Source organism: Columba livia, chromosome 4 (assembly GCF_036013475.1).
Source record: "Columba livia isolate bColLiv1 breed racing homer chromosome 4, bColLiv1.pat.W.v2, whole genome shotgun sequence".
NCBI lineage: Eukaryota > Metazoa > Chordata > Aves > Columbiformes > Columbidae > Columba > Columba livia.
In genome coordinates, this window is record NC_088605.1 from 20,478,110 (window position 1) to 20,766,467 (window position 288,358).

At 35.9% G+C, this 288,358-nt stretch overlaps 1 long non-coding RNA gene across 1 annotated transcript; it reads left to right on the forward strand.

Annotated features, from left to right (window-relative positions):
* Nucleotides 1-68,199: 68,199 nt before the first annotated feature.
* LOC110357934 (uncharacterized) lies at nt 68,200-189,554 on the forward strand. Its single transcript, XR_010472614.1, has 3 exons — nt 68,200-68,641; nt 154,258-154,382; nt 189,417-189,554. It is a non-coding gene; the product is annotated as an uncharacterized LOC110357934 (long non-coding RNA).
* The last annotated feature ends 98,804 nt before the right edge of the window (nt 189,555-288,358 follow it).

A 288,358-nucleotide genomic window follows, 5' to 3' on the forward strand; every position in this document is an offset into this window, starting at 1 on the left:
AGCTTAACTAAAATACCAAAATGCCTTCCTCTGGCTACTTAATAACATCAGGTATAACGAAGAAAAACAGAGCAAACCTTTTAATTGGCAGTTTGGTATATGAAAACAAGCAACTACCTTCTGATACCTAAGATGTGACAGGGAAATATATCCAAAGAAGTCAGGCTTGGATTGATAGTCTGAGTATGGAATCTATACAGGCAAGAGCTCAACATCACAATCTTAAACTGCCTTGCTACTGCAAAGCACTGGGCTGGAGCCATCCTTTAAATGAAACCAAAAATTTAACTCAAAAAGTGTTGCATGTAAGTGGGAATGTGATGGAGACAGTAACTAATATCCTTGGCTTAGCGCTGAGCCTGACCTTTTAAGAACTAACTAATCAGAAGATACATGTGCAGATGTTTTTAAATTTGTTCTTGCTGTGCTTCAGACAGGAAAGCTTTATGTATTTGACTAAACTAACTTACTAGGATGCAATCCATGTAGAGTAATACTCATGTTTGGCCAGTATAACTTTTCTTCTTAAGGACTTGACTGTCGTGCTCCTGCCCTTGCATCTGTGTTGTCTTGTGAAGGCATCTAATAAGCATACTTTAGACAGGATGTTCAGAATAAACTTTAGATCAAGGTAAAATGGGGAATGCTCCAATAAAACAAAAAAACCCAAGCATAAGTTATCACATCTTAATATTTTACTCTCCAGCAATATTGAAAGAGTCGTAAACCAAGATCCTCAAGGCTCTTTCTATAGTCATTCAACATCAATCACACAAGGTGGAGATTGGAGGCCTTTTTTTTATTAGCTCTTCTTTTTCCCTCTTTTAAAAAGAAAAAAAAAAATAAATTGTCTGACTCTGTCATAACAGAACTCAAATAGCTAGCTTTTACAGAAAAATAAGATATGCTAGTGTTGGTAGGTAAGTATAGTTCTCTCTACATTCTTTGCTTTCCCAGCTTCTAAAAGCAAAATGTAATTATAAGGTTGCTGCTGTCAGGAGGGTCATCCACAATAACTTTCCTTGCGTGTGAGTGAAAGGATTTTTTTTTTCGGGGGATGCGGTGGGGTAAGGTAGGGTAGCGCTACATGGTCAAGGTTTGACAGGGATGCTTTTCTGATCAGAGACAAGCATACATATATTTTGCTACTGGAATACAGTTACATTCTGGTAAACATCAGAGTGACAAAAAACAGGGTACTTTCCTACAGCCACAAGGCTTATAGGTTAAACAGCCTCCTGTTAGGTTAAACTTGAAAGCAGGGCAAGGTATTCAGAGGGAAGGCTGAAGAAAGATCCTCAAAGTTATAACCATTGATTCTGGTTAGTGATATAATGATTAAGTATGTGTCACCGAATATAGCAATGTGCCAATAACAGCTTGCTGGGTCCCAGTAGCAGGTATCATTAGATATAATACTCATGTGATCTCTAAACTATCCTACTGTTACTACCTTTCACAATAAAACTTAGAAGCACCTAACAATAGCAGCGCTGCTTGGCTTTTGTTCAAATTCAAACACATAACAGAAGATCATTCATTGTTACCAGTTCAAAGCCAGCCAGAAGAGACAGGAAAATGGGTAGGAAGAGAAAGACAGAGAAGTGATGCAGCTAAGGTAATAAATTGAGCTGTCCTGGGAAGTTTGGGAGTAGGTAAGCCTGGGTGTTTCCTCATGGATCTGACTGTAGTGGAGGCCTGGAGAACCTCTGTTATAGCTCTGTAGCTTCTTATTTCTGTTTGTATAAAGCTTAAGGAGAAGGAACCATGTCCTAAGTGTAGAAGAAAGATGTTGTAAAAGCATAAAATTGTTGTTTAATTCAGGCCTGGAATGAGTTTTGGCTGCTTTCGGAATTCAATAAGAAGAGTGATGGACACAGAAAAGTTTCTTTTATTTCCTGTGATTTGCCCTCAGGCACCTGCTTGTTAACATAGCTCAAGAAATTTAATTTTATTTACTGGTCCTTAATAAGTGTGTTTTCATGAACAAGCAAAAGGAGGACATGCAAAGGTAGAAATCATCTGTAAATGCCAGGATTTCTTAACTTGTGTTTGATTTTGGGACTAGCATTGAGAAGCATAAACCTCTTCGACTTCAGCATAGTTTAAGTTCTTCACTGTGTCTGTCAATCTTGGTAGATTTTCACTTTTAATATATCATGAAAAAATCACTCTTGGGTGAGGAGTGGGTTATCTCTTGACAAAATAAGCTTCCAGTTTAGAAATCCTGTATAGGTGGAGGCAATTAACACACAGACCATGTAAAATCCTGGACCTGGAAACTTAAGCCTGTGAGATCTGAAATACCCTTTCTTTTAAGCCATCTGGCCTGATATTACTGCAGTACACTTGTCAAAATTTTCTTAATGCAGAAAGCTTATTTCCCTGTGGGAACTCAGCTTGTTCTAGAGAGTTAAGTAATTGCTATTTATTTGTTTTTAATGAGAAAACTCAACCAAATATAAAATTTGAATAAGAACACTTACAGATTTAAACCTCTCTTTAAATGTAGGTGCAAAAGTGACTATATATATTCCTACCTTTAAATTCATTTATCTGTCCTTGTAAAATGATTCCAATAATAGTTAAGTGAATGAATGAATGAAATGAATATTTCAGTCAACTCTAGAAAATCAGGCCAGTTCATTGTCTATCTTGTCACACATTGTTTTGAATCAGAACTTGTTCGTTATGCTGCAGTAACTCAAGCAGAGAAATTTGTTTTTCCTTATTCTTTGGTGTGAGACTTGAAATGTAACTCCAGAAAGAAGGTTTTTGAGGAGCTAATAGAACCAAGGGTATGATTAAAAGTTGGCTTTAGTGGTTATATATGGTATATGTTTACCTAGGAGGTGTCTCTCACTGCTATAATACTTGGAGAAAGTAATTTTCTGAATAAGCCTGAAACAAAACATCTATTCAGAAAATATAATGAAGCAGTGCAGTAAATTGTATTTTTTTAATGACACTATGTTAGTTTTTGTTCTGTCTTCCAATGCTCCGGTAAAAGTATTAAAAAAACACCCAAACCCAAACCAATGTATTTTTGTGAGAGTTCTTTATTTTTCTTGCCCATGAGAACCTGGAATACATCGACAGTGGTTATCTTAAATAAAATGTCTGATATACAGGGTGATATTACAATTTGAAAGGCTTCACAAGTCACATATACTCTTATTTTTTCAGTATTGATCCATTAATTCTACTTGCTAGACGATACGAAAACAAGGAGTGGCTCATTGAAGCTGCATATGTTGAGACTATAAGAACATTATCTTTGTATATCAAATTTCTGCATTAAATTGTGCTCTTTCACAGAGACAAGCTAGAGCTCTTTTCTGCTTTTTTCACCAAGACTATGTATCAGTTTTTTTATTTTATAGATTCTGCAGTTTATATCCACATATCTTCCTAGCCACTCCACTTTGCAGTCCCTTTATCTCTGATATAATGTGTCACGTGTAATAATACTAGATGATGTATCAATATCTTCAGAAACAAAAATCACAATATTTATTGGGCTCTAGAAGTTAAATAATGCTAACAGCTAAATATGGGAAGTTGAAACTAAACATACTGAACTACAGAATTAAGTTTCTAGGAACACATGGCCAAGAAAAAGGAAAAGTATTTTGTTTGTTTTTTTTTTTTTGTTTGTTTGTTTTTTCCCTTCTGATAAAACTTGTGACAAAATAAGAAACTGTGCTGAATCTTATGTCTGAAATTCTTTATTGTGGTAATTTAGAAATAGTAATCTTACGCTCATACCCAAATAAGCATATCTGGGATTTGGATAATGGTTTCGAACTACCTGAACTGTACAGTTTATACCACTTTTGATTTCAATAGTAGTGTGATATCCTCTAACATTAAAAAAAAAAAACAAACCACAAAAAATGGTAAAAAGAGGCTGAATGCTAGCTGTTACAAGTGTTAGTAGTATGAAGAACATCCAGGAGCTTTTGTTTGGTTTTCTTTCTTCTTGCTTCTTAAATATTCTTTAATGTTGTTAAGTATATTTTTTCTGCATATTACACCATGATCTTGAAGTGATTTACAGTTGTTAAGTTTCATGGAGGGATTCCTTCATCCATCAGAGAAAATAATAACAAGAGCTAATGGCTGGATGTTAAAATCAAATAAGTTCAAGTTCCAAATAAAGCACACCTCTTTGCTATTGCTGCCGTTAACCATTGGAATTAGTTAGAGAAATGGTGCATTCTCCACCTCTTGATAATCCCAGATCAGTCCTGGATGTTTTTTTTTCTGAAAGGTATGATTCAGTGAAACCCATTTATTACTAATGTGACTGCAAGAGTAATTCAGTATATTGTTTAGCTTCAGTTATGTGCAAAGGCAGACTAAATGCCTCAGCGATTCCTCTTGATCTTGAAGTATTTTATTAGACAATCTGTTCAAATGGAATATAAGTATTTAAAGAGTTGTGGTTCTATAGAAAACCATTTTATTTTTATTTTTGAAAGTATGTTTCTCCCCTGAGGCAATGTTTTGCCACAAATATATTGTACCTTATATTGACAATAGTATCTTGTTTTAGCTTTTCTCTCTTAAATTGGCTTCAAGTAGCCCTACAATAAAACCGGGAGTTTGATTAAATTGTATCTATCTCTAATGATCCTGCTTTAGATGTTTGCATAATATATTTTATGATCTTTCCACATTTTGAATTGCTTGAATCTGAAGCAGCTCTGAACCACAGGCATGCAGTGGTATGGGAGGATTCCACTTTAACATGATTTGTTGGGAATGTTGCTTTAATGCATCTATAGAGCCACATGGCTCACAGCATAGTGGAGAAAGCTTAAGGCTGTGTGCCAAGGCCATATAAACCATAGAACTTCTTGAGAAGTGGCTAAGGTTGGAAGGGACCCCTAGAGACCAAATGATCCAAGCCCCTGCTTAAAGCAGGGTCAGCTACAGCAGGTTACTCAGGGACATGTCTAGTTTCGTTTTGAATATCTCCAGGGATGGAGAAACTTTGGAGTCATAACTCTCAACTTTCTAAGCTCGAAAAAGAATTTGGTGACTGTCTAAAATACCTCTCTGACAAATAATAGCAATAACATGGTCGTTTCCAGTCTTCCAAATTGTTTTGTGGGAATTGCTAGAAGCAGCCAAATCTGGCAAACTAGGAGGCCTGGGATACCCTCCTGTCCCTGTTCAGTGCATGTGGAGATGATGCAGTTCCTTGTCCCCAGAAATGAGGTACCCTCAGTATGTGCACACAAGGCTGACACGACCGGGACCGTACAGAGTACCGTGAAGAACAGTGCCTATACTGGCACGCACAAAAGCATGTGCAGCCCTCACAGAAACATGAATCTCGCAAACAGCCTGTTTCTCCCCTCTGTGATCAGTACAGACAAATCTGCCACTGTTCACATGAAAATGGTTTTGTCATGTCTTCTCACTATTTTCCCAGTAGTCTTCCTCCCCAGTTCACCTTGGTCACCCTCCATCTTCAGTTCCTTCCCTTAAGCATCTCATTAAATAAAGTGAACATTCCCACAGTTCACTTGAAACATCCCATAATAACTTTTATACACTCCACAAATCCTCTTGCCCCCTTCATCCCATAATAAGTCCTATATCCTTGTAGGGAACAATCCTCTCTTAGTTCAAAGGCCTGTGTTAACTCATCTCAGTGGTTTTCACACCAGGGAAAACCATTTTCTCTTGATAGTTGTAGGAGCAGCTGATTCAGTGAGCGCTAATTTTCACTGATTAGATTTTCACTGATTAGATTTTCACTGATTATGTTGCAACAGTTCCTCCACTCATCACTGTTCCTCAGATCCTTGCTGGCTCTTTCTGTTTAATTTGCTTATCCTTTCATTAGAGAGTGTACCAGAAAAATTGTTCTTAAAGGAAGTGAATGTAGAACTTTTAAAAGAACAGAAATAAAATTTAAGGTTTTTCTTTCACCAGCCTGCTCTACCTATTTAAGTGAGAAATTACCCACTTTGGAAACTGAAATAATGATGTATCCCCAGCTTTTCATTCAGACCATAGGAAGGATAGTGTGGGGAGTACAGATGATTTCAGGTTTCCTCTAATCTGTACCATAGGAGCAACGACTGCTTTTAAATTCATGTCTCTATGTTCAGCATCACTGGATTTGTGCACTCAATTCCCTGATGGTCTTAACTTGATCAAATATAGCAAAGCTGCATTTCTGTTCATGAGGACCACCTGACAGAGATTTATGCAAGCTTTCCTCAAGCATTGGAATGGGTGATATGTGATCTGGAATAATGTCTATATGAAAAAAAGTTAGCTCTTCAAAATTTTGGAGTCCTCTTCAACTGCCAAAGTGAATTTTTCAAAGCTTTGTCTTGTACAACTCACTTATTTTACTTACATCTTTGGAACTACTTAATATCAGATTGACTGTTTCATGGAACCATTAGTATGAGCTGTAGCTCTGGAGAGTGAAAGTGGGTAGGAGGAACGGGTGTAAGAAGCAGGTCTTCTTAGGGGGTGGGAGCAACTATAAAAAAAGCAACATTAAAAGCAGGTAATTTGTATTTAAAAATTAAATAAGTATACTTCATCTGCTTTCCATTAATTCTCAGGAACATCTTCCTCAATATATTGCTCAATATTTAGTGCTTTATAGTTTGCAGATAAATTAATTCCTCCACTTCAAAGTAATGGGATGTTAAGAAGGACTTGAAAAGGCAGGTTATGTTCCACTTTAACCATTGAGTTGCCACTTACAGTTTTTTGATTAAACACATCTATAAATTTATTAAAGGTCACTCATTGACTGATGTCATTAATTTGTAATGTTACTCAGGAGCATGGCTCCTGAAATGTGATTTGTTTATTCGTTATGGGTTGTGACTTTTGAAATGTCCCCTGTTTGACCTTTATATTTGACACTGGTAAAAAAATGGTACAAGTTTGCCTCTCATCCTGGACCTGAAGCCTTCTACTTGGAAAATAAAGGTCATTAATTATAGTTGCTATATGTTAGTAAGGATAATGTTCATAAATATGTTTCAATGAGTAAGTGGCTGATATTAGTGTTATTTTTTAAGTTAGAAGATGTTGATTAAGAGATTATACGGTGACTCTCTTTTCTTGCTCTTTTGAAATTCATCCAATTTCACTGACTTCAGACTGTTTGTAATTGCTTATGGATAGTTTGATGTTTCATGAATCTAGAAGTTAGATCACAGGACTGAAACACAGATAGGGAACTTCATTTTCTACAAATGCATTGTGTCATCATTATTGCTGTTATACAGGCAGAAACATATTACCATGATACTAATATATCTTGCTCACGAGTTTTACAGAGTTTAAGGTATGTAAAAACGACTTCATTTCACGTCTACTAGGTATTATAAACCATGTACTATACTTCAAATATGATGAAGTTTCAAGAATCTTTTTACTGCTTCAAATAATTCTCTTTGTTATAATAAGACAACCAGGCAAAGGCAAGCAAGTACCTTACAGATGCTATATGTAAAGTCAGATTGACTAAAAAGGTGGGCTGTAATAGCATATATGCTCCCAGGTTAAAAATAAAAAAAATTGCTTCTCAGTTGACGTAATACAATGCACTAACAAAAGTCCACATAAGTTAAAGGAAAGTGACTATTGTTTTAAAGCCTAGACAACCTTAACTGGGTTCCTATAATAACCACTAGTAGTATGTTAACATTACTGTTTTTATGGGGAGAAACAGCTGTGTTTTCTGTAAACCTGTTGCTTGTTCTGTTATACATATCAGAAGTCTATCCACTCTAATAATATTAGAAAGACAGAGAACTGTAAGAGAGGCCAGGTGTCCAGTGCTGCTTTTTGTAAGTGAATTCTATCCTTTCTTCTGCTTCAGAGCTCCTATATGGTCCTGCAAAAAGTGGTTTCCGACACATATAATTTTGTCATACATGGATGAGGTTCATTGGGGACTCAAAAGATACATCCATGACATGAAGAATTTTGATTACCAGAATGTTAATGCATTAGATAATAATATGGTTTCACTTTATCTACTATGTGTATATCATGTGTGTTTCTGTTCTGCACTAAAAGCTTTGTAATTCAAAGGAATCTTTTGAATTGTATTGACAGATTCTTTTGTGGTTACTCCTTTTGAATTGCACAGGGGATCCTTAAATGGAATTTATAGGGCATTGTTTGTCCTTATTGGAGACCTGATGTATCTGGGAAACTGAAGCTCATGTGTCCTTTGTATCTCAACCTTATGTGACTCCTGGTAAACTAATACTTGAAGGAGGGCCCCATTTTAGCTGTTTGATTCTTTCCTTTTCTCATGTTATCTTTGTGTGGCTTCCATGTTTTTTGCTTGTTTGTTTGTTTGGTTTGTTTTGTTGTTGTTTTTTAAAGGCTGGCTGCGAATCCTTCACTTTACTGGTAATGAAAAATGGCATTTTTACTGTGTGGTCCTTGTATGCAACAGAAAAATAGAAATTTTTTAAAGCAGTCTTAAAAACAGTTAAGAAAACTTTAAAGAGTGCTACTTTTTGAATCAGAGGGCCCACAAGTTGTCCAATGGAGCCACATGTAGTTTGGTAGATCTGAATGTCTATCTGGACTATATTTAAACACCATTTTGAAATGACACCTTACTTCCATATGTTATGAAGATGACTGCTACTAGTCTGTGGTAAAAATTAATTGAGTGTTTTCAGGGCTTAAAAATCTCTGCTATTTCATAAGAGAGACCAGGCTAAAAGGAGTCCTGATTGAGGAAATGGAAACCGAAAAGTCATAGTAAACATTTTGGAAATTTTCATTTTGATGAGTTACTGTGTGAAAAGCTTTTAGAGTTATCAGGCAGAAACTCCAGGCATTAGAGAGACAGTTTTTCAGAAAACTTAAATACAAATTTATGATATGACTTTGTACCAAACAAAGACTTAGGTGAGATTTATAGGTACAACTTCATTTATAGGATAATTTCTCCAATATTCTATAGATAAACAATTAAAAAAATAACCTGATATTAGAGGAATGAGTATTTATGAATTTAATTGTCCACATTAAAATGAAAAAGAAGCATGCAATTGTTTTTGAGTGCAATACATAACTCTCAGTAAAACATTATTTTAAAATGATTATAAAATACATTTTCTAAATTGTTCATTTCTCTGATGCAAGTGATGACTGAAAAGTTATATTAGTTGTCATTGAGAGAAAAGTAATTTTCAAAGGAAGCTTAATGTTCTTTTATAAGAAGCATGAACACTTCTAATTGTCTATGTTACTGTAACTTGACTTTGTGAATAATATGTGTGTGGAATTGATAAACAGATTAGTCATTTAAAATGTACCTCTACAGAAATAATGGATTACCAGAATTTAACAGTTAAACAATTAGTACAGTTATAAAATGATTTATAATTATACTATCCTCACACTATCCTAAGAAAATAGGTACTTATTTACTGTTGCTTATTTTTAAAATTACCTTTATTGAAATTTGCAAGTTTTGCTAAATTGCCCACGTTCTAATGTCTAGCACCTAAATTTTCCACTGACACATAAATACTTAAATATTCTCCCCTAAAATCTTATTTGGATATGTAGATACCAAAGATGAGTGACTGCAAATATTCAAGTTTATAGATATAGACAAGTACTAAAGGCTGTTTATTGGAGTCTTCCTCTGGTAACTGACCAATGCTTATCATATTGATCTATACTGTAAAATTGTATTACTTTTTTATGATCTGCTGTTTTCAATATGGACATTGCTGAAATTGTAGCTACAAGTTCCTCTAGTAGGATGATGGTCCCTTCTTTCTGCCCTGGGTACCGGAGGTGATAACATTCTGCTACTTGATATCCACATATATCAGTGCTGTACAGAACTGTGTTATTGCACACTGGCATGCCAACCCAAGAAACACAGTAGTTAATAATACTTTTCACTATTGTATGCAGTGCTGTAAAGTCTTCAGTGGGCTGTTTTCAGTCAGCGCAAAGGACAACTACTGGAATTTGCAAGGGATGTTATTATATTTTGTGTGCATTGTACTTTTCCCATTTCTTCTGATATTCAGGAATAGGAAGAACTTTGACTTGTAGCTACCAGTTCTCAGATAACACCTCTCAGAGCGGGTATTTCACTGATGCACTGGTTTTCTTCCTACCTAGTTTTACATGTATAGATATGCACACAGACATAAAGAGCACATATATTAATAGATGTTCTTAGAGTTCTGCTGGGGTTGCCTGGTCCCATTCAAATAGTGATATCCTGAAATACAGCAGTATAAACATGTAGATCTGCGAATGAGGCTTCCTCTCTGAAATGATGGGTTATGACAAAAAAATATAGGAAAGAATATTAGAGCAGGCTTACTGAAAAGATTGGTGGTAGTGCTGATACTGGTTATGTTTGACATAGCATGACAGACCTTCAGAAGCTCTGTTATAATAACATTATAATTCAGTTTTAGACAGAAAATTATGAAAAGAAATAAAATAGCTGATCAGTCTATTTCTATATTTTTAATCTTCACCACTTACATTTAATGGTAAGAATAAAACATAAGAAACTGCTTTATCTAGGAAACAGTTTAGATATCTCAAATCTTCCTGATTTCCTTGTCAGGTCCTCAAATCTAAACAATGACATAAAAAATAATTTTAGGTTCTGTGTAACACACAAACTATAGATTTCGAAGATTACCGCTGTTGCAAGGCTGTGAAAGAAGCAAATTTGTACAAGGAGTAACAAATGTTCAACAATGACGGTGGCCATGTCAGGAGTGTAGCTTTTGATCTCTTTGTATGCCAAGAGCTTTCTCAGTGTGAGACACTTGGTAGGCACCTATTTATCACTGAGTCCAAGTGATATTTAGGTGACAGGCCAATGAGGACCCCAGACGAATGTGTGTTCAAAGCATGCTGAAACCGTGAAAACAAGGTCCACACAGAACAGGGTGTCATGATAGCTGTTTTTTGGTGTCAGATATCCTTTTCTAAGCTTTAAGTTAGAAATCAAAATCCCATAGATGCCCACTGATCTAGGTGTGCATGCATACTGAATCCTTTAGGCTTCATACTCAAAGTGCCCAAATGTGGTACAAGCAGCATTATTTTCACAGTTCCAAAAATTATAAGAAAGGGTGTATTTCATTTCCACACCTGAAGGGTCTCTGTACTTGGTGAAGTCTTTTACTTGACCTATATGTTCATCAAAGTAACAGATGCGCTTTGTGCACAATTAACTTACTGGGTTATCAGATTCATATTTTTGAAGAAAGATTATTGTCTCTTGGTTTCCAGCACTTTCCAGCAGAAGTGATTTTGTATAAATAAGATTAAAACAAAAATAGACTTTCAGTGCTTTGGTAGAAACAAACTTAAGATCCCCGAATTCTGGCTAACCACTTTTGTTAAGAGACTAGTAATTTCATTTGCACTAACATAATTAAAATGTCACTGCTCAACACTTTAGTTTAAATTACCAAATCCACATTCAAAAGGGGCAACCCAAAGTTGTCATACCAGACTCAGCATAGTAAGCCTGATGCACAAAATCACTTCAGAATAAGAGACTGAGTTCCCCAGGTAAAGACAGGTCTAAACATGTACAATACTTGACTTTGGCAAGCTGAGCTAGTTTGTAATCTCCATTATTTTGGCAAGATAATTAGCAGGGGAATATAGTTTTAATCCAAATTCTTACTCACATGCTTTGGGGAGTAAGTACGGGCAAACTAGCATTACTGGAATATTCAAATCTTACAAACAATAAAATATCACAAACAAAGCTTTCTGGGAAGGTAAGACTACCTTTTTGTAGTTAGCTTTTCTTCATTTTGTCCTAATTCACATACCATGCTATTTACTGTTTACTGTGACTTAATCTTAGGAAACTTCAGTCTGGAAGAAAAATGTTAATTTTGAAATCCTTTATGTCTACAGACATGTTAATTGGTAGCTGCAGATGCTTTTTTTTTTTTTAAATTTTCTTTGATACTGTAGTGCACAACTTGTCTTCCTTTCTGGAATGAAAGTTAATCCTTTGTGTGAAATAACAATAGCAAATAGAAAGACAGGTAATTATTTCCAAAAACTTCAACTGATTTGTTTGAAACTGAACATCTATGGACTAAAATATCTCAAATTTAGACACTGCTTCTGAAAAATATGGATTTATAGTAAATCTATGCCACTGAGGACATTCAAAGCCTGAAGACTGAAAGTGATGTCCCGCTTTAGCCATAACAATCTGCTAGAAATTACTTTGTAAGATATAGCAATTTTTTTTGGAATGTGCAAAGAATAAGTAGTGCCAGACATACCTTATGTGCAGTGCAGAATTCTTTATCAATTGATTTAGTAGGAGAGAAGGTAATCCTTTGTGTAAAGATTCTCATTTATAAAAGTGAAGTGGTTAAAATATTATAAAATACATGATTATTCTTATTTTTTTGATTATTTAATTGGGCAGCTCTGTTATCTAGCAAATCCATATACAAAAGACAACTGACCAGAATATTAAATACAACCTCCAACTGGATAAGAGGAGCCCACGGCTCCATTGATGTTTTTCTATGACTACTGGAGCTAAAATAGATCTCAATTAGAGAACAAAAAGCTTTCTCAGGGTTTTCAGATGCTGACTTGTAATAGAATGTGAATTCAGTGAGGATTAAGGCCAATTTCTGCAAACAGCTTTAGGAGTAGTAACAACCTATCCTGAAATCTCACTTTCTCCTGGATTTAGCAGTCTGTGTGAAGCTGGAATTCACAGCTTCAAATCAGACTTAGGCAGATTAATTGTTCTTCTGGGTGCCAAGAAACTATTGGCATTTTTCCTCTAACGCCTGGTGCAAAGCAGCAGGCTGTGGTCCATACTATGAAAAGCTCAGCTGATGAGGGCAGAGGGCAGAAGTGGTGTGCACCCAGATCGCAGCAGAGCATCCTCAGATGGAGGAGCCCACACTGTGTCCGCTGCCTCCTTGCAAGGGGATGAACTAAGCTATGGTGGTATCAGGTAGGGGACAGACTCTCCACCCTGGAGTATTTGTGCATTAGTCAATAGATACAGTGGAGAAACAGTGAAGTAAAACTTGGAACCCAGGTTTCCATTATAATGACCCAAAGGTTTTCCCCCCTGTGTTCACACAACTCTAGAATCCTCTGCTGTGTCATTATACAGCTTTTAGATGAGACCTACAAAATGAACCCACTGACTGGAGCCAATAGCCTGGTGGGCTGAGTCAGTTCCTCTTGACTACAGAGAAGAGATTTAACTCAGACTGTATTTAGGAGGTATGACTCTGGGCTGAAAGACTTTAAGTAGTTTCTGGGAGACCTTGTGTTAGTGATAAAACTGGTACAGGCATTTATATTCTAAGCTTTAAAACTAGAGACACATTAAATGTTTATTGTATCAAGAAGAAGGGAAAATGAATCCTTAGCTATTAGTTAGTGTCTGCAGACATACACACACACACAAAAAGAATTATAAAAGTTAATATTTTTTTAAATAAAACCTTTATCCTGTTAAATGACAGGAATCTACATCAAACTCACATGGTGTGATTTATGCTTATGGCAACAAGGAAACTTGAGGCAGAAACTAATTTTCTGCATTCACTGAACTTGCATTCATGTGAAAAAATCTAATGATTGTAATAGACCTACCTGTGGGAGTAAAATTTACTGCAGAATATGAGATGTCCAAGGAGGTTTAACATATGCTATGTGAGATTATACAGGTGTTATGCAATATAGGTTTGCTCTGTGAGGTGCTGTCTGCTTCCTCAATAGCTCCCTGGCTCCTTAGTTTCACTGAAGCTTGCAAAGATTTCAAGGTTTTGTTGAGTTTTAATTCCTGTGTGCTCAGTTCAGAAAAGAGTTAAAGGCTGCAAATTTATTCTTCTGTTAGTAGATAAAAAAATATTTGCTGTACTTTTGAGTTAAAAAGAAGTGGGCTTGAATTATTTTTATTTTCTTTTTTTTTTTTTTTTTTTTTTCCTAGGAGTCTAGAACTAGCTATCTAAAGGTATCAGTTACACTTTGCATAAAGATATTTAATGCTTACATGATCCCTTCCAGTATCTCTGCTGTGATGGCAGTAATCTCTATTGCTGTTTTAAATATATATACATTTTAAAGAGCCAGTTTATTGGTTTCATCAGCCTTGAATATTAATGTTGACTGTAAGCTGAACCTTTGTCTGTCTGATGTGCATATGGTACTTTCACTATTCTAGAGGACCTTATGGAAGTAACAGTATTTGGCCCTTTCTAGTTTTAAAACATTTGAGCTTTTCTGTGCTATGTACTTATTCATCTATCTTTGCTGTAGTTTGAATATGCTCAAAATAAATTCAGTTGATTATGATAGCTACAGTGCCACCGTTGTACAAATTGAATGGAAGTAACTCTATGAGAATAATTCTCATTTGCAAGCCAGTCATTTTTGCCTTAGACATATACAAACTATCAATATGATAATTGAAAATGTCACAGAATGTAATATGTAACTGGTATAATATTTAATGAGTATTTTCATATAAAAATATATATGTTTTGTTTATCCTTATTTTTATATTTTATCTAAAAACAGAGTGTATGCAGAAAACTCTTTTGTTGAGCATATTCCCTGTCCACAACCTGAAGTTAGGTTCTATTCATCTATTTTCCCATTGCTTGTTCCTCTTCAAGATGTCCTGATCCCTCCCTTTCCCTGTCTTTGGCTTCTCCCTTAAACTTTTCATAATAACTCTTGTGCAATGTTGAGAAGCTTTTCCTCTGCGTCCCATCACAAATCCTGCACCTCTTTCAGTCTGAGAGGTGTCACCCCTGGCCTGAAGCTCCCGTGGGGCACCCCAGGTTGATGAGGGAGTGGGCAGGGGCTAATTTCTTTCATGGGGTTATTTAAGTTCCCCTGGCAGAACCTGTGCCTCACAGGTCTGTGTGTGGGGAGAGGAGTCTTTTCTTCACATAATCTAACAGCATCCTTCTCACATTGGTTTTGAATGGGACAACAACTTATTTTAAATAGCAGAACAGCGAAGAGATAAATGAAAAAACAGAGTAGAATCTGTGTACTAAATTTTCCAGCAACAATGCATGTCAGTGGCTGAACTTGAACACCCCCACCTCTCCACACTTTTTGGGGATAACAGCTATCTTGAGACAGCTGACAGACCTGTGACCACAGCAGTGCTAATGGGTACCACTATAATTCACAGGTAGTGTTCATAGGATATAATCTGGTGTGACACTATACCAAGTAGTGCTTATTCCCTGCTCAGGAAAATGTTAGTTGCATCCCCTTCTACATAATAATTTCAGTGTCTCTATTTCCAAAGATAATTTGAAAAGTAGAAGGAATCATCTTCCTTAGTTTATACATTAAAAACTGCTTTATTGTAGGAATCTGAAAGTCAATTTGCAGCACAAAGGTATGAACATATTATAAGGTTTCTTAAAATAACTGAATTCTGTATTCACAGTGCCTACTTAAAATAATCTGTGGTGAAACTGAAAGAGATATTTGAGAAAAAGCATTATTATTATGCTGTGTATCTGCTAAACATTACACCTGGAATCCCCCAGTACCTACAAATATATCAACTTGGAACATTGTTATCTACATAACTAAAAAACATTCAAGATTACAAAATTATCAGCTAAGAAGATGAAAACACTGTTGTACAGGCTGCATTTTTGTGCAGTCCCTTTGGAAAAGTTTTCAAACAGTTTTTGGTATAAATCCAGTTAGAGGATTTATGAGAAAGAACAAGCAGGAATGAATACTGTTCAAACCTTTAAACTTGGTGATAATATTTTTCTGAAGAGTGGCAATAAAAGCATCATGACATATCATAAAAGGAATAAAAAGAAGCAGAAATATCCTATGTTTTTAAGACTAGGTATTTTGGCTCCAAAAGACTGTTGTGCATCAGACAAAGACAATGGTGATTAGCAAGAAGCAACTATAGATTATTTGATGTGATTTCTGGTGACTATGACCACAATCTTGTCACTAAAATTTAGGCCACCTGGTATGATTTTAAATAGTAGTACACTTCTGGATTTTCAGGGAATAATATTTATTTACAATACTTCTATATTTTTATAGTAAGCAGTTAATGAAAGGGCAATCGCAATGACCTAAATAATCCCAAATAATCTTTTTTAAACCTTCATAATATGCTGTATACAGGGTCGCTAGAATATTTAGATGCTTTGTTGAGTGTAGAATACACTTGACAGCTAGTTTAATCAAGAGGACAGATACTAGAGTATCTCATGCAAGTTTAAAGGTACAAACTAAATCTTCTGAATTTAGGAGCTGGCTTCTTAAATGGCCACTTCTGAAATCAGGCTGAGAAATTCATACAGCTTCTTCCTGGATGTAATGGCTTGAGAAGTGAAGCCAAAAGAAATACAAATTCAAACATACATTGTGAAGTTATGGGATTTTCTCTTTCTGTGGTCTATCAGTGCCTGAGCAGACAGCTTTAGGGGCTAGAATAAGTATAATATATTTTGACCAGACTTTTTCTTGATTCATAGAGTTGTCACATTTCAGTGGGTAGGATAATAAATGTTGGAACAGTTCTCTCTTTCTGACCAGCTCTCACCCAACATGGACAACTCTGGCTGGCACTCCAGAAAGCACAGCAAATTATTAAATAATGATAGAACTATTTTTTCTAATTCATATACCTCCATGTTTTGGAGGCACTTGTTCCTTGATCAGGTATCTAAACAGCTGTTATTCCATGGGTATACCCTCAATATTTGGATGTGAAGCAGCAGTCCAGCTCTGAAGCTAATCTTTCAATCAGTTGCAGTTTGTACACATTTCTTTTGTTAAAAGGGAAGTTTTGGTGCACACAAATCAGTTGTCTGTTAGAGGAAATTAAACTGGGAGCTCTGCTCTAGCTTCGTACTTCATCACCATAAAGGTTAAAAAAACTGACCGATCCTCCATAACATATATATGGTGATGGTCATTGTTCCAGGGGACCATATTAGAGCTAGTCTGAAGAAAAATTACAGACTATGCAGGGTGTTGATCCTGGGTCTCATCGCCAGCTGTTTTGATCTACTGATCTTCCTCTGTTGTGCTAGATTACGTATTAGTATAAATTGGGTCAAAAAATATGTTGAGGTATATAGAACAGAATATGCAGAAACATTGTATTTGTCTTAAAAACAATATTTTTTTTTAGAATATTACTTTTAAAAATGTGAAAAGTTATTTTTGTCTCAATATATAAACATGGAGATTAAGATACTGAAAGCAAAACACTGTGTGTGATCTTTCCTGACCTAATCCGTAGCTCCTTTGGCAGTTACAGAGATGATGGGCAGTCTTTGATGAATTTGTTCCTGTCTCACAGAGATAGAAAATCAATCCAATTCTCTATTTCTCAACTCTGTGTGATAACAATTAATGGCACTGCCTTGTCAACAGTGTTCGCATGCAGGTCTTTTATATGGCAATCAGTATATATCGAATGGAAACCATACACAAAAGAAGGTAGATAACAGCTGCGTCAATATTTTAGGGTCAAGTGCATCAGGATTCGGTGTCAAATAAAGACTAAAGTGAATATTAAGTTATTTTTTCCCTAAGAATATAGATGTGCTCTATTCGAATGTTACATGAATGTCATGCTGATCTAGCAGCATTTTATATGATCATCATGAAATTGTTCTTGGATATTAAAATGTAGGATAGAGTACATGTTTTGAAGTTCAGTTGCTGGGTATATGTGGCAAATAGTTAACCTACTGAACAATATCTATAAGCACATTCGCGAGGAAGACACTACAGGAAGCAAGCTCTTTAATTTAGCTGCAAAGGTATAAGGAGATCCAGGGATCTTATTTCAAGGTGAAGCTAGATAAATTCAAGGTTGAAAAAGAAAGTGCATATTTCTGAAAGTAAAACTAATTAATCTTTATAAAATCTTATCTAGAGAAGTTGTGGATTTTCACTGCCCGAAAACTTTAAATAAATCCAGTGTCTTATAAAAAGAGGTGTTCTAGCTAAAAAAAAAAAAAAAAAAAAAAAAAAAAAGAAGATATGAGCTTATATGGATTATAAGGAAGAAATTTATGTAGTTGTGAATATAAGAGGCCAGCCTGGATGATTGTCATGGTTCCTAGGGCTCAAAGGCTATCAGCTTGTCCACTAGTAAGTTAATCAATGTTTGTGCTCTATGAAGAGGAGAAAAAAAATTTATCACTTTGTTTCTTAGACAAGGATTTAAACCGATAGATGCTCTCAGTTTCAAATGACAGTGCTTTTGTAAGAAAATGTTGTGAATTAACAAAGTTGAGTTAAGAAGTGACAGATTGCTATAATGCTTTGAATTCATGAACAAACTGTCATCAAATATTTGATGGATTTTTCTGACATGGATAAGAGTATCAGGCTTTTATAAGAATTTGAATTAATGGACAAATACCACTTGATTATTTGGTTTGTTCTTGTCAGATGGGTGAGCATCTTCAGTGAATATCAGAAGTCTTGTTATAATGCCAGGAACTAATGACTAATTTATTGCAGTAAAATAATTACTATTATTATAGGTTTTTTATTACAGTGTTATCACTTATGCATTCATTCTGGAGTATCACCCAGGTTAATCAGGCTAAAATCGGTTATTAGATTAGGTTCTCATTGTCATGAAAAGGCAAAAGTATTACTGAGTTATTTATATTACAGGATATTTTTGATTTAAGAAACAGACAAGATACCGATGGTGAACAACAGAATAAGAGTGTGGAAGGGAAATATAATTAAATACTTTTCTAATATAAAGAATATGTATACATGTATAATATGCCATACATATATGAGTTATGCATATATAATATACCATTTAGAAACTTTGGAAACTGTGAAAAACTTTTTGGCATTTTAATGACTATCATTTTCAAGGTTGCTAAAAATAAAATAAAGACATTCTGCAACAAATACACAGGTACTTGCAGTTTGGCTAGAAAATATTCTTTAGGCAAAGGTTAAGATTGGAAAAAGATTTTCAACTATATAAATATCCTTGACACAGTGTGTCATATAGTCATATATAGTTTATCAGAACACCAGTTATTAAATTCTGTAGCGGTCAATACCATACATTTGTACTACATACTGTATTACAAGCATAGATGGGCAATATAAAATATAAAACATAATTCTTGTTGGATTTTAAGTCTTTTTTATGGGATAAAAATGCATAATTTTTTTCTGAGATTTACAATTTTTTCACAACTGTTTGGCTACTTCAAAAGGATGTGATTGCTGGGGAAACTCAAAGCAAATTTTGACAAAGTCACCAAAGGAAAGATCTTGGAAAGAATTTAAGTACTTGAAGTCGAAGAGCAGCATATTTTGAAGTCTTAGTCTAAACCTGTGAGGTCCAGAGCTCCCACAGAGCTCTTTTTTATATTTGACAGGCCTGTAATCTGTAAGCACTTCAGTTCTTGACCTTAAAGTTGCCCAGATGCTTAAATCGCTGTTACTGCAGTTGTCAGAAGTATCTCAATCCTGGTAGTTCAGCAATTTAGCCCTAACTCAGGGATCCAGAAACTAGGCACCTACTGCCTTCTGCCTTTGTGGGTTGTGATCTACTAAGCTTCCTCAGACTTACTGATTACTAAGCATGTAGTGACAGCTGCTGCTTTCTTTTAAAGCATAGCTAGAGGATAAATCTCCCTTTTCACTTAGAGATTTGTTTATTTTAATATGATAGTGTGAACCCAGGTTCATTTCCTTCTTTCCTGAAAAAAAACAATAAAGAACAAAAAACAACAACAAAACCACCAAACCAAAAATCTTATGCTTCTTATCTCTTTAGGCTCACTAACTTGGTTTAGACTCTATGAACCTCAGGGCACACGTTTGTGAGCAAAAATAATTTTCATCTGAAATACCCAATTTATGTCTCTGAAGAATTCCTGAATCAAAGGAGGTAAAAAAATGAAAAGCAAGTTGACTTGTAATCCATACAGCTATCCCTAAGGAGGGAAGTTTTGTACATTTTATCCAATGATGACATGATGTCAAGCAAATGTGGGTATGTCGCTAGGACCATTTCACATTCAGCCATGAGTTTTGAAGGAATTTAGATGGGAAATTGCTGAATTTCTGGTGAACTTGGGTAAACTATCTACTACAAACAGCCATGCTGTCAGAGTACTGCTAGGTTGCCAGCCTAACTTTTATCTAAAATAAGGACTTCAAAGGAAATTCTGACATCTATGGGATAAGTCTGTCTTCCATTCCTTGCAAAATGACAAACTACCATGAAGAAAGACATAATGAAGTACAGGTGTAATCTCTTTGTGTTTGCAGCCAGGCAACATGAATTTGTGTGAGAGTGTAAGTGAACAGGTGAGTGAAGGAGAGGCAGAAGACATAATATGTATGAGTTTGGAAAGTAAAATCCTTGAGCAGCCTGTATACCAAAGGCCATTTAAGGAATTAAGTTACTATGTGTTTGGAGGAAAGGTATTTTAATGGTTTTGCGGGATAGGAAGATAAAGGATAGGCTACAACTTTTCAGCAACTTACTTTTAGATCCCTTTTCGGGGGGAAGAAGAGTCTGGATGTCCACAGATCAGCAATGGGTTCATTTTTATTCAGCATTTTCATGGATGACCTTGGAATAAGAAATATGTAATTAAATATTCAAGTCTGCAGATGCTATTGAGGTCTTTCAGGCAGTGAAATGTGATGGTGAGAAACCCCAGGAGGACATCACAAAACTGAAGTATTGAGCAGAGAAATGCCAGATGATGCATTACATGAATAAATGGGAGGCAGTGCAACCTAAATCATGCTTACATAACAGTGAACTCAGAAGTATAAGTCACAATTCAGGAAGGAGATCCTGGACTCCTCACTGTCAGTTTTCTGAAATCATCAGCTCAGTGTGCACTATGTTCTCAAGAACAAACAAAACATTGGGCATCATCAGGAAAAATATTGAGACTAAAGCAGAAACCAACATTTTGTTGCACTGGAGTACTTGAGGCAATGCTTTCCTTGCATCTCAAAAAATGATGAAAAATGATGCAGAGCAGGCAACTGAAATGATTACAGGAATTAAATACTGTTTTACAATAAAAGTTCAAAATGCTTGAGCCTTTCTGATTGGGGAAGAAAAACCTGGAGAGAGAGATGGTAAATGTTGACAAAGTCATGAAGTTAGTAGATAAGGCAAATGTGCTGCATAAAAATTCATAAATTCACAAATTCATAAAATCTCACAGTACTAGAATAAGAAGACACTCACTGAAACTAGGAAGATGAGAGTTTAAGACAGGTAAACAAAAGCGCTGCTTTACATAGTGGTTAGTGAGCTTTTGGTATGTGTTGCCACTGAAGATTGTGGAGATAAATAATACCAAGCAGGTTCAAAAAAGGATTAAACAGATTCCTGGGAAACAGGTTGATAAATAACAGATACTAAAATCAGGGGTGTGCTCCCTGCAGTTTTGTGAATGTTGGGAGAAGATGAGGAGAATGGACAGCAGATAGTGGAAGGACTTGTGTGTGCTACCCAAATGGCATCTGCTGCTGCTGCTGGAGAGAAAATACAGGGCTATGTTACTGTTTATTAAGCTTCCTTAGGGTGCCTGGGTCCAGGGAAAAGGTAATGATGGATGACAGGAACCTGAAACACCTCATTTTCCATGATCAGTAAAGAATAACACTGTAAGAATAGTTTGATGTATATATATCATATTTATATTTATATCTATATTTAGATTTAGATTTAGATTTAGATTTATTTAACTATATAAAATTAGAGAGATTTTATTAAAAAATTAGGCAAGCAGGCTAAATTGAAGTTCAAAAGAGATAGATACGCTTTCCATCTGATCTGTACTCCAAAGTTTACATATAAGAAGAAAATAGTCTGAAGTAGATGGTTTAATTGAAAATATATTTTTGTTATATATTTAATCGGTGGAGAAAAAACAGGCTTAATGCGACTTCCTTGTATTTCTATTTATTTTTTGCATGGAGAATGTATATCAGTTAATTCTTAGGGAAATACTTAGATTTAGGAGGGCGATTCAAGCTGTCATCTGAAGTCCCATCCATTTTAACATCAGTAACTTAGTCATCTCTGTAAATTTTTCACTTTTTCTTCCTAATTATCTCCATATGAAACTCAGGTCTCTCATTGATTTAATTCCTGCCTCTTCTCACCTTCATTTAAAGGGTTTTTTTTGTTTGTTTGTTTGTTTTTTTCTGACAAACCTATGACTCATCAAATTTGAAAGCATGAAATTCAAACTGTATATGTATAAAACATTTGTCTCCGTAATTTTTTTCCTACAGACTTCAAACTAAATTAATTGAAATTCACATTTTATATGTTAAAAAGTACAACTGGATAAGAGGAATGTAAGAATATTTTTTTGACATCACAGCATGAAACAAATGTATTTTTATCTCAAACAATCTAGTGTGCTTATGATTATTTGCTGCCTAGCTGCGATTTGTTTTCAAAATGTCTTAACTTTATCTGGTCAAACTTAATGAGTGCAGTCAATCATAACAAAAAAGCTGAAGAAATACAGTTTAACGTGGCATCTTTGTTTCAACAAACTTACTAACTTGACTTCATCTCTGGGCCCATACAATGAATCAGAGATTTCAAACAAGCAGTCTAGAAGAGGTTTGTTTTGAGAAGTCTTTTGGATAGCAGAATAGTGTTAGACCTTTTTTAAAATACAAAAATGCTGTAAATTACTCCTGTAAAGGTAGAATATCTATCTATCTATCTATCTATCTATCTATCTATCTATCTATCTATCTATCTATCTATCAGTCTATCTAATCTGTTTATTTATACATTTTTCCTGTAAGATACTGTGGCCATGTTGGGAAAAAGTTGTAGGTTAAATTGCTTGCTTTCACTGCAGAAGAAATATGCCGAGACTAAACATCACATAGGAGAAATAATGAATCAGGAGCAGCACATAATGAGAAGAAACACACACATTTTTGTAAGCAACAGGAAGCAAAAAGAAGGCTAGGGAAAATGTGGGCCTGCTGCTGAATGGGGCAGGAGGTCTGGTGACGCTGAAAAACCAAGGTACTAAATACTGTGCCCTCCACAGTTTTTACAAGCAGGACTGGCCTTCAGAAATCTAAGGGCCCAGAAACCAGGAGGAAAGGGTGAAGCATGAAAGATGTACTGCTGGTGGAAGAGGATCAGGCCAGGAAATACTTAAGCACACGGCACATACATGAGTCTTTGCACCCTGATGGGATGCACTCATGAGTGCTGAGGGTTCTGGCTCATGTCATTACAAGACCACTCTCAATAATCTTTTATGGATGACTTGAAGAGGTGCCTGAGGACTGTAGGAAAGCAAATGTCACTCCTATCTTCAGGAAGGGCAAGAAGGAGGACCCAGGGAACTATGATGAAATAACTGGCTTGGTAGAAGAGGGGAGAGCAGTGAATATTGTCTATCTTGATTTCAGCAAGGCTTTTGACATTTTCTCCCCTAAGATCGTTTTAGAGAACCTGATGAAATAGGAACTGGAAGAGCAGACAGTGAGGTAGGTGGATTGAGAACTGGCTGAATGACACGGCTTAGAGAGTGAGTGGTATGAACTCCAGATGGAGGCCAGTAAGTGGTGGTGTACCCTGTTAGGGATCAGTACTGGCTCTAATCTTGTTCAACATCTTTATTAATGATTTGGATGATAGGGTAGAGTGTACCCTAAGCAAGTTTTCTGATAATACACAACTTGGAGGAGTGGCTAACACACCAGAGGATTGTGTTGCCATTCAGAGTAACCTTGATGGGCTGGAGAAACATGCTGACAGAGATCTCGTGAAATTCAGCTAAGGCAAAGGCCAAATCTTGCACCTGGGGAGGAAGAACCCCAAACAACAGTGTACTGGAAGGCATCTTTGCAGAGAAGGACCTGTGGGTCCTGGTGGACAGCAAGTGAATATGAGCCAGCAAACGTGCTCTTGCAGCAAAGAAGGTTAATGGTATGCTGGGCTGCATTAGACGAAGTATTGACAAGAAGTTGAAGGAGATGATCCAGCACCAGATTCAGCACTGGTGGAACCACATCTGGAGTACTGTGTCCAGTCTGGGCTAACCAGAATGAGAGTCAGATAGGACTACAGGAGAGAGCCTAGAGAAGGGCATCTAAGATGGTTAAGGGGCCAGAGCATCTGCCATATGAGGAAAAGCTGAAAGAGCTGGGACTGTTTAGCCTGGAAAAGAGAAGGCTCAGGGGGAATCTTATCAGTGTATATGAAGGGAGGATATAAACAAGACAGAGCCAGACAGTTACAAGAGGCAATGAGCACAAACTGAAATACAGGAAATTCTGCTTAAACATGAAGAAAAAGCAAACTTACTGTGAGGGTGACTGAACTTGTGAACAGGTTGCACAAGGAGGCTGTAGAGTCTTTCTCCTTGGAGATATTGAAAAGCTCTCTGGACATGGCCCTGATCAAACGGTTCTCGGTGAGGTTTCTTGGGCAGGTGGGTTGGCCGTGATAATTATCAGAGGTCCCTTACAGCTCCAACCGTTCTGTGATATTATAGATACATATTTGCATGTGAGTTTTCTGCAGAGACAAATTTAGTTAATCTGAGTTTCAGAAATAGCTTTGAACAAATCACCTGAACACTATTCTCCTTTGCATTTGGACACAAAATGTGGACACTGAATATTTTTAAAAGTGTATTCCTCTTTCCTTAGTGAAGAGTATCCTGATTTGATGTAGGATTAACGTAATGATTGACTACCTTTTCCTCCATTAATTATTTTCCAGTTCCAGTTAATGCAGTAAGGGTGGTAAAAAGAGGACCTCAAATTACTATTAATGATAGTTCAGATAAACACATGCAACCAGCTTGGGCAGGTGTTGGAGGAAACATGCTGTCATTCATTTTACTTTGTGAGTTTTATAAAGATTCAAGTTCTATATCTCCTCTGTTTTAGTTTCACTCAAGTCTTCATCACTTTTCTGTCCCCCTGTACTGCATAAGGATCAATAAACAATTTGGAAAGTATTTTGCAATTTATTCTTTGAGTATTTCATGCATATTGAAGGCATATTATATGCAGGAAAGGAAAGCCTGTATCAGTATTGATCCATATTTTGTAATGATATCCAGCCTATTAGGAAATCAAATAACACAGATTTTGTGAAACAGGATAAATCACAGAAGAAATAGTGCAAAAATGAAATCCTAATGAAGCATAAAACCAAACCTGTATGGTGTGAATTATTAAGAAAAAAAAAAAAGGTTTTTACATGTATGAACAAAAATCCAAAATACATTTTATCTCCTTCCAGTTTAGGAAGAGATTACCTATTTTGTTCATGGACTAAACTGGTACAAAAGATTAAATTATGTGTCCAAAAAGGTTCCTTTAACCTCCATGGTTAGGACCACTATCCAGGGAGCATTTTATACTTGAAAATGAAGGGACATCCAGTGATAAAAGAATTAAGATTATCCATAGAATATCTAAGTTTAATTTCTGTCTCTATCACAGACTTTTTGTGCAACTTGGAGAAATGCAATTGTTCTGTGATACAATACCTCATCTCTAATCTTCAGAAGAAAGAATGTGTCTGCCTTGTCTGTAAAGGCTTTGAAGAAGAGACTGTCTCCTTGAAGGTATTTTCTAGCGTAAAGTACAATGGAACCTCTGATTTGTGTTAGGGCCTTTTTAGTGTTACTGTGATACGAATAAATAATAATTAGTAACAGATGTTTTGTCTGCTTTCTTTATAAAGAATAAGTCCATGAAAGAAAGCTAACTTTTCCCTGTAAGAGGAAAAGAATTTCAAAGGTCAAATTTTAGCTATTATTCTAATGAAAAATGAGATGCTTCTGAAGCTGTTGGTAAAGAGTATAGTTTCATAAACTTCTCCTATTTCCTTTAAGCTGCATTAGAGTTCTTACTGTGATTTTAAAGTTTGAGCACACCAAAATGTAAGAAGCTCCCACAGCTTGCATTTTTTTCCCTTTAGCTGTACTGTGAACACGACATCAAAATCTTCCCCACAGCTTCCAACCGCCCTTATTGTTATAATAAATAAAAAAGAGGAAGATTTATGAAAATGTCTGTGAGACAATTATGTGAGAAATATCAACTAGTATTTATCAAACATCATCTTTGTCAGCAACAGTGGCTTGCAGAAAGTCAAACTAAGGTGCACTGCATTTATGTTTATGTTGCTCTAATACATAGAGCTCACCTTTTTAAGCAAGAAGTAAACTTAAATTGAACTAATCCCAATGGTCACACCATGTCTAAAGAATTCTTCCTGCCTGTAGATGGAATAAAGAAGAGAAAAAACCAAAATTACTAGGTCCTAAGGACCTTTATTCAGTAGTACTGTACTAAGATTGCCATTTCATATATTCCTTAATGATTTATGCCATCTTTCATAATAAAATTTAGTATTTTTTGTTTATTTTTGATAGAAATCACATCTGAAGCTGACCTGTTTCACATTGTTAGGCATTCTTTCTCATTTTTTGGCCAAGAAAGTAGACATGAACATAACAAAGTGTATTTAGTATTATACTGACATACTGACTGTGCCATAAAGCTAAATAATGCAGCTTGAGTAGATTTTTATATTCACAGCTCTGTTAGAGATATTGTGTATGGAACTGGGGGAGAGGGAAGGATTAATAAAGTTGTGATACATCTTTTATTGACTGACTATGAAATAGTGCATTTCTGGATGACTACAGTAATATTTTCGAAGCTGAAATAAAACATATCACTAGTTACTGATTTAGACATTTAAGTTTTTATTTTTAATAGTAGGACAGAGTACATTTTTCAAGTGATGATGAGAACTGGGTATCATTTCAATCCTAGTTACAATTCTTACCATAACAATGCATTGCTATTGCACTACTCAGAATTTTAAATGTTCCTTTCCATGACAGTAGATTTATTAGAAATCTGAGTCTTCAGTAATAAGACAAAAACATTTAAAACTGCTCAACACTTTTTTTAATAATGCTGTATTTTTTCTAGTAAAAGAGTATTCAATCTTTTGTGATGGGAATCCAGTCAAACTTATACCAGCATTTTCAGATTAGTCTACTGTAAATGTTGTTCCAGGAACTGAAGGTAAAAGCTGCGACATGCTAGAGAATAGACCATCTTCAAGGCAAGAAAAGGGTAAACTAAAGAGCGTCTCCTGGCTTATCTAAAATGAAGCTAAACTTTAAAGTTATTATTGCCCCCTGACCATGCTAGAGCTGTTAGAATTCAGTGTGAAAATGCTTTGTGATGAGAGTCTTTTTAGAACAGTGAAAAAAATATTGAAGAAAAAAAGATGAGGATTATTCCACAAACCACATCTGGGAGCTGGACCAAGACCTGACAGTCTAGGTTCTGTTCCTTCCTTTGACCAGCTGACTGTGCTTAATAAGTCGTATAACCATTTTAATTATCAGCTATTCTCTTTTTTATTTATTTAAAGTGAAAAATACTTTCATGAGGGATTGTTTTGTAATGTGTTTGCTCAATGCCTTTGAAATAGGATCCAAGTTTTAGTGGAAGCTTCTCTCCCCTACTCCAAAGCAATAATCACAAGAACTTGCTGTGAAGCAGTTGTGCTGTGTTTCACAGATGAAAACTAAGGCAGCATTCATACCAACTTTGATTATCTGCTAACACAATTAATGTATTTTTCCAAATTCTGAAAAAAAACCAAACAAAACACACAACAAAAAAAGGGGAATTGAAAGTATTTTCTTGCAGACTTTAAAAAATTTCTTTAATAATTACACATAACGTAACTGGAAGTTTGCTATTGACTGAGGCACCTTGGTGACATGGATGACCAACAGCTCCAGGTTAACCACAGTTCCTTCTTGGTGTTTCCTCTAAGAGATGAATGGAGAAACCTAGGTCAGTCTAGTGAGCGATAGTGAATGTTTAATTTCTGAGGGAAAAAAAAAATATATATATATATAACCCTTGTTCCCTTATGCATACATGGAAGATTCTAATTAATACCATTCTTTAAGGTGTAATTGTAGAATGGAAGTGTGTGCACTTTAGATGTTTCTGTGTTGGCTAGTTATTCCACTTTTTGTGTTATTTGTACTTGCTGAATTGGTTAAAAAAGAATGATCAGCAAACATAACTGAACAAATTGCACTTCCCTTAACTGAACTGTATGAAAGGCCCCAGAGACAAACCAAACAAGCCTAGCATGGTCCCACAGGAACCTAGAAATTCGGCTGGCCTTTTTAAGACTGTCTTCTCTGGGGAACAAATCCCTGCAGCTGCTTTTAAAAATTGAGGATTAAAAGCATTTTTGTTGCTGAGAATGCACATTGGAGCATATGTAATGCTTTAATGTGCATTTTAAAGTGAAAATACAATACAGCTTTTCAGAACCTTTGGAAAAATCACGGACTAGCTTCTGAGGTTGAATGAATTCAGAAAAGTACTTTCAGGCAGAGCTGACTGACACTCTGAACTTCCTTTCTGGAAGAAATTTTCATATTTCAATAAAGTTTTCATTTTGAATGAGAATGAATATAAGAACTTCTTTCATTTTCCATTCACCGGAAAAATAACTGGAAAAATGGAAATGTTTTGTTCTCTTTTTTGAAATTATTTTTTATTTCCTGAGTAATTCTGTCAATTTCTACACTTAAAAGACTGTTCCTTGTGTTGTTGCTAGCTGTTAGAAGAACCCAATAAATTCTTCAGCAGGTGACCCTTCTGATGAACAGTGCCAGGGAACAGCTTGATTCTGAGAAGGATTTTCCACGAAAGTGGACCTGCACTCAGAAGAACCTAGGCATCCTATTTCCTGGTATGCTCTCTAATGAGTGAGCAGTGGTGAAAAACAGAGGTTGGCTGTCCTCCTTTACTTTATGTGTATCTTAAAAAAGGAGCTAAAAATGTTTATTCTCATATGGACCAACTGTGTGTCCTGAGCCAAGTGCCTGTCCAGACAATTAAACCTTACGTTTCTTACTTTCTTTCTCTAGATGGTCCCTCACTAAACATGGGAAAGTGATGAATAGTCCCAGAGAGGCACTTATATCCCTTTTGCATTGTTATGGAAGAGACCTTCATTTAGGTCTCCTATATCCTTCTCGAATAGTCTTTGCCTAGTGTTCTTTCATTGCACAGATGCTCTGAAACATTTTTTCTAATTCATATTCCTACCAGAGCTGGCCTGAATATAGATCAACAACATGAAATACACCATTTGATTCTGTAAAGTAGCAGTATTCTAGTATAAAATTTAAAATAATACTTTTTGGAATATATGAGAGCTTTGAATTCTGTTCTAACGAAAAATGGGGAATGTGAACATTATAAGTCTACTTTTGAAGCAGTAATTATAGTTAATGATGCAAATCATAACTCATTTTCATCAAAATGGTAGGGGTAACCTAGAAGGTAATCATGTATCACTCCTCAGAGAGTGAAGCAATACCGAATACAATATTCTATTTACTTAGCCGTATTGCCTGTATGGAGGTATATCAAATTTCCAATATATTTCAAGTGGGAGTTTGACGGTCATTGTCCACAATAAGCTATTAAACAAATAGTTATGTACCCTGCTCTGCATAGTCAGTCGTTGTAGAAAGCCATCTACTGAGCCTACAAACTCTTCCCCTAGGCCTTTGGAGTGGCTGTAGGGAGCCTGTTCAATGAATGTGGGTATCTGTCTGACTTACATATGTAAGGCAAAACCATCGCAGCTGTATGCTATGATGAGACAGACTGTCTCCTTTTCCATTTCTTGTGTATCTTACATACCAATTTCCCTGGGATTCAGAATTTTGCAACTCAACCATGTGCTATAAAGGGTTTTCCTTCCAGTTCGTAATAAATACATTTCTCCAAAAATGTGATTTATTTTTGTATTTAGTAGTATGATAATGAATAACATGTCATCATTATTATATTTTAACAACACAGCCTCCATCATGGGCTCATCTGCAGGCTACAGTCCGTCCAGAGAAGTACCTGGTCTCATATAGGACTTCTGTGGTCTGTAGTCCCTTCAAGGGGTGTACCTGCTCTGGCATGGGTCCTTCATGAGCTTTAGTCCCTTTGTGGGAGGTTGTGTGTGCTTGGTCCACCATGGAGCACCTACTTCTTCTGTGACCTTTGTGTTCTCTCTCTTGTTTCTCATTCTTTGTTCCCTCCTCTTCTCTCTCATTTTCTGCCCTTAATTGTGTTTTCAGAGAGCCACCACCAACGGGACTAGTGGGCTCAGCTTTGGCCTGTGGAGGACCTGTTCTGGAACTGGCCTGAAATGACTATGTCTGGCATATGTCTGGCATATGTCTGATCTTTTCTCACAGAAACCACCCCTGCAGCCCCCCTTGTGCTAAAACCTTGCTACTACACCAAATACATTCCAAAAGGGCAAAAATCATTTGCATGAGCACTGGCTTCCAGTGTCATCTGACATATCCTAAAGTACCCTATATGTCCCTCTGGAGACAGCAAGTATGTCACAGAACCTACAGGAGAACTGCTTAAGCAGCAGCTGTGGGTCAAGGCACTAGATGCCCATGTGTAGATAACTGAATTGCACTCCTGAACTCCTTGACCAGTTCATTTAAATATTCTTTTATTAATGTGTAGAAATCAGGTGTTCCAATGTCTAATTCTGAATGTCTAGAAATTTCTGATATTTCTAGCCTAGAAAGATGTAAACTAACACAAGTTTTTCATACTGTGTAAGACCTTGGCTAAAAAGAATAGAAAAATATCTTATGCTTAAAGGGAAGGTATTGGGCTGTAAGTAGGTTACTAGTGGAGAACCTCAAAGCTTGGTTCAAAAATTATGTCATTTAATATATACATTTATGACAAAAAGCAAAAACGTTTTAATGAAATTGGTGATGGCATGAAGGTGAGAGGAACTATAAATGGAAAACAGCACTTCAGTATTGTGCAGAGTTAAGAGACCTTGAAGACTAGAGCAATAGAATAGGAATAAGATTTAATAGCACAAAATAAGAGGTCACAGAGTTTGACCTTTTCATCTTACCCATCATTACCTGTCTAAAACTTAGAGGCCTACTTTAAGATGTTTACCTGGGCTCCTTCAAATAATCTCAGAGAAATGCCTCTACAAGGACACTTCCTATCTTATCTAAGTTAGGTTGTACTGGGTTTTAGAGGTGTCTTTCTCACTACATTGCTTTTGGAAGGAAACTAAATGTCTGCTTAGACTAGATCCCCATGAATCTCAGCTTCAGGCTTAGTATGAATACTTGCTATATTCTTGTAGCTCTTCAGCTGGAAAGAGAGAAATCCATTAACAAACACCATATCATGAGGAACCATCAACATAATGCACCTTCAGAGATTGTAGATTTGGTCTTTGGATACATCAAGCTTAATATTTCTGAGAAACAAAAGGAAAGGATGAATATCCCTGTACAGTTTTCTTGTGGAATATCTTTTAAGACCTTCACCATTAAAGTTCAATAAATAGAAATGAATTGAAAGAGATAAAAAGAGTAATGAGGAAAAATAATTTAACAAGAAAAACCTACAGGAATGTTTTTTATATGGAAGGTTGAGGATCAGAGATACATGAATTTGCTCTGATCTGAGCCAATATATGCACTAAACACAACTGTTTCATGTGGCATAACATGGGTAGCAAGTAGGGTTAAAAAACATAAATGTTATATTAGTACAAGGCTGTGCTTCACAGCAAGGCTTGATTAGCTTGGACAAAACATGTCACTAGCTGCGGTGAGTCTCTTTTCTCTAAAATAAGCTTAGCAATAGCCAGTGGCAGCATATAGATAGTAGCCAGTAGCAGCAATCTTAGTTCCGTCACACAGTATAGGATGAATCAAAATATGCTGGGTTAGATTAGCCTTCAGAAAACAGGATAGAGCTTGTATTTTCAAATTTCTAAGACATTTTTAAAAATATTCAAAACTATTTTCAAAAATCTTCCTTTAGTGCCATGCTCACTGTTTATGTACATATTCCAGCAGTTGCAGTAGATTAAAGGTGTTAGTACGTGTATCAGTCCTGGACTAGTCCTGTTAAGAAACAGAGCCAGCCTCACAACATGAATTCAGCTGGAGTGCTGAACAGGTATAGGTGTGGGCAAAAGTTATTCTTTTCAAGCAGTTAAATGTTTTGGGTAGCACAGATTCTGTAGGAGTTCTTTAAAACATTGTAATTTCCATAATTTTGAAGATTCGCATTTTCCTTCAAAAAATTATATGCTTGCAGACATCTGATTATTCCAAAACTTTCAGATTATTTCTGCCTGTCTAATTCACTAGACTTTTCCAGTTTATGATTTCATTACACTAACAATATTAAAAATACAAGAAGTGTCACTTTGAATATTACCTGAGAAGGGAACAATAACATAATGACTCAAAAAAGGCCCAAGACAGTGTAAAATCACATCCTTAGCTGGGGCTAGAACTAGCTAGGATTTGGAAGGGGTCTTCTGATTACACTTACCAAAGATATGGCCCATAATTATTATCAAATCACTGTACTGTTATCTAAAAAAATACATGAGAGAGCACATTTGTCTGGCTGACAAAAGTATGTTTCTTTAGAAAAGCTGTTTAAATAATAAATTCCAGTAACTTTGCATGCTTCTAGTAACCCATGGATGACATCTGAAAATTAAGTCTGACCTGAAAGTTGAGGGGGAGTGCTCTTAAAATAGATTAGATTTATTGCAGAGGTGGGAAATGAGCAGTCTTGCCAACAAACAGAAATATCTGTTTGACTCTGTCTTGTGTTAAGATGGTAGTTTGAACTTGCAGATTGGGGAGAAATAATAACATGTATTGGAAATACAGTATTTTAATGAATTCCATCTACTGGAAAAGAGCCAGTCATATTTGCTTTCTTTCTGTTTGTTGTCAGCATCTCAACACTCAACATGAACTCTACTATGGCAAAGTGTTGGAATAAGCTATTTCTAGTCTGTAAGTAATGCTTTTATCATATTTTATTATTGAAAATAACAGGTCTCAAATGTGAATAGTATACAGTTTATTTTCTTTTTCACCAAAGTACAGATTTTTCTTAAGGTTGGAATGTGTGTGGACACCTTTCTAGCACTACTTTAACCAAAAAAGACTGAAGATAAAATTGGTTTTGTAACAACTAAACAAATTCTGTCCATATGTGTACATACATTTACAATTAATGTCTTGAAAGAAGTGGGACAAAAATTTCTAATAAATAATAAATCTAAGTTTTGCAGGGATTAAATGATCTTTAAAAATAGTAAAGTAAAATTAACAATGTTGTAAGAAAAAAATCAGGGAAATATTTAGAAAATATTGCAAACTTGTGCAAAATAAACTTTTTTTAAAAAAATACTATTTAATGAAAAGGGAAAAATGTAAAACTTAGATTTATTATGTTTAATTGCCTAGACTAAAATGAAAAAAAGCAAAAAAGCAAATGAGATAAAATTTGTACAAGCTAAGTCTGTGTGTAAGTTTGAATGAAACATCTTGGATTCACACAATTTCTTTTTCATTTTCTCCCAATTTTCTGAATATATCTTTGCAAGTCTGTTTTCCACTTTCCCCTTGCATTACAATGCCTCTCTCACCTCCTTGTAGACCAGATTGAACATTCCGTATTTTATAATTTATTTTCTAAGGGAAATTTATTTTTTGAAAAAAACATTCTTTACCAGTTTGGATGAACATTGTCTCTTGCATTTTACAACTGATCTATCATTGATTAAAACATAAAAATGATTTCATAATGAAGGAGGAGCTATTTGGATATTTACTTCCCAGATTTGACTTTCTAGGCATTAGATGACTAGTTTAGTTGATTGAACTTCCATACGTTATACAGCAAGACATACATTCTAATCTGTACATCTCTGGCAGTTGTTTCAAAGTGGGATGAATTTTTTTCTGAAAGAGGTTGTTTCTCTCTGTGCAGACGTATGTTAGGATTGTTAGGTTCTCCTCAGTGCTAGTGTTTTCTTGAACATTTTATCTGATTATGACCAAGTCATGACACCAGGTCATGGCAACCTGAAAACCTTGGGCAAGCACTCCAGCTCTCATTTAGTATCTTCCAAGGCTAAGCCTCTCTCTCAGACTTAGAGCCTCTGGTTGGACAAGAGCAATGCAGGTGCAGCAAGAAATCATATAATGTAGATGTAGGGTCCTCAGCACTATTTTTGTTTGCTTTCCTGAAATATTCCTTTCACACTGAATTACTTGCTATTGCAAGCACAGTCTGAGATAATAATATTATTCCACATATAAAGCTCAACAGTTTTGAGTTGCTGTTTTAAAAAACTGTCATAACTGCTAAACCAGCTAATCCCCAGATATACTTGGCTTTTAATTTGTGTTGATAATGAAAACAAAAGATGCTTCAATCACATATTAAAAAAAAAATAACCTGAAGGAGTGAAAATGTAGAAGTCATTTGCAGTAGACTCTTAAGAACTGTATATTGTAGAGACAGGGTACCACTGCATGTGAGAATCACTTAAGCCAAGTGCGTACATTTTTCTTAAGGCTTCACGTGGAAATAGTTTTCAGAGTAAAAAAGAAAAAAAACCCAATATGACTCAGTTTTCAGTGGAATATCATAAAAACACAGGGAAGGGAGAGATTTGGCAAGGCACAGCATAGAGCAGTTTAAACAGCAATTTGTGAGTATTCTGAGGTATCTTTGGTACTCCACCTAACTACTCAACATATCCAACCATATTCCCTCTTTGTTTTGCCCCATACAGGAAAATTACCACAAAATATTAATTTTAACTGTTTGAATTTTAAAACAAAGGCAGGATTTCTCTAGAAAACTTTTAGAGATTGCTAAAGAACTTACTGAGTTATGATACCAGAGAAATACAAACATTTAGCAAGACTGATTCCTATTCCTCCTCTGTAGCAGATGGTTGGAGATTACAGCATGTATAGACTAACACTGAAAGTCCCACTACTGACCAGCAATGATGGCTAAAGACTGATGAAAATAGTAGAACATCAACTTTTGAAATTGGAACATCACAGCAGACTGTTGTCTTCACTGAGCTTGAAAAATTACTTCAGCCTCTTACTTGCAAAGTTAAGACATCAGACAATAAATCCAGTTCAGAGAATCTTGTCAATGGGAGAAAAGGTTTTTGTCTCTCTCCAAAAATATGCTTGCAGGTCTTTCCATGTCTTGAGGGCTACTCTTTCTTCCTACAAATCTTCAGAAGTCAACACTGAATGAAGATAGACCAATACTTCTCATTTGCAGCTCCCCTGCCACATCTTTTATTGCTGTAGCATTCCATCCTTCTACATTGCACTCTCTAACTCATTGTTGTTTGACTATGATATGAAATCACATAAAACAGAAGTACCTATGAGGGATTAAAAGGAACTATGAGGTGAAGAGTGAGAAGACTTGAAAAGGAATGTCTTGTCTGAACTTTATTCCTTTGTTTTGTACCATTCTTTTCCCCCTAGTGTCTTCTGCCTTCCAGAGAAATACATACCATCTGATCTTTTTGAGTCACTACCATACTCTAATAATTCCTTGATTTACTTCAAGATTCACCACATCCTCTCCCTTTGGAGCCTACACAAAAGCATTAGAAAGAGGGGATACATACAGTACAAGTAACTTTAGAGATTATCTAGAAAGCTGTATTACTATATGACAGTCTTCTAAATCTTTGAAAGAGACTCACATTAATGGTCATTTCAGGAAGAATTTTTAGAGATTCGCACAGTCTCCTTGGAACTAGAAATATATACACTTCGTAGGAAACTCTTCTGGCACTTGAACATGCTATACGTGAGTACATAGCAAGTAATTTCTATGTGCTGGCATCATACATTTGATTTCTTTTCTCAAGTAGGCAGCATACTGAGCCAAGCAGTCTAAATCCTAACTTAAAGTAACAACAAATCGTTGACTCAGTGGTACACTATGTATTTTGTGACTTTACTTTTGCTATGTTATTGTCATCATCTCAATCCTATATTTTTCAGTACTATACTAATTTTTAAGAACTACATACAAGCTACAGACAATCTGACATTAGTGGAGCCAGGGGAACTAATCTACAGCAGTATTTGATTATAATAATGGTTGTATCCTAAAGAAGTGGTTTTGGAAACATGTTATCTGTACTTCATATGAAACGAAGTTTATTTATTTGGCTTGAGGAATCCATCTCCTAATACAATTTGCAAGATATGCAGTTTCCTGATTACAGAGGAAGCTTCAGGCAACTACTTGTTTAATTCCAAATGTGAGCATTAGATTGGATATTTTCAAAGTTGTTTTCTCTCCATCGTGTGCCAGTACTTCTACCTGTCAACATTTTATCAACATGTTTTCAATAGGAAATTCATTTCATACTTGCTGCTGGAGTTTATTCTAACAGCTGAATAGCCTGAACATCTTCAACATGATAGGTCAGAAGGTGCCACAGTGTAGAGCTCTGATAAGGGAAAAAAGAAAACCTCCAAGAAAGTCAGTTTTGACTTGTTTCTTCAGCCAGCATTTTTTCCTATCACTGTTTCCCAAGTGTTATAACTGGAAATGTAATATTTATTTTTATAAAGGTTTTCCTTATTTCAGTCAGAGATTCCTATTTCTGTTTAAGGGGATACTACTAATGTATTTAATTTGAGAAACATGAATAGCTGGCATTCTGCAAAGTAGTCAACTGCTACAAATTATTCTAGATTTTACAGCCTGTTAAGAACAGTGCCTGTATAGAGGCCATACTTGCAAAACATATTCATGTTTTTAGGATGTAAAATCAAGGAGCTAATCTTGCAATCTTCACTTGGTCAAACTTCTTACTGAATTCAACACAAATATTTCCTATTGAGCTATTTTGTACCTTTGTATATTACAAACAAAAAACCCAAACAAGCAAAAACCAACCAACCAATCAACCAAAAACCTGAATCACAGATAAAAACTTGGAAGTGTCATCTCAGTTTAGAAATATTTAGAATAAGTCCATATATCCTCCTCTTTACTTTGATTGTACTAGCGAAAAGCTAAGCAGACAGTGATGTGAGGTGAAGAGATTCTTTAATAGGAAGGTGCAGAGCATTATATTCATCTCTCCTGGTTTTCAACGTATTCTTTAGAATACAGAGATTTGAATGGGATAATATATTTAAGCAACAATATTCCCAAATTTTTATCTCATTTATTAAGCCTTTCCAGATCATTATCTATCGAAAGATACTATTCACTTCAGCATTTATTTTGACTAGTGTCCCTTTGACCAAAATTACATTTCTTTCAGTGCTTGTAAATGAGAGTAATAATTACAATACTAAGGTTTTAATATAATTGTCAAAATAAATAATTTTGCCATATTTGTTGAACAGTTCACTTGGTTGGGCAAAAGTCTTTGTGTAATACAAAAAGTTTCTACTGAATCAATTGAAACTTTTCAGTTATTATTAACCTGATTTATAATAGAAAATGTTTGATAGCCAGAATAAAATAATGCCAATTTTAAAACTTAAAAAAAACCCCTCTACTCCAAAATTCAAACGTATTTTGCAATTCTGAAATCTTCTTTAGAGATTTCCCTTTTAGTTAAAAATTTGTTTGACCAATGTACACCATGATTTTACTTTTCTTCCTCCTTCGACAACTCCATTTCCATGAGGAAAAAGCACTTCAAGCATCACAGAATCACAGAATCACAGAATGTTAGGGATTGGAAGGGACCTTGAAAGATCATCTAGTCTAATCCCTCTGCCAGAGCAGGAACACTTAGATGAGGTTACACAGGAATGTGTCCAGGCGGGTTTTGAATGTCTCCAGAGTAGGAGACTCCACAACCCCCCTGGGCAGCCTGTTCCAGTGCTCTGGCACCCTCACTGAGAAGAAGTTTCTTCTCAAATTTAAGTGGTACTTCTTGTGTTCCAGTTTGTACCCATTACCCCTTGTCCTACCACTGGTTGTTACCAAAAAGAGCCTGGCTCCATCCTCGTGACACTCACCCTTTACATATCTGTAAACATTAATGAGGTCACCCCTCAGTCTCCTCTTCTCCAAGCTAAAGAGACCCAGCTCCCTCAGCCTTTCCTCATAAGGGAGATGCTCCACTCCCTTAATCATCTTTGGTGCCCTGTGCTGGACTCTCTCCAGCAGTTCCCTTTCCTTCTTGAACTGAGCGGCCCAGGACTGGACACAATATTCCAGGTGTGGTCTCACCAGGGCAGAGTAGAGGGGAATGAGAACCTCTCTTGACCTGCTAACCAACCCCCTTCTAATACACCCCAGGATGCCATTGGCCTTCTTGGCCACAAGGGCACAGTGCTGGCTCATGGTCATCTTACTGTCCACCAGGACCCCCAGGTCCCTTTCCCGTACACTGCTCTCTAACAGGTCATTCCCCAATTTACACTGGAAACTGGGGTTGTTCCTACCCAAATGCAAGACTCTACACACTCCCTTGTTACATTTCATTAAATTTTTCCCTGCCCAACTCGCCAGCCTGTCCAGGTCTCGCTGGATGGCAGCACAGCCTTCTGGTGTGTCAGCCACTCCTCCCAGCTTGGTGTCATCAGCAAACTTGCTGATAGTATACTCTATTCCCTCATCCAAATAATCGGTGAATATATTGAATAATACCAGCCCCAGTACTGACCCTTGAGGCACTCCACTAGATACAGGCCTCCAACTGGACTCTGCCCCATTGATCACAACTCTCTGGCTTCTTCCCTTCACCCAGTTTGTAGTCCACCTCACTACCCGATCGTCCAGACCACACTTCCTCAGTTTAGCTGTAAGGATGCTGTGGGAGACTGTGTCAAATGCTTTACTGAAATCTAGATAGACCACGTCCACCACTCTGCCATCATCTGTCCACCTTTTTATGTCCTTATAAAAGTCGATGAGGTTGGTCAAGCATGACTTCCCCTTGGTGAAGCCATGTTGACTACCCCTAATGACCCTCTTATCCTTGATATGCTTTGAGGTGGCACCAAGGATAAGTCGTTCCATCACTTTCCCAGGGACAGAGGTGAGGCTGAATGGTCTGTAGCTACTTGGGTCCTCCTTCTTGCCCTTTTTGAAGACTGGAGTGACATTTGCTTTCCCCCAATCCTCAGGCACCTCTCCCATTTCCCAAGACTTGGCAAAGATGAGGGAGGGTGGTCCAGCAATGACTTCAGCCAGCTCCCTCAGCACCCATCTGGACCCATGGATTTATGGATGTCCAGATTGCTTAATTGCTCCCTAACCCAGTCCTCATCAACTGAGGCTAACTCTTCCATTGTCCTGACTTCCTCTGGGGCCTCAGCAGTACTCTGGGGTCCTCAGAACAGCCTCCAGCAGAGTAGACAGAGACAAAGAAGACATTCAGTAACTCTGCCTTCTCTGTATTTTCTGTCACCAGGGCACCCACCTCGTTCATCAGTGGGCCTACATTGCCTTTAGTGTTAGTTTTATCTGCCACGTATTTGAAAAAGCTCTTTTTGTTGTCCTTGACCTCTCTTGCCAGGTTTAATTCTAAGGAGGCCTTAGCTTTCCTAGTTGCCTCCCTACGCCCTCTGACAACAGCCTTAGCTGTTGGATGTCTTCTATCTTCCTTTTACATTTCCTGTGATTTGAAATAAATGTTTTCTCAGTTTATGACTGCAATTAATATAGAGAACAGTCAACAGACAGTAGGAAAAGAATGTTAACTTTAATTGACTATCTGAAGAACTCCAGAAGCCTGCATTTTTCTGAAAATATGATTTTTCAGTATTTCACCACCAGTTTGGAATTCCAGTTGGCAGATTTTTTTCAGATTTTTTTGCTAAGGCTTCGCTCTAATAGAGATTTTGAAAAGAATACATTTTTCTGTCAACTGGAAACTCAAAAGTTTTTGTTCAGCTGTATTCTATGAAGGAAGGTAGTCTCAGTCTCATCCAGATTCTGCCACGGAGGAGATTTTCTGCATCATTGCATTTTGTGCACAGGCCCTCTGCTCAAGCTTGTCAAGTTCCCTCTGGATGGCAACCCTTTCCTCCAGTGTGTTGACCGCACCACATGGCTTGGTGTCTTTGGCAAACTTGCTGAGGCTTCTCTTAGTCCTACTGTCCATGTCACTGACAAAGATGTTAAACAGCACTGGTTCCACTATTGACGCTTAAGGAAGGCCATTTGTCACTGGTCTCCACTTGGACTTCAAGCTGTTGACTGCAACATTTTGGGTGAGACCATCCAGCCAATTATTTATTCACTAAGTGGTCCCTTCAACAAATCCCTGTCTCTCCATTTTAGAGACAAGGATGTCATGTGGGTCAGTATCAAATGTTTTGCAGAAGTCCAGGTAGATGATGTCAGTTGCTCTTCCCTTATTCACCGATAATATAACATTTAGAAAAAGCTTCATTAAGAATTTTGAAAGGCTTATTACTGTGAAGTCTCCCTGCTGAAAGTCTATAGCCAAGGGGCAAGTTTGCAAGAGGAGATTGACTCCTCCAGCTAGCTTAAAAACAGAGGTAAAACGTCTCTAAGGCAAGGTGTTTTAGAAGAAAGGCATCAGCTAATTAAACTTAATTGGGTTAGCCAGGGTAGTCTGATTAGCATAATTAATTTAGGCCTCTGAGTAGGCCTGAGGGGGGTGTGTTTTTGTTAGGGATCCTGTGAGGGAGGTGTTAGGGATTCTGAAGTGAGAAGAGTAGTTAATTCTCTAGGTCAAGTGTTAGACACTGTAAATGAGTGGGAAAGACAGTGTACAGAATTGCAGAGGATTTAGCATAGCTGAAGGCTATGTATTCTTTTGAAACTGGTATTGGTTAAAGCAAAAACAGATGGGTTAGTTAGAAGATTTTAATCCACCTGGTGGAAGGATGGGGAAGCAGCCTAGCCAGCTTGTTACACTTGATTTGACATTGCTGGCAGTAAATATGAATACAGAGCTCAGTGAATAGTGGATAGGATTAAAGATAGACACTATAGCAAAGTGGTAGAATCCTCCAGTTTGGGGAAGTTGAAATGACGGGGTCAGCTGTAAGAAAAGCTGTTGCCATTGCAAAAAGCAAAAGAAATACTGGTTTAAACCGCTTCTGAGAGCTTTGTGTGCTGCACCCTTAGCTCATTGATAAGAGTCCTTAAGAAATACAAGCTTGTAAACATTAAAGTTTGTTTCTCAAATGGCAGAGATCAAATGATCACTTAATGGCACTCCCAGTTTTAGAAAGTGGACTTGTAAATATGCATATCCTATCTTTGATCACAGTAGTACTTCAATGGAGTAGTAGATTGTGTTGTTTATTCCTATGTTAAATTATTATCTCATAGTTTTATTTGGCCTAAAAGAGTAGCTTATCTGAACTGTCTTCAGACTTCAAGGCTTAGTTTTTAAAGTTTTGCAAATCTATTTATTATTTGCTAAGCACTTAATTTGCAACATCACTGTGGAGGATGCAATGGTTAAACGAGCCTTTGTCATCCTCTGTTTTTAACCAATAAATGTTTGGAGTGCCAGGCAGATAATCTCTTCCTATTTGGCTGAGAAAGTAAGGTATCTTCATTGTTAAACCTACCCCACAGCTGCCTGATGAGATATATAATTGGAAATCCTCAAGGGGAAAAAAATTGTTCTGTAGTGCATTGTGCTTTGCCTACATAGTCCTCCGGGTTCCTTTTATTAATCTCAGATCTATGCTTTAAATCGCTGTTGTTTCAGCTGCAAGATAGAAGTGAAATATAAGAAATTTACGCTGAAAAAACTTACAGTAAGTCTGTATGCATATTTACAACTATAGACTAGTGTTAAAACACAGATGTGAGGATTTTTCTTTACCTGAATGACCACTGATATATGAAACTAATGAAGGACATCTGGCATACAATTTGGTGAGCAAGGATTCCCCTGAGACATTATGATTTTTGACTAAATATGATAAAGTGTTTTCTGCAATAAGGAAATATAGTGATGAAATATTAAAAATATCTAATGTATCCAAATCAATTATGCAAATTGAAATACTGTTTTTTGTAACAGAAGTTTGGATTGCTTTTTATTTAAATTTAATTTCATCTAGAATTTTTTTTGCTGACTTTTCATGTCCATCCAAACTATTTAATTAAGGGGAAGTTTCATGTCACAAATAAGGATCAATATTTTAGTTAATGGTTCAGAGGAGAATCTCAAAATTTGTGAAGGCAATTATAAATTAAGCTATATATATATATTAAGCTATATATATATATAAATTAAGATATTGTAATATCATGTTAGTCTTTGGAAACCTTCTTGGTTTCATTGTCACTTGAAATGTTATGAAAACAATTTTACAATGCATTATTTTTTTCTAGTGCTATCTGGACTTGGATGACAGGAAAAGACATGAAAATCACAATCAAAGCAAAGCTGATGTACTAGAACCAAGACAAATAAATAAATCCCAAAGTTTTCCTTTTTTAATCTTTAAAAAGGTTTATGTTTAGGTCAATTCTTGCCTGGTTCTGCTTCAGAGCCATTCAGATGAGATTTTACAAAAGAAAGGAAGGAGAAACATTTTTAAATTGCTTTGAGAAAGGTTAGCCACTCAACATGAATAAACTATGGATTGTTACACCACAAATATATATGACATGTTGAAAAACGTTTTAATGAAGTAGCAAAGGTCTGCTAGAGAGTGAGTTGAAAAGAAACATGTAGCAGTGTGGTACACTTAGAAAAGACAGATGGGTTCTTTTCTTCTTTCATATTTAGAGAAGAATTGTAACAGTAGTGTTTCATGTCTTTGTTTTAAGCTCTGTGGCAACTCTGTATTGTTTAAAATACATACTCCAAATCTCAAGTTTGGCACCTGCATTATGTGAGGTATAATTGCATTTACTCTATGCAATTAGAATTTAAATTTATGGTACTGAAGCAGGATAGTGGTGTGTGTGTTGTGGTGTTGTTTTTTTTTTTTTCCTCCTGGGAGATAGTGTTCAGAAGTCTGTTGTGCTCAGAAAATTTGCTGTGACAGTGCTTCATAATAGAACCAATTATCAGGAATGCTGTTACATATAGCCTTCCAGACCCCAATTTAAACAGAAGTGAGCGACAATTCCTTCTATGAAACAATCTATATAAATCAGCCATATGTGAAGACCTACATGTTTATTGAGGATAAAACAAGAAATATGAAATTTTGTTAAATAAATATAATAAATAAATAAATAAATAAAGGGAAATATCATATATTAACAGCACCTTTCAAAACTGTTTTCCATGTATCTTTAATAGGTATCAGAAGTATTTAAATCTTTAACATTTCATTTTAAAAAACAAAGATCCCCTCTCCAAATGCTATAAAATATATGCTGTCTACTTTGAGCACACTAAGGGACACTGCAACTGATTCTGCTGTGTTTGACGTGGGCACTGGTAAATTAAAGCCTTGTGAAGACTTATTTATGTGCTTTAAATTTGAAATGTGGAATAAGTTTTAAGTAGGTCTAGCTTTCCAAAACACATTAAACGTTCCAGTTTTTTAAAGCAGAAACAAATATCAGAAAACTCTTTATCTACACTGCTTTTTTTGGGCTGTGCTGGTTTTTAGTTTATAAGTCTCAGTTTGTGCAACTCTATAGTTTTCCATCAATATGGAAGCAGTAATTTCATGTTTTTTCTTGCTCACCTACTTAAAAGGTGTCATTGCTGCTGTCTAACACTGCCAAAGTGCAGAAGTGTCTCAAGAGTTTGAAATAACACTTGCTAACTTAGAAAAGGAGTGGCTTGGGATATAATCATCAGCCCTTTCAAGATTCCTGGAATCTCAAATTCACACATTGCTGATTCAATAAATTATTCTTCTGAAGCAGACACTATTTCCAAGAAACTCACTCTTTTTGTGGTTTTGTACTGTTGTCATTCTGAGAAATATTCAGAATGAAGACACTGCTTTAAATTACCATTTCCTTGATGAGGAGCAGGGAGAGAAGCAATAAAATTTACAAGATTTTTCAGTTACCTAGAAATAAATTTTCTTCTCCATGTATTTAAGGCAACATGCTGCTCTGTGCAGGCTTCCCACTTAGCTTTTACTCTGTTTTAACTTGGATGTAGTTTCATTTTAGAAGTGCCATAGGTATATAATAATTTTTAAAATATTTGGATAGAAAGTGCTTGCACCACAAGGATGTGACCTGAAGCTCATTAAAACAAGAGGGAAACTGTCCATAGTCTACCATCTGGGCTTTAACCAGATCCTGATTATTTTTCTTTTTTCTCCTTTAAAAAAATCAGAAGCTGTTCTGAAGATACGAATGTAGAAGAATGACTGAAAAATTATCAGGGTTTTCAGACTCCAAAATGGTAGAGATATGAGTTCTGCCTTTGAAATCATCACAGGTTCAAATGGATAGTGCCAGGCTTTCTTATGGAGTGCAAAATAAATACATAGATAAAAAATAAATAAATAAGTAAATTGTGTTTTGTTTTCTTGCCAACCCCTTGTGACAATGACCACATCATTCTCCCTCCCCATACATCTGACCTTTTTGCATTTATTACTTTTAAATGAATCTTACTGCAAACCCAAACATTGCATTTGAAACTAATAAACCATTACAATATTGCTGTATAATGTGTTATCACAGTTTAGCAAGAGGCAAAGCATTCTGTATTTGTCAGGATTCATCAAAGGACTGAATTGTGCAGAAGTTAATACGGTGATCATTCTCAGGTGAGTATTTGAAATGACATGCTCTTCTTCTCCAGTACATAGTCCACACAGGTCACAAGAGGCATGTTGTGCACTGAATTCCTTCCGTGCCTTGCCTTAGTGAGACCATTTCTTTTCACATTAGCTGCTGGGCACTTTCCAGCTGTTACTAATTCTCTTATCCATACCTGCTTCTAACACCTTTGTTGTCCTACTTGGTCTCTGAGTGGCCTCCTGACTACTCTTCTTTTTTTTAGCTTTTTATTTTTTATTACTACTTGAACCACTGTTTCTCTTTTTAAGCCTTCAAAATTTTATTCTAGGGACATAAACTGTGCTCAGTGCAGCAGAAAACCTTTGCCCTGATTGCCCTGAAGAGCAAAAAATAACACCTAGGTATTTCAACTATTAGCCTTTAAACTAGGGCCAAAAAGGAATAGACAAAGGCAGTTTAGCTGGAGACTGGAAGGATATTTGGAGGAAAGGACCTCTGTGCTTGTCCTGCTTGTACGCTTGCCTGTGCCACCACTCTGGCTACCCTGAACTAGGTTGCTGGGTTGGATAGCCTTTGGTATCAACCACTAAGCCATTTCTGTGTGTTTACATCTTTTATCTGGACAACTGAATTCTACAAAAATGTCGGAGGTATGTAGCATGAATCTACTTTCCATTAGTTCTATCAGAATTCATTTAGTGCTGATTTCAACCATATAGTCTTCTGCAGAGGAATTTTCTGCATTCTCTCACCCCATTGCTGGCACTTCTCCAAAATGTTTGATTAGAGGTTATGTCTGCAGTCGGTGCCTATCAGAATGAGATACTACTTTGCAGGGTGTTTCTTGTATTCTCCCTTCATCAATATGTATTTTATCTATTGGGGGTACCTACAACTGGCAAGTAGTGCACCTGCAGGTTTGCAGGATTTTACTCTTCTACGTCATTTTCACTTCTCAATCCTAATTATAATTTTAAGCCATCTGTATTTGAAGATAATCATGTAGAATACATAATAATCATGATAATCATGATAGATAGATAATAGATGAAGATAGATAGATAGATAATCATGAAGAATACAAACTGCTAATTACACCTTTCTATTGTATTTTCACTTGTGTTTTTTTAATTTTAGGTGAGTGGGTACTGCATACAGGGATGCTTTCATTCAAAGTTTTTTGTCTGATGAGTGAAGGAAGCACCTAATATCTTGAAAACTCAGTTTTATTTTCCCCATAGTATTTTTGCCTATACAACAAAACCAAATCCTTTAGCTGATGGGGCATTGTGCTGAGGAGACTATGACAACTTCTTTTGTATTTACACCAGCACCTTTGATCAAATCAAAACTTCTGGAGTTATTGAACTTGTCTGAGCAGCTCAACATTGCATTTTCTAGGGAAGTTTCCTTCAAAATCTCATAAAAATAGAAATTCATAAGAGAGAGAACATTACAGTAGTGATACTGAATGGGAAAGAATCGCTTGGCCAGCAGTCCAAAGATTGGAATGGGTATTTTTACAATATCTTAGATGAAACTCATCAATTTACATTGAGTGCAGCAGGAAAACTGCAACTGCAGCAAAAACAAGAAAGTCAACACATTACAATAATGCATTCCAGAGCTCACTGTCAGTTTCTCAGCTGGACCGCATATGTTGTTGTATGGCTTGGTCATTCTGAGATATGGGTTTTACTTTATACATGAAGTGAAATTTGGGAATAAATCTGCAAAGGAATTTTAGCTATAGGTGGTATTTTTCACGTGTAAGCAATGGTGTGCATGCAAGCAATTTCAAAACTGATATAGAAAATTATGGTCGTTTATTTAACATCTTATTTAGAAAGAGAGTATGTGATGTGGAGTAATTCAGTGTGCTAAATATCTAAAAGCAGATAGTTTCTTAGAACATTATACAGATATATATGTTGTATTATACTGCTGCAAAGGCATAATTATTTATGCTGAATTGGTAGGAGTATGTCCCATTCTTCAAACATAGGCAGCCCTTTAATTTGAACAGTTAAAAAAATCATACTGAATATAACTTTATTATTTGTGTTACAATGATAGCTTTACTTTCTCTAAAGACTAACCAGAAATAATACAATGGGGATGGTAGCCAATAAATTCAGAAAAATATTATTATTCTACAGACATGATTTCTGAGACAGGTAACAACATATTGTGCTAGTGTTAGGCTCCATATTGAACAGTGATGGTTAAAATTCAAAAGAAAAAGTCTTGAAAAAAATGTTGGAGTAATTTTGGAAATTTATTTTAAAATTATAAACTCAATATATTTAGCTTTGAAATACAGTGACCAACCTGATAATGTTGTGTGAATGACCACAGAAAGAGATTTCTGATGGTAAAGGAATGGTAAACATGCACCAAACTCTTCTATTTTTTTAAACAACAGACCTGGAAACTTAGTAGGTAGTCTGCCGTTTAAATTAGGAGTGGGTGTCTTTTTGAAACACACATGTTGACTGACTTTACCAGGTGGACTTAGCAGAAAGAGAATTAGCTGGAGAATACACATTAACTATGTCCATCGAGACTTTGATTGCTGTGAACTTGATGATCAAGAATAGCTTAAAGCACACACAAATATTTACCAGAAGAAAATTCGAGTCTGCAGGGCTTCGAACATTCTTGCCATTATTGGGTAAATATCTGCCTGAGTAGTATCTAGCATCACATCATAAATCCAGCCCTCTGAATGGAAGAATCTACTAAGGGAAATGTGGATGCCTGTTACGTCCCACCCAGAGGTATGGGTAGTGAGAGAGGTGACTCAGGTTCATGGGTCCCCTTGGTTGGAAAACAATATACATAATACTTAGGGTCCATCAGCAAAAGGCTTTTATTTTGCATCTTGGCCCAACTGGCAAATGATTTGGTGGCAGAAGAGTTTATGTGATTTAAGTTCAGTTGGTAAACATAAAAAGTTTGCGGCACATGTGGGACTGTAAATCTTACGTTACTATATTAGTTATAAAAAGGAAAGCAAAAGAAGTATACAGAAGAAAGAAAAGAGAGAGAGAAATTTCATCATCCTTATGGCTCCGCTTTGTGTATGATGGGGTTTGTAGCCTCGGATCCAGTGATGTGGAGCATCTTGTTCAGTTCCTGAGGTGATACTGGTGGGTGGAGTGGTCCTCAGGATAGTGGGTGCATGTCCATGCTTGTGCAGGTGGGCTTCATATAGTCCTCTGAATTGCCTGCTTTTGCAATCTTTGGTCTCTTGTGCAGGTGTCACTGGCGGGTGATTGTGAAAGATGGAAAAGTCTCGAAGGGTCTCGGACCACCTTGAAGGGACTCGAGTGGTCTCAGGTCTTTTCCCTTAGGTGAGCCGATCAGAAGATGGAGCTACATGCCTTTCAACATGTCCCCCACCTGCTGTATCAGCCAGCTGGCCTTTGTCTGTGGCTTGTTAGCTTGTCCTTGATATGTAAATCACAATTCAACTCATCAGGAATGTCCCTGTCTCCTGCTACTGGATGAACTGGTTTTGTCATGATGTTTGAGACATTATCTTTTTCAGTCTCTGACAATCCCAAGAAGGACTTGCAATCCAACTGTATGGACTGTGGGGTTTTGAATCTATGCACCCTTGGCAAGATGAAATATAGACACACTTAGAGATAGTTCAGATACTGGAATAATCTATAGTGCTTTAAATCTGTGTTTCATTAACTTGCTAATTCGGGAATCAACTGAGAAATCATCTTTTAGATAGAAGGTTACACTTTCTGTGTAATTTCTGTTCTTTTCCTGAAACCACTGTCTACTGGCTTTGTCTGGGTATTTGCGTTTTCTGTATTTGTTTTCTGTGTGTGAAATGGGAGCAATAGTTACTTCCTGAACTGGAAAGTTGTTGAGAAGTTTCAAGTCACGCGGTTCTGGATGAGGGGAAACAAAACTGAATGAACAGAAATGAATCCGAAATGGAATGAGAGCAGACCTCAATCTGCTTGCAGGAAAAGGGAAGAGACGTGCAGAGACTTGAATGATTTTATGCAAGTAACATAAAATAATAGATATTTTCACCTGAAATTTTTTTAGTATGCATCTTTCATGTAATACTGGAGACCTCAAAGAGCATTCAAAAAGTACCCATCTGTATTTAAACTAGAGGGGAAAAAAAAGGAAAAGCATTCACTTTCAAAGTATACTATAAGAGGGATTGATATTTTCTATTTTTAGACAAATACAGCTTCTTAATCTAACTGGAAACATTATAGGAATCAGAGTTGAAAACTAGGGTTGCACCATATTAATGCATGTTAATGCACATATATACTACCATGTGAAATTCCCTGAGAAACAGAATTCCCTATTCATAACGCCTTCTTTCTGTTAGCTTTTCTGTCCTGTCTTTTATCACCAGAGCAGAACATCAAATGAGGTTAGGACCTATCAAGATGATGTGCTGAAAAGTTTATATATGAACATCTCATGAGCAGTAAAAAGCTGTATTTGATCTTGTGGCATTCTATGTACTTTTTCTGAGCTTCTAGGTATCCCTAATTTCTGTAGAAGTCAAAAAGAACAGGGGATGTTATCAACGTGAGCTGAGATGCAGACTGCAAAGACATTCAGGGAACAAGAAGCTCATACTGTAACATTCTCAAGTCTTACAGAGAAGACAGATATTTAAAAACATTGATTAATGAGAAATTAGTAATTGCTTTAAGGAAAAATATGAAATATTTAACATCATCAAGTCCTGAGCATGGATCATAGTCAATATATTTAGTAGAAACAAAACAATCACATTGTGAAAGCAAATAAAAGCACTCTCTCAGGCAAAGCTGTAAACATAACTAAATAAAAACAGCATGAGAAGTAGGCAATTGATTTTTCAAATGATATTTTGTAAAATTTGAAACCCATATTGCCTTAGAGGAATCATAAATACTATTGGAAGATAATACAGCATTACAGTTATAAAATATGGTATATTTTTACCCTTTGATATTACTCCACATAGAACTTCATACAAATATAGGGATAGAAATGGCTGAAATACTTTTCTTTAAATAATTCAAATATTTCCTAGAACTAAATAGAAAATAACAGCTTTCTACTGTGGGAAATTCTGGTATTTAAAAGTGTGCTTTTGTTCTGTATGCTAATGAAAAATATTTTTTGAAGTGTAAAATTCCAGAATACTTCAAAGTGGAAATATCAAAATTAACTTTTAGAAAACATTGACATATTTCTTTTTGTGATAGTAAAAGTATATATTTTTAAAGGTTGAACTTCTAGCTTTATATCAAAACATTTGTTTTTCTTGGAAATTCTACAAATACAGGAAGAAGCCTTGTCCTATCATTATGACATCAGATTGTGGTAGACATATGAAAAATGTCTACTGAGAAACACATGTATTTGTTGCTTTTGCAGTTTCTGTCAAGAAACTGGAGAAGATACATTACAGATTTCCAGGTCATGAATGTATTTTGTCAGCAAGTCCTAAACTTTGTTTCAGAAATGGTATATGTAGGTTTATGAAATGTACACAAATATACAATATAAACATGGAGCTTACAAATACTGCAATACTACAAATAGGTTTTCAAATCCAATTAAGAATTCAGGTCTTTTATTTAACATGATTAATGATTATAAAGATTGAAAAAAATAAATACTTAATTGAAATATTTATTAAAAAGTTGTTTCCAATAGAATATTGGAAATTTCAAGATGGTATTTGTAAGTAAATGCATACATCAGCATTCTGCAAAAGATCTGAAGAAAAAAAATTAAATAAATCAAAATTATGTCCACTGTGTGAGAAAAGTAGCAACCAGATTTGTGAGCTAACATTACAGACATATACGAAAAGTCTTAAATGTTCATAAATTAGGCTATGCCAGAGCTGTACCAAGAGGGAGAATAATACACGTTTTCTACAACCTGCTTTTCATTCTGAAGATTCTGTAATCTGAGTGTCAGATAAGCAATGTAAGTATATTAAACCTGAATGCTCAGTTCTTAAATTGGGTTCATTTCTCTCTCTCTCTCTCTCTTTTTTTTTATTAATATGTGAATTATAAACAGGGTGGCTTGCTGTGGTTGATGGAAGAAATGTGTAATAAAGAATGGAACTAAGAGTAAGAAGACATTTGCATGAGCAGCTGAAGGGGAAAAGGAAAAAAGCCGCTGAGATGACAAGTAGCTGTTCCATACATATTTGGGTTAGGCATAGTCAATTCTATTTTGTCCACTGGTGAATGGTATTAAAACATGAATCTATAAGAGAAAATGTTTGGTATAAATTGAAAGAAACTGACATATCTGTATTATCTGTATTGTCTGATAAGGAGTGGAAAAATAAGAGATGGCCATAAATCACACCTGAGTCATAACAGAATATATCATTTAAAGTATGCAGGAACTAAAAATAGTGTACACTGATACCAGAGCATGTCACAGTACATGAAAGGGATAAATGGAGACTCCAGCCTTGTGAACAAAAAACAATCATTTGGAGAGCAGATAAAAGAAATAAGATCTATAACTAATTACAACATGAGGAATGATCTTTCTACTTTAGTTATCTGAATGCACAGGAATGCACAACTACTTATTGACAGGTATGGTGCTGTATATTTCTTGTGCTTTTGCTGATTATGGAGGCTTTTAACTACTTGATCTATACATGTTATTCAGCATCTGTTGAAGACTCTGTATTAGCTATAGTGGCATTTTGCATAAATATAGAAGACATAAATATTCCCAGGCTGTAATTAATGTTATTGGACAAAGTAGATGGCTCTAATAACACTAATAAAGGGCCTGTGTGATGAGATTCTCCTAAAAAGAGATAATTATTGCAGACTTTTAAAGCTATATTAACACCGTAATTAAATTTGTAAATGAGGATGCTTTTTAACAAATAACATTTAATTAAAACAATTACATACTAGAATCCGTTAAACTTTTGAGAGTTTCCAAAAGTTAAATGTGAACAAGGATCTATATGAGACAATAATATTTCATCATAGTATTTGGAATAAGTAGCAGCACTCACTGTTTAATGAGTGTAAAAGCAGTTGTTTTCTTTGCTTTTGACTGATAAGTGGTTGACTGAAGATGAACTTATGGATGGATGCTATAGAAATGAATACTATCTCGCTCCTATTTCACAATTTTTATTTTCACCTTGCATAAAAATGGCTGTTTAAAACAATAGAGAGAACAATCTTAAGTAACACAAGTTTTGGCAAATAAGCCTAATATTCAAGATTAATCTACTTTCTTGAGAAAAATATCAGGTAGCTCTTGGTGGTTAGGAACTGAACTCTCATCCCAGACTTATACATAACATGCCTGTTAACATGCAAAATGCATCCACATTTGACATATTTGAACTGAAAAACAATAACAACCTTTTTTTTTTTTGTTGCCCCAGGCTGTAATTATTTTGTTTTCCCTTCCTTTATGTGCAGACTGTTTCTTGTTCTAGCTATGCCATTTAACTTTGTTATGGTAGGGAACAGAAGGAAAAACTCGTATCTTGAGCAGTGATCTCAGCTGGAAAGCAGACACTAACAGCAGTGAGACTACTGTGAGATGTCCCCCTTGCCTGAGCAATGCCTGACTATGAAAGAGCTTCTTGACTTCATGTCTGTGCAATGTTGAAGCCTAAGCTTCCAGCTGTTTGCTCTGAATGGAGTTGTGGAGAGTCTTATCTATGAAGACTTCCTTGTTTATTTATTAAATTGGCTCTTTCTGTAATAAAGACAACTGAAGAGTGAGCATTTTCTTCCAGCAAAAACTATGAAAAGGCTAAATGAAGCTAATCAACTTTACAGTAGAATGAGGCAAAAAAGAAGCAGCTCTCCATTTTAGCACCAGTCTCAGCTTTAAGGTGATGACCAACAGCTGAAAAGAGCACAGCAAGTACCTACAGGCTCTCAGGACAGCTGGGTACCTGTTTACATGACAGTCTTACCTGCTCCATCCCAGTGAAAACCATCGTAATTTAATACTTAGTTTACTCAGATCAGGAAGAATGATTTATGTTTTGATTTGGTTTGTTTGTTTTGTGTTTTGTTTTGTTGTTGTTTTTGCTTTGTGGTTTTTTTTTTTAACTATAGAATATTAAGGCAAAAGTAAAAATTAATTTTTTACTAGTTGCTTCAAATTCACTTTAGCAGAAACATTCAACATTCAAAAATTGATACAGTTTTCCAAAACAGCTGTGAGAAATTCCTAATTGTGACTTGTATGGTAGATAATGTTAATTTCTTTTCCAAAGTTGACATTTTTCCTTTGGAAAATTCACAACTAACTTGTTTATGCATGTGGCTGTGTATGGGCATGCTCACATGTGGATATATGTTCTTACTCTTTGAATTATGAAATAAGAAGAAATGAGAAAAAAATCTTGATCTGAAATGCAGAACACAGCATCAATAATCCAGACCTTTTAGGAAAAAGCTTCATATACTTTTAGTTTTCTGAAGTCTAGAAATTGATCTCAGTTGTACTGAGGGCATTTCTAAGATCATTCCACTGATACTGGAGCTCTTCTGTCTTTATAGTAATGAGAATGATACAAGTTTTCTCTCTAGACTCTTGCTCTGAAGTTATTAATTTCTAGAACTAAAACTGTATGACATTTACCACTGTTCAGAAATCACTGTGAAGTGGTTACCGAGCATCTTAATCATTATTCATTTGTGTTTGTCATCTGCAATTTCTTGCATTCAGCATGTTTTTGTGTTTTTTAGTTTCCTTACTACTTGTGAAATTTTAATTGAATGTATTATCCAGTATTCATCAATTCGTTAATCCCATGTCTTGTTGTTATTGGAAATGAGCAATCTCTAATGCCACCTTCTTGCATATTCATACAGGTCATATTTGTAATAGAGTTCAGTATTTATACAAACAGCTAGTGTTAGGAAGTATATTTTCTAAATACTAATGAGTGTAATATAGTCTGAATACTGATAGCCTGGAACAAAACTGAGTGTTTTCTCCTCTGTAGTTTTCATTCTCTAGTGTTAATACCATTATATTCCTATCAGCTTGTTTTTAAAGGAACTGAAGCTGGAAAAAACAATAGCACATTAGCTAACTTTACTGCCTGGACATATGGTAAGCCATAGGATCATTAACAATAACGCGTTAGCCTCAATGATGTTTTCTGAAGGCTTACAGGGATTTCATCTGTTGTTCCATATTAAAGATACACGTATTGTTTCCTGTTACCTTACAGATCATACTGAGCCTTTAAAAATCACACTTACCCAAGTTTTATTCATCTGAAAACTCACATGGAACAGCTGAACACCATAAGTGAATAATTTCTATAAAAATTTCCTTGATTCATCCACTAGAATTATTTTCCCTTCCATAAGGCAGAGGCCACTCATTCACCTTGAAACCAGGGAATGTAACTGTGCTCAGATCTAGCTACAGGGTGTTTCCATAATGAGATTTGTATGAATACATATCCATGAGGAATGTCAGGTTATCTTGTGGTAGTCATTCCAAAGAAATGTCAGGATTGATTCAGTGGTTTAAAAGTATACCTTACTCTAAGCATTAAATTGGGAAACAACTTTGCTGTTTGTCTCGCTGTCTGGTATTGCCAATGAGTTAACTCAGCTCCCTGGCACTGTTTGGCCATGGTAGCACAGGCTGGATGAGTTCTGTAAAGTTACTGTGGATTGTTTATACATAACTCAAATATTTTTCTGTTACATTAAGGGCTAACATGCCAGTGTCCTAGGCATAATGGTTTGAAACTCCTAAAAAATACGTTGATGAATCTAAGAAGGAAATATGGGAAGTAGTTAAACAAGAGTGAAATTTGTATAAGGAACCAATGTGGGAAAGAGAGAAAGACTGAAGACTGGGCAAAGATTAGAAAGGCCCAAAGAGTGACTGTTCTTACTATAGAGCTTTTTCCCCAAGACTGGCCGCTAAATTTCTTCCTACATGCTACTTTGTTGTCAAGTTACATTCATCAACTGCAAGGTAATATATGTGTATACAAGGTTCCACACAGCTTTTCTTTCTGATAGACAGCATGAGACAGTCTTGATTTTGGCTATTCATTCCTCCTTCCATCTCTCTCTCCTCTATCCCTCTTTTTTCTTTTTTTAACCAGAATCATGGTTATGACTTAGTATGCAATATCTTTTTTAATATATACACATAAACAAATACACACACACACATATATATACTATAAAAATAACATATAGAAAAATATTTATAATATATAAATACTATATATATACTGCGGTAACAGGTAGCAATACTTGGAGAAATGAACTGGTGGCAAACTGTAACTCATGTGGGGGATGATTGCATTGCCATTGCAGACTTCTTAAATCAGCTTCACCACCAAAAAGATGTGAATGGAAGAGGTCTGATTCTGAGTATCTCAGCATGAACTGATCCACAGAGGTATCTTAGTAGCACAATTGTTGTAGATGAGGTCAGGTGAACAGATGACAGGTAACATGGAAAAAAACCCTATTGTTTATAACTAATAAAATTGATTAATATCTGTCAGCAGGTTTAAACACATAATACAAATGCAATGCAATTCTCTCAATGTATTCATGAATTTGAAACTGCACTTTTGGTTCAAATGCCAGTAAATCTAGTACTTCCCATAGCAGCTTTAGTTTCTTCCATAGGGAATTGAAAATGTCCCTTACGATCATGAGGTATGAACTGGAGATTGATATGTGGGGTGCAAACTCTTCAAGTGAATGAATCATTTCAGATTGTTTCCATGCAATACTCTCTTCATTAATTATTTAGTAAAAGCTGAGAGCTGATACCTGGTATTCTCCTTGACAGTGGGTATCCCCCTTGGAAAGTCTTTTTTTTAAAAAACAAACCCTTTAATAATTTTTAGTGTATGTTGAATGTTAGTATGCCAAAGTAATTGCAGCTCGTAGAATTAAATCATAATGAAACATCTATACTTTAAAGTTAAGCAACCAATTTATGATTTTGCATTTAGAATTAACTATATAACTTAATATGAGTATATATGCACTGTATCAGTTACATCTAAAAATCTACATAAATTGATGTTGAATATAATTCTAAAAATATTTAGGCAAGACAGCACTCTTCAGTGATTCATTGCACTTCTGAGATCTGTGAACAGTTTTCTATTACCTGTAATGAAACCTGAATCAGGCCCATGTATAGTTATATAAACAGTTTAATATTCATCCTTTCCTGACTTCTGAGAAATCAGTGTTCACCAGGTATTTCACCGGTAACTTGAATGCATAGAGACTCTTTCCCACTGCTTGTGAAATAAGAATCACATAAACTTTAGGGTAGTCATGATAAGAAAATGTGTAATAATAGCACAATATAATTTAAGACTTTCAGTCCATCCACAGAAATATGTATAGTACTGTTTATTAAATTTTATTATATTTTTATTATATTATATATATATTTATATTTATTATATTTTGCATAATATCCTTTGATGAGGTTGTGCTTATCATTTTACTCTGCTGTGCCTGCAAACATTTTGACAACAGCAATGGCGATGAGGCTGGGCTGGCAGGTGTCCAGGGCATCACTGCTGTTTCTGTGCTGCTGTACTGGATGGGCTGGAACTCCAGTGTGAACTCAGGTCAAAGGGCCTGTTACCTGTGGATGAGTCCACATGGGAGAAGGACAGCCCAAAGTGTGTGTGGCTGTGGTGACGACTCTGCTGCAGCTAGTGTACCTCTGAAAGGATTGTGGCCCAAGGATAAGTCTCCACACTGGAGAAGGTACATCAAAGTGTGTGGCCATGGATAAGTCCATGACAGGGTGTTAACCTAGGAAGTGGAACCTGACTTCTTATTCACTCCTTCAGCCTCAAAGATCTTGGTTCACCATTCAATAAGACTGGAACCCAGAGTGTTTGGATGTCAGTGTAACAGGTAGAGTCTCTCATTTCACTACCTGAACCAGAGGCTTACATCCTGACAATGGACATTGAGGGACTTCTAGACTGTATGATACAAAACCAACACTGTGTTAGCAGATTGTTTCCCTGAAGAAGTATAAGAGCAATTCCCAAGCTAAATAGCTATTCACTTGCTATTTGCTTACTTAATTTGTATTTTTCTGCTTTCTTGCTTGATGTTGGCTTCTATTGGCTTGATTATCATGACTTTTCACAGGATACATACTGTCCCACTCTTTCCTTTTCTTCTCCTTCCTTCCTTCTTCCTTTCCTTTCCTTTCCTTTCCTTTCCTTTCCTTTCCTTTCCTTTCCTTTCCTTTCCTTTCCTTTCCTTTCCTTTCCTTTCCTTTCCTTTCCTTTCCTTTCCTTTCCTTTCCTTTCCTTTCCTTTCCTTTCCTTTCCTTTCCTTTCCTTTCCTTTCCTTTCCTTTCCTTTCCTTTCCTTTCCTTTCCTTCCCTTCCCTTCCCTTCCCTTCCCTTCCCTTCCCTTCCCTTCCCTTCCCTTCCCTTCCCTTCCCTTCCCTTCCCTTCCCTTCCCTTCCCTTCCCTTCCCTTCCCTTCCCTTCCCTTCCCTTCCCTTCCCTTCCCTTCCCTTCCCTTCCCTTCCCTTCCCTTCCCTTCCCTTCCCTTCCCTTCCCTTCCCTTCCCTTCCCTTCCCTTCCCTTCCCTTTCCTTTCCTTTCCTTCCCTTTTTCCTTTCCTTTGCCTTCCTTTCATTCCCTTCCTTTCGTTCCTTTCCTTCCTCCCTTTCTTCCTCCCTTCCTTCCCTTCCTTCCCTTCCTTCCCTTCCTTCCTTCCTCCCTCTCCTCCCCTCTCTTCTCTGACCTTTTAGGAAGCCTAGAAATCTACCTCAGGCAGACTGGTCATCTTCTGATGCTACGTATCTGAACTCTAGGTATGGTCATGAATAAAGCAAAAAATTGTAGTCTTGCTTTAGTTCATTTTAGGGCACTTCTAGCAACTATCAAGTTTTACTGCTCCTGGAGGTTGATATAAATATTGGATTAACCTCTATTAACATCTGCTTCTTTTTGCCAATACATCAGAACAAAAATATGTGGTTTGCCACAGGGTTTCTTTTTGCTTTTTTGTCTTGCACTATCAAATACTGTCTCTCACTGTCTTACTTTAGGCATGCTTACAGCTATTTCACATTTGTGTAACAACAAATGTAGGCCATTGTGTACTGTTTTGTATTTCTCTCTTAAATATATATCTAATGAAATAAACTTTGGTGCTTAGGAGAGTCACATTAGCTTGTTCTACTTTTTTTCAGGTCTGGCCCCAATTTCAAAGTTCATAGTGTAGAAAGAAATTACCCTGGGGAAAGTTTCTTTCAGTTTGTGAGATAATAATTGTTCAGTAATTATTATAACTCATTAACCTGTTTTGAAAGCATTTAGACTCCTATTGCTCACTTGGTGTAAGTAGCTATAAAGTCTTTTTCCAGTAATAATATTTTGAGCTAATAATTTTCATGGGTTCAGGAGAAGATTATGTCAAAGCTTTCATAACAATTAGTGTCACATACCAAGCTTATGCATATACATGTATTGGGATTTTGACATTGTAATGGCTGCATTTCTTTCATGACAGTTGCAATTAATGGGTGCAAACTAAATTTTTGAGAGAATGAGAGTTGAAACTACAGCTAAATGAATCGTAATAAGCCTAAGCAGAATACCACAAAAAAAAATCTACAATGTAATTAAGAATTATGGTTGCTTGGCTGGCTCTAGGTGATTGTTTCTTCCCCAGGCAGAGGTATTCAAAGCTTTTTGCCACTTAACTTTTTATTTCAGGACATCAGTCATTTTTCCCAAATATCTGTTACAGCTTTCAGGTATCCATAAGAGTAATATTTTTGAAGGATTTCCACTTCTTTTTCCAAAATGTTGCCTGGACAGGCTGGAGAGTTGGGCAAGGAAAAAATTAATGAAATATAACAAGGGAAAATGTAGAGTCTTGCATCGGGATAGGAAAAAACCCAGGTTCCAGTATAAATTGGGGAATGACCTATAAGAGAGCAGTGTAGAGGAAAGGGACCTGGGGGTCCTGGTGGACAGCAGGATGACCATAAGCCAGCACTGTGCCCTTGTGGCCAGGAAGGCCAATGGCATCCTGGGGTGTATTAAAAGGGGGGTGGTCAGTAGGTCAAGAGAGGTTCTCCTTCCCCTCTACTCTGTCCTGGTGAGACCACATCTGGAATATTGTGTCCAGTTCTGGGCCCCTCAGTTCAAGAAGGACAGGGAACTGCTGGAGAGAGTCCAGCACAGGGCACCAAAGATGATTAAGGGAGTGGAGCATCTCCCTTACGAGGAAAGGCTGAGGGAGCTGGGTCTCTTTAGCTTGGAGAAGAGGAGACTGAGGGGTGAACTCATTAATGTTTACAGATATATGAAGGATGGAGTCAGGCTTTTCTCAGTGACAACCAATGATAGGACAAGGTGTAATGGGTTCAAATTGGAATACAAGAGGTTCCACTTAAATTTGAGAAGAAACTTCTTCTCAGTGAGGGTAACAGAACACTGGAACAGGCTGCCCAGGGGGGTTGTGGAGTCTCCTACTCTGGAGACATTCAAGACCTGTCTGGACACATTCCTGTGTAGCCTCATCTAAGTATTCCTGCTCCGGCAGGGGGATTGGACTAGATGATCTTTCAAGGTCCCTTCCAATCCCTAACACTCTGTGATTCTGTGAACCAAAGAGGTTCTGAAATGCTTTGTACAAGATGAAGTGGAATATAGTTTTCCTTGTTAAAACATAGTAAGATTCATAATAATATTCAGCAAATGCTGTCTTGTAGTTCCTTAAAAACAAACAAAGATCTTTCATTGCGGAAGAATCTGAAATAGACTATATGACACCTGCTTTATTTGTTTAAATAGCTTTCTTTTTCATGATCCAAGAAATGTTTTCTATCATTGCTCAGGTAGAATGATGGTGGAATATAATGTAAAATGAAAAAAGGTAAGATATAATATGTGATATTACACTGGATGTGTTGCAGTGTGTGCATCACAATGTTTTAGTCTTTTCAACTAATAAAATTTGATATACAGTACAAGTACGCTACTCTCTACAGCTCTTTATTTTATTATCTAAAAGTCAGAGAAGTTAATTCTAAATGCACAGTCAGTTAAAGTAAACAAAAGTATCTGCTCAAATGGTCAGTGAAGTTAACTCTTGTCATTACTGACTGGCCTTGAACCCAGTAATAAAACTGCAGTCTTAAAACCCAGTAGAATTGCCACCAACCTGTAACTTGTGAGGTTGTTCACATCTATGTGTACCACTAAGCAGTTACATTTATATTTCAAATGTGTAAGTAAAACCATTTTGCAGAAACGCAGTAAATACTGTGTGGCCATTGCACTTCCCCCCCCCCCCCCCCATCCCGAGAACTGCTGTGGCAGTTGCACATCCCCCTCTGAGAACTGGAGCCTTCAATGGGGCAGTTAATGGCTCTTTTGTGGGACCCGGAGTGGGTCGACAGGGCCGTCAGCAGAGGAGTGGCCCAGAGAAGCTGAGAAGCTTCTGCAATGCCCACAGCCAGATCTCATCAGACTATAAAATAGGGTTTGCACCAAAGATCCCCTTTGTGTGGTCTTCTGCGAGCAATGGGTCTATGCCAGAGCCCTTCCCTCAGACTGGAAAGCCGTATAAGGAAACTTCCCGGGACTGGGAGTGACCCACCTCCTCTTTTGGGTGAGTGATAATTTACCAAATATATCCTTGAATAATTCCTTGCCTAACCAGGTGAGTGTGAGTCCTTGCCTAACCAGGCGAGTGTGAGTCCTTGCCTAACCCAGGTGAGTGTGTACCCTGGAGTCAGAGGGCCCTGGTGTGTTTCTTGTGAGTGTGTGCATGCACACTGTGGATCCTCATTATTCTCATTTTGCTGCATCCCAATAATCTCCTCAATGGATATCCAAACCTGTATTTTATGTTGTCAGAGTGCTAACTAATTGTATAAACCCTGTGTTGGTTGGCTGATTTGCTGCACTTTTCCAGCCAGAATAAGGTCTGCTTTGGAACTTGTTGTCTGCCTAAAACTGACTTTGGGGTGCCTCCTTGACAGACTGCTTCCACAGAAATTTTGGCATGTTACCAAGACCCTGAGTTTCATCTGGTTACATGATAGTTGTAATGATCCATTTAATCACAGCTTCAAAAGCCTTGAATTCTTTTGAAAAGTGGAATAGTATGAACCAGTTCAGCGTTAGTAGATCAGGCTTGCAGGAGACATTTGTGCTGTGTTTGCTTTCCTGGTATAAAGGTTGTTAGGTCTGAAAGTTTCTGAGATTACCTTGTAATTTTGCCAGGTTGTTCTTTGAAGCTCTTCATCACCCCACACTACGCTTGCAAAATTCTGCAGCCTAATGTGCAGTGGGCTTGTCAGAAAAACACTGGCTGGTATCATATTCCCTCCTACTCTGTAATTTACTGATATATATGCTTTATACTGTAAAAGCAACTAAACCTTTGTTGCAGCACACACTGTTTCTATTATACAGTTTAGAGACTGACTTGTTCATGTGCTCTAAAAGCATTCAGTTCCTTTGAAAGTTCACAGACCTAATAAGGACATTAAGTGGGTTTTGTTTTTTTGAATTTGAGGTTATTTGACCTCATACTGTGTATCAAGCATTGCTAGGTTTCACGTTCCTGAAAACCTTCCTACCTTTTTTTGAAGTAGACAGTTATACAACTGAATGGAGTTGAATCCATAAATTTGATCGTGTTCCACATGTGTCTGGTGATCAGCATTTGACCCTCAAGAGCACCCTCGAGTGGTGTTCATGTAAAGTATGGGTGCTTACAGTTGAGCATATCTGATGAACAATTTTGATGCTGCACATGCACGTAATTCTTTCTGTATGCCAAAGTAAGAGGAGAGCTCAAAGAGACAGGTAGTAGCTATTAACCATGACCTATGTTTAGCCAATAACACGTTAAATCCTGCTCTTGGCAGAAGGTGAGGAAGGGCAAAGAAATAAATATGCCACAGTCAAAGACATTTTTAAGATTTTTAAGTTAGGAAAGATACAAGTTGTATACAGCATGTGGTCAGTTGATCCTGGCTAGATGGCAGATGCCCATCAAGCTGCTTTATCACTCCCCATCCTCAGCTGACAAGAGAGAGCATGGATATCTTTAATCTCAAGATTATTACTAGCTCATTTGAACTCCTGAGTCATAAAGATGATTTAATGCATGTGATATACTGAAAACATCCAACATGAATGAATTAAAGAATATTAAAAATGTAATCAATTACTGAAAGAGGAAATCTTTACCTTTTGTAAAGAATAAGTTTTAACACAGCAAAATACAATATATGGAAATGATAACATAACATTGGCGTATAGGAGAAAAGTTTTATTAAAGCTATTAAAGTTCCATCTCCCCTTACTGCAGTGAAAAGAATCAAAACCACAACCTCCTTTCACCTAGGAAAAAAAAGAAAAGACTGAAAACCATGCTCGGATCTATGGAATAGAAAGTTGATGGACAGGTAAAAGAGGAGTTGGAAGCTAAAAGAAAAGAATATATTAAGTATCAAGAGACTGCAGAGGAGAGTGTGAAGGACATACTGAAAAGGAAATGTTCCTGTGCCAATACTTTGTGACTATAACAAAAATAAATATCTGACTTTTCAGGATGAAGAGCTCACATCAAAAATTAGTTTGTTTCTCTTGCATGTTTGAAAGATGCAATTATGTATTTCTGTTTCTTAACCTAGGTTTGCCTGCCTCCCTGAGAAAGAAATAACCATTGTATAACCCAGAATGGCACATAATGAGTCATATTATCTTAAGAATTTGTAGTCCTCAAATCACTGAAAGACAGTATGGAAAAGGTTTTAGAAATTATCATATGCCTGAATGAGAAAGAGAAGGAAGAAACATACTCTATTTACAATTGTGGGATTTTTCACTTGGTTCTTCCTGGAAGGGTGCTGTTCTGTTGTGTGCTGTATACTGAGGAGGTAATTTCTCTATATATCCTCATGCCCTGGTTTTGGTTAGAACAGGACCAATAATCCTTTCAGTAATTTTTCCTTTCAGTTGAGTTTTCCTTTCAGTGGAGTTTCTTCTAAGTAACTGCACTTTCTGCAGTTGGTTGTATGTTTTTCAGACAGTGTCTGTTTCCTGAACTGGTAATGCCTAATGTTTACAGTTTTACTGAGCTAATGGTAGAAATAATATGCAGAGAAGGTCTATGTTTAAATTAGTCCTATTGCAACAAAGGCCACTGAGAGATCTCTTATATTCTACAAGTGAAGGGTCATAAAAGGGTCATACCTGCAGAAGAAGCTGACAGAACAGGTGACCTAAAATTGACCAGTGAAGTATTCCATCCCCTACACGTCTTACTCAGCTTAAAGCTGAAGGATCACAAGGGTCTTGCTCTCTTCTTTCATGGTCAGCATCCCTGAAGGATTCTGTCTGTCTTCCTGCCTCTGAGTCCAGTCCATGTATTTTTGAATCCAGTTCCTGTCCACTGCTTAGTCCAGGACTTCCCACTGCCTTCCACTGCGCACAGCATCAGCAGCACTTGCCACCATGACATGCAATTCTGTGATTATAGTCAGGGCAACTCAATACTGGTTTTGTATATTTTGAATTATTTTTCTTCCTATTCGTATTAGTGAAGCAGTTTTAACTTTCAACCCATAAGTCTCTCTCCCTTTTCCCCTTTCCTGGGTGGGGAGTGTGGGTTTAATAGAGAATATCTGTCACCTATTGATTGCCAGCCCAGACTCAAATGGTGATGCCTCACTACTTAATAACAGTTTTTAAAAATATTTGTCTTACATACCAGATATTCTTATAAGCAAGCCAATTTTAAATGGTTTAACATCTGCAAAATAAAACATATCACATTTATTAAGCCAATTAAGGCAAGCATGTGTAGGCATATTTTTGCAAGTGGCACAAACAGGCTGATTGTTTGGCAGGCTTGTCTAAGGTACCAGTGTAACCTGTGCTGGGGTAGTCATTCTGGAGTAGAGTGAAGTGAACCCAAGGGGAAAATTTAAGATTTACATTGGTTTATCACAACTTATTTTTCTTTAATTTAATCAGAGTGGCTCTTTTCCTCAGCATGAGTTCATACATACTATGCACTATATAGCCAAGGATGTGACAGGTGCTATTGAAACACATCTGAAAGCAGGTGGTGGTTTTTTTAATTTTTTTTTTCATTTACCCAAGTGTGATTCTGGCATCAGAACAGGCACTGCAGCCATTGGTATTGTGCCAGAATGAATCTGAATCAATTGGTGAGATTTACCTCATGATTTTGTAAGGCAGAGAGTCCAGTATGGTGTAACAAAAGCCTGCAGAGAGATTTGCAGATTCATCTACCTTTGAATGGAGGGAAAGAAAAGGAGACAAAGGAGAATGTTATATAGCTAAAATTAGATATGACGACAGACAGCAAATCTGTAGCCTTCATCAAAAGGGTTAAGACTCTTTCCTGGTGCTATTCAGGGCTATAAAGGGAACTCTCTGCATTAGGAGCAAAATTATGAATGCATTATGTGGGAGGACCACGTTGAAAACCTAGGGTCTGCTTGATAACATGATGAGCTTCTGCCAAGTCTTTCCTATTCAGTCCTGACCAGACATGAGAGAGGACTATTGTTTCATTTGCAAGAATGGATTTTAGGGACTTAGTTTATACTGAATTTAAAAATTTTATTCTTTACCTTCTTCCCCTCTACCCTGACAAGTAAAAGGAGGAGAAACTGAAAGTATGCTTAGACCCTACTTATTTTCAAAACTTCTGCAATTATTGAGTTCAACCAGTTGAAGTCTGCGGGATGATTTCTTCTGAAAAAGAATTCATATTTCCAGAAATTTTTTCAGAAAGACAAATTAAGGCCAAGGCCTTTTTTTGTAGGCCACGCTGGGGCAGTAAGTGGGAATAAAAAGAAAATCCCAAGAATGACAGGTATAAGGGCAAAAAAAGAAGAAGTTGAAACTTGTGTTTATCGTTACAAAGACTGTTGTTATGCTAAGTTGCAGTAGATGGTGCTGATGGGCTAGAAGGCATAAATTCATTCTTTAGGGTCACACTCTAATGAGTCTGTTTTATGGAAACATATAAATAAGGCTCTATTTGGTGTAAGTAACAATAAACTGTATTTACTATTCACACATTATCATTAGTACATTTGGTATTCATCAGATTTTAACTGATTCAGCTTGTATTGATGAGGATGCCATACTACTCATCCTTCCCTAACAGATAATCTTTTTTCATAGGGGAAGATATCAGTGTGAAAATTATTGTTACTACCTACACTAACAAATGGAAACAGGAAAAGACTCTTTTATACATGGAAGAACTAGGCTGTAGATTTGATGAGAAAACTGAAAAGCATAGTGATAGTAGCATTAACTCTGCTGGTGCTCTGTGTGTGCTTAGTGCCATTCTCTGGAGCAGGCAGCTGATTTGGTGTGACAGAAAGGGATCTCCCATGTTTACCGTGCCATAAAAATCCTGAAAACATACTGCTGAGCTAGACAGTTTGTAATAGCATTACTGGATATCTGCTATAGTCCCATCCTGTTAATTGCATCTTCTATCCTCAGATGATGACAAAGGAAAAAAATCCTCCTCAAACTCTAGATTGTTTGGCTGAAGACTTATATTTACAGCTCAGTGAAACTACATCCAATCTAAAGACAGAAACTGCTTCCTGAAACACACAATAGAAAGAAAAAAAATAGTAATGTGTGCAGTAGCAACTGTGAATACACATAGAATTTATGCTGGCAGATACTAGATCATTCACTTTTCAGATAAAATACAGGAATGTAAGCAGTTAATTGCATAAGTGAGAAGAATACAACATCAGGTTTGAAACAATATTGATGTTTGTCGTAGCTGTTATTCTTTCAGGTCATGGGGTTATTCCAAATAAGAAATTTTACAAGCAGAAATTGGTCAGCTGAGCAACTGAACTGAATTTGCTAAACTGAGTTTCCATGCAAGATCAAAAATTAAATATTTTGTCTTACTGAGACCCATTTTAAGTAGCAGCTAAGAGCTAGATTTTGAGTGACTTTTTCCTTAACTCCTAGCTATAACTGATCAAGGCTAAACTCCTGACCAATTCATCGGAACAATTTGAAACCCTCATGACTCATCAAAAGAGTGCTCTAAATATGGAAATAAAACATATTGTAGGATGGGGCTTTCAACTGTGTTAAGTTTTTGCACTTTGGATATGATGTTTATTCTACTACTGGTCATGAACTCTGGCAAGTAATTGCTCAGGTTTTACCTCAGTAGGAATTGAAATGTACAAAAAAATAACTTTTTTCAAATTGATCAACAGTCAAGTTTTTTGTTCTTGTTGGCTTTGTTTTTTTTTAATCCCCTTGAAGGAAGCAATGTGCAAGCAGGTGCACTGGGCTAGGACACCGGAGACACCTGTCCCCCACTTTCTGGGAGACTTCTGGTTTCCAGGACGCTAACTCCCAACCTCTCTGCACTTTGTCTTTGCTGGCTCTTGTAGTGTTAATGACAGTCGCTCAGTTGTTTTTTAAGGAATTTGAAACCTATGTATGAAAAGCACTAAATAAATCTGTGATAACAGTAAAATCCAGTACACTATTAGACTCACTGCTATCACCTTGGTAAGATACACGTGTGTCTGAAGTCCATGTATATTTGCAGAACAGTACCTTAGCAATTAAAGTCTGAAAAGCTAAAAGCAAACTGTGTATTATATAAAGTAATACTTCCTCTAAAGTTTCCTTCTGAGAATGATAAATGCTATTAACTTTGTGTGTGAATGTCATTTAAATTTTGCGTTCCTTTTTTTTCCCCCTAGTGATCAACAGTAAATTAAACCACTTCTTAGCTTGTTTTTACAGATAAAGAGAGAATTAAAAGTTGTGCATGAGGGAGCTTTTTATTCCTTAAGACCCCAAAAAAGCCAATTTGGAAGGAATGAACCTTCTAAAAGAAAAGTAACAGAACATTTAAAATGTATTCCTCCACAACTCTATAATTGCTTTATTTGATTGTAGGAGCATGTTATTACATTTGTACACATATGAGAATAATTGGATCCAAAAATACTTAGATTTTGCTCTTCCCTCTCTATACTCAGTAAGTATATTATATTTAAATTAACTAAATACAGTGGCAGCCACTGAGCCTGTCTCTGATCTTGTGCCTGTGTCAGCAGTTTACTTACGGCTTTCCTATTTAATTAAATGGGAAAAAGCGAGAGGCTGATGCACCGCTATGCATGGTATGTAGGACAAACTACACCTGCCACTGTGTATAAAATCTGCCTAATGCACATGATGAAAACACACATGCACACAGGACATGTATATATCTGTAGATATTGTGAAGAGTTAATTCCTTGCCAATGTATTTACAACTCTTCTTACTCTTTGACCACTGCAGCTCCTTATCTTGCACTTTGTTCAGTTTATTTACAGAATTTTTAGGCTGCTTGCTCTGGTTTAAGAATCTCCTGAGCAAGCAGACTGAAAATTCAGTAAACAAGCTGAAGAAAACTTGAGAGAAGTGCTGAAATATCCAGGAGAAACAAGAGCTGTAAAGCTCAGAAGGCAGAACTAAACTTTCAACATAATGGATTTTACACAGTGTGCAAAATATTTTTCCTTATACTGACAATATGATATACCACTCAGCTATTATTTTCTTAACGTGTATATTTAAAAAATAACAATACTAAAATGCTCATATCCACAAAAAGTTGACCTCCTCACTGGACATCACTTGTCATCTGCTTCACGTCTTCATTTTACATTTCATATTCTCTATCATTAAGCTTACCATTGTAAGCTACAATATTTTTTCTATTTCCATTGCCTCCAGGGCCCTCTTCGTAGTTTATTTTTGGCCTGAGAAACAGAAGTGGTAGCATAGTGCATTCATATTTTGTGATTCAGTTTCCAATTGCAGTTTTCTTTTCTCTCCTCTACATGAAGGGAAACAAAAATGGTGGTTTGTTTTTTTTTTCTTTTAATCTTTTTTTTTTTCCTCCCTTTTCCCTCAACATCTTTCCCCACCCTCACAAAAAATGACTGAGGTAAGTAATAGCTGCAACACCTTTACAGAAAAGACCACTGAAATGAGCAATGCTGAAAAACCTCCCCAGTCCATTAACACATTCTGTAATATAATAGTAAGCAATTAACAGTGAAAAAGTTTCTTCTCTACACATATTTCTGTATATATCCTCAAGTCCAGGCTTAGTCAAGGCCTGAAATGGCTTCTGAATAATGCATTTATCTCTCAGGGAACACCATTCTACTTTTGGATCAGAAGAAGGAACATGAACTCATCACACTGCCCCTTCCTTCACATTCCTTTTGCTGCTTGACATATCCCCCAGGCAGACTGTGTGAGACAGACCTTTCCTCTGTAAGATCCTGCCATTTTTGGCAGCTTTCTGACATACTGTCTCTTTGTAGCCTGCCCTTACTCTGGATCTCAGCTGAACCATTCCCAACTGCCTGTATTTTGTTGTTACCTCCCCCATCCTGCTCCCACCCAGCTCTGTAACTCTATCTTGTAGAGCAAAATATTCTCCATTGTGAAAAAGGATGTTTGTGAGAGGGAGTATAAATAGACTTTCCTCTAAATCTTTATATAATTCACTTGCGTAAGACCCTGGGGGAGGTAAGAGGTGTAAACACATGCCCTGTGGGTGTTATTCCAGCCTCCAGGCTGGAATTATGACACAGACATTTAGACAGCCTGCTTGATAGACTGGTTCAACAAGTCTGTTTAAATGTAAGTAAAGCTTTTGCATCATCCTACACGATTTTCTATTTCTCCAAATCACCCTCTATATTTAAATATTTAATGCTGGCTGTTCTGTCCTGCATTTCTTTCCCTAGATCTTGTCTGAACATGCTGTCCTTTGTCACTGAAAATGAGTATGTGCAGCAGACCTTGCATTGACCTTCTGGACAGTTCTTGCACATGTAAGTAAAAAAATGTCTTTGTATTTAAGATGTTGTGCACATTTCTGCACAACTTTTAGCCGTAGTGTTGTAAATGTAGACCTAATTATCCTGGGATTTTGTGAATGTCAAAAGGAAAAAAAGTTTGAGGGTTCAAAAAAGGATTATACAAATTTATGAAGGATGAGTACACAGCTAGTAAACAAAATGGTAGATGTACAGCTTCTGGTTTAGAAAGTCCTCAAACCTTGAATGATTGCAAGAACCAAGGTATTCCAAGGGACAGTTCAATTTGAGGTTTCCTCTGTTTCTTTTTTGATTTGATAGCCTAATAGATTTTTTTTTCAATATTTTGCGTGATTAAATGTTTACTTAAGTCTGTCCACATGAAGTTACCCTTGTCCTACAAAGAAAGCGTGAAACTTAATTTCTAAAGATGATATTTTAACATGATGTTTAGTAATTTCAGACATATTTCAAGCAATTTACAATACTGTAAAAAACACCAGTGACAGTTATGTTAAGTGTAGAAACTTATTTTAACAAAAATTAAAACAGAACAGAATCAGTATTCATACATGCAGATATATATATATATATTTGGGCCTGTAAAGGCTACATAAATGGATATCTCATGCATTAAAAATGAGACTTGTTTTCACATTACTCATTACAAGGCAGTACTCTCTAATGGGAATAAACCAGGTTAGCAAACTGCTTCTTCAGCAATTTACCTTCACAGTTGATTCCAGCTGCAACAATAAGATAAATCATAAACAAACATTTCCAGATAACAAAATTACAGGAAAATTAGATTTTTCTCCCTTAAAATTGTATATCGCATTTGTAAAATCTTTCTTCTGCTCCACAGTGTTCTGCTGTGACTCCTTTTGGTACAAGTTATTGCAACCTAAGTGCCTTCCTAGCAAAAATTACACATAGGGGACTCTTCTCTGGAAAATGAGTTAGCATTCTGACCTTGTTTTATTTATCTAAGTCTTTTTATAAAATGTTTTCAGTATGATCACCTAATTAAACCCAGGGATCATGACCTATATGATTACTTGTGTTTCCAAAACAGCAGCAGAAAAGTTCAATCTCAACTCATTATTTGTACAATATGTATAAAAATGGAGTATAAAATGTGCATACTAGGAAAACTTACAGGATATACTCTTTTAAAATATGTTGAAAATTAGGTAATGATTAATCAAAACTTTCAAACTACAGACACTCTATAATATGGTGTGGAAAAGTCTTCTCATTCCTACTGTGGAGGCTCTATTAATATTAGGCTTATAAATTTTTAGTATGTGTACCTATGAGACAAAATGCTAAGGTATTTTTCAGTCACAGATGCTTAGATAATTGAAGGATAAATTATGGGAAAATTAGATGACTACATGCATCATCACTAACTCAAGAATCTTATTTATGCACTTAGACATGGAAGGTCATGAAACAGAATTCTCTTTCTCATGCTTAAATCTTGTATGGTTCAGGTTATGATCATGTGAATAAATGATGCCCATCTTACTCTCTGAAAAAGGGTTGGCATCATGCATACTGGGAAAATGCCTCCTACTAGGAAAAGTTCTCTGTCCATGCTGTTTCCCGAGCCATTCCTTGGCATGTTTTGGAAGACTGGTACTTGTCCATACAAGCAGGGTGGACAGCCAGACCTCCAGCCTGTGTCCAAGTCCTAACCAGTTTGCTAATGCAGCTGTAGTCTAAGAAAGCTCCAGCAACCTATTTTGTGACATAAAATGTAGCTGTAAGATTAGAAACCTTCTATTCTGAGTGTGTGATATTCCTGAAGGACAAAGAATCCTGAGTGATTCTGGACCTCTTGTGCATTTTGTGTACTGATTCTTAATGCAGAAGATAAACAAGCTGTCCCCGAAGTACACAACAGAGCCTTGTTCCTCTTTGCTGTCTGAGAACAGCTTAATGTCTGGCAACATCCAATTTTCTCTTGTACATCTGCACACTGTTTAGACTGTCACTTATATATCCTTTCTACCTGGTGGTCCAGTCTCAGCTGCACAGACTGAGAAAGATTTCACTGCTATGTGGTTTGCCTGCGGTTCAAACAGATCTTTGCTGAAATACTGGAGTAGATATATTAAGACACCTCTGAAACTGGGGAGGGCCTAGCATAGATGTTATTTGTACCCTGGAGGAGCATCTAAATGTAAAATCCATTAATTGTACAAAAAAAGGGTTCTAGCCACCACCAGCATTGGTTTGTAAATAACGAGCACAATACCGTACTGTGAATCCCAGTCTCCTCTAGTTTTAAGTCCAGATAGGGGCAGATATCAGCCATCCCCTTTTCTTCTCTATGTACTGAGGTCCTCCCAACCACTGTACGGTGCTTTAGATGGTCTTTTCAAAGGCAGACAATTCTTTCCATTCAAGTGATTTGGGGATTTAGATGGCAATTTAGATCACCAGGACTCCCACTTGTGAAGGTTGGTATATAACACTAGCCAGCGGAACATTTAGCTTTGCTAAATATTAAAAATTCATTCATATTTTAACAAGTCAATTCTCTTTAAGACTGTGCACAGCCATATTAAAATCTGCTCTTCTAGTTAATTCTCTCAGGCCTGAGTAATTCCTATATATGGAGCTACTGCACACTGGAAACAGCCACTGTCAGCAAAACCAATATATCTGAAACTCTACAAAGCTTCACAAGTCTTAACAGCTTAAAAGACCACTGCAGAACAGAGGTGTGAAGTTTACTGAAGTCCAATTGATTAAATTCACATGCCAATCTTAGCTGAAAAGCAAAGAAAAGAGGTATATATAAATATTCGGAAAGGTCTTTCCAACAGAGTTGATGAGCACAGCTCCCTTGAAGATATCCTTGTCTTTGTTGTATTGTGATAGATCTGTAAGTAATTTAACATAGTACGTCATTTTCAAAAGTACATTTGGGCTCAGACTCTCACCCTGAGAACTTTAGAGCACAGCAGGAGCTTATTTCATATCCATAAAATACCTTGCTGCAGAGTTAAAATTATTGCCTAACAATCATGCATTTTTTTTGACAAGAGTGGTATCAATTGTTTGGCTCAAGATAATTTATCTGGAATACATTTAGCAAAACTTCGAGGAAAACTCACCAGTTGGGGAAGATACCTTGATTTAAGTAGAGGCTTTTCCAGAGATATGAAATAGCACAAGTCCAGATAAAATTAGTAGCAGCCAGGGCTGAGGATACAGCATAGGGGCATTTTTCAAAGCTCTGAACTAGGAGAATCTTCTGGTTGAAATGCAAGGATTTATTTAATTTCAACCAATACTGAAGCAGAAGTTGCATTTCTGTATTTACACTAAGAGTTGGCATGGGTAGTGCTTCCTTTGTGGATGAAATGGTACAAACCTTCAGAAAAGAACCTTTCACAGTCAAACTTGGTTCTTATTTAGCTCAAGATATCTAGCTAGGGGTTAGATGTGAGAGGTACAGCAGGAAGAATCCTAACAGATATTTTACAGCAATTTATAATATTGTTGCTGACCAACAAAATGCAAATTGCTTGAAAACTTGCAAAGAAGGCCCTGAATGATTTTTTTTGTTTCAGTTTGTGGAACCAGTTTTTAAAAGATTTCAAAACATTATCTATGCAATATTAGATATTCAAATAGTGAATTAAAATAGTATTGAATCTTCTGTGCTTATTTGGAAAACCCTGAAACTAAAGAGGAAGCACTAGGGAATATTGGTGACAATAATTTCATACAAATAGTTTAGAATAAAGAAATACATTAAAAGTTAAAAGAAAAATAGGAATTCCCATTCCAATATTCAAGGATCCTATATAGGCTGGGATTTTAATTCTTTACTCTAAAAGCTTGGGTAGAACATACAGATTCTGAAATGAAAATAGACAACAATGACTACACAGTGATATAGTTTGTTAAAGTGGCCTTACTTTATGGAGCTTGAAATAGGAATAAGAACTGTCACAAGTGCCCACTTAGTTCTTGCACAAAAAGAAAAACACAGTGGCTGCTCTGAATTTAAAGGCTTTAAGAGATGACTGCAGAGATTCCAGCTGCAAATGATAACTAATGCAAGGAGTAATCAGCTGTCCTTCTTTCCAAAAGTTCCTCTTCTTCTCTTTTATAAAATTTTAATGGTGGTATAAATACTATTGGTTTGTGTTAGACTTATCTGTGATTAAGTCTGTCCATTCTAGGAAAATGTGTTTTTTTACCCGAGGGTGTACTTTAAACATTTGTGTTATTGTGCACAGTGCAAACTGACAAGAATAGTGCAAGTCCTAAGAAACAAAATAACAACAACAAAGACTTGAGTTTATTCTGTAAAGAGCTTTATCCTTCCCTCCTTTCACAATTTGAATAACATAAATTGAGTGTATAGTTTGATTTTGTTTTTAGAGACATAATAGAGTAGAGAACTAAATTAATTTTAGAAATATAGGAAATTAGGAAATCGTGATGTTCAGGTGTGCCTACATTGTGCGGTGCATCACTCAGTTGGAAAATAAATAGGTCCAAACAAGCCAGCTTTAATAAATGGATGCAAGTGCTACACACAGACTTCAGCTCAGGTTGAAGAGGGAATATGCTGCATTAAGCTGCATCTGTAGAGCTAGTTGGCCTGTCAGAATTTAATGACATGTAAGTGTCTTAAATTCTAGATAATGGAGTCAGAGACTCTTTCATTTTAGTCTTAATACTGTCTCCAGAGTTCTTGTTTTCCTGGCTACAGGATAATAATAAGTTGGTGGGGAGGCAGCTGAAATTAGGAGCTATCTTTCAGTTCCTGACAGTCTGACCTTACTATTAGTTGTTATTCAAAGGATAACCACCTTGCTCTTCTTCCACAAATATATATATATATATTTTAAATAAAAGTGGTTATGACTGCTCAGCGTTGCACTGCATGTGAGGGTATTTAGTATTCATAGCATGCTTGACCCCCCCAGATAAGAATGCAGGAGCCAGAGACCTCCTTCTGCTGACAGAGGGTGATTTTGAGCTGATGATGGGAACTCACAGACTGTGCAGAGCAGCACCTAGCAAGGCTTCTGTGTCTCTGAGGCAAACAGCACCGCAGAGCAGGATTTCCGGATCATTTTCTTGGACATCTACAATCTGTCAGATTCCCACAGAGACAGAATGTGGGTGGTCGGGATCCTACTACAATATTTTTAGCAAAGAAATTATCCTGAAAGTATTACATACATAGAGAGCTACCTTGTTTGTCTAAAAATTAAAAATCTATTATTTGAACAAATTGCCATTTTATCTTCCAAACAACACATTACCTCTGCTGTGTGAAATACCCATATGATCTGCACTGTCAGATGTTATTATTGTGACAGATACTGTAGCTTATACATTTGAAACTAATGAAAAAATGTCATCAGCTATTCAATTTGATAGATCATTCTTCAGAGAGTTTGAGAAGAATTGCATATTAAAAATACAGTGAATGGGAGAAACTCTCACTTCTATCCAGCTCCACATTTCATAAACCAATTTTGGAGAACTACTTCAAAAAATGTTTCTTTATGGAAAGTAGCTGGGGAAAAAAGGTAAATAAAATATTTCTCTATTAAGATAAATTTGATTTGAATACGAAATAAAAGCAGGTATTAAAACTTACTAGCGTGGGTTCCTGGTTATCATAGTCTCCTGGAAATAGCCAAAAAGGGATGGAATAGCTGCAGTTTATTGCTTTCATAATGCTCTGTAGGTGAATGGTATCAATATTTATGATTCTCTAATAAAAAAATGCACACTTGCATTTCATAGGATAAGGCGGCTGATAATATTCCATCAAAATGTTTTAATGTCGACAACCTTTATTATGGGGGCAGGAGGAAAGGTTTGTAGATTCCAGATGCAATGAAGTTTTGCATTTTTTTTTTTTTAAAGTTTTCTCCCTGAAGAGAAAATTAACATTTTGAAAGCCAAAACCCTAAGATAATTTCAGTTTGTAGATACATGAACACGAGGGCAAATGTGAATCTCAGCAGGAATTTTCCTAGACTGTTTTGTTAGCATGTTCATTATCCCAAGGAGTTTTTCTTGTGTTTAAATGCTTTATTTCAATCATCAAATAATTGCTTAAAATGTCAACTCGTGCCCATTATCCATGAAGGAAAAAGCATCATACTTCTATTCACAAATTTGTGTGACTTGTAAACTCTCATCTTCCCTTGTTGGTTTGATGTATTCTTTTGGAAACTTATTGGCAAGCTAGGAAGGATATAAAACACGATGTAAATAATTAATTCTTAAAGACACCAATGCTCAAATTGAAACTGCTTAAGGTATAATTTGAACAAAAGGTATAGATCCTGTTATTATGATCAGTTTTCAGGGATCTAGGAATGTATTAACTGTTTATATACATAGACTGGCCCGTTCTTCACTTTCTGAAAGCCAAAATTTGAGAAATCTCCTATTTCATTTTGCTTCATTTAGCTAACAGACATTTTCCACTGAAAGAAAATGATTGCTTCTTGGGAAAGGGAGGGAAAGAGAAATATTTACTCAGTAGTAAAAAATCCACACAGTAACCTGTAAGGCTTATCCTGTCAGTGGAAATTTGCTTATTTTTTCAGATGAGTTTAATTTCTATGGTCTCAATAGATGCAAGGGCTTTTCTTCCCATCTATAGGCTGTGTAGATTTGATTCCTTGACAGCCAAAGTACAAAGGAGAGGAAATTGGAACTTTTTGGGTCTTATTCAGGCAATGCAGATGTGAACAGCGAACTTGTTGCATCAGTTCTCACCTTCCTTCCAAGTAAAACCTTCATACTGCTTTGGCAGCTAGTACTGATTAATAAGTAAAAATTATAGAAGAGAAGATACATGAAAGGAACACTCAAGATTTTTCACTCTAGTAGGGAATATCCTCTAATGTAAAGGAACTTGTCAGTCTGGACAATCCATGACATTTTAAAAACCATCCCTATATTCTGATTAAATATGGAAATGATCCTTAAATAGAGCAAACATTTCACAGCTCTGAGCTTGTTAAGTTTGTCTTTATTTCCTACAAACTATTCCAGGAAATGTAATTAAGTCACATGTGGCTTACCATTGATCTAAAACATAAACCAGAAAAATAATGAAAAAAAAAAAGGAAAATGGTCAGTGAACTTTATTTCACTTTTCCTACACTTATATCTTCTGCTATTTAAAATAAATTGTATTATTTTCATGCTACATTAAATTCTTGTTTTGAGGGGACAGCAAATAACAGCTGGGATGTTATTTACTTTGATTTCATAATACAGTTTATTTCAATTTCTGGTACAAAAAATCCTCAGAAGAACACAGCAGGAACTCTAACATCAGATATTAAAACTCTTTTATTTTTTAGGGTTGCAATAACAGGAGTTATTTACTTGATTCTAACATCATTATATAAGGAAGTAGTACTTAATCCATGCATTATAATGGAAGAAAAAGGATCTGTTTTTTCTAGGACTATTGTATCAATGTAACACAATAAGTGAAGTATTTTACTTTGTCTCTTCCAAAGAATTAATGGATATATTTTAGAGCACACTTAAGACCAGATACAGTATATTTTCTAAGAGGGAAAAGAGAAAATGATGGAGCCCTCTCCACTTATTCAAGGCTGCATCAGACTTTGGTACTTTTGTGACTTTACCCACTGTTCATCATTTTTTTTATTCATCAAAGAGCAATTGGAGAACATTTTTTCTTTTTTTTTTTTTTTTGAAATATAAGAAGTACTCATTTCTTATGACTGCATTGGATTAAAAAACTTCAGTACAATATGTTTGATTTCTCCATAAATAGTTTTACTGTATGAAGTCAAAGCTGCTTATTATATTTGGTCTTATTCATTTTGATGTGCTCTGTTTCTTCTGCCTCATGTTGTAGGTCATGCTATGGGATTAGTAATACAGCCATTCTGCTACTGACTAGTAACTGACAGAAGCTGGTTTTGTGACCTTTTTTGAAGATGGCTACATCTGTGTTTTTATTTCTCCATTTTCCAACTTGTCTTGACTTTTCAAAATACTTGTGTGCTCTTTATCAGTAGATTTTCAAAACTTGTGCTAAGGAATAAGTTCATTCTATAGCTACCATGCTACCAATTTAGGAAAATAATTTAAAAACAGAAAAAAAGGAATCTCAATATATTTTAATTATAACCTTAACAGAAAAAAGGAACAGAATCTCAAATGACCAAGGCAAATTATTCAGGACTGTAGAGATCATTATAAAAACTTACTTTACTTCAAAGTCAAGTTAGATGTAGTAGATAAGCACAATATCTGAAAGGATCCTTGAGAAGATGCTTTGGTAGGCCTAACCTTCAGCTGAAAGACACATATGTACATGTGCACACATCCTGTTGTACATTTGTGAGGTGGTTTTCTGTACAGCACTAGCATCTCAATCTATTTTTTTTTTCCTAATTCAGGGTATTGAACTTGAGATAGTAAAGTTGTGTTTATGCCTGAGCAAAACAAATATAGAAAAAAATGTAAATGGTCCTACCTTGATGTGTATAAACAGCCTAGAGTCAGTATTATTGCACATGTGCAGCTAAACAGATTATTAAGAACTATAGAAGCAGCTTAAATTCCTTAGCTAGATAAGAAAATACAGTAGCAGAGACATTTTCTTTGGCCTTAGAAGTGATTAATCAGTGTAATAAAGAAAACAGCTTTTTCTGTACTCTTTCAATTCATTGTATGAAGTTTTGCTCTGAAGTGTGAGTCAGAAAGTTTTTCATGGATTATAAAATGTATTTTAGGTGAAGTTATGAAAGAGATATTTGATGCTCTTTTATGCTGTTTGCTAACTTTATAATTTAAGATGGACTTTAAGTTTTCTTTTTCCTCCTCCTGAAGATTTTTATTTTATTTTGAAATTTTCTAAAATTTGGTATGAATATTAAATAAAAAATACAATTTTAAGTATGGAGACTTATGGAAATGTTTTTTGCAGCGACCATGTATAGCACCGTGTTCTATTGTATTCCAACAAATGAGTAGTATATTCTCAATATACATCGTTATAAGCCCAACAGCTGCTTTAAAAGAAAAGCTAAGCCTAACATAGAGAATTCATTTTGTAGGATATCCAATTTGGCTTGTACATGGTACTATACGTGAAACACACTAACGAGTGTTCATTTTAACTAAACTGACACATTAAAAATGAAAGTTAAATTGCTGAAGATTTGTTTCTGCTCGGTTTTAAGAAAGGAGGTAAGTCAGAAAGGAGATGGGACTCCTCATGCAGTAAGGAAAGTGCAACTTGGAAGGGGCAGTTTACTGTGTTAGCAGACCTTGCATCATTGTTTCCCTGACCTGAACATCCTCAATCAAATACTCAATGGGCTTTTGGGTAAATTTTGATAGAGAGTGACTGTTTTCTCATAATATTATTTTTCAACTTTCAGTTAAAATACTTTGCCTCTCATTTATTTTTTTTTCTCCTCTATCACTTTCTTGTTTGAAACGTTTTCTCCCAAATTTTCATATCAGATGATCCCTTATCACTGATATTACAGACTAATGTTAATGCTTTGTACTCTAGGTGAAATAGTTTATCATTATTGAAAAATAAGTCATATACAAGTAGTAAGCAAATGGATTGTGTATGTCTCAACAGGTACCTATTCACACATATTCTGCCATGCAATGGGGTTGTAAGGACTATGGCTGGCAAAACTTTAAACTATATATTAAAATTATGTCAATATTAATCGAAAACTTATATACATTGGCAAACAACAAAAGAGCTCTGCCAGCAACTCTAACTGAGTGATGGCAAAATCTATGTGATAAATAATTCAGCTATGTGTGTCTTCTATTTTTCAGAAAATTTTAAAGTGCTTTGCAAAACATTTTCCTTGAAAAATCAACTCAAAAATAAGATTTTGGGGGCTAGGAAAGTCTATTGCTCCAGCTATAATGATAAGTTTCTTCTTAGGCAGTGTTAAAAGGAAAAGAGTTTCCACTGTATCTTTCAGAATAGTTTAACTGATCAGATAATAAGAAGCAAAGTTGAGTGCAGAGCTACATTGCTGTGTCCTTTAACTGTTCTGTTCTCAATAATACTTCTGCAGAACTAAGATACATGCATGTCATTAAATACATAATCTAAGGCTCTAAGATGTATCATACATATTAGAAACAGGCATGTTACTTGTTATGGTTCACTTTTAATACTGGAAGATAATAATGTTGTAGCTATGAGCTAAATACATGCTTTGAATTCACATGGCTTTGGGTTTCCAAGTATTAATGGAAGGTAGAGGAATTAATTTAAAATTTAGGGGCTTTTGTTGATTTCTGTCATAACTATAATGTTATTTAAACCCAGAAAGGTTATACTTAATTATGGATATGACAGTCTTTTTGACAGTTTAGCCTCTTTAGTGGAGTATCTTTCCTCATTTAAATATAAGCAGTAGGAATAATAATAACAAAATGAATCTACAAATTTAACAAGCTTCTTTTTATATGATTAATAACTACCTTTGAAGAAGAATACACACCATGTTGAGCTTTAAAAAATTGACAATATTTATTAAGCCACAAAAGAGCTTATGTAGCTTTGTGATTATGGACAGGAAAGAATATTAAAAAAGGCAAAGTTAGTGAAAAAAAAGCTTTAAAGTAAGCAGAAATTACATGTCAATCATAGACATTAAAGCTGGCTGTTTTAAAACTCCAACTGCTAAGCCCTGGGCATGAAACAAGAAAATGATGAGGTAGGCTGAATGAAATGCACACAAATGCTAATGTTTAGAACCTTACCTAAAGTTAAAAATACAAATGCTTTCTTTAAGGAAAAGGTTTCAAATAAAATAAAATAATCTACCATATGAGTCTGTATGAATATAAATATGCTGAAATCCACGTGTGCAGAGTATGTTGAAGATAAACTTTCTGCTGAGAAATTTTACTATTGTATGCTTTAAAGAAGACTGAAGTTTCATGTTTTCTGTTACAGGAATGCAGAAATAAGCTTTTTTATTGAATGAAAACATATGGTTTGCTTGGGGGACGAAGAAACCTGGCAGTGTTCAGATGAAATAAGATTGTCATCCTTGAATATAATATGATCAGTGTTGATTTATTTTCTGATTTTTCTGTACACTTGCTATGGTAAATCACAGCCTTTTCTGCATAGTTCTGCATGAACTGAAAATGTTTATTAGAATAATCGAGTGTTGCATAATTAGTTATTGCATTTAGAAAGCCCCATCTTAATTTCCTTACCTATTGAATTAGAGATATTTACATGTCCCATTCTTATAAATGCACATTTACATGAATGTGTTTGTTTGTGTGCGGTATTAGACTGTAATAACTCTGAAAAAAAAAAAAAAATCAGTCTATTTCTACTTTGATCATCTGCAAGGTGAAGCAACATTTGTAACAATAAGAAAATAGAGGTCTGGTAAAATAGACATACATACAAATATATATATATATATATATGAAAAATCAAGTTAAAACATTACAACTTTTCTTTCCTGGGCCACACTGCTATTATGTACTTCCTTAGACTTCAGAAAAGATGCACAGAGAAAGCAATGAAGCGGCAAGAATTCCCAAAACTCACCGTGTATTCCTCACTGCAGACTGAAAGAAACACAGACAAATCAGCTCACATCTTTTCCAATATGTCTGCATTCCCCCCTTGACACCCTATGCTCTCCCACCCTGACCTAACCTGGTTGGTGCAGTTGATTTGCAGCCAGTGGTCTTTGCCTCTTCCAAAAGGAGGATTTGTGGTTCACCACTTAAAGCAATCCTGCTTTAAAGGGAAGAGCTGATGAAACCATCAAGCTCCAGCAATTTGAAAAGGAAAATCGAAGATCTCTAGGTGATCTAGCCCTCTTTCTTTTGTCCTCACTTATGTTTCACCATAAATGATTGTTAATTTATTTACCTAGAGTCAATAAAAATAACAGTGATTCATAGCCACCCTGCTGTGTCTTTGCATATGCTATTGCTTGGTTTTGTTACTACTACCATTTTGTTTCTGTTCCTTCATAGTATTTCTGATTAACGGCAAAGCCTTTCTTTTTTCTGTGGATCTCATCATGCACAGAACAGCCAGGCTGAAGCAGTGTATGAGATCTTTCCTTCTTTCCTTCGCAATCAGGGAGATAGACACTCTACTTTTTGCAACATGCAGTTCCACTTTTGATTTCCTACCACACTTGTTGAAATTAAAAATGTTCAAGTTCAAAACCTTGGCAATCAAAACCATATTTATTTTGAGCTACAACTAGACTGTCTTGAACATATTTGTCTTACTTGTGTGTGTGTGCATGCATGAATGTGTGTGAATGTGCATGTTCCTCTTTCTTCAGAAATAAAATAAATTAAAATATGGAAGCAATTAAGGATAATATCCTGTCCAGAATGCTTTCATCACAATCTCACAAGAAAACTCTTTCTAACAATAACATCTGCCTAAGTTATGAACCCTTTAGTCCATTATTTTACTCAGGAAACTTGAATAAAATAACTGAATTTGACCCAATAATAAGACAATAAAATAAGTGAATATTGCAGATAAAATGTAGTGGAATATAAAACCTTGATGTAATGGCAACTGCTCATCTCACACCTTTGAAGTGAGAAAGAGCAGTGCTAGCTTTTTGACTAAAATGTTGCAGGCAAATGTAAACTACAAACAGAACAGTTCCAAGGAAGCTGGAATAACAGAATAAGCTTTGTTCTTCTATAACCTGAAAAGAAATACCATTATAAGGTAATCAATATCTTTTTTATAAAAGAGAGAGAAGGAGAACAAATGCAACCCCTAACATTGTTGTCTATGTCAAAAAGAAGTACTTTTATCTTCATGAAAGTAGTAGAAAAACAAAAGTGAACATTCAAAGTTCCAGCATTCATGTCCTTTCATGGTCTGACATGAACAATGTAATTTGAAGGCCATCAGAAGCAAAAGGTCTAAGCACACTCCACAGCACTTCTGCATCTAGAATTCACACTGTCAGACCCGGCAAAGTGGTGTGTCCGTTGTGTTTTAGTCTGTCTTCCTGCAACACCACTAGTTCTTTGCCATTAACATGAGAGCATTGATACATCTGCCATTAGAATCAAAAACTAAATGCCTTTTTTTAAGAGAAACCATGCCCTAACATAAAATAAAAATGATTTGCTAGATATTACTGCAAAAGAGCATCTGGGGGATTTCAGATTTCTAAAAGAAGCACAGAAAATCCTGAGCTCAGATATCATACAGAAACTAAAAGTAAACGTTTTTAAAATGACAAGTACAGTATATAGGCACTTTGTTTCTTCTGTGCTTCAAGCCTTTGTTTCCAGCAGCAAAAAAAAAAAAAAAAAGAAGAAGCCAGTGCAAAGTTGCAAGGTGTAATAGGTTCAGGGAAGGTACACATATCACTGTACATTTCTTATGTCATTGGAAATGGGCTGGGAACACCAGTGGAACTATGTAAACTTGAATTCAGACAGAAAGATTCACCCTCACAGGTTGTTTTTCACAAGCTTTCTGAAGGTGACATTTCATCTCATGAATTTTCATCAGAAAACACATTTCCCTCTGTACTGCTGAAAACTATTGTCTTAAATCAGGCAGTGAATATTCTTATCTGAAATTTGTAAACATTTATCAAGTAAAGGAATAGAAATAAAGCCATGCACTCTATTGCATCAATCACAATTAACAGCTTTAATTCAAACATCAAATATGTAGCCCTTGTGAAGGCTTCATATTACTTGTAGAGAGGTCTATGCAAATAAAATATCAAGTTTAGAAGAAAACAAAGAGAAAAAGGAAAAAAATCACACCAAAATGATCATATCTATCCACACAGAGATAACAGAGAAAATTATTAGCTGGACACGAACACCAAAGCTACTCCTGCACAAGAGAACTTGCTAGTGCCAGAGCCTGTTTTTTTGGCCACAGTGTCAAGGACCTGTTGACACGCGCTTATCATTAAGCTCTCTGAGGTACCAAAACCCTGTGCTTACACATTACCTTGGATTTTTTGGGTGAAGAGTAGGAGGCAAGAACCAAACTGTGCTATAGACGTTTCTAACATCAGTGTAGATGATTGCTTTCTGGTGTTTGTCTCCATTCATAGCAATATTTAATTTGTTGTTATAAAACTTGTGTGAAAAGCTAAATATGTTTGATATTATTGCAAATGTTGCTTAATGGCGGTCAGTCATGCTCTTCATTGTAATCTTCAATTCAAACCCATTTTTTTTAAAGAAGTGATCAATTCTTATTTTCATAAACTATCTTAAGGCACTAGGGAACTTAGGTCTGACTGATTGCAGGGTGATTGCATCATTTTTTATTCAGAAATGTGGTTTACTTGAGTTTTTTTCTTATTGTATTTGGAAACTCAACTGACTCAGGTGTGCCACTGTCCTAGATATCTGACGAGCTTTAGATAGAGATCACAGTCCCCAAACTTGTCACAATCCAAACAGTAAACTATATATAACTGAAGGCTTAAGCAAACAGAGAAAAAGGATAATAATAATAATAATAATAATAATAATAATAATAATAATAATAAACAAAACAACCAAACAGACCCTAAAACAACAACAAAAAACCACAACATAAAGCCTGGTCTGGATATTGAATAATGGAATCATAATATACATAGGAACTAAATCAGTGAATCTGAACTAAGCACAGAGCTTAGAGACAAAAATCTAGAAATCCATGTTTTTCAAGAGAAAAAAATCATCCTTTGTGGTCTATAAATATCACTTCCTGATTTCTTCACAGAAAAGTACAATTAGTTGCTGGAATACACAGAATATGAACAAAGAACCAATATTTTCTGAAAGTGAAGAGGACTTATTTTTTAACATAAACGTCCTTGCTTTTCTCCTTTACAGCTTCTTTTTAGAGACTTTTCCATTATTTTGGAACACATTCACTTAAAGTCACCAGCAAGACACAGTGAAACAAAATTATCTGGTTTTCTGCCTTTCTCTTCACCTATCATGAAAAAGACAAAACCATGTGGAAGAAGAAGGAAAAGGGAGGACATTTTATCACCTGAATATACTATAATACTCTCTGCCATTATGATAGCAAATTGTTCATGTATTTTTTTAAATTCTTTTCCATTTTAATAGGAAGAGAGGTTATATTATTTCTTTGGAAGGTTTTTCCTTTTCAGAAGAATCTTTTCAATCACCTTTGTTAATCTGTTTTATTTCCCCTCTCTTACAATCATCTGCCAATTCTCTCTCTGTTTCATTCATATTGGCTGGAATTTTCAAGTGCACAGCTCTCAGTAATTTTTTAAAAAATTATTTTCTGTTAGCAGAGCTAGTGACTTTCTCTTTTAGTATGAATCACTACATCCTTTTTCTTTTTTTGATATTTTGATTCAAAATTTGGTGGGCGACATCATGAGATTACCTTCTGATTGTTATTGCTATTATACTATTATTACTTATTTTCCCTTTGCTTTAGGAAAGAGGGAATGTTCTGCATAGTTTAAAACATAAATAAGTTATATAGCTATTTAAAAAGGGAATCCTTGACAGATTTGACATGACCAGTATCATCACACAAAATTGTGGTATTGCAATACTGTCATGAAGAGTCACCTGAAGCGTATGGGAACAATTTTAACAGTTAATGAAATGGATCAGAATATTTCGTCCAGGACAAAAAATGATAAAAATCATTTGCATTAGGCAGTCTCAAAGTGTAATAAAGGTTCTTCCTAAAATTTACAAGGACTGACAATAGCAGATATGTAAAACCTACTTCTAACTGGCTTCCCAGTATCATTTTGAAAATATTTTTGCAAATTAGTTCATAGTTTTTGGTTAAAAATTTTTTTTCTTATACTTGCTTCCAGTTTTTGCTTATAAGATCACCTTAAATTAGGACATATGCTGGCACTATAAATGTATGTATTTTTTTGCAACTAAACACAAGAGGCAAAAAAGGGGAAGTATCTTCTTAAAACAGTAGGTTTATCAAAATAATTAGGTGTGCAGCACAAGTGTATTGGATTTTAACAGTATCTCAAGGGTGATTTGATTAATTTTTCAATCAAGCTAATCTGAATTTTCAAAGCTTTAACAAGCAAGACATTTCTTTCACAGTAACAATTCCTTCTCCCTCTTCCTCAAATGAACAGTTTTGCTTAAGAAAACAAGAAGCTGGTAAGTCATAAGTGCAACTGTGTTCTCTCAGTGGTAATGAAAATGTGCAGACGGAGAATCAGTTCAGACTGCGGGTTAACGCAGCCTCCCCACTCTGTCAGAAGAAATGTAAATCCTATATAGAAGATTTGCAACCAAATGAAATGGATTTTGGTTATGCTCCTGCCTTAGATGGGTACTGTGAAGATATCCATGAACTTTCTATTATTTGTTAGAAAATACACAGAAAGACGGAGACTCAGCAGCCTGCAAATTCTGTGGCATTTCACTGTCCCACTTTTGCAGGAGAGAAAACAGTTATTTTGCACTGATTTTTGTTAAAGTGCCAATTGTTTTTTAAGTGATATTAATGTACCATAGTCTCCACTTCTGACTGCAGAAGTACAGAGAATTAGAAAACATCCTACATGTCTACATCTTTAGTTTGTCAAGTGATGATTTTGAGAGAGATTGAGTGAGTGTAGTATTAAAAAATGCCATTTTTCTATCATAGCACAATAGGTAAATGATAGTGACTTATATTGGTAATAATGCATAGAAACCTTAAATGGCTAGAAGTACATAATTTCACTAAAAATTAAGAAGGTACAGGATTCTGTTTGTAGTTACTATTCTTTCTCCTTTCTTTAGTTTTTGAGAAAATAACCACCTTTATTAAAGAGGTCTCATTAATACCATACTCCTAATCATAAATGTTTCTATTTAGACTGAAATGCAGTTAGCAAACCTATTTTGATCCATATGGAATTGGCTTAATTAAGACAGACTAGTATTTTGAACCAAGCTAGTTAATAGCTTAGGAATGAATTCACATTTAAGGCTTTTAGTAGTCTCTTAAAAATACAGTCCTTCAGAGAGAGACAGCTGGTCACCTTTGACATATAAGACTAACATATTCATCTTGAAAATGAACCTAAGTAGTTCCAGCTCCCCTTTGCTGCTGCAGGTATTGGAAATCTTGTCACCCAAGTATTCCTAGCACTTCTTCCTCCATTTAATTAGCTCCTAGATCCTAAAACAAAGTTACAGAAGAAATGTTGTGCTCATTGCTGACTGAATTGATGGACTAGAAAAAGGCCAGCAGCAGAGCAGGCTGAAAGCATTGTCCTGCCATCTCCCATGGAACTGGGGCACTGCCACCCACCTCCAGAGACAGCAGAGGTGAGGTGGATTCTGCTTCCTCCAGAAGGGATGAAAAGATGAAACAGGTAGCAAATAATGTGAGACCTCCATTACTTTCCTTCTTTTACTGCTGTTCCAGTTACAAAACCCATCTGGTCTCCTGACTATTACTTGATCATTGCTTCTCACATGTTCCTTCCAATTTATTGGTCCTGTCCCCCCTTTATCATACTGCATGTATGACCACAGGAACAGGATGTGGTGATTCTATCATTTGGTGTTTATTTATGAAGTTCTGACAGCATATCTGAGTGAACTGAGGCCCCTGAACAGGATGTAGGTTTACAAAAGCTGTTGATCCCTGAATTCGCTTACTTTAGTAAAAGTCAGTCATTGGAGTATACTATTTGAATTAGTTATGTTGTCCTCTAGTCTGTGACTTCTGAAACTGTTCTGAATCATCACTTTTTCAAACACAAGTGTAGTGTCTGACCTTGAAGCTTCTCATCATCTCAACAGCCTATTCTCTATTGGGAAGCTGCCTTGTCTCTAGTGAGAGTCAAAGGTCAAATCCTTGGTGGATCAAATTCTTAGCCAACAATTGTGATGGTACAAAATGCTTGCAATTACTGCCAAATATATAGATACTACATATATTCAATGCCTACATAGATGGTGATGTGAGTATTTAGATGGTGAGTATTTAGAAACAAAGAAATCAATCCTCAAAACTCACTATAGCATGTGAATACTTCTGTATCAAACAGTTCTGCCCTGAGTGACATACAAATGCTCCATTAGAGTAGCCATATCATATTAATGACTCTTTTCAGGTTAAATAATTATGCTAGCAATGATCTTTTATACTAGTAAATATAAAATTCCTTGATATGTTAACATTGTGATTAACATAGAGAAGGCATTGCTAATACAATACAGACTTTTATTCCACCTTTTTTTATTTCCTGCCATGTTATTTGTACCTTCCTTTGGATTATGCAGCACAAAAAATATGCTAATCATTTTTCTCACTGCAGTATATTTTTGTGGTGGCTCGTTTCAGTTTTATTCCATACTTCTCAATACAAGCAATGTTTCTGAAAATGCTATTCTTACAAGTTAATAAAGAAATTATTACTTTAATCTTATGTAGTTTCTTCTGTGAAATCAAGACTGAAGAAAAATATTTGAGGACTTGACAGCTTTTGTACTTCACATGTTTCCTTGGTCAGGGCTCCTGCTGCTGCATAGCTCAGTATGTAAATGGTTTGCTTGAAAAGTAGTGGTGTTGTTTTTCCTGCTATTTTATTTCACTTGGAATTAATCATGCCTCTGCTTTCAGCTTTATCAAGATTAAAAGGACATCTAAATTAATGTCAACCTTAGATACCTATTTTAATGTCAGTAGCTTGCAATCTATTATATTAACATCAAATCTATCTAATAAAGTAGGAAGATGAGCTTAGGAATAGGGATTTTTGGTGATCTCTTTTTTATTTTGCTGTAACTTCTTGCATGATGATAAACAAGCTTCTGCTGGTCCACATTCTCTGAAATCTATTTCCGACCTGTGAGACAGGGCATTGACAGAAGAGATATCTTTAAATATCTTAACCTATGTGTCCTTGCAGCAATGAACAGCCTCCGGGTCTGCACAGGTAGGAGTGCTACCAGCAGATCAAGGGAGGTCACCCTTTTTCTCTACTAAGCACTGTTAAGACACATTTGAAGGGCTGTCTCCATTTCTCCACTCTCCTTTATAAGAGTGAAATGGAAATATTGGAGCAAGTCCAGCAAAGGGCCCCAAACGTGCGACTGAGTGGTTCAACATGATTCAATACCTGGAAAAGGGTGTGAGATCTTGACAGTTCCTCATGACTCTTATTCATTAAAAAATCTGGGGATATCTTTTTTGCTCATTCTCATTTCCTCATGATCTCTCAAAATGTCATGTATCATTCTGACTAGGTTATATAAAATGTAGAAAACTTTCTTCCACATGAATAAACTTGACTTGGATACAAAATAGAAACAGTGCAGCAAATATTTACGTATGTATCTCTCAGAAAAGGCTGCAAATAACATTGAGGTGGTCTAGGGATCTTCATATTTTCCTAACGCGTTAGATCACATCTGGATGATCAAATATGAATCTGCTACACTTAGCAGATTAAAAATTATCTGCTTTGAAGTGAGAGAGGTTTGATGTTGATGCAGAAAGAATATAATGATTGATTTAACTTTAGAACAGGTATTAGGCAGGACTGTGTATCATTACCAGCTCCTTTTAAGTATTGTCTGGAGAAAATAAATAAATAAATACATAAATAAATACTTTCTCAAAATACAAGAGCTATTGGTAACAAATTAGAAAATACCTATGCTCAGAGACAAAAAAAAACCCAACCAACCAACCAACCAACACAGCACAACATTTCTTATGGTGTAGAGAAACTGTGTAATTTCAGAAAGACTAAAAAAATTAGAGGAAGTAGGAGGGGAAGCAATGCATTGTCACTGAGAGATAGCAGAAAAAAAAGCTCACAGTTATGTCTACTGAAATGATAAAATTATTGTTATGTAAATACGAAGATGCATTGGAAGGTACTAATATCTTGAAGTGGATGAATACTATTTTTTAAAGGGATTTTAAGCAGATCTCAGAGAGTCTATATAGATGTGGAATTACTACTGCTGCTTATGGGAAGCTCAGTCACATTTTGAAAAGCAAAAATATTAACATAAAGTGTGAAATGCAACAGCTGCAGGTATTAGTCTTCAGCATTTTACTTTATGCTTTTGAGACATGAATGTCGAAGGAAATAAGACGTTATAAAGATTTTTGCCAAACTGAAATGTTACAGATGATTGCTGTGAGTCAGCTATGCCTTTTCTATGACTAAAAAGAATAGCGGAGTGTTTTCCAGGGATATAAGACATTCTTTAGGTTGTTTTATACCATTAAAATTATCAGGCAAAGAAAATTCAGGTGTGCAAGACCAATACAGGTAAGATACAATAACCATGTGTTCTGGTGACAACTAAAGATGTCCTGAATTCAAAGCATTCTGGCCTGTGCTACACTAACACAGGTACAGTTAGCCCAGAGATATGACTCTGGCTATGCTTCATATCTATCATAAATGTTATCTCATCTTTCTCTTTGGTATCATATAATCTCTTTTGTTTTCATCTCACAAAGCCACCATTCTCAGGAGTGTAAAGCATCTAGTCTGCTGTTGATCGTTACACAGTGTGCTTCTTGGAATCCTTCCTCTGGACTCTTAACAGATCACAGCTCTGTAAAAGAGCTCAAATTGCATAAAACAACATGGAAATGCAGCACAGTCCTGGAGAATCAGGCTTTACGAATGTCTGCTTAATCTTCTTGTCGCCTTCTGCTCCCCATTCACTACAGAACAGAACTAAAATGATACTTTATTGATGATATTAATGATATCTTATTTGTAGTTTCTCTTAGAGCCTCATCTCCTTTCCACACTAAGCTACACCTCCACCATAACAAACAGCAGTAGGACAGCAGGGGATATTAGCTAATTCAAGACCAAACTGGTGATCAACTACCATTCTCCTGCATCTACATCCACTCTTGGAAGATGGAGGTGTTGTCAAGAGCAGTATTTATCGCCACTTTTAACAGCTTGCTATTCTTCCTTTTTCATTCCCTTGTGTCTGTGCAAGATTTTTTGCCTGCTCCTCTCATCTTCATACAAGGTATTTTCTAACTTCAATAATCTGACGTAGCGAGGGCTGGCCTTTGGAGAAGTTATTAAGCATTTTTTGTATGGCAGATTCATTTTTATTGATTTACAGGCTTTTCAGGTTAAAAAAAAAGAAAAAGACAAACCAAAAGCAATATCCCCTGCCCCCCTCTGAACAATGCTAATTCTTAATTCTGTAGCATCGGTAACTTCAGTTTTAGCAATTAAAGAAGTCTGAAAAGTTATTTTTGGGAAGGCGGGTGGAGATGGGGGGAATTTTGTTTACTTTTTAATGTTAAGAAACAGTTCTGCTTTTTTTTTTTTTCCTAAAGAAAAGCATATTGCTTTGCCTGCTATGCTCAATTCTTATATTCTTTCATTTAGAATTTATAATGGTCCCATACTCCCGCACCCTTGATGGGAGCAAGATGTAATCCTGCAGTTAGCAACGTGCTTTACCCATGAAAGCCTTGCCAAGCTAGATTGAATTATCTGCAGTTTAACTTTGCACAGTAACATGGACCAAGGATGCTAAAAGATAGCTAGCAGCAGTCTCACTGAGCTTGCTGTGCTGAACTAAAGCTGCAGTGAATGCTCCTGCCCCTAGAAAATGGAATGAATCACTGTTTCTGAGCTGCACCGTCCCTTTAGTAAGCAGTATATAAAAAGGGACTAAAGGAAAGGCTAGACAAAGAGATAGCAGTATTTCATATTCCTAGGAGTTACTACAGTCACTACAGTACTTCAGTTACTTCAGCCAGAATTTCCTCACTTTTCCATGCTTAAATTTTTAATATGTGCTCTGTATTGCTAATTTAGAAAAAGAAATGCAAGAAAAGTTTCAACCTCTTAATTGAAAACAACAATAACAACAAAACCCTCAAACAAACAAAAACCCCAAATGTACTGCTTTTCTTATTTATCTACTATTTATGCCAAAATTAAGTCCTAAGTGATTTTTTTTATGGTGATATCCTAAATGATATGCCAGGAAAGATTTGTCATGGACAAATTCCCATGGGCACAAAATCATAAAAAAGAACCTAGGAACTCCAGCTATGACAGGATCATTCTTTTAATGAAAGAAAAGACTAATCACATTGAAGAAGAGAAAAAACTGAAATATCAGTTTCTTAATAAGGTTATGTAATAATTAAGAATAGCAGGAGCACCGGGATTTGACATTGACGGGATTTAACTTCATCCATTAGAACTCATAGTGCTAAGAATTCTGCTAGCTTTGCTTATGCTTCAGACTTTCACAGCTATTTGTGAGATCTCATTGTGAGATTTCAGGATGCTTCTAATCTGTAACTTTTGGTGGCTCATGTACTTTTGCAAATCCAGTCTCTTAGCTTTGGCTTTTCTTACAGAATCATCATATTGGCCTCAGGTATCTATACTAAATAAGTACATGGGCAAGGAAAGCTCTAGGCGTGATGTTCGAACTCCAGCAGTGATAGTTTAGCTGAGACATTTGTACAGTGAGCAAAAACTGCAGCCTACCAGAACTTTTAATTGTACTTCAGTGAGAAGTGTATGTCTTTGTTACACTCCTATCTCCTAGGACTGAATAACCTTCTAGATTTTTTAACTGCAAGTGGAGTCTTTTTCCTTTGTTCACTTCTTAGTTAGTCTGTTTCTTCTAGGTTTTGTTTATATTAATAAATTGTACCCAACTCCTTTTTGCCCTACTTAGGCATAGTTGGTAACATTCCTTTGTTTTTAATGTTAGACACAGATTTTTCTTTTCTCATCTTATTACTTATCATTCATATTTAATGCTGCACACAGAATTATCTTTTAGACTCTTTTTACCTTTTGATTTCTTATATTTAATGACACACTCAATTGTTTGATATCCTTTTTTTCCCTAGGAACCTGTCACTGCTCTCTATTTAGCTGCTTTGAACTAGCTTTCATCTTTTAGTATTTAAATCATCTAAGTCCTCATGTATCATAACACATTGTTCCTCATTATTTACTCCTTCTGACTACAATGCCATCCTCTTCAAACTAGTGCTACTTTTTTCTTTGTTTCCTGCTCTTTGTTTTTAATTTTCCAAGTCAGATTTACGCTTATTACATGACTCCCACACCTTAGGTATTGTCATTAACCTCAGATGTGAGACTTTATCAAAAGGGCTTTCAGAAGCTTGTCTGAAGTGTCTTACCTGCAGTAGATCATTTGTTGTCTGTGACTGAGGAGAGTTATTGAATGGCAGGAGGCTCCTCTCCCTGGAAGCTAAGTGCCCAACCTTCCAAGTCCTTTGTTTGAATGTAGGTCTCCAACATGGCAGTCTACAATGGGAACACTTGACAAAAGGATTGATTTTACATCCAGCACGGGAAGAATGCATATAATTTCCATGTATTACATGGTGTATATGCTACATAATTTGAAACATTTTTTTTTCTAGCTACATTCAATAGCTTGTTTGAAGCCTCTGCTGTCTATATTGAATGTAATTTCTATTATAAAAATGGCATTAACTTTAGAGTTAAACTCTGGGCAATCATTATTACAGAATTTTACCAGATATTATGAATTGTTTGCCTGCCAACCAAAATCCAAATCTGAAGTGCAATGAAGTCTATGGAGAGAGCCTTACTGGAAATGGATGAGTTTATCCTGTAGATGCTTCGATAGAGAATTTTGCTTAATCTACATTTCAACATACTTTAAATCCAGGTGATTCATAAGGAAAAGACTCAGTACATAAGGAAACAATGTAATCCCTTCAAGAAAGTCAGTGCTATGTTTTGATTCTGACTATTGTGGGTAACACTGTCCATATAATTTCAAGAAAAGTATTTCATCATTGGTGAATGATGAAAGTGGTGTACAGGAAAATCTCTCGTATGAGTAGTCTGTGGAAAAACATGAAACTTCTATGTTAGGAAGGAAGTAAATAACAGTTGATATTGTAAAAACATAAACAAAAACCCAAGCAGTAGAAAAAACAGGTCACCAGGTGCACCTGTTCTCCATGCCCTGTCCTTCAAAACCAGGAAAGATTTATTTAAATCAGAAGGCAGTAAATGCAAACTGGACTGTAAAACTCAGTGTTACCCAATCTTGGTGGTCAGAAAAATGCTGGAAAAAGATCTCATACCTTAGTATTTAAGACTAAACTGAACAGCAGTGACCAAGTCAGGACTTTTGGGAAACAATGGTCATAAGGCATTTATTCCATCTTTGTCTTCAAAACCTTTCTCTAATGCATCTGTTACTTGCTATCACCTGAGACTCTGTGTATCAGGTAACTTGAATGACACCTTTCATCGGTGCTCACTACAAATTGTGTTAATAGGAAATAAATTAAATCCATTAGAACTACTGTCTTCACAGCTGACTTTAATTCAAAGAAGCTTTGAATCAAGACATAATCAAACTTTTAGCCCTGAGGCTTAACAATCATGTTCAACTGATCAAAGGGGGAAGTTTTGTGTTGTGTTTAATCTAATCTAATTGAGGTTTGCTGCTAACACAGGTGGTTTTGCTCTCCTTCCTGTCATCCCTCATCATATGATCCTGCCCTTCTTAATTCTTTGTGTCTATTTGTTTGACTCACCTTTCTGACTTAGCCTATTCTGCAGATACTTACATATTCTATCTGTTACTAACCAAGCACTGGGCAAAATATGAGTAGAAGATCATGATGGCCCACTTTTGAACTGGATTATACTTAATTGAAGATGTGAAATTAGATAATTTTTTTTCTCATCCTTATATTCCAGTTTTTGACAGCTAGATGGTCATATAGCCTAGTAGCTGCTTTTTTTTTTTTTTTCCCTTAAGTATATGATTCCTACTACAGCTCAAAATTAAATAAACCTAATATAAGGGAATGGCAAGGAAGCCCTGGTGAGCAGGTGAAGGTAATTATGGACAGAACTACCTTTTCTAATGGCTGCCTGGTTTCAGTTGATTTAAGCTGGATGTTGAGCTATCAAAAAATGCCAAATGTGGATTCCTCTAACCTGAATATTTCAAAACACAGTGAAATAAGTGGTATAGAAGCCATAGTCTTGTACCAAAAAAAACCCCCTTTCTGTCCTAGAGAGTTCAATACTAGCTCTGTTTCTGATCTGAAAGTCTTAGATGACTTGAGGCTATATCCAGGATAAACAACGTAGTGAATTGTACTCAGAAATAAAAATGTAACTGCTGCAGGGCAGACAGCAAGCATTAAACATGTTCCTCACTATGACTCAGCTGACTCCAAAGATGAATTACTCCAGTTATTACTAGATTAAGTTGCCCTTGTCAGGTCTTTGTCTAACATAGTAGGATAAACTGTTTGGCTAGTGTTCAGATGGCACAGATGAGGGTTCTTGTTTTCAACTCAACCTTGGAGAAGAATGTTCAAACTATACGTGGCAACAAAACAGGGAGAGTGAGAGAGGAAAAGCATATATGTCATTCTAAGGTCTAAATATGTCTTGCAGAACTCACTGGGATCTATTGACGGAGGTCAGTTAGGTAGAAAATACATCACCAACACAGGTATGCAGACTGTGCTTTGCTCATCAGTATAATTTCTGTCCTACAGGTACTGAATAGGAGTCCATTTTCTGGAAATCCCATCCCTGCCTCATTAGGGAGAAATGTCTCTTCTTTTTATACACTTTTATCTGCAACACAAAAATTGCTTCTAAAATGGATGACACTACAAACTTAAATGTTGCTACAATCTTGTTTAACAGTTAAAAACAAAACAAACCCCAGAAAATAGGATGGAGGGAAGAAAACTACAAAAGAATTTGTTAATGAAGCTCTTGGATAGGAAGAAAAAAATGTGAGTCTTTGTCATTCTCTAAATTTAAAGGAGGAAATCTGAGGGATCATCCCAGCCAGCTCCATAGAGAAATCACCAAAGCAAAAAGTGGTTTTAACAGTATTTAGTGATGAACCAATAAAAGCATTTTAATGAACTTTTTCTTTTTCCAACATTATCAGAAATTTCCCAGACTGCGTTGAAACTGAGTGGTCTACTAAATAAAGATGTCTATCAAATTTAAAATACTATGAAATTGGTTAAACAGAACCTCACTGGGCAAGGTAGGGTAGAATTTGAACATGAATTGATGTGTGACTTTCAAGAGGTTTTTTTTTTCTGCTTTAGTGGCTTTATCATCACTTCTTTGGAAGTGTTCAGAATTGACACTTCTGAAAAGCTACACTTATCAATGACAGAATTTTTATCAGTTGTTCGGTATACTCTTGACTACTTAGATGTAGCCAAGACTGTCTAAAGATGATATAAGCATCAACACAAATTCTTTAGAGTTCATTTCCACTGGAACTGTTCAATGGCTACTTGGAAACAGACGCAGGAGTTCATTATTTTCTTCTCAGCTCTCTACCAGTGCACATGACCACCCCTGTTGAAAATTTTCTAAATAGGAAGTTTTGTTCCTACTTATCAGTTTGCTGAAGGGTTTGACATAATCTGCCTCAGCAATATCCATCCACACTATGTTAATAAAACCATGGCCATATTAATAACCATCTCATCTTTCTCCCTCTCTTTTCTGCATATATATTTGTGTGTGTGTATTACATGTGCCCATGAAAACACATACAAACCTATACATTCGTGTGTTATGTACACTCATATCCACATAACAGATATTCATATATTTAAATTATTTACTTTTATGACGTAGACATGGCAGATATACAAACACAAAACAGATTATAATTGTATTATACATCACCAATGTACTTAACTCAGGAACTTTTCATGAATTAGAGTTTACTAAAACCACCTTTCAATAGAGTTTTTAATCAAAAGGTTCTTTCCCGGATACAAGACAGATGAGTTGTTTAATAATTCAGTGGACCCATAATAAATAGGTTCAAATCCCACACTGTGGTAAAGTTTCATTAATTTGTTTCTGCTTGTATTGAGCTCAAAGTACCTGAAGTTCTTGTAACACAATGGCACACTGACAGGGAAAGGACGGTGCAGGAAGAAAAGGAAATTACATGATTATTTTTAGGAAGTTTCATCATTCCCACTGGAGCTGAAGCACATTATAATTGTACTCAAATGCACATAACAATGTAATTCATTTATCAGAGCATTAATAACCTGAAAGTATCAATAAGCCTCATAATAACAGGTTAAAATTCATTGCTCTTCTTATCATCAAATGCAAATTGCATCAACTTTGGGTAGATATACTATTTCTTTGATGCTTCATGCCTATTACACTCTTCATATTGTGTTACATACAGTAACTTAACATAATACGACTCTTTAAACTGGATTTGGCTCACATTTGAAATACTGACTGGAGGAATAATATGGGGTGACATGGATAGAATGATTTTGATTCTGTTTTTGAACTCCTTTACATTTTTGGCTATTAGTCGAATCCTAAAGATAAAATTGTATTTGCTCATCATCACTGCTTGAAAGTTTAAGGGAAACCTGTGCATACATAAACTTCATTTAATGTGAAATAAAGGTTTAATTGCATTCTACATTTCTCAGTTAAGCTAAAAATTGGTGCTGTTAATGATGCTGACAGGCAGGGGCCAGGAACCTGAGTTTATGAAACATTTTCATACTGTAGGCATTCTCTCCTTTGAGGGTGTTTTTAGGAACCTTTTGTAGGAGCTGATAAAGCACCAGATGTCTGAGGTGTTCAAATACCATACTGAGAAGAGCTGTACAGTACCCTGATAAACATTTTGAATTGTAAAGCTTTGTATCAATCTCTCTTACTGCTACTTATGACCATCTTAATTTCACATTTCATTACACTGTTCCGAGGCAGAGGAATCTAACTTTGATATTTGTATGTTTCTAGCTGAGATCAAATTGTTTTCTTGTATGATTGACACACAGAAGGGAAGAAAAACCTGGAGACAAAACAAACAAGTTTAAAATCTGTAACTGATCTTAAGTATACCATCTCCTAATCATCCCTGCTTTATTATGTTACCTTAGATAATAAGTACAACTTATGTTAAAATTGAATCCATATTACATTGCTTTTGTTTTACTTTTTGATCCTTTTTGCCTGTATATAGTTATTGAATGAAATTGTTTATAAAACACTATCATCTGTAAAACCTGGCAGGGGGAAGTAGGGGATGATCAGCATACCTGGTGGTTCCCTTTGGCTAGGTCTCAGAATGTGAGTGGAATTTTTTCAGTGTCTAAATATTAAACATTTATTTTTTTCTCTCTTTTAGTTTCCCGTAAATTGAAGTTTAATGCATAGTCTCTGAAACTAAACTGCTACACTATCTGTTCTGCAGTCTATAGCTGTGCTTCAGGCATGTGGACAGTAACCAGAAGTTCTGAGTATGAGAGTTTGTTTTTTCAATGTATTTCATAGGTAATTTTTTGAGAAGGAAGGTAAGGCTATCAATATTAGTGGTTCATAGTAAATACAGAGCATTCAGAAAATTTTGTAAAACACACAATTGTGGCAAGGAATGCATGTTTTAAATGTTACATCCCTGAAGAAATTAACATGGACAAATTGTATAAATGTCATCTTTAAGAGTTCAGGAGTAGAATGGGTCATTTATAGAATTAAGTTTTACAAGTCTGTTAAGTAAGTGCTAGGTATGACATCAGAGAAGTACTTCAATATATACTTTAGCACCTTGAGGAAAAATGCAGGCAGCAAAAGTTCATAAGCAAGAAATCATATTAAATTAAACTGCTATCAAAGAAAATTCAACAATTTGCTACAAAAGGTTGGTTAATGCAGTAGACATAATAGGCACTGTTTATATTCTCTGGCTTCAGTAAAGTTCTAACCTATCTAAGGTGAATTTAAAATATTTTTCAAGAAATCACAAGAAATGTGGTATGTACAGCAGTCAGTAGAATGAGCTTGAAATAAATAATAATAATAATTAATCACATTATCTTTGGTTAGGATTGATCTCTGATTAGATTTTTTTACTTTGGACTGCAGCATTACTAATGATCTATAAAATCCAATGCTGTCCAAATCTGATTTGGCATCCTCATGAAGACACCAGAAGGAGATAATACTAGTAGAGTGGAGTAAATTACATAAGCTGTAGTATCTTTCATTTTGAGGAACATAATTTATAATATCATCATCCAGATACCATACAAAACATTTTTTTGTTTGTTTCTATCACACTGTAGGAACAGATTCGATTTTCTTTTATACCAGATTTGAACAGGGAAAGATATGAAATAGCAGTTTCACTCCAAATAGTTTCTGACTAAATTTATTGTGTGACTAAATTTTTTCTCTGAGAAATTTACAATATGGTCATTTACTGGAGAACTTCAAGTACTGAGTACTGGAAAAAAAAAAAAAAAAAGAAAAAAGTTAAATATACATCATCGTGGTCTAAATAAAATTTTGAAGGGGTTATAAATAAAAGTTAGAAGAGGCTATCATGACAGATCTATGGATAAGGGAGACAGGAATGCCAACCAGGGCAATATAAAAAGCAGAGGAAGAATGTTTATTGAAAATTACTGATCAAATAAATAAAATAATATCCTCAGATAAGTTTGCCAAGCTAAAGCCAACTGTGGAGAGAAGATCATAAATGTAATATGAAGACATAATCTGTGATGGCAGAGAGCTGGACTAATAGCACAGTATATATTTCTGAATTTTAGATTTTATGAATCTGTGATCTTTTATAGCTTAAGAGAGATTGGGCTAAATATCTTCCTCCTGAGACTGCTGGAAAGATTAAAGTGGTGATACTGGAAATTCCTGAAGGAGTCTGAAAAATTTACTTCTGTTGGCATAATTTCTCACAGTGAGAAGCCCAAAGAGCAATTGGTAACGATTCTGGATCATAAAATTTATTTCACATATACTTTTACATACATATATTATTATTCTTACATATTTCATTTATTGTGTCTATAATCTCTATAATCAGAAAGACTCCCAAACTGGAAGCTGGCGGGCATTTTAACTTCTTCTGTGATTGCCAGATTCCAAATAATTTTTGGAGATTTGGGCTCTATGCTTCTGTTTCAGTTATAAAAGTTTTGGAACCGTAGAAATTGAATGCTAAACTCTTTCCTATTTCAGTTTATTTTTCTGAATAGGAGAATTAAAGAGGTCGACTTTATGTCTGTATGTATCTATTCATTCATCATTTTACCAGATGTATTACAAAGAACAGGTTATACTTGGTATCTTGCAGGTATCCTTATCATACAACTTTATCAGAGATGAGCTAAAAACCTAAACCAGTGATAACACTATCACAAGGTCAGTAAATAAGAATGTCAAAAAATAGTGTGCATTCTTAGCTTCTTTATTGCCACTGCATTCAGATACCTCTATATTCTTCTACACATACTGCCTAACAAAAAAGGACAGAGGTTTTCATCTGTAAAGAAATAAATTGATTCAGGAATCAATTCGAATAATTTGTGCATCTGCTTCTAGTGGTCCATAGTAATAAATAAACAGATGTAGCATTTCAATGGAAAGTAGTGTGTTTGAAATTAAAATAGTCAAGGACCATCAGCTACCAGGCTAAGTCTGTAAAAATATTCCATTCTGTGCTGAGGATACACTTACAGAAACATCATCCCAACTTAGTGCTTCATTACAGGCAAGAAGTAATATCATTGTCCACTGGTGCTAAGCTTTTAAAGTAACAAAGTACCACATCAGAAGAAAACTGATGTGGATGAGAGCACTCCACTGATCAGAAGAATAATACAGGTGAATTTTAATGTCTCTAGCTTCATCAGTGATACAGTACCTAGCTGTGGCCAGGGGGGCTAGCGTCAGCATGATGAACCTATCTTCAGGCATAAGCTTGCATGTTGGTTTCTGTCTGCTGACCACTCAGTACTCAGCAGAAGTCATCAGCTGTTCTGCCAGGATCATCGGCTGATCAGGTTCATTGCCACAATTGGTAGTGGCCATGTTGTTAAGAAAGCTCAACCAACACACAAACAAGACCAATTGATACAATCATTTATCTGGCTTTAGTGGTCTTTTGTCACGTAGAAAAATGACTGTCGCAGCAATAGTTCACACTGTTCCCTGGAGTAAGTTGTGGTGTCACTTATTGTACACGCCCTTCGCCCTCTAGAAGTTAAGAAACTGGTTCAAATTAGTCTATCCAGGCTTCCTCTTGAATCATCAGAGTTGCTTCTCAGGAATAATTCATCAACAATAGTCTGTAAGACTCTATGAAAAAATAAGTTGCCCCTTGGGAAATGCTTCTCTCTTCCTGTTGACTGAAGAGCAAGGCAGCCTAGATAACCTAACCTGATGCTTCACACCCAAACTTTTAGAGGCCTGCGTTACTTGAGATATGACTGTAAGGTCAAGAGCAACATCAATATAAAACTGAACTAATAAAATTTGTGGGCTCTGATGACTCCTGGGTTAGCAAGTACCTGTCTGCAGTGCTCATCACTGGAAATTTGTTAGGTCTTATGGCATTATGTGGCTCTAGACCTTTTACAGGTTAAGGATCCCATTGTTTCTGGTACAATGTTATTCATCAGGCATATTTTGCAGATTGTACAGGAATCACTATTCAAGAACTGCTTTTAGGCAACAAGTTCTGTGTTATAAGAGTATGACACCCTTTTGCTATATTTTCCTATCCCAGACTAAATTCATCTATTTAGACACTTCTATACTGCTAACACATGTGATGAGAATATGTTAACTAGAGATAGTAAAAAAGGGTTGGACAGATCTATGTAAGAATATTTTAATCATGTTACCTTGTACCTGACTCTACAAATGAGTCAAGTAATTGGGTCAAGTTCATAATTGTTATAAAGCCAAACATTTAATTTTTCCTTTAATCTTTGTACAGTGGTTGAGGTCCTGGAGGCTGTATGAGTAACAGCATGAGAACAGAAAGCATTTACACTGCTTCTGCTAGGTCTGACTAAATGGAAAAGGAGGAAAGATAGCTACTCATGTTCCCTTAGCACGGTGCCATTCTTTCAGCTTTCATGACCAAAGTGACATGATCTATGTGATTAAAGGGAATTTCTGTAACATCTTGTTTCTATAACAGTAAAATAAAAAAGTAAGTGAAAAAATAAGAATAATTACCAGAACTCAGGAAAACAAGGCTTGATATGATGGCATGATACATAAAGCTCAGGAGGAAAGCATAGCCCAGTATAGACACTGAAATGAATTAAAAAAAAAAAAGTTACAGCCCCACTTCTTCTCCAAAATAGCCCTGGTAGTGTGCTCCAACAGAAAACATATATCTACATTTGCAGTATAACTATGAAATCAGAAGTAATCACTGCATCCAGCTACACCATCATTCTTCTGTCTATTCTAACCTTCGACTATAGGGAAGACCGTGATGTGCCCTACTATGATCAGCATCTAAATACAACAGAACTGACCTTTAATCATGTTAAATGTGAAGTGTGAAAGAGCTTAATGTGTAACATGGGGAAAGATTAATTTGGAAATTTCCACGGCTACAGGAAAAGGCCAGGCTCAGAGCAACCCATAAACTCTGCAGAATAATACAGAGTGATATGCTGCAAAATGCCAAATATCATATTGAGCATGTATAGTATAATGAGAAGAATTAGGTCAGGAGAAGGGGGGTAGGTAATTAATTTTTTATCTCAGTGAAGAATTTGTGAGACTGTATTTGAGCGCTTTACACTGTTTTGGGCTCCATCATACAAAAAAGATTTTGCTGAATTGGAAAGAATCCAAAAAAAGGATAACAAAAGTGATAAAAAAAGTTTATTAAGAAAAGAGAATTTGCAAAGCCTGAGGAAAGTAGGACTAAGGCACAACATGAAAGTTAATTCTAAATACCTGCAGGGGATTAACAAAAAAAAGTGACTGGGGGTGGAGTAGGAAAAGAAAATGTATTTCAGCAATTAGTTCAGGTACAAGAAAAATAATTACCTCAAATTAACTTTGCAGAAAGGGAAAAAAAAGGTGTCTGTGTGCAGTTTGCAGTCAGTCTCATACAAGTCGGTTCATTGAGTTTCCAAGTAGGGAAACTTGAAGTGCATATAGTATAAAAGGATGTGGTCAAAAACCTTTTATTTGTCAATGGCCAGTGTGAGTAAGGGCATAGTTTTCTTCTGTTTGTGGTTTTTCTTTGCTTGCTTTTTCTTCACTTTGCATTTATTTTAAAGTGAATTTTGATTTGTTGTTGTTGTTGTTGTTGTTGTGATGAACACCCAAAATCACAACAACTTTTGTTGGAAAAACATACAAACTGAAACACAAAACTGCATAATGAAAATACATTGATCTGTATGTAATCAGAAAGTGCAAATTATTCTCCCATGAGTAAGGATACTTTAGCTCCTGATCTCCTAAGCAGTAAAAGAATTTTAACTGTGTGATTTCTCTGGACTATAATGGGAACTGTGTGGCTTAATTCCCAGGCACCACTTCAAAATTTTGAGGGCTAATTATCAACTTCAGTCTTCTGCTTTACATGTTTAATTATATACAGCAGCTATATGAATACATTGCAGATCTGACAAATGGTGAGAGTAATACAGTTCTAGTGGCTGGAAATATGCTGTTGGCACTAAGCAGATAATATTTATAACAATAAAATGAAATATACATTCCAGTTTTAAATTTAGCCATGTTTATTAAGGATAAAAGAATTTCTGTGAAATTCTGTGAAAAGGATGAAAGAACTCCCTGCTCTGGAGTGTACATTTAAATTTCACATCATGTCACCTCCAGCTAATTGTTAAACTGGGTCAGAGAATTCTGATCCATTATGTTAACTGTTCGTTGAGAATTCGATACCTCCCTGAGTCAGATACCTACCCTCAGTTCAGGAATGAATGTACTAATTAATTTGACTAGTTCCAATTAAGTGACATTCTGCAGTAAGACTGTTTGTGGTTGATATGGACTTTTCCTAGATCTTTTTGTATTTTCTATTCTTTTCTTAATGAAAGGGGAAAAATGAAATCTTGTATCTTTCTAAAATCTATTTCTGAGGAAGAGCAATCAAATGTAATTTCTTAGGTTTCCTAGCACTTACAGAAAATTGTCTATGTGAAATGAGTCCAACAGCTTTAAGCCAATATACACATCTGGATAAACCTTTTGCAGGGTAGTATAAGACTGCCACAGTGCAGATACAAATCTCTGTTCACCTAGAAAAGCCCACAGAATTGCAGGCTCTGTGCTGCAGTTGTTCTGTTACTTTCATTTATCATTTCAAGCTGTGTTATTTTGATGGCTTTTCAGTTGCAGGACTACCAGTGCTGATGCAGAGATAATGAAATACTGAAAGCATCAAAAACCAGGCATGTCTGTAGCTGGTAATGGGCATCCTTCCTCAGTTTATTAACTCCAGCTGTGCTGTTTGACAGTTTTTGTGAAGAAGTACAGCACAATGTGAGAATACTGAACAGAGAAAGAAGAAGCTAGTGTCAAGAAATAAACTGCATCACACACAATCCCTACAAATAGACTTGCAGAATGTGAAAATCATCATCTTTTCAAAACCATGATCTCTGCCTTCAGCAGGACATAAAGTGACCAATATAGAGACCTTCAGTGCAATTCTCAGAGTACAGAGCTTCTATCACAGTGCAGCTATTTTCTGATATGAAATGTGTTGCCAACACCTTGCATATATTTAGTAAATAAATGAAAGTATCTAGTCTTTGTTAATAGTAAGATTAAGTAGGATTTAAGATTAGATAAGTAAATGATAGCATCACTTCCAATGAACTCAACAAAACGCTTGGGATTTTTATAATTAAAATTTTGTCCAGAATAACACGTTGAGGTTATTATATAGAACACTGAGAAGAACCATTGAGAAGAAAACAGGTGTCACCTCATGCTGCAGATCTTCTTGCTTCTTACTGGTGATTACTCTTATTTTTTAGGATTTTTAAGTGTCTGAATGTGAACATACAAGGAAGCTTTGGAAAACCTGCTTTTTAGTATGTGCACTAAGTGAGAGTATTGCACGGTGTGTTCTCAAAAGTATATGTTGACTTAAGATATGCCACAAAGGCATATCGTGTAAACTCCTCTGAATGGGCCACACAGGTACCTATGGGTGTGGACAGAGAAGTTCTTACCAGAAAATAGCAGGCCAAAGAGAGCAAAAGTATTTGCTGAGAGATACTGCTTGAATGTCTCACTAGAAGTGACAAGCTCTGGAGCCTAGTGGCTCTGCTGAATCTGCAAAAACTGTTAAACTCAGGACACAGAGTCTGTCTAAGGCCATCATCACACACTAGCAACACACTGTATAATACACATTCATTCCTGCAGGATTATATATACATCTGAAACAAAGAACCTTTGAAGGACTTTATCCTCACCTATCAAGGAGTCATTGGTGTGTCAGTATGACCATCTCCTCCTTGGCAGAGAACTGAGTTTGCCCTTCCAGCTGCTACTGCATAACTATGAGTTTATGTGAGGAAATAATCAAATGAACCATGTCAATACTTACCTGCTGGCAATAATAAAAGCTTAATTAATAAGTGTTATAATAAATTGGTTGTGATCTGTGTCTCTCCTAAGCTAGTCTCCTATCACAAGTATTTACAGCATTGAAGCCCTGTGGTAAGCAGCCAGTGAAGGTAAGTGAAGCCTCCCACCAGTTCCAGTGGGTGCAGCTAAAGCATGCGGTGCCCTTCAAGAAGTGTTCTCCTCTCCCAAGGCTGGTATTTGTATCTAGTGTAAAGGCTCCAATTAACTGATAAAAATGTCCTGTTGTTAACAAAGGGTGCCATGTACCTGCTGGCTTCACAGGAAAGCGGTGGTGGTGGCAGGGAGGGTAAAGGGAAGGAAGAATGCAGAACTGCTTTCAATGAAGAAATGAATGTATCTGTTTTTTTATTACTGATAATTTATATAAGCTGTTTTACAACAACATCAATCAGGGTGAGACTGCAGTATTGCTGCTACTTGAAGGTAATTTGATGTTAAGGCCAATGTAATTGATAAGCTGGAATCTGCAGTTGTCACAGTACAAGGCTGCTTTCACTCACACCCTGGGGTTTTCTGGCATTAGCTCTCCCTATCAGCAACTTTGTGGACTGACATTTCATTTTCAAGTGAGAGGCTTGAAATTTTTTGCTGTTATGGCAGCTTGTCATAAAACAGGGAGGTGCCCAGCAGCCTGGTCATAAACCTACAGAGTGGGTGCAGGTGAAGGTTACAAGAGAGGAAATAACGTTCTGTAACATTCCAAAGGCATTGCCAAACCTGCTTGCAAGGCGTAAAATAGCACATATTAGTAAAACATGCAGTTTGGCTATGCCATAGCTGAAATGGAGGTTCAAAAGAGGGTCTATTGGCTGGTTTTAGATGGCTTTCAATTACAGGCTAATGAATGTCTCCATAAAATGGTATGTGTGTGTACATGTATATAAAATACCAACCTGTTTATATAACTCAGTGATAAGAAAATATGTGGGGGGTGTTGGATATAGATAGAGAAGATGGCAGAAACATCAGCGTATGCTTTTATCTCTCTGGAAAGGAGTCAGTATGGCAGCACGACAACTATAAGACCTCAGGACATGGCAGCCCTGCCTTCTCTTGGATGGTGACTGGTGCTGAATTGTAGGCACTTTCTGCCAGGATCATTCTAGCTCAACCCGCAGACTGTGTTTTCTTGGAAATGTCATACAGGCCCAGTGTTTTAGCAAGTCATGTCTTTTATTCTTCTAGAAAGCCCATATTCTTCTGTCGAAGAAAAAGAAAAAAGGAAATCTTTTTTTTCCTCACACTAAACAAGATCACAAATTGGAGTTCATTAGCCTTTTACATCTTCCTTAATTGGCTGGAAAGCTTGAGAGAGCCAAGAGTCAAACTGCTGGTGAGCTGGGTGTATGCCTACTTTTGTAGGCATAGTACTATTTTGATAAAAAGATGCTACTGTCTCATCACAGTACTCCTTTCCAGTACTGGGACTGACATTTAGGAAAAGTATTTTGAAAAACCACTCTATATTTGGTATAATTTAGTTCAAGACTGGAGTGTGTATAAACATACCAGTTACAGAAGAACTGGCATGTATCTGAAAAGCCCAGTGTCTGAAAGCTGAGAATGTGGCCATTTATCCTGATGGTTTGAGAAGCTTTAATTTTCTGACTGGTTTGCTTTGGTCTTTGTAGTGCCTGAAAACATGTTTTCATTCTCACTGCTGTCAGTGACACCTTGATGAGCCTGGAACCACAAGGCAGAAATGGCAGTACAGTCCTTGATGCACTACTCAGGAGACACATTTCTGAGCTGGCCTGGAAGGAAACCTTATGCCAGTCGTCTGCCTGAAGCACCAAGTAGCCCTGGGTGCTCCTCCTGAGGCTAGCAGTACAGAGGTGAATTCAGCCTGCAATTTTTGAAAAACATCACCCAGAGGAAATAGAGATGCTCCAGCTTATCTCAAAAGATCAATTAGTCACTTTGGTGGTTAAAATCTGCCCAGTGGATTGAGCCTCTCCAGATTCTGGGGGAGGGAGGTGGGGGGGTCTGGTGTGGGGGTGGGGGGGTCTGGTGGGATTTTCAGCATCGCTTAAAGTTGGCCTAACACTGCTCTGATATGGATGGCTTGCTACCCTTAAGCCAATGTCTGCTTTTCTTGTGCTCTGTTATCCCCTTTGTCAGTCATTTCTATGGGCTATTTCCTCACGTGCATATGCACAGGACATTTTTGCTAGAAGGTTTTAGTTTTCTCTCATGTTTTACCTGATACCAGTTTTAATCTTTTTGATCCATATTATTACAGTACTCTGCAAAAGAAATAATAATACACTGTTTTGAAGCTGCCCACTTTGAACATAGAAAACCAAATGCCTGAGTTTGATAGAGAAAAAAGTTCTATAGAAATGAAGTGAAAAACTTTTCTTAACTACCCACACAATGGCTTACTCAAGCCAGTGATATCACGTTTCTTTCTTTCATTGCCTTTAAATGCCTGTACAAAGGAGAAAAAAAGAAAGCTAAAACATATATTACATACTCCTGCTCCACTTGCAAAACACAAGTCTTGATTCAAAGCCTGGCAAACGTGTTAAGGAATCTTTTGTTCTTTAAGACACTCATGCATCATGCAGCATATCACCTTATTCTTCAGCAATCACCTTCTCTACTCAAAGATAGTATTTTGACTATGAAAAATGTATGTGTTTTTCTTTGTCTTTAATTCTCACTTTTAAATGGTGCATGTTATAGGGTAGCAAATAGTCTTTTACCATTGTAAATCTACCGAACCAAAATATATTGCACTTGTCCTTCACAACTGGGTTCACTATAGTGGTAATGACCCACCCCAATTTTCAAAATTCTTAGCATTATATAAAACTTAGCAAAAGCTTACAGTGAATTACTTTGACTTTCAGTACCATAGAGGCTTTAGATGTGTCAGGAACACACAAAACACCTTCCCACAAATCAGATCTAATCCTTAATAAGAAAACAAGCAATTTTTTTTCTTCTAAGAAGGAGATACTTTGAACAGAACATTAGACTTCATTTCCAGCATCTCCTTTCTGATTGTCAGCTAAATGTACCTTAGTCCATCAGGATATAGAAAAATTCACTAGACTATTCAACTTAACAGTTCTGGAATTCAGGGAGCTAATCCAGTTTATACCAGCTATGTCCTCATCCTATACATATAAAGATATAAATGCAAAATCCTTAAGTAATGTAGGATTTTGGCATACATTTTTCTGAAAGAAACATGCTATGCTGTTAAGTAAAATATTTTTCATCATTGTTTCTATTTACGTTGACCCAGTTCTGGGTACTTAAGGTGTTGGTCTAAGCTCTTCAATTCCAGCTTTGCAAAAAGGATCTTTCCAGATAGCAAAGAAAAGAAATACTTTTCTCCCATCTTAACAGCTTAAAGTTATTTTTGCCATACTAATTCCAATTAGGTTTTTTTTTCTTTTTTCTTCTGATGAGTTGTTCTATTTGTCAGTGAATGTTCAAATGAGAAGAGGAAAAAATTGAAAAGCAATAATCACAAAAATACAGCTGAAAGAAGCTAAATTATATTCTGACTTCTCTTCACAGAAAACAGACATTTGCATTTTTCTAAACAGGAGATGTAAATCCTGTGTTACCAACAAATACTTTTAGTATTGTAGACAGTGGTCAGCCCTGTCTTATATCCTTTTGTAATCAAAGGAAATTGGAACTGCAGTAATTGACTGCATCTGTTACCTAAAATGGTATCAATGGCTCTGATCTAATTTAAACAAACCCTACTGACTGCACTACCATTAGCAGTGACATTAGCAGTGCCATGTGCATGTGGAAGGATTATGAGCAATTTATGTTTGGTTGAATTGTAGTAGTTAGGTGCTTGCTGGATTAACTTATTTATTTACCAACCTGACAATTAATAGCTGAGTTTCACGTAAGCTTTCTGTTTTGAAGTTATAGCCATTTCACAAATGGTAAGTATTTTCTGACAGTACTTTTTCACAAAACTAACTACTCTTTGTGAATCATTGAAAGCTATACTGCTTCTGACTGATGAGATAGTGCCTTGCCTAGAAATTTATTAGAACTTTAATAGTGAAGATGACTCATGGACTACACTTTTGGACAGACCTATGAAATTCTCAATACTAAAGTAAAAAGAAGTTGGAGACTATGAAAAAAATAAATCTAGCTGGTGTCACAACAATAATAAAAATATTCTGTATTCCTCAAATTGGAAAGTAAACAGCTGAAACCAGAAAAATGTAGCCAGGTAGGGAAATCTGTTAGAGGCATTCTCTGTCTCCTCCTATCTGACTCTAATGGGCATACCCCAATTATCAGTAATTATATTGAAAATATTTACCTATCTTCTAATTATCTAGGTCTCTAGGCAGTATGTATATGCAAAGGATGGATGAAGAATTCTAACTACCCAGTTTTGTTCTGCAAATGCTGCTCATAATCATGAAGCTGAGCCCAATACTAATTTTTCGAAGGAAAGAAAAGATGAGGCAAGCAAAATAGAATGGACAAAGGAAAAAAGACAAATAAAAAAACAAACCAAACAAAACCTCAAAATGTTTAACAGCCAAAAGACGCAACATCTCAACCCAACAATTACAAAGAACACAGTAAAAAGAAACAACAAAAATAAAAATAGTGAAATGAGTACAATATACAAAATGTGTTTCCAGTGCTGAAAGACTTCAATGAAGAAATGTGACAAGGAAATGCATTGTATCTTGCAATTGTCCTTGAGGTAACTGCACAGGAAGAAAACCCACTTTTAGTGAGGTTGTTTCCTGAAATCAGGCTTTTGGCAGCTCATGTGGACTCTGGATTATCTAACTGGGTCTCTACAAGGTAAATCCTATGCTTTTGTGGAGTCTTCCTATACCTGACAGTAAGAGAGCCTCTTTGCATACTTAATGAAATCAGTTTTCTGTCCTCTGCTGTCTTTCTAAAATTGCTGAAGGAAGTATTACTATTTTAAATACCTCTTTTCACCCATATTTCCTCATTTTAGTGCTGCTCAAATAATATTTGCCACAAGTCTTTTTCTGTTTCCTTGGAAGCTAACTTTCAAGTGGACTGATCATCCACAAGATGCAGTAGCACATAGTTTATAACATCCTCAGTTGCTGGCATCCAAAACCATCATGAAGATATGTGACAGCTGACCATAATAAGTAATACCCCTATGGTGGTGTGAAAATCACCAGAACTGATGAGTTGCATATATTTAATCAAAGATGCATGTATGGTACTTTCTCATTATATGAGTGACAGGAACTGGACTTGCAATTTATAAGTTAAACTTTTGTGTATAGGGACAGTGAGGTTAGACTTAAACTGCCAGAATGGGTTTGAGTCTTTCTAATAAAAATGCCTTATTAATATCTCTCAGAAGAGCATGCAAGAAGACAAAGCAGTAGTAATCTTCGGCACAGTGGTAATCTGCAATCAGATCATGGGTGTGATTTAGATTCTTTGTCCGTGTTGCGCACAAATCCAACTAAAACAGCTACAACTGCAAACAGCACTTCTTAGTCTTCCACACTAATATGGTTCCCAGATTTTTGCTATGAGTATAATGCTCTTCTCTCATAATAAAACACGCTGTAAAAAAAAAAAAAAAAAAAAAAGTAATTGATTTTCAGTGGTTGCACTATTTGTACGGTTCCATAAAACTTCCTTAAAATTTAAGCTTAACTTCAACAATCAAAGTTTTTGGGGTTTTAACTGATAATAATAGAAAGAAGTGAACAAGAAAACCCAGGGAAAAAAGGACAACGGTTTGTCCCTAAACACATGTTTTCAGAAAAAAAAAAAAAGTGATGCATAGTTTTTGACAGTTTCATGGGTGGTTGAGGTTGGAAGGGACCTCTGGAGGTCATCTGGTTCGATCACCCCCCACTCAAGCAGGGCCATCTAGAGACAGTTGCCTAGGTTCAGACAGCTTTTGAATATCTTCAAGGCTGGAGATTCCGTGATGCCTCTGGGCCACTTGTTCTAATGCTCAGTCACCCTCACAGTGAAAAATGTGTTTTCTGGCAATTAGTCTGAGTTGTAATATTAAGGTATAAGACCCGAAAATTCCACACTTGGTCACTCATCCTTAACTCTTCTCTTTCATGCATTGTCTTCGGCACTGAACAAAACTGGTGTTCTGGTGCAAAAAAACCCAAAAGCCTACATGTGATTCTGCATCATAAATATTATGAACAAAGGTAACAAAAAGAGGTACAAAGAAATTAAGTGTTTTGAGACTTTCTGAGCTGAGATGGTTTGAATGCTCAGTTTTGTAACATAAGTACCAGTAATGTAAGAATTTTATTGCAAATTTTAAGAAATTGTCAAGCATGTTATGGCAAACTCTATTCCCATCCATCAATGGCAGGGCTTGAACTCTGATTTTCAGAATGGTGAAATATTGCCAGAGTTTGCTGTGTTAACAAAAGACAAAATAGAATGAAAAAACCCATTACAGAGCCATGATTCTCTTGTATCAGATGGAACGTATTAAACAATCCTAAGAAATTATCAAGTAGGAATTAAGTGAGGAGCCACTATCAGAAATACACTGTTGGAAGCACTGAATCTATCTATCTATCTATCTGTCTATCTATCTATCTATCTATCTATCTATCTATCTATCTATCTATCTTCATCTTCAGTTTTCTAAGGCTTGAAGTCTCGATGGCTTTTACATAATACTCATGTGTGAGAGAATTATGAAGAAGTATACTTCTCCTTGTAATTTCTGAAGCTGTTGGCTGATTTCCACCAAATTTTTCAGAGGAAAGGCTTTAATAATGTCATATGTTACTAGGCACCTGAGAATCCTAACAGGAGGTAGTATCTGCACAAAGCACAGCAACTAAGCAGCGGATTTCTGGATGCCAGTATACCTGTTTATATTTTCTTGCACAGAGGAACAGAGGATATAATTCTCTTGTACATGGTAGATAGGGTAATTCACAAATGAACTCAGAAAAAACATTATCCCTTATGCTCCAGTGAATAAGCCAACTAGTCATTGCCATAGGTTAGGAATAAACATCTATTTTATTCTGTTGCTGTCTCAAGTCATCTAAGATGCTCAAGGCAGCTTATTCTTAACAGCTTAACTTCACAAGGGTTAGTATCAATGTGACTGAGGCTGCCAAATGGCTTTGGCAATGTGGGCATAAGTATGAGGTGCTTTTTTGGTCATCTGTTGGAACATCTGGCATAGGCCGCTATTAGAAATATGATACTGAATGAGATGGGCAAGTGGTCTTCCATGCAAGGTTTTCTTTTATCCCTTTCTTTCTTTTACTTAAGCATAGTCTGGAAATCTGACAAGACTACCAGTGGGAAGAAATTAAATAACAAAGAGTGCCAGGAACTTTCAAAACTATCTGTTTGTGCCATAAAAACATGAAGAGCACAGAGAACCTTTACTTCTAAGCATTTATTAGATTGTGAAACACTATTTTGAGTAATAAACTGTTTGAAATTAATTAGTCACCATATGAACCATTTTATACTATTCAAACCTCTTGACCAACAATCTTGTCCTTCTGAATTGCCCTTTTATCTCATAATACTGTTCTTAGTTATCTTTAAATGGTATTTTGCATCAGTTATACACATGGACTAAAGGAGACAGAATAGAAAATTTTATTACTATCTTAGTAAATGCTAACCAGCAGGATATACTAATCTTTGTACCAAATAAAATTTTATTGAAGTCAGGTGTAATTTTCTGTACCATGGATAAGGTAGAACATCTCAAACTAAGAAAGCTACTGTTCATCTCAAAAGTAACAACTGAAATAGCAGTATCATATGCAAAATACATGTACATGCCCAGAAGAATATTAGGCATCGTAACTAAGAAGCAATGATCCTAGTAACACTGGGGTTAAAGGTGTGTTAACACATTTTCCTGTCCTTTACCAGATCCTAATGATAAACTCCATCTTCTTTCTAGCTTTTTGATCCGTTATGAAAGATTTGAGGAACAGAGGAGAAGTTGTGGCACTTGAGACATATATCATGCTCTTTGGGTTTAAAATGGTGTCCATTCATCACATTAACAGACATTTGGTCACACACCCATCACATGCTCCAAAGGACTGAACTTCTATTGTGTCCAGTTCTGGGCCCCTCAGTTCAAGGACAGGGAACTGCTGGAGAGAGTCCAGCACAGGGCAATGAAGACGATGGAGTGGAACATCTCCCTTGTAAGGAAAGGCTGAGGGAGCTGGGTCTCTTTAGCTTGGAGAAGAGGAGACTGAGGGGTGACCTTATTAATGTTTACAAATATATAAAAGGTAAGTGTCACGAAGATGGAGCCAGGCTCTTGAATAAGGACCAATGAAGTCTGGAGCTGGACAAATCTCTGAGGCTCTCAAGGATCTAAATATCTGAATGCAACACTGTCATGTTGTTTGGATGATCAACATGCTCACAAAATTGAGGTTGCATCACAAATGTTCTGTGAATCCAAAAGAGCCCGTATAATTAAAAATCTTAATATTTACATGGAATTATTCTACTGTAGTCATAAACTTTAGCTGTAGCTCCCATCTTTTTTCTAATTGCCTTTGAACATATTAAGCAAATATCTATGAATCAATCATTAGTTAATCTGTCTAACTGAAAACAAATCCCAGCCTATGGAATTTTTATGTTCTGAGCAAATATTTATTTTGTGCATGCTTTTAGTTTCTGAAGTGTTCTGTATGGGCCTTGTACACAGGGACCTGCTCATTACACTTTGCTTTGTTTTTTTTTAAGCCTTGGGTAAAAGCATTTGCTATTAAGAGTGGCAGGAAATAAATAGGAAGAAGAAAGAATTTTGTAAACCTTTTTTTTTTCCCCTCCTCATATTGCACTCAAGAAAGGGTATTATGGTTGTAATACAGATATAAATACCTGAATTCATTCCTGAAAGTACAAAACAAAAAGGAAGATCATACCAAGATGAGAACCACTCAACTTTATCCAGCTGCTCCCTATTAACTGTATAAATAGAAGGGGTAGACAAACAGTAAAGAAGAGAGTGGTTTCATGAAACAGTCCCAGGTTTTGTGAGAAAATTTGTTTCTTTTATGCCAAGAAAAAAGTTAGTAATCTGCAAATATTTTACGTAGTGTTTGGTCTTCAGTTTAAATGTTTTTAATCTTAAGCTTCGCATATTCGTAAGAAGACAAATAATTATACCTGTCCTCTGTTTCTGAATCGTCAGTGTCCAACTATTAATTCATTCTTGCAGATCCTTCAAGGCCCAGCTTTGAGCAGTAAACTAAGAGGAATGCAAGACAAATTCAGTACTAACAAAAGAAAAAGTAGAAGGTCTGACAGGCAACCATTACCTTGAAGGAATATATGAGCAAGAAAATTTTCTTAACAGCTTGGTATATGGATTTCAGGTTCAAAATACAAAAGGCAAACAGAAACAGACATCCAGTGGTAGCAAAGACCGATAGACCCAGTGTCTAAGTACCTTCAGCAGTATCGTGAAGACCTAGCAGTGTGCTATAGCTCAGAGATGGGAGAACAGGAATAGCAGTTCAGAGACAGAGAAGTTCCTGTGGGAAAACCCAAAGGATTTTAGCAGTGTCAGGATTTTTTCCTGGCTAGATAAAGATTTATGCATAGAAGACTCATGCAAATAGTCACTGGACACTTTTAAATAAAAGCGCTGCATCTGCAACACAAACACTTTGTGGTGTTTGTGAGAACAAATCTCTTTCATCTAGTTGCATCTCATCTGTTCTGCTTATCACTGACTTCCTAATGCCACCCAGATTTGTAGGTGACTACTGGGCTATTTGTCTCACCATAGGAAAAGTGGACAGGCTGGTGTTTAGAAATATAAATAAAACATTCTTCACACAGGAATATTGGCTTGGAATAGTTATGATACAAACACCAGTGGAAAAAGACACAATATAGCAACGCTGGCAGATTACAAGATTTTCAAGCACTACTAGTAAATACATCATAATCAGTGCATGTAAATGTGAAATGCATCCAAAAAATTGTCTCACATGCTGCTTTTTTTGTGTGTGAGTGCAAAGTATAGCTATTCGTCACCTGTTCTTCAGATTCAGAGGATTACCATTTTCACTGTGCTCTGGGTGGACACATGTGCGCAAAAGAGAGTAAACAGTTGGAAAAGCAAAAGTTAGAAAAACTTAGAAAATTAAGACATCCAAGATAAATTTCATCATACTGTGACTTTGAAAGTTTCTCTTTTCAGATTCTTCACAGGAATCCCGTATTCTGACAGGAGTATTTAGGGTTCAATTACTTTAAAAAAGAAACCCGGCACAGTACCCAAAAGGTCAGATTCTCTTGTGAATCTTTTTTAGTTGAGATTAACAGTGTTTTTGCCATCATGGTTGAATTTTGTGCTGGAAGTAACTGTGACATGTAGAGGTTTGCACACCTGTTTCCTTGTTGCCCATCTTCAACTTCTGAGCAGGGGAATAGCATCTTGGAGAAAAGGAAACTACAGGCTGCTTCTGTATCCTTACCAGTCCATCCAAACCTCTCCTAACACAAAATGCATCGATTACATTCTAAAGAACATTTTTAATATGACCTTTTGCTCCCAAGACTCAATACCAATGCTCTGGATCCACAATGTTGTCATAGTGCTGCCTCCAACATTTCTTTCAATTCAATCAACACTCCTGGTTTACCACAATGTAATAAAGTCATTGCCACATACTAGTTGGACATCAGTAACAGATCTGTACATACTCTTTCAAGCTATTGTAACTAGGAGGTAAAATGCAATAACTTAAACTTCTTTCATTAACTGTTCATTAAACGGATCAGCTAAGGAAGAGTAACTAACTCATCAAACCACATTAACTCAGCACTGTGCTTCAGCCCTGTAAAAAAATCCCTTTGAATCTACTGTTGTAGTTCACTTTGTGCTAAATTTTAAAAACTTCTCAGACTGTTTTGAGGAGGGGCTGAAACAAGATGCAGTTGTCACCTCAATGTTTCTTGGCAATAAGACCTCATCGGAACAGTATGTGATTCTATTTCTATTTGTTAAAATAAATAAATAATAATTAAAAAAATTAGAATAGCAATGGAATCCTGAGTTAAGGCCAAAACTGGAAAACATTACTTTCCCATGCTTAAGCCTGAGTAGAGGCTTGATAGGTTTAGGATCAAATTCAATGTGATTAAATGGAAAAAATATGAATCAAAAAGTACTGCAAAAGATTTGTTAATTACCTAATCCAGAATTATAATGTATCTGATGGAGGAAAGACTCTAATCTGAACTCAGATTCTGTTCAAAGGAAAACTTAAGTCCATCTGGCTACTCTGGTTTTCAGGTTTTAATGTGATCTGTTTGTAATCAAACTCAAAATCAGAAAAAAACTGAGAACTTCTTGGTACAGAGCAGAGTCAAATGAAGTTCAAATATTTACTGTTCACAAGCAAAGCATTAATGCAAATTAAAAAATGTTCTTAGGATAAAGACAAATCCAAAAAAGGTTTTAATTGCTACAATTAGATTAGATGCTATTATTAAATATTTTATAATAAACAGAAAGCATTTCCAGTAAGAAGCAGGTAAATGTAAGCATTGTTTTTTTCAGCTCATATTACTATTGTTTGCATGAGTATATATCACATTTGTGTTCCATTAACTTTATTTACCAGGAAGAGCAAATATTACTTCTTTTACTTTTTCCTTCCCCTTCTCCCCAGTTTGGAGGTCACCTTTTCCAAAGGTGCTGGAGGTCGAAGGGCAGTGAAGACTGCTCAATACCCTGCCAGTACATTTACATCCTATATTGTTTCTTTTCTAGCTGTCACTGCATTTGGCTAAGAGCTAATTTAGCCAGGGCTGATCTGTCAAAACAGGCATGCAAGTGAGCTGACTGCACAGGCCTTCTTCTGCCAGCTTTGCTCCTGAAGCCAGTTTTTCACCCACTCCCTTGGAGTGTTGTGTGAAACTCTGTCTGCATGTGTATGAGGAGCTCACTTAGGAAGATCTCATACACCATGCACAAATCTGACATGTACGCCTGGGGGTCAGAGGGCAAATTATGAGGATTTCTGCAAGGTGTACAACTTGTCATATGAAATAAAACTTCCTGTTTGCTAATGTCTAGCAAAGTACTCCTTGCAAACACAGGTAAAATAGCCAGGCCAGTATGAAAACTGTCTGCTGTTAAAAATTAACTTTTTTTCCTTTTAGTTTGTTACCTATTTGAAAAAAAAAATAGCTTTTGAAATAGTAATCTTTACGCAAACAATAAAAGAAAGTATTCAATACTCTTGAAATACAATTATTTTCCCAACTTATTTGACTGTATAAAGTCTTAAATTAAATTGTTGGGTGTTAGTTGTTGGTTTATTCATGTGTGTGGTTTTTTGTTTGTTTGTTTGTTTTGTTTTTGTTATTAGTTTTTGTTTTTTTTTTTTTTTTCCACAATCTTAAATAGCCGTATTGAACTAATATCCAGATTTTTTTTTAGGAAGGGAGGAAAATAACCTTGTTAAAAAAAATAAAAACAAAGCCAAATACCAAACTCACACACTTGTTTAGTTAGTATATTCTTATTCCAGAGTTAAAAAATAACACAACTTAATTGGTGGTGGGGAAGAATAATGAATAAACACTTTGAAAAAGAGAATTTTCAGCCATTAGGTGAAACTCTTACCATCTGTTATGCCCCAGTGTTTTTCCCACTTACTTTAGTCCTTCCCTCCTGGCTGTTAATAAGCAAGTGAGTTGATGACTGATCAACATTAGACACTTCCTTGCATTTAATTATCACAATATACTAAAATTTTAGCACTCTGGTTCTCTTTCATAGAAGAGAATAGGATGTCTGGACTAGTATATGTAAAGACCTGTTTCTTCAGAGCCGCCTTAAGCAAAGCTCTCTCCAGACACTCTCAGCCTGGCTGCTTGCTGACTTCACCCAAGAGAAGCTCAGGGCTGACTGCCTGCCCAGGAGGTGAATGGTATATAGGAACTCTTTCAGAACCCAGCCATAAGCACAGCATCCCCAAGAGTGCAGAAGCTACTTCCCAGTCTTTTTTTCCCCCCATGACTGAACCCATTTTGCCTCTGGCAGAATGCAGTCCTGTCTTGGATGTCTTTGAGCTTGTGGGATAGCTATGCCTACAAATTCTGTGCCAAAAAATGGAATTATGTCTACTCCTCTGAAACTGAAGCTTTAGCTCTATTTTATTCAGAACACTCTGAGCAATGTATCAGAGTAAAATACATCTAAAATCTGGATCAAAGGTATTTTCTCTTTCACTGTAGTCCCTCCATAAAGGAAGGTAACAGCATTTATTTCAGAGAGTGGGTGGAGTCTTCACAAGGGAAGACAAGGTGAGAACCAAGAGAGATCACAAGGCAGGTGCACAGTCCCAGCCATGAAGAGCAGAGCAGATCTGGTAACAGTAACCTGCGTCAGCCAAGAGTCCACTGATTACCAGATGAGTCAGTAGTGCTGAGTCAGAAAGTCAAATCAAGACTAGGCCAAGATGCTCAAGCATACGTAGTGTAGCTTGGCAAGGGCCAGGACCTGAGCTCTAACGCAGCTGTGGGCCCAGATGGAGGAGGCTCTGTGGGTGAGATGCCCAAATGAGACTGAGAAGGGCGACACTGGTGCAGTCAGGGCCCTAACCTTGCCCTTCTGGAGCGCTCTGTAATTCTTGCATCAGTGTGTCATTCTTTTCCCCATTCAATAGGTAGAGTCAACAACAAACTATCTCCTTTCAAGTCTGGTTTCCAAAGGTTTATCTGTTTTAAGCAAATCTCATTCACAAAGAAATCTGTGGAGACATTGTAGTTCTACACAGTCACAGTCAGGTGTGCCTGGAAGTGTAACCAGATCTGACCTCATTTTTGGATTTAGTTTTCAGCAGTGCATTTCAGAGAGTTTAAAACACATTGATCTTTTAGGCTTACTCTTTCAATTACATAAATGCAGTGTCTGGAGAGCTGGTAAGAACTGAAATAGATCTATTTGAGTTCACGGAGCCATGCCAATTTATGCATGCAATTTTAGCATTTTGCAATGAATGCTGCTGAGCACTTTAACTTGTCTGACAGTTTGAGAACTATTTTAGAGAGGTGTATTAAATGAGGCATGTAAAATAAACTATCTGGATAATCAATGGGACTGACTCTTCATATTGCAAACTTATACTTCTACAGGATTGCTCATGTTAGAGACCTAAAGTAATGCCTGTAAGCCAGATTTGAAGTGAATGATAACAAAATTTGCTCAAGATTTTCTATTATTCCTTGCACTGTTAATTTACTTTGCCATTCTCAGTGTATTTCACTATCACTGTATATGTTCATGTCTTAATCTCACTGAACAACATGATCATGATTGTTTTCTTCAAACATCATCATAATGTCACGAGCATATCACAGGATTTTTTTTTCCCCAATTCCTTTTTTTTTTTTTGTACTTTTCTATCCTTCATGGCAAGATTCTTATATAATTTCCTTTCAATACTAAGGAAGGCTTGTTTTATCCATTAGTGCCTATGAGACTGATAGTTCTACAAAAACATTTATGCATTATTTCAGTCAAAAGAGTGGTTCTGAGTCCTACTAGACTGTTGTGATGATGGCTCTAGTTCAAAAGGAACAAGAAGAATGAGTGCATACATAGGTAACCTTGTTTTAAAAACTACTAAGAAACACCATTGCTGAAGTCAGCAGGAGAAACAAGTGCCATGTTGCCTTTGAAATTTTGTTTATCTTTGGATTTTCCAATATGAAAACTTTACTTTGGGCCATCTGTCTACATAGAGTCAGAAAGTTACTTCAATCAGATGGTATGAAATGAAAGGATAAGTGTTTCTGTTTGTCATTCCTCATGAGAGCATTCAGTTTTCAGAGTGCAATGGAAAATAAAGGAAGTATTATATCAAGATCTCTGGTTACTGCCTTACATTGGCCCAGATTAATATAACCTGCGTAAACTGGAAATGGTCACCAAAGGTGGAATTCTTACACTAAATGCAATTCTCTGCATCTGAAATAGTGTCCAGGTGCATATTTAGTCAAAAGCATCCCATTCTGTAACCTGTAAGACTGTAGACGTTTAAAACTAGGGAAAATTAATCCTACCTAAAAGATTATTATGCCCATCTGGGTACAATTGCAGTGCAAAACAAAGAAGGCAGTTTTTCTTTCCTCTTTATTGATGATAAGTCCCTTGTCTAGGGTTTACAGGCATTCACTGTTCTAAGGGACTCAAGGCTTTAAACAGGAGCTGTGAAATTAAATTCCTGTTTTAGAGTATTTTTTTTTCTCCCCAAATGTTCATATATATTTTGTATTAATATTAACTTCCTTCACAGGCACAAATTCTCATCTATTTCAGATGGAATTTTGCCTGAATACATGTTGATGACAGAAGTTGACTAGAGAAGCCTATATTTAAAGATACAGAAAATTACAGAGATATTAAAAAATTTAGTTATAAGTGTAATATTCATACAAACAGTAAGAAGTCCCAGGAAAGAAATTAATTTCAAAATGCATATAATGACCAGTATCTCTGTCCATTTCTGTTATATTCATGTACATAATAGAGGTCACAGTGTTTACTCAGTACTTAAAACTATGAACCTGATTCTCAGATTTATCAACTGTATGTACAAATCCAGTAGTTAAAAAAAAGAATATCTGAAGTCTAACTTTTCTGGCTGGTGTAGAGTTTATTAGAAGTTCTTTGCTAAAAATAAGAGGGAGTTTAGTTTGAAAACACTTATGCCTAAGCTTTAGAAGAAAAGATGATCTGCCTTTCATCCAGCCTTCACTAGCATGTTTCTCATAGGTATTATTGTCAAGATCATAAATGCAATTCTTGATTTCAAACCAATTTGCCAGCAGGAAGCCTCCTTGGGAACAACATGTAGCAACACCTGCTGGGCTGATTGGCCCAGTAAGGTAATAAGCCAGTAAAAAAAAATATAAAAAAATCATCAACTAAAATTATTCACTGTTTCTTGCATCTGTTATTTTGAGGATCTGTGATAACCATTTTTGAACTAGGAGAGATGCACTATTCTGGAAATTTCAAAACTATTTGAAGGAAGAAGCAAAATATTTGCTTTTCCTGTTTCCACATTTTAAAAAATAAATTTGAAACAAACTATTAAACAGAAAAAAAATAGCCTGCAAGAATTATAATATTTTTGTAACATTTTCTGGAAGTCAGTATAAGCCCTGAAATAGACACTCCTTCCATAAACAAAAAAATATGAGCTACCCAGTTTTTCAAACCATTTCTTTCACAGCACTCTGGAGAAAAAAATATACTATTTTAGCTTTCTCCTGTGTACAGAAGTTTGAAGCAGTCTTCTGGACTGAATGTTAATTTAACAGTGTGCTTTGCACAGGACATCACAGACTGTTAGCTTTGGCCTGCCTAGAAAGCATTAATTTCAATTTAGTTCAACATAAATATATGTAATCTAAAATGCAGAATACTCTGGGAAACATACATACGAAATTAAAGCTGTAATTTTCAGATTTTTATTTGTTTCCTATGACAGCTTTCAATGTTTATAGTTTTTGTTTTCGTGTTCTGGGAAAAGAAAGCCTACTTACCGACTGAATATTCTCTATAGCACAGTAGAACTTGTGGAAAGATAAGCTTTAGGAAACAGAAATCCATGTTTTTATATCACACTCAAAGAACATACACAGTTTTGTCACCTTTTTGTAGATGACCATTAACAAAGTATATTGCCATTTTAAGCCTTGGAATATTTTAAGGCATTCTAGAGTATTAAAAAGGCTTTGCTGTTATAGCAAGCCCCTTCCTTATGATCATAAAACCATAGTCAATGTCTTCAGGACATTTTTGCTTTTATACTGACATTTTATCACTATCTTTGAGCTCCTTGTTAGTGTCAGAACTTTTTGTTTCTCTTTAAATGAGTACTCAGGCACCTCTGAAGTAAGCTTTTACACTTTTCTGTGATTTTTCGTGGATTCATAGAGCCTAAGGCCAGAAGGGTCTAGCCTGACCCCAGTGTATACCACAAGTTATTGATCAGCTCAGCTGCTCCATGGTAAGGCCAGTGACTTGTACTTTCCCAAACATGCTTTCCGGCAGGGGTCTTTCTGTAATTTAAAGACCGTGAACATCCATACCTTCTCTTGATATTCTGTTCCAATGGCAAATCACTTAAAGATCACCGTTAAAGACAGAAACCTTGTTTTCAATTTCAATTTATCAGACTTCAGTTTTCAGCCATAGGTTATTGACAGACCTTTTTTAATGAAGAGATAAACAAATTAACTAATAAGCTGCTAATTTTCCCTTGTGAAAGTATTTCTGTCAATATATGGTATTTATATTTATACCATTATTTTATATACATATAAATTTACTATTGATTGATTCTTTCTTTCCATCTCTCTATTAATTTTTTTGTCACTTTTCTGCCTGATTTTCTTCCCACCTCCCAATATCCTTTAATATATGTGCACAGCAGAAATGAGTGGACTATTCCAATATCGGTTTCTTTAATGGACACTGAAGAGGTAGAAACTCTTAATAAACACTATTTCATTTTTCACATTCATGGTCCTCATTAGTTCTTTTTCCATTATGGTCTTCTTATGAGAATGCTAATATTCTCTGAAGTCCAGACTTCCACTTCATGGTTGTGGGCTCCCTTACATGGTCCTAGATGAAAAACTTCGTATTATCTGTGTTAAAACACATTTTATTTTAATATATTTTGGTTTACCAGTCTAGCTAGTCATGAATTCCAACCATGCCCTGAAGATTCATCTGACTGTACACAGATATTTCCGTATTCAAGGGGGAAATTCAGGCATTTCTAGGGAGTGATTGTTTGAAATCAGGTAAGTCACACCCTAGAAATGTCTAATTCCTTTTACAGAATGTAAATGTATCATGTCTATGACTAACTCAGATCAATGGATGTAGACATGGGAGACATCAGCCTACTGCAAAATACACCCTTTATTCTATCAGTCTTTGTGGGGGAAAAACCTTATGCTTGTGGCTATAACTTTCATGAAAAATATTGAGGAAGGAGAGACCATCTGCTCCTTAAATAATGTCTAGTCAAGGATCTTTTTGAGGCAACAAGAAGGAAAGGAGGAAGCTGTGAGCAAGAACATAGAAACAGAAACCTGATCAACAAATGTTGAGGGATGCAGTAAAGACAACCAAAGCTGGTCAGTCACATCAATTGATAAAGTTATGTGGAATATGGGAAACCTTATGTCAGTGAGACTATCTGATCTAGTATCTTGTCAGATGTAACGAAAAGGAGAAGGAGGAAGCAATAAGCAAAACATAAAGAGACACAAACATGACAGATAAACCTAATGGTACAAAGACAAGAGACAAACCTTGCCACTCTAACTGATAGGCTATCAGGAAACTGCAGGCAAATTGGGACTTCGCAACTGGTAATATTAGAAACCTGAGGGTCCAGAATGTTGCAGGGGGTTGGTGGTACTACACAAACTGATACATGAAGATGTGCAGAGGAACGGATGAGGGAGGATCAAAGGGAGAATAGAAAGGGGTATGAAAGGGGTAAGTTTCATGTAAAACAGAGATGATCAGTGCGTTTGACTGAGCCCTGCACCTGATGACCATAGTTTGACAGATGTTCTGAATAAATCCTTTCCTAACAATCTCTCTGTGTAAACTCATTGTATGTGAGTCCAGCAAGGACCAGGTCCCAGCTTCTTTGGGGCACCACAGTGAGTGGATTTGGGGCCAGCAGCTGGAGTCAGACCGAGGGGTGTGGGCACCCCTGGCCTGTGGTGTCAGCTACTGGAACATTGTATGAGGCTATATTCAAACAGGGTTTCTCATGTTTTTTGTGAAACCCTCTGAAGAAAAATTCTGTTCTACAGTGGAGTCTTGCTCTCAATTTTTTTCTAATATGTCATTTTGCCAGTGCTTGACAGATTTGGTTTGCTTTATACAGATATGTTTTTCCACTTCTACTTTCCAGATTTCCTGTTCAAAACAGGAAATAGCGTATTCTGAGGAAAAGAAAACAAGAAAATGGAAGATGTGTATATTTAAATAAGATTTTAATTTTGAAGAGGACTTGACTAGGTGGGTCACACAGACAAACTGACTAACATATTTGTTCCAGTATTTGTCCTGTGATCAAAAGACAAAAAAGGAAAAAAAAAATCTATTTTACTGCTTTTGTGTACAATATAGCTATTCCGAAAGGAAGACAGGGCAGCATACGAAAAAGTGAGCAAGGCAGTGTACTCTCTCCCTGGCTATACTGGTGAGCGCTTGGGAAAACCAGCAGGCTGCTGATGACATTGTGTAGCTGCCCTCTATACGAAAGTTAAAATGGGAGGGGTGGTGTAAGACATCATGCTTGAGGCAGGAGAAAGAAAAACAGTGTTTCCTGAGAGGTATCTGCTCATGGTTCTAAAACTTTTTTTTTTTTTTAATCTTGGGAGAAGTTCTCTAATTTGTTGGGTTCAGCTTCCTGGAACAAGAAGCAGTGGAGCTAATGCTGCCCCCACCCTATATAAGGCTGCCTCAAAAACTGTTTTTGATAATGCCAGGAAGGCGTTAACTCCTTAGAAACGCAACCATTTTTACCATTGTAAAAGTAGCTGAAAAGGCATAAAAAAAGACGTTTTAATTTAGCTGGGTTGTATCACAGTTACTTATCTTATAACAGTAATTTGACAGAGAAATAAAATGAAAATAATCCTGAATTTGTGTCGATTGAGATCCTCCAATTGTAGTATAAATATACATAAAATTTGCACATAAAAGTAAGATTGTAGAAGCCATTTCTTTTATGTTTGCAACAGCAAGCCACTTTATAAACTCAGATAATGTCGAAAGTGGTAATAGGAAGAGCTTGGTAAGAAAAACAAAAGAAAAGAAAAACCCTGAGTACTTAAACCCTATGTCACTTGTATAGTTTACATATCAGTGGAAAACTGTTTGTCATTTGTTTAAGTTATGCTTCTGACATTTAAATATGTGGTGGTAAACCAATACCCTTATTCTAACAATTTAGGAAATATTTCAGGGCTACTTGAAGTATCTGTGTAATTCCTGTGTGTTTTTGTTTGTTTTTTTTTTCCAATATCAAGGGCTGTAATTTTGCAAAGGAAATGCTTTTGTTGCACAAGGCAATTTTTAAGTGCTTTTAATTAACATTCATTTCCAGGTTGAGTTTGAGTGCTTAAAGACACTTTTGTTGAGCATTCCTGAAGATTCTTCAGTAACAGTCAAGCAACAAGTGGCTCTCAAAAATGTAAGAGAAGCTTTGGTGAAGGCAAAAAAAATATCTTTCCTCTGCTGACAAATTTTCTTGTGTTGTCTGATATTTAGGATATCCATTCTTTTCCTTCTCCTTCATGGATGTCATAAATAGCAGTCCTATGGTTTACAAAGGCACAAAAGATACCCTGGAACTTGGAATCTGATGTAGAGATTAACGTGGTATTAGCAGAAGTGTTAAGAGTAAACCAAGCAAACAAGCACATGTAGGTGGTGCCAGATTACTTCCTGCTTGTGTACACATTGCACATTTTGTAATCCAGATTAAACTCCTGTAAAGAAGATCAAAATTACTCTCCTGGGCCAGCCATATGGGTTACATTTGAACTGTTAAATGTGTCCATGTCTGAAAGTGATCTCTACACTGCAGGCAGAATGGTCCGGTGTGTTTTACCTCCACACAGCTCAGGGACGGTTGCATCAGGAAGAGCATAGTGCATCCATATGATGTAGCATTTGATCAGGTCTTGTCTGGGTCATGTGTGTTGGATCTGTGGCTAAAATATTCAGAATAATAAAACTATTCTTATATTACGATAATGGGATTATAGTTAAGGTAATTAGCTAATTTATAACATGATGCTATAGATATGGGCTGCCTGACACAGGGTGTGGCATGTGAGGGTGTGAATTGTTTGGGAGTGAAGACTGAGATGAAAGAAGAGTAGAAGTTCTTGGGAGGATAGGAAGAAAAAAAATGGTGTGATCCTGCCTGTTAGAGGCAACTCCAGGCACAGTTACTCCAAAATCCACACTTGTTATTCCTCTTACAGGAAAGGTAATTGGCTCATTTATTCTGAAGTGAGCCCAGGAATTAATTGAGTGTAATCACATGATCAGTGCCCAGTAGTGAAACAGAGAATTTAATTATTTCATAGTTATATGACTGTTTTGATGTACCCCAACTCAATATCGTGTTTCCGACAGTCTCCAGTAATGGAAAATTAGGGAAGAGTACAAAACCAGAATAAATACACAATGACATTTTGCCTCCCTGAGCATTCAATAGTCTGTGGTTTAGACACTAACTACTTTAGAGACAATATCATTGTGTAAAATAAACCTTGATAGATTTGTCCAGTCTCTTTTTGTCTCATATACACTTTGTATCCTGTTACGAATATCAAGAATATAACTGTTAATGCTGTGTCTTATATCTTCTAAGTGTCTGTAACAGTATTTGGCAAGGAACCTTTATAAATACATTTAGAAACTGAAATAAACTATTTGCTGCTTTTCTGTTGTTTACATAGCAACTGCTGTTTATATTAATATGAATCATCAGGTAAGAATATGAGATAGGAAGTAGGAAGATAAATAAAAAAATAAAAAAAAATATTCAGCTGGGTGCAAAGAAAGCCTCTGACCTCAGAACTGGTCCTGCTCTAAGCAGGGGCTGGACTAGTGACCTTCTGAGGTTTCCTCCAAACTGAATTATCCTGTGATCCTGTTTTTTTTCTTTTTCAAGTACCTGTTTGTAGCTCTTGATTGTTAATACATATGTATTCCAATGTAGCATTATAACCCCACAGACCTTAGTGTTGGTGTAAATGCTCAGAGACATCACTGCTACCCTTGTTCCTTTAAACATCACTACAGGTTACATTTGGTGTCAAATACTTGTCAAGGTTTATTGTTAAATGTGACAGACCTTTATAAGATCATTTCAACAAGGTGTTAAGGCATGCAAATCCGTAACAAGGTATCAGCAGAAAAACACAATAATTTTACTCTTGAGAGTTAGCCATGAAACATTAAGGAAAACATTTACACTGAGCAACTACAAAGTCTTGATACCTTCTGCTATTCTGTTACCTGGAAAAGAAAAAAAAAAAAAAGTTTCTGATAAATATTATCCAACAAGAAGATCAAAAGCTTAATGAAATCCTTACTTTTCCTGAAAAGTGGAAACACTGACTTGTGCTCAGTTGTGCCTAACAGGGTCCAGAATCCTTCCATCTTTATGAATTTTATATTTCAGCCAATATTGAAAACCAGACTTTAAACCTCTGTGTCAATTTGCGTTATGTTTTACATCTCAAATATATTTTCTCTCTTCCTGATGTTCCACTGATACATTGGTAGAAAGCAAACATTCATTTTTATCTTCGGTCCCTTTCAATCTTATCCAGGGAAAGTCTTTCCTATTCAGACAGCTGCATGCAATATCTCTAACAGCCTTGCTAGCTGTCTTGATCAAGGGGTGACCTTTATTCCAGATAGAGTGTACCTAAATGCCTTACTTGTTTGACTTTTACTACCTATGAAGAAGAAATTAATAATAATTATTTTCTAAGGAAATGTAGACTACTTATCGATGGAAGTTTTTCAGAACAAGTTAGACAAATATCTCCCAGATATGATTTAGTTATCATTGGTGGAAAGAGATTAACTAAAATTTGTCATGCTGATTTTCTAGCGTCTGTGTTTTTATTATTCTATGTATCAACACTCCTCTAAACTCTAACACAAACAACTGGACTGATACATGAGATTACGTGTGCCTTTTTGGGATGTATCAAGTAACATTTTGTTATTATGGATATTACATCCATGTTTGATTCTACCCCTCCAACACAAATTCTGTCTTGCAGGAAATAGAGAGAGATGAAAACCAGGAAATGAGGAACTGAAATAGATCCTTCCCTCAAATTATAACACATTATAACAGATTTCTTTAATTATAATTATATTGTTGTAGCCAACTTGGCTGAATAAAAATGATAGTAGAATATATTATATACTGTTTTTTGAACAATTCCTGAAAAAAATACGTGGACTCCAGGCCAAAATCTCTCTCAGTTCTGGGATAATTTAATTGTTTTCTGCAGTTTCTGAAACTCTGGAAGGTTTTATGCCAGTCATTTACTGAAAAATGCTGTTTAATGTCACAAAATTGTAATGACGTAGCGTGCACTTTCCACTTGAAGTAACAACATAAGAAATGTCCTGCTGAGTAAAATCTTGGGTACTTTTTTTCTGAGTTCTCTGTTACCAACAGCACAACAGGAGATGATGGCTACTGTTTGCTTTTCATTTCCCTTGCATTCTCTTGGTGTCTGTGACTGCTTCATGAGGGATGCTGCCAACTATGTTCAAAACCAGTAGCCGCTTATGATCATCTTGTCCACAAATTTGTCTAATCTCTTTCTGAATCTGCAGGTGCTATGTCTTTTCAAAACTTTCTGTGGCAGAAATTTTCAGAAAGAAGTACTTATTCATATATGTTTTAAATCAGCTTCATGCTTGTTTCATTAAGTGTTCCCTAGTTTTTGCATTGTTGGGTTTGTTATTCAGGTTATCTTTTGCCTTTGTGATTTTATAAACCTTAAAACCTTGAGTAATGAAATGAGAAAGGGCTTAATGCAATCAGAAACCTGTAATCAATATCTGCAATCAATATTCAAATTATTAAAACTGCTTTACGTAGTCAACATGATTTAAAGCCCACACAACAAGAGTAATAATACTGAGTTTCCAGTGCTGAATTGGTATAATTGAGTGCTATGTTTGAAAAGAAACACAGCTAAACAAAATGAAGTCAGTGAAGGGATATCTAAGGCAATATGAACACAACAGCAGTAAGAAGGTGTTTTGAGAACAAACATATAAACAGGATGATGTTTTTCAGCCATTTTTCCTGACCGAGAGGTTGTATTTGCTTCCTTGTATTTGATAGAGCTTGATAGACTTATCACTAAATTGGTTAACCACATATTGAACTGGCTTACACTTTTGGTCTCCACAACACTTGATAGTAATGAGATCCACAATTGAAATTTACTCTCTGTGGAAATGTATTTCCTTTTGTCTGATAATTTCATTGGATGCTCATGTTTCCTGGACTCCTAAAGAGAGTGAATAATTGTTTCCTAATCATTTTTCTCATACTCTTCACAGTGTTGTACTGCTCTGCCTCGTCTATTCCCTGCTGTCTGTTTTGCAGGCAGAAAAGTCCTAGTTTATTAAGTCTTTCCTCATATGAAAACTGTTCCATGTTTTTGATCATCCTTGCCATCTTTCTTTGTACTTGCACAGGATGTGCCTTTCTAAGAGAAGATGATTAGAACAGCATGAAGCACTCAAGATGTGAATATACCATGGGTATACACAACAGTGTAATTAAATATTGCGGGATTTCTAAATTCATTTGCTAATCATACTTTACATTCTTCATCTCCTTCTCATTACCACTGGTATGAACCTGATATTTTTATAAAGTAGCTCATAATAATGTAAGTTGTCTTTACTGAGTAGAATCAGATAATTTAGCTCATAGGGTAAGTGTAGAAGTTATCTTTTTCACTATGTACACGGTTTTCAGTGTTCACTTCCTATCTTATTGAATAATCATTCTTATAAAACAGCCTTGTGCAGCTATTTGCAGCCAATGTTTTGTTTGTTTGTTTGTTTCTTTGTTTTCTTATTCTCAACTGTTTTGACTCACTAGCAAAGATTTTTATTTTACTATTTACTCCCTTCTTCAGTATGAGTAAGTAGGTTTGCATGACAGAATTCTCGAAAGAGACAATGTATCTTCACTGGTAAACTATGCTGAAAACTTCTTACCTCTTTTTTTAAGATAAACTTCATTTAAACCTCTTTTGGACAGCAATGGGGAAAATAGTGAAAAGGGATGAATAGATCTTTGAAATATTAGTATAACATAATATAATTAAATTAAAGCTCAGTAATGTAGGAGTTAACACACTAAGAAAAAGGAGATCTAAAATACCTACATACAATGAGAGGATTAGAAGACATTACATTTGCTTAAAAGAATTACCTCAAAGAGAAGAGAATGATCTACCGCTTATATACTCTATGAGTCTGATAAAATATGAGTGCATTTTTAATTTCACTTGTGGGTATATCAAGTTGTGGAGTAGAGAAGTTGTAGTATACATGATATCTAAATGTCCCTTGGGAGGTCTGTAATCCAATCCCCTGCTGAAAGCAGCATCAAATGAGTTCAGACCAGGTTTCCCACAACTTTGTCCATGCCTTGAAAACCTCCAAGAAAAGAGATGCCAGCATTGGTTGGAAATTAGCTCCAATATTGAAGATGCTCACAGCATTTTTTTCCTTATATCCTGTCTGAACCCATGCTTATTTTGACTTACATGTGTTGTCTTTTATCTTCCGGTCATGTACCAATGTGAAAACGCTGCCTTCATATTCTCAATGACCTCCCTGTAGGGCCTGGAGAGGTGCTCTCCAAGCTGTTTCTTCTCTAGTCTGAACAAATCTGGCTTCCTCAGCCCCTTCTCATCAGGCAAGTGCTCCAGCCCCTGTCTGACTTGGTGGCTCACTGCTGGACTGGGTCAAGTTTATGAAGTTGACAGTTTATCTCATTTTATGGATCTTTTCATACTGCGAAGATTTTAGTTTGGTCATCTAATAACTATTATCATGGATTTAAGATTTATGTAGGAATAAAATTCTATGTGACTTACAAAAAAAGCTAGTTTAGCATTTCAGAGATACTGTGATTATTAATAATAATTTCTAACAAAAGGAAGCAAACTTCTATGAAGCTCTTCCTTAAGAGATAATCTGAGGACTTTCACAGGGCTTCTTAAATTAATTATTTGCTGCATTTGTTAACGTAATGAATTTTCACTGATTTCGCTAATATGAATGAGCCCAACACCTTTAAAGTACTTCATGAATTTCCCCATAACATTTGGGCAGCATTTGTTTTGCAAGTATACACAGACACATATGTATATACGCAAGTACATACGGCATCATGGGATATAGAGTCCTCATTAGTCACTTTGAATTTGTGTAAGAAATCATGCTAATTCACAATGTGCACAGCAAATATAAAAAGTAGAATATTCTCAAACTTTCATGGGATATATAATTTAAAAGATTTTTTTTTTTCTTTCAGAAACATTTCCAAGTTTTTCTCATTTATGGAAAATAAGATGCTTCAAATTTGATTTAGTTAAATGTAACTGCAGCCTGTCAGTAATTTGTGGTCAAAGTATAATTTTCTTGAAACCTAAGCTGCTCTTTAATGTAATTTTCATGAAAACATCCTTCAGGATGTGTGCAGCCTTCAGGTCAGTAACACACATATTTCAAAAGACCTTATTCTCTGAGGAAAACATGTCTGTTTGTATTCCTATCTGAGAGCATACACATAAGTAGTCATCAAACCTACAGCTTAATGACATGTCATTAATTTATTTAGGCTTGGAAACTGCACTGTGGGCCTGATTTAAATTTATGGTGTTCAGCAAAGTGTTTATTCTGACTGATTCTTTAACAGAAAAATTTAGGACTGAAATCAGATTGTCTGATTATTATTGTATCAAAGTGATGAAATATATTGAGAGGCACTCAGTGTATTTCAGATACTAAAATTAAAGTTCTAGTTATCTACCATAGGTAAAACCTTCTAGAACACAGAAGAAGGTTGAATAAGCACCTTCTGAAAGCTTTCCTTTATGGAGGTATTTGCTTATTTATTCTTGTTTCCGACTTTGAGTTGTCACTGTTTCTTTTGCAGATGGAAATAATGACAATGCTGAAACGTCTTTGAGAGAATATTGTCTGGTTCAGTGAATTGAAAATTACACAACCTCTCTTGAGGTTCTGTTTAAAATTTTGAAGTAGTTATACAAGCTCTTTGAAGATGTTTGCATTAAAATAAGTCAGAGAAGAAAATCAATTGGAGACAAATCTATCTGACTTTACCCATTTAGGTTGTCCAGCAGATGTTAATGACACTACTTAACATGAAAAAGATAGGAATATAAACTTTTATTATATTATATTTATAGTCAGCAATGCATAACATACTTTAAATCCATGAAAGAAACTTTTTTTTTTTAAACATGTCATATTTAAATTTATTGTTCTGCAGTAATTTCTGTAACAGTCTTTATTTTCTGTGGACTATTTTTGGATTTCATAGGCCTAATGCCTGTTGAGGAGTGATCTAGAATGTAAAGTTTCCAAAGATGTTTTCAGAGAAGAAAGGAAGACAGGTGGGTGATAGAGAGAGCATGGCATTCCACATGTTTATGACTGTTTCCTCAGCAATCCTTCAAAGCTTTCATGTGCTGTTGATATTTTGGCTAATCCCCGAGTGGATGTGAAAAGACGTGTGTTAAGAATGAAAGGTAAATCCCCTGTTTCATGCTGACTATTCCCCCTCACAAAGAGTGGGGGAGGGGTGAACCAAAGCAGACTGAATGCTCTTTCCATCTGAACAACAAGGATTAGGAATGAGTTTGCTTCACCATACACGTGGTTTTCAGGGTTTCTAAGGAGATAATGCGACATAGATTTTCTTAAAATGCCACTTCAGTGGATCAAAAATTAAGTCCCCAGATTTTTAGGAGTTCCAAAAATTAAAATAGAAATGTTACTTCAGAATTCAAGAAGCTTCCCAATAACACTTATCTTGTCTGGCAGTTCTACAAATATTACTTCTTACAGAGATTCAGTCAAAAATTCATGCAAAAGATCATAGATGACTTCTCTATGTTATTATCAATGTTTTTCTTATGTAGAGAAATATGAATCTAAATATCTCCTTGGCCCTAATGTCCTAACATTCTTTTAATATAAAAATAGTAAAGAATGTTAAACTCCCCAGTATAAAGAAACTAATGGTGTTACTGCATGCAGAAGAATAAAAATTCAATAGAACTGTGATTATTTTCTACAAATACACTATGATGAAACAGAACATGCTAATCTAAAATGAAAATATGAATGCCAATGCCTCTGGCCCTAAACAAGTGATAAGTATTTTAATTATACAACATGAATTTTTTACTAAGTATAGTGTTGAATATAACACTTGGTAATTTGCAGTATATTTTGATTAACATATACAATTAATCTGGGAAAAATCATGACAGGTTTCTTCTTATTTTTATTGTTATATGAATAAATGGTTTTTGAATATATTTTAATCTTGTCTGTAAATATTTTTATGTTGTCTTAAAACCTTATGTATTAAAAACTAAAGCCTTATGTCATAAAAAATACGCACTATTTCTCAGAAACAATACATCACTACACGTGATATCTGAAATACCTGAAACATGTTTAGATTATTATTATTTAAAAGAAAAATGCGTGTTCAAGTCACCACTGCATCCTTCAGAACTATCAAATACTATGGCTCTATGTATGGTTTCACTAGTGATAATCCTAAGGCCTTGCAAATTACTTCTAGCTTCATTGGTTTTGTACATGGCCTGTGGATACATCCTGATATATTGCAATAAATATGAAGAGAGTAGGGATGAGAAAGAGGCTGTCTATTTTCTATTATCGTACACACTTTCTACTCTAATGAACAAACACAACCTTCAGTCTTACATTGATGTGACAACATGAATAGCAGGGATTCTAAACAGAGTTTTATTATTGTTCATTAGTAAAAATTTTGATTAAAATAGTAATCTACTTACTGGTTATAACTGTTTATGAAGCAGGTAAATGTTGAACTTACTGGATTTCTGTTTTCTGCCTGAAATTTCCCCTTAGGCACATAATTCATTTGATAAGGGGCTAAGAATGCTTGCTACCTCTTTCTGGCACAATAACTAAATTCTTTCCTAAGTAAACCCTGAAGCAAAATTCCAAAATGTTTGTCAGCTGTGGTATAATTATTACAGAGACAAAAACATTAATTCTCAAGTCATTGATGATTATTATATTTATTTTCACAGTTTTATAGTTTCCCATCCTCCGCTTTGGTGAGCTAATACAAATCTATTCAGGTTAGATTTAATTTTTTTTTAGAACTATTTAAGGAAAATGTTGGTCAGAAGTTTTTTCTCTCTTCTGTCATGTCTCTTGGTGAAAAAGTTGGTCTCATCAAGCAGATCCCATTAATATTAGATTATATTGCATATTTGAGGTGTAATATTTTGACATGCTGAAGATATGTCTTTGAAGATGACAGGATCATATCTTTACTTAGAACATGAATAAGAAATGCAGGGGTTTGTTATTGAATTGGCCCATCAGAGTTAAAGGTTTGTAATGCTAATCCATGGTCAGCAAACGTCGGGAAGTGCTGGTGATACTAGATTTCTTTACCTGAAACGTTAAAGCAATGACAGGGGAAAATCTGTTGGTGGAAATCAAGGTCATTCTGTCATTTGTGAATTTTAATTTACATCAGTAAGTCTGAACATGATAAATAGGCAAGCCCTGGAAATTTTGTTTTTACATGCCATGGGAAATAAGAAAATACAATCAATTAAGCTGGCTGTCTTAGATCTAAGGGAAAATATGTAACAAAATATTCCTACAAATAATTGCTATTTTGCCATTGATTAGGTCAATGGCCATATATGATGGCTGAGCTACTGTCACATCTAATTTCTTCATATGTGCCTGCATGGAGAGTAACCTTGTTTGTTCAGTGGTTGTGTTTTCTCAATTGTTTAGAATATAAACCATCTGGGACACTCTCTATGCTTGTGTTACTTCTTTTTGCGATATCTGGTACAGTGGGATTCTAATCCTCGACAGAAAACATCAAATGCTATGCAATGGATATAATTTTTGTTGTTTTGTTGTGTTTCTGCCTTATTCCATCTGCTTTATGTATTAGCTTTATTTATTATTAATTTTTTTTAAGGATTTGGGGGGGTGGTATTTATCAAATTACTTTCTTTACCATGATGCCGTAAATTTTTTAAGCTCTCTCTTGACTCTATATATGTATATACATATATATGTAAGCACATATATGACCATATTTATGATGACCAGATCATCTTGTTTGACCTTTACATTAAGACAGGTCCTTGCATATTACTCAGTTACACCATACCAACACTAATAAATTGTGTGGAACTTCAGGCTGCATGATACGCAAGTATACAGTGTCATGAAATTTAGCTCCTCTCTTAATCAATATTTCCAGAGATAAAATACTCTTAGTGTTAAATAAATCTGCAAGGTTTCTTATTTGAGTGCTTCTGGCTTTTATACTGACTGTATTAATCTCTTACATTAAGGGTCCCTTAACAGTTATTATTTTTCACATATGGAAAAAAATTATGCATCATAATGAAATGAATTCTCAGCTTTCTCTCTAATAAACCAAAATAAAAATATGGAGATATTTTGTCCTTTGCTGTATTTTTTTCCATCTTCATTTTGGAGAGATATTTTTTTCTTCATCTTGCATGCTTTTCCCATATAGTTTTGTTCACTGTATTGCTATGTCATACTAAGGTCTGAATTTTTTTCATTTGCACATTTTTTCCAGTTTAATTTCTGTCTATATTTTTCAAGTGTATGTTTGAGGTTTTTCCTGTACTTTTGTTTTTCTACATTTATACCTTTAGAGAGGCTTAAGGATTCAGAAATGACCTGAGTAAAGCTATACATCTTACTTAAATGATCCATTAGGTGGGAAGTCTTTGTAATTCATTTGTGGCTCAGCCCCTGAAGACCATTTATGAGTTTGAACATTTTCTTCAGTATTTTATGTCTCTTAACTCATGGCCAACTGACCTTTGAGAAAACTTCCTATTAACTCCACTTAATTGATAAATTTTATCTTCTTTTTACAATCCCCACCCCCTCCCCCCACATGGCATTGTCTTTCTTATGCTTGTTATCATATATTGAGTACACTGTTATTGTGAAAATACCAGTATACACACTGCTTCTGTTTTAAATATGCTGCCTTCTTTCCCCAGTGTCCCAGTGTAGACAAATTAAAATCAGACAGCTTTGATTTTTTCTTTGTGGCTTCATGATGATTTCATTCAGTTTTCATTGAAATCCATTAAATAGTTGAAATATTAATTGCTCAGGGATTTCCTCTTTTCTCTGGACATATCCTAGCAGGAAAGAATATTATTTATACAATATTCTTAATAATTTATTTGGTAAATTTGATATTTCAGTAATATTTCAAAGCCCTTAAGTAGACTAAGCAAGACAGAAAAGGAAGTAGGAGGGGAAAAGTAGATATATTTAAAGGGTCTGGGTGAAACAACAGACATGAGACTCACTTATAATTTAGAATAAAAGACTATTTTATTTTTCTGTACCAACATAATTGGCCTTAAAATGTGTTTATTTTATGGTTCCTTTACACTGACAGGGTTAGGAAACAAGGATTTAACCTAAATGAGAGCACAGACCTAAGCAAAATATGTTTGAACTTTTCCTCATAGAAAACAGTGACAAATATCTCAAAGTAAGATCAAGAGCAATTATCACTCCACAGAAAAAAGTGAAGATATTATCTTAATTTTTGTTTTTATTACTTTGACACAAAAGTCAGAGTCAAATGTAATTCTTAAAAAAAATAATGGTATCTTGTATTCTTTGCAAAGTGAAAAATAATAATTAAAAAGTTTATTGTGGAAAGGCTATTAAAATAATAGTTAAAGCTTTTATTTTAAAATAAACCAACAAATATTTCAAATTATTAATATAAGAAATATAATATTTTATAGCTAATTATTTAAAGACTTTGAGAATGTAGAATCCATTGACGTGAATAAACATTCACGAAGATTTTGAGACACTTCATTCAAGATATTGTTTTTTTGAGAAAAATAATAATTTTTCAAATTATTTCTGAGGTAACATTATGTTATATAATCTTTTGTGCACAAGTGTGTTGATGGTCATGTGTTGAACTTATGTAGCAAAACAGTCAAGTATGGATTCCTATGAGTGAAAGAAGACAAGGAGGAGAAGCAAAGTAAAAAGAATTTAAAAAGTCAGAAATAAATGGAAATTATTTCAGAAAGAGACAGTTTACTGGAGAAAAAGGACGAAGTAAAATGACTGAAAAGTCAAAATACAGAGAATAGTTTCTTGTTTCCAACCAATGGAGCCTAGAGAGAGTTCACTCAGTTTTACTGCAATAACACACAAGAAGCCTCACTGGAAACAATCTAATTACATAACTCTTCAGAAGAAAAACATCCTTGAAGTTGCTTTCAGTGATATAAATAACCCTGAATACCTACCTGTAAAAATAGTGTTGTTGTGATAAAAATACATCTACGACTATTTTCATTTTTCAAAATATTTATTCTGAGAAGTGTGTTCTTACAAGCATTCACATTTTAAATGTTACCAAAGTTGAAATATTATGAAATGGAATGCAAATGAAAAAATCCAAAGGGGATGATGTATTTAAGTTTCTTCATTTTATGTACTAGAATCAAGATATTTCAAATAAGACTTTATACCCAGACCCTTAACTGGGTTAAATATCAGAGTAAAGGAACAAACATGTCTGTGAGATCATCACAGAGTAATTTGTACCTTTGCTTTGTTTACATTCATTACTTCCAATCTACTGTAATCACATAATTGGAAGCAAAGTGGACGACGAACTCTTTTCAGATATTTTAGGAATTAAATAGGATATATTCTAAATTAGACAGTGAATTCAGCTATAAGCAAATCATATTTTGATAACAGCAGTGAAACTTTTGAGAGAGATTTTCATTTAAGAAGGTCATAAAAAATCAGAAAAGAAGTATTCGTCTTTTTAGACTAAGTGCTTTGCAAAACCTACACTGACAGTTTGCATGCCTTGGATTCAAATATTTCAAAGCTTATTTTAGAATTTAATTTTGAGTTTGAGGTTTTTGAGTACAGCTGAGTCTCATCATCTTTGCCATGATATTTCTGCAAGACAAAAAAGGTGGTATCAGTTCAGCTGCCTCAATTAAAGCAAAAATAGTTGAAACTTTTTTTCATGATGGATTTGTAAGTAGTGGTCCCAGACTATGAGTGACTGCTTTGGAAACAGTTGTTCCACAAATATCCTTCCAGTTATGAATGTTTGAGGTAGGAAATGGAAGACTTGATAAATTATATTCAGTAGCTCCAGCAATTTTAGGCACTACTGCAGGCCTCATTAGTGGAAAATGTGCTGAAAAATGTGTAAGACATGTTTCTACAAATATTGGTCTCCTAACCTCTTTTTGCCTTAAAAATATCTATTTTTATAATGGTTCTATCACATTACATATCTATACTTTGGTTTCTATGTGATAGCTATGTTTCCTGCTCCAAAGAGCCGGTAAGTGGTAGGAAAGAAGAAACAAAGAGTGAATGATAAAAATATTCAGGGACAAAACAGCCAAGGAGTTCCTGCTGATGATAAAAATGAGAAGGAAAATGCTGAACAGGTATTCTGTGAAAAACTAATATAGCCTAACAGCTAATATAAAGGACAAAGCCCCCATGACATATCATTGTAGTGTTAGGTTTTATTCATGACATCAGTCACAAGGAGTCAACAGATAAAATTGTTAATTACTGAAGGTAAAACGAGGCAAGAGTAAAAAGACATTATAAAATGTATATAGCCTTCAGTACTGATTGGTCAAAGTCTACATTCAAGATCACCAAATATTGAAGTGTCAGAAAAATTATTATTCACACTTTTTTTTTTTTTTTTTTTTTTTAATTTAGCTTAGATAAGCACATGCAATTTTTCCATTCCGATTCCAATTTTTGGTAAAAATCTTGATTTGAACTGGATAACTCTCTTCTTAACTACAAAACAATCCAGAGACTAAAAAGGCTGTAACTTTACATAGACACTCTCATAACAACTACCATAGTACACTCTTATATACACTCGTGGTTCTGTGTTTCACACAGGAGCATTTGCAAGATCATGTATGAGTTAATTTGTATCATGAAGTTAATTTTATTTGGATGAATATTAAGCAGCAAGGCGAGATAAGGAGTGTGATTAACGTAGGACAAACATACAACTCAGCCCAGTCTCATACTTCAAATCCTTCTTAAATGCTATCTCATGAATACTAAATATCTTGCTTAGCTGTGCTTTATTCTCCCCTTACAGTTCTATTCTGAAAAAAGGTATGTCAAACTGTTGGGACAAGATGAGGGCAACAGTTTGAAATGCTGAACAGCACTGAAGAACTGTGTGCTTCATACAAATTAATCCATCCCTTAGTAGTAATCTAGCAGCCAATCAGAATTCTCCTTTAATCCAAATAGTTTTTTAATGCACTTTAAATCACTGAAGTCCAGGTGCCTTACACTATTTAAATGAAATGTAACAAGGAAATTTAATCTTAAGATTATTAAGTATTTATAGCAGTGGCTAGGGGTTGTCACCTAGCAACAACATGGTCCACAGGGTAAATCTAATAAATTGCGGCTCATCCTTTTTGTCATCAATGATCAAATAATCAAGACAGTAAAAGCACAAGTAGTGATGACACTGAGAAAATCTAATGATAAAGTACAGGAGCATTTTAGGAGACAAAGAGTGTGTTTAGATAATGGAATATAGTCTGCACAATAATTAGGATAAGGTAAAGCTGGACTTCAGCCACAGTAAGCTGAATGGAAAGAAAAGATTGTAGTGAGAGAGATGGGGGGAGGAAAACTGGAGGAAGAAGATAAACGATTAAACATGACAGAGATAGGGATTCAAATAAAATAAGATGCTGTCAAGGCGCCTTTCCTGGGCAGATTTCTAAAAGAGAAGGGCAGAGAGATTAAAATTTTATCAGATAGTTTAAGAGATTATGGTAGTTGTACCTTAAAACATAAAAGCTACTTTGCCAGGCCTCATGCAATTCAGCAGGATGCTGTTGGGTCAGAACTGATATCGGGAAAGCACTGAGGATAAGTTTGAAGTTATCACACTGTAGAAAGGAGAAAAGTTCAGCCAAAGATTTACAAGAAGAAAAAAAAATAAATAAAACCCTTGCACCAAGGTTGCAGCAGATAAAAAATGCATTAGAAATATATGTAATTACATTTAAGAACTTGTCATCGTTTTGGAAAGGTGGTATTTACTCAGGCTTACACTATACAGAGGCATCTCTGTTTTTTTCCGTCTGAGTTTGTGGTGCTGAATTCTGCATCCAGGTTCAATAAAAACAGAGGGACCTCTCTGTTAGATGGTATTTCATAATCCACACTAAAGATATCTACAGGACCCCAATTGATCAAATAATAGTAAAAGCACATATTATTAATCACAGGAAACTGTATAAGTTTCATAGCTCTCCAAAGCACTGAATATCCTCTTTGTTATAGTCAGCATAAACCAGTCAAAGGAACGACGGACAGTAACTCTGGCTAATAATAACTTGAATTATTGGTCTCTGATAAAATGCTTCTGAAAATCCTCTATTGTTAGGCTTGTCCTAAAACAGTTTCCGTAACAGCTAGTGCCCCACGTTAGTGGCAGTGCCATTGTTTGAGGTATCTGGACAGAGGTTGCTGGAGAGCTGTGTGGAGACCTCTTCTCTCCCTATAGTCAAGGAAAAAGTGGATGTAAAAAAAAAACCCAAAAACAAAAGCATCCCTAGGTAGGAAAAAAGTGAGAAAGGAAGTGCCATCCTATCTTTAATCACACTTGCCTCAGCACAAGCATATAATGTAATTATTTAAAACACTGTCAGCTTATCTTAACTAATTTATCAGTCAGAAACAGTAAGTGGTGCTTTCAAGGCTCAACCGTTTTCACGTATTCACCCAAGGTAATGATATTTGAGACTGTAAGAAGAAAATATGTATCATACATTATACAGAGAATAGTTTATTCATGTTAGAACTAAAATAACTGTTCTTTGTGAACTACATTCCTCCTTAAAAGAGAGAATTATTCTGAATTAGTTCTTCAGAATAATATGTACAGTAAACAATTTGTTTGCATTGGATAAAATAGCACTAAAATATGAACACTTAGAACATGAGCCAGTTGGTCATATATAGATGTCTAACACCATTTGACAGTATGAAAACTCTCTAGTTCCCTGATCAAACCTTAGAAGTGTCGAAATTTCCCACAGGCCTTGTAATATCTGCCAGTCCATGCAGATACCTTGTTTATGCTAGAATGTCTTAAAAATGTGTGGAAAAAATGAGCTAAGCCTCAGTTTCAGCAGATTCAAAATTAATATTTAATCCCCAAAGCAGAGACCAAGAACTTTGTAGAAGCTAGCTTACTATACAGAAATGTAACACAATATTACTGAGAGCCAGAAGTTGTCTTTAATCATTAAAAAGAAAGACTCGTATTGCCCTGCACAGTAGCAAACTTCCTCTCTGCAGGAGGGCACTTGAATGAAAGAATCAGGTAACTGAAAGAATTCTGTATATCTATAGTGATAACCGATAAACCTGAACATGAAGTAATGATTCAGTCTCCCCCATCATCCTCTTAGCTGCTGTGTAAGCATATTAGCAACTTCAGTATTTGATTGTAAATATCTGTTGGTTTTTATATCTCTTCTCTTGGGCAGACACAGAAGTGCTTTAGTCTATTTAGATCATTGTCTCACTTTCATAAAAACGCAGAATGAAAACTTCTTTTCCTGCAAAAGTAGCTTATTGGAAGAAAAAGCCAGTACATACCAAAAGGATCTGGACTCACCATAAAATGCTTCCAAAGCTACACATGTTAAGAGGGTCATGTAATTTACAGAAGATAGCTTTATGATCAGGAAGAAAAATTCAATTCTCTTCTCATCTGGAGTGGCGTAAACCCCATAATTCTGATTTCTGTGAGAATTTCTGGTAGACTCTAGCATGGTCATTCAGAGAGGAAAAGCTTTCATAATCTCTGAAGCTGGCACAGGATAGAGGGACTTGGGTTTGTTTCATGGACCAAAGTCTAGGTACTAATATGACAAAAGGAACAGCAAATCAGTTCTCAGAATAACTGTGGTCGTACTGATTGTGCAAGATGAGAGGTAGCAGAAAGTAATTAAGCTTAAAATGCTGTATGGTTAGGAGAGCACATTGCCATCTTCTGTTACCTGTTGAAGAGAAAGCTGTCAGTACAAAATGGCATTTTGTTCAGACATGCAATTGTAGTAACCTAGTGTTACATAAATGCTATATGAATAGAGGATGTCAAACAGCTCAGAGGTAGCTTCAGTTATTAAAAACTGTTGTTGAACCACTCTTACTAATTCAGCATGCAATTTTGAGATATTACACAAGGCAGTAATAGATACTTTTCTGCTTCTTCCCTGCTATAAGTAGAGTGAAAAGTTTGTAGTGAATATGAGAAAATCAAAGAGAGAGGTAGAAGCATGTAAAATTCTATACAAAATATGAAACTGGTTGCTAATACTAATCTGAAACAACTGTGTTGCTTCCCTTGTGTGAATATATGAACATCTAGGAGCTATCTATAGGACCTGAAGCTAATGGTACAGAAGTCTTATATATGAAATCTTTGGTTATTGGGTATTTGATTTTTTTTTAATTAAAAAATAAAATTATAAAAAAAAAAAAAAAAGCACCCTGTGATTTATGAACCTTAAGAAGCTGACATGGAGGAAAAAGACAACAGTATAAACTATGCATAATTATAATCAATGTCCACTTTATATCAATGAAATATCAATCAATCTTACTTAAGATCCTGATTAATATAAGATTTCAGTATCATACTTGATAAAACTAACCCAGGATAAGAAAAGCTCATTTAATGCCTTTCTAAATGACAGTATTTTATTTTTTTTAGCTGGTTCTTTCCTTTGGGGAAAAACACCTTTCTCACCCACCTCCATCCCATCATGCTTTCTCTTGAATTTATTTCATCTTAGGTTTTCCAGTTGGCCATATTGAAAAATGGACATATTTTTTTGGACTCACTCAGACACAGAGACTGAAATCACTTCTTTCAGGATCTCCGGAAGCATTCTGAAGCTAAAATATTGGGAAGAAGCAGGAATCATATTATAGTTAAAGAAGGTGCTATATTTTTAGCATCTCTATGTTGAGATATTCTCAGAGCACTTTATCAGATCAGATCAGATCAGACCCTACCAATATAAGACAGATGGAAAAATGTATTTTCTATAACTTGTGATCATCCCTAGGGTCAGTGAAATCCTAAACACCAGAAGGGGCAATTTTAGGGACCTAAGAACCTTCAGTGTCAGAAGCTAGGGCCACTGCAAGGGCCATATCAAGCTAGGAAGTTTCCTAGTGATGTCCTTAACATGGGCTGCCATAAAACAGCAGATTTTCCTAAGAGGAGGAAGAGGATCTGTTCTCCATATTGACACTTTTATTCCCCTTAGAAGAGAGTCACAACTATGACCCATCTTTTCTTCCTTGTGGAGGTGTTTTTAATACAGGGTTAAGTCTTTCTGACCTTAGCAATGCCTCTGGTGTAGATGGACCATCATCCACATCAGCAGCTGTCTGACCTTCTGCATCCAGAGCCTTATACCTGTTGTAAAGAGGCACCAGGGAAGGGGTTTGCCTGCTGTCCCAAGTGTAGACTTGGGTCCAATGATTCCTTTCCTTTAAAAGGCAAGTCCACCTAGAAACAAGTCTGCCTTGTCCCTGGTGTGGGGAGAATGCAGCATCCCCTTGATCTTGTGTTTTTGTCTGGTGTACGTTCCTGTTTCTGTCTCAGGGAGGGCACAGTATGGTTCCGCCAGCCTATCAACAGAAGGTCAGGTTGTGATACTGCCACAAAGGATGGGTTACTAAGATTTCTATCTGAGGTGAATTTTAGGTGCATTATTGAAGTAACTAGTGTTTATCTTCTGCGAAAAGGAAAATTATAGATTTGATACAATTATAGATAACTACAATTTAAATCCAGAAATAGAGAGCAAATATTCACATCTACTAAAGATTATAGAAAATTACATTTGTCTTCAATTCCAGGAATTACATACTTTCCCATATTATAGAAATTAATTAGAAAGCATATTATTTACCATTTCACATGCCAGCATATAATTAGAACAGATGAAACTGTCCAATTGTTTATTGAAAAGTACATACAGAATAGTATGTCCACATCAGAAGACCAAGGCCTGGAAATTCTTCACAGCAGCAATATGATATCTTTACACAAATCTGTTTTCAGATCTAATTGATGGATTGAAATTGAAGGGTTTAAGGATAAAAGATCAGGAAGAAGGAAGATGAAGTGTGAAAAAATGGTTTTATTTCTTGAGTAACAAATGTCTATCTACTACACTTTAAAGCAAAAGGTAGGAATGAATGCTATGCTTTTTTAGCCAACAATAATATTCTCCGGAGATGGTTGGTTGCTGGGAAAATCTGAGAGTCTTTATACCACTATTGTATCTAAGAAATTATGTAACAATACAAGAATAGCCAGAAGAAACTGTTGTTACAACTATTGAAATAGCTGAATTTTAGTGCAAGATGAACTTTTGAAACCATAGAAAAAACTATTTCTGTAAGCATCAAATTTGTCACAAAACAGCATAATCTGCCACTCTACTCAAGTATCATTCCTTCTTAAAAAGATGATAATACAATCAGCTAGGGAATTTGAGAAGCGTTAAAGACACTTCTGCTTGTAGTTACAATGCTAAAGATTCTTTTGTATAAATTCACTGCCTGGACTTTTTCCCTCATTTGTAAATGTACTTTAAATTCTGAATTATGGAGCAAAGATTAAGTTTACCACTGAAATGATTATGTACATCCCATACCATGGAGAAGGATTATTTTCAGCTAAATGTAAGGTGTAATTAAAATAATAAAATACTTATAACTATTGTCATGGGAAGATCAAAATATTTTTAGCTTGCCAAGAGATATTCAGGGAGAATTCAGGGCCTATTATGACTGCTGTGGGGTTTTTTGGCTTCAAAACTGCTAGTTCCTTCTCAGCCTTGAAGAGCATAACAAGAAGTGTCCTGCCTGCATTACAGGGAAACACCTGTAGAAGTAATTCTTTAAATGCCAGCAGATTCTCTCATCCTCTCTTCTAAAAATAATTCTTTTTTAAAAAAAAATTCACACTATAGTTGATATTAATGACAATTCAAAAATGCACACAAATTAACTTATGTCCTCATTCCAAATTAATTAGTCTTTTCATTATTCATTGAGCTTTTCCAGCATTTCTGTTCAACAGTAATTGACATTTTTAAAATAAAGAAATTGCCCCAAGTTTTACTGATATTATGAATTTCCAGGTAGAATTTTACCTACATAACATTTTCTGACACACACGCCAATCTTTGTTTCTGTTATTTCTTCCTTTCCTTGTGCCTCTTGCATGTTTGTAAAAACTATAGAATACATTGGAAGGCACTTGAGTAACAAGTATAATACAAAAAAACCTATATGATGCACATAATGTATGTTATACACATTATTCAGCAGTGGAATAAATGAATACATTCCTGAATGTTATTGTTTGTTATGATTATTCAGTTACATATTAAATGTTGATTTTTTTTTCTGTTAATCAGAGCAGTGAATCTGCTGTATACAATGCCAGGAATGCTCAGTGGTATTGTTCCCATTTTATTCCTATGATCCCTGGGATTTGTCCCCTGAATAATGTAGAAAACTTGCAAATCACAGGAACCAAAACATACACTGCAGTTATCTGCACTTAGTGAAACAAATTGCAAGCATTATAGCTAATATTTTTTTCCTTCTTTCAGTATGCATCTGGTGTTGATCTTTCATTAAAAAAAAGGATAAAATCCTAATGAACACTAGTAAAAATAAATACAAGCAAATGCCAAAGCAGTTTTATATAGTCCAACTGAAAGCAAGTATTTCTTTTGTGTAATAAAAACTATAGTAATTAATCTTGTTTGCTAATTTAGATAGTTTAGATTCTCTCTGACATAACAGAATGTCCTTTTGCTACATTTGCTGATAATTTATTACCAGTTACACCATGCTTAATCAATGTAAGTGCAATACTGTAAGTAAGTACTGTTATTCTGTCATTTTATTTGCATGCACTGTGACTTTCTGAAATGTGCTATGTCAGACATAATCAGTAGGTGAAGAAAATTAGTCAAATGATACGGAGCATTTATACCTCCAAATTAGACTGTCAAATACCTTTTGGATGTTGTAAAGCTGTCTGTATAAAGGTAATGAAAAAGTCTGTTGACGGATATCAGAAAAGAAAATTTCCTGTGTTGAATTCTCAGAGGGAGTTTTCCTAAACCTCTGAACTATTCCTCTCAATATCAGCTACTGTCCTGAATGATTAAGGTCAAATTTCAACTGCTGTCTTTGGTTCACTAGATCAAATGTAACTCCATTAGCATTTTCATAATGTAGATCACTGAGATGATATTATTTTGTGTATGTTTGGAAGCATTTTGTAGAAACAGCTTATCCTATATATCCTCCCAATCCCATCAACAACAAATAAGAAAGCAAGTAAACAACCAAACCAACCAGTCAACAAACCTAAATGTTAGATTTTATCCCCGACAAGACAGAGTGTGATACATTAAAGGACAAGGAATCAGGGACTAGAATTTCAAAGTGCTAACAGCTGAAATAAATATGGATGCACGTAAGTAGAAAATAGCAGGATAGTTGTTCACATCAGTTTCATGACAGATGCCTTTCGAAGTGCAGTAAATTTTGCAGGAAGTACCTTCCACACACTCATGTTCTTCCACTAAAGAATGATTTTGGCGATAGGCAGTCATATACTAAAAATAATAGCTGGCAGGATGTATGAGACATAGAGGAAGAATATAATGGCAGAAGTAAGAACACAAAGCCAAAAAAAGAGCCGTAGTATGAAATTGCGTATATTATCTGAGCAGACATTTTTTTATTAATTGACCAAAGACCATACATTAGACTGTGTCTCTGCCATGAGCCACAAATCTATTAATAACTAGTCTCTTGTTTCTCTCCAAAAGCATCCTAAGAAACATCTGATTTAATAGATGACATTGTTAACCCTCTACCAGTTATTATGTCGAGAAACATTGCTGCAGAAGTGCTGTCCATGACTTAGGCGTAGCAAGGCAGAACTTGAGTAAGCCCTTCAGTAAGTCCTTTTATAGTCAGTTTATAGTAAATAGTCATAGCAGTTTGTGTTCTTTTGTGAACAAAATTTGAAAACCAATCCAAGAGTAAATTATCTGCTCATTCAATATCAGTTTTCCTTAGAAATCCCATTAACATAACTTTGTAATGGCTCTAATTTGTAATAGAACAAGAAATCAAGTAAGCATGCAAGGGTGGAACATACAGTTACTCATTGCTCAATCTTAGTCTGTAACAATTTATAATGTAATTCACACAGGTCAAAAGCCTGGGTTTTTTTTAGAATGCATCGAGTGGGAGATGTGGAGAAAGAAGTCCTTTGGACCAAAAACAAATTAAGATGTACTAATCACACACACACACACACACCAAAACAAAATAAAACAAACAGGTGTTTACCTTTCTCAAATCTCTATTTTGGTTTTCATCACCATTAACCTACACCCAAACATTGTTTAAAATTCTTCTCTGAGATTATCAGAAAGCAAGTGTACTTAAATTTTAAATGTAATTTTGAGGATTACAGATACTCAGTATCAGATACATATTAAATGCTATAAGGATAAACAGCCCTTTGAAAGAAAACATTGAGCTGCAGTGTCTAGATGATGTCTTGTAACTGTGTACTATTGATTTCTTCACAAATGCACATTTAAGGAAAAATAAAGAAAATGTAGGAGTAAAAAAAAGGAGTGACGGAGTGAAGGAGTGGATGAACTTCCAATATTTGGCAGAAAACTGAATCTTCACAAGTTATCTATTACATACAATATTGGTTTGGTAATTACATTACTTTCCTATAGTTACCATGGGTCTGATTTATACTAAAAGACCAAATTTCATGATTATTCACATTTTATATTAATTAATGAGTTTTAATGGGTAAAACATGAAGTCTCTGCCTTTCACTGTGATGTTTCCGTCTATTTAACAAGGCCAAGCTAAATTGAGACATCAGAAAATTAGACTTTCTTTTCATAGCTCCAGGGCAAAATCTAGCTTGTAAATTGGCATTTTTACCTATGCCATACATAGACTATTTATATATCTCTAATCAGAATCAACTTTTTTTAAAGGACAGGGTCCCAAATGCTTACCAATAGCATTGGAATTTGCAAAATCCAGTCTAAACTGAACTTCTAGTTTTATAACTGGATAAAGAGAAACATAACTTACAAAAGCAGAAAACGCTTGTGATATTGTCTTATAATCATGGCACAAAGAAGAAGTAGGGAGCCCAGGGCAGGAGGGGTATATTCTGATGTATCAAACCTAAGTTAGGAAGAAAAGCAGCCTAGGTGGTCTGAGCAGACCTACCTAGAAACCATACAATAAACCTTAGGAAAGTGCAACAAGCTCTCTAAATGCCATAGTGTGAATGATGCCCTAATTTCTGTGTTGGATTAGTTCCTATAGCCATCACAGGGAAGTTCTGCTACAGCCCCCTACCCTAGCTTACTTTGACAACTGTCTGATTTTTATCTTTTCATCCCATTCACACATTTTCTCTCACACAATGACTACTTGGGCTTTCAGGGTAAAGTGAATTTTATCCTGTAAGAAATAGTGTATTGTATTGTATTGATGAAAAGACTAAATTCGTTTCACAGTTGACTCTTCTCTCCTTTTGTCTCTCTATTGTGTGCATATATATTTAAATTACTCTTTAATTCATGTAGTCCTGGTGTTTTTCATTGAAAAAATGCCTAAAGTTGTGTGAAAGAGAATGAATCCTGAGAACCTATGGGTGTAAAATGAGGTTCAGGCTGTGCATTTAAAAGCAACCTATTTTCATAAATGAAGGAACTATTAGCCTCTTTGTGAAATTTAACAATGTGTATCTGATCTATAGGATTGCCATTAATTATATTTCAACAAGCAAAAAGGCTGTGAGTTTGCAGTATGAAATACTTCCCCGACACTTGCAGTTTCTGAATATCAGACAATTTGCTGGTATGTCAAATATATTTGAAATACAGGCTTATCTGGAACCATTAACTTTTGGCTTCTGCATGCCTTATCAAACTCATTTTGTACTTTAAAGACATAATTTTATTACATGTGACCTTAACAGTAATTCCAAGGATAAGGTCTTACACAATAATAACAATAAAAAGGTAATTTATTCTAGATGTTAATTTATAGGGCACATAGATTGAAATTAGGGATACTTTATGGTATTTGTGAAAGCTATTGATTATGACAAACTTAATGGTAGAATAAGGTTAATTTTCCACCTATCATCTTCTGAATGTATTCCATTACCATTTGCTCTCTTTTCTCAGTGCAAATTTATAAGCTGTAGCATCATGATGACTTCTGGAATCACAAATTCAGGATAAATCTTTTTAGCACATTATATGGAATATCTAATTTTTATAATATGTGGGAAACACTTTATTTTTACTACTGCATAATCCATTATTTCTAAGGGAATAATTCTGAGACACTAGCATTAATATATGGCTAAGACATTTCCTGGTGTAGGTAGAAAATTTTGCCTTACAGAAAGACGTTATCTCCAGAGCTGTAACACAGGAAAAGTAAATCTGTCTTTTCTTTAAATTAGTGTTATGTTTTATTTGGCCATAGTTAAAACAAAACAAGACAAAAAGAAACCTCAAACCTGTAGAAAGACCTGTTATAAATATTATGTTGTCAAATTCCATTATAAATTCCATGGATCACAGAAGTTTGTACTTGATCAGGCATTAATTGGTGTTTTCATGAAAGACTGAGATGATGGCATTAAGAATACAAGTCTAAACAATACGAGTAATGCAAATAATGAGGTTTTCCAAACACCTGAGAAGACAGAATGATCTTCACAAATCAGAAAAACAGTCTGAAATAAAGACTACGAAATGCCATGAAAAAAAAGGTACATGATCACACTTAGCTTGGAAACATCAAACATACAAATATGAAATAAGAAGTATTTGTCAGTCATTGATGTTCAAATTGAAAAAAAAATTTAAAAAATAATCACAAATTGGTGATGCTCTTGTAGAAATTTTGCTGGGATACCCTTAACAACACTGTCATGTAGCACAGAGAGATTTATTATTGAGTCCTACCATGTGGTACTATAATAACAGTGGCAACAGAGGTCTTAGTTTTGACCAGCACACTATAGGAAGCATTACGACAAACTAGACAGAAGACAGAGCACAGTAATAGGAATTATTAAAGTTTTAAAGAAGTGACCTAGCCATGAAAATTGTAAGAACAAGGTTTTCTTAGTATAGGAAAAAGAAGACTGAACAGCAGAATTTCCAATACGTCTGTCATGGGGATAAAAGAACACCAGGACAGTGTGACACTACTAAGCTCAATTTATGTGTGAGCTACAACTCCATTACAGAACACTTTTTTTTGTTAATGGTTTCCTATAATTCTTTGTTTGTAGCTTCAGATTTTCGTAATGGTTACTTTACATTATGCCTGCACATAAACTCATAGCAATTATTTCCTCTCTGAGCACACATTTAATGCCCATAATAAAGGCCAATAAAATTGAAATGAAAAATTCCATACATATTACCAAGCATCTAATTACTGTAACATTATGTCAGTTGCTCACTCATGAACACTTTGCTAATCTAGCCATTTTTCATGCTTATAGCATCCAGGTTAGAAGACTAAAAAATGAAAAAATCTTAAAATCGGAGTATTTTAAATTTATTTTTACAAATCAATCCTTTTAACAGTAAGCTAAAGATACAAGTTTCCAAAAAAACCCAAAAAAAACCCAAAAACACACACCCCCCAAAAAAACCCAAACCAAACCAGAACATATTTTCAAATGTAAAAAATCAAACTGTTTCAGCCACTTAAGATATGCCATGTTTTACAAATTGCTGTTTGGAGCATCTCATGGTCTGTTTCAAACATGATAGATTCATTCTCCACAATCCAGTCTTTTATTAGTTAGACCTGAAATAACTCCTCTCCTTCTATTAACTTAAAAATGTTCCAGAAAGATTCATTACGACTATTTCTCTTGATTGATTGAAACATTTAGTGAGTTTTTTTTTCAGCTAAGGCACGTAAAATTTCTTCCAGTTTTGTTTGTCTGTTTGTTTGTTTTTTGTTGTGATTGGTTTTTTTGTTTGTTTGGTTATATTTTTTTCTTCTCAAAATCTTGTCATCTCAAGATTCTGTGGAAAATGAAAACTGGACAATATTTTAGAGAACATTTATTTCACTTCTCTTTATCATCGCAATCCTTTCCTCTTTAATGATAACTCACATCCATTCATTATTTTTCCACCAGCCACTGGTTACCCTGCCCACAGCGGTTTTGTCCATCAAGTACAATTTCTCATATAAATGAAGAAGTAAGAAAAGAGGGATAAAAGATGAGAAGAGCTGAAAATAACTTTTTTCTCATATGCTCCCTTAGTCAGTTTCCAAATGTACATGTAATTACTGTCAGCTAGCATGTAATTACATCAGGCAGACATAGTCCTCAGTCTATCTGAGGCTGAGACACAAGCAAAGTCTATCAGAGGAAGCTCTTTCCTCTCTTCCACAGGTAGGAATCAGCTGTTACAAAAGCAGATGCTGCCGCTTGTTTTGTGCTTTGATTTGGAGCGAAGCACTGCCTTCACGCACAGTTAGAGAAGATCAAAGGAATCAGACATAATTTTGTAAAATTTAAAATAAACGGAAGACAAAATTTATTGAGATTAAAAAAAATTAATATTGCAAACTCTTATCATGATGGTCAGCTGTTGTTTATCATATAAAGTATATCATCTTGCGATAAAAAACCTAATTAGAATCTTCTTGCATTTAAGGTAATTATATTTTCCAGATAAGAAAAAGATATAGAGACTGTATATCAGTTCCACCATGCAAGCCTTCAGATCAAGCTACCGTCTGTAGAGAAGAACTTAATACCACTGATCTGTGCAGCATGCCCTGAAGATCAGCATAAGGTGGTCCAACCAAGACTGAGAAGGCTGGTGCTGAATTCATTGCAGCTTGACCTGTGCTGAGCCACGATCCCTGATCTAGGCCCAGACTATGACTTGCAGGCTGATGTCCCAGCCAGGCCTCGGTCTGTCCCTGTCCCCACAGCCCTCCCTGGACATCTTGGGCTGCGTGTGACTCTGCTTCCCCACTCAGGCCTGATCCTGATCCCACCCTCAGGCTGACAATACAGTCCAGCTTTGGCCCATCACCATCCCCAGGGAAGTGCCTGATGCCCATGACTGGGGCTGTCCCTGGCTGCCCCTCTGCCTGCCCTGCTCCCCAACTGGGGTGGTGGGACAGGCCTGGCTGGTGAGGCCCTACCTCGCCACCTCTTGGGAACTCCTGAAGCTTCCAGCTGCCAGCCCCAGGAAGCTTCTGGCCCCTGCTGTGCAGTGATGTGTGGAGAAGATATTAATTATCCCAATTCTCATGAGGAAAAATAGATCCAGAGTGTGGGATGACTGACCAAGAGCAGTATTAAGTAAAACTAAACTGGTCTGTCTCCCTTCTGGTGTGTTAGATGTGAAACATGTTTATCACACTTAATGTGTCTGTCAGAGACATAAATTTGAGATCTTTTCTTGGGTGTCCATTTTTTTTGTCTCTTCAAGGACTTCACCGACGCTTCATGGCAGCAGACTTCTCCTTTGGCCTAACATTTCTTTATTGTCGCCTTCTCAGTCTGTATCTATTTGGACCTGACACAATGACTTGACTAAGGAATCTCTGGTTATAGAAAACACATATGAATTACTTCTCTCTAGGTTTTCTGGGCTGTGAAAAGGGATGACACACAAACACTATGGTCTAATGTGAAGCATCTCCAGTAGGATGCATTTGTTGTGACGGATTTTTTGAAACTGCTTGGTTTTAATGTAAAAGGTCCCTGGGAATCAGTTAAAAAATAATTATCTTGTGCAAAACAGAGACTCTCAAATCCTTCAAGGAGTTTGTGAAGACAATTTTTTTATTATTTCAACTCAAGAGTAGCCAATATCCTAAATATTCCTGAAGATACAGGTTATATACAGGTTATCATTTCTATATTCTTTGAGCCTACTAGACAGCAGATAACTCATTTGGTTGCCCAATACATACATATATGTGTGTGTATGTGTATGTGTGTGAATATGTGTATCTATGAATATGTATATGTTTATATAACATAAAATTTTAGTAAACACACATATATACATATACACATATAAGTATATATGTATAAGTATATACAATATGTAGCCTGTGTTTTATGGTATATGATACCAGTCTACTTAAAACCTAAAATATGGATGACAATTCGTGTTTGACTTGGATCAGGACATAATACTTTTGGCTGGAATAACAAAGAGGAAATGTTCTTAAGAATATGGTTGCAAGTAATCTTTGGGCTCAGGCTTAAAAAAATGTATGTTTTAATATGCCTTCATCATCTTCTTTTGCTGTGCTTAGTATGTCTTTTTCTCTGACATGCTTTCATTTGGTGTGTTAAGTTATTCAGGTATAAATTTGTAAGATATATTTTAGAAGGATGAATAAGTAGACACATCTTGCAAAACTCCAAAGTAAGGGCTGTTCATTTTTCACATTCAAAGTTGTAGAAAATATAAACAATATGAAACAGAAGAACATAGATACCAGTCTTAGGGGTAACAGTCTCACTGGATGGACATAAAAAATGTACTTGATATCTTTATAAAACATTCTTTAGGCAATCCTGTACTGTTTATTTTTGAATTCTTCTTTTTCAGATTCACAGGAAATGTAGTTTTTGTATGTCTGAACATAAAATAAATATATAAATAATACAGAATTAAAATTACACTTGCTATTTAAGCTCACATGGTAGCAGTTTTGAATGTGAAGTCCCTTTAAAGTTCCAATTTGACAGATATAACCTACATAAAATTCCTCTAACTAATAGTTGGTTTAGATGTTTCTTTAGCCTATTTGAATGAATGTAATTTAATTTTCAAGGACTTTTAACTTCTGTCCCAAATGAGAATTTAAAAAACAGCTGCTATTGTGGAACAGCCTGGAAAGAGATGAGACATATTTCAGTTTATCAGGAAAGCCGTACAAGTGGGTATTTAAACATACAGCCTTATAACCCTACTGGAACTAATTGGCTATAATGTTTCTTAGCTGTATTTGAAATTGAACAAATTGTTAAATTAGAGCTGCAAAGAGCCATACCCCAGAGATTTAAACTCCACCACATGAACTTCCCTGTTCTTTATCCATTAGGTTAATAGCTAACTTGCCTCATTCATTTCTGCTGCTTGTGTTTGTCTGTTTTCATGAAGAAGAGAGAAGTGTTGCTGTTTGCTCTCAAAATTAGGCACTTTTCTGAATCCAAGCTACAACAGACAGTTGAATTTGACACAGAAACAGCTGTGATGCACGCCGAAAGTTGAATTTGTGCAAGAAATAGATATAAAATATGATCTAAGGTTAGAGATGCAGAATTAGGAACTTAACTGCAATTCCACTGATATATTTCAGGTTTTCATTTGCCATAAATTAAAAAAAAAAAAAAAAGTGTTTAAAACAAATGTTCTTGCTTTCTTTATTTCCTTGCAGGAGCATGACTTGTTGATAGTGAGACATATATTACCTAAATAATTCCAGTCATCTGGTTACAGATTTTAGGTCAAAAAAGTTCTCAAGAATAACATGATTAACTTCTAATAGGGAAGTGAACTGTTGCCCTTACTGAAAGAGTCTGATTTAATTGTAAGACTCTAATGACTTTTACTGCTAATATTATAAGGGGGGTTCTCCTAAAGCGTAAGTAATCTTACATGTCTGCAATATCTGCCAGATACTTTTAAGTCTTAAACCTAAGCAGCAACAGTTTCTGTCAAAGTGGCAACCATTATTTTTCCTGATTACAGCAAAATTGTTATGAAAGACTATTAAGGAACAGCCCTGCACTGATAGGGGCAAAAATACATGTTCTGATTTTCACCCTTGGATAAATGATTTTATAATGCTTTTATATATTAAAGTTTCATCATTAACCTTTCATTTTACAGAATTCAGAGAATTTGACTGTAAGACTCAGAAAACGTTGCTGTCCTTGTTTTCATCTGGATGTCTCTATATCCTATGTATACCCAGCATAAACTAGATGTTTCCCTTTGGTTGACCATCTACTAAGGTTTGTATGATAATCCCTTATTTTTAATTTTTGAAAAGGCAGAAATTTCTGAAAAAGGAAGAATTCCAGTAAATAATCTTGGATTTTAGTCCTTTTTAGTCTCAGATGTGATTTGTAGTTTTCATTTGTCCTGGTTTTGTTAAAAACAAGACCAGTTTATCCTTTAGTGAATTTTCCTTTCAGCTAAGTGCCTTCTAAGTGCCTTCATATTTTTCTCAGACACTGTACTTGGTGCTGATAAAAGGACCAATGGAACACAGAAGAAGCTCATGTTTAGATTTATTACTGTGGTAACCAAGGTTAACTGATAACAGGACATGGAAGGAAGGGTGGACAGAACAGGTGACTAAAACTGAGCAACTGAGTATTCCATCCCATAATCATCACACCCCCTATATAAGAGGGTTATCACAGGAGCCAAGCTCCCTTCAACTATGGCCGACATCTAGAGAGGACCCTGTCTGTATGTCTGTGATCTATAGGCCTCAGGCCCTGCGTCCCTGACATCCAGTTTCTGGTTTGCTGTGAAGTCCCACCCATGACTTCTGGGTGCCTGCCCTTCAGCTGGTGGAGCCACGCCAGCTCCGCCCACCCAGCTCCGCCACTGCTGGGGTGACGGTAGCTCCATATTGGGCATTCAAGATTGGTTTTGTATATTTTGTATATTCTGTATATTTTCTCTATTTATTAGTAACATTAGTAAAACCCTTTCCAACTCGAAGTCTAAACCTCTATTCCTTTCTCCTTATCTTCCTTATCATCTTTCCGATCAAAGGAGAGGGTGGAGGGAGGGTAAAGGGGGTAACAGAGGGTGTCTGCCACTGTTTATTGTCGCCTTGCATTAAACCTTGACATCTTTGGACTCCCTAAATCCATGTTTCTGTGTTCTTTTCTGGTGAGGTTTAGGGGAACTCAGTTCCTCCTACTGCAGAAACCCACTAAACTGAAGGCTATGTCATGGGAAACTTCAGAAAAAGCAAAATCATATTGTGAAAAACATTTTAAAGAACTGTAATAACTGACTTGGAGTGTTCATAGTGAAGCTGGCAACTTATGTAGAAAAATAATGAAGCAAATCGATTCACTTGACAGGCATATCAAATAAGACTACAACAGCTTTTTGTATAAGGATGGTATTTGGACAATACACAGCTATATCTTAAATTCTACTCATCAAAGACAATCCATCAAATAAGAGTCAGAGTTAACAGCACAAAGCAATATTCTGACCACCCATACAACTAAGGATTAGCAGATGAAACAGCAGCACAAACAAATTAATGATCAATAACTGTAACTAATTCCCCTTACTGTAGAATACTACTCCACTGTTAGAAATCCACTAATGCTAGTGGAGTTATGCTAAGAATAGCAGAAACCTGAATGCACTGTATTATCCTGTATTGATGGAGCACAGAGGGGAATTGGAGTATCTGTACCAATATCCTTGTGTAGGTTAAATGATTTCTCAGTGCTTTGCTGCATTATTGTTTCATCATTAGACAAAGTGGAAAGAGAATTTAACTACTAGTTTCAGTGAGACTTTCCAGAGCCTTTTGAAGCAGGTCATAGGACTTTTTTGAGTCTGCGTGCCTTGTGAGGTTGAATCCTAGAAAATTGTTTTCTAGCAACACCTAATAAGCCAAGGGTTTTGTACACAGTGAATAAAATTAAAAATATTTTCCTGCAGTATATTGTAAATATGTCATATTTAAAACACAGGATAGTGTAATCTGGATCTCTGCTTAAAAATATACTAATGTTCATGCTGATGAGTTTAACTCTAGGATTTCATACTTAAAATATTAAACTAAGTGATTTTTTTTTCCTACAGACTCTACTTGAGATTATTTTAAGTAGCAATCACACAATCTGAATTTATTTCATGTTAGCATATCCATTGAAACTTTGAAAGAGAGACTGCTGTCACAACTAACCCGTTACTCAAGTAAGTTTAGAAGCAAACAGCATCATAGATACTGAGTTTGTATTAAAGATTTTGTCTTAGAACTTGTGTTATCTTGAGAACCATTTCAGCTTTGGAGACAGAACAAGCAACATATTTATCTATGATCAAGATTACAACTACATTTCAAGAAACAAGGAATCAGTGAAACCAGTTCATGTCTGTGCCTTCATGTCATCATTTAACCCTGAAGAAATCACCATCAAAAAGTTGAATTAATATGGAGCAAGGAATACATAATGAAAACTATTTCAACATGGATGTGAAATATAATAGCTTTAAACTCAGATGAACTCTACCAGTTATTCTACACTCTTAAGTGTTAGAAACCATCTTTATTGACTAAAGGAGAAAAATATTATGAGTAAAGACACACAAGTACTATGTACACAGGAAAAGTAGACCATATAGATTGGAACTTGATGTATCGAAGGTCAGCAAAGAGTGATTAAAATATTGAAAAAATTTCCTTATGATGTAGCCTTCAAAACCTCAAAATATTTAGCTTTCCAATAAAATACCATGATTTTGAAGTATAAGGCATGATTTTATCACCATATATAAAGTCTCAAAAGTTAGTTTGTGATATCTGAGGATGTCAGGAGTTCCACATAACACTGACATATATGTCACAGGGCCTGTGGAAGAGTAAGCTCTCTAAAGCAACAGTTTGTCATGGACTGTATTCCATAGGGAATACATAAAGCATCTTGAACTAAGTAGAAGGCTATATCTAGGCGATTAAATCATTTACTTACCGTGTAGGAAAGGGATTTGAAGTAACAGGTTATTCAAAATCACAACCATACAGTAAGGTCCAATAGCTAGAAAAAATAGAAAAAGAGCACAGAATGTTCAGAGATACCTTTAGAGCTAGACAAGGGATAGTGGGTTAATTTTTTCATAAGAAATGTCTTAATGTCTTATAAAAGATGTAGTTTTTGTTCAAACACAGCAACTGGATTTGAAACAGTCCTATGATTTCAGAATAAGGCTGTCAGATTATATGACAGTACACTCTTTTGAATATGAAATCTACTAATTAGTCCAGTAATGTGATTCATGAGGCCTCCATTTTCAGTTCCTCCTGAAAAAACAGTATGTTTGAAGTGAAATGGCTCCATAGAAAGGTAGACGATCTTGTCCCAAACAAGATGTGAAACACTGAGCTGCTCAGAAAATAAAATTATGATGCTTAAAAAAACTAAACACTGATTATGATTTAAAATTTAGACCATGCATTATCAATTTTCCTATAAGATATACAATTTTTTTAAAAAGCTTTTATATCTTCTACATGTTATATTTGCCTCATATTATCTTGAATGTCATTGTCTATTAAATCAGAATCTTGAATGCAGTATATATTTTTTAAAAATTAAGTACTATTAACTATGTCTAACAGAATTTTAAATGCAATACATTATACTCCTGAGAAATTGTTTTGATCATTTTCAGAGTTAAAATTGCAAAGGTTGCAGCTAAAACTTGTAGCACTAGAACTTTATCTAATTCATTGCCAATCCTAGAGCCCCAGGCTTCACATATTTCTGCCAGCAGAAGACAGAAGAGAGCTTGATATTTATCTGAAAATATTAGGTGTGAGTTTTAAGGATATCTAGGAATGGGAAAAAATAGTCATAAGGCTTTGCAATGGATAGTCCTGTCAAAATAATTAACAAGGCAAATCATCATTTATAAAACTTGGCAGTTTTCAGGGCACTAACATACATTCTTGGCACATCATGTTTGCATATTCTCCTTCTGTTTGTTAAGAAATTGGTGTCTAAATAATATGGCATCTTGTCAAGAGATAATGTTGGAATGAATTAAAATTTAAGTGAGAACTAAAGAATATGTTTAGTAAGCCAAGAACGAAGTTAAAACTGATTGGAAATCTCATGGGAGAGTTGAAGCTGATTATTCATCACTGAGCAGAAAATGGCTAGATAAAAATTTTATGTTTGTCAGTTTTATAGGTAACCATTTCTACTTCCGAAAAATGTAAAGATAAACTTCCTATACTTGCTGATGTACAAGAACATCACATCAGGAAACACTGAAATGAGTTACATTCAACAGGATTATTGAATCAAACTGACTTGACATCAAAATGAGTTTAAATCAAAATGTATTATCATCAATGAGCTAAAATTGGGTCATACAAACAGAACGAAAACATTGAAGCAAACTGATGAAACTTTTCAAGTTTCATCAGTAGGAACATACTCTGCTAAGATCTATGCTAAATCTGACAATAACCCTTTGTATTGTTGTGTTACTGTTGTGAAATCATACCATATAAGCAGAAATAGGAACGATGGCAATCCATTTTGATTCCAGTAGAATTACAAAATGACGGGTGTATATTTTGGTTGATGTTTACTAGCAAATTAGCGTATTATTCTTTCATTGACAAACTATTTGGAGTGTACACGACAGCAGTTATGTATACCACAAAAACGTCAGAATTACATGTGTGCATACTCCTAAAAGGCAGCAGCATTTTTATCCAGGTGTTACTCAAGTATGCTCTTTAGGCTTTTCTCAGACTAGGTATGACCACATGAGTGAAAGTCCACATTGACTGTCTTATTTTCTTGGCTGCCTATGGAATTGAATTAAAATTAATGACATCATGAATTGCTGAGTTTATCTTTTTCTGGGTGGAGAGGCAGGAAATACCACTAGCAGAAGCTGATATATGAGCAAAACAAAGGAACCTTCTCAGTATCTCATGAACTTACGGGTTTGCCCAGTAATGTAGGGATTGTCTGCACAATGAGAAAGCCAATTTGAGGTTTTCTAACTCAGCACAGAAACTGTTTCAAGCCAAGTAAGAGTAAAATCCCAGCTGTGACAATGATATTTCCTCACTGCCTCAAGAACACAATTCATACAGGATGATGCTTTATTGTGCTCTGTTTAGCTTACAGTTCTATTTTAGGTCTTGTAAATTCCTATCTATACAGTCTGCATCTCTCATCTGGGGTAGGGTATAGAAATATACTATGCTTTCTCTCAACATCCGTCACTAATTGGCTCCTGCTTTATTGTGGTATATACGTACAAAGAAATGCTGTTAGAAATACAGATCTCTGCTTCTGATACATCAGATTCAGCATCTGTACTAAAGGTGATTTTATCTTCTCTAGTGATGAAAAGCAGAACAATTTCCAGGGTAATACGCCAGAAGTATACTTGCTTCCTACAAACAGAAAAATGCAAAGGAAACTATGTACACTGAGCTATCCACTTCTGTATGTTTTTGTGGTGACTTGACCCTGGCTGGACACCAGGTACCCACCAAAGCTGCTCTATCCCCTCCTCAGCTGGACATGTGAGAGAAAATATAATGGAAGGCTCATGGGCTGAGATAAGGACAAGGAGAGATCACTCAGCAATTACCATCACATGCAAAAGAGACTTGACTCAGGGAAGTTAATTTAATTTATGACCAATCATATCAGAGTAAGATAATGAGAAATAAACCCAGATCTTAAAAACACCTTCCCCTCAGCCCTCTCTTCTTCCTAGGCCTGACTTGACTTCTGAATTCTCTACCTCCTCCCCTACAGCAATGCAGGGGATAGGGAATGGGCATTGCAGTCAGCTCATCACACATTGTTTCTGCTGCTGTTTCCTCCTCATGGGGACGACTCCTCACACCCTTTCCCTGCTCCAGTGTGGGGTCCCTCCTATGGGAGACACTTCTTCTTGAATTTCTCCAAAATGAGTCCTTCCCATGGGCTGCAGTTTTTCACAATCTGCTCCGGCATGGGTCCCTTCCATGAGGTACAGTCCTTCAGGAACAGATTGCTCCAACATGTGCTCTCCCTGTGGTCACAGCCTCCTTTGGACACATCCACTTGCTTTGGTGTGGGGTTCTCCACGGGCTGCAGGTGGATCTCTGCTCCACGGTTAACCTCCAGGGGTTGCAGGGTTACAGTCAGCCTCACCATGGTCTTCGCTGGGGAGTCTCTGCTCTGATGCCCGGAGCACCTCTTGCCCCTCCTTCTTCACTGACCTGTGTGTCTGCCGGGCTGTTTCTCTTACATATTCTCACTCCCCTCATTAGATGAAAATTCGTGGGATTTTTAAATTATGTTTTCTTTTGGCATTGTCTCTATTAGACATAGGAAAAGCTTCTAACAGCTTCTCACAGAAGCCACCCCTGTGGCCACACCCCTACCAAAACCATGCAAACTCAATACAGTTTTCTACTTATCAGAGTTCTGGGTTGTAGCTAAAACTGAAGTAATGATGCAATAAACATCTCAATACCTGCAATTAGTACCTACAATTATGAGCATGATCCTGCATAACACTGCACATATGCATGATCTCATCTTCAGTGGATTAGTCACCAGAGAGTTTACAGAACAGGGACAATGGATTTTGCTGCAAATTTTATTTTGTAGCTTTAAGATATAGAAACTTGCTGAAACACTTCACTGGAATATGGCATAGAATTACTATCAAAGCTGCAGTGCCTGCCAAGAACTAATTAAAAAGAAACTATCTCGAATAAACTGGATTTAAAAAGTTGTAGACATGGCAGTCAAGTTAATTATTTCATCTACTTGTAATTTTAAGGGTACAGTAATAGCTTATATAAAATATTATTTTTCAAAAAATTTGATAAGTGAAAGTGTAGAGTGCATATTGTATTAAGACAGGCCAGAATGAGACCCATTATGCTGAATGCACAGCGAATGGGGGGAAACTCACAGAAATTTTGTTTATATCTAGCACATCCCAGTACCATACAACTAGTAAGGCTGCCTCTGTATTCAGCCATGTGTATGGACTGTCCCCTTTCTGCCACCTTCTTCTTTCAGATAATATGGAAAATATCAGAGTGGAAATGGGAAGACATGGAATATATAGAACAAGAAGCTTATATCTGAATCTAGTCTCCAATATGGTGGCTTGTCTGCATCCCATGAAGAGGAAACTGGCATCTATTTCTTTCTTAGAGTTTTGCATAGTTCAGTATGTAAGAAATTCTGCATCGGCCCCAGAAGAGTTATTGGAAAATTATCTCCCTGATTTTATCTATTATTCAGTTGTTCATGCATCTACAGTTTTAAGGTGTTTCTTTGTTCTTCATCACTGTGCTGTATAGCAGCTGTCATTGGCAAAATAAATGTTCTTTTAAGTACTTTGAGGAAAACATTCCTCCTGGCTCAACTGGAACATAAGAATACTCCAAAATGTAAGGAAATTTTGCTGCTTCACTCTGCAGGTCTGCTTCTTTCATGGAACACTACTTGATATGTAGATATAGTCTCAGTTTCCTAAACACTTATTCCTGTGTGTGATTAATTTTCCCCTTGAAAGCACAAACGGAGAGGAAAAAAGAGTATGTGACTGTAGTGCCATTTTACAGTTATTAAACTACTTAGCAGAAATCAGTAGCAGGATGTAAATCTTTGAGAAGCTACAAAAAAAGAAATGTGCCTTTGAACTCCAGCCTACATAGTGTGTATTGCCAAATCACTGTAGAGGTATCATACCTACTAATTTAATACTAAATCTTTATAGTGAATTATAGAGAGAACATTTTATCCTTCTGAAAGCTATTGCTTATTAATTTTGGTAAACTGCAAGTTATATCATAGGAGCAACAGAAATGTCTTTCTTTGTATCATAAAACTTCAGCAATTTTAATAACAGAAATTCTATTAAAATTCAGTTTTACTTGTCAAATTTATGCATTTTTTCAATTTCTGGAGCATAAAATTCTTACATTTTTATAGTATGTGTTTCTTTTAATATTTCTTGAACAGACGAGATAATTCACTTTTTCTCTCAGATCTTTATGAATTTTGTACAGTGCTACTGAAGTCAAAACAATATAAAATTATGGTGAGCTCAGAATCAAAGTACAATGGTCAAATGTAATTCAGAAAATAACAAAGCAAATATGAGGGTTGTGTGATCTTTTGCACTTGCCTTAAGATATTTTTGATCTACTCACTGTCTTCCTTAAAAATATAAATGTGTACAACAACCACGAGAGTAGGCAAACAACAAATACACAAGTGATTATTAAAGAAACAAATAGGCAAGCAAGCTGGCAAACAAACAAACAAGCAAACAAAAACATTGCCCAGCCTTGTGGTTTAATGTTATTTAAAAAATGTCTGATCCCTTAAAAAAAGAGACTCTAAGCAGGTTTCTCTTCCTTCTGCACAGTAACATTTTATCAGAGGCACACTGCAGCAGAAAATGCAGCCTTTTCAGCACAAGCCAGAACATTGTCAGCCACAGATATAAAACACAAAATTTGCTTTGACATCAGATAATGAGCTTCTGGCAAAATTGTGTCTTCTCCTTGTGGCTGTCTTTGCCAATCATTCACCTCAAAAAGAGCAATGTACATTATATCTGGATTCTGACCAGATTCTATGGATTAACAGTTCAATTTTAAGTTTATTGTGTTCTGTTTCCTGTCTGAGGCTAAGTGACTGAGAATTAAATTATACTGCCATTGATGGCCTTGGAAGTTTGATTCTTCATGTGGACCAGAGTTTGTTCCTACATAAACAAGTGGATTTGTTTAATCTTTGAATTAATGTTCTCAAAAGGTTGTTAAAATTGTCAAAGAATGGGAATATTAACCCCACATTACATTTCAATTTATCACCATCAAATTATGATCTAGGACAAATGCTTTGTCAAAACACTGTTTTTATCAACCAAAGTAATAACTGACTGAAATGTCCATCTGGCCCAAACAAGATGTTGTGCCCAAGTGTTTAGCACTATAAGAAAAAATGCAAGAAACAAATCTGGAGACATGATGCTTCCTAGGTTTTCCAGTTAGTGCTGAGAACGGTGTGACTGCAATGTACTACACTCCCACCTTGACAAGTATTGGATACTATCGTCTAGTCAACTTTTTAAAAAATTTGCTCTTGCAATAACTGTGTCTTTTTTCCTACCTCAAGATTGCTACTACATTTCATCTAATGAAAATATCTTACCAACAGCAATAACTGATCTATATGTGACTTGCAGTTCTAGCATTTGTTTGTTTGTTTGTTTGTTTGTTTGTTTTTTCAGGGATTGAGTAAAGAATTCTTGCACTGTTATTGAAATATATTTTATATGATTGTAAATTCTAGCTTGTTTGTGTTTATAGTACCAAATTCCATCACAGATGATTGAATGTTCTGGTTCCAGTACAATTTCTCTCTCTCTCTCTCTCTCTCTCTCTGCATCTGTACATCTGCATCAAAATAAGATGTGCTCCAAGTTTTGGGATGGAATGTGCTATATTACCATAGTTATTTAAGCTATTTCTCTGAAATAATAAACATGAACTTAGGTATCTGTTCAACATGGTGTGCAAGAATGGGTCTGTCTTTAAAGAAGTGGTAACCTTCTTGAACATAAATACACACATAATTATGGTTACGTATGCTGGTATTCCTTAATGAATTAGTATTTGTAGGAGAAAATGAACCAATTATTTATTAGAAAATACAGGTATTTCTGTGTTATAGCCAAATTGTAAGCCTTCTGACCAAGTAAAAGCATAGCCAAATTACTCTACTTTACTATTATTATTATTAATGATGGTTCTGTATGTACTCTTTATTTATGCAATTTCTCTTTCATTATGAAATTTAATTACAAATTGGTTGTTGAGAAAAAAAAAAGTCTACATGAATGAACATGCCTGGTGATTTGCCACAGAATAATATGGCTCAGAATCAAACTACCTGCAGAATCAGCTTGTTACACAGATAGTAAATTTTGGTAATGAGATTTTGGTTGCCATTACCTGGCGGGGGGTGGCGGTGGGGGTGGTGTATGTTGTAGTGAAAGTAACAGATATTTAACTATTTACCAAATACTGCTCAGGCCATAAAAGAAAACAATAATTTTCTTCCCCTGAGGAACAAAGTCTTAAAAATTTACACAGTGGCATAAATGTGTGCAGTAACATTTTTAAAATATGTAGTCTGTTAAGGGTACAGATACTGAACAAAGCATTACCAAATCCCTAATGCTGCTTTTTCACAATTAGCATTAATGTTTGATTTTTTGTCATGTAACGGGTGTATTCAAAGAATGTGTTTAGGATATAAATAATCCTTTTCTCAGATATTTTAGCAAGGTGATTAGAATAAACTATCAAAAGTGTCTCTGAGATATAAAAGCTTAAGTCATATTGTAAATATGTGCTGGTGTGATATAGAATGTAGCATCTTCATGTGGGAATTAGGTATCCAGGTGCTCAAGATGCTTGTAAAACCCCGCTAAGTTACTATCTATATCCTTAAATGCTTAAAACCTTAAAGCTTCTGGTCCTATACAATTCTCAGGTTAAAATCACAGCCATAGCTTATGTCACATACACATGGATATTTTGCTCTCAATCTTAACAACGGGAACTGAGTCTCATTTAATCCTTTTTCAGAGTTTGGGGTTTTTGGAGTCTCAGAAGCTTTCAGCCTTTCCTCAGTGGGTCACCATCAGGATTTCAGCTGAACACACAGTATAAAATCCCTGGCGTCTATAGCTTTTTTCAACTCTTTATATTTTTAGTATTCAGTATACCTTCTCTGCTTGTTGGAAGCCTCATCTGAACCACGCCAAGGCTCAGGCACATTGGATTTTCCTATGTGTTTTTTGTCAAACACTTATGCTATGACACTGATTTTGTATATTGTTTTTTTGGCCCTGGTGTCTTACTATGTTTTTCTAGTCAACAAGCCTTGTGTTAACAAAGAGAAACCAATAGCCTTAAATTGTTTTGAGTATGGATGTCACTTCACCAACCAGTCACGTAAATGAGGTCTTTTTAAAATAAAAACTCTTCTGAAAGGTCACTTATATTTAGATTTCAAGTGGAAACTTAGAGCAATATTAAAGTGTTTGGAGTTCTCAGAACTGTGTGAATGGTTTTACTATTCCTGTAGTTCATGACAAAAATGCTGACAGGGAACCCTCAGGCCACCTGCTAGGCATAGCAGTGTTTGCTCTGTGCCATATTAAGGGCTGAATGGTAAGGCTGACACTGAGCTGCTCAATAAAATAGATCTTTCACATCCTGCAAGAAATGAAACCCTAGTGTTTCAAGACAAGCATCTATAACCACCCAAGAGAGCAATGCAAAATTTATATTTTTTAAATGGGATTTCAGTCTTTTATCTCCTTCAGCCCCCAACTGGGCATAAGAAGAGTAAGGAGAAGTGAGGAGTGAAATCCAAGAATTCAAGCATCATTGAGATATTTGGGTTTTTTACTCCACATTTATAGTCATCTTACATGCCTAAGATATGACATTTTGACATTATCTAAGTCCTGCACTCGAATGAAGCAGCAGCTGCTTGTTGGATTACAAGATTTCTATTGCAAGGAGAAGTTGCTTCCTATTAGAAAAAAAATCTGCAAGCACCCTTTGATTATAATTTATTTAAAATTGTAAAACAAATAACCAAACAAAGAAAAAAGCAACACAAAAACCCCCCTCATGAGTCTGCCCTTGCACTCTGATTTTTCAGCCTGATCACCAGGCCATTATTCTTCTGCCCTTGCAGAGAGAGAGTCTGTTTTCATGAGGCTTAGGCAGCAGGTTGCATTAAGAATTGACCTTCCTGTAGAAGTTAATAGTGAGCAACTCAGAATCTAGCCAGAATTACACTAACTAATATATGTAGATCCATGAAATAAAGCTGATGTAATCATTGATGTAATGTCAGAGACTGAATGAAATTTTTCAATATTTCTTTTGAAAACTGTGGCTGCTATCCAAAGACATTCAAATGAAAAAGAAATTGTGCATGAGAAACAGCTGCTTATTCATCCTAACACAAGTGGAAGATCATATAGCATGATGACATTATAGGGAGAGAAGGCAGCTCCCGGAAAGAAGCTTTGAATCTTTAAGGCTTCTTTTTCAAGGAAAGTGGTTTAGCTAAATACTTAGTATTTTCTTCCGTCATCCTGTAATTTAACAAATTGGCAGTAGTGCATGGATCATTTTGCTACATTGCATCTTCATTTTCTGTTTAACCCAATCAGTTTCTGGTGTGCTAGAACCTCAAATATGAAATAAAATTTCCATCTGGGAAAGAAGATGAAATATCACATGGTGATCCCTGATGGACAATTAGAAATCAGAACTAGCGTGAGGGCTATACAATATATATACACACAGGGTCCACCTTGGCTGAAACAGGAACCTTTAAAATTACTTGGAAGACAACCTGAAGATCAAGCATGTAAATTCTCATGGAAGCAAAGTATTTGCAATAGATAAGAGACACAAAATGATAATGTAAAATGTTCTGTTTCCCCTGATGTGTTCTACATCAAGCACTCTATAGCATGATATGTTTTATGTTAATTAGTTTAATCCATTTTTAATTAAGCTGATGTTTCCATGCCAACAAATGGTTTTTAAATTGTATAAATCTTGGTGATGTAGAGTGAGAGTAAAAAAATTAATTGTCTAAAACATTATTTCATTGTAATTCTTTTAACTAATATGCGAAGTGTAACATTTGTAGCTCAAGTTCAAGTAATGGCCACAGCTTTGGTTCTGTGAGGAAATCATTTAGCTAAACTGTGCTTATATATCAAGACTTATTGTACCACAGTAACAACATTTCTAAATTTCCATCTTTAAATAGGCATATGCTGGAAATGAGACGTTCACTACCAACAGGTACTGCATGTAGGTATATAACACCTCAGACCTTTTTTTCTATTCAGGCTGATTACTCCAATATTGTTTTGTAGGTTAGGATCAAATGTTGCATTAGCAGTTACAAGCATAGATGTAGTGCAATGGAGAAGGTGATCTTGGAGGAAAATAAAGACATCCTAAAGAGTTTAAAGGGGTTTTCTTGCATTCAGCTTCACTTGTAAACCACGGTATATGAACTATGCAGTTTGTAACTAACATTGCCAATATGGAATAGATTTAAGACTATAAAAGTAGCTTATCAGTTGAAATAAAAGAGCCAAATGATCTCCTTGAGCAAAAATACTTCCAGGCAGGTAGACACTGTGGTACTGCTGTCTGTCACAGCAACTCTCCATTCTGCTGACAAGAAATATATCTTCATTCTTCCCTTCCCTTCCCTTCCCTTCCCTTCCCTTCCCTTCCCTTCCCTTCCCTTCCCTTCCCTTCCCTTCCCTTCCCTTCCCTTCCCTTCCCTTCCCTTCCCTTCCCTTCCCTTCCCTTCCCTTCCCTTCCCTTCCCTTCCCTTCCCTTCCCTTCCCTTCCCTTCCCTTCCCTTCCCTTCCCTTCCCTTCCCTTCCCTTCCCTTCCCTTCTTTTTTCCCATTTTTTTTCATTTGTTTTCTTTTTTGTGTGTTTGTGTTTATATTCACTACTATTATAATTTTTCCTAATTTTTCCTGCTAATAAATAATGCTGATAACTTTTATCTGACTTCTAAGCACTGTGAAAACTCTGCTATGTTTGGAAACTATCCATGAGAACAGAAGTTTCAGATAATGCAGTTGACATTAAGCAGTTATTAAAGGAAATACATAGAACAGCCTTGACAGGGCTGGAGCCAGAAGATCCGTTCTGCCAGGCCTGTGTCTCAGATCTCTAGGCTATTTCATCCCCACACTTTCCTCCTCCTGATCCCTTAAGTCCTGAAATATATGCCAGGATGGCACAGTTCAGCAGCACAGGGGAGAAGACACCGTCAGTAAGCTAAATCCTCTTCAAGGATTTGAGAGCAATGGGTAAAAATTATCTAAAGCTGATGATTGTACAGAATGCAGGTTTCTTACTTCTTGGTTCACTGGTCTAATATCTGAGCTGATACATAAATAGACAATGGCACAACAACAACAGTATTAAAAGAAAGAGACATTTCTCATTTTACAAAAGAAAGAGGGTGCACATCTAACCTAAGAAGAGGATCTCAGTCTGGTAATCCAAGTCTGACAATAACCTCTTCTTACAGCTCAGAATTAAGATCATGAAAGACATAGGGGATCAGATGCATTCTGCTTTCTCATTTTCTATTGATCAGATCAAGATGGAGTCCATTGTAAATCCCTACTGTACTGCTTAAAGCTTCCATATAATATATTGAGCCCTTCGGCATACAGGATGTTTAGCACAATTTCTAACACTGCCATATCAACACATTTATGGATCTACTTCTGGAATTTAAAATTTCCTAATACCAATATAGTCAACACATCTAAATCTGGCCTTATGAGTACAGAATAAGCACACTGCAAGTAACAGCTTTTCTATTTTCTGATTAATTTATTTAAGCGTCTTAAATTCCATATCACATTCAATTGTTAAGTTACAGGCTTATGCCAGTTTTAGCCACCTTTTTTATTTTTTTTTTTAACTTTTTTTTACAAATTTTAATGAGCACTTCTCTTGATATCTATGTCATGTTCTGTTTCTGGCTACTTCCATTAAGGAGACAATCATTACCATTTTTAATGTCTAACTTCAACAAATTTGATTAAAATGAGTATTATACTGAATGTGCTTCTTTTCCCACTGATTTAAAAGATAAAGTGATAATTACACCAGATTGCTAGAACTCAACTGTTTAGGAACAGAATGTTGTATCTTCTGGGATGTGTGTCACAAATTACCTTCATTTTTCACTAAGTTCTTCCCATCAAACTACATTTTCCCAAGAGGATACAAAAATAGCCTCTTCAAAACAAATGAACGAACTAAGGAGTTCAAAATACTGACCCTTTCTATCAAGTAAACTCAAACTCCAAAATTATGAAAGGCTCCAAGAATATTCTGCGGGATGACAACTAAGCCATATTGTTGTGGCAACCAGAATGAAAGTAAACTTATTTTTATGCTAGAAATTAAAAACATTACTGTCAGTTAGTAAAAGTAATTATTTTTAATTGGTAGTAGCTCTTGAAAAGTTGGGAATTTCCAATCATAAGTACTAACTACTAGATTTATCCAAAGATTTCAAATCAGAAGAAATAATAAATATTAATTATTTGTATTCATAACGAGAACTGAAATTATAAGCAACTTAATCTAAAAAATAGTCAGAGCTACCATTTTTGCCAGTTTAGAAAATATCACACTAAAAGCAGAAGCTCAAAGCTTGAACTGCAGGAAGCCAGCCTTCAAATAATAATTGTGGGTGTGCGGTTTTGTTTGTTTGTTTGTTTGTTTTTTGTGAAGATGTTGTAAAATTTATTAGAACTACCTGAAAAATCATCGCTTATTGAGCAGATGAGATAAGGCGAAAAATTTGTAAAGATGACCAGCACACTAGGTGATTTCTAAAGTAATACCTGAAGTTCTAAAAAGTAACTATTGACAGCTGAGCTGTATAGCAGAGAAATGCTAAGCTAAGATTTGTTTCAGTGGAAGTTTCGCAGGAACATGACTTTCGTAACATTTCGCAAAAAGAAAAGAAACTCACAATATTTTTCTTGCAGAAAAACTGTTTTGCAGTCACACATATTTTCTTCCATTCATATTATACAAATTGCTAATGACAAAACTGTTTTAACCTGAATTAAACAATCCTTAAAAGTTTTGTGTTCCTTCCTAAGCAAGGTTCATGGCATTGTTCTGGAGTGAATTCATAAACGTAGCCCTAGATAGCTTAGTTTGAAGGCAGTGGCTACAAAACAGTCACACTCAAATTTTAGAGAGATACTGATGTATGAGAGAATAGTGGTGTAATCTGCTAGAGTGGAGATTTTGTAATGCATTCCAGCACTGTAGGGATAATTACTCAAAGTAAGGGTCATCAATGGCATTTTGCCCTTTTGATTATTTGATGACACTAGCAAATCTTCTTGTGTTTGAAAGATACTGAATCCCATATCGAGGCTTTGTAAGCATATGGGTACAAGAACATCCATAGACACAAATGTGTTTGAACACAACCATAAATTTTCTAAAGGTGGAATAGTGCAGATTGTAAAGTCTCAGTGATCCCAGGTCACGTAATATCTCCTTTTGCCTTCTGTACCAAGAGACATGAAAATTCATGTCTGGTTTTGCTCCAGCAATTATATTATAATGTCTTTGCTGCTCTAGATTTTTGGTCTACGAGATTTCCAGTGAGGTCTTTAAAAGATGCATAGATGAGGTTCTTAGGGACATGGTTTAGAGGCTGACTTGAGAGTATTAGTTTAACAGTTGGACTCAATGAACTTAAAGGTCTTTTCCAACCAAAACGATTCTGTGATTCTATGAAAGGAAATACATGTTTATCTCTTGCAAACTAGACATATAGTGCAATAGTCTACCTTAACTCTTGACCTACATAGACTTGTCAGACAACTTTCTTGCTATTAACTTTTTTAATGGATAATGGATTTTCACTAGTAATGGTGAAATTCAGGCTATACTGACATAAAGTTAAGGGTATTTGATCCAATCATGGCATGACTGACACATGTAAGAGTATCTCCTCTTTTTCCACATATACATAGAAAAGAGACTGAGGTACCAGATGGAATAAGTTCCAATACTAGCTCTCAGGTAGTCTGGTGTTGTACTTGAGGCAATGAGCAATTAACTCTCATTATTGTCATGAAGATAACCAAGCATGACCTTGATATGATGTGTCTAGGGAATTAGTGGGATATATCAGACTGTACAATCATTGAGTATTGACTTTTCGTAGTAAATCTGCTCTTTAACACGTGATTTTTATTAGAAGAATATATTGGTTAGTAATGAGACCCATGAGCTTGTAAGAAATGACAGCCATTCCAGGTGTCTTCTGAGTGCATTCAATGATCAACTAGGGTTTTAATCAGACTTAGATTTGCGAAACTATTTTTGTATAGATATTAGACGTTGGTGTTTTGAAAACAGATGTTCTAGTTTAAATCACAAACAATCAATTTGGCACTCTGTTTTTTCTTTCACATTCTGAGAACTTTAAAGATCAAGGATAATCCAGCAATAAGGGTTGGAGAGGTAAGATCAATGTAATGACTTCATTAAGTGTCAGTAAGATTGCTAATTTAACCTGCTCTTTCTGCTTAGGAATGTAAGATTAGGATTTATTTCTATCTGAAAGAAGCAGAATTTTAAAAACAGCATAAGATCCATTACAATGAAGAAGAAAAATGATAGTAGTCTAGTATGATGTTTTAATTAATACTGGGCTAACCCTGGGCAACTGGAAATGCCAACTGTAATTGGCCATGTCAGGCCACAAATATGTGCAGTCTAGTGACCAAAAAGATGATATTCTGAGGAAAGCAGAAAGGAATAACTACCAAGCAACTCATATGACAGCACATGAAGTTTAAAAGAGATTGAAACTGCAGTTGTTGTGCTGGACTGAGACAGTCACTGATACTGGCACTAAGCACACACTTTGGGCAGTGCCAAACTAGTTTAAACCAGGCTTTTCTGTAAAATATTACTGTGAAGGTAATGCATATTTTTCAATGTGTAATTTTAATAGCCTTGTCTTGGCTTCTTTTTGTCTGTTTTTCTATGCATACAGTGAAAATACATACTATTTTTTTTTCCCTTCACTCCCTTTTGTGGAGAAGATTGGTGTCTGAAATTCAAGTGCATCAAGTTCATTTTCTGCAAGTAATGCTGTCACGTGTACCATTCTTTAGCAGAAAAAATGCTATTCAAACTTCTCTGCAGGTTTAAGAAACATTTTATTTATGCTGCAACATCGCTGTTTTCACCATCTTCAGAGTACAATATAAGGCAGGCGGTTGCTGAAAGCCAAAAATCATCTTATAAATAAAGCATTTAACTACCCCAAATTTTGAATACCATTTACTTGTCAAAAATAGAGAGTGCAGCAAATAAAAAAAAAAAAAAATTACTTAAGAGTATGCTGGATGATAGACTGTTTTCCTTAATTTTTAAAGTTCCTCACAAATGCATGGTTCTATTGTGTCTCTCTATGATTTACAAAGCACTTTTGTATATTAAATATCACTTTGAAGAGTTTATGTTTTGGTCAGAAATTTAATTCTGACTCCAAGAACACATCAACTTCTATATAAAAGTTATCTAAAACCAAAACCGAAAACCAGTGATAAGCGTAAATTACTGTTTTCAGACAATGCTTAAAGCATTGGCTGAAGTGTAATTATAAATCTCCTGGAATAATATTGGAGACATAGTTTAAAGTACAAGTTTCATAGGTGTGTGCAGAAAAGCAACGCAGTGTTGGGTAATTTGTTGTGAACATTTTCTTTTTAACCCTGCTGTGCAATACTCCTGTGTAGCTATGTAGCACTTGAACCAGAATGACAACAAATACTCAAAATCTCTCCACCCAAATTAAGACAGAGATGGAAGTTTCCCATCAAGATAGATGCAGTGACAGACAACCGCACATGTAGAATCTCTTTGACTTTATGAATCACCCAAAGAATCATCTTCAGAATGAATTTTGCATTTAATTCCTTTGTTTTCTAGGTAGCCTATTCTACTGTTAATCATGTTAGGATCTGAGAATCTTCCAGTGAAATACTGATCCAGACAACTCATATGACTAGACATCTGGACAATTACTTTTGTTTTTCCTTCTAAAAGTTATCCTTGGATAGACAGGGAGTCATCCTTGCTGGATCCAAAAGTATGTGTGTAGAAGCAGGTAGTAGGACATGGCTGGAGCTGGCCCCATCTGATGTACAAACCTAGAACTTAAGTGAGCATTACCAAGCCCTCTTTTTTGTAGGAAGATTAATTATGCCTGAATAAACTCAACTCTCATGCAAGTGCAAGTTAGGTGACCGAGACAGTTCTCTTGTGCTGTTTCTGAGAATCTAGACTTGTCAGTATTGTAGGCTCAAAGTTTAAATCTAATTGTCTATTTTTGCTATATGATTTTAATGGTAATTTTGCCTGCACTTTAGGCTCACCACCACTGCACATGCACAACGCGAAATAATTTTTAGACCTATAGCAAATATGTTCTTATTCATTATCAGTCCTCTGTACCTTCAAGTCACTTGAAAATCATGTTTTTTTTTTTTTTAATTTTAGTTCTAACTGCTTTTCCATGCTGCATTAAGTGACCAGATTTTATATCACAGAACTTGTTAGTTTGAATTGTAGATACTATATGAACATATGTAAATGACAACTACTTAAAGTTACGGTGATATTTTACACCAAGTAAAGTGTGCTTAAATTCATTAGATTTAAAGGAAGTGCAAATCAGGCAACAATGGATAATCGCTTTATTCCTGTAGTAGTTACTGCTTCAGGCAGATGGGATTATTTAATGAGTCCCTAATGTAATGCAGTAACAGAGGATCTTAGCACTGTACCTGCAGAATGTCTAAGAAAACTTAAGGTGTAAGTGAAGAAACTTGAAAGAAATACTATTACAGCATACTCATAACAAAACCACATATTCTGTTATTTTTATCTTTAGATTTTTTTTCTTATTTACAGAAAAGTAAAAGCTAAATAAAACCTCCGGTCTGAGTACTTAGAAGTTAATAGTCATGATTTCCTAGAACTCACTTTTGTTTCAGCTCATGACAGTTGCCAAGCACTAGCTTCTCAGACCATCTGAGTGTGGCCATTAGCTGACTAAGCACAGGTAACTAGAGCAACTTGAGATATTCCAGATCCATTGGGCCTCTATCTGCTACCTTAAAAAGGTATAATTATTGTCTAGGTCTTGTGTTATACCTACTAGCCTCATTTCAGCTACCCTAGAGCATCTCAGATAGTCTGTATTTAGGCAGTTGAATTCCACACTCAGTGTCCAACAGCTGAAAGCTAGTCTTTTTCACCACGTTCCAAAGTTACACCACAGAAATCAGGCCACAGAATATCAGTGTAAGTCCTTCCAAAGTGACGTGGTTCTTTTTCCCTCTTTTTTATTGATTGTACCGCAGAACAACAATTTACATTCAAAGCACAGCCCAGGAAAAATTAGTAAGGGTAACATCGCATGCCCTGATGACCCTTGCAAAAGACAAAAGAAAGAACACCTGGTCTAAAGACAAAAAAAAAAAAAAAAAAAGGAAATATGAAAGAAAAGTAAGATATGCCAAATTTTGTACCGCTATTGTACGTATTATACTAATTTGCTGTGTAGACCTTATGTATTTCCAGTGTGTGCTAAGATCAGAACCAAGTAAAGAATGATAACTGACTTTCAACTGATTAGTTCTCAGAAAATCATAAGCTGGATACTTAGTACATATAAAATGCTATTAGTCAAATCTATACAATATTTGCATAGAATGTAATTCATAGGAAATTTAAAATATTATCTGCAGCTGGGAAAATGTTGTAGTTTGGGGTTTGTTTGTTTGTTTGTTTGTTTGTTTTTAATAGTGTTTCTGAACTGAAAAAAAAATAGGAAGGATGGTTTGGTCAAAATAAAAGGGAAATGATGGAATTTTCAATTTAATGAAAAATAGCCGAGAGCAGTACAACCCTAGTCTGGGCAAATTAAAATATTATTTCGAGCCTTAGGTTACATTTTCAGTTTTATTTTCAGATAGCTGTTTTGGTGTGATGATGTCACTCTGAAACAAGAGCCCTCATGATCGAGTAGGACAGAATTGTAGCAATTTTCCTAGAAAAAAGAAGAGATTCACAGCTGTGTTAACTTTACAAATTCCTCTCTGTATGTGTGTGAGACCACTTTTATTATAGAAAATATCTAGATCAGCTATGGTATAAAGTTGTGTTCAGTTGCTTTCCACTTTTCATTATATCTTTTTTATACGGCTTGTTAGGGACTAAAAACTTCCATGAATGCGTCAGGCACACTGTACTCTGGTATGAGCTGAGAAAGCACAGAAACACAGAGTTTAACATCTTTGTAGCACATTTGGGATAAGAAGCCAGAAGGTGATATAATACCTTGGAAAACAACCACTCCATGGCTTTAGATATAGGGAAAAAAGAAATTTTCCTGGAGCTGTAAGACTAGCAGTACCATTGGTGACTTATACTGACAATCTAATTTAAAAACAAATGAATTTTTAAGACAGCAGCCCTGTGGAGGTGGTGGGAAAAGGGCTCTATGAATGAACATCCAACCCCAGTGCAGCCAACATGAGGAGGCCAGGATATTAGCCAGGACTCTGACATGTTGGCAGAAAGATGCTGTTTCCCTGGGTTTGCACTGGCTGTTTAAACTGGACTGGAGAGACATGAGCCCTGACTGGTTGTGTGTGAGTGCCATCGAATAGAAATGTTATACTATACACTTTGTAATAGGCATTGCTATCCACACAGTAAACCCGTCCTGCTTAGTAAATAAATTTCAGTTTATGTCACTGAATGATGTGGTTCTTTTCTTGACATCACCCCACTCTAAGTCCCCCCACGACATACCTACATGGCACTAACAGCCATTTCACAGCTGTCTCATCTTCACACTAATCTAATTCACATGTCACAGTACCTGAGCTAACTTGGCTGTGTCTGTATTAGGACTTTATATGTATATCACATTAGTCACAAAGAAGACTTACAGCTAAGTATAATCTTGACTGAAACTCCAGATCTTCTTAGCAACAGATTTCTGTACATTCTTGCTTTGCAGAATAGTGGCTGCTGCATCACTGTGAGCAGAGTGGATCAAAGAAGCAAAAACATATTCATGATTTCAGCAGCAGTAGAGTATGCAACCAATCTTTAGAAACATACTGAAAAAAAACCCTGTAAATGGAAGACATAGATCAATAGATATAAATTCTTAGCTAAAATGTACTTTGAAATAGGTAACACAGTTAAAAAAGTAAAAAAAAAAACACAGAGAAAAATTATATTGTTTATATAAATGGAAGTTTGAGAATTTGTTAACAGAGTGAAGAAAACTTTTGTGAGGTCATAGTAGCTTACTTCAGGCCCAAGCAAAAATGCCAACAGGGTTCTTAGAAAAAATATAGAATTTTTTTCAGAAATTCTCAGTCCTGGTATTTCGCTGTTTACTCATCAGTGCATTCTGAATTTAGAAAACTTAGCCTCCTCTGTGTCGCCTTCTTTTTCACTGTCTTCTACTACAGGAGCTTGCTTGGGATTTCAATGAGGAAAATACTTACTGACTTAGTTTTACATTTATGCTTCCATGCCTAACTACACATTGACATTTTTGCTTAAGTTTTTCTGCTCTGAAATAAATTAAGAAGATACGCAAAGTTGCTTGCTTTTGGGTTTTGCTTGCATTTTCTCTCATTCTAGCCAAGGATGCAGCAAATCTTCCTTCAACAAAGTGCTACCAGCAATTTTCATAACATGGAAGGACCACAATTTGGTCATGTGTGAAAAAATCTGTCCATGATTTTAGAAGATGACTTAAAATATTCGAATATGAAGTCTGTTTATTTAATTCTTATGACTGTTAATAAAGACCAAATTATTTGCCTGTTGAATTAATAAGACACTAATAGTCACGCAAGCAGTGTCTGATGTGTTCAGATTGGGTTTGCATTTAGTTCTAGAGGCAAAAGTTTAGATTGATGAACAATGTAAATTAATCACTCTTGGGCCTTGGCACTGGAGTATGTTATAATTCCAGCATAATGAGATAATAAAGAGACTCTGACTTTTTTTTTTTTTTTTTTTTTTTTTTTTTTAATTTAGAGAGGCTTGGGGAAATGAATCGTTGAAAACAAAGAATACCAATTAGCTTCTCAATTTCCCTCCACTCTTCTGCCCTCTCTTCCTCAGTCCCTTTCCATTATAAAACTATTTTAGAATTACAGTTAATGTATTTTTGTGATAATAGGAGCCTTTGAATAAGACATTCAATTTCAGCATGCTATATACAAAGGTGGAATTGAAGAGACAAATTCATTTCATATTTCAGTGTTTTGAAACTTTTAAATCTAAATTTGAAAAGTAGCACTTACATGATGATGTTTGATGTACTCCAAAACTGATATTTCATATATAGCACGTCTGATATTTATCAAAAATTATAGAAAAAAAACATTCTAACCCTCATAATTTAAATATAATCTTATTCATGCTCTCTTCAGGATACTTTAAAAAAGGCCTAGAAGGGTCTATTAAATTGCGTTTAAGCCCAGTACATTTTGCAGGTGTCCAGTATAATGAACACTTTAAATGGCTACGCTCTAAGGTTCATTTGTTCTATAAAATTGCCCAGACCCCTCTGGAGTATTCATTAGTAGAATAAAACAGAGACCTAATCCAGATAGATGCTAAAGGATTATCATTATTGCTGTAAGGATGACTTTGATAAAATTCTAATTGGTATTGCCGCATGGGGACTGAACAAACGAAGCAGATTATGATAAATACTGGGTTTCAGTCCTCTCTAACTAAATCCTGAGACTAGGGTAAAATAAAGTGATCAAATTCATCAGAAAACAGATAGCTACCTTAATTTACTCCAGAATTTCTTTGAGTGGCATGAAAGATAAAATTATACTCAACTGCAGATAATTACACCAAATGTCAGCACAATACAATTAGAGCTAAAAGACCATTGCAGCACTCATTTTGCTTTTAACAGCATCTTCATTGCAAACAGTCTTTTGTCTCATTACTGCAGGACTGACAGATTTAAACCTGTCGTTATACAGATATTTCCATAATAACATCAAATATGATAATTTATTTTTTTTCTATCTCTGAGTCACTTAAACACAAGGGACAATTTGTATGATCTAAATAAAAATAAAATAAACCATCTTATTTTGAATTTAGATCTATAACTGGTAAAATTCCTATGTTGTGAAATGACAATTCCTGTGCTATTAGAACACATTTTAAGTAGTCATTGTATAGGTCCATCAAATAGAAATTTTAATTCTTTGGTTGTCATTATGTTTTTTGGCCTTAGCAAAAATTATAAATTGGTATGTTTTTATGTGAGTAGATATAGAATTATCATCCATACTTTATCTACCTTCAACGACATCATTCTTGGAAGAATAATTCCACTCATCACAAGTTGTGGTAGCAGAACACAACCTTTATTTTTATTACCACAGGTCAGTTGTCACTGTAAAACAATACCTTTTTTTTTTTTTTACTGTGTTGTGTCAACCTTTAGAATGCTACTATTCTGGATACTTTAATTTTACAAAAATGTGCAAAGTCAGATTATTACATGATACCTTAAAGGCCTTTTTAATTATAAGAAGTACACATATTAATATAGCATACATAAAAGATGTCATATATATGGGCTCAATGTGGATCTATACTGTTATGTCCTTTTTTAATAATGACAAAAATTCTGAACTAAGCTAATGACATATACACACATTTGAAATATCTGTGTGTATATTTGCAGCCATATTTCCCCAAAAGAACCAACAAAAAAAACCCCAGAGTCAATACTTCATACTGAACTGGGGTTTTCCCAGTCCAGGATTTAAATTTGAATCTATATATACACCTACAAAAAATTATCCAAAATGTCAATGGACTGTAAGATTAATATTCAGGAAGTTGCCATACAAATTATTGAGAATTTAAAGATAAATCAAGAGCCTAAAGGTAGGGGAAAACAAAAAGTAGTAGGACCACTTTTATATTATTTTTGAGTAAAGTGTTGAGGCAAGTTACTGAAAATATGTTTAAATATATATTTTCAGCAGTCTTCAAGGAAATAACGTGTCTGTATTTATTCATTACACTGTTTACTTACAATCACTAGAAGTTATAGCTGGGCATAAACTAAATAAAAAGATGCCATGTACTTCAGAAAGACCAAGATAATATGATTTTGGTCTGACTTGTTTCTATAAACAACTTCTCAGATTTAATTAATTTAAAATAAAGGTTCCTATGACTTTGTTTAACTGCTGATAGTTATCTGTTCCTTTACACTGTAGTGGAAAAATTGTAAAGGAACATAACATGACCTGTTCAAGAATTTTTCCTCATGAGCATTCCCTAATGATGTCATAAGGTTTTATCACCTATACTATATGTCATCAGCAGGCAGCACTTAGAACACAACCTCTTCCACCACAGATTCCTGTAGTGTATGTTTGTAAGTGTATATATGTTCAGTCAAAGATGAAATATTTAGGATTCAAGAATATATTTCTTGCTCCTTTTTGTTCTATCATATTGTTAAATACAGAGGTGTGCAGCATGAGTGATGTTTTTATCATAAGGTATGTTGATCAGCAGAACTGCTGCAATTGTTATTTATCCATGTGTGTCAGAAGAATATTTCAAACGGCTCTATTATACCTGTTTGTTCAAGTGTGCACAATTAAAATGTTATGGCACCCATTATAAAGAAGACCGAGATATTCTGTATCATTTCTCAAGTCAAAACCAAGTAATGAACAAAACCTTCACATATTCTCTGAAATAAATTTTTATGGAAAGTGGCGACTTTTTAATTTTGTGCAGCAGAAGTTTGTCCAGTTTTTTTTCAAGTATATCAATTACTCATATCATGTAAATTTCTTCACTGAAACTTCTTTAAAACGTAAAGAAAAAAATAGCCCCCATCTCCCGATTATGTATTTAGACTACCCTTATAACACCACTATCCCTGTTACCTAAATCTGCATCTATAGTGTGTCACAGACCTGTAGCTGCCCACACTGCAAGAACACAGAGGCATCACAAACACACTGTTTTCTGCTGTTAGTTCTGGAACAGAGTTATTCAGTTTTTCTCTCCCTATCAATCCAGCTCCACTGCAGCTTCTCACATCCAATGGTTGCTTCTCTATCCTTTCCGTTTCCTAACTGGGTTTTCTCTCTTGGCAGTTGTTTCACCCAGAGAGACAGACAACTGGCAGAAAACAGCTCCCCTTGTATTACCTACTCTCTCTGTGATTTTGTGTGATGTTGATACGGGCTTACTTGAGTTCTGTTTGAGGCTGGCCAGCTCTGTTCACACTTTGCTCTGCATCTAATCCCTCTTGCCAAATCTGACAAACCTTAAGAACAGGCCTGGCCACACCCTTCCTGCTAAACTGGAGCTATCAGACAGCTACTTGAATCTGTCACAGATCTAGTCCTATATTTTTGTTTAGTGGCTATAAAACCTGTTCCTATTTGTTCTACTTTACTCCTGAATGAACTATACATGCTGTGTATTATGTACATAGTCTTAGAAAATATGCAGTCAGCAGTGTTGATTCCCGAGAGCTTGGGACATTACATCCACTAGTGATAGACATCTCAGTAATATAACATATCATCAAAAGGTTAAAAAAATATATTTTAAAATAGTAACAATCTATGTTTTTATAACATCACATACTGGTGGATTCTACAGAACACATATCTGGTAAGGTCCAATTTGAGAACAAAGAAGGGAGCATTTCCAGCATTCTTGATTAAACAAGAATTTGTTCAGCTTGGCTGGAAGCTTTTCAAATTACTTTAGATGATGTTTAATGTTAGAAGCTAAAAAAAAAGCTAAAAAAAATAGTCTGATTTAATCAGTTCAGTCAGGGTGTTGGTGATTCAAATTAATTATTTTTGAACGTCCATGCAAATCTTTCTGCTGGAAAAAAAAAAAAAAAAGAGAAAAAATGGCATGACATAGTGGAACTGAGACCGCAGAGATGTGTTTCTTGTGCTGCTTTCTGTCAATTGAGGCTGATACAAAGAGAAGGACACAGAAAAGGAGAGAAAAATGAAGGACTTCTGATTAAAACAAAATGCAGACCTCTGCAACTTTGCAATTTATTTTCTTTCCTGGGAAAACATTCTTAAGACATTTTGAATGCTCTGGTTATAGTGCTTTTACCTACCATGGAAGATCTGTCTCAATTTGCTGTTACAGTGTCATAGATCTCTACTCTACTCTAAGTGTTCCTGATGTCTCTTGTTACTCATCTTTACAATTTCATCCATGCCACATTCCTGTAGCACAAACATTCATTGGAAAATTGCTAGTTCCTGTCTTATCACAAAATCAGATTTCAACTGGTGTGTACCTTCCTACTTCCTCTTTTCACAAATCATCATACATACACATAAACTACATCTTTTCAGCTCTCATATACTTCCAAATCTTTTGCTGTCCCATCCATCTACTTTCACACTTCTTATTGTCTTCTGTTGTCTCCTATACCCTGAGCTATAATTGAGTTAGATGCTTAAATCAATATACTAAATAATTCTTTTGTCTAATTTAGTTTTGGCATGAAAGATATGATTAGGTCTGAGTAGTCTTTTTTTTTTTTTTCCTGACAGATAGCTAATAGTAAAAATTTTGTTCCCGAGAGAACCTTTTAAATTACATCCCATTTAAGTCCATATCTGAGCTACCAGACATTTAAAGTATGTGGTTTTAGGATTAGTTAATTTGCACTTACAAACACTAAAACTAAGGAAAATATAGGAAAAAGGAAAATAGCAAACTGTTGCAAAAATATGGGAAAGAAATGTATCTTAATAAATTTTAAGTACCTTTATCCAATGTTTGTCAGTTCACTTTTGTATATCTTGCTGGCTATATGTGTCTATGAAGTAGCACTTTGTACTTCCCTATAGAATAAAATTCTGATAAGGTTCAGTATGAGAGGGTAGTATAATCCCCAAATCCTGATATGATCTCAAAGAGACACTAGTAATCTTCCTATTGCCTGACAGAACATTTATGATCTTAGCTTTATTTATTTGCTGCTTAAATTATTTTGCAGATTGCTGTTAAATCTAAAAATGTGCTGCCAGATCAAGAAAACACTCCTACATGTCCATTGGCAAATTCATCACCGTGGCAAAGATCCCTAATAAACATAACATTCTTCATCAAAGTACTTCAACAAAACAGGCATTTTCTTCTTTCTCTCTTTTTGATTCTGAGACCTAAAATGAGCTCTTGTACAGTAATGTTGGTACCTAAGAGTATCATTACACAGATTTTGGATGGAAAGCATATACACACCAGGGCATGCTTGATATCCATCAGGTAACTGTAATTATACTTGCTGTATCCTTATGCCTTTTAAGTGAACTTTTGGCTTGGGACGTAAGTACATTATATTGTTACAGAACCATTTGCACTAGCTGAGTGTTTCCTACAGGATGAAGTTCAAATGATTGGTTTTGACATAGATAGCACTATGTGATCTATGAATTTCAAGACTGAAACATTTTCATTTCTGCTACCATTTGATGACAGTGAATATCAGTCATGGATTTCCTTCTATTTTGCTTGAATATTTATTTTTTGGATTATTCTATGTACTCCGCCTGGGGTTTTCTTTCAAACAAACTGATAATCTGTTCAGTTTTAATTGTTTAAAAGATACAACTTTTAAGATTAAATAATTTCTGGAAACACCAAGAAAAATATATTCAAGGCCAGGTGCAGCCCAAGTGTGATTTAGAAGAGGGGAGCTTTCTCAGTGTAAGGATTACGGTCTGTACTGCATGGCAAAATCAGACTTGGATGAAATGAAGGGCTGCTGAAACAGGGATGTAGCATGACCCTGAGCAGAGCTGCAGCCACACTCTGACTTCCAGTCCTCCCGTAGTCCAAGCACTACAGGAAGAAAATGGGAGAGGGACTAATATATCTTGATTCTTTTCTCCCCTGAATGTATCTGGATTATCCTAATTTATTTTGTTAAACCTGCACATCCAATATGAAACCTCTGAATACTCATTTATAAATACTGTGCATAATAGGGAAATATACATGTGATGTGTGGATAGACAGTTAGATGAATAGGAGAAAAAAACCTCAATGAGGACGTAAGAACAGATTTCTAAATCTTAGGCTTTAGCATAAATGGTAATGAGGAGACCGCATGCCAGGTCATACCCTTTAGAGCAGTTGGAAAGAATAAGTGAAGAGTGTGAAGAACAGAAAATCTTAAACTGTACCTCAAGCCTTTCAGAACCACCAAGCAACTGAAGTTTCGGGCATATAAGTGGAAGCACAAGAATAGGTACTTTGACAAAAGAATCCTCTGAGAGTGCTCTTTTTGGGAAATTATTCTGCAGCGTTTTGCAGAGTTTAACCAATTATTTCTGGTTATGTCTGCACATAAAATTTTCCCACTTCCTCTCCACGTGTTTGACACTTACTAAGTGTTGCAAAAGTTTTAGAAAAAACTAAAAAAGTTTTAGACAGAACAGTGCCCATAGCACCAGGAGCCATTTAGAATCTACAATAGATCACTCAAGTTCTACTAAAGTACAATGGTGAGATATAAAATTAATTAACATTCAATATAGTCTAAAATGTCTAATATGAAATCTATTTGCAAAATCCCTTGTTTTCATTGCATTTATTCATCTGAGGATTATCAGTGCAACACAGGTCCTCTTAAAATTTTTTACTAGTAAATGGCCAATGTGTTCAGATGTTAATTATTCTGTTTCTACTTGAGATTAAACAAGCAAACAAAAAAGACCATTAGCCACTGAAAACATTTGATGGTCAATTATTCCTTACTTTATGAAGACTATTGCAGTGAACCAACATATGATTCACCAGTGAAATAGGTTATGAACTAAAGTCAGACTAGAAATCTTAAATGTAACTGCTGCTTTTGAAGGAGTAAAAAATTGCACATGAAACCCAGGCATCCAACATGAATGGAAGGGTCTCTGAAATGCCACGTAAAAGCCTGTGCAATACCTAACTTAAAGACTAATTTTCGAAATGCAAATGTAATAATTTTAACCCTTTCCCCAACCTCTTCCACACACACTAGAAATGTTGTTTCAGATATATATAGCCAGCCAATTTTTGAAGAACATTAGTTTCTGGGTCAAACAGGATATTAGCAGCTGAAATTGATCTCAGTATATTTGCACTGATTTACACCTGAGTTCATTGTTCTCAGTCTAAGTCTCAGTTTAGTAGCACTTGTTATACGTTGCAAATACATAGTGTAATTTGCAGTCTGTTACACCATTGTGTAATGTGCCATAAAGATACAAGAATGTATGATTAATGATTTAGTATGTTTTCAACATGATAAAATGCAGAAAATATACTTTTTTTTTTTTTTCTCATTGAAACAAAATAACTATTGCTATTTCTTGATCTTTCATCAGTCTTGCTTTTTGCTTTAGAAAAGATGTTTTTAGTATGCATGGTTAGGTGCATGCAATCTAAATTCAGATAGAGAGAGGAAGTTTGAAGAATTTTTCCCACTTTGTTCGAAATAATACAATTATCTCTTTATAAACATTATTAATTTAATGTGGACAAGTTAACCTGGAACTAGTTAAAATAATGTACTTAATAAAAGTCTGCAAAAGGTTATCTTCTCCAGCAAAGTTCCATTGAATTTCAACACTTTTATGGTATCAGTAAGGTATGAGTCCCTATTTCCCTCCAAATAGTGAATCATACTCTCATTAAGGCCAATGACACATTCAAATCTCAGCTCACCAAGCCTAGGAAAAAATTTAATTACTGAAAGGATGCTAGAAATGTTTGGTCCTCATTTACAATAGCATAAGATGTATTTCCAAAACAACGATTTTAATGTTAATCTGATGACCTTAACACAGTTTCAATGTTAAATATGTAAGCACTACACAGTTTCACAGTTTCTCACATTTTTGAATGCTTTAGCTGTATCTACTAAAAAAAAAAAAAAAAAGGTTAATTTTGTTGTATGGCCTGACCAACATTCCCTACTTATGCCTCTGCTTCACCTCCTCCTTACACCACTGTCTGAAACAACATGAACACTGTTGTCTCCAACAACTTCCAAATAATGTAATTTTTCTCATGCAAGGAGTACCAGAACACGACAAATATTAAAGAATTGAGGGAGAAAGGTTAGTTGAAGACAAAAGCAAATTGTTTGGGTTTTTTTTAAGTCCAAAAGTAAAATGTGTGGAGTGGATAAAGGTTGTAAATCAGTTTCCTTTCACAAGATGATAGGAAGTATCAGAAGAAATAATGGCTAGACTGATTAGTGTTTGGATGCTTCAGGGAGTAGGATCCTTGCTTTCACCCAACCATCATCATAATCTAACCTTTTTCACCAGTGTGTTTACTTTAAGTGGAAATTCTTATTCATATCACTTTAAGACAAAATTAGACTGGATTAAATTGTAGCAAACATACTGTATTGAATAGTGAGTATAAACTTTCCTACATTGGAAAGAAACTGAAATATCTGGGTAGATGACCTCTCTTTCTCTTTAATTCACTCAATGGCTATATTCCTGACTCTTCTTCCCTTACACAGTTTTAGTTCAGCTAACTAACCTTGCAGTGAGTATAATGTTGCCTGTATATTACAGTGCAAGTCACAACATAATCATTATACAGGCTGAAATTTCTTGGAGGTGAAATAGTTAACCGCAAAGGCACTTAAAAGATAAGTGCCATAAATAAGAAATAAAGATAAGTTAAAAAAGCTTTTTAACGTCATTCTTGTTCTAACAATCTCATACAATAATTGCAGTGAATTGGAAATATTATTAAAATAATTTATTACTCATCTAGACTAATTCATGGGATATGGTAACTTATTCACCTCTTTCTCTGACATGAGTTCTAATGTAAACTTGAGTTACTTTTCTCTGTTCTTCTTCCTAATACTGTACCTGACATTTAAGAATGAAAACTGTGCAAAGAAACAACTGTAAAATATATAAATATACACATGTATTAACACAATGTGATTGCAACTATAGATAAATATTACTTAAATTATGCATAGCAATTTTTGTAAAATTAAACTTATGTATTCTAGGAATTATGTGTGTAATAATTGCATGCATTTTCCATTGAAGCAAATTAAATACTTGATAGAGAAATTAAGGTGTGACTATTTTTGAGTAATTATTTTTGATCCAGAAAACTGCTGCCTCAATTTTGGACTATCATTTTTCTGGTGTGAGGGGATTGGCTAGACTATATTTTTTTGTACTGCACTGAGCATCAACAAATGAAACTATTATTCTGAATTATTCTTATTATTTTTATTTATGTATGTTTGAAAAGTCTTACTTTATAAACCATTACAAAGAGTTATCTGTAGTTCATAATGAAGGCAACAGATGATCAGTAAAATCTTCAATTTATTGTTCACTTGCATTCTTATTACGTAAATTGCACATCAGAGAAACAAGTAGTAGTCTGAATGATAGCACAGTACAGATGCTAATTTATCCTTTTATATTTGATCCCATATTTTATCTTTTCCATGTTCATCTGATGAAAATAATATCAATTTCATTTTGTAACAAGAAAAAAAAATCATAAGCAGGAGCAAACTAAAATATCCCCAAACTACTAAGTAGAACTAAAAGATAGAGTGGGTTCCTTTCTCAGAGTTTTCATTTTTTAAGAGGAATATGATCTGAATAGATTTTATTATTCAGGGAAGCTGAAGGAAAATAATTAAGCTCTGTTCATATTTCTTAACAAGAACTTTAAAGAGACTCAATCTATACTTTCCTATAGGCACCTATTGCATACACTGATTTATGGAAAAATAGTAGAGAACGTAGTACAGAGATTTTCTGCTAGTGAAAAAGACTGTTCTGATTCATACACTGATACAGTTAGAGCCCACACAAAATATACACTTTCTAATCAGTCAGATATTTCAGCTAAATTTGTTTTATACACTGTTTGCAAATATATCTTTGAAACAAATTAATACATTAGATAAAACAGTTCTGTGGAAAACTGCATGGATGCAAATGTAGCAACTGGATGGGAAATTATCTGCCTCGGCCTGAAACTGTTGAAATAAGAGCTAGAAGTAAAACTGATTGGATGGTGATTCACATTTGGTTGAAAACATATTTTTCGTCAACATTTCCTGATTAATTCAATTGGACATTTCAGAGAGGGTATTTTGGAGGCTCTATATAAAATTTGTGAATGACACTGAGCTAGCTGTGTCTCCTCATACACCAAAACAAGAAGCTGGGCAGGACTGAAATGCATAATAACCATGACAATCTACAAAGAAATAAAATATAAAACAAGAGTTGGAGAAAAAGAGGCCTAAGAAGGCCCCTGAGCCAACTATGAAACAGCAGTATTACTGTGGGTGTGCCTGCACATCCTCCCCTCTGGCAAAATGGCCTGGATAACAACAATGCATTTGTATATAGTGCTCAAAACTTTCTGTCATGATGGTGTTTGCTAAAAGTGAAGGATGCTAAAAAGGAAGCTACAAATTACTGTTGTACAAGGAGGCAATAGCAAGGGGTTGCCTAGGGACAAGGGGATGTTATAAACAAAGAAAGAATGAAAGAACCAGCCCAAAAAAAAAAAAAAAAAAAAAAAATGTCAGTATTGTTGAGGGAGAGGAAGGGAAATGGAGCAACAGTGGGAACACATTTTGGTGTTGTCAGAGTCCCCTTGGGGAATAAGCACCGCTGCTCATGTTCAGAGAGCTGTAAATCAACACCCCCAGGTTCTTTTTCACGAGGCAGCCTTCCAGCTACTCTTCCCCAAGCTGCTAGTGCTGCATGGGGTTGTTGTGACCTAAATACAGGACCTGGCACTCGGCTTTGTTGAACTTCATAAAAGTGGCCTCAACACATTGACCCAGCTGGTCCAGATCCATTTGTATGGCCTTCCTACCCTCAAGCACATCAACACTCCTGCCCAAGTTGTTGTCTTGTTGTCTGCAAACTAACTGATTTCTAACTTAATTCTCTTGTTCATATGGTTGGTAAAGATATTAAACAGAACTGGTCCCAGTACTGAGCCCTGGGGAACAGCACTTGTCACTGGCCACTAGTTGGATTTTACTCTGTTCACCACAAGTCTTTGGGCCTGACCATCTAGCCAGTTCTTTACCCAGCAAAGAGTACGCCTGTCCAAGCCATGAGCAGCCAGTTTCTCCAGAAGAATGCTGTGGGAAACACTGTCAAAGGTTTTACTAAAGTCTATGTAGATTACGTCCACAGTCTTACCCTTATCCACTAAGAGCATCACCTTGTCAGAGAAGGAGATCTGTTCAGTCAAGCAGGACTCCACTGCACTATTTATCTGAAAGCAGAAGACCTACAGCCAAAGGACCCCATAGCAGGAAAAATACTTAAGAATGAGTTGCAAGGAAATAAACATAAGAAATTGCAGTGTTGTTTGGTTAACCTTGTGAAAAAGATCTGAATTTCTACCCTTCCCTGTCTTTCCAACATTGTCAGTAAAGCTGGCATAACAGACTCTGGCTTCCCAGGTGATATTTTATGCCTTTTTCCTTCTCAAGCAATTCATATTTTCCTCTTTAGACAAGGCAGCAGGTGGTGTTACCACAGGACGAATATTAGTAAGGATACAACATATTCAAGGCAATCACTTCTCACCTGGTATCACTTGCTTCTTTTTGCAGGTTTATTTTTATTATGCTCTACCCTGATTTGCAATGTATTAGTGGAATTTCCCTGTATCTTTAATGTAAGGGAACATATGGCGCATAGCTTTAGAAGTGTGCTACCAAACATAATGAATGTTGGATTGACATTGTTACACCCATAGGCTTTGTTAATAAAAACAAATATTATTACACTCTGACATTCTTTCTGCAAATTGCTATCCCTACTCAATGTATGATTCATGAGAAACAGGATCAGATAGAACAGAATTGGCAAGTGGGTAGAAACAGAAATAAACAAGCAGGGAGTAGAACAAAATTCTGTGCTACAGAGTACAGGACTATATTGTCATTGCTAGAAACAGAGCATAAACTTTTTACTGATTTTTGAGGATCTCTGGATTGAGGCTTGCCAGCTTTGCTCTCTTAGAACATTTTTTGACCTGCCTGTAGCTTTGTTTCACTTGATTCTTTTGGGAAAGCAACTTCTCTAAATGACAAAGAGTCTACAGCTAATTTGTTTTAGTTTTATTTCCCTTTTTATGGTCCAGCCATAGTTTTATAGAGATAAAGCATTTATTCTATGTAGAATGAGATATTTATGACTCTAAAATAATGATGTAGCACAGAGAAATATAGACCTGGTAGGACAGCAGAGGCCTTAAGAAGCAGAGACATAGAATGTAGTATAGAAGAGAACAGTCCTGGAACGATAAGGGATGAGTCTCATGGAAATAAACAAGAATTCCAGTGGGTTCAGGCTAACCCCGTGACAAAGCTTTGACTTCCTAGTCTTCCCTGTCCTCCATCACACCTCAAGATGTCCTAACCTATAAAAGTCAAGCCAGTTTCTTCATTGTGTCTCCTTTCTTATATTTTCTAGGTGGGACATACCAATTAGTCTACATGGTATATGAAATTATGCTTCTTAAACTACACAAGTGACTGAGAATTTGGTAAGTTGCCACCATGCTAAGTAGGACTTGATAGATTTCAAGTCATGTCTTGACATTGATTTAATTTAAAATTCAGGAATGTGAATGTAGTGAATAGAAAATATTCTGGATGTATCAGATATGCTGGAATCACAGTCTCTACATTGCATGGCATAAAGAAATAACTTAGAAATTTCAGATTTAAAAAATTTAATTCCCTTATTATTTTTATGAAACTATAAAGTTCTAAATATTTACCAATTCAGGTATAAAAATGTATATATGAGGTACACTTTGATATTATATATACATAATTTGTCATATATGTACACGTATGTGTATACATAGATATGAATTCCCAGAATTTTACAAAGGTTGATTTTTGTAATGAGAGTTTCATACATAAACAATTTGTCATTAAGTATTCAAATGATTTCTGTAATCTGTACTGAGAAGTCCTGAGAAATCAGAGCTTATCTTCTACAAATAATATATGCTGGGTTTTTTTTTTTGTTGCTTGTTTGTTTGTTTGTTTTTAACAGAGTCTTTTGCTAATCTGTGTATTGGAAATGCAGAATTAAGAGTTAGTCCCACATCAGATTTTTTTCCAAGTGGCAAATCATGTAATTGGCTCTGTAGCTATGCTTTGTATAACATATAGTAATCACTGAATTATTTCATGGATTTCTGTTATATTGTGGAATAAGAACCACTTATATAATGCAAAGCATGTTATTTTCATGAGTTGCTACAAGAATATATGGCAATGTATTACCCTGTTACCAGAAGCCTTTCTTATAATTCCTCTTGGAAACTGAAGCACATTTCCTCTGTTTCTCCCTGTTACATTCTTTTTTTGGTGACAATTTCATAAGGCATTTGGACAACTTTGTGTGGTAATACTGATGTTGAGCCTCATACTGAATATAAATCATGTATGTGGCAGCTCCTGGCACTCCACATTATACTGATGCTTCTGTTTGTCTTCAACTGTGTTTTTAAACATCCATAAATTTCCAGTTCAGCTAACACATTTTCTCACATTACACATGTTCTTGATCTCCAATGTCTGCTAAACAGAATATCAGTAGGTGTCAATCAGTGAGTCTTTGATGTTCTCCCTGTAAGGTAATGACACTAAATACCTTACTACTTCACCCTGCAGGCTTTCAATATCTGTTTATTATTGTGACACTGATTTCCAGTAGCCCATAGTATCTAGGCTAAGTGTCTAAACCCAGACTTCATGGCATATTATTTGAAGTCATGTTGAGTAATCTACAGCTTATTCTCAGTCGTTACTATATTAAACCTATCCTACAAAAACAGTTTTGACTTGAAGGCTGTCACTTTTTTTTTGCTGTCACATCTTCCAGTAAAGCTAACTTAGAAGAATATTAATAATAGAATTATAAAAAAGTAGAACTAGTGAGTCTTTTAAATGTTCATACAGTCCTGAATTTTTCAAACTGTTGTTAAGTGACCTAAAAAATCCATGGACTATTTCTTAGTAATCTGTGTAAGATTCATAAAAAATTTAGCTATCTGAAATTTGCTGAAATTGTACAAGATATTCTATAGTTCTGCTGTTCAATCACATCTCAAATTGGTATTAATAACTCCTGCAAATAAAAAAAATGACTCTTTATGGACTTTTTATATGTCTACAGGGTTCAGAAGACACTTTTTCTGAAAAGTTGTTTAATTATATTTGATTTAGAAAATAGAAAACTACTGGGAGAACAGAAAGGAAGACACAGTCCAATGGGACAGCTTAATTCCAATAGTGATGAGAAAAGCAGTTCCTTCTTGTTTTGACACACAGTTGTCACAGCTTTGAGTTGAGACTATTGTTTTGTTCTAATTTTGAAGTACAGTTAAAGAGTTGGTTAGAATTGAAGAGTCCATAGCCATGGTTTCTTACACCTTCAGCTATTTATTGTTTTATTGGGCTGGCATCAATGACATCATGGCAATAGTAATAATTTCTTGTATTCCAATAACGATAGTTACATATTTTCTATTATTATAACAGGGCTGTCAACCATGAGTCAATTCCAGTAGTTTAGCTACCAAAAACTGTGCTCGTGCGTGTTGTGACTAATAGTGGTCTAGTGGTTAAAGAAAGAAATAGTGAAGAAAAGTTTCACTTTTTCTCAGCAATGAACACTTACCTGTAAGTGCTGTTCAGAAAAAAACCTAAAATGATATCTCAACTTCTATTATTGCTAACAGCAAAAGGATGAATGGTTTGAGAACTCTAAAAGAAAACTAGTTCATATAGATGAAACTATTTTTAAATGGGCTTTACTTAGACTCTGACAACTGATGAACAATAATTTCAAAGGTGTGTTACAAAGTATTTGCTAATAGAAAATGAAACTTTTGGACCTTTGATACCACCTTGAAAGAAGGCACCTTCATTTCAAAGACAGTAGGGAGAATTCTTTCAAGCATAAATTCAATAAATAGGGAAAAAATGGCATAAGATTTATTTATTTATTTATTTTTCTGTTTGACTGCTCCTGTGAATACATAGGAGCTCTAATAATCGCTTTGTATGAGACACCAAATTTTTGATATTAGAAAAGATCACCATGTCACGGGAGACCAGTAACTACCCTGCAACAGAAAAGGGGAAATTCCTATGGAGGATGAAAGGTTCTATTCAAGTAAGATAATTTAATAGCTCTTGCAGATACTACTAATACAAAATATGTTTGAGACATGACCAAAAAACATACTGGTTTCAGTTACTGTTAAAATAGTCTCTACTCTACTTTGCAGTTAGATGAAACTATGAAGGTTTTACTGTCAATAGTTTTCTTTATGTTTTTAAATAAGAATTAGAATGTGAACCATTGAAAGCTATGTTTTGTCATCCTTTTCCTATCTGAGTATGGGCAGATATGTATATATATGTATATATATTTATATACATATACAATGTAGATAATAGTTTTGCACAGGAAAGTGATATGGACTGGGGACAGTATATCAGAACTTCACAGATGAGGTATGTTCAGTGATGACAAGTCTTGCTGTGCTGGTCTTGCTGAATTAAAAAAAAAAATGGTCACAAATATTTTCTGAGAGCTTTGTAGAATTCACAAAAAACCCACCCACTGGCAGCAAGAAAATGCTAGGATATGTAAGAAGTGTTTTGAATGCTGCAATGAGAAGAATTTGCCTTATCAAAGCTTGACCAATGAAGTTACATTTATTTTCAACTTTCTGTTATGATATGGATTGCGAACATGATGGTTTGCCTTACATTCTGATATAACTATCAAAAATACTTACTATTTTTTTCCAAAGTGTTCAGAAATACAAGTCTTTTTTTCCTGAATGTTCATTTGAACTATCATATAAGAATGAAAGTGAAACCCTTTTTAACAGGTTTGCTTACCTCTCTGGTGTTTTCTTGTGACTTAATGACCTTGATCTACTAGAGCAAGAAAAAAGTATAATGGTATATAATATAGCTGAAAAAAAAATCAGGGTTTTATCTAGAATCTTCAATGCCAGGTTGAAAAACAAAACTACTTTGACACATTTAAAACCTTTCACACATTTTGGTTGAAAAAGGTTGGCACTCAATAGTGATGCAAAAAGCTGAAAGAAATATTTCACTGCTGCTTTCATAAGTGTAATGAATGAAGAAAATACTGGATATGAAAACCATTTGCAAAATCTTGATATTTTGGTCATGATTTAGCAGCCTAAGAAGAAATTCAAGGGTGTTGTAATGGGGTGTAAAACTTACATTTATGTAGGAATCTCTTGCTTTTTTATTATAAAAATAAAGAAGAACACTCTTGCCATATGTTAGCAGATAAGACCAGAGTAGCTTTCAAGCCAATATCACTGTATAGACATAGGAATTCACTATTTCAGCCTTACTAGTAATGGAAGTGAAATATTGATATGGCCTGGGGGAAAGCTGTTGGAAATAGACATTGATCCTTTTGAACCTTCACTCACTTTGAATTTCAACTCACTCATTAGAACTGATACATATAACTGTAGACATGCTGAATCACAACTTCTCTATTGTCCTATCAAACTTTTTATCAACAGACCTAAACTTGTTGACCCATGTGAAACCTTTTTCAGTCATATACAGGAAAGACACCTTGTGGCCATTTAGGCATGCCATTATCTGTGTACTCTTTGTGGACATTGAATGTACCCTTTTGAAAACATCTGAGGGCTTCTGTCTGCTTTTTTCTCAGTCTTTTCAAGCCCAAATTAAGCCACTTTTTGGGGGTCTAGTCTTGCTTTGTGGTGAAATTTTCAAAGCTTCTAAACATTTTTGTTACTATAGTGTTGATTCCAATTTTGTCTATGTCTTTCTTATAGTTCATTGCCCAAAAAAGAGGCATTCCAACTGAAATCTTAGCAGTGCCAAGTAGAGCAGAATAATTGCCATCTGTGTCTTACATTTTACACCTCTGTCAAATCCCACTAAACTGACTTTTGCCCTGAGTCACTATACAGGTGATGCAGATTCTAATAGCAATTTTCCACATCTTTCTACAGTCTTTTTTTCATTACAGCTGTCAAGTAAAATATTTCACCTTTTCTATCTTTGTACATTATTTTTCTCCTGAAGTGTGCTAATAGTTCTGCTTTTCTCCTTATTTTGATTCATTTTATTGATTTCTTGACTTCCTAAAGAACATTTCAAATTCTATTTCTTTCTCCTTAACATGAAAGAAAGATTGAGATAAAGACAGTCCATTAAATACATGCTTTTTAATTGGATTCAACATTCTTAAAAGTCACATTAAAATTATTAAAGGAAATATTGCAAGCTTACACTGTAAAAACAACAAGATTGATGTTAAGCACTCTGTATTACTAACCTTCTTCAAGGATTCCTATGGAAATCTCTAATAATTTATAAGCACATTCACAGTCCCTTTGGCTTATGCTTGCTGAATGCACTCAAAGCATAACCTATTTTCATAATCCCTGCTTCACAAACTCTTTGAGGATTTGGAAACTCTTCCAAGATTGTACAATCCATTGCATTTCCTCCGTCTTCTGTCAATCTATTGTGCTGGCAATCGCTTTGAATACAAGCTTTCTTGCTGTTCTTATGTAACTCTGACCTGTAATGCTAAAGGTCTTTTGTTCCAGGATAACTTTTTCTTCACATTCTCAGACTCTGGTTCACTCTTCAACCTGGACTTATTCTGGGGACACAGTTTCACCAATAATCTTCTTCTTCCTTACTCTCTTTTCTTGGCCTTTGCCCCAAGTTCCCTTAGTGACCTAGTAACTCAGTGAATCAGTTACTAGGTCCAGTGTTGTCAGATCTACCTGTATATCATTCACAAGATGTTTGATACATTATCTTTCCTTCTGAACTTATGTGTTGGGTTGTAGTTTAACTTCTGTCCTGTGCTTTTGCCACTATTGCCGCCTGTGTAAGCTAATTGAAAAAAAGTAGAAATACGGTGCTGCAGAAACAACTATTTTCAAAAGGCTTTGTCTTGCACATTTCTCTTTTTCTGATATTGTTTTCATTTACAGAATGAAACAGCACTAGAGTTTGTTTGCTTTCTCTTGCATATTTTCAGGGATTTAGTTGCACAGAGCTCTATTATTTTACCAAAACCTTCTACAGAATCACAGAATGTTAGGGATTGGAAGGGAACTTGAAAGATCATCTAGTCCAATCCCCCTGCCAGAACAGGTACACTTAGATGAGGCTACACAGGAATGTGTCCAGGCAGGTTTTGAATGTCTCCAGAGAAGGAGACTCCACAATCTCCCTGGGCAGCCTGTTCCAGTGTTCTGTCACCCTCACTGAGAAGTTTCTTCTCAAATTTTAGTGGAACCTTTTGTGTTCTAGTTTGAACCCATTACCCCTTGTCCTACCATTAGCTGTCACCGAGAAAAGCCTGGCTCCATCCTTGTGACACTCACCCTTTATGTATTTGTAAACATTAATAAGGTCACCCCTCGGTCTCTTCCAAACTCAAGAGACCCAGCTCCCTCAGCCTTTCCCCATAAGGGAGATGTTCCACTCCCTTCATCATCTTTGTTGCCCTGCACTGGACTCTGTCCATCAGTTCCCTGTCCTTCTTGAACTGAGGGGCCCAGAACTGGACACAATATTCCAGATGTGGTCTCACCAGGGCAGAGTAGAGGGGAAGGAGAACCTCTTTTGACCTGCTGATCACCTCCCTTCTAACACGTCCCAGGATGTGTGACAACCTTGTAACACTCTCCACATCCTTAGGAGAACAAAGGACCTTGTTATGCCTTAAACATCTGTTTTTTGTTACTCTGGGAGGAAAAGATAGATGATACCTTTTCTTATCTTTCCCAAAGTTTTATGGCCTTTAAGGTAGACACCTTGTAAGATAAGGGCAATTAAGAGTGTAGTTGTAAAAGGTCCCATGGCCTAATTGGGATGATAGAGATAGAGATGAACCAGCTACCAGAACAAACCACTCACCAACAGCTACCCCTGAGAGGCAAGACAACTCACTTCTGGTCAGTACCGTGAACTTTCCCCTAGTTTGAAGACCCCAGACCTATTTCCAGAAGAGTCTTCCTAATTAGCATGAAGAGCAAGCAGAGGGAGGAGATGAACTGCCTTCTCCTATCTCTCATGTAAATGAACTGGGTTATAAAACAACCTCACGTATGATACGGATTGGCGGCGTGTAAATCTTCAACGCAGCCCCTGCTCCAGAGGTCATCGCCGGACCGACGTACCTGTGGAGTGGTGATATCTTTCTCTCTCTCTCTCTCTCTCCCCCTCTCTTTCTCTTTCTGATATCTTAGTCTTCCTTCTCTCTCTCTCTTTCTTTTCCTTGAACAAATAAAAGTAAGTTCTGCTGCTAAAATCTTGTTAAGTTTTGCATTACAGTTACTAATTGTTGCCAATCCACCGTTTTTAGAAGGGCTTTTGCCGTCAATGTATTGATAAGTTTTGTGTTACTACAACATACTTTTACTAAGTCTCTAATCACTGTAGTTTGTATACCACCATGTGCTTGTATAAATTCATAATTGGACCCCCAGAGTGATTGTCTGTCATTCACTTTGCATTGCCGCTCAGAATTACCAAGAGTTGACTCACACCTGATCTCATCTGTTGAGTCAGGGCGCGTGTCGCATTCAGAGTTAACTCATCCCTTTTCCCATCTGTTGGGATGGGACAGGATGCCATTGGCCTTCTTGGCCACAAGGGCACAGTGCTGGCTTATGGTCATCCTGCTGTCCACCGGGACACCCAGATCCCTTTCCCCTATGCTACTCTCTAATAGGTCATTCCTCAACTTATACTGGAACCTGGAGTTTTTCCTACTCAGATGCAATACTCTACACTTTCCCTTGTTATATTTCATTAAATTTTTCCCCACCCAACTCTCCAGCCTGTCCAGGTCTCGCTGGATGGCAGCACAGCCTTCTGGTGTGTCAGCCACTCCTCCCAGCTTGGTGTCATCAGCAAACTTGCTGATAGTACACTCTATTTCCTCATCCAAACCATCAATGAATATATTGAATAATACCAGCCCCAGTACTGACCCTTGAGGCACTCCACTAGATACAGGCCTCCAACTAGACTCCGCCCCACTGACCACGACTCTCTGGCTTCTTTCCTTCAGCCAGTTTGTAGTCCACCTCACTACCCAATCGTCCAGACTGCACTCCCTCAGTTTACCTGTAAGGATGCTGTGGGAGACTGTGTCAAATGCTTTACTGAAGTATTGTTCATATAATGACGAACATAAAGTGAATAATTTCCTTTATTCCTGGCTGTACACGGTGTAGAAAATAGTCACTGCTGTGGGATATAGTACTTGAAAAATATTTTTTTATTCAGTGTATTATTTCTACACTTAATACAAGCCTTTCCTAAGCTAACAAGAAATTCCTAAAGAGGTTGTTTTAAAAATGTCAACAATCGCTAATAATTTGCTTTATATATAGAGAGAGAGAGAGGGAGAGAGAGAAAGAGAGACTCAAACTATTGCAACTTTGACACCTATTTTTTAAGCAGATAACTTACGTTTTGGAATACCTATAGACAATTAATGTTTAGACTGATACTTTATTATATGATACTAATATAACATAGGATATACCTATTTGAGTTAATGATTTGATTTTGTTTTGACAAGTGTGACATTTTACTACAGTTTAGTGTATCCAGTATATTGGAACTATAGTTCCAATTTGGGGTATACTCTGGAGATTTTATTTTACAGTAATTATAAATGGATATGGAATAAAATATGTTTGAACAAGCAGGCTTTGAGAACTTCCATGGGCACCAACAGAGTGGTCTACATGCTCCTCAATTAAACTTGGCTACTAAAACTAAATGTACACTACTTCCTCCTGTACATAAACACAAAAGAAGACGACAGCTAGTATCTTAGACTGGAGATTTCCAGATCATTATACTGAGGGTAAAATTCTCTAATGTACAGAAGCACTACTCGTGTAAAAAGTCTGTTTCTCTGTCCACCTGGTGGTGATATACAAGCAAAGACATACTGAGATGTTCAAGAGTATTTCTTTGTATTGCAGGGAGAAAATGTAGTGCCTGTTCATGCTACATATTCAGCTCATGTGTTCCTTCCTTGCTGGCATGCTACAAATTTTTCTTAAGTGCCAAGTTTCAAAATAAGTGACCATAGTCATTCAGTTCTAGAAACAGAGGAGGAACTGCCTTTTATTGTACAACTGTGAAAAGTTTTTCACAGTAAAACTGGAAATTGTGTTGAGAGGTAGAATGTTGCTATTCACAGACTGCCATTGCAGCTGTCACCATAATCCCCTCATGGGCCAAGTAGTCCTTGAGTTAAACCAAGGTCTTGAGTTAAGCCAAAAATATCTTGATTTGTGTTGCTGGGTGCCAATTTCTTGACTATAACTTGACTTTTACTCTCGGCAGATGGAATGAATAGAAGGCTCCACATTGTTATAAGAAAATTATGTTTTCCCTTTCTGTTATCTTGGATTTAGATGACCGTATCTGACACACTTCCTGCTCAATATTTTCTTCGTGATGCTTTTTCCTGTGACCTTCAAGGACACACCCCACTTCTATGTTAAAACTATATTATTACACACATTGTATAGATCTAAGTCTTTCAGATAAGGAAATATTTCCTTCAAGGCTGATGCTGCAGTTAATAAATTGCTATTCTCCATTCTAAGCAATACAGCTGTTTTATGTCTTATTTGTCTGACCTATCTTACTATTTACATAGTCAGACAATAACCAACATAAATGTTGAAGATCTTCTGAAAATCAAGTCTCCTTGGGTATTCAAAAATAAAACAAACAGTAAGTAACATAAAACTTGCCTTATTTTTTCCTTTCATATGTAAATTATACCATCTTTGGGATCATAGTACCTACCTAAGAGATAGACTGGAGACAGGACTGATCAAAGATGAGACATGAAAACCCAGTAAAAGTTTGAATTAAAAAAAATAATGAATGGTGTTAGATTAGAGACTTTCACACACTAAAATATGAAACTAAACCAGAAGAAGGTTGTATTTTATTTTTATTAAATCTTTGCTTTCTGGCTTCCTAAATTCAGAAATTGCTTTTTTGACATTTATACTTTTCAGTTCACTCACATATCTAAGCACAGCTGTAGCTGAAATACTCTTTTTGTTTTTCTTCACATGCATGAATTTCATAATTGTGTATTTTAGGTTTGTTTCTACCGTTTATTTTTTTGTAAATCTTGGTTTTGATAAACTTAGTACAAAGTTATCTTTAAGAGAATAAGTTTCAGGTTATGTAACCATCTCAAAATTGCCGTGTTCCAGACTAAATGTTCTTGCAATATAACTCAACATTTCTAGGAAGATGCAGCTTTCAAGTGCCTGATGCTAACACATGTGTGTTTCTTTATGATGTTCATTCTGCAAGGAAGCTCAAGTCAAGAATTTAGAAGTTGAAGAAATTGAAACATCAGAAAAAGAGGAAGGAACAACATTGTCAAGAGCATAGTTCTAAAGAACTGGCTGGAGGACTGGGCCTGAAAAGTTGTGGTGAATTCAGCCCAATCCAGTTGGTGGCTGGTCACAAGTGGTGTTGCCAAGGGCTCAGTATTGGGTCCAGTTCTGTTTAATCATCTGGATGTATTCTGTATCAATCATCTGGATGAGGGGATTCAGTGCACCCTTAGTAAGTTTGCAGATGACACCAAATTGGGTGGGAGTGTTGATCTGCTGGAGGATAGGAAGGCCATACAGAGGGATGTGAATGAGCTGGATCATTGGGCTGAGGCCAGTTGTGTGAGATTTAACAAGGCCAAATGCCAGGTCCTGCACTTGAGTCACGACAACCCCAGGCAGCGCTACAGGCTCTGATATGGGAAAGAGTGGTTGGAAAGCTGCCTGGCAGAAATGGATCTGGTGGTGCTGGAGAGAGTGTAGAAGAGGGTGACAAAGCTGGTGAGGATCCTGGAGTGCGAGTCTTATGAGGAGCAGTTGAGGGAACTGGGGCCGTTTAGCCTTGAGAAAAGGAGGCTGAGGGGAGACCATATTGATCTCTACAGCTACCCGAAAGGAAGTTGTAGCATGGAGGCTGTTGGTCTATTATGTCAAGTAGCAAGTGATAGGACAAGTGGAAATGGCCTCAAGTTGCACAAGGGGAGGTTTAGATTAGATATTAGGAAAAAATACTTCATGGGCTGAAAGAGTTGTCAGGCATTGGAACAGGCTGTCCAGGAAAGTGGTGTAGTCACCATCTCTGGAGGTGTTTAGAAGACATATAGATGAGGTTCTTAGGGACATGATTTAGTGCTACAGTTAGGTTATGGTTGGACTCAATCTTTAGGGTCTCTTCCAACCAAAATGATTCTATGATTCTATGATTCTATGATTCTATGATTCTATGATAGTTCTGTTGCATACAGGCATAAAAAGGAAGAATGTAATTGCAAGGCTATAGGACTCCCAAGCCATTATTTTATGTTAAACGTTAAGTAGCCTTTCCTTTAATGAGTATTACAGTCACTGCTAGTGGCAATAGCAATTATGAATATACACAGTAACTGGAACATATAGAAAAAGAGGTGAATATCTTAACTATGCAGAAAAATAACATGAAAAACTTTTAAAAGACAGATAAAACTTAATTCAAGTGCATTACTCTTTTGCTGAGCCCTCTACATAGAGGTAAATTTGAACATTAGCACTATTAAAATGATAGCAACATTAGCATGTTCTGGAGAAAAAGTGTGTCTTGCAAGGAGACAAAGCAAATAATCCAGAATTTATGACCTTGAAATAAAATGACCTCAAACTTAAACTAAATTCATAGTCATATTGGAGACCATCTCAGAATGAATTTATGAGAAAATTGTCTTGAAAAGAAGAGGTTGCATATTCATGATATACTTGAATGTAACATTTTGCCAAATTTATACATTTGGTTATGGTTTTGACAGATGTAGGATGGATGCACTGGACATGAGAGATACTTTTACCCTTTCAGGAGATATTCACTGAAACAAATAGAAGATTAATAATTTACCTATTTTATTTAAAATTCTATATTATCTGCAGATGGTTTTAAGTAAAATTCTGTGGGGGTGTGTGTATTTCATCACAGTCCATGCTTTCACTGGAAGTCTGTAAACCAGCACAGAAGTCCTTTGGGGAATTTTTCAGAGTTCTTCCTTACAACTGGGCCAGATGTTTTTGCTGCATGGTTTTCTTATTTCATTTTTCTACAGCAGCTTGTTACAGTATTTGGAGAATCTCTGTGTTAGAAGCTCTTCCCCAAACATTTTCTAAACTCTTTATATATTTTGCAACTTCTACAAACTCCTGATACAATTACAAGTATATTAAAGCATTAAAGTAGTCATTATTATAAGAAACATACTTTCTGGGCAACTGTGCTGAAAACCAATAGTTTAGAGCCTTGCACATTTTGTACCTCACACATTTTCCCAACAGTTTTTATGAATGAACTACAGTAATTTCTCAAAAAAATTGCTCAATTATTGGAGTTTAGATATATAACCCATTAAAACACTGATTTTTTTGTTAAAATAGGAAGTATTAGTAAAGAATAACAGAACACAAAATTATCTAGATGCTAGTGTTTAACAAAATAGAAAACTGCCATGACTCCAGTCTTCCCATCTTTCAAGCTTCTCCATGTTTAGGATGTTCACATCGGACATAATAGTCACAGATTCAACTCAAACTCAACATTCCAACCTCCATTTTTTAGTATTTTTGAGTAAAGTTTCCTTTAATATTTTTTCATTGAAGTCTTCCTAACAAAGTCATTCTATTATACTAGCCCATAATGGGACCTTCAGAATCAAGTAAGTATACAATATATATAAGTGCATAGTTTCTTCTGAAGAACTATGAATAAACACAATGTTTTTTGAAAAATACTATTACTCCTGAAGATATGTAAAATAGTTCTGATAGCACGTCGTGCTAACAAAATACTTTAAGGCAAAATTCAAGGAACGGTCTTCAATAGAAACTATATAGGAAACCACAATTTTATGAACAACTGAAAACGTATGTATGCCTTCCCACAATGTCAATGCTTTTCTGGGGTATGAACAGCTATGCTTCAAAGTGTGCTCTTCTGTATTTGAGTTGAATGTGTAAGTCACAGGTCACTTCATGGATTGAGCTGTTGACAGGTAAGATAGTCAACAGTTCTGAGGTCTAGAAAGAATTTTTTCTTAGCTCCAATCTAGTGTGCCTGCTGTAAAATTTTGGCTTTAACCCAGCTTGTAGTTCGCACATTACTTTCATTTGACCAAGAATGAACATTGTGATGTCAGATTTGTATTTTAGCAAGTTTTTCAATATGGGTCAGAATATTAGACAAACAAGATAAAATAATACGTCTCTCTAGTTTGCTTGCTGAAGTTTCATGAAAGACTAAACTTATAAGCTTGTGGAATATTTGTTAATTTTATAGCATTCCACTAGACACCTATCTGTGCAAGAGAACAATTGCAATGTTGAATTTTAGAATTACCAAAATTAAATGATGTGAAATACAGTTTTTTTAAATAAACTTATTTTCAATTTCCTACAAAACAAATCAATTAATTGTTTTTGTAGTTGAAAAAACTATTATTTTGCAATCTTTTAAATACTGAGTAATAAAAATATGTATCAAATTTACTTTCTGACTTTTCTGATAGTTCACTTTTTACTTTCAACTACTTTTTCAGGAAACTGTGTCCTTCTTTGTTCTCTTCCTCCCTCATCTCTCCCTCCAAAAGTACACTACACCAATTATTTAAATTTACAGGTAATATAGTGAATGAGGGTGGAAGATGATAAATAATTATTTAGGAGGATAATAAAATGAGGAAAGAACATAAAATAATTACATTTTATAAGTCATACTATCAAACTTGTTAATTATATAGGCCTGGATCCAAATTATATGTTGTTATTATTGAATATACATATATCTTTTAAATTATAGAATTTCTATCAAGAAACTGAAAAAAAAAATGAAGTAAAAGTTGGTGCTGTTTTCACACAAAGTTCCAGCGGGATATGGTTTAATCTTAGTTAGCTGGCTGTAACAATTTTGTATGACAAATTACAGCTCATCAGTCTGCTGCCTTATTTTTAATTTCAGAACAGTATTTTTTAAGTACTTAATTTTTCTCCACATCCATTTACATGACCTTTTCAGAACATCCTGGGCCACTGATTACCTGAGGTAAGCACAAGTTCTGTATAGTCTCTTAGCTAATGCATACTGTGTAGTACATCAGACTGCTGTCCTGCTTGTCATCTTCACTTTTAGCATGCATGGATGCCCAGTTTGAGTACTTTCCAAAAATGAAGTACATTGTGTTGAAAACTGAAAGGATCTGCTGAATTTTAGTATAGAAAATTGTTTTCCTATATAACATGATTGTCCATTAAAAAACAATTTTCTAGGACAGAACTTTTCCTGGTAGATATAGTTCATAAAAATAGTTTGAATGAGACTGTGCTACTCTAGAATCCACTGGGGAATTTTGTCTGCAAATCCAGTTCACCAGCTTCTTCCCTGTATGAAGATACTCAGATCCATAACTTTTGAATGGAACAATCTCCTTCCTCACAGCTGCTCCATGTACTGGCTTCTTGAACCCAGTAAGAAATTAACAGCTATGTTATTTTGCATGTTCACAGATAACACTGTTATTTCTGTTTGTTTTCTCCCATATTCATATACAATCCAAGCAAAATTGTAGCAAGAAAAACTAGATTCTTGGAGGAGCGAGATTCCTTGGATGAGATGGATTTCTAAATGTTTCTCTGTCTGTTTAAACAAATATTTACAGACAAATGTCTGTAAATATTATGTTTAAGCAAATAAACATAAAACAGACAAAGACATACACACATGCACACAAAAAGTTGCTACCCAACTCTTTCAGTGATTATGACTGTGCTGGGCTGCACACAGAAAAATGCCTTGGAATTGACTGTGACTGACATTTCGGTCTCCAACATTCAACATATAGAAGAATCTATAACGTAGGAACTGTTGTAACTTTCTTAAATTGGACCAGAGACCATCCTTACGGCATATTTGTGTCAACTCAGTGTTGAGATCAATGTCTATGATTTTCACACAACCAACCCTACGGGAGACACAGTTAAAATGTCATCTTAGAAAAACCCAGATTTTCAGGTTTTAAGTACAAACACCTCTTTTACTCCTTCTCTTTACTTACCTAAGCCTTGGTTTATTGTTTATTCAGAGGTATAATCGCTGGTTTGAACACAATCCTTAAATAGTAATTACTATGAAAGCTGAACAAATACCTTTTAGGTAAATCGAGAACTGACAAGCTGCACTTGTCAGCTGCACTGACAAGTAACGCTAAAAAGTGTTACTTTAACATTCTGCCTTTGACCTTCGGACATATATATGTATAGCTTTATATTGAGTAGCTTAAATAAGTAATTCCTAAAAACTGCAAAATAGACTACATAAAACATATTAAAAAGAAAACACTAATCCAATGTGTGCAAGTAGTTATTCATAGCTGTAAATGCTGAATGAAGGGTGTCATGGAAATACACCTCTTACTAAACAATGATATATAAATCTATTTCTTCTGTTCCTGGTCTCTGTTTCCTACTCGTCAGCTTAGTCAGCAACATTCAACATACCTCAGCCATTCACCAGGCTAGCACTTCCAAGGCATTTTTGTCTTCCCTCACTTTCCATCCCCAATTCACTGTGTTGCCTTTTAATCTAAATTATGTATGTACTGCACTTCAGGAACCTCTGTTTTGGGTGTCTAACATTTCTGTGTATTTCATAAGTGCTTCTAGTTGTGTAACTCAAGGTTGTGAGTTGTGTTAGGTGACAAGGTGAGTAAAAGTGCTAAATTTAAAAAGAACAGGATCATGGTCAATTGCACATCGAATTATGGTACATTGTTCTTTTGATTTTAATAGGCTTTATATTAGGCTTTGTTTAACACATTCTCATTTTCTAAATTCAGCAAATAGTAATTATCCTTTAATTCGAGGAAAGAAGGAAGGAAGGAAGGAAGGAAGGAAGGAAGGAAGGAAGGAAGGAAAGAAGGAAGGAAGGAAGGAAGGAAGGAAGGAAAGATCCCTTCTTTTAGACAGCAAGCTTTTGAGATCTCAATTATATTGACTATGATATTTGTATAAGAATAATCAAACTAAAATTTTTGGCCCTGAAACGTATTAGTATTATATATTTTGTTATAGGAACTGCTGGTGCTAAGAAGAATTGCTTTTGATGACTATTTTGCTGCAAGAGCTTTATGATTAAAGGAAATTAAAATGTCATAACAATCATTGTCAACTTAAATACATATGAAAATTATTATGTTTTATGTACTTAAAACCAAATGTTTGATATCAGACAATGACCATTAAATTGAAGCTATTTCCTAGAAATAACTGCATGTCTGGATGTAGGCATGCACTAAACTCCACCACAAAATAAATAAATACCTACTGAACAAAACAGCACTTGTTTAGTAGTTCTCATGCCACACCTACAGTTTCAGTGAAAATAGAACTGTCAGAGTGCAGTTGTCTTCAACATATTTCAGGCATTTATGGAGCTGCTACTGAAGTTTACAAAAGATTGCAAAGATAAATATTTGTGAAATAATGTAAAACTAGGGTTAAAGGTATCATGGTTGATAAGAACTGGCTTTTGGTAACTGTCTTCCCTTTCACAGTCTAATTATTATTATTTTTTTTTAAATGCCTACCTGGATGGTGAAATGTTCTCTAAGCTGAGAATATGCATTATAACTTCATAACAATTGGACATGTTGTTATTTTTTTGATTACTAACATGATGGCAACTGCAGGTGTGAGTGATCTGTTACCAACAGATACTGTTACTGACAGATACTGTTACCACTTCTCTGAATGGGTTGAAGACCATGCAAGGAAATTATAACATCATTTGTGAATGTTGTTTACAAGAAAATAATTACTTCTGAAGAAAATACTGTGGGAGACTTTTTTTTTCTTTGAATACAACAACTTTGTTGATGTTTGGAAAAAACAAATAGTGCCCTTGGTTATGAGCGAGTAGGCAACAATATTCAGACAGAAATTAGGAATGGCCATATTTAAAGTATCTACTATATGAGACAGTGTATTCTACTGAAAGCATTGACATTCTGATGAAAAGCATCCAATGCATGTTTGTGTGTGTATGTTTGTGTTAATATGGATAAAATAATCACATTTTAATTGATCACATTCACTGTGACACAGGACGTGCAGAATTTGTGCAAAAATGTAGTTGTGATTTGCACATTAATGAAAAGAAACATTCATGCATCATACATAATTTAAAACGCTGAAGCATGAAGCATCTGTTCAACGCAGTTAGGTTTGTCTCATGTCCTACACATGCATATTTCTTACTTGCAGAACTGAAGAATATTGAGATAAATTGATGTTACTTTAAGAAGAGCAGGTGCTGGAGTTTATTATGTTCTTTATCAATTTTAGAAAAGCATAATGAGCTTGTCTTAAGGGCTAAGTTTTTATAAAATAAAAAAAATTCCTTGCCATTTTTTCAGTCCTCTGCATGATATAACTGCCACAGCATTCTATAAATAAAACATATCCATAAATACTTCATAAGGAAGATACTTCCACATAAGCTTATGAATACAATAAGAGTATTCTCATTTTTAAAAAATGCTTGTAATTTTATTTTATTTCATTACTTTTTTTTGCTTGGCTGGTTGGGTGGTTGGTTGGTTTGTTTTTTGGTTTTTTTTTTTAGTTTTACATAAGACTCCACTTGACTATCTGATTACTTTAAAAAAATGAACACAAAAGATTTTCAGTAAGTAACTGTAGAAGAGATCACATAAAACAGAAAATGTGTAATTCCATTCTTCCCTTCCACTTTCACAGTCATTTATGCCTGCAGAAATTATATAGAGAATACCAGTGGGCTAATATTCTTCAGTTCTAGAGTAAACAACATTGCTATTGGCTGTCAGGATATTTAAAACTGCAGTCTTTAGAACTGAGAAAGCATCCTGTTCCTTCATCTTCAGAAGTAGCTAAACCTACCTATGGATTAAGGAATTTTTTTGTCTCTCCCTAATTAATAGCAAAATGAGGCATACAAAATGTCAATAGGTCAATCATTAAAGGTTTATGGAACAATCAGCATCATTCAACAAACTGAAATAAATTAAACAAGTCAAAATCCTGCTGGGTTTACAGAATAAAACAGTATCAAGAATAACAACATGGAATGGCAATCTGTGTCAAGGAGAGCAATAGCTGGATCATGGATGTTAGTTCCCACTGCAACACCATGATGAAAGGATTTATCAGATTCTTTAAAATCTGAACAGGGACATATTAAGTAAAAGCAGGGAACTAGTAACACCTATACTAATATAAACGAATAACACATCTATTTTGCTAACACTAATGAAGCTGTTACTGGAATAGCACAGTGTCCTACAGTTCACAGAGAATGTGGAAAACTGGGGGATGTAGAAAAAAGGAAATATCTAAACACGTGAATTCTGGGAAACTTCACTTATTTTAAGACATTCGATCTATTTAATTAATTAAAAGCAAGTTAATCACATCTAATCACAGCTGGCTCATATTATGGTGCTCCATGAGTGTAACACATAAAAATGCCAGAGTTTAGGAACCATACCTAGATAGATTCACCAAATAGAGTTCAGCTTTTTAGCATACATAATTAGCTGCTGGAACAACTTTTGTATGTTGGACTTGATTTTACTCAAAATCTTTAACTCGAATTATGTGTCTTTAAAAAAAAAATGTTTGAAGAGTTTGAAGTCAAACTTCAAACCTCAGGATTACCACAGGAATCACTAAATGAAATTTCATGTCTCACAAAGTTCAACTAATGTTCTGACCATAAAAATGGTGAAAAGAAAGCTAATTTGTCTTGAAATTTGGTCCTTATAGTCCTTAATTCATCCTCATATATCCTCTTTTTTGTACGTGAAATTTACACTGGTTGTACTTTATGTCCCAGCAATGGATGAGTGGAGTAGACCTACTCTTGGTTTAAGCATTAAATGTAATGAAAATGGTGAAAACCTTATTATTGTTAAAAACAAAACAAATAAACAACTCTGTTTGTAGTGGAGGAGAATAGTACAGACCCTAATATGGCTACTTCCTTTTATTGTCACTTCGAGAAGCATCCTGACAAAAACATGTCATCAAGGAGGTGATAAGCTTCTGAAGTAGTGACTATACATCCTCTTGACCTGAGAGAAGAATAAAAACTAAATTAGAGTAGACTATAATACAAGTAGAACAGAGCAGAACAGGAGTTAGCTCATTATTACACTTCAGTGACTCAACATTAATAACAAAACCTACAGCAGCTGTTAGATAGGTTGAAATGTCCTCAAAAGTACTTACATATGTAGTAAACCCAAATCTGGAACTCAAAATACCCTGGAAGTAAAGATCACTATAGGTGAATTAACACTTTCCTCAATTTTCTCTCATTTTGGAATGTGTAACACTTAGAGAAAAAAAACAATAACAATAAACAAAACCAAACACATAGATAGAAATGAGTCCTTTATGCTTTCATGATGGGCAAAATACAGAGGGGCTTGTATTTTGTGAAAATCTTAATATGGATTCTGATGGAAAAGTTAGTTCTTATTTTTATTAAAAGTATATTTCCTGAAGCAATTAGTTCATTTTTAAAAGAAAACAATGTTTAAAGTGTTTTGACATGTTTTCATTTTCTATTCTTCAGTGGAATACTGAAATGTACACATAGTAAAAATAACCTTCATGGAATACAAGCATGAGGGTGATATTATGGAATATTGCTGACAGGAATAAAGAAGGGCATATCTCATGAAAATTTCCGGAGGACCTTAGAATACATCAATGAATATGTCTGAGAATAGATATTCAATTAGTCAGTATCACCCTTGTATTGAAACACCCAGAAAAATGTTGCGTTCAGGCTTGTACATGTGGTCTCAGCAGAGCCATATGGAGATAGATGATCACCTCCCTGCTCTGTTATGCTACCATTTTGCTTTGCAAGCTGGTGTTTAATTTCCTGCCCACACACCACTCATTTGGGTGTCAGCACCAAATGTGTTTATGCCAACTGTGTTTCAGTTTATTATTCCTTAGAGGTATCTGCTTACATTTTCTATAGTGAGATTTTAGGACTGAACTAATTCATGTTACAAAGATAACACAATGAAAACTCCAAATCATAAAAGTACAAAGGAAAATTTGTTGAAATACATGTTAATCACAAAAATCTATCCTGGATAATTGCAGGTACAGAATATGACCTTTTGGTGGATTAATGGTAAATTTCATTTTGTAGGTCCCTGTGTTTCTTTCAGGTCATCTAAGTACCTATGTATAGATATATTGTTTTTCAAAATATTTCTAGCTCTGTTTTCATGGAATCCAAGGAATATTAACTGTAATATTTTTATTCATCAGACTTCTGCTAAAACACAGTTCATAATCTACCAGTCTTCATCAAGATTTAGGGTTATTTGGCATATCATTCTCTAATTGAGGCTTATGAATATTGCCGTCCTCAGAATTGCCAGTACATTATGCCAATGTGCATGCAAACCATACTGTTCATGCTCTGATGTTGACAACCAATTCAGGTAATGTCATTGACAAAAAGCTCTATCTATTTTAGTAATCTATACAAGACCACCCATTGTTTTATGTTAATATAAATTACATTCTGAGGTGTTTACTATTTTAATAATAAAAATATCTAGTTTCATCTGTTACAGCATATATCTCAAGGGAAAAATAGAAGGAAAAATCTACATTGTAGGCAGAAAAAATTAGTTTTCATTTTTTTTTGCTACTTTTAAAAATTATTTTTAAAGTTATGCCTTAGCAAACTATGTTAATTTAAACAGTACAAGACTAATAACATTGATTTTATTAAATTACATTATGAGGTGAAAAAAAACACATAAAAAACAAACAGTGGCAGTTTGTTATTCAGAGGCCCTCAGTCTGAACACAATTATTTAATTTATCAGTTGATTACCTAAAAAAGAAAATCTCCATTAAGTACCATGAGGAATTCTCAACCACATCTCAGTTGCTATATAATAACATAGTTACAATAACACTAATGGAGCTACAGTGACACACATTGTTTAAGATGTGGTTTATTGCATATATGACTTAAATCTTGTCCACAATAATACATAGTAAAATGTAGTTTGAACATTTCCTTCAGGATACTAAAGAGACAGGAAAGTGTGGAAATAAAGTAGGAGAAAAAATGAAAAGCTAAGAGAAAATGATGGAAAAAAAAAGTTAAAAAAAGAGGCAAGAGAAAAAGGAAGTGGAAATAAAAAAAAAAATTTAATATGTTTGATCAGTTCTTGTCTGGTTTAAGGTTGGACATTTCCAGAAGTAGAGGTATTTCCGTCTGTGTTTTTTCAGAGATAATGCAGAATAACCCTTGATTTTGAAGCTTGTAACTGAGATGAAATTTTAGTATAATTTGTTCTGCAGGTTGCACACAAAACCTTGAGCTGAGATTGTGTTGTTGATTAGCCCTGGCTAACAGCCAAACTCCTACCCAGCTGCTCACTCTCTCCTCCAGTCCTACCCAGGGAAGACAGCAGTGGTGGAGAAAACAAGAACAGGAAGGAAAAATCTGAAGGTTCAAGATGAAGATGGGGAGATCACTTGCCTATTACCACTGCAGTAAAAGCAGATTCGACTTTGAGAAAACTGACTATATATACTGACAATTAAAATACATATTTTGTTATTGACTAAGGTAGTGGGAAGCAAAAAGGCAAATACTAAAGCTGTACCTTTCCTCTCCCCTTTCCCAGGCTCAGCTTTACTCCTTCAATCCAGACTCCTCCCCATCTTAGTGTCGCCACTGGCCACACTCGGTCCCTTCAGGAAGGGGTGTATGGCACAGGGAGAGGGGGTTATGGTCAGTATGTGATGGTTTTTCTCTCTCATTCCTTCCTCCTCACATCTTTCCTCTGTGCCAGCATGGGTCCTGCGGGAGAGGCAATATGCTATGTAGATCCCAACTAACTGGGAGGAGGTAAACATATACATAAAAAGGGAAAATGAGGTAAAAAAAAAAAAAAGATAATTTCAAAATAAAACATAACAATAAGAAAAAAAGAGAACAAAAAGAGAACATTTTATAAAATGGAGATGTAGAGAAAGGAAGGGAACAGCAAAATGAAGACAAACAAATAGGAATTATAATGAAGCAATGTACTGATAACTTGTGTAATTAAAAACTGTACTATAAGCACATGGAACAGTGGAGATTTGAGAAAAAAGTTACAATGGTTACTTTTGGATTGAGAATAACGTAATTGCAAACATGTTTTTTTTAACATGAAGTCTGTGAAGCTCTTACTGAATTCCTCACTAAGGTATACAATTTTCCTAAGCCAGCTGAGGAAAACAAAATTAAAATCATAAACGTGATAATTAGACAAACATAGTGATTTGTCTGATGTAACCTACTGTAAACATTAGAAATACCACAAATTTGTGCCACAAGGATAAAGGAATAGAAAGTTAATCTTTAGTTTCCATTTTAGCACAACCATATCTACTAGATATGATAAAAAAATAAATTACTGCACTAAAATTCTGAAGTTTCAAAGGATGCAGCTCTGAAGATTATCTATTGTAATTGAAAAAACTTATTTTATTGATCCTCCATTGACTCAGATTCTGATTACAATATCTGCAACTTACATTAGTGCAGAAATAATATCCTCATTATTTTATTCATTAGGAGAAACAAATAAAACCTGTTATGTAGGATACCACAGCATGTATCAGCAAAACTGTATTGAAATTCAGACAAACAGATAGAGTTTGAAAAACTCCATGCTGTTCTACTACTGATTCACTTGGTAATGTTGGACTGTGATTTTAATTTCTGGGCTTCAGTTTTCCCATCTAAAGTATGACTTAAATTTCTACAGAAATGTAGAGACCATATAAAATGTTATTATTTTATTTTAACAAGAAGCTATTTCTGCAAGGCCCTATCTTTTTGTTACATAAGTAACACAGAAAAGCTAACCTTTCAGGTAGTCTAAACATGCACTTTTTGTAAACTGCCGACCAAGGAAAATTTACTCTATTTTTTAAATTTCGTTTTTATTTTAATTTTCTCCTGTGTTTCTGACTCATTAAGACTGGTCAGAAAAAAACATCAACAAGTGCTCCTTGAAGGTTTTTCTGAAAAAAAAAAAAAAGGAACAGGAATTATTTTTGCTGCTGTAAATTGAATATATTTACGTCAGCAGGACTACAAGTATATAGAGTTGCTTTTCAAGTGTAGACCTTTACGGGGCTGCATTAGCAAAGTTAGAAATTCTGAGGCTACATCCCAACATTCTTACTGAAATTATTGACATTTTCCCTGTTATAAAATGAGATCAGTATCAGTAGAGGAATAAATAGTTCTCTGAATTTAAAGTGCGAAATAAATATATTGAAGGTCTTTCAGTTCGGTTTGGGCTTTTTTTCTCACATAGCAACCCTGCTCCAAAAACAGGGCAGTAAAGCAACTGACATAATTAAAACAAAACAAAACAAAACATCAAACAAACAAAAAACAAACGCAAAAAAACCCTAACAGAAAACAACAGCCTATTAAGTAATTATATAGCAAATTAGAAAACTTCTAAAAACAGAATTCCTATCTACTGGAATTTTGTATCAAACAAAACCAATAACTATTTGTGAATTCTTTAATGCCTTGTTATCAGATCACACAGTCTCATTTCTTACTTTTGGATGCTTTTTCTGTTCTGTGATTTGTTATGTTTCATTTCTGATCTTTTGAGGTCCCTTCCAATCCCTAACATTCTGTGATTGTGTGATTCTGTGTGATTTCTGTGCTGTAGATTTAGGATGACAACGTTTGTTGTTTTTCATGAAGAAGTGTCAGGTGCATATTTTGGTGCTCATTTTACCAGTTATATGAGGACAAATCAAAGGTTTTACTGCATAGACTCCAGACTATACCTTCCATATTCAGAGTACCCTGAAGCTGTGTTTAACTTAAAACATTTATCTAAGTCCCACAGAAAAATGATTTCCTGAAGTGGGGTGTTTGATTCTGCCTTGGAAACTAAGATGTCCAGTGCCATCTAAGATGGCCCAAGACATTTAAATGGGGCTGACATATCTGACAAAGAGCCTACAGGAGATATGTGCCATTCTGCACTCATAGATGGACATCCCAAAACAATTCAAATGGATGCTGACTTCTTGTCGACAAGGAGCAAATGAATTTAATCCATTGTATCAATACCTTCTTCAATGAAATTGCACTTATGGAGAGATTAGGCTCTCAACACTTTCACATCTACAAATGGTATGCAATGTGGAAATGCATGCTTCTGGAAGAGAACCTATTTTTGTGGAATATATAGTGTGACAGAGTATGAAGGTGTGAAGGAGAGTAATTTAGAAACAGGGAGTCTAATTCTGTACAGATGAAGTGTTTCAAAGATTGGAAGATTTGGGATTAAAGGGAATTAATGACCAGTGGACAAAAGAAAAATAATCCCTAAAGCAGTTTTAAGGATTCAGTGAAAAGTGACACAGATAAGATGTTAAAATGACTCTAAACTGTTGTTAATGTCATCCTGATGGAATGCAAAAACTGAAACCCTAAATTTATCTCCCAAGGACAGACTGATAGAGTAGCCCTGATGAAAGAGTGTCAGACTTTATTTAGTATGCTTTGCTGATTTGGCTGGGAATTTATGAGTACCAGTATCTCATAGCTGTTTCTTTTCTTCAACTGCTGCGGAAAGGATGAAGGAAATAACTTCAGGTTTGAGAAGTGGCACTGACAGCAGGAAATATTAAGACATTCTTCCTTAACTATATTAGGTAAAATCAAGAAGTCGAGAACCAGAAGCCAGACAATGAACAAAAGAGATATTTTGGGTTTTTTTCCCCCTGACAATGGCAGCACATATTTTAAATTAAATTCAAATTAGGCAAAACCAAGGAGGTTGAGGAGGATTTTGCATGAACTGTTTGTCTTCTTACATGTCTAAAATTTACACCTCCGTGTAGATGACATTTTCTAGTTTATTGATTCATTTGTCTCAGAAATAGCAACTACTCGCACATTTTACATAGGAACTGGTAGCACATAACATTGTGGTATTTATTGATAACCATCCAAAATCCAATATAATGCCACTTCAAAATTTGATGGTATTCCATGTCAATAAGGTGTGCCTAGTTATGCTGTGTATGGCCCAAAGCAAATTGTAAAATATGGAGTGTTTGTTACTTTCTTCAATGGCCAAGTTAAGAGAAAAAAAACAACCAAACATCAACAACAACAAAAAAACCAACAAACAAAATGAACATCAGATGTCACAGAAGAAATAAAAAAAGATATTTTGAATACTATCTGTGCTGAAATGTCACCAGAGGTCAGAATTAATTTTTTACATTTAAAACTAATTTGCTAAATGTTTTCCCCTGTTTAAGATAGTAAAGGATAAAATGTTGAACAAAAATCCAATATAATGCACCTAAAATGAAATCTGCAACAAGATATAAAAAAGGTAATTTAAAACTGAAAAAATCACAGAATCACAGAATGGCTGAGGTTGGAAGGGACCTCTGGAGATCACCTAGTCCAACCCCACCTGCTAAAGCAGGTACACATAGAGTAGGTTGCACAGGAATGCATCCAGGTGGGGTTTGAATGTCTCCAGAGAAGGAGACTCCACAACCTCTCTGGGCAGCCTGTTCCAGTGCTCCGCCACTCTCAGAGAACCATAGAATATCCTGAGTTGGAAGGGACCTACGTGGATCATCGAGTCGAACTCCTGTTCCTACATATGACAACTCCACAGTTCACGTCATGTGTCTGAGGGTGTTGTCTGGTCTCTTCTTGAACACTGTCAGGCTTGGGGCCGTGACACCTCCCTGGGGAGCCTGTTCCAGTGCTCCACCATCCTCTGAGTGAAGAACCTTTTCCTAATGTCCAACCTAAACATCCCCTTGCACATCTTCCTGCCATCCCCTCTGGTTCTGTCATTGGTCACTAAAGAGAAAAGTTTGGTGCCTGCCTTTCCTCCTCCTCTTGTGAGGAAGCTGTAGACCGCGATGAGGTCTCCTCTTAGTCTCCTCTTCTCCAGGCTGAACAAACCAAGTGACTTTAGCCACTCCTCGTATAGTTTCCTCTCCAAAGCCTTCATCAACTTTGTGGCCCTCTTCTGGACAGTCACCAGTAGCTTAATATCTTTTTTATCCTGTGGCACCCAGAACTGCACACAGTGCTCCAGGTGAGGCTGCACCAGTGCAGAGCAGAGTGGGATAACCACCTCCTTTGCTCGGCTGGCAATGCTGTGCTTGATGCACCCAGGACATGGTTGGCCTTCTTCACTGCCAGGGAACACTGATGGCTCATGTTCAGATTGCCATCAAACAGAACCCCCAAATCCTTCTCCAGGAAGCTGCTTTCCAGCATCTCATCTCCAAACCTGTATGGACAGCCAGGGTTGCTGTGTCCCAGGTGCAAAATCTAGCACTTTCTCTTTTTGAACTTCATGCAGTTGGTGATTGCCCAATTCCCCAATTTGTCCAGATCCCTCTGCAGGGCCTCTCTGCCCTTGAGAGTGTCAACAGCTCACCCCGATTCTGTGTCATCAGCAAACTTACTAAGGAATCCCTCAAGTCCTGAGTCTAAAAGAAGTTTCTCCTCATATTCCGATGGTACCTCCTATGCTTCAGCTTTGCCTGTTGCCCCTCATCCTATTGTTGAGCACCACTGAAAAGAGTCTGGTCCCATTCTCTTGACATCCATCCTCCAGATATTTATAAACATTGATAATATCCCCTCTCATCCTTCTCTTCTCCAGGCTGAGCAGACCCAGCTCTCTCAGTCTCTCCTCATAAGAAAGATGCTCAAGACCCCTAATCATCTTTGTCACCCGCCACCAGACTCCCTCTAGTCATTCATTGTCCTTCTTAAACTGGAGAACCCAGAACTGGATGCAGTACCCCAGATGCAGCCTCACAAGGGCAGAGTAGAGGGGGAGGATCACTTCCCTTGACCTGCTGGTCACAGTCTTCTTAGTGCACCCCAGGATACTGTCGGCCTTCTTGGCTGCAAGGGCACATTGTTGACTCATGGTCAACCTGTTGTCAACCACAACTCTGAAGTCCTTATCTGCAATGCTGCTTTCCAGCAGGTCCACCTGTACTGGTGCCTGGGGTTATTCCTCCCCTGGTGCAGGACCCTACACTTGCCCTTGTTGATTTTGATCTGGTTCTTCTCTGCCCAGTCCTCCAGCCAGTCCAGGCCTCCCTGAATGGCAACACAGCCTTCTGGTATGTCAACTGTTCCTCCCAGTTTGTTATCATCAGCAAACTTGCTGAGGGTGTACTCAGTCTCTTCATCCAGGTCACTGATGAACAGGTTGAACAGGACTGGACCTAATACTGACCCCTGAGGAACCCCACTAACTACAGGCTTCCAAACAGACTCTGCACCATTGATCGCAACCCTCTAAACTCTGCCACCCAGCCAGTTCATGATCCATCTCACCGTGCATTCATCCAGTCCACGCTTCCTGAGCTTGCCTATGAGGATGTTGTGAGGGACAGCGTCAAAAGCCTTGCTGAAATCTAGGTAGACAATGTCCACTCCTCTTCCTTCATCTATCCAGTCAGTCATACTATCATAGAAGGCTATCAAGTTGGCCAAACACGATTTCCCTTTGATGAACCCCTGCTGACTACTCCTGATAACCTTCTTCTCCTCTACATGCTTGGATAAGATGTCCAGAATAAGTTGTTCCATCAGCATTCTAGGAATGGAGGTGAGACTGTCTGGCCTGTAGTTTCCTTTGAAGACTGGAGTGATGTTGGCTTTCTTCCAGTCCTCAGGCACCTCTCCTGTTCTCCAAGACCTTTCAAAGATGATGGAAAGTGGCTTAGCTATTACATCTGCCAGTTCTCTCAGCACTCATGGGTGCATCCCTTCGGGGCCCATGGGTTTATGGATGTGCAGTTTGTCTAAACAATCTCTAATCTGATCCCACTCAACCAAGGGAAGGTCTTCCTTTTGCCAGACTTTCTCTCCTGTCTCTAGTGTCTGGGATACCTGAGGGCTGGTCTTACCAGTGAAGACAGAGACAAAGAAAACATTCAGTAACTCTGCCTTCTTTGTATCATCCGTCACCAGGGCACCTTCCTCATTCAGCAGTGGACCTACATTTTCCCTAACCTTCCTTCTGCAGCTGACAGACTTGAAGAAGCCCTTCTTTTTGTCCTTGACATCCCTGGCCAGATTTGCTTCCAAGTGGATCCTGGCCTTCCTCACTGCATCCCTGTATCCTCTAATAGCCTCCTTGTATTCCTTCCAGCTGGTCTGTCCCTTTTGCCATATAACATAAACATCCTTCTTCCACATGAGTTTTAACATTCATCCATGCTAGCCTCTTACTCCCTTTAGTTTATTTCTTCCTCATAGGGATGCATCAGTCTGGAGCTTGGAGGAATCAATGCATTTTCTTGCAATGACTGTAAAGTTACTTCCTTCATAATTGCTTTGCACAGTTTCAAATTGTTTCAAGCCATAGACTCTTTAGAAATACACCAGTTTCCAAAGGAAACATTGATTCTGAAATGAAAACATTTGCAAGAGGTATATGTAACTTTAAAAAGGATCAGTGAAGCACAATGAACTTATAGACAACTTCTTCTTATTATGCAGAACAAATCTGATATAAAATCAAATTAAATGAAGTGCATTTGTAATATTTTTGATACTTGAATTCAAAAATGTTTGTATTTTATCTACTGCAATGCGTTGTTTATACGTTCCTCATTCCAATTTCATCATTAAAATGGGCCCTGAGTGTAACAGACTGACCACTCCTAGCCAGGAAAGAGATCCTTTGTAATGTTTCAGTAGAAAATGAATGGTTACTCTCTAGTTCTAGCCAGATCCCAAATGTCATTTTCCTTTTGTGTCCTACAATTGCAAACTTTTGACCTTCCAAAGGAAGAAATATTTCTTCATTGCTTTCTGTGCAAACTGGTTTATAGGGCTATGGCAGATCAGATGCCACATTTCATCTTACAAATACTAGGATTTCATTGCTAGACAGAAGCACATAATATGTTTTGGGATACTTGGAATAGAAGTTACTACTTAACTGTTAAGTGCTATTGAATTGTTCCTAATTTTAAATGTATATATTTTAATTCCCCTCAGTTTTCTGGAATGCATTACCATAAGCTGAATTTCCTCTAATTTATTCGTACATGCTACCATTACTTCAAAAGTGGCTTTGAGGATGTACAAAATCTGTTTTCTGTCTCTGACCAGTCAGCCTGTTGCATGGTTGAAAATAGCTTGCAAGCTCGTTACCTTATGTTCAAAGACAGACTCTGTAAGACTGTTGTATTTACCTGAACCTGAAACATCTGCACTGGGCTGAAAACAACTCCTGTGGGTGTAAATGCAGGCACACTGAACATCCTCTCAAACACTGAAAAAAAGTAGATGAGGAATTATTCCACATAAGATCATTCTTCATGGGAACAAGTGTGGTGGTGCAGGGTAGGCAGGTGCTCACCTTTCGGCTCCTTCTAAATCTTGGGGCCCTAAGGACACCAATAAGACTGTCTGTCCTCCCATTCCAGACTATTGGGAGCCCGATTTCAGCCCCCAGCCTGGGAGCCCTAGGGATGAAGTGCTATATAGTTTTCCAGATCCACTACAACCCTTCCTTACCTGCCCTGGGGGGAACCCCTGCAGCTCCTGTCACTGCCAACCACTGATTTCTTAAAATATAATTACCTTAAATGTATTTCCATAGGAATCAGGAGCACTAAACTACTTCTGTGTATAAGGTTGCAATTCAATAGTTCTAATGTGAATTCTACCCTTCAATTAAACTCTAAAATCAAGGACCAGAATTATTAGCAAACAAAATAATTCCTGTAACCTGAATTCACCTGCTTGTCCACATGCAGGATGATATTTAAGACCTGACCACACACTTAGGATCCCTATTACAGAAGGGAGTTGTTGCAGAAATTATGTGTATTTATATTGAATCACACAGGATCACAGAATCACAGAATGTTAGGGATTGGAAGGGACCTCGAAAGATCATCTAGTCTGATCCCCCTGCTGGAGCAGGAACATATAGATGAGGTTACACAGGAATGTGTCCAGGTGGGTTTTAAATGTCTCCAGAGAAGGAGACTCCACAACCTCCCAGGGAGGCTTGCTCCAGTGTTCTGTCACCCTCACTGAGAAGAAGTTTCTTCTCATATTTAAGTGGAACCTCCTACTTTCCAGTTTTCACCACTTGCCCCTTGTCTTATCATTGGTTTTCACTGAGAAGAACCTGGCTCCATCCTCATGACACTCACCCTTTACATATTTATAAACATTAATGAGGTCACCCCTCAGTCTCCTCCAAACTAAAGAGACCCAGCTCCCCCAGCCTTTCCTCATAAGGGAGATGCTTCACTCCATCATCTTCGTGGCTCTGAACAGGACTCTCTCCAGCAGTTCTCTGTTGTTCTTGAACTGAGGGGCCCAGAACTGGACACAATATTCCAGATGCGATCTCACCAGGGCAGACTAGAGGAGGAGGAGAACCTCTCTCGACCTACTAACCACCCCTCTTCTAATACACCCCAAGATGCCATTGGCCTTCCTGGCCACAAGGTCACAGTGCTGGCTTATGGTTATCCTGCTGTCCACCAGGACCCCCAGGTCCCTTTCCCCTACTCTCCTTTCTAACAGTTCATTCCCCAACTTATACTGGAACCTGGGGTTGTTCCTACCTAGATGCAAGGCTCCACACTTTCCCCTGTTATATTGCAATAAATTTTTCCCTGCCCAACTCTCCAGCCTGTCCAGGTCTCGCTGGATGGCAGCACAGCCTTCTGGCGTGGCAGCCACTCCTCCCAGCTTAGTGTCATCAGCAAACTTGCTGACAGTGCATTCTATTCCCTCATCCAAGTAATTGATTAATATTTTGAATAGTACTCGTCCCAGTACTGACCCTTGCTGTGAAAGCAAATTGAAAGCAAAGAGAAAATGAGATAAAGTTCTTGTAAGAAGACAGGTAAAAAACTACAGAGGTGTGTATTATTTTCCCACCTTGTGATTCTGTTTTTAACAAAGTTCTGTCTGACAATACTTGTAAATGCTGTTTCTTTACTTGCAGAAGAAACTTTGTGGGATGTCTGGGTTCTTTCACTGCAGTTTAAACTAGTTAGACCTGTGCTTTGCATATATACAGCTGTATTAAAACACTGAGACTGCTAAAAAGTCAAGTTTATACTCTTCCATGCTTGACAAGTAAAACTAACACACTTTTTTTTCTCAGTTTTGGTTTTAATCTCTACATTTAAACATAACAAATGGAAAACTAGTGCCACCTAAACTCAGGGTTATTGTGAAAATGCATTAATACATATTTAGGAAGCATTTTGGTGTTCCTGTAGTAGTTCTAAAAAAGCAACAATAAAAATTATTAATTTTGTATGAAGTATAGGTTTGGATAATACATGGTAAACGATGTCTAGTTAAAAAAAAATCTAAAATGACAGAAAGAGACACAAAGAAATATAAATGTATGAGGTGTGATTCTGGGCAGGGATGAAAATGATACAACTGCATTCAATAGACACACAGAAGGGAAAAATTAAATGAAGGTTTTGTGTTATGAACTTTCCCTTTTTTGAGCTGAACTTCAACCTTAATATTCTTACAATGTAGGACCAAGTAATTAAAATTAGTGTATAAATAAGAAAGTAAACAATGCTTTTTAAAAAGAAACTATTCAATTAAAATTATTATTTACTGAAATATTTTTTCATAGTTTCTAAACCCAGTTATCTGGTAATATCAAAAGAAATGAAAAGTTGACTCTCTCTTACAAGGTAGCAATTTGAATTTCAAAGTTATTGGATTGTTTCATAATTGTTTGAAGTTTGAACATTATTTCAGCTGTTTAAAAATAGTGTCCTTAAATCATAGATCTATATTTTTTTCTGGGCCATTTTCGCCTTAAAATTGACTTGACATTTAAAACATCAGCTTTTTCACAGTGTGCATCTCATCTGCAATTATGCTGCAGCCCACTCAGCCACTCAGCTCTGTCCTTGCTATAGCAATAAACCTGTTAAAAGAACATGTGCTTACGGATAAAATGGTTAGCAATTCAGCACACACACATAAAAGAAAAAGCATAGAAGAACAGAAGAAAAAAAGGTAAAACATAGAAATTTGTTAAATAACTGGGCCTCCTTACAGGTGATACCCATTATACCATACGGTGTGATGTATAGTATTTGTACAAAAAAGGTATATTATATAGTGGAGTCTCACCCCTGCTTGAGTAATTATAAGATCAACAGTAATCACCATCTCTCTCATACAAGAATATTAACATAGTGGAAGAATTCACTTAATCTTATCTAGTATATTTCATTAGTGATGTGGAACAGCAAGTTAGTAACAGAGCTTGTTTGATTTTTAATAACTTTGTTAGGGAATTATGACAAAAGGCCTGAGTTTCCCTGCTTGCAAATTTTATTTGGATAGTAGCCACTGCAAAGACTCTAAATAAATGCTTCTTGGATCATGACAAGTGTGTTTGATGGACCTGTTTACACAAATTTTACACTTATTCAGTTTCTAGAGTAAACTCCTAATTTACAATGGCACACAGGGGGAACCAGAGCAAGTTAGTCTGCAGTGTGTTCTATGATCACGTGTCTACGCAACTCTTGGTACCAGGGCCAGCTAGTTTAAAACTTGCTTAATCTTTTCTATCCGACTGAGCTTCCAGTTGTTTAATTTAGATGCAGACATAATCTCCTCTTGCTTGCTTGCTTCTGTATTGATTTTCAAATCTTATCATGCAATTCATACATTCATATAACCTGATATGAAAAGAACTGAAAATATAATTCCAAGTGAGTTTACATACATACAAGTCTTTTAATGAACAATGCAAACTGTGCAACTTTGTTTAATTGATTCCATGTTTTCTATTTGCTTTCACCTATACTGAAGAAGTTCTAAGATTTTCAATTACTGTGCAATTTATAATATCTCTGTCTTTTGGAAATGCTCATGTATTTGCAATAATAATAATACAGTACGATTATGCTGAAGCTTTTACCTCAAAGGAGATATTTTGTGCATTTCTCCTCTACTCAGCATATAGCAAATTTCATGAAATCTGTATGAATATAAGTTGAAATGTGTTTGGAACTCACCTATATGTTCAAAACCGAAAAGGTAGAAACTGATAGACAAGAAGAGGTATGTAGGAAATAAGAAACTAGATTCAACTGAAAAAAAAAACATACACCTTTTTTTTCTATTCAAAAGTTTGAAAATAATGTCTGACTTTATTAACATCTTGAAGAAAACTCCCATTATGAGCTAAAATATTGAAGAAAGAACATCCACAAAGTTTTGCCAAATAAGCAAGAGTTTTCCTGCTGTAAGAAGTTGCTTGCTGAATTCAGAAGTTGGTGGCAAACAGCCAAACTTCCTTCCTAGATGTTAAGACTATACCATAAAATATCCTTAATGTAGTTTTCAACAGTTCTGTTAATCTCCCTGGGGATAAAAGAAACTGCTGTTTTGAAGTGTCAGATTTTATACTGCGTTGCAGTGAGTTATTTTTATTTATCTTCCATTCTATGTTTTTCTGAGGCATATACAAAAGTAATCTTCAAAGAGCTATTTGTAGTATTTCAATTTTTTTTTGTATTTAAGCCTTGGTTTGAAGAACCATCTGGAAAAAAAAATAAAAAATATAGATAGATAGATAGATAGACGGATAGATAGATATAGATTATGTCCTGGACATTATAATCAGAGTACACACATCTAATAGATTTTTCATTCTTTTTTTCACCTTTTGGAAGACAAAAGAAGCCTGTCATTCTAAATCAGAATTTAAATGGTATTTTATGCTATTTGAGAACAGGAGACAGCCTAAGGGCAAGTCCCTCCCATGCTTAGGCTCTCCCCAGTCCAGCAGCAGAGACAAGAGCTGACAGTAATCAGTAAAGGAGAAAGGAGCTGTAGTGTCCTGAATGCATGCCACAAAGCCTGTTGATGCACACAGTTTACAAGTGTCTTCAGTGCAATGTATGACTGTCATAATGTCCCTTTCAGTTCCCCAGCCATTAAAGGTGACAGTTAATGTTGCACACAGGTAGGCAGTTCAAATATTGCATCCTTGAGGAGCTGCTCTTTGTCAAGAAAATCCCTTGGGGACCTGTATCCCAAACTGTCCCTAGTCAATTATTTCCCTTACTGAGCATATGGGATTGGAAAACCAGACTTTTAGGTTGAAAACAAACAAACAAACAAACAAAGCAAAACTAAAAAAAGGTTATATACATGAAAAACTCCTTCCTGCCCCACTAAAATGAACATTTCCTTGACAGTCTTGAAGAGTCATTAAAGTAGGAATTGCACAAATATAAATGCTCTTTTTCTGGTAAGTGGAACTTCTAGCTGCCTGTACAGTTGAGCCCTGCAAATCTCTTTAGCATATATTTAATTTGAAGACATAGAACTACTGAAAACAAAAAGAATTTGTCTCAAGAGTGCTCATATATGTATCTAAGAATCCATAAAGGAGTTTATAGCATGAAATCCTAGTCTTTGGCTAGATGTCAGGGTAGCAAATCAGTACTTATCTGATTCATCAGTGACTTTATTTGAAATCTGAATTAGCAGCATGGATATGACCCTTGAATAAGTAGATGTATTCACTCATTTATAGGCATCCATTCAAGTGCACATAGCAGAGCTGGAATAGAAACACTGATCTTGCACTTGCTTCTGTAAAATTGTTTTGGGAAAAGAGATAGATTTAAGGCATCTTGGGAATTATTGTTAAAATGATAGAAGTAACAAAAGGTTGGAAAATATAGATTTTCTGTAATGATTATTATGGACTATGATGCAGTTATTATAAGCCAAGATATAACACTATCTCTTTATATTTAACCTTATGTATATGCATTTTCACAATTTAACTTTATGGTTTCTTAAGTGTGCACACATAGTAAAAAGCAGTTTTTCTAATTACAAACTGCAGCCAGAGGAACTCCTGGGTGAAAGTGAATAAAATGTACTTTGGGATAAGACATTAAATCTGCCTAGACTCCCTGGAAGAACTGAAAAGAGAACGGGTTAAATGAGCTAACAGGTTCAGCCAAGATGAATATCTGAGGGTAGTCCCTGAGGGCTAAGTCCTGAAAAATGTTCTGTGAAAGGATGTCCTTTCTCATGGATGGGTGCTTTTATCAGTCTCCACACAGAAATGCAGCATGAGCCACAAGACTGAGATCGTGACAGCCATCTTGTAAGAAGCAGATGGCAAATCAACCCAAGTGAGAGAGAGGGAGACTTTTATGAAGTAATCTTGATATAATCAGATTTAATGTGTTTTGTTCTTTTTTTCTTTGCTTTGCTTGTCTGTGTCTTTATAAAATTTTGACTCTATCAGCTATTCTAGCTGGTATGAATAAATGTTCTTATTTATATTTTATCTTAACCTGGATGTCATTTAATGTTCTTCACTGTAGGGATATGAGGACTTACTTGGGACACAACAGCAAGTAAACAAGCACTCAGGTAGCCAAGGCATACATTTCATTGTATCAAAGGCTAGGAGTGAACACCAATGCTAATTGCATGTACCAGTTATTGCCTTCTAAGCCATAAGAAGAGATATATATAAATTTTTTTTTCACTTTTTTTAATAATTAAGAAGGTTCTGGGGCTCACTCATGGAAAGTGCAATGCACTTTTTGCCTTTTTTTTTTAATATTTTTTTTAATAGAAACAGAATTATTATCTTTTCAGTAATAATTTCATTATGATAGGCATGTGTCTTCCTTGCACTGGATTTTGCACCTTGTCTTTGCTACTCATTCACATTATAACAATTCCAGAAAGAAATTAAGTGCACATTCTCCTACACTTTCTGAAGACCTGGGGATCACAAATCACATCTTCAAATGCAGACCCACTTCTGTACCTGCAATTACTTTATCTCAACAAAGGTAACGCAGTAAAAATGCTTCAGTGGAATGCATGAGTGCGTAAGGCAGAAGGGGACTGAGGTTCTTAAAAATTCATTTTGAATCATTTAGAATGTCTGAACTATGTGATCTCAGTCTAAAAAATATTCTAGCTCTATTCAAAATAATTAGGGACACATTGCATGCAGAATGAACCTGGATTAAAATAGTAAGAGTAAATAATATTTAAATTCCATGGTAAATCTGTCATTTTTTTTCCCCCAAGAATAATCCCAAATGAAAAATATAAGCAAGTTAAAAGGTTAATGATTTTTTAAATTTACTAAAACCTATTCAGAGCCTAACATTCAGTGAGTCAGTAATGACATCACTGTTTTTTGTCAAGATTTCTCTCTGTCTCTGACATACAGCCATTCAGTTACAAAACTGAAACAACACAGTTTGAGTTAAATGCTCAATTACAAGTAACCACTGCAATTTCAGTACACAAAATATTCACAACCAGTTAGTGGAATTTTAGACAATGCAAACGAAGAAAAGAAATATATATTCTAGGTTCTAAAAAGATTTGCATTGTATCTGTGAACATAATACAAATACTGTGTAAAACTTTTACAAGGACTTCTTCAATTTATATTAACATAAGCATAAAATAATCCAGATCTACAAATGTATGGCTTATACAGGGTTAAATTATAATGGAGGATGATGATTGCATTGGCTGGTACACACAGAAGTGTAGCTGATGCTGTACTTGCCATCAGAGTCTCTTCAAGGCTGCAGCAGAGACACTAAGACACTGTGGCAGGTAGCCACACACTTGGCTCTTAGTCATGTATGTGATTATTTACACTTGCTAATACATTTTATAGAGTATTAGTTTCAAAAAGTTTTTGTTCTGAATTGAAACCTTCACAGCACTAATGTTTATGCTGTCCAACAAAGCCAGTAATATATTAGTTATTTTAACTTTTAAGCCACTTTCAGTTATTAGTTATTTTAACTTCTAAACCACTATGTCCCCCTATTGCTTAAATTTAAACTATTTGTCTTGACTAGACATCACTTATGTTGCCTGGCTAGACATTTAAGTTATTGGGTTTGTTCATCAATTTAAATGAAAAAGTAGTTTTAAACAAGAAAATAATAATGAACCTTCAATGACTTTTTAGATGAATAAAATATAGCGGTAAAATTCACAAAAGTTTCATTTGAGAATCACAATTCTGAACACATGCAAACAACACTAAGTATTAAGCACATACTGAGAGGTTATTTTAAATTTGGAAGATGATAAGCAGATAGTTCCTATTTAAACATTCAAAACTAACACAAGATAACATAATGTTTTGTATTTCATTTTCTGTCTCAAAACCACAATATACATCTTAAATGAAAATAAACATAAAAATAATTGCCAAAAAAGGGAGAAAATATCTGGGTATGTGTAATTGTACTGCCCTTCATCACCAGTGATGTCACTGGAAAACTATTGGTTAATGGATCTGTCAGAATGTACAAGATTTAGGAAGAAAGTATTCAGAAGAGCAGACAGTTATATGTACACAAGGTTATTCTCAGCTCAGTCCTTCTTATAATTCTGTTCCAAGAGAGTGGGACATATTTTGATCTCAGGGGCATCAATATATATCCAAGAGTAGCTCTGTTTCGCTCAGTGCTTCTATGCCCAGTTTGCACTGGTATTACTGTGAGTCTGAGAGTGTGATTCTTATCTTACATGAAGTGTCAAACATAACATTTGTAAAACTAAATTGTGAAGATATGAAGAAAGCCAAGCTGAGCTCAGAAATATATGTTAAATGAACTCAGTAATCAAACTGTGAGATATCTAACATATGTTGAATTAATCTTTTCTGAATTTTCTTTTCCCATTCTGAGAGATGATTTTTCCATCAGCTCTGGTGCAGTTGATTTACTGTAGACTTACACAGATATATGCATATCAGTGAGGTTTTTCTTCTTTTCCATGCTCTGTTTACAATATTAATAGAAGCATATTATCATATACACGCTAGAAAGAAATCTGCGAAAGAGCAATATGATGTATTATGGTGGGATGTATTCACTGATGTACCTTGAGCCCTGTGAACGTATTAATCTGAAGTCTTCAATCACAAGTTGCTCTAGGCCTAATTTTACCTCTATTCTCTGTTGTAATGCAGTGATTCTTAAATGTTTCATTTTTTGATTTGGGGTAATTGTCTTTCAATATCTTCATAGGCCTTACAGAATTTGGAAATGTAGCAGAAACTCATTCTCCTGATGACTGGATCTCTATACGTAATGTTAATCTAGTCCAATAGTGACCTTATCCATAGCTTCTCAAAATTAAACTATTCTTTGGGACTTGAATATCCAGATTAGTCTTGCGGACTTTGCAGAACACAGAAGTGAATCAAAGTCTTTATTCCCAAACTGTATACTGTTTCCAACCATGAAGATACTCTTCATAGTAACTTACTGTCATAGCTGCACCCTAAAATATAGCCCACAATAAAGCTTTTGCAATGTCATAATTTAGCCTTTCCTGACTTTGTGATAAACTTATTCTATCTCTTTTCTTCCTGCACTAAATGTAATTGTACCCACAATACTAACTATAACCTCAGTGACTCATTTGGGAACAAATACTGAACCACTGCTGACCTTCCACTACCTGCAAAAGCCAGTTTTGTGATCTGGCCAATGTATAATGATGAACTGAGATTTTCATGCAGTTGTGTGTGTGTGTCTGTTCTTAAAACCAGTTCTGTCTCCATTGCTCACAGTCAACCACTGATAAACCTCCAGTCAGGAAATGGCATTAAGCAGTTTACAGTGTCTGTCAATACATCCTATTCTGGCTTTAGAGGATTAACAGCACGAAGACAACATCTGCTGACCCAACCATAATTTTAAATGCAAACCTCACTCTAGTCTCAATAGTTGCTCTGTGATTCATCCTGATCTAACATTAATATTAACGTATCTACTGAAAGACTCCATATAGTCCTGTCAAAACTGTTGAAGAAACCACATTATTTGGCTTCTCCTGTCAAGAATATGTTACCAGAGGTTCTGGAGGCCTCGAGTTACTAGCTGTGCTTGTGATTAGTATTAGAGCTAGTGTTTGAATTAGGGCTTCAAAAAGAGCCCTTTTTATTCCTAACTCCGGGTTCATGGGGTCCAATTTAAACTCTGGAAGCTGTGCTAGCAAATTCAATGCATTAGGGCCTTCCCTTTTACTTCCAGTTCTGCAGGCCCTAGCTACATATTGAATTGAGAATAATTTTTCACCTTTGCAGTTTAACCCTCAGTTGCCCTTTCTTTGCTAGTGATCAACCCTGTTGATGCTACTGAATGCAATTGCAATGACAACATCCTCCCACATGATCTTTTAGCTCTACTAAGTGGCTCGGCAGTTGATGATGTAATGTCTTCCCTGCCAGTTTACTAGTATGGCAGTGTCATCAACTTCTGTATCTCCATTTCTGTGAGAGTAGGAGTTTATGTCACAGATTGTTGATAGCTTTCATCTGCAGCTGTGAGATACATTTGAAAACTTGATCTTTGAATTTTGGACCTTGGGTTTTTCTTCCCAAATTAGAAAGTTAAATGTTTGAAAACTACAACAGAACACAAGGAGATTCTGAAGTAATTTTCATCTGTAGGTCCTTTTACATAAATGTCTAACTTTTTAAGGACACCTTACAGAAATTTACTATCAGTGGCTCACAGAGATTCCCCTGCTCTTGGTTTTCTTGCCACTTAGATTTTTTTTTCCTGATTAGTTCAGATTTGTTTGGTTGGTTGGTTACACATGTAGTTCAGAGAAAACAAACTCACAGGTACTCTTAAGGTCATGGTTTGATAATCATTACCAAGTCTCTAGTATTTCTCTCAATGATTTATGAAAAGAAGCTGTCATTTTTTGGATGAAATGTAGTGTATATTTTAGAAAGGAATATAAATACTGACATAAAGGGAGTAGGGCTTGTTGGAAGATATTATAATTTTTATTAAACAAGCAGATACATTTGAAAAAGAAAAAAACAGACAAGCCTCGATTTACTGCCTCTTCATCAAGGCTTCGAAGAAGAAAAAAAGATTTTGAGCGAAATTGTTGTGATGACATAGCTCCCTTAATTTAAAGAAAATGTCTTGCTTCCTGTCTGGATTTGGTTTCCTTCAGTTTTCAGCTATTGCTTCCATTAGCTAAACAAAACAGCCAACTACTCTCAGAGCTGCTCTTTGTCTATACTGGTAGACTCAAATGAAGTAATTTCATAGCATTCTTTTCAAAAGCTACATAAATGAAGATACCAGATTTTATTGTTTACTGAAGAACTGTTCCAGAAAGTTTACGAATACTAGATCTCACTTCCTGGGTTTGTTAATTTCAAGGTATTTTTTTTTCCTTAAAAATAAACAAACAAACAAACAAATTCCTTATATTCCTGAGTACAATTCTCCTGCAGATTGTGTATTCTGAGAAAGACATTACAACAGATTATTTTAAATCTTTTCCTCTGAATAGAAGTGCACAGTTAATTGCAGTCAGTTTCAGAGAGCCTCTGTGACAGGATAACAGCACTTAGTGAGAGAGATATTTAGAAAAGACATTAAGGGGCATAAGCCACAGACAAACTGTTTTGTGGCTGACCTTATAGAAAGGGAGTTCAACGCTGACTTCAGTGCAGCTAATATTTGGTCTCAAGATAAGAATAAGTTAAATTGAAATGAAAATTCTGAGTGGCATTTTGAAAGATCTGTTTGACAACCTGTGTCTTGTTTATTTTCTCTAATGAGAAAGAACATTATTGTATAACAGGGAACAATTTCTAAATGTCAATGATTTTTCTCTTCTATGGGGACACAGTCAATGTCAAAGTAGGTTTAAAAAAATTCCTGTGAATCAAACAGTGTCAGAAATATATTGGACATAGTTAAACTCAGAAGTTGAATTTCCCATTGTACTTCAGCAGGTACAATACACAGAAATAAGAAGACCCACACTTAGAAATGAGGAAAAGACTTTCAGTCTGAAGTCCTACAAATGAAAGAGCTTAGGAAAAGGAACAGCAAGCTCAGGCAGCCAGAAGCAGGCCATAAGGCTAATACCATAGCTGCAATAAAACTGTTGTAGTAGTCACAGTAAAAAATCCTGATATTCTTTGATACCATGTATTTTGATAATCAGAACTCTTCTGTTAGGCCTCTGCATTCCCCATCACTAGGCATTGTACCTGTCTACATAAGAAAAAGGACCAGAATACCACTGCAGGTACACTTGGTTATTTCTCTTTCCTGGCATATCTCACTAAGATTGGTTTTTTGTTTTGTTTTTTTTTGGTGGTTGTTGGTTTGTTTGTTTGTTTGTTTTTAATTCTAGTTTTGAAATAGATTAAACAAACAAACAAAAAAAATGATAGTTTTACTTTCAGGGAGGGCAGACTCTTAATGGATGGAATAGTTACTGAGTTCAGTGTTAAAACAGCTGTGATTTTCAGAACAAACTAATCTCTAAAAGGAAGCTCTTGCTCTGAAATACAATGCTTACCATTACCAAAACTTGATGAGGAAATAAAAAGGTGAACCCCAAATCAAAGCCTCCTGTGCCATTCTTAGATATATATATATATATTTAATTCAGTCAAAATCATAAGGATTTTATTGCTTTTAGGATGAATAACTGACCTAAAACCAACAAGCAGACAAAGTCATCAAGGTCAAAATCCAAACTGATAAACTTCAAAAATTAAAGATAAAAAAGCTTTAAAAATGTTTTTAAAAAGCTTTAAAAATGTTACCTACATTTCCAATTCCATTCAAACAGTTATAGCGATGAATTAAAAATTTAGTGCATTGACGGTGTCAATTTGCTTCAAACTTCACTTTTACTGAAAATTAGTAATGTAATAATAAAGGTTGTGATAGCTATTATATCTATGCGTTTCATAATGTTTTTAATTATTTTTGTTTATGTGGTTTAAATCAGTGTTCACAAAGTAACAGCTGAAGTTACAGTCTCATTAACAATTGCATGTTAATAATTACAAGGTTGGACATGGTTAATTACTACCCTTCATTAAACAGAACACATCAGGAAACTGTAGGGCTTCTGCAGAGCATAGATACCATCACTGCTACTCAGTGACCTAAATCAACCTTAATCCAAAGTCTGCTGTGATGGAGTTTCAGGTCTTCTGTATCTAAGCAATTAGCACAGAAAGAAAAGGCACATGTGCAAAGCTGCATGCATACAGACACAGTAAAAATGCTCTTGCAGCACTTATGTGTTGTGAAGGACCCATAGTGAGCTGGCAAGAATTGTGCATAGCTGTGCTAAGCAGAAAAGCTCTTCAGGGAAAGGAGAAAAGGTAGGACTGGGTGAAAGAGTGAAACTGGTAGGCATGACATGTTAATGAGCTGTGTCAGAGCCATCTGAGGTTTGAAGAAGATAATTGCTACTTGAGAGTAAAATCACCATTTTTTTCTGTTCAGGACAATGTTTTTTTGGAGCTGTCAGAGAACACTTAGTATAGCAAAGAAGCCAACAAATTACTGAACCAACTTTTTAGTATCCTGGAGGTGAGCTTTTTCAGTCCAGCAACTGATTGTAACCAGCTGTTCTATCCTTTAACAAGCAAAACACTGGATTGGCTTCCGAAAGGAATTTCAACCTCTAGTAACCCATAGTTAAATTGTTTCACTGCTGGTCATCTGGTTCTTGCCAGGTAAGAAACAAGACTCTCCCTTTCACCTTCTAGCATCAAAAGAAGCAAGGGGGAAGAAAATGCTGAGATTCTCTGTGCATTAATGATCAAAGAGAGGCTGCATTCGTTTGTCTTAATATCCCAGCCAAGTGACTTCCAAAGGTTCGAGTTTCTGAAAGGCTAATGCCTCTGTTGCATGGTAAAGGTAAACATCATTTGATGCTCATGACTAATTTTGCGTCTCTTCTTTACTCTTTTTCTCTGTTCCCCTTTTTTGCCTTTGGAGTAAAGAAAGAACTTTAAGTTCTGACAAGAGTATCAGCTGAACAAAGGAACTGTCATTTTACTACATGAGCAATCAAAGAAGCATTGAATGACAAACGAATGACCTGAAGTCCTCACAATGGGTGAAAGCGTTATACCTTTTTTATTGTACCCCTACTGAAAATAACCTTTTTTTTTACGTTCAGTGGCTTTCTCATCAGGTTACTGCTGTAGCAATTGCATGGGGTTGTATTATTTCTGACAACTATTTTTATTTCTCTCCCTCTCTATTGCTTTCTGTCTATGCACACACATATACATATACAGCATTGATAGTCTAATCCTGTTTATTTCTAGGAAGCATATGAAAACTGGTACAATCATGGTGGATTTAAAAGACTACTTAGAAACCTCTCACAGGATTCAGCAGCACTGCAGGAACACAAAGTAAAGCTCTTTTGCAAGCTGTCCTGTCTCTGGCCCTCCAGAGAAGGGTGGACAATACAGGTCCACCACCCGTAACCCTTGCAGAACTGTACAACCAAAGCAGAGTCAGATGGAGAGCAGCTTTGTTGCTTATTTGTGAAGAAAAACCTCATCTTTTTCCTTCTTGCTTGCCTATAGCTTCATTATTTATAGCACTACTATCTCTCGCAAAAATCAAAAAGCCTCTATTGACAAGCTGATGATAATGTAAGGGGAATATTCTCCTTACTGTTTCCTACAAGCCAGTCTCGCAGTTTTTTCACGTGGTGAATAATGACAAACCTGTCCAAAACATATACATATATAGAGAGCTATGTATGTAAAAAACAAACAAACCCACCAAAATTTGTCCTTGCCATGAATAACTTGAAAAGATTCCTACTTGAGAACACGAATAGCAGCAAACAGTATCTGTATATACAGTGCATCAGAAAGGGAACGTATTAGTTTAAAGAGTGTTATACTTGGACGTCATAAGGTCTGCATCTCTGCATTTCTGTTTCTGGAAAAAGTGCAGAGATAGCAGTAAGGACTTCCTCGTTCCTGTGTGTATCGGCTAACATATTAAATAACCTTGTTTCTCCAATAGTGTTATGCTATTCCAGCAGTAGCAGTAAGGACAAGGTGTTTGGGAGAGATCTGCTGTTTAATCCTGCAAGGTTTAGAAAGCCACTTTTTTCTGTGTTAAAGACTGATTTATTGGAGCTGCTATAATTCTACAGCTAGATTTTACTGAACACTATTTTTTATGAACTTATGAACTTATAAATGTGAAAGTCTTGCAGTATGAGGCAGAGAGGTTTACTTGTCCCTAGTCCTTGCTGCTGACTCTCAGCGACATAACATTCCCTTACTATGGTATTTCTGGGGAAAAAAATGTAGAAAAAAAGGTGATTTGTGGAGGGTTTTAGCAATAGAAAGAAGAAGAATCCAAAGAGATTAAGGGAGTAGGTGTGTTGTTTGTTTGTTTGACTTGCAAAATGTTTATACTTAGGAATAATAAGTAAGTTTGATCCAACAAAAGGACTTAGGTATTGTAGTAATGAATGACAATATACCAGCCACTATGACTTGTCTTCCAGGTCTACAATCCGTAGTCTTACCTAGTTTTCCTAAATAAGGATAGAAGAAATCAGATACCTCAGAACAGAATCTAAAGCACCAAGAAAGCTAAGATAGAATCAATAAATTAATGAAAAAGAAACACAGGGGAAAAAAGCTGTTTCCGCTGTTTCCACTCTTTCAGTGTCTTTTAGCTACGATAAGCAGCTCTATTTACATGTTTTCTAGCAATGAAAATTTAAGTTACCTTTTAAATACAGGAGAAAGGGAGGTCTTATTTTGACCTCTCAGTTAATTAAAAAATAGCAAGAGTAGCCAGCCATGAGACAACAAATATGGTCATGTACTCCTGCTCTAAAAAAATGCCATGTTTCCTAATCTCTCAGAAAGAATCACTAAATCTGATTAGCATTATTTTTTTTTTGAGGGAGTGAGCCTTTACATCTCTCTTATTAATGTTACCCCACCTTGACGAAGAATAAGAGCAACCTGTGTATATAATTTTATTATTTAGATGCTCACCCAGAGACAGACAGGTATTACTCCTAAACCACTTTTGTATTTTACATCAAACTGACAGTGCAAATATTCTTTGGCATGGGAATTGTAATACAGCTCTTTTCCTCAGATATGACTTCTGTAGAACTGGAGAGGTATATTCTAATATTCAATACAATATATTTATTGCATATATTCAATACAATTTGATTTTGCATTAATCACAGGGTGAGGAAAGAGAAGACCAAACTCCCATCAAAAAGGATGCATATAGTCTCTCCTTGTAAAAGAGATTTAGTAAATTTATTAAACCTAGTGAAATATTTGATAAACAACCACCATCCTAAAGGATCCATAAGAAAAGACCACAGGTTTAAATATCTTCTCTAACTGTTTTAATAACTGGAGTGGCTTTTAATAAAACAGTCAAGCTAATTTGAATGAGACCAGCCAGTCATGTTGAAGGTGAAATCAGATCATGCTGAGACTTCAGATCCAGGTGGGTAGATGAGCACAAGGGTTTAGGATCCTGCCAAGACAGGCATAGCATTGGTTAGCACTCTAACCCATTTCTAAGCCAACTCTAAACCATTGGTTTTGAAACCAATAGAAGGGGAAATATAGATGCAGAAAAAGGCAAACAGTTTTTTAAGGTTGCTCTCCAGGACCTGGAAGAAATTGAGGTTCCTAATTCTCCATTTAAGAAGTTGCATTTGTAATTCTGATTCTTTTAGTACTCCTATGTCAGTGTTTTACATAAAAGAGGAATTGATTTTTAAAGAAAAATTTTTGTTCTCATTTACCACAACTTTATTTTCACTGCAGAGCAGTCTCAGAGCATGCAAGATGAATTCACTTCAGATGAAACTCAACTGGACTTCCAAGAAGAGCACCCAGTGAGCCTGCCATTGCTAATAGGTGTTCAGGTCAGACCTGATTAGAGCTAGGATGAAATAAACCCTCTGAAATAAATTTAGTGTAGGTTTGTGTCCTCAGCTTATATTGTTTTGTCCTTGAAACTTGCTTCTACAGTAGCATCCTACTTGCTAATGTAGACGTAACCTTTCCAAATACCAAATAAGATTCTTTGAATAATTCCTGACACTTCCAGCATTACTATACTAAATGCATAGTGGTAAAATTAACATACAGCTTACAGCTTTCTCTTCCCAAACACGAGTGCTTCTCATCATTAGACTTGGTTTAGAGGGATCTAGTGTATTGGCCTGTGTTTGTTTGTTTGTTTTAATTTTAATACTAGCTTTCCTTAAGCATCTGAAAGGTTAGTTGAATTTTTCAAGAAAAAGTAAACAGCAACAATAAATATTTTTTTTTCTGTAGATTTTGTCAAATATCACGTGTTCCTAACTTTGACATAAAACCTATCTGCTTACATCTGATTGAAGACTGAACAGAAATGAATATTGTTTTTTTTGGTGCACATAAGCATACATTAATTTTCACTTAGTATTGCTTGCATATACTAAAGTATTTTATATTCTCTGTGTCACTGAAATTAGCCATCTCTAGGACTGCATAGACATGATCTAGTTGAGTCTGTTTGGAGTAGCGGTTTGCACTACATGACCTCCAGAGGTCCTTTCTGATATAAATAACACTATAATGCTATGGTTTTGTGTCATAGAAGCATCTGTCTCAATTGTATATGATATTTAGAGGAACAACTGTATTTATTGCATAATATTCCTGTTATAAAGCTCATATTTTTTCCTTGTTTGTTTCCTTCTTCATGCAATTAAAATAATGGACATCTCATCACCAGACCTGAGCTGAACATATTGATCACTCACATTACATGAGGTAAAGAGCAACTACTAAAGGAAGAGTCAGAAAAGAAGCTGAAATGTAATGAAGAGATTTTAGATGGACATTTTTACATATGTTATTGTAGCAAGAGCAGTATAAAATAACATATAAATGTAGGCAGCTTTGTTCAGAAATGTGTCACCAGTGAAACTGTAATACTGTAATAATTCTGTACTGGAAATTGCCTCTTCAGCACAGATTTAGAGTGTACTGAAATTGTTTAACAAGATAGAAATAAATGTAGCCTTTCTAAGGATTTTCATGGGATAACATGTATGTGTTAAACTGTCCTGCACTAACACTTCTGAATAGTTTCAAACTACCTCTAATTGTAAGGATGCACTATTGTTATGCCTTCAACAATCAGCTACATATTTTTTGAATAAATATCTGATTTCATTCATGTAGGAAAAATTAGTAAAGTACATTTTCAATAAACATATACAATTCCCATCAACAGTGGTGGAGTTTAGAGCTGCTTTTCTGTTCACCTTGCTGAAATACGCATATTCCAGCAAAATCTTAAATGAGGATAAAAATACAGATAGAAGTTATAAAGTGGGAGGACAAATACATGCTTGCTTTCTGAAAGGTTCCTGCTTCCATAGGTAGAGTCAGTCCGTGTTGGTTCTGACACAGAGTGCACAGCTGGATAGTAATGACCACATCTGGGCACTCTGAGACCCACAGAACAATGGGCTGACATAGTATATCTGTTTGTTCTGGTAAAGCTATAGAATGTGTTTAACTGAAGAAAACAAGATTTGCAAGTACTCAGAGACCCTCTAATCTTAACAACTACCTCAGAAGACCAGATACATGAGTGTTTCCTCTGCTCTCTTGTATGGTATTCCTATAAAAAAATAAATAGAACTTGAAATCCTGCAAACCTTTGCATATGTATATATATACAAACACTTTCTTGCCATTCGTGTCTCTAACAAAGCACAACACATCAAAACCATGAAGAATTTGGTTGCTAATGTTATTTTTACATCATCCACCTAACTGTTTAACTATTTAAAAACCTTTTCTCCAAGCTGCTATGTTCCCTTTGACAACCCAATAGTGTTTCTCCAGCTACAAAACTTGGGTGTCCCACAATATTAAAGTTCTTGCTTATTCTTTGATAGGAAATTAGCTGGAAAAGGTCAGTCAATATGAAAGAGCAGAGAAGCTGTTTTCTTTTTTGACTACACCTTTAAGGGTGAAGTGAGTCCTACTGGAAGGAAGCATGCCCTGTGTGTCAGGAGATATGTTGAGACAGTCGGTGGTACCAAAGAAGCCATACACTAGAAGTGCCTCCATGTGTGCTTCATATCTTACTTACTTTGTTTTTCCCTTTAATGTCCAGGGAAAGTGATCTAGCCTGATATCTCACCTGAAAGATATTTCATATGGGAGAAATCAGAACTGTGCTCATTTAGAGACTGACATCAACCTCTGAAGCTTGACAGTATGACAGGGCAGGTGGACACCCACTGTGTTTACACAAGAGCCTAAATAAGACACTCTTCATTCTCTTTGAGGTTGTTTCCTTCATGGGGGCTGCAGAAAAACAGTTTGCTGTTGTTGTTCTTTTTTTTTTTTTTCAACGTTGCTTTGGCTGGGATCTAGTTGCAGATTTTATCGAGGCAGCTGCATCAAAACATTAATTCAGTGATCTGTAGATTTGGCATACATGCTATCTAAGCCTTATCTCTAGAGTGAAAGGTGTTTAGTTACTCTACTAAAATAAAATGGCCATAAACTTCAAGAAAAGTAGCTAGCCTATACGCATTTATATACTCTGTTCCAGCCCTAAATAAACATAGTTCAGAGATGCACCAGGAACAGTTTAACCATGAAAAACAATTCCCTGTGGCTGCATGCATTCACCTTAAATATTTCTAATTTCCTAAATATTTGCCTACACTTTTCTATGCAATTTCATTATGTATAGTTGGGCCTTTGATTTGCATTCCTATCTCTCACACAGAATGATACTATTAATTATTTTTCTTTGAAATACAGTGCTTGGAATGGAAAAGATTTCAGTTATTTAAAACAATTATTGTAAAGGCTAGTAAAATGTGGAAAAAAAACCCACAACTTTTTTACTGTAGCTGACACACTGCATTGATCTAGCAGGAAATCTGTCTATTACTGAGACAGATGGGGGAGCTCTGGGACTCAGTTTAACATGGTTGCAGCTACTGTGGATGCTGATATCGTACTCTGACAATAGAAGCAGTCTGAAAAGCAGAGTTTACATGCCTGAAATAAATTGTTTTGATTAGAACCTTTAGGAAAGAAAGTCATAAGGTACAGTTTTATTGACTACTTGCCAAACAACACAGACCTGTGCTCTGTAAGCTTGTTTTGCTCTTGTAAGTCAAGCACCAACTGGGCTCTTATTTTCTAAGGTTATGGACTTACAGAATAATACATTATCATTTACTCTGAGTTATTACACAGACAATACAATGGGAAATAGAATACACATTCAGTTGTAAGTGTAGTTGACCTTAGGAAAAATATTTTTTAAGAAGACTATTCATTTGTCTTTCTTCCATGGGCCTGTAAAATATTTGGTATCAATAAAAATGAAAAGCACAAATAAACCAAATATGTGGAAGTCATGAAGTAAAGCAGAATATTAACACTCCTGATTATGAGCAAAGGTTCGCTATTTTGTCATAGAATTTCATTTTTTTTAGGTAGCATTTCAAATTTTTATTTTACTGAGGTTCAGAGACCACTGTATTCATGGCATAATGCTATTTGGATCACCTAAGTCGAATTGGAACAACTGTTGTGCGAGGCAAAGCTAGGATTTTCTTCTAAGCAAGATCTATATAATATATTATCACTAAAGGCATTTTTTGTTGCATTGTCCTTTTGGAAATGAGTATGTACAGGTACCAGTATGTCCATTTATCATTGTCTGTTCTGGTCTAATGCATTTAAATATTTAGTCTAGTAGCCAAAATGGAGCACATCAAATTTTGTATTATGTTTTACCATTCTAATGACAGAGTTCTTGCTTGTTTGTTACCACTTTTTTTTTTTTTAAATCAGCATCTTCCTCTGAAGATGACTTTTATTTTAGATTTCTTTTCAAAGCATAGTAATCTGAATAATGAAAAAGTGAGATCATTAACTGCAACCTCCAAAAACCACAATGTAGCTTAGTGAATTTCCAAGCCTGATACAACACCAAGCTGCTGCCTCATGCCCAGCTACTTTAGCACGTTGATTCATATTATTATTGACTGCAAAGGCTAGATAGCTTTTAAACCTTCCTACAACGAACATTACTAGAGTTGTTTTATATTTTATTTCCCACTTAGCTGAGACAACTTCTTATTTCCATGGCAGAACGTGAGTCACAAAGAATAGATTTCAGCATATTCATATCCCTCTTCTCAGCTATGAGGGAACTTGATTGACAGTTACATTACAAAAGTAGCAAATTGACATTGTGGATAAGAGTGAGCTCAATCCAGTTGTGACGTAAGCTTTAGAGCCCCCTGCAGAACAAAACTCCCGCTTCACATCATCCAAAAAGTCAGTTCCTCAGTCAGCTTTGCTAATGGGAAAGCTTCCTGACCTTCATACACAAGTAAATCTACATCTACATATTAGTAACAAGATCTAGACTAACACCTACATGTTCCAAAGCAGTTAATTATTTGGCTGGGGCTCTGCTGCTCATTCATTCAATAAGATTCAATTTCAACAGGACTATATTGTTTAAATTACTGCTTCCTAAAAATAAGACTGCCTCAGGCAGTTCCATTATTAAGCCAGCTTTTGTCTTAAGCAACCATATTTGTTGAGGCCTCTTCTGGAGTCCTGCATCCAGCTCTGGAGCCCTCGGTGCAGGAAAAACATGGACGTGTTGGAGAGGGGCCACAGGAGGCCACAAAAGTGATCAGAGGGCTGGAAGCCCTCTGCTATGAGGACAGGCTGAGAAAGTTGGGGTTGTTCAGCCTGAAGAAGGCTCCAGGGATAACTTGCTGTTGCCTTTCAGTACTTAGAAGGAGTCCATAAAAAAGATGGGAACAGACTTTACAACAGGGCCTGTTGTGGTAGAACAAGTGGCAATGGTTTTAAACTGAATGAGAGGAGATTCAGGCTAGATGTGAGGGAGACTTTTTTTACAATGGGTGTGGTGAAACACTGGAACAGATTGCCCAGAAAAGTTCTAGAAGCTCCAAGCCCTTGAAACATTCAAGGCCAGGCAGGATAGGGTTCTGAGCAACCTGATCTAGTTGAAAATGTCCCTGCTCATTGCAGATGGGGTGGACACATAGTGATATATAGTACTGAGAAAGTGCTCAACAGCAGTTTAAAAAAAAGAAAAAAAAAAAAGAAGCAAGAAACCAAATTTTACAGTTTATTGTTAGAACAGAAAATAAAAAGTATAATTTTGTCTCTGCATAAACCTGATTATTGTACAAATATCAAAAAAGAGCTAACAGAACTAGAAAAGAGTGATAGAAGGGTAACAAAACAAAATTTGAAAACTTCCATATAAGGAAAAAAACCCCACAAAAACAACCAACAACCAAGAAGACTTGAACTCTTAATGTTGCAATAGAAATAACAGATAGTAATTTCTGTAATTTTCTGAGTGACAAGGAATGAGTAAATGGGACTAGCTCTTCACAGTCTGTTCTGAAACCAGAGAACATCATATGGTCACCTAAAACACAGAGTAATGGGCTAAATGAATCCTTGATCTGAGCCACTGCAGTCAGTGTGTTACATTTTTGATCTGCTGACAAAGCAATTTATATTAAAAAAAGTCCAGACTGTATTTTTTCCCTTACGTTCTGTGTAGGATTGTGTTTTATGATCCGGTGCAATCACCATTTTTCACGGGAGATGCAATAATACAAAAGACACACAGAGGGTTTTCTCAGAAAGGCTATTTTAATTTTCTCATTTACACAAAACTAAATCAAACTGAACCACAAAGTATGGATTATTCATTGTATCTGGCAAATATAATACTCAGTGTCTTGTGTGAATGCAGTACATCGTTGAAAACATAGTGCGATTTGTCAAAAGAGCTATTTTTGTGTTTAAAACCGTGGATAACCAGTGAATATGTCACCTGCTTATGCCAGACAGAGTTAGTTGCCCCCTTGCATGTCAAAGCCAGCAATATACTAGTTAGGTGGCTACTGCTGTCAGCTCCTGCCAGTTGTCCTAGCTGGCCCTTTCCAATCTCTTCTTTGTTGATTTAAAGCCAAAGGACTTGGTGAGAAATTATCTTATTGAGCCACCGGTCTGTAGATACTGATTATTCTAGATTCCAGAGCCAATGCATGGTTCCAAAGGATGCATTGCTTTTGTAAATCTGGAGCTTAATGTACCATACAGAATCCATATAGTCATGCTTGAACTGAAGTCACTGAAAAACTAATTTCAATGCATCTAATTATCTTTGTATAGTTTTTGTGTTTCTATACAATAAACAGATGAAGGAAGCCTAATATGGGATAACTACATTTTACAAACTTTGATCACATTGTAATATTTCTTTGGAATATGTAATCTTGCCAAAAGGTAAAAGTACCATATGATCATCTAGAAGGCGGCATATGCAAATAAATATGGTAGCAAGTACAAACATATGTTTAATCTTCCCACTTCATCAATGTAGAAAACTCAAGAGTTTTTGCCCGCACAAGCCAACAAATACTAAGGCTTAAACTATGTTTCTCTTATTCTTTTTCTCTTAGTTCCATAGTATATATATCACAAAAAAACTATACAATATTATTTATTTTAAAATAATTTACAGAAAAACTCCTACTGAGGGTAAAACTAGATGTATCCAGCCAAATTAAAATTGACTAAAAGTGTCTAACAATGTACTGAATTTGTTTATTGTGTTTTAAATGTCATGAAAGATCCATTTATACTGATGGGAAAGAGGCATCAATCATCTCAGCGGACTACATAAGTTGTACTGGGAGGGATTTTTTTTCCCCCGAAACGGAAAACTTGTAACTAAAGACCACAGAAACTGTTATTTCAGTTCAGTATAACCCCCTCTGTATCACAGGTATTAAAATTTTACTCAATGACTATAATGTGTTCTTTAATTTGTATTTGGCTAATGCCTCCTGTTAAAGAAGTTGGTCAGTCTTTGTTAAAAGATACAAAGAGACAGAAAATCTTCCACGCCTCTAGTAATTTGTTCCAGAACTGTTAAATTGGTGTGTTTTATTTTTATTTTTATCTGAATAGAGTTAAGTTCTTGCTTCAAGACTTTTTTTTTTTTTTCAGTATGCTTTTCCCTCTAGATTAAACAGCCCTTTAGTAGCGTGTATTTTCTTCATGTGAAGCTACTTACACAGTGTAAAAAGAATCAATTCTCAGTTGTTGCCTTTTTATGAGCAAGACACATTAAGGTGTGGATTTTTATAATTATTATCATTTACTCATGTTATAGCATTTTCTACAGACTTTGAGTGTTTATGGCCCTTTTCTTAGATAGATTTTGATTTTCACTTTAAAAAGAAAAAAGTGATTTCTAACAAGGATATTCTGAAATGCATGCTACCTATGACATCTGTAATGAATTTGGATATTTGATGCTACACCACTGTCTGTCTTCTCGGGGAACGTGTTAGACCTTTTTATTTGCTTTATTTGAGGAATACTCACTCTGGAAACTCATGTTGGGTTGTTTTTCTTCCATTATTTCCTTTCAGAAACTACCATTTCCAAGAATGCCCTGTATTTTGTTTCCCTGAAGGAGAAAGAGTCAGCCTCTGGGTAGAGTATCTCTGTAACTTTTGTTTAGATGTCACTTGTGTTTGCTTTCCTGCCACTTCATCCTCATAAGAGCTCAAAGCCTGTGTCTACATTAGCAAACGATGTGGCATGAGAGGAATGGATCTTTAGGGTGAAAGAGTTGATGCTGAGTACACCTTATTTAAGTTATTTGGGGATGTTTGCTCTACAGTAGTTTGGCCTGTGTTCAAGTGCCTGTTAGATTTTGTGGTACATCAGGCATACTCCTAATGCCTGTCTCCTGGCTTGCAGTCAACAAAAGGAAATCCAGTGTGAATGCCATGAGATCTCATATACAATGTTAAGCAGATCATGGTATTCAGATGATAAGAAAATTTACTTTGAAAATATGTTGTTCATATGAACAAAAACATAGGTGTAGATACTACTTCTTTTGTATTAATAATTATTTGGATAATTTAATTTTGGAAAAATTCAAAATGATAAATTATCTCAAAATCAAAATGGAAATCTTCTAGTTGGGAAAAAGTAATGTGAAAGGATTAACTTTGTTCAGCTGTTTTGGTGTTTTGTTTTTTGGTTGTTTGGTTGTTTTTGTTGTTGTTGTTTTGTGTGGGTTTTTGTGGTTTTGTTTTTTGTGTGTGTGTGTTTGGGGGGGGTGTTTGTTGTTTTTTTTTTTTCTTAAATCCACCTGTCAAATTTAAATGGAACAGATCTTGTGAATATTTTTTTTGTGAACACAAAATCATGTTGTTCAGTGAAAAAAGAAAAATCGCACCCTAAATATCATTTATGCAACTCTCCCTATTTAAAACTTTTTCTTCATTCATTACTACTTTAATATAAACTTACAGCAAAGACCTAAGGGAGGGAACAAAACCAAACTTATGCTGAAGTCACCTAGGTCAATATGTAACATAAACCCTAATTTTGCCTTACTTAGGATAAAAAAGCAAAGGAAAAACATTCGGATTGGGAAGAATGAACTGAGGAAAAACACTTAGTGAGCAGATAAAGGTAATAGTATCTTACTTTAACATTTGGTTACTAAGTTGCACAATTTGATGATGAACTATTGCTCTATTTTTTGTAGCTGCTGCAATACAACAATTTATTTGAAAAATATTTTTTACTGTATTCTGTGAAGGAAATAATGTTTGGGTTTATATAAAGTGTTGTTTTAATCAATGTTAATTAAAATATGATACTACTAAAGTGTCTAATATTTCTCTAGTGATCCTATTCATCTGCTCTCTCAGGGCATAGACAGATATCAGATTTTTAAGTGCTACTTAATATGTTTTTTAATGAAGAGTGGAATGCTCTTGTACAATTTTTCTTTTTCTTTTTCTTTTTTTTTAGCACACTCTGACAAACAAGCAGTCTGAGCCTATGAATCACAGAATTACAGAATGTTTTGTGTTGGAAGGGCCTCTGGACATCATGTAGTCCAACCCACCTGCTAAAGCAGGTTCACCTAGAGTAGATTGCACAGGAATGTGTCCAGCAGGTTTTGAATGTCTCCAGAGAAGGAGACTCCACAACCTCATATTCAGATAGAACCTCCTATGCTGTAGGAGGTTTAGTCTGTACCCACTGCCCATCATCCTATTATTGGGCACCACTGAAAGGAGTCTGGTCCCACCCTTTTGATACCCACCCTAGAGATATTTATAAACATTGATAAGATCCCCTCTCAGCCTTCTCTTCTCCAGGTTGAACAGCCCTAGCTCTCTCACTCTCTCCTCATAAGAAATGTGCTCTAGGCCCCTAATCATCTTTGTAGCCCTCGGCTGGGTTCCCTCCAGTCATCCCTTGTCTTTCTTAAACTGGAGAACCCAGAACTGGGTGCAGTACTCCTGATGTGGCCTCACCAGTAAAGGGGGAGGATAATTTCCCTTGACCTGCTGGTCACACTTTTCCTAATACACCTCAGGATATCATTTGCCTTCTTGGCCACAAGGCCGTGATTTCTCCACAGATGTTCTCATCAATAAGTAACTTGGCACTACTCTCGTTTCAGGATGTAGTGGAGATGGCTGAAGGGAACTGCTGAAAGGAGCTGACTAAAATTGATACTTTATCAGCTTAGTGATTGAACTGAACTATTAGAGTTTAAAAAAGCAAACCCAACAATGTACAACAAACAGCAACAGATTTTTTTTTTAATGGGACATAAGAAAACAAAGTGTTGGAAGTCTTTTAAAAAATATTTCTGTTAGCCATTCCTATGAATGGAAAGAAAGAAAAGGGAACATAATGGATCCTGATTCTAACTGCAAATATAAGAGGAATTTCATTTGCACAGGACTGGAAAAATCTAACTTAGTGCCAGACAGTATAAACCATAATTATGACTCAGTTCATGTTTGTGAACACAATGCATGTTAATACATTTCACTCTAGAACAGAAATTTGTATATGCATACTTCATTTTTATGAAAGTATTTTAATTTTTTTTTCAGAACTAAAGCACTTTTTTTTCAAAGTGCTCCATGCATTTTGACATAATGTCACATTTCAGTAGAAAACTATTTCAGTATTTGCAGTAGTCAAGTTTGGATAAGAATGGAAAGTAGAAGAATTTTCTTTGTTGGCTGGTTTGTTTAAAAACAAACAACACAACAAATGAGGTGGTTTTTCTGCTCTAATGAAGCTCAGTTACCATTTGTAAGAAAAAATGTGAGGAGAATGTAATTATATTGTTTAGGAATCAGTGAATTTATGCAATGGTATACTGGTATACTGGTATACTATCTACTCCTTTTTACTCTCAAAATCTATACCCACAAAGAAAAAAAAATGAAACAAACAAACAAAAAAGGCAAAAAACCCCACCCAAACAAACAACCATCACCAAAAACCCCAGCAAAAAAAAGACTCTGTGGAATGTATCTTTCAACATAATTTTCAAGTTTCCATCAATTCCATATGAATATTGTGTTCACCTTCAGTGTCAGACTAAGGACTAGCATTGTGCAAACACTGTAAGTAAAAAATTATTATCAATATATAGATAACAATTTTCTTTCCCTAGTCTTCAAGTATGGTCATTTTACACATAATACAATACTTCTTAATTAAACACTTCTGTTATTCAGCAGAGTCCTCTTTCTTCCAGTCTATAAAAAGGAACCTCATTGGGATTTTCAGATATACTAATGGTATTTCTTAAAACTAAGTGGTTACTTGTTTGTTCTTTACAAATTATCTGGATTTTCTCTGTTTTCAGAATTTATAGTGCTCTTACTCGAACTTTGTTAGATCATAAACTTGGATTTGATGTAATGAAAAACAGGAACACTTAAAAAATATTATGTGTCAGGTTTTACCTACCTGGCTGTATCACAGTGCATTAAGTGAAGATCTGACCTGAAGCCTTCCCTCTGAAGAGCTACCTTTTGAAGCTGCAAATTGTGTGTCTATCTTTTTTCAAAACAAATTAGATGTTTTCTTATCTGTTCCACCAAAAAGAATTATTTTCTTAGGGAACAGTGAAAAGAACAGGACAGTCAAACTACTACTCAACTTCGGGGGATATCCAAATTAGCGTCTTAATTTTGCCATTGGGCATCTGCATGTAATCTCCATTGAGAATTTACTAGTTTGAGGGCAGCATTGGCCCTATGTGATTAATGTGTTCTGGCAAATTAAATTAGCTGTAGAACCTTTCAATTTGTTTCCTTGTTTCTAGTGATCAGATTACTGGAAGTGTCACTCATCTGCAGCACTTTTCTCCCAGTCCTTGTCCATAAGACTGGATTTAACATGTAACTAATTTTTTTCCCCTGAATGCATATCATATTATTGGCATCATAAAAGAGGCACAGTTTTGTTTCACTTGATTTTATAATGTGGGTAAGAAAACAAAGGCATCAAACCATGTAAATTATTCTTAATAAGCCAAATAGATGTCAAGGTTTACTGTTCAGCATTACTGCCTCCCACAATTATTGTGATAAAGACCAATAAATAAGGTGTATGTGTGGCCTCAGGGAGGCATTGTCTCTTCAGGAGGTGAGGAACATACTATCATTTATATAGTCTCTTTAGATGAAACTTTAATCTATGAGGAATTCCTGTCACCCTTAGTATATAGCAATAATTACTATGCAAGATGTGTGCCATAGACTCCTCTAATTATTAAGGTCATTGCAAGCTTCATAACTGACTTCACAGCTTGAAGAATTAGAGTATTTTTAAAAATACCATTAAACAAAGCTTACTATTAACCTGATACAAGACACAGCTAGACTGTCTGTCTCAGGTCTTAAACAAGTCAATATTTGGTGGGAGACCAGGCACCTTCTCCAGGTGACGTAAGGAAGGACTGAACCCAGCAGACATGAACCTATGGGAGGAAGCTATGCCTATCCAGTATTCCAGGAATACAGCAATGGTAATTTATAAGAATAATGCTAAAGGAATATAGAAAAACTGAGCTAAGAGAAAGCCCTGGGCCACTCAGTGTAGTTCTCTGCTACCACAGGCATCCATTTCACATCTTGTAACTCGCAGTTACAGGAGTTTGGTGTCTTTTCTACCTTGGAAGGTTGCTGCAGAACCTGGAGCTGGAATTCATTTAAATTCATCTTTGTGTAACATGAAGTCTTAGAACCATATACAATATTCAGCTTATGATCTCTTTATAGTTTTGCTCTGGCATACTATTATTAAATACTATTGTATTTGCCTTTTGTATAACTGTATCATCTTGGCAGGTCATAGTGGTGCTATGAACAAATGTTACAGCCACATCCTTCTTCCATTGAGTCTTTTCCAACTAACAAGTTCTTTGCTTCTAAATGTTTTGTTCTTTGTAGGTTCTCTTATATCCACTCCCAAATACGTGACACCATATTTTGTGTTAATGAATTTTATCTGACAAATGAAAAGTCTGAGAAGCCACTGACCTATAGGTCTTAGTTCAAACTGGTGGACTGGAGTCAAAGAGTACAAAAGGTTAATCTTCTCTTCATAGGACAAATTTTACTATGTTCTTGAAACTTTTAAAATATCCATCACCATCTTGTCTCACCTGTAGATGGTAGGAAAAAACCTGTGGTCTATTCCTTTAAGTTTAAAGGTATGCAGAAAGAAGAGGATGTGAAAAATCACAGAAGCGTCCAGATCACCACTTTATAACATTGCACTCCAAGAAAGCTATTTTCCAAAATGGAATATGCAGAAGTACTCTTTAAATGTATTAAGCTATGTTAAGATGTGGTGTTAGCTTACAACATGAATAATTATAAGAATTTTGTATGTATTTTATGATGTATGTATTTTGGTAGTAGGAAAGTTATTTGCTCTTTCAGTAGTAGATGTCCTGTATAACAGCACAGGTTAGGATTTGTTAGCCAATTTATCCATTTTTAAATGACTCAGCCATTACCTTTTTTAAAAAAGAAATCATATAACAGAAAACATCTATAAAACTCTCACTTCATTTCCACTCATCAGCTAGCTTTTTCTGTGGAATTACAAAACTCTAAATGGCTCATGAGGGTGAACCATAGCAAATAGAATTCTGGTGTTCGCTTTCTTATTATGCAACATGACTGTGAAAATATCCCAATAGGAGTAAGAGGGAAATGGAATGAGGTGATAAATAATTTATCACTAGAGAAAACTAATCAGAACTCCTCAATTCCCATTGTCCCTATACAGGTGCTCAATTACTTCCTCGAAGAGGCCAAGAGACCAATAACCTGACGTCTGGGATATAAATGAATTTTATTATTAAGGAAGATATTAAAACTTATATAAGTACACTAAAGTAGCTAATCTAAATTCTGTACAGATTTTCTAACAACCTTTCATGTCCCCTTCCTGATGGGGCTTCTTGCACGGTGGTGAGTCTTGCTAGAGCAATTGGCTGATTTTATGCAAAAATCAATGATTTCACCTTTACAACAGTAAATTTTCATCCAGTCTCTGTGGTTTTTATGATTTTTTTTTCAAAACATGTTACTCTGGTCTTTTAAAGAACATCATTATATATATATATATATAGAGAGAGAGAGAGAGGGAGAGGACATATATACATTAAAAAAAACAACCAGACAAAAAAGTATCAGTGTTTCATGTAAGTCCATTTTCCGAGCTCATTATTCCAGCTTTACCTGCCCATGCAAGAGTAACTGTGGACACTTTACAACGTAAACAGTATGCGTTTAACATTCTTATATCAGATGTAGAGTTGACTTATTTGCAAATGGACTAAATATGATTAAGAATGAGAAAGAAGCTGTTGATTAGAGCCAGCACGGCTGGTTAGAATACTTTCATTAAACATTTTTCTATATTTTTTTAAGCTTAAAAAAAAAACCAAACTAACTGTCATCTTCATGTTTTGTCAAGACATTCTTCAGCCCCCAACCTCCCTCTGGAAACAACAGTGGATATGCAATATATCAATGTTCTTCAAGGTCAATTTCCTCACCAGAAAGTACAGTTTCCTAGCTGAGTTGTGGCTCAATGCTCCACAACTTCCCTTGCCCTTCTGCAATTACCTTAAAATGCTTTAGTATTGTACCTTTCCAGTCACACAACTGGAAGAAATGCTAGATATTTATCGTATCAGAGTGTGTGACAGAGTGACGACAGGGCTTAAATAGCATGTTGGTGAGTTATACAGGTATTGTGTCATGGGCAATAATGGTTTAAAAGTGGAGATGAGAACTTACCAATAAACAGTACTTTTTAGAAACGGCAAATGAAATAGGTAATATTTGCTGAATATGGTCTATGTTCTCTGATTCTCCACACTAGATTCCCTAATGAAATATTACTTACTATATTTCACTTCAAGCACTGCAATCTCTTCCCAAAACACTGCTCTCATAAAGTCACATGAGTTTATTATGCATGTGAGTTTTACAGAAAGGATATGATCGAAAGTCAGAAGTATTCTCACTGAATTCACACTCAGTGAAAGTCACTGGATCACTAAAGATCTTGCAGATTCTACTCTAACCTCAGTGTTTTCTATCTTTTCCTAATCCTCATTCATCTTTATGCAAGATACCTTAGTGGCTTATAACAATTCAATCACTCGATTTATTTCCTTCTTCCAGCTCTGTATTACCCTTAAGCAGTCCATGTTTTGATGTGATTTCAGATATCCAACTTCACATCCAAAAGATTAAATTGGTTTGTTACATTACTGCTGATAAAAATGGCTCTGTACTCAGAAATTATACATGTAAAATAATAAAATATATCTTGGTTTCTTAAGATAGCACTTTCTATACTTTTAAATAGATGCGGAATTGCCCATCTGGCAGGCAACAGAAGCTGTTCCTGGAGAAGGTACTACACGCCCCTTTTTCCATTACCTGCTGATAACCAAATGCACACTGCTTTAAAATATATTCATTTTCAGTAAAACATCCTTTGAGTGTAGCATACTAACATATGAATCTTTTATGCTACATTTTTAGACAAGGACAAAATGATACGAAAACCTTAGCACTTTCAGAGATATGAACTTCCATCATAAGTATTTGTACAGGTATAAGACAGTTACATCTCATCGCAAACAGGCGCATTCCAATCGATTATTTTTTACTAGGTTTGTGGTCTTAACTCAACTCATCCAAATACTTTAACTGTGAGACATTTAGCCTGCCAAAAATGACTCATTCCAGCCACGATTGTTGAGCATGTGCCATTTAAACAAAAGGAAAAAAAAAAAATACAGAACAGCAATTTCATGTAGAACACATGCATTTTACAGATTAATTCAAAGCTTCAATTTCTTTCTCTCTTCCAGTTTTTAAATCAGACTGTATTCCTTGCCCTTGGGAAAAGCAAAAACATAAGCACATGCACGTCAAACAACGTTCCATGGCTTTGATGCTAACAATCAGCCTTGAGCAACTGTATAATCTTAAAATAAACCCAAAACTTCACTGTTAGTTTCACCCTGTTTTATACAGTCACTCGGGAGAGCAATACAGGTATATCTATACCTATGTATGTCTCTGTATTTTTTTACGTTTTCATAGCTCTTAAAACCCAAACATTGTCTGGCCTGGAAAAACTCAGCTTTGTGTTCTGAAAAAAGCTATGAAAAACAGCGTAACAAATCAATAATTGGCATCAGAATTCAAAGCCTATTGTGGAAAAAACAAAAGAGATCTGTATATTTGGCTGTGTATTTAGTTTTCTCACTAGCATAACTACTAAATCTTTCAGCTTTGACTGTAACAGAATGTGTTCCAAATCTTTCTGCTTTCAAATATTTTGAGACTTTCTTCACACAAAGGAACATTAACTGTGCTACAACATCTACCTTGTCACACTGCAGGCAAGATGCACATAAAGTAAACCAAACCACTAATATTCAGTTATGTGTTTATATATATGTACTGCTTTTTGTTGTGCTTCTTCCACTCTTCACTGCAAATTTTCTGTGTGCTTCACAACTCCCTAGGGAGGGGGAACTGATTGCAAAGGTTCTAATAGGCAAATTCTTTGCTTTGGCCTTTGTTGGTTTGGTTTAATTTGGTTTGGTTATTAACCCAGGAAATGTCTGTTGTTTTTCACTAGTCTACAAGCATTCACATTTCTGAGATAAATTCGACATCATTTTCTAAAGGCTTGGATTTCTCAAACTATTATTAACTTTAGTAAATCTTTCTGGAGTGGGAGGAAAGTTTCTGGTAACAGTCTCAAAAGAGTTGTGCTACTTTGATGAGCAAATGAACTCCAGCTGAAATCAGAATGTTCTCCTGTAAATGGGATTCATAATCTCTTGCAAAATCAGGGTGTGTGAACACCAGTGACTAATAAGCCCAAGAGCAGCAGGGGATTCCTCAGTATCTCTCAAGTTGAAATAAGAACACAGTGCTCATTTTTAGAAGCTGAATTTTCTAAATAGCAGCTGTTTTGGTCATTAGACCTTGAGTTTAAACTACAGAGTCACCATCAGAAGCATTTAAAGACCATCAGATGCAGCTGAAAGTACTCTACGTGATCTAAAAATACATGTAAGATTAATTATCTTACATATCAGTGAAGAACCACCATTACATATCAGCCTGAAAAACACATTATAAGGGTAGATATTCAACTCATATTTTAATCAAAGAATTAAACTGAATAAAATCAGTATCCCTCCTTGTCCCTCAGTTGGCATTAACTCTCAATTTTTTTTCTCCTGTTCCCTGTGAAAATGAAACAAAACACACCCTCCCACCACATAAAACTGTGAGCAGAAGTACATCAATTAAGTAATATGTGAATTCTGCAGTCAAATCATAATTACATATGTCTAATCTTTCTGCTACATACTATCAACAACAAGCCTAAAAATGCAGGGGATCTGTTTTTTCGGTGATCAAAACATCACAAGCTCATGTCCTATCTTCTTCCTTGTTCCTTTACCATCTTGCTTTTTAATCTCTTCCCAACCCAAGAAACCTCCCCTCTCAGAAGAGAAGAGAAGAGAAGAGAAGAGAAGAGAAGAGAAGAGAAGAGAAGAGAAGAGAAGAGAAGAGAAGAGAAGAGAAGAGAAGAGAAAAGAAGAGATGAGAAGAGATGAGAAGAGAAGAGAAGAGAAGGTTAAAATGGCCGAAAAGCATAAGTAATTGATTTGGGAAACAATAGTAAAACTATCATATTTTTGTAAGAACAGTATCTAATGCACCTTCTCCAGCCTCTCCAGGTTTGGTGTTCTCACCTTTCTAACAAACATCAGGTTGACACTTTGTATCACCTTCTTGGGTATTGTACTTGTAGTTTAGTGTTCACCCTTTGATAACCAAACTCATTCCCATACAAAGATTACCATTGTTTAAATGGTAGTTCCTGCATGCCACCATTATCGCCCATTAGTCAACCTTCACATGCTTGCTCTGAAACAGATAAAAGTGAAGAAAAATCTTACTTTTCTTCCATTAACATTATTTCTTCTACAAATGTTACTTGTGTACTCATGAATACACATTGTCATACATATGCATGTTGTATGACAGCATGCACATGTATGAGTGTGTATGTACATGTATGTATACATACACATATATGACAGCAGGTACAGTCATTATGCAGATACTCAGTTTCTCCTAAGACCCATTACATTGGGGTAACATCTTGCAATGGTTCATTTTTGTAGAGTTTCATTGAAGAACTTAAAGCCAAGCCACAGTGATGGTTCTGGGGTGACTTCCTAATTCTGTAGCATCAAATTCTGTTGGCTAGTGGAGACCCCCTTGCACACATTAAGAGGAGGAAGAAACCCAGACTTAAATACATTTGGTCCTACCTTTTCCTCATTTCTTCAGTACTACCTGGTTTCACTTCTCAGTTAATGCACCTGATTAGGTTATGATGGTTTATTTTTCCCGCCTCAGATCATGGTGCTTAATCATAAAATGAGATAATTTTACCATTCCTTTGCCAAATTGATTTTAAAATAATTTTAATTAAATAGAAGAAAACGCCCTAGGTACAGTGAGTGAGCAAGAGGATACAGAAAATACACATTAAGGAAAGCTCGCTACCCATGTTGTGTTTTCTTCCATTCACCAGTAGATAGAAATAGAGAAGCTCTTCCCCCATGATGGGCAGATAATGAAGATGTTTAGTTTTCCTTTTAAGCAAATCATCATCAAATGAGTCAACAATATTGAGACATCATATTTTCACTTTGCTTCTTATCTCACACAAAGTTATATGGTATTACACAGAATAAAAGGTACTTTTCTTTTTGAATATTTTTTCTGGGGTGTATCCAGTATTTTAAAATTATCATTTCTTTCAATCCTATTGAACAGTTTTAAAAAAATTCCATATTCATCACTCCATGTACTTACAGTACTAAAAAAAGATGGCTGCAAATGATCATAGTTATAAGTAAATAATTATAAGTAAATACCAAACCAGATATGAAGTATTGCTGGTTGACATCAACAGGATGGAGTTTCATTTTATATGCTGGTGCAGTGACTATTATCAGTAATGTGCAGTAAAACCAAATTCTGCTCTTTAAGGCATTCAATACACAAATAAACACATACTAAATTTTCATGTCCAAACTGAAAAAAAATAGCGTACAAAATCAGAAGAACCTTGCAACGCACCTGCAACATTAATAAAAATAAAGCACACTAAAGGCTTGACCTACAGTCTGCTGAAATCCGGAGAAAACTAATAGTGAATCTAAATGTATCAAGTTCCTGTCAATAAAAAATTTCCACAGATAAGTCTTCTCATGCTATAAGGGCAGTAAGTAGAATTGCAACCCTGGACTTTAGCAGGGCTAACTTTGGCCTTTTCAAGCAATTGCTGGGGGAAATCCATGGGCAAGGCTGCTTGAAGGTAAAGGGGCCCAAGATAGCCGGGTGGCATTCAGGGATTGCTTCTTCCAAGCTCAGGATCAGAGCATCCTCACATGCAGAAAGTCAAGGAAGGGAACCAGGAGACCTGCGTGGTTAAATAGGGATCTGTTGGGTATGCTCAAGCAGAAGAGGCGAGCTTACAGGTCATGGAAGCAGGGGCTGGCCACTTGGGAGGCTGTTAGAGGATGTAGAAAGGCAGCTAGGATACCCAAGGCCTCCTTAGAATTAAACCTGGTGAAAGGGGTCAAGGACAGCAAAAAGAGCTTTTTCAAATACATAGCAGATAAAACTAATACCAGAGGCAATGTAGGCCCACTGATGAATGGGGTGGGTGCCCTGGTGGCAGAAGATACAGAGAAGGCAGAATTACTGAATGCCTTCTTTGTCTCTGTTTACTCTGCCAGAGGCTGTCCTGGGGAGCCCTGTACCCCTGAGACCCCGGATGAAGCCAGGTCAATGGAGGAGTCTGCTTTAGTCGATGAGGACTGGGTTAGGGAGCAATTAAGTAGTCTGGACATCCATAAATCCATGTGTCCAGATGAGATGCACCCGCGGGTGCTGAGGGAGCTGGCTGAAGTCATTGCTAGACTGCTCTCCATCATCTTTGCCAAGTCTTGGGAAACGGGAGAGGTGCCCGAGGATTGGAGGAAATCAAATGTCACTCCAGTCTTCAAAAAGGGCAAGAAGGAGGACCCGGGTAATTATAGACCGGTCAGCCTCACCTCTGTCCCTGGGAAAGTAATGGAACAGCTTGTCCTTGGTGCCATCTCAAGGCATATCAAGGATAAGAGGGTTATTAGGGGCAGTCAGCATGGCTTTACTAAAGGTAAGTCATACTTGACCAACCTCATAGCCTTTTATGAGAATGTAACAAGGTGGATGGATGATGGCAGAGTGTGGATGTGGTCTACCTTGACTTCAAGCAAAGCGTTTAACACAGTCTACCATAGCATCCTAGTTGCTAAGGTGAGGAGGTGTGGTCTGGACAATAGAGTAGTGAGGTGGGTTGCAAACTGGCTTAAGGAGAGAAGCCAGAGAGTGGTAGTCAATGGTGTGGAGTCTAGTTGGAGGCCGGTATCTAGTGGAGTGCCTCAGGGATCAGTACTGGGGCCAGTATTATTCAATATATTCATTAACGATTTAGATGAGGGAATAGAGTGTACTATCAGCAAGTTTGCTGATGACACTAAGCTGGGAGGAGTGGCTAACATGCCAGAAGGTTGTGCTGCCATTCAGTGAGATCTGGACAGGCTGGAGAGTTGGGTGGGGAATAACCTGATGAAATATAACAAGGGAAAGTATAGAGTCCTGCATCTGGGCAGGAACAACCCCAGGTTCCAGTATAGGCTGCAGAATGGCCTATTAGAAAGCAGCGTAGGGGAAAGGGACCTGGGGGTCCTGGTGGACAGCAGGATGATCGTGAACCAGCACTGTGCCCTTGCGGCCAGGAAGGCCAATGGTATCCTGGGGTGTATCAGAAGGGGGGTGGTTAGTAGATCGAGAGAGGTTCTCCTTCCCCTTTATTCCACCCTGGTGAGACCCCATCTGGAGTATTGTGTCCGGTTCTGGGCCCCTCAGTTCCAGAAGGACAGGGAACTGCTGAAGAGGGTCCAGTGTAGGGCAACAAAGATGATTAAGGGAGTGGAGCATCTCCCTTATGAAGAAGGGCTGAGGGAGCTGCGTTTCTTTAGTTTGGAGAAGAGGAGACTAAGGGGGGACCTTATTAATGTCTATAAGTATATAAAAGGTGAGTGCCATGAGGATGGAGGCAAACAATGATAGGACAAGGGGTAATGGGATCAAGCTAGAACACAAGAGGTTCCACGTAAATTTGAGAAGAAACTTCTTCTCGGTGAGGGTGACAGACACTGGAACAGGCTGCCCAGGGAGGTTGTGGAGTCTCCTTCCCTGGAGACATTCAAAACCCACCTGGTCACGTTCCTGTGTGACCTCATCTAGGTGTTCCTGCTCTGGCAGGGGGATTGGACTAGATGATCTTCTGAGGTCCCTTCCAATCCCAAACATACTGTGATACTGTGATATTAATCTGAATATTCAGGATATTTTCTGCATCTAACACAATTGTAGTATCAAGGAATTTTTACATACAGTTGAACAGGCTGAACATGCTAGTAGAAAGAAAAACACTGATGGAATAATATCAGCCTTTTCATTTCAGAAAAAAAATATTATCCATTCAGTTTTCTGAAAGATACCATCTAAAGCAAAGTTGTTCTCAAAATCTGAACTCTATTACAGGCTAATAGCATCCTCTGCTTTTTCTTCCTCTATCTGGAAATACAAGCTTGTAAATGCTAAATTTCAGCTGCCTGATACTTGACTTTGTTGTCAGTACAAAATTAAGATAAATAAATGAAGTCTTCACCCTGGCTGGATTTTTTATTCCTGCCCATCTGGGAACAGTGTAAACAATATATAAGTACACTGATTTATAGAATTAAAGCCATTTTTGGAAACAGAAGAGCTAGAGACTTTGTTCAACAGAAGCTTGCATTTTACAGAACTCTGAATAATATGGAGAAAGAACCTCAGGGATCACACATTGCCTTGATATGCAATGAATCGGTACTGTAAGTCATATTAACTCTAATATATTGTGCATCACTCGGAACAGAGCCTTAAATTCTGGGCAAAGGTGAATATTTTGCGCTAGAGGAATTTCACTGGCCTTTCTCATATATCAGGACACAGCTTTATCTGCTGGTCCAGGTTATAACTACCTAATTCTCTAAGGCTTTATGCATTCGTGTAGTATCTTAGCACCTTCTGCATAAAATCCATTGCATGAATAACTGCAGGTATTTCCAGTGGGTAAACATACTACTCACTTTTTAAAAGACATTGTCTAGTAGTATCAGTCTATGGAGTGGTGGAAATGAACGGGTAATTTAATAGGAATATTTTTAGTAGGTAGTTATTTACATGAATTTTGGAAATTTTATTTTTAGACAATAAAAAGGTAATATAAATATTTTATTTGAACTATATTAAACAAAATCCAACGTCTCCTTCCTTTTCTAAAACAGATAAATTCACTGAGTTATAACAAGAACAAAAGAACTATGGATTATTTTTACATCTTCATGTTTGTGTCTGGGCCATCAACCGACAAGAGGTTTACGTACCTGTTCTAAGTTTGCTCTCATCTTACTATTTAAGAAGTCAGGGCTGATGCTTGAACTCATACAACAGTACAGCCTCAAACATGATGTATTTTCCAACGAAAGACTTCTGTTGGAGCAACAGAAGGGAAACACAAATTTTCCTTCATCAGCCTGCAATACAGATGATTTCTGAAGTGACTGTGAAGTGAGGCTGCCTGCAGATTCTTAAGTACCTGGGTGTACAATCATAGATATTATTCACATATTTGAACTGAAGCCGTGTTAAACAAAGTAAAGAAAGACATATTCATGAGCTCAAAGTTCTTTAAATATCAGAATGCCAAGATATCAAGTACAGATATAAAGAGAACGTGAAATATAGAAATAAAATGTTAGAGGTTTTGTGATGAGCAAGCTTATTTTTTTTTCCAAGCTTATTTTCAGAAATATGTTTCTCGGATCAGAGTGGATGGTCCTTGTGCTTGTTTTTCCAGGCTTATTTGAATAAATATTTTTCTTGAATCACAATGAATGGCTCTTAAGCTTGTTGGAAATAAGAGGTTATTCTTAATGATTTTGCCCCTCACTCTCTAAGCACAAATCAATGCTGAGAACTTTGATTTATGGATATACATATTATTCTCTACTTTTCTGGTTAAAAAGAATATTATTCAACATAATAATAACTTTCTGATTACTTTAGAACTTTCTGAAAAGTATTTGTCCTCAAAATCTCTGCTAGCCACAATTCTCCATAAGGGAATTGAACAAATAATAGGACTTTCAGTTCAGTGTCAGAGAAGGGAAGATTCTCATCTTGGGCTGTGAATTTTATCTTCTACTCATTTGCATACACAGTTATCAACAACTTTAATGAGAACCGAGTACTTAAATTCTTGTTACAAGTTATAAAATCTTAAACTTACATTCCTCTTTAATCATATTACTCCTGTTTAATACTTAGTCAAATGAGCTCAAAGTTCTTTAAATATCAGAATGCCAAGATATCAAGTACAGATATAAAGGAAACACATATGGTATGAAGTAGGAACCAGGCATATGGAAACCCTAATTAACCTAGGCACATGAAGAAGCAACAGCTGGAGAAAACAGAAATAGGACCAGTACAGTTTCTTGGGAAGCTAGCTTTCAAATCCAGTTGGATAAAGGAAGGACTGGACCTGAGCTTCCTATTTCCATTAAGACGCTCCTCAAAACTATAATAAATCAGTAAATAAAAGTTGGTTGCCTCATCCTTATTTCTGTGAAACAAGTGTGAAATTTTATTTTATTATTTTCATCAAAACTATTTTGCGGATTCAGTGTGAATGCCTGGGTAGTTAGGTGACGACTAATATATCCAATTTGGATACTGGGAAACAACTAGAAAGGGTTGTATTGCACCACAGTAAAGCCACAAATGTAGCTCCTGCAAAAGAAAATAGAAGGTAACTCCAATGTATAATTTCTAGTAACTATTCAAAATTCCAGAAACTTACCTAATTATGTCATCTACTCATTTTAACAAATCTTATGCAAACATCTATATTTTTGTAGCAAACGCTTTATTTTGGTAGTAAATTAAAAAAAAAATTGGGACATTTTTCCCAGAACTTTTTGCCCTGCAAAAGCTGCAGTAATTTTCTCACCAACTTGCTGAAGTACTTAAATGTTGAGATCAAATACTTTTTCAGTATTTTTAGTATACCTGCTCATATAGTTTATTGTTCCTTCCTGTTGCTTATCACATGTCTACAAATGGATGTATTTAATTTCTCATATCTACGTTATTGGGATAGTGTAAATATTGTCATGGACAAGTGACTAAACCTTTTCCATCTGTTTAAATCTACTATAAAGGCTTAAGTGAGACATCCTTTTATTATTCTTGTTTTTTACTATAATTGAATATTGATGTCAAAGGAAGATAAGTAAAGAAGTGTCACAAATTGTTTTAGTTACATAAACTAAGGAAAGCTCTCAACATCCACTTTCTCCATTATACCTTCAGCCATGCTACCAAACTCATGTGTACCTAAACATAAACCCCCCACTTCTATTTTCCATTTTTTTCATTTGACTATTAATTCCAGTTATCAATAAAATATTCTTAAGATATAATAGCAAGTATTTTCATTAGGTATTTCCCCATGGTTGAATATATTATCCTTCTTAGAAAAAAAGTTGAAACTAGTTTAAGGAAAAATAAGTTGTCCTTTATTTATTTAATTTTCAGTGTGCTTTTTTTTCTTCCTTTGAAGAGTTCTGGATTCTTATATCCTATTCTTACTTTTGAAAAGATATGTATTCATTATATGGATGCATATGATTTATCATTTCACTTTACTACAACACTGACTCTTAGTCATGTTTTTATTTTTGTAAAAAAAAATTCTGCAGTGACCATCTGAATCTGCTGCCTTTGTTCTTTTAAATCCTTTCTCGTTTAAATTTTATTTTGTACTCAACGAGATGTTTGCTGTCAAGAGGGGAGGATGGGAAAGTGAAAACCACTACCATAATTATTTCAGCATAACAATAACTTAACAGAATAAAATTAACCATAGTATATATTCAGTGCAACTAAGAAAATAATTCCTGAGTAGCCAGGCAGGTAATTTTTGCTTGCTTTTCTGTTCTGAAAAATTATTTTAAAATGAATTAAAATAAAACCTACAAATGTTGAAAACTAAGGTATTTTCTTTCTGATCTTTCTTCTTGCAGAGGGACACTACTAGAAAAATTCTCTCATAAACAAGCATCCAGAAAACATATTTACAGAATGCATTATATCCATTACTTTTTTTGGACTCCCTCGCTTTTATCAAGCAATGCAAGGATCTTGATAAGGATCTTTTTTTCCCACTGATTTCTGACATAGAAATATGATGTGTAGGCCCTGGAATGTAAATCAAGTAAAATCGATGTGCTGTGGAAAGCCTGAGGCCTGGCCAAATGAACAGCACAGCTGGATCTTTTACGTGTTCTAAGAAAACTGGATGACACATTGCATATGCACCATATCCTGATTCCCCCGGTGGTAGGGAGCAAGTAAACTCTGCAGCTATTCACTGGATGCCTTCCAAGTTCAGAAGTGTATTGGGGAGGGTCTTGTGGCACTGACAGAGGGAAGCATTTCAGGGTAGAAAAGTAATATGAGGTAAGGCTAAGACATAATAAAAAAATCCAAATGATTGCTGAAGGATAGTGTAATTGGGAAATGACAGCTCTCAACTCCTAGTTCTCTTTGCTTTTGCTGAGAGTGCATCAATATATTTTTTACTTCTGTTTTTTTTTTTTCTTTTTTAAAGCAGAGTTAATGATTTGTTTGAATATTCATAAGAAATTATGGCTAAAACATACACAGAAAGGGATGGTGGAATGGTTTGAGACTTTAGCTTGAAATATGCAGACTCCACAAATCAGATGATCAGTTCTGTCTCCTGGGGTAAATGAAAATTGCACTATGTAGTGATGTTAAGAATTTCTTTCATATATGATGAAGATCCAAGAATTCTATACAGACTAGGCACTTCTAACAAATGTTTTTTCTAAAAAAATGATCTTTCTCAAAGTATTTGCTCTCTGAATTTCTGATCCTTATCTGAATCTTTCTGCATATTGAAAACACCAAATTATTTGGTAGAACAATATTAGTCCATTTTATTTCAAGGTGGTTATTTTTTTTCCTGGTTTATATTTTATTAGAAATCTAAGAATGTCTTTGCTTACTTAATATAATAGCAGAGATTTCTGCATAAGTGAACATGCTACATAAAGGATATTATACCATGTGTTTCAAGGTAGACATATGATATGCATGATAATTTGATGAAATAATGTGAATCTGCATCTAAAGAAAAGCAAGTATTCAAAGTTGCTTGTTTTGGCTTAAGAATACTTGCAGGGTGTGTCTGTCTTTTAGTCAGCAATATAATGTATAGACTCATGTTCTGGCTCTAGATGAACCAGAGAAATTTCAAAACACAAGGAACACAAATGTACACATGGGTTGATTAATGTCCAAGAGGTGATTTATATCTTGATTTTATATTTATTTTTTTTCTAATTTGTATTAAGAAACAGAGAAGTTTAGCTGATGTGAACTTCTTTCACTTAAATGAGCTAGCTTCTGACATGTGAGGTAAAATAATTTAGGTCGAGAGAGGTTCTCTAGGTCGAGAGAGGTCCTCCTTCCCCCCTACTCTGCCCTGATGAGACCCCATCTGGAGTATTGTGTCCGGTTCTGGGCCCCTCAGTTCCAGAAGGACAGGGAACTGCTGGAGACGGTCCAGCATAGGGCAATAAAGATGATTAAGGGAGTGAAGCATCTCGCTTATGAAGAAAGGCTGAGGGAGCTGGGTCTCTTTAGCTTGGAGGAGATTGAGGGTGACCTTATTAATGTTTACAAATATATAAAGGGTGAGTGTCACGAGGATGGAGCCAGGCTCTTCTCGGTGACAACCAATGATAAGACAAGGGATAATGGGTTCAAACTGGAACACAAGAGGTTCCACTTAAAACTGAGAAGAAACTTCTCAGTGAGGGTGTCAGAACACTGGAACAGGCCGCCCAGTGGGGTTGTGGAGTCTCCTTCTCTAGAGACATTCAAAACCCACCTGGACACGTTCCTGTGTAACCTCATCTAGGTGTTCCTGCTCTGGCAGGGGGATTGGACTAGATGATCTTTTGAGGTCTCTTCCAGTCCCTAATAATCTGTGATTCTGTGGTTCTGTGATTAAAGGTACCCATAAAAATTTAACATCATATTGCAACTCAGTGTTGCAGTATCCATGTATGGCAAATTTTTAAAAACTATTTAGGAGTGTAAATATGCAGCAAACCAGTCAAATCCTATTCAAATACTGAATTCTCAGTAGTATCTAGGAGAAACTAAGTATATACATGAGTTAAGAGTTTAAAAACCCTTGTGCTTCTGAGCCCAAGTAATTGCAGCGGCAAGGTAGTGATTCATTTACACGCTTTTAAAATCTGCACCTGAAAAAAGATCTTTCAAAACCATGCTCTTAGGAGGCCAAGATAATGCCTGCATCTCTTAGAATAAGAATTATGCTCTGAATAAGGGTGAGATGCAATTCACCTAATTTAGTCCTCAAAGTTAGATGTCTAATCCAAACATGTAATTCATGCCAACTGCTTCTTCAAAAGGAAGGAACAGAAAGACATTATTCCCGAGGGTGATTCATCATCATGGTCTTAAGATAGTAAGGAAGGATAGGATAGGATAGGATAGGATAGGATAGGATAGGATAGGATAGGATAGGATAGGATAGGATAGGATAGGATAGGATAAACTGTCCTCAAGATAAGTCTGTCTCCTTCCTTTCTAACACATGAAGGAATTTAGTCAAGCACCTTAGACTACATGCTTAACTTCTGGACAGTGGAAGATTAAGTGAATCCTGGTCTCTACTGTCTAGGACATGTCTTCAGAAGTATTTATTCATTTTCTTGGTGCAAATGTGAATGCGTGACAAATGGATGGGAATCCCCAAACCAGAGTGCAGTTCCTGGAGTTGCTACTTAGTAACGACGAGCCTTAGAAGGAAAGGCCAGAGTGGAGGTGAAGATAGCTCAAATGATTGGAATGTTACCAGGGGGGAAGAGATCTATTTGATGACTTTGGTGATGGTTGATAAATGCAAGGTGGAAGGAAACAAGAAGGATGGTTGAACTCAACAGAACCAAGACTGATAATATCGACCACTGAAGTGGTCCCCTCAGGTGACTGAGAACAACTAGATTTGTCACTATCCCATGAAATGAGGTAAATTCTTAGAGAATAAGAAATGGCTTTGACTGCTTCTTGCCTCCACTGATCTCTTCTGTCATTCTGGTCCATCATCACTACTCTTCTGCCCTGAAAGGCAAAAGTCGCTCTGCTGGAATGTCCTCTGGAATGCAATATCTGCAAAGACTCTGCAAAAGACAAATCACATTTCTGTTTAAAAAAATACCTGTTACTTTCATTCCCATTTTGTAGGTTGGTGTTACCTACACACATGTATGTTTTATCGCATTGAAATAGACAAGCTAATAATTTACTTTTGTGTGCTTTACCTTTGGAAAATTATTTAGTTATCCATCTCCTACTTGGTTGTAATGAAAATGCTAATTTCTTGGGGGAATTGGGTGGGCAGGCCAAAAATAGAGAACCACACCACTGCACGTCAGGTGGAGCACCACACCATTCCATGAATTGAGAATTTATTTATTAAACAGAATGGCTCAGGAGGATAGCAATTTCTGGTCTAGTGTTTCTATGCTACACAGCATACTCACACCAGCCATAATCACTGTCCCTCTGGTCCAGATTAGACTGGCAGCACAGACCCAGGGGCACAGGACACTCATGCTGACCACTGCACCTGTCCTGCTCCTGGCTCGAGGCCTGGACCCTGTGCAAAAGAGTTCAACCTTGGTCTCAGCCTTTGAAATGATATCTGAGGTCCAACATGGTGCACTGCTCTCAGCTTCCATCAGGTGATTGCCTTCTCTATTTATTGCATTATAAACTGGATCATTGTCACATGTTGCTAATGGTCTTGTTAATCATGCAGCCTGAGGTCAAGCTCTTTGATTTTCTCTACATCTAAGGTGATTAGCAGTTATCACTGATACCACCAGGGTTTCTGTCATCCACTTATCCCCAGCTCCAAATGTGTTATGGAAGTCTGAAATCAACAATAGACATGTAAAAAAGTTCTTTGTTCTGGGCTGCAGTATAAGGAAGACAGATTGTCCAGTGTAAGACTTTAAATGTGAGAAAGTTTTCGAAGAGATAACCAGTCTTTCTGAATAAAGACTGGAGAAGGAAACTGTTCAGTCTTTTCCTCATTTAATCAGTCTGCATCCCTCTACATAACTCAATGCATTTACTTGCACAACCACTTGCTCCAAAGCACAATATTCTCATTCTGGTTTAGCCTAGTTCAAAAATCAAGTGGAATTTTTGTTTGTTTATTTGTTTTCTGACTAATTCAGCTTATTAAATTCACCATTGGATCAAGGAATATTTGTTATTAAATTATATCCATATGCATTTTTCAAGGGTCTTAAACTCACAAAGCTTGAATTTTGAGATTTGTAAAAATGAAGTGTGCAAATGAATCTCTACTCTTTTCAGATATTGTGCTCACATTCTTCAAACAGGACACCACTGCCAAGTCCTAAGAAAGTGAAAAATCCTTAGATTACAAAAGCCATTATGATTTCCATCCTGTTAGTAAGACTAGAAAGCTCTGCCATTTCCAAGGCAGATCTAGGTATGGGCAAACTACTCAGCATCTTCACTGTTAAGATACATTAACTTGCAGCTGCTGAGGAAAGGTCAAAATATATGGGTTGATAGCTACTTCTAAGTAGCTGGGTGCCATCTTTTTTCTCCTAGTATTGGCAGTAACAAAAGATTCATTTCTTCATGTGTCTCCTGCCCATAACAAGAGTAATCCAGGTCTTTTTGAGGAGTTCAAGTTCCGTAAAGACTCTTGGAAGCATGTCTGTTTTACGTAATTTTTTTTTTATCTGTAGTATGAAATTTACTTTCAAAAACAGAGAAGAAATGAAGCCTGATGAAAAAAATAGCACAAATGAAGTAATGCAAATTAGGAAACAGTATAGAAAAAAATATATTTTTTTATTCCAAATTAATTCCTCCATCCAGTTCCTTAATGGACATAAAAGTGCCTGTACTGGCACAAAAATAAGTGCAAATAGTCAGAGACAGGTATGTGTGGGACCAATATTTTCAGTACTAGTGCTAACTAAAACTGATAACAAAAACATGGAACAACAGCCTGCAATCATAACAGTAATCACAGCATTACCATTAAACTCCTTCATCCCTGCTGTATTCTTTGCACCCTTTCCTTGCTCATTACTGAAGCAGTAGGTTCAAGAGATTTTGGGGAGATGTGCACTGTTGTCCTGTGTCTCATGTACATCTTTGTAGCTGAACAGAATGAATCAAAAGCAGAGAAGGTAAAGTTGTCATGGCAGACTAATGTAACTAAGCAGCTACTGTGACTGTGTCGAGGGTTAAGATTGTGGGGTGACAATAAAACCCTGGCAGACGTATTGTTAACCCCCTCTCCCCCCACCCCACTTCCCCCTCCCTCTCCCCCCTTTCCACTAAGGAGAGGCAATTGGGAGGAAAAGAAGGACAGAGTGAAGAGAGTTGGAAAAAATTAAAGATGTTTTACTAATGCTACTAATAAGAATAGAGAAAATAATACAAAATATACAAAACCAATCTTGAAAGTCTCAGCAACTGCAGAGCCGGCAAACAAAGTCCTGGATTAGACTCTGCAGCCAATCGGAGCTGGATTCAGTCTCTCACTAGGCCTCAGTTCGCAGGGACGACTAGCAAGGTCCTCTTCTAATGTCAGCCATAAGCAGAAGGGAAAAGGCAAAAAAGGGACGAGATCCTCGTGATCTCCCACTTTATATAAAGTATTCACGTGAATGGAATGTTATACACAGTTGGTCAGTTTCTTGCTCACTTGCTTCTCGTCGCCCCTCTCGCGAGATGTCCATCCGTGCTTATCAATAAGTTTGCATTCCATTGCTAGGTTTACCAAAACATGTGTCTGGTTCTCCAGGAAAATGCAGTTAATATGAAGGCTTTAGCTGACAGGCAAAATTCACTAAAAGAGAAACTTGTTTTTAGCAAAACCAGGACAGACTACAGCTGTATTGGATGGAAATAAAAAGAGAGGAGGAAGGGATATTTAGGAGGCTTTCTAATGTCTCCTGATGCTTATAGGACAGGACAAGCAGTACAATTTCAGTGTAAGGCCAGGAACAAGCAATACTGCTCTTCCTCTTCTTTACTGTTCTTCCACCCATATTTAAGTTTCCACAATAAAATGTGTCATACTTTTAGCTGGGAGAAAGTTGTATTGCTGGGCTTTTTCTATACCATCTAAAAATTGTTCTTTTTCTCTCACTACAGTCAACTTTCCTGGTCAGAAAAATTAGTATAATTATCTCAGTTCACACCTCAGCTCACAGTGCAGACACTCCAGTTTAATGGGCTGAGACTCAGATGAACTCAGACACAGTTCAAATTGTTGTTCTCAGAGTCTCTTTTCTAAAGCCACTGTTCCATGAAAGAATATTAGAGAAAAACTTCTAGCTCATATTTACCCACTCAGTTCTCATATTAGAAGAGATTTTGTTGTTGTTGATTTGTTTTGTTTTGTTTTCTTTCTCTTTTTTTTTTCTGCACTACCATCTGATTGTCTCACTGTGTTGTTGGTTTCTCTCCCTCAGCCAAAATCTCAGATGATCGTCATTTTAGAGATTGAAAAGCAATACCTCTAGGCTAAATTCTGCTCTGCTCTGCAGATACGCCCGTGTTAAAGTCACTTAATTGATTTTCTGGTTAGAGAGGCATTGGAAATGGCTAAATAGGAAGCCAAGTCTCTTTCAGCCTTTGGCTCCAGATGCTCTTATTACTGATAAACCATTTCATAAGCTACTTTCCTTCTTAGATATTTTGATTGTAAACATGAATCTTGCCTTTAGAAAACTGTAATCAAATAAGTGCTCTTGCTGTCTAATATAAAACAGTGGTAGCTGCACAACACAGTTAGTGTAATCTATTTCACAGTATGCCCTCTTTTAATCTTTTATTTGGTTCATAGAAACTGCCAGGTCAGAACATACAACCATTTGCTCTGAAGGAAGAGTCTGCCAGAAGTTTTCAAAGATGACTAAGAAAAATTCTGCTAATTAAACTATACACACATTGGGTTTTTTTCTTTCACTTCTCTTCAGTGGAGATGAACTGTAAGCTTAAGAAAGAAATTTGAGACTGTGAGAGCCACTGTGTTTCTGAATTTCCTGATATAGTGCCTGGTGAGAAAGATAAGTTCCATATGGAAAAAGATATATCTTTCCTCTTGTGTGCTTGCTCATCTGAAAGTAACAGGACTTATGCGTTTGCTACTTCTTATAATGGAAGATCTAGAAATATATTTTTGAAGACTGTGAAGCTGTATCAATCTATTTTGAACTCTGAAGTAAGAAAGGAGTTTGAAGTAGTTTTTCCCTAACCTCCCAGTTGTAAACAGCTGAAAGCAGAGCCCAGCTAAGCTGTATGTTATTCAAGCCCATAGAAAGTAGGGACATTCTCACTGTACTGTCACCCCCCTGAGCCCCAGTACCACATAGTTCTCTAGGCATCTAGGAACTGGGCTGGTTTGAAGTGAAACATTTATTCCTAAGTATGACAACAGCTGGCGCAGTCACAGGTGTCTAGAAGTCTGATTTCCAGAAAGCTACAGGGCATATTTCAACATGTTTGCATGGATAAAATTCCCATAAGAAGCCATGATAGCTTGTTAATGTTTACCTAACCCTATACTGCCTCCATACTGTTTGTAAAGACATATAATGTGAAAAACAGACAGAGATATATGAGTGTAGATATATGGACAAAATAATAAAAGGGATAATAAAAACCCAAGTATGTTTAACCTTTCCATGTATAAAAGTAGTTAAGTTCAATATTGTGTTTGGCAATGTAACACTTGCATTTTGCATTGACCTTTAACAGAAAGCAATACTGATGAGTCTTGTTTTCTACATTTGCTGTGCTGACTGGAAAATATGTAGGAATGCAAAAGGCACAACTCCAATTGGTTTTAGATTTGACATTCTATTCCACATAACTCAAGAATATAAAGTGTTATTATCAGGTAGCACTAGCTGAGTATGTAACAAAACAGAACATGAAAACTACTGAAGAAAACTTATTTCACTTGAATGAAGTTTTTAAATGCTGATACATATAAAATCTGTATATCATAACTGTTTGATATCCACTAAACTATCAAATATTTCAGTTTTCTTAAAAAACTATTATTTAAAAACCAAACCCAGAAAAAAACTTATATTCTTGCCTGGCTTTAAAAATGAAAAATAACTATGCTATCTTCAGCGAATGTAGAATAAAGTCTTCTTCAATGCAAACAAATGCAGCAGTTTTGCACTTTAAGTCAAACATGGACCACAGTCGCTTTTTTTTGAGGTAAAATGGCTAGGAGTAATGGTATCTGCCTCAAAATCATTTGTGCTAAAATGGGACTTCAATCAATGGAACTGATGTCTTTTTTCTTTGTATTAATGGCAATATAAACGTAATCAATATTGATATCAATATGACTGATGTTAGTGTAACTGAAAACTGAGAGCTTGGTTGATTTGTAATAACTGAGATCCTTAGGTCTTCAAACTAAGAATATTACACACTCCTGTGGAGATCAGAATTAAGAAAATATTTTTACCTGGCTCTCCTGGTCAAGCTAATACAACCGTCAAAATGAATTACACTCCCCACTTCCAGGAACTGTCACAAAAGACTGGTAAGTAGTAGTTGTTTTCTAGCTTCTTTATGGTTGACCTTAGTTTCTCCTTTATTTGAACTTCAGGAGTTCAAAAACTTCCAGACAGCTTTTTAAACATTGGAAAAACAGCTCAGCATGACTAACATTTTCAGTATTCTTTCTGAGCTCAAAACAAAGCCCTTATCTCTTCACACACTATTATATATGTATTGGCAACCTTTTTTATGTAAAGAGGTCTTTGGATTTCAGCATTTGTGAGTGCAACCTGTCAGGCCCCATGAACTTATTTAAATCCAGTTTGTTTAAGTTCTCCCTGTCTTGGCCCTCCTCCACTCTTCCTTGCACGAGACTTTCCTCCTGGTCCTAAGTGTATGGGATTCTCAAAGGCTGGTTTTACTGGTCAAGACTGAGGCAAAGAAGGCATTAAGTAGCTCAGCCTTTTCCATGTCTTTTGTCACCAGTTCCCTGGCCCTATTCAGCAGCAGGTCTCCTTGTTTACCTCAGTTTCTATTTTGCTGTTTATGTATTTGTAGAATTATTTCCTACTGCCCTTCACATCCTTTGACAGATCCATTCCTGATTGGCCTTGGTTTTGCTAACCCCACCCCTGCACAGACAGGCTGCAGCTCTATATTACTCCTGGATCACCTGCCACTGCTTCCACTTCTTGCAGATTTTATTTCCATGTCTGTGTTCAGTTAAAAGCTTCTTGGCATGCTGCTCACCTTCTGCCTTTGCTTGATTTCCTACTTGTTGGAAGGGACCTTTCTGAGCTTCGAGGAGGTAATCTTTGAATATCAACACACTCTCCTGGACCCCTCTTCCCCAGGAATTTCTCTGAATAGGTTGAAGTCTACTCTTCTAAGATCCACGGATCCTTTTAGGTCTTTAAAACTTTAAACCTTTAGATCTCAAAACTTCAAGATATTTATGTTCTCAGAACACACATATTTAACTAGATCATACATACTATAGCAAGGAGGAAATCCATTCTTCCTGTCAGTTCCAGTAACTTAGCTGCTAGAGCACTTACCTGAGTTTCAAGGGACTTTGTAATATTGCATTTGAGCACTTTAAGAGTAGCTCTACATTTCAGGATACTTCCTACTAATAAAAGCTACATTTCCTACACATTTACAAATGCACAGAATTGAAGTTACTACATTTTATATTAGAATACAATTACTCTATTTGCTCATCTAGTTTTCAGGACTTTCAGAAAGTGGATTTTCAAAAGATGAACTTGAGATATTCGATACACAAGAGCTATAATAATCTGGCTTCACCAGAAAGCATCAAATTGAATTCAGGTGCGAACATCTACAGTGTTGAAGGCAACAAAAACAAGAGAATTAATACCTATCATATTCCAAATTACTTCCTGTGCTACCCACCTATTGATGAAAAGGAGAAACCAGCCTCAAGAAAACCATAGAAGTGGCTTCAGTACTCTGAAGAAAATTCACTGCTGAGCATTCCACATCAAAAGAGGTGCTTTTACAGTTTACTGGGATAAATTTAAGACTTCTGCCTTCAGTGTTTTCTTACCAGTAACTCAACATTTTGAGGACTGGATTTTTAGAGGATTCCATATTTGCCTGTTAACACTCTGCTTTCACTAAAGTGCCTAGACCAATTTTGGTAATTTGCTGTAGCAGAGGATGAATTTATACTGGAACATTATATTTTCCTGGAAATGCAACTGTTTAAATTATTTGGTTCATCTTCCAAATGTTATTTTTCGTTTCATGGATCCATAAGGATGTTACATAGGCACACACACAAAAAGTCAGTGTTTATTCATCAGAAAGCAATTATCAAATTTAGATATAATTTATTACTGTTGTTATAGGCTGAACTGTCAGAAAGTTATAAAAATGCTATTAAGAATGCAAAGAATAAGAGGTTCAAGTGACCCCTTATCTTCACTCATGAAGGCAGTGAGGGCTCTAATGTTTCTTAGTTGGTGCAGATCTTCCCTACTAATGATTACTGTGCTTTTGCAGCATCCATCCTGTTCTGGTGTGCACCTCCAGGTCCAAGTTCTACTTCTTGTTCCAGTGTGTTTTGGTGTTGGGTTTGGGGCTACAAGTGCACTGTAGGTGTTAAGGTCAAGACAAACAAGTCTTGGCAAGATTACACCAAAGGTCAAAAATTTGTGGTGGGGACTGATATTGTTGTCCCTGGAGAAGAGCTATCCTGCATATAAGTATTTAGAGAGTGCACTGTCAGAAATCCCGTATGACAAAAAAAGAATCTGCATAATTTTCAGTTTGAAACTACCCTAGGAAAACCGTTAAATTATGCAGTAACTTTAAAGTAAACTACAAGCTCTCTATAGAAGATGGATGAAAAAGTTTGGCATGGATGGTAGCATGACCTTAAAAATCTTTATTTCATTATATGTATCTCTGACAAGAATTATAGTAGCTATAAATAGCTATGACAATTACTACAATACCTAAAATTATTTGACAATCACTGGAGATAGAAAGGGGGAGAAATTGCTTTGGCTTTAAAGCTAGTTTTTATTTTTGCTTCCTATGACTATAATCTAGAATTCATAAATCTTTAAAAATAAGAAGGTTGGGAATTTGAAGATTAAGAAGCATATATATGTATGGGGGAAATAGAACTGCACAAATCTGTTCACACCAGAGATTCAACGTGTCTTTGAAAAAACACATATTTGCATGGGAAAACTCAGAAACACGGATAAGAACAGGAGGAGAGCTACCTATCAGATATGAGATACATTACAGGAGCTGACAAGGAAAGGTAGAGGGCTTCCTATTGCTTGTAAATTTTTCTTTTACATTATTCTAATTCTACCTTCACAAACATTCTTTTTGACTTAATACAAAATTGCTACAGAAAAACAAATTGCTGAGCTACAATTCCACTATACAATTCATATTCTTTTTGTTCTAACAATTCACAGAGGTAAATATGGAAGTTGCACCTAAGAAATCTATTGCTTAAGTCAAATGCAAATAAAAATGCAACATTTGAGGGATAAAACCAGTCTATTAACATCTGGGTATAATTACATAAACATGATTCTATAATAAGTGCTGTTCACTTGTGGATTTCAAAATAGTGATGCCCTAATGTTAAAGCATCTATCGAATCCTCAGTGCTTTTGAATGCTGAAATGTCATAATGGCTGCTCACAGAGAATAAATTAAAATAATATAACATAATAATTACAGAGCATTTTAAAGAATGCCATGCTAAACAAAAGGAGCAATCATATGCTCCAATACTTTAATCTCCACTACTACCTAAAATAAATGCCAGTCCCATTGCAGGACATGAAGGTTTTCTACACAGAATTTGGCTTTTGTATTTTGTAATGACAAGAAGGTGGAATTAGAAGTAAAATTGGTAACCAGTCTTTACCTTGTTAAGCCTGCCATCGTAAGTGAAGAGAGGAAGAAAGACATGAGCAAAGATTATCATGGATGTGACCATTGTCCAGAGCTGACAAGAAACAAAAAATGTGGACTAAAAATTTTCCTGTCTGTTAACCTAGGATTTGTTGCTTGGTAAATATCCTGGAGAGGGATTTGTGAGCATAATGATTAGGGGCATCAGAAGGAAAAGTATCTGAGACTGAAGTGTGATGAAATCATGGCTGTATATTTTTGAGCAAGATAACTTCACTGTTTGTTTTCACTGTATTCAAGAGGGATAATTTCCTTTTTTTTCCTCCTTTTTTTAATGTAAAATTACAGAATCACAGAATGTTTTGGTTTGGAAGGGACCTCTGGAAAACATGTAGTCCAACCCACCCACTAAAGCAGGTTCACCTAGAGTAGGTCACACAGTAATGTGTCCAGGTGGGTTTTAAATGTCTCCAGAGAAGAAGACTCCATAGCCTCTCTGGGCAGCCTGTTCCTGTTGCTCTGTCACCCTCAAAGTAAAGAAGTTTCTCCTCATATTCAAATGGAACATCCTATGCCTGTTGCCCCTCATCCTATCAATGGGCACCACTGAAATGAGTCAGGTCCTCTTGACAACCTCCCTTCAGATATTTGTAGGCATTGATAAGCTCCTCTCTCCGCCTTCTTCAGGCTGAACAGACCCATCTCTCTCAGTCTCTCCTAATAAGAAAGATGCTCCAGACCCCTAATCGTCTTTGTAGCTCTCTGCTGGACTCCCTCTAGTAATTCCTTGTCTGGGAGCCCAGAATTTGATGCGGTACTCCAGATGTGGCCTCACAATGGCAGAGTAGAGGGGGAGCATAACCTCCCTCGAGATGCTGGTCACACTTTTCTTATTGCACCCCAGGATACTGTCAGCCTTCTTGGCCACAAGCGCACATTGTTGACTCACGGTCAACCTGTCGTCCACCAGAACTTCCAAGACCTTCACTGTAATGCTGCTTTCCAGCAGATCCACCCCTAACCTGTACTGGTGCCTGGGGTTATTCCTCCCCAGGTGCAGGACCCTACACTTGCCCTTGTTGAATTTCATTAGGTTCTTCTCTGCCAAGTCCTCCAGCCTGTACAGGTCTTGCTGATTACATCTGTCTGGTTTTTGTCATGGAATATTTTATTAATACAAAAATATCCTTGAAAGATCTAAATGTTGACCATAGAAAAGTCAAAATATTGCTAAGCCTTAAACATTAAGGGTTATCTAAAGTTATTTTTCTAATATTCATCTGCAAATGAACCACAGATTTAAGATTACAGATACTTTAGAGCATGTGGAATATTGGTGATATGCAGAGGAGATTACAGCTAACCATAATAAAGTGGCTTTCAAACAGAAGTTCAGAAACAGTGAATCACAAGGCATGAGTAGCCTGTAAGGAATTCAGAGTAGATTGTAATGCTATTATATTGTTGACAACAAGATCATCTACAGTTAAAACAGTTTTGAAAAAAGAGTACTGGTCCATTAGAATAAAAATATTGGCTATTCTAGAATAACTGTCTTTAAAAGTAGGTCATAAGTTTATGGCAAATTATTGGTTTATTCACAGTTTCACCTTTCAGACTAAGACAGGAATCTGGATAGCAGACAAATAGGCAACCCTCCAATTCTTTTGTCCAGTGCTTTCAGCTGCAATACTTTAGCAGTTGATAGGCCCGTATTAGCAGCAGCAGGCAAAGGTAGTTACTGATACCTCTTTGCAGCCCCTTGTTAAATTAATAATAATTGATTTCATTCATCTTCTTTCAGTACTTCTATATATGCGATGGCATACATTCTCAAAAATACTAACTCTTGTATTTTGTTTACTTCAAGAAATCTTGCATAAAAATTCCATAATTTTCCCTCACCTTAAAGAAGGTCTGATTTTTTTTGTTAGAGCAATTGGAAATCAAATTGTGTTAGTCTTATTATCATGTTTCTTTTTATGCTATGCCTAGATGGGACTCACTCTAGGGAGCACAGTAAGGCCGATCAGTGACAACACAGTACTGTACTTATCTAGAACCTCCTTTGTAGATGTATTTGAACCCCAGGGGAAAAAAAAGTAGCTTTGAAATGCATTTCTGATTTTTCTTATGATTGAAGTCAAAGACTTCCTTTTGCTTCACATACACTGTGACTGATTTAAAATCTATGCTTAAATATTTTGTGAGCTATATAGTTGTAATTATTGTTCTTACAAAGCTCAGTCAAGAACAGAATTTCCTTGTGCCTGTAGGATGGATTCATCAATACTCCTATTACATTTTCTAATATTCCATCTTTTTGGACAAAGATGCAAGAAGAGCTGGAGGGTCAGATAGCATAATTTCAATATTGTCTATCTACAAGCTGTCAAACACGTACAGTTTTGAGGCTGAGGCTTTTTTTTTTTTTTTCCAGCTGAGAATTCATTAATTCTATCTTGCACTTAGTATGCTGGCACCGTAATGGAAGTTGTTAAGACTACAACCATATAAAAAGCACTGAACAGTAACAAATCATACGTCTATATTGTAGTCATCACCATGATTTGCATAATGCAAATCTGTCTGCACTAATTTTTAGACAGATAACTTGAGTTATCAAAACATCAAAGTCCATTGAAGGCTACTGACTCAAGCAGTTTTCTACTGACAGGTTTTATCAGTTGCTATTAAGAACTCAGATATGTCTAGATCAGACACACCTGCAGCTGTGTTGCAGACACTGGTGGCAAAGGCTTATACATATCTTCCCTGCTGCATACATATCTTTGAGAGTTGTCTGTGTGAACCTAGGATGTCTGGAAAAGCAGGTGAACACTGTGTGTAGTGCATAGTATGTATACGGAGAAATCCCCAATGATAATGTAGTAAATCTGATGAAAGAATAAGCCACAACTCTGCAGAGGAAGGTTGAAGTAATAATTTGCTAACAGCAAATGAAGTAGGAGGTTTTGTGTTTGAAATAGGGAGAGAAGATGTGTCAATTTCTAGCCTTGAACTCATTGTTTCTTCAAAATCAACAAGAATTGAACAATTTTATGGAAGTTCTCATAGCAGAATATAAAACATACTTTTGTTTGTAGCTTGAGCTAAAGGTATTATGTTCCAGCTTCGGCTTTTACTGCCTATAATACAATACAAGTGAATTGCACTATAGCAACTTAGGTCATACAGGGGCAAGGAGACTATTCAGGATTAATGACAGGGATATAAAAATGAAAAGAAAGAAAAAATTTATTTCAGGAAGGTATACATGGAGCTGAACAGGCTAGAATTAAGACTGTACTACAGTGAATGCTGTATTTTATTAAATACAATATTCATAATGTTTGCAGTTATTTATTGGTTTAAAACTAAGTTAACTATTTTACCTTTTTTTATCTTGGGTACTCTGACTGTATTTTCTGCTGCTGTTATGCATCAAATTCTAGAGAGCAATTGAATTCCATGAAAAAGTACAATGATAAAGTAAACACTGGGCTTAAATTTATTCATCTTTGACATTTCTCTTTCAGATCTTGCTCGATAAATTTATTGACTCATTTTTTGGCACTCTCAGTAAATAAAGTTTAATTAGACATTGAAACTCATTCAAAGAGGTAAGAGAAAAATGAACTATATAACTACAGGAATGGGTTTGCTGGATGACAGTCAGGTATGGCTTTAATATGAGTTGCCCGTCTACCCTTCCAGAAAAAAAATAAACCAACATATAATCTTATAAACAGATGAAAGTTAAACTTGACAGTTTATGTTATTTATTATCAATTTCTCTGGCATACAAAGCAAAAGTTAAGGTTAAACTGAGTCATCAGTTTCTTGCTTACACATTCTCACATGTCTAGAGAAACAAATGTTTCAAATTTTTTTCAGAAAAAGAAAGATTTTCTTATCCTGTCCTTCAAAAACAAACAAAACCCTAAAGCTTTCACCTCTTTAAGTGATATATAATTCTTACGTTGAAGATTTTTTTCACTCACTTGACACAAATATCAATTTTTGGTCAATGTCCTGAAAGTAAAAATTATATATTCAATCTTTAATTAGTTTATATTAATTAGTCAGTTGTTGTCAATCACTTATTCAAAGACTGTACTGGTAGGAAAAAAAAAAAGTCAAATACTCATTCTCCCTTTTAAACCAAATAATATCAGTATATAATTCATGGCACATGTACTTTAAATATATAGTGTACCACCTCCAGAGATGGATAGGAGTTCTGGTTTGCAAATTCCTAGTTCCCAGTTCCCTGATTTCTACTGCCTATTTCTACTGCCTTATTATAACACAGCTCAAAACATCATGTGTCAGACTGTGACCTGCAAGGTTCCTCAGCAGGTTTGCTGATATATAAACTGATATAATCTTAGTACAATTGAGTGAAATGACATCTCCCTCCTTCTTTCCCATATAACATCTCCAAGACCCTACATGTACTTCACAGGATTAGCTGCTGGGAGCAGAACAGAACAGACCTTCTTCATGATGCTTGTTATAACCGTATGCCGATATTTCATTTTGAAGAAATAAAAATGTTTGTATTATTTACTGTGAAATTACAGAACTACTGTGAAATGAGTAGAGTAGGTTTAATACAAAAATTTGTTATCTATAACCTTCTACATACTAGATGAAAAACAGGATTTGAAGTTTCAAAAGAGTTTTAATTCATCACATGGTTAGTATACAGAAGTTCTCTCCAAAATTCTTTCTTGACCGCATATTCTGCTGAAAGAAAACCAAACCAACCAACAAAACAAACAAAAATAGATCTTCTATTTGCAGTTTGTATACTAGGAGGTCTAAATGAAGGTATATTAAGAATGTGTATTTCCTGACCCAAAATGCATAGAAATATTGTTAAAAAAACCCAAACTAACCAAACAAAAAACCCACATTGAACCTGGGATGTGCGGGTTTGTGGACATGCATAAAAATATGTATGTCTATACATATGTATAGGTATATATGCACATGGATGGATGGATGGATGGATGGATGGATGTATAGATTGATTTGCACATCATCTATCTAATATATTTGGGTAGCTTTGTTGGTGTCGAGGGTTTTGATTGCAGGGCGACAATAAAACTGTGGCAGATGTATTGTTAACCTCCTCTCCCCACACTCCCCTCTTTGTAGCCCCTCCCTCTCATCCATTCCCACTGAGGACAGGCGGTCGGGAGGGAAAGAAGGACAGAGAGAAGAGAGTTGGAAAAATTAAAAAATGTTTTACTAATGCTACTAATAAGAATAGAGAAAATAATACAAAATATACAAAACCAATCTTGAAAGTCTCAGCAACTGCAGAGCTGGTACCCGAAGTCCAGGGTTGGACTCTGCAGCCAACCGGAGCTGGATTCAGTCTAGGCCTCAGTTTGCAGGGACAACTAGCAAGGTCCTCTCCTAATGTCAGCCATAAGCAAAAAAGGGAAAGGGAAAAGGAATGAGATCCTCGTGATCTTCCACTTTTATACGAAATATTCACGTGAATTGGATATTATACTTCGTTGGTCTGTTTCTTGGTCACCTGTTTCTCATTGCCCCTCTCATAAGAGCTGTATCCATATGCATAACTTCGCATTCCATTGCTATGTTTATCAAAACATGTATCTGGTTCTCCAGGAAAATGCAACTAATATGAAGGCTTTAGCTGACAGGCAAATTCACTAAAAGAGAAACTTGTTTTTAACAAATCCAGGACAGCTGGTCATGAGCAAAAAGACTTCTTTAGTCATAAAAGAGCAAAAGGGCATAAAAAGATTATTTCCACTGGATTTTCCAGAGTGATTCATAGACTGAAGTCTGCCAAGGATCACAATGGTAGCTGAAGAAACAAGTTCTTTGAATAAACTACAAAAACATTCTAAATCTATATACTTAGAATGTTACCTCATCTTGCTATAAATTTACATTTGTTAATCCTTTGAAAGCTATTCCCATATTAATTATAATTATATTTTGTGTTGTTTAAGGTTAAAGTTGTTAAATTGTGCCCAAGGGACTTTGTTGCAGTAATGCCTACCACAATATTACTCTGAGAGCTCATGGTGAACAAGTTCTTAAAAGTGACCTCCAAATCTTTTATGAGTTACTGTTTTCTAAGATAAAAAATCTTATGTGGTAGCATAACCTGCGGTTCTTTGTTGCAAAGTATATTAATCTGTACCTGCATTTTGTTGGATTCTGCTAATTTGACCAAGTGATTTAGATTAAATTCTAACAGTAAACTGCCCTGCTTTTTATTTACTATCCCATCAATCTTTGTGTCATATGCAAATTTAATCAGCTAAGATTTTATTTCATCATTTAGATTGTTTATAAGAATACTGTTGGACCAGGAATCTCTCTCAGGGGACTTGCTTTGAACAACCCTGCTCATTGATATCTGCCAATAAGCCCATTTTTAATTCATCTAATGTGTGCCCTCTTGATTAAAAATCTTGCATTATAGGAAATTAAAAATGTCATGTGACACAATTGCAAAAGCCTTAGAGAAGTCCAAAAATGCTCTATCAACACAGTTGCCTGTTTTGTTTGACAAAAGATACTTTTCAACGAGACTTGAGCTGTATTCATGCTATTTTTTGGTTTATATTCCTTGGTGAAAGAGCCCTTGAAAGGGGTATTATTTTGTAAAATCATTATGAGAATCTTCTGTTTCTCAGTTACTTCTTTTAGAGTCTTGGAAATATATTTCACTGCCTCTACTTTGACTCTGCATAGTTGCATGAGCTGGGAAAACCCTTTTACCACCACCGATAGTTAAAAGGTTTCCTTTTAAAGTCCAAAATATTGTACATACAATACACATGTGTCTCCATACGTGTACAAACACATGCACTGTATAAGTAAAAATCTGTATCTGTATTTCTTATTTTCTTTAGACCCTGCCAAAATCAGATTGAGCTTTTCAATTTATTTCAAGAAGAAAGACATTAATATTTGTGATCAGTGGTGCAGAGTCCCGTTGGAAGCCTGTAGTTAGTGAGGTCCATCAGGGGTCAGTTCTGGGTCCAGGCCTGTTCAATGACCTGGATGAAGAGACTGAGTGCACCCTCAGCAAGGTGGCTGATGATACCAAATAAGGAGGAAGGGTTGAAACACCACAAGGCTGTGCTGCCATTCACCGAGACCTGGACAGGCTGGAAGACTGGGCAGAGAAGAACCTGATGAAATTCAACAAGGGCAAGCGTAGGGTCCGGCACCTCGGGAGGAATAACCCCAGGTACCAGTACAGGTTAGGGATGGACCTACTGGAAAACAGCATTGCAGAGAAGGACCTGGGAGTTCTGGTTGACAAGAAGTTGACCATGCATCAACAATGTGCCCTTGTGGCCAAGAAGGCCAACAGTATTCTGGGTGCATTACGAAAAGTATGACCAGCAGCTCGAGGGAGGTTATGCTCCCTCTCTGCCATTGTGAGGCCACATCTGGAGTACTGCATCCAATTCTGGGCTCTCCAGTTTAAGAAGGACAAGTAATTACTAGGAGGAGTCCAGCAGAGAGCTACAAAGATGACTAGGGGGCTAGAGCATGTTTTTTATGAGGACAGACTGAGAGATCTGGGTCTGTTCAGCCTGGAGAAGGCTAACAGGGGACCTTATCAATGTTTATAAATACCTGAAGGGTGGGTGTCAAAAGGATGGGACCAGACTCTTTTCAGTGGTGCCCAATGATAGGATGAGGGACAATGGGCAGAGACTGAAGCATAGGAGGTTCCATCTGAATATGAGGAGGAACTCCTTTACTTTGAGGGTGACAGATCACTGGAACAGGCTGCCCGGAGAGGTTGTGGGGTCTTCTTCTCTGCAGACATTCAAAACCCACCTGGGCGCATTCCTGTGTGATCTGCTCTAGGTTTACCTGCTTTAGTGGGTGGGTTAAACTAAACAATCTCCAGAGGTCCCTTCCAACCCCAACAACTCTGTGATTCTGTGATCATATATAAAAATGTGATTTCCTACAGTGGAACAATGCGTGCAAAGAGAGATATCATTTTAGCTTTCTATGGTTATTCTCCTGCCATATTTTTTTTTTCTAAGTCTTCTTTTCTGCATTGACCTACAATATTTGTACAGGTTTTCTTCTAATAAAATATCAAGGAATGGAAACTTGAACTTGAAAGTGTAATGCATTTTGTCCCTTTTTGATCTTAGGAGAATACTGGCCTTTGACATGCCAATTTGTTATGTTTCGCTTTTAATTTACTGGTAGGTTTTGCAGTATTATGAGCAGTGAAGTCTCTGGTCAAAGTGTCCTTTCCTTTTGATCGTTACTGAAGTTTTACTTCTCTTTCAAATGAAGATGCAGTTATAGCTGTTCACCTTCATCAATCCTTTGAATGCTGCTTTGGATCATAAAATAAAGACATGTTCTTATATAAAGTTCATGAAAGACTTATAAATCTTTGTAACTTTTAATAAGATGCATATTTTAATTAGATTAAAAGGAAACCTGCTAAACATATTTGCTATTTGAACTGTTGACTTTCCAAATTAAATTTAAAAAAGTAGGAAACTGACAATTTCTATGAAAGGTAAAAAATCATTTTTATGTTTAAAACCTATAGACTTTTTGTAAATCTTCATAGGACAAACAGTGCAAATGTAATTATCATCAAGATGTAAACTCTGTGCAACAAATAAAATCTTAAGGTAAGATATATTAATAGAAAAATCTCAGAATAATACCAAAGCTAAGTCATATTTAAAGGGATGGACAAATAAGTGATAGCAAATAAAAAGAGACTAAAAATCCAGGTTTCACAGAAGGAAGGATAGTTATTTCTGATTGTCAGACAAAGTTCACCTTCTAGCAACAGCAATTCTGTGGTAATTTTATATTTGTTTCTTTTAATTCTAACAAGTTGGTACATATTTGAAAAACAAATATAACATAAAAGCATGAGATAATTGTCTGGAAAACTCTACCTGCCATATTAATCAGGGAATGAGGGAAAGCAAGGTATAGATCTAAAGAAAGACAAGAGAAATCTGTTTCATTTGTTTTCCTTTCATTCATACATAAACACACATTTAACTTAACCTCTCCAAAGGGTAAATTAAGAACAGGTGCTCAAAGGAAAGAATGGTATAAAGAAGGAAGTTTGTTCACTGATCTCTCTCTGTAAATAGCAAACGTAATGTATGTCCTGTGAAGCAAAGAGCGAGGTTCAACTTTTACTCTTAGGGAGTTATAACAAAAAAAGTTAAATTCAGTTTTTCTGTAAGAAGAAGAGGAACACATTTGCATCTCAATCTGGATTGACCAGTTGCTTTTGGTCTGGTGTGTGGTGCAAGACCCTGAGGTGAGAAGATCATCCTTCGTCCTATACACACGGTATTTTCCAGAACATATCAAGCCTAGGTTAAAATGTCTGTTTTTTGCATATCGATGTTTGTACTTTGTGGTGGATCCAGAAAGATAGGGTAGTCTCCTGTATATGGGCTTCTTAGTAGAGTAAATGGTTCTGATTTCCAATGAGTTAGTCTGTAATGCACTTAGGACAACTGACATCTCTTATCATACTCAGAATTGGCAGCACTTACTGCATCACTGGAAGTGGCTTATCAACCAAGAACTTGCTCAGCTCACTTTTTTCCTAAGTTTTAAAAGAAGTTCAGCTATTGGAGTGGGACAACTGTTCAAGAGATTGTTTTGAATATTTTTGTGATAGCACAGAAATTAATTAAAGATTCTTGACATAGCAAGTATAGAGAAAGTATACAAAATAGAAGAGAAGTTTGTTAAATATTGCAAATGTATCCTCATCATTAGTCACACAATGGAAACTCTGAGATAACTGAGATTCCAGACTTCATGCGCTATGCAAAGACTTTGCTTTAGCTGTCTGATGGCACCATTACACATCGGAAAGAACTTAACGGTGATATAGGATCAAGCTGCTATTCCTATCTAGTCTGCTACAGGTCTAGTAACCACTTAGTTTTGTATTAGCAATGGCTGGGCTTAGTATTAATTAAGATGTGCAATTTTGTTATTGCAGTTATTTATTGCAGGCTATGAACGTAAGATAAAATCTGACTTTTGGACAAGCGTCACTCTAGGCCTTCAACATGCTTTTCATCTTTCCTGTCGTACACACTTGAAGCTGCTAGTGAAGCTGTTAATAGTTAAAAATACTGTTGTGGGCCCTCACTATGAGAGCAGGTTCATAAAAAAAAACACTGCAGGAAACACCGTCAAGATCCAAGACACCAAAATCCTGAGAAGATCTGAGATCTGGCCTTTACAAGCTTGGAGAAACTTGTACAATATTCTTTCATGATCATTCAGCCACCAGTTCCATGCAGCATTACTGTAGCCCCAGAAGCCATATGCAGAAATAGTAAAGGCAGAGCACATTGTGTAAGGCATTTATAGCAAGCCTTTGAGACCAAACAGTTCTGGATGCTCCTGTCATTGCTGTGAGGTCACCAAGTATTTCATGCAGTCTAGACTTTGTTAATGTTCTGCTCCCTACAAAACTGTTATCATCTCTAGTTTTAAAATGTACAATAAAGGATGCTGTAACCATGTCACCAAGGCAGAAATATTAACAATGTATTTGATTTGCTATGATAAGAAAACTGTATTAGATTAGTATTAGATATCATCAGACATTTTAGGGAAGAATAATTTCACAACAGGTAAGTCACTACCATCATCAATTTGAATGAAACTCTCTAAGAGCATAGGGTACCGTTTCATCAGCTGGTGGAGGCTGCTTGCTTGGGTTTTCATTTTAATGAATGTCATTTGGCATAGCACGGAGGTTTTCTATCTTACAACACAATAGACAGCAGCCAGAACTGTAAACACAGAGTTTTATTCATCCTGGAAATTTATGCAAGAACCTACTCAGATCTGCCAAGAACTGAACTGAAATAAAATGTGTGTTTTAAACTATGAATACAGAGACTTTCTGTTTGGATAATAACTTTGTATGGGCAACAACAGGAATCTGAATACACTGATATTCTGATATGCCTTCTAGAACTTACACCATTTTTCTCTGAGAAGAAAGCAAGGGAAAAAATCCCTTTTGGTTCATTATAGCAAGAACACTTCTGTACCACTTCTTTTTCCATACTCACATAGGTGGATACATATGCTTCATGGATTTAGAATAATTTACCACATTTGTCCCCAGTGATATCAGTTAAGTCTTTTTTCAACAACATATGCAGTCTGGGAATATTAGAATTCTTTTCCTGATATAGGAAAAGGAGAAGTTTTAGAGCAGATTCATTTTTTATTTAGAATTATTTAGTAGTATTTTCCTTGCAGAATAGAAAGTGCTTAAATCAGCAATATTGCAAATCACCCAGCATTAATAGAGTCTCTGGCAGAATCTGTGTCAAATACCCTGGCATTCATTAAAAGACATTCCAATACTTGTGAGATTCAGGAAAGCCAGGCCTCCATTCTCTGTTGAGAGCTCTATACTTTCTTTCTACTTTGCAGTTTTTGAGTAATCTCCTCTGTTTTTTTCTGCTAGTGATTTTTAGGGTAGGTGGTGGAAAAAAATTTTGGCCGTGGGTGAAGGTATTATATTAAAATATTTCTGAATTTATGTATATGCATGCAAATTAAAATATTTTTTTAAACTATTTGTGTTTTAAAACAATGATGAAGTGAGATGATTATAATAACCAGATAACCACAGTAAAAGAGCACTGTTAGAGTCTGTCTCTGAGTACTGAAATAAAAAGATACTTTAACATTTATGACTCTTATAAATCAGAGGGACAAAGAGTCTGACACATGAAAGCAGAATACTGTTTAGTAATGACAATTAGTTCTATTGTTCACATAAAAGCATCACTCTTCAGACTTGCATTATCTTTGAACTCTTGCATAGCCCCAGTATCAGCGATACATATTCTTGCATTGTAAAAACAGGGGCAAAGTAGCACTGACATATTGTTTCTCAGGGCATAAGGTTAGTCTTGCAGTGGTGGTGACATTTGTGGTGGTGACATCAGGGCATCTTTGTTTCTGGATTTGCACTGACAACATTCTGCCTTGCCTCATAAGAGGGCACCTTCCCTACGTTTTTTACTTTTTGCTCAGTAAAGCAGCAGGGGCTCCTCACATCTCCTCCTCCCACGATCTTCATTACTACAGTCTTTAGAGATTAACTTTTGCAGAATTGCTCTAAGCACAGAATCTACATCAACTCCAGTTTTCAGAGGAAACACTAATGAAATTCCAGGAGAGTTTCTTTAACAGAGTTTTGCAGAAAATAATTCCTCTGTCTGCAAATTAGAAAGACCATGATATTTAACTTCAAAAGTGAAGCACAGATGAAGTAAATAAATAAAATTTGTGGTCAGAGGCCTTTTGCACTATATTCCACTCCATAACTTCAAGTGAGTATCTGCAGTTGTATTTTTAGGATTTCCAAGTGGCTTCAGAATGTGACATTTTCAGTCACCCAGCTGAGGCTTTTCAGCAGGCTTTCATTGGAATTGATCTTCAGATGCTCTAAAAACTCTGTCTTTGGAAGCCTGCCTCTAGATTTAGGTGTTGAAGTCTAAGTTGTATCTTCAAGAACTCTGCTGAGTTTCCATCTAGCTCTGAGGGGCACGTACTTCAATTATATTTCATTTTGCATTTGCAGGTTGTTGAGATTTAACCCGACAGGCAGCTAAGCACCACAGAGGCTCTCACTTACTCTTCTCCAGTGGGATGTAGGAGACAGTCAGAAGAGTAAAAACGAGAAAGCTTGGGCATTGAGGAAAAGACTGTTTAAAAGGTAAAGCAAAAGCTGAACTGCAAGCAAGGCAAAATAAGGACTTCATTCACTACTTCCAGCCATCTCCAGGAAGGCATGCGTAAGGGTTACCTAGGAAATGCCTTTACTTTGAATGTCCCCCATTTCTCATTCTTCCCCCAGGTTTTTTTGCCGAGTATGATGTCATGTGGTATGCATGGGCTATGCCTTTGGTCAGTTGGAGTCAGCTGCTCTGGTTGTGTACCCTTCCAACTTCTTGTGCACCTCCAGCCTACCTGCTAGCAGGTCAATGTGAGAAAGAGAAAAGGCCTTGACTCTGTGTAAGCACTGCTCAGCAATAACTAAAATATTCCCGTGTTATCAACACCACTTCATCACAAATCCAAAACATAGCCCCATACAAGATACTATAATGAAATTTAACTCTATCCCAGCCAAAACAAGTACACAGGTATGTTAATGTGTGCCACCTTAGAGCCCACGATAGCTGATGCCATAAAAGTTGATGAGCTGGTAGCTCTTAAATTCTGCTGGCAAATCAAATCTGAAGACTTAAGCAAGATCATTAAACTTTTGTCTCACAAGCTTCTCCACTCTTTTCAGCTTAGGTTCTCTCATGTACCATAGTGCTCCTCTGGAGAGCATACTCATCATCTGAACAAGCGATATAATCTCCTCCAGTATTTCCACTACCTGCCTTTTGGTCTGGGCTTGGCCTCAGGCTCTTCATTCTAATGTATTTGGTGAGAGAACTTTTTTTCAGTCCCCTGAAACATGTGACTCACTACTCATCTCGCATCATCTTGATTCAAAATGTATTCTTCCCTCTATAAGGGATTATGGGGAGTTAATTAGACTTTTGAGAAGGTAGCTTGTTTTATCTTGGAACATTTTTTGAGTACAGAAGTGATATTTTTGGAGCTGAAATAATTTATGCTCTAAGTTTCTGTGGAATTGATATAATTGTAATTTGAAAGAGCAGAAAAAGAAATTCGTATACTCAAAATAGAAACTGCATACTGATGAAAGCACTCATAAGGAGTTCACAGTCATCAACCAGAAATCATCAGCTGTTTTGAGACAGACTTCCCAAATTGTCACAGAGGAGCAAGCAATAAAAATGTTTGGTAAATATGAGACAAAATACTTTACCTAGTCAGTATATGATTTTTAACAACCAGTGAAAATCTTTGCATTTCACTAATAATCAAATATCCATTGCAATATTTAAGAAAAAATAAATGAATCAGTAAAATAAAGCTTGCTTTTATTTCTCAAAGGCTACTCCATTGCAATAATGAAACTAGGTGGAGTCACAACATAAATAGGACAGTCATCAATTCTGTTTCAGCTGCTTTGAGACATTCCAGCTGAAAAAGAAAAAGTAAAGCTTAATATTGTTCACTTTCTAACCCTTGCATACAGGCTCTTTGGGAGAAGTGGAGAATGACCTTAGGCTCTTGTGCTTCTCAGCTGCCAGAATAGCTTCTTGGGCAGCCAGGCTGCTGTAAATTGCAGTATGGATTAGATTGCCCCTGGCTGATTCTAAAGTCAGGGGAATAAATATATGGCTTTGTTTCCATTTTCTCAGCTGTGCTAGCTGAAGAGTCAGCCTTAAAAGTTCACTTCTTGCTAAAGGCATACAAGGGTGCCACAGACAGAGCTGATAGTCATGTCTGCCTGAAGAAGTGAAGGCTATCAGCTAGCCTGTGAACCGGCACATTTACTTGTGTCCTTCCATGTATTTGTGCAGTGCTTTGTACAATGGATGCTTAATGCTTTCTGGTGCCTTTAGGTACCCTTGTACTGCAAATAAATAATTCTATTCTATTTATGTGTGAGCAAGAGAGAATATTCCTCAGTATTCATCCAATAAACTGTCTTGTTTGGCAAACATTGAGTATTCTGAAAATTAAAAAAAACATTGACATGTATGTAACTCAAGACAGAAAATCTGCTTAAAAATCTAGAACATGAGCATTTAAAAATATTCTGAAAATACTTTTTTTTTTATAAGAAGATAACTTTAAAATGATTAAATGATAGTGTTTTAAATTGCTTTTTAAGATCTGCAAACTGGTTTCTTTTCCAGTGATTTAATTTCAACTAAAAAAAGACTTCTTTAAAGTCCAGGATGTGCACTTTGATGGATTTCAGCTCAAACATGATCTATCCCACAAAGTCAGCTATCTCCACTCCATTTCTCTAAGCATTCAAAATCAGTAGTAGAATCCCTTGCACGATTCAACACGCTATGTGAGCTCTGTTACAAGATGAGCCTTACCTTCTATAACTCTGGTCAACAGTGAAATCTATCAATAAATATGTATCATTGTTGTGTATTGATAAGGACCATGGCTGAAAACATTGTGTCGAAACTAGTTCATCCAGCCACAGGAGATGACACATTCAGTATAGGGGGAACTGTGAGTTACATATCAACTACAAGCTAATGAGCCACAGCCCAATGTCGGCTGGCCAATACCAGAGGTGAGGGATGAGCCACAGGGCACATAGCTCCACCTTCTGATATGCCCAGCTTGGCACACAAAGGAGAAAAGCTGAGACCCTTCGGCATGGTCTAGGACCTGTCCAGACTTGTAGATCTTTCGCAAGCAGCCCTTCCCCTCAGACTTTCCTTTACTCGGAGAGCTATAAAAAAGCTCACCAAAACCAGCACTAGTAGGGAAGCCACCACCCTGAGGACCTTCAGCCCAACCACCTTGCTGCAGGAACTAGACCAGACACCAGAGGATGCTGCACTCCTGAACTACAAGCCCCAGCATCCTTGCCACGGGACACCGAGGCCGTTCATCATCAAAGTCCCATCATCCATGCTGCGAAGCCATAAGAGTGCCTGGATCCCTCACCCTTTTCTTTCTTCCTTTGTCTCTGCTCTTTATTTCTTTGTCTCTCCTTCCATGATTTATTACTCTCTTTCTCTCTCTCTTATACCTTAGTTTTCCTTCCCTCTCTACCACTCTCTTTCTCTTCCTTTTGAACATTTAAGAGTAACATTATCTTAAGCTCTGCTGTTGGATTCTTGTTAAGTCTTGTATTATAGCTACTAATGGTTGCCAATACATTGCTCGTAGTAGGACTTTTGCTGTTAATGTATTGATAAGTTCTGTGATATCATAAAATACTTTTGCCAAGTCACTATTCGTTGTTATTAGCATTCCAACACGTGCTTTTAGTAAAACTCATAATTGAATTGGACCCCTGGAGTGACTGTCTGTTGTTCACTTCACATAACCGCACAGAATTAACCCAGAGTTAACTCACACCTGGTCTCATCTGTTGAGTCAGGGTGCGTGTCGCATTCAGAGTTAACTCAACCCTCATCCCATCTGCTGGGATGGGACAGTCATGGATCTATCTCAGTAGCCTTTCACCTTTGATTTTTACATATGCATACTCACACAGGAAGGAGTACTGAAAAGCTTTCTATTTAGAACTTACACGGTATAGACTATTCGTAAATATATAAAAGCAAGATGCTGTGAAATCTGCAAAATTATACCAATACTACCATGACACATCTATTCTAGAAGAAGTAAAATGTTATAAAAGGTAAATATCAATGTCTGTCTTCCTATACCCTGAAGAATTTAGTCCCACAAAGAAACAGCTCAAACCTTTTT